This window comes from Stegodyphus dumicola, chromosome 6 (assembly GCF_044657685.1).
Source record: "Stegodyphus dumicola isolate Sdum_Otavi_A_Nest chromosome 6, ASM4465768v1".
Taxonomy (NCBI): Eukaryota; Metazoa; Arthropoda; class Arachnida; order Araneae; family Eresidae; genus Stegodyphus; species Stegodyphus dumicola.
In genome coordinates, this window is record NC_140773.1 from 62,189,672 (window position 1) to 62,478,029 (window position 288,358).

The 288,358-nt window shown below is 31.9% G+C and overlaps 3 protein-coding genes and 1 long non-coding RNA gene across 19 annotated transcripts; 1 reads left to right on the forward strand and 3 right to left on the reverse strand.

Annotated features, from left to right (window-relative positions):
• Positions 1-7,345: 7,345 nt before the first annotated feature.
• On the reverse strand, positions 7,346-61,428 carry LOC118200972 (tyrosyl-DNA phosphodiesterase 2-like). 3 transcript variants are annotated; one of them, XM_085818378.1, is made up of 8 exons: positions 61,062-61,201; positions 44,750-44,905; positions 43,908-43,999; positions 39,912-40,103; positions 33,450-33,660; positions 16,141-16,311; positions 10,271-10,554; positions 7,346-7,700 (listed from the first exon to the last, which is right to left on the reverse strand). In XM_085818378.1, coding segments are annotated over exons 3-8 (924 nt in total). In that variant the 5' UTR covers positions 43,973-43,999; positions 44,750-44,905; positions 61,062-61,201; the 3' UTR covers positions 7,346-7,699. The 3 variants fall into 3 exon arrangements, with proteins under 3 accessions (XP_085674504.1, XP_085674502.1, XP_085674503.1); XM_085818376.1 differs by lacking the exon at positions 44,750-44,905 and having other exon boundaries at positions 61,062-61,426; XM_085818377.1 differs by lacking the exons at positions 7,346-7,700; positions 44,750-44,905 and having other exon boundaries at positions 10,270-10,554; positions 61,062-61,428.
• Positions 61,429-62,571: 1,143 nt separating this feature from the next.
• On the forward strand, positions 62,572-204,137 carry LOC118202962 (transmembrane and coiled-coil domains protein 2-like). Of its 13 annotated transcripts, XM_085818382.1 has the most exons (17): positions 62,622-62,750; positions 63,302-63,401; positions 64,675-64,909; positions 78,134-78,257; positions 90,520-90,770; positions 99,530-99,725; positions 101,360-101,570; positions 113,070-113,114; positions 116,057-116,125; positions 149,683-149,765; positions 154,862-154,945; positions 166,452-166,515; positions 168,507-168,768; positions 169,349-169,414; positions 171,903-172,058; positions 185,115-185,299; positions 191,047-204,137. In XM_085818382.1, exons 5-17 carry the CDS (start codon positions 90,534-90,536, stop codon positions 191,168-191,170), a joined length of 1,782 nt encoding a protein of 593 aa, XP_085674508.1. In that variant the 5' UTR covers positions 62,622-62,750; positions 63,302-63,401; positions 64,675-64,909; positions 78,134-78,257; positions 90,520-90,533; the 3' UTR covers positions 191,171-204,137. The 13 variants fall into 13 exon arrangements, with proteins under 13 accessions (XP_085674509.1, XP_085674506.1, XP_085674508.1 ...); XM_085818380.1 differs by lacking the exon at positions 64,675-64,909 and having other exon boundaries at positions 62,593-62,627; XM_085818379.1 differs by lacking the exon at positions 64,675-64,909.
• A 503-nt stretch (positions 204,138-204,640) lies between these two features.
• LOC146996762 (uncharacterized) lies at positions 204,641-216,770 on the reverse strand. Its single transcript, XR_015041650.1, has 2 exons — positions 216,638-216,770; positions 204,641-205,321 (listed from the first exon to the last, which is right to left on the reverse strand). It is a non-coding gene; the product is annotated as an uncharacterized LOC146996762 (long non-coding RNA).
• A 7,796-nt stretch (positions 216,771-224,566) lies between these two features.
• Positions 224,567-257,962, reverse strand: LOC118192298 (beta-alanine transporter-like). 2 transcript variants are annotated; one of them, XM_035363237.2, is made up of 10 exons: positions 257,174-257,962; positions 254,672-254,775; positions 245,726-245,880; positions 245,048-245,216; positions 239,934-240,060; positions 236,737-236,849; positions 233,252-233,466; positions 230,201-230,382; positions 229,473-229,636; positions 224,567-225,771 (listed from the first exon to the last, which is right to left on the reverse strand). In XM_035363237.2, the coding sequence occupies exons 1-10, from the start codon at positions 257,582-257,584 to the stop codon at positions 225,720-225,722; spliced, it is 1,692 nt and encodes a 563-aa protein (XP_035219128.1). In that variant the 5' UTR covers positions 257,585-257,962; the 3' UTR covers positions 224,567-225,719. The 2 variants fall into 2 exon arrangements, with proteins under 2 accessions (XP_035219128.1, XP_035219127.1); XM_035363236.2 differs by having other exon boundaries at positions 224,567-225,774; positions 257,174-257,958.
• Between the last annotated feature and the right edge of the window lie 30,396 nt (positions 257,963-288,358).

A 288,358-nucleotide genomic window follows, 5' to 3' on the forward strand; every position in this document is an offset into this window, starting at 1 on the left:
AGATTTATTTACATTTTACATGCACGTAGAATCGCGTGACAGAAACCCGAAGTTTGTTTACTTCGTTCTTCGCGGAGACTAGAAGGTGTTGCCATTGCGCTTTAACTAAATTTAATTAGAAACGGAACTGAAGCGACACTACAATTAGATAATTTTAGCTTATACCGTCCGTTATACATTAAACGCGCACGCGAAAACGTATTCTGCGCTTGCGCAGACGCATATGCGCAGTCGTAAATGTCTTGCGCGCACGCGTAAAACGCCTATGAGCACGCTTCAACGCGGCGCATGCGCAGAAAGATTTTAGCTTTGAGGTCCGGATTATGGGTGTCCGAATTAACGACTTTTGACTGTATTATGTTTTCATTGTTCTTCCAGACGTTCTCCAAAAAGTAAGAAATTCATTGCAAACGTTCTGTAAAATGCATCCATTACATGCTGATACCATGGAGACATTTTTCATTTTGTCATATATTTCTCGAATCTTCTAGAATTGTCGGTCTATAAATCTTGCCTTCAAATCCTTCTAAACTTTCCAAGCTGCAATGTTTAAAAATACTAAAGAAAAATTATCCCTACCATTTCTGTAACAGCAAAAGCCAGAAATGTTTTGGGAAAAAAAAGGAGGTACAAACGTATAAAATTAATTTTATAGAGAAAACTGATTCATATTCTGAAAATTTTGAATATTCTGAGACAATTACATGGAAAAAAACTCTTACTATGAAAAAATTTAAAAAAAGGTCCTTTTATTTTGCTTTTGCTAAGAGCTGTTTCGTAAATTGTGCTTTATAGCATCATAGCTTGTTTATTTTTCACATTCAAAATATTGTACAATAAGTTGCCGAAATGAAACATTATAATATGACAGTGAACAATAAAAATGTTTTATTTTAATGAAATTAATCAATGTTACGATGTTTTGAAAAAAATCGTCGAAAAATTTTCAGATCTCAGGATTAAAAAGTTTCTATAGAAACTGATCTTAAAATCACCAAAATGTTGAAAAGTCCCCAAACTTAGAAACATTTAATAAAAGAATTCACATCCTCAAAAGCGAACAGTTGTTTAAGGGCTCTTTATTACAAAAAATTAATTTCGAAATGCTTATGTTTCACTTTTTGCTTAGAAACTCGAGTATTCCATCATTTACATTAGAAATAGAAACAAATTATAACTCATGAACCCATCAAAAAGATAACCATATATGCGGCAGTGAATCGCCAAAAATATTCCTCAAAATGCTAATTCACACTCAAAATGACAGTAGTAAAAAAGACAGAGATTTCAGATGATTAAAATTAGAACCTTCTGCCAAAATTAGGACCGTATGAACCCTGATAAAATCAACTCACACATCACCACTGTGGAACAGTGCAGTGAATTTAGATAGATATTAAATCAAAGCACACTGATATCTACCAAGGCTGTTGGTCACCAATACCCACTCACGATCAAAGGTGACCTACAGGTTGAGGGTCACTTGGGATTAATCTATAGGTCACCAATATGGGGTATTTATGTGTGTAATTATGGCAAAGCACACTAGGGCTGTCTGCCTAAGGGAAGGGATACCTTCGTGGAGGACTTTCTAAGGGTAACTGACTCGTATACACATTACACTTTGGGGAAAACGACGAAAACGCCCATGCAGCCAGCCCATTTGCGGGATTCGAACCTCAGACCGAACTACCAGTGTTCAGCGACTTTACCGCTCGGCCGGTCACCAATATGAAACATTTAACTAAACTAGATATTTGAATTAAATTTGAGCACATGGTGTATTGCAAGTATGCTAATCACTGATGACTTATAGCACAGTGCAGATTTAAATTAAATTACAGAAGAATGCGGCATTAATCCTGCGATGACTATGCATGTGCAGTTTAGCCGTACGGCGTGCAACACCTCTGTTTCATGTAACTTACATTAGAAGAAAGACTGATAGTAACAAAAGTGATGCACTGTATACCAGCACAATACTGATACATATGGTTTTATTTCTTTTTTCTGTAAAGTATTTGTTTTGTTTGTGTGATAATAAAGTGCTCGTGCTGTTAAGTGTTTTTTATAAGAAATGCTTCACATTATGTTCACGTCTACGTTCAGTAGTAAATGTATATCCAGAACCTACGCAGAAGTATGTATGACAATGGCATCAGTAAAGGAGGATGTAAGTGATTCTTTAAAGTTCACAAGTAAATGCGTGAGTCAGTCTCCACAAAGGTAAGAAATACTTTGTTCAATTCATTTTGTTGCAAAGTGAAATTCAAACGTAACAAAATTGCTGAAGAGCTAACAACATTTAAAACAGAATGAAAAGTTATTTGCTCAGCCATTACCAAAGTAACAAGTTCTATTGAATCCTTTATGGCTGCTGGTAACACTGAAGACCTAGAAGAAGCACTGGAAATTTTAAAAGTAGTTGCTTTGAAAGAATTGGATGAAAAAATTAAAACGTTAACTGATGCTAATGAAATTGAAACCAAAGCCGAAATTGCCTTGGAATATGAAGAAAAGATTGCAAAATGGAATTTCAGACACATAAAATTATCGAAAGAAAATGTTAATTCACTAATATCTAATGGTTTTTCTCCCATGATAGTAATAATTTACCTATTATTTCTGGTGTTAATAAAAGTTCTGATTACAATGTTAAATTGCCAAAAATTATGTCGATAAATTTTATGGAAATGCTGAAGTGTGGCACACATTTTACAATACTTTTGACACTGCAATATATCAAAATGAAAAACTATCCAAAGTTGACAAATTTAATTACTTGCTTAGCCTGTTAGGCAGTGCAGCTTTAAAAACAATAGAAGGATTCAGAAAACTACAACAAAGCACTTAAAATTCTTAAAGATAGATATGGCTGAAAAGATTTCATTACATGCATAAACTATTAAACTTATGATCTGTTCAAAGCTCGAATGATATTCACACTTTGAGAGAATTTTATGACATGTGTAACGTACAAGCAAGTCAATAGGAATCAAAGCTAAATCATATGGAAGTTTACTTTATCCGTTAATAATGAAATGTATTCCTCAGGATATAACCCTTGATTTTGCTCACCAGAAAGTAGATGAAGAAAATTTTAACATCGAAGACCTCATAAAATTTCTAAAACGGGAAATTGAAAGTCACGAACAAACTTCATTAAATTTACCTTATTTTGAGAGTTGTGCGAATTTCCACACTCATAATTCATTTAACGCCAACCCATTTGGCACTAACTATTATCCTAATAAAAGCAAAATTGCAGCTGTTTGAACTTTTTCTTGCTTATTTTGTGAAAGTGAAATCATGTTTCGGAAAAATGTATTACGTATCCGGAAGAAAGGGGGGAAGACAGTTTAAAACAAAAATGTTAATAAGCAATAAATTAAGAATAATTCTAATGCTGTAAGAGTTAAGATTTCTTCTAAATATTTTAGTGTGAATCAAGAAGTTGGGGAATTAATCGATGACTTGCCAACTGTTAAACTTATTTGGGATGATAAATTAATTAATGCAGTAAGAGATACAGGCACACAATTAAATGTTGTTAAGGTTGATATTGTACCAGAAAGATACCATATGCCACATGGAAGTGCTATCCTCGCATCAGCTTTAGGACAATCTTTAAAGGCTCCTCTCATTAACCTACCTTTAGTGATGTATTGTGAAGATAAATTTATGTCGCTTATTTTTATAACATATGCAATGATTGATATGTTATGTAATGATTTACTTTTGTCGTTAAATGCTTTTAATAATTAATTGGAGATGACAAAAGAAAATTTAATTTTGAATGCAAAAATGTAAACATTACTAATGATAGTTTGAATGAAATGACTTTTTATGAAACTGAAAATTTTGGTGAAATACTTAATCATGATAGAGAAAACCTTATTAATGAAGAGGGTAATGAAACTGTTAAGAAAATAAAAGAATGTTGTGCTGTTGCATATGAAGACACAGGTAAGGATGATTCCAAAGATAGCACGAGGCAAGAGCAATGTGTTTCGAATTCAGAACCATTTCGGTTTCAACAAATGAATGATCCATCTTTAAAAGCATGCTGGCAAGATGCTAAGAATGGAAGTAATAACTTTATTGTTATTGACAATGTTTTGTATCATAAAGATAAAATTTTAGGAGAAAGAGTTAACCAGTTAATTGTTCCTTAAGAAACAAGAAAACAAATTTTGGACTTAGCACATTCTAGTTTATGGGGGAAGTCACCTGTGAACCAAGAAGACAGCCAAATGATCGAGATATTCTTTCTATTGGCCTGAAATCAAGAAAGATGTGAATGAATACAGTAGAATTCCAGAAATCCGCAAAGCTTGGGACCAGAGGTTGTGCGGATTTAAGGACAGAAAAGATGCATAATATTCGGACTAAAAGTGCAAACTGAATAAGGCGTATTAGATACATTTAATTAAATTATTATATACATGATTGCAATAATTTATTATATGCATTAAATTATTATTACATACATAAATTGATTATATTATTCATTGTATTATATGTACACAGCATCGAGATTTCCGGTTTCGGATTCCGGTGTTAGAATCACCGTTGCTGTACAGTTTCAACAGCTTTTCTTTATTTTTCTGTATATCATACACAATCGTGTCGCAATTTCTATAAATCTAGCAGTAGCACCTGCTTCCATCTTTTGCAGAATTTGCACTTTTTGCATTACCGTCAATGCAACATGCTTACGTTTTTCAACGTTGCAAGCAGTAAAATCACGAGTGCAATTCTTATTTGTCATTGTTTTAAAAAGGGCTGAAATTAAAAATATTTTTAATTTACCCACAAAATATCCAGATTAAAAAAAGGCAGCACTAAACAATCTCGTGAAATGAAATAAGAAAGCTCAGAAAATACAACAACGTGAATTATGAACTTGAACAAAGATTTGAGTGAATTGTCTGCTTTTTCTTCGATGCAGATTAGAGGAAAAAACTTATCTTATTTATTTTTTATTACTTATCTTTTTTCTTCGATATTTCGTACTCAATGTTGCGGTTTCCGGAACCTATAAACTGAATATTTACATTCTGAGAGGCAACGCAGATTTCAAGTCGGCAGATTTTCGGTATTTGACTGTATTATAATACTTGTACTTCTTTTCAACTTCAAGCTGAAAATCGTCTCTATGATGAAGTTCTGATTATGCCAGTAACACGTCCTAATGAACTATATAGTGTAGTCACTGGTGGCTCTCAATAGCCATCAAAGTCAGCAATAACCTAAATGCCACCTGGGGTCAACTCGTAGGTCAATGATGTAAGACAGAGCAGTAAGTTTAGAGTCTTCACATCAATTTTATTTTAGAATGTCATTGATGACTTACAGATTAAGAATCACTTGGGGTCAAACCTCAGGTACTATCATAGGGTAATGGAGCAAATTTAAATATTAAAATAAAATAAAAGCACATTAATGTCTGTTGAGGGTCACTTGGAGTTAACTATTATATTACCAGAAAGAAGCACTATAGTAATTTCAGGCAAAATTTTATATTAAAATTATTCAGAAATACAATTGTACCTCAGAAAGTTGTTAGTCCCTTGTGATCAATAGGCTGACACTCATCATTAAGTGACCTAGGGCTGTCAATCACCACTCCATGTTAGCATAGGGCAGTGGGAAAAATTTTAGATCGACTTTTTAACCCAAGGCCACCATGGTCACCACTGACTATCAAGGCCACTGGTGATCTATGGCTTTCAGTCACCAGTGCAGAGTAGTGTAATGATGAAGCAGTAGCAACATTACAAAAGCAGTAGATTATAAGAACTTGGTAGTAAAATATAATGCAATTTAATAAAATTAGAAAGAACCCACTAAATGATTTGCTAGTGGCAAAATTCATGTTCCTTCTTAAAATGTTCAGAATGCTGGATTATGTCCCTTACGTTATTTTGTCTCCTTATATCAAACTTTTTTTTAAAAAATTTGCTCATGTGTTAAAGTTTGTCTAACAACATGAAAGTAAAAAATAACTTCCTTTCCAGGATAAATAATTTAGCCATCACAATATTAGATTTAAACACACAATACAGGATATATCACCTTTTCTGGTAACAGAAAATTTAAATATGTGAACATGTGGCACAAATAAAAAAACAACAGGTATGAGATCTTCACACCTTATTATTTAACCAAAGATCAGAATTATCCTCATAGACTAGAAAGAGCATTAAAACAGAATATTATGAATCATCTATCTAAATCAGGCCAAAACAATCATTTGAACCAACATCATTACCCTCACTTGCACCATAATTGGTGTTCATTTCCTTTGGCTTTTTCTGTTGCCATAATATACTTACAAAGGGGGAAAATTGAAAGAGCTTAATTTTAACAGTTAAAAGGGTTCTTTTAAACTTTAATATGGTTTACCAGCAGAGATTATCAAAACAGACTGACTCAGGTGAAACCTTTTACAGATTACTAGATGAATATACATGTATATTAACAAGGAAAAATTATATACCTTCTATGCATTTAAAATGTGAAAAATATGAAAGATAATTCTATAAAAATTTTTAATTAGAAATCTTATGAATTAAATGCATTTTTATTTAAATTAATCCAACTAAAAATTAAAAAAGATATTAAAATTTTGATCTACTGCTTTTAAAAGCTTTAAGTTGTTAATCAATAACAGGCAGATTAAATTTGAGAGATTATAAATTATCTTAGCTTAGGTAATTACGCCCTTCTGAACTTAAAAAAACTATTGAGGATTTCCAAACTTGATGGATTTTCTTGACTTCCGGATTAACTATGCATTGCTGAAGAGAATAGAAAATAATTCTCATTTCTGAAATTTTCAGCAGTAATTTAATAAAAAACAATAGTTATAAATTTTCATAAAATTTAAAGTCTTAAATATTTTCCATTTAGATAATAAAATTTAGTTTAAATAAATGTGTCAAGCAAATAGTAAGAAAAAACATATTCAAGAAAGCCAAATTGTCTATGCGGGTAAAATTTTATATAAACTTATAAAAATACTAAAATTTTAAATATAGGATTTTAATAATTTAATTAACAGTGTTGTGTAATTTAATGTAATGCATAATACATTAAACAATGTGAAAAGTTTCCTAACTCTAAATATTGACATTTACAAGTACATTCATTCAACAGAAATTTGAGAACTTATGTGCTCTCACTTGTTGCCAAAAATCAACCACACCTTTATTTAATAAACATTTAAAATTACAAAAATATTTAAATTATTAGATACTATTCCCTCATCTGTCCCCCCAAATGTGTAATTTAAATGTTAGCTGAACTGATCACTTTTTGAATGCTTCTGAAAACAGCAGTCTTATCTTGTAATAAAAACACTTTATTTTTCTTTACAATTCTTACAAGTAAAAATGAGCAGTAAAAATAAATGTAAACTTTTATGTGAACACAAACATATGGAGGAAATACAAAACATATTAAACTGCTTTCAGTAATGAGAATACAATTTCTGTATTAGGTGCAAATTAAAAGACAAATTGAAAAAAGAAGTAAGAATAATAAAAAGAAAATGCATTTTTTAGAATTTTTACACATCACTTATTTTTCATAAAAAATTACAAAATATTTGGACATTTAACAAAATTTACAGATAAGGAAATGGAGTAAAAGAGAAACCAAAACTTGCATAAGCCATGCCATATTCCTTCCTTTCCCTATAAAAAATTCTCAACTTTAGTAATTCAGATAAAACATAAAAAGTATTAAAGTTAATTAAATGAACTTCCAAATTTATTATTCTAACTTTTGATGCCTTTGCTTAGTATTTAACTATTTCTATTAGGTTACACTTCAATTATTTTATATATTTTTTAAATCTAAATAACTAAAAGACAATGACAGATATATAAAAACATTATTGGATAATAATTAATAATACTTCAACGATGATTTATTCAAGCAGAAATTTTTCGAAACTCAATCTAGGATGAAACAGTCTGAGCTTAATGAGCTCATCTATTTAGTCACTAGTAGACTAATGAACACACTAAAAGACTATTTCCTAATATTACCATTACTTGAAAAAATTTTATTTTTCAGTATTTGCATAATGATTATGCATAATTTAAGAACAATGCACACATTCTGCTAACAAAAAGACTTCAAAATGATAATGAACACATGAATGATTTGATTCAATTAAAATATAGTATGGCTGTGGTTGCATATACTCCTGATCATATGAACTCAATTCAGAAAAAAAGGAAAAAATAGCACAGGTCATTGGCTAAGACTTTGGGCACCTATATGTCTTTTTTCATAGCTTCATACCACTTTTGATGAAGAACATCCAATGGGACAAAATTCAAGGGCCTTGAAACTTTTTCTCAACTCCAACTTCTTGAACTTTTGATTTGATGGATTTTAAGTGCCCCATACTACAAAGAGACTGCACATTTACTAATATCCACAACTTTCCCAACATTTGCACATAAGCCAAATGATATGGCAGCCAGCTAACAACTATACTGATAGGATACAGCACTGCAGTTTAATAGAATCACCACACTAAAATTTCACTGAAAATATTTATAATTTGCTCCATTTCAAGTAACTCAGAGTCTACAAAATCTATCTAAAAGAAAACTGTGGCAATCAAAGTGAAAGATTCTGGTATTATGAGTTTAATTTTTCATTACATAATTAGTGATAGAGCAGGTAAGTTTATTTTTTAATGTCAACTTGAATCATACCTCGCCCTTTAAACTAAAATATTATGGTTCCATAAAAAAATTACAAAATTATATGCAAGCATAAATATATTTGAGTAGACTGTAGAAGAAACTGAATTTACAATAAAATTATTAATTATGCAAGCCAGATATAGAAAAAAAATTGTTCTTTCTTCTTTTGATGAACTCAACTATTATTGTATTATGGATACTGAATTGAAAAATGGCATTAACCCTCTGGCCAACAAGGCCATATATATATATATATATGACCTAGAATATTTTTCGTGATGCCTGTAAGAACATACACACACATGCATCTCAAAATATGTCCAAGACATCAAGGTAATATATTAAAAGTTCATAAATCCATGTATAAAGTGTCAAGGGTATTCTAATTAAAAATCAAGAAAATAATTCTTATGATAGTTTTGGGAAATTGGTGCTTTCTCAGCAAAAATATGGGCCTGCCAGAAGGTTAAAAATTGTGTTATGTATATAACTTTTTTGAAAACTTTTCTTTCTGATGGCATATAAGAAGCACTGGCATATAAGACACACCCTTATTTAGACGGCCACACACAAGGAAAAAAAAGTTTCAATAGCGTGGTTTCTTTTAGTTCTCACGTTTCGTAAAAGCCAAATAAATAATTATTGAATGCAATTACCTTTACATATAAGACGCAGGTAACTTTTTTGAGACCAAATTTAGGAAAAAAAGTGCGTCTTATATGCCATCAAATACGGTAAGTATGCTAATACTTCTTCATGAAATTATAACACAAATTAATCACAAACAGATTTTTAATAATCTAAAATGAACACATTAGAAATTAAATAAGAATTTATTACAAATTTGATTTAAATCATGAATGTTCAATTTAAGAAATTTTTTTTTTTTTAAATTAAGAATTTAAAATTTGTTATTGATCTATGTAAAAGAAGCAACAAAATGGTCTTTTTTGCCTAATGGGCAAATATATGTCTCCTTGTTTCTGTGAGCTTTCTCTACATTTCCAGTAAAATGATAAATTTTTAATTTAAGGCCTTGTACATAAAATTAAATGAACATGAATGGATGATTTATGGTGACCTTACAATAATGTGCATTTACTGGCCATTACAAAAGCTTCAGCCTGATAGCAAAATATTTTATATCAACATTGTCAGAGCTTTTTTTACCACTACTAAACATAAAACTGGATCATCTGAATGTTTGTAAAGCCACCAACAAAAAGGGACACTTTGCTTTATACACCTTTAGGTGTTTTTTAAAAATGGCGGGGAGGGGGGGAAATTAAAAATTGTCCAAATGAATTTGGGAGTGGTAAAAAGATCTACTTCCGTTGCAATATGATACACAGAATTTTTTGCTATTACAATACTTTCTTGACTTTGCACAAGAAAGTAATAAATTACTTTAATGCATATTCATAAATACTAATCCAAATAAAACTGCTTTGTGCTTAATTTATAGAAAATAAATAAATGTTTTAAAAACTGTTCATATGAATCAAAACAATTTAAAAATTGATTACAGAGCATAAACTTACTACTCCACTTCAAAATGACATAATACACCCCAGTGATCACTTGGAAAACATCTGTGAGGTAATAATCTTTCTAGTCCAATTAAACCAAAGTACGCAGGCTTCAGTTTCTCAGGCGAGCTGCGTCGCATGTAAACTCTATCAAATCGACATCGTGGCTTGAACTTGTCATTAAAAATCAGATTATCATTTCGAGTCATATCAAAAGTATATGAACATTCTTTGCGCCTTCCACACGATATCCAAACATCTTCAATGCCAGCAGGTAAGCCTCCTAGCTCTTGTAACTTTAAATGTAATAAATAAATAAAAATCCAACTGCTTTCAAATATAGTTTTTATTATTTAAAATACACAAAAAACTTGACAAAATTTGCATTTCTGAAAAATAATATTTTAAGCAAAATTATGTTTGTTGCACACTGTATTTAGAGATATCTTAATTGAGCACAACATAATAAGTGGAACACACTTTAATAAACAAAACTGTAAAATCAGAAGACAAAACAACACACAAATATCATGCTGAAAAAATAACAGAAAACCGCCATGCCAGGTTAAAAGCTTCTGCTTTAATTAAGGGTAAAAAAGGTTGATTAAAATTATTTACAATAATGTTATAGACAAATAAAGGGAAGCATACAAAAAGAACCAACATTTAACAAACTTCTTTCAGATATAAATAAAACAACAATACATAGAAAGGCAAACGCAGTAATACCAGAACAGCAAAATTAAATTAAATAATCATAAAGAATAACCTTTTGATAGTAAGTATTAGTAAGGTTTTTTTTTTTTAACTCTAAGTAAACATACATTAAAATCAGTCATTTAATTCAAAGTTAACTTGTGAAATATATGAATTACACAAGATATAGAAATTAATACTTCAAACATTCATTTTCCTTATTCTAGAGGTTTTAATACAGTGGTTCTCAATGGGTGTGCCGTGAAGCTTTGAATAGTTTGTGATGCAGCTAACAAAAATAATTAAAATGACTTTACTCCATATTAATTTTTAAAAAGGAACATGAAAAAGTATTCGAGAGCTTAAACATATTTCACAAAGGATTCTTCGACTTACCGTAAAAGATTTAAATTCATTATTGGTGAGAAATGTGAGCTTTCTATTTCTCATGCAAAAAGCAATTTGCAGTACAATTAAAGATACACATATTTCCCATTTCACTGAAAGAAACCTCTTGCAGTTCTAGTCCTTAGCATTCAATAGCGCCAAAAAGCAAAACTTTCAGATGCACTGTATCAGTTTCAGGGCATGTTCAAGGTCATCATAAAGATGAGGCCCATACTTTGGCAAATCTATTATACTTAAGACAGATAGTATAAGTCCTAGAACACTATAAAAGCTAAAGGTTCATGATTCTTGCCACAAACAGCCTTGCATGCAGATGGTTAAAAAGTGTAATAGAGCAATACCTACCTCCCCTAATTTTTTTTTTTTTTTATTATTATTCTCTCTTGTACCTTTAAAAGAGATAATCACCATATTTCAGTCAAAATATTAAACCTAACAGAAATTCTGCAAAAATACACTTCTTTCTTGAGAAGGAAGTTGGCAATGTATTTTACAGAATAGGGTCAACTCACAGCATAGAAGTAATAAATAGTGGTCTGAGGTACTGATTTTCTAAGGGTACCAGCTAAGTTGTTTTGACAAACGACAATTAATGATATGTCCAAAAAACAATGGCAGTTACTCTCAGAGTTTAGCTTACTGAATACACAGCCCAAATAGTTAATTTATGATGTGATATTTTTTCCCAGATCATAATGTGATTGATTTTTTTCCCATCTTGATACAAACAATTTGCTACTGTAAGCTATAGAGCGATATATATTTTTTACTTCATTTGTTAGCACTAACTAAATCAGCTAGAATATTTTTTTTTCTGTTTAAGGGGATTAACATACTCTTATTCATATTGTTTGGATGTACACTTAATATTTGCATGTCTTTTTTCTTTTGCCTTATTTATTTTCTCAGCATTTAATTTTATGTTATCATTTATACAATAAGCATGTTACTGGCAACATGTTTTATTTTACTACTGGAATTTTGTGAACAGCAACAGTTGTTCATGCTTATTTTTAGCAGAATAACTTTCTTAGCCACACTGTGCTGCAGGCCATTTTTCTGTTAAAGAATATTTCATGTTTTTAGATTGTTAATAAAGTTTGTCTACAGAGCTGATTCTTTTTAATTCAAGGCAACTACATATGTTCCCAGAAGTCTGACAAACAAGCAAAGCTTAATTATCATCTCTTTGATAATATTTCTGATTTTTTATTATTAGTGATTTTTCAACTTTTACACTAGGTCTACCTAGTTCGATCACTTGGCACATTTACCGAAGTGTTTAAATTTTCCCTGAACCAGCAGATTGCAACAGAGTTCTGTTAAGACAAAAGTTATAAAACTCTTTACATGTAATATAATATAATTTTTATACTCTTATGCTATTTACAAAGTGATAGATTTTTTTCTCCTCTTTCACGTACTTAAAAAGTTTTCCTCCTATAATTTTTAAGCCCATCAGCTTTGAATTTTATTCATATGTCAAGGGTGTTAAAATTGATGATTTTCTCTTACAAAACAATAAGAACAGGCTGCAAACTTGCCATCTACCTATGCTCTGCCTTTTTTTCCTGAAGGCTATCTGTAACTGGTCTAGAGACAACATGCCTTAAAATACTCCGTAAATTACTCGGAACACAAGTTGCTGCTCATTTCGATTTAAGTACTAAACTGAAGTTGAACTTTTCAATGTAATACTTAATACCAGAGATATTCTACCAATGATGTATGTTTTTTGATACTCATAATCACCACGGTACATTTTAAATTATGTATAATTGCTTTTGTCATATTATAATACTATTCAGTATATATAGCTGACTTGTATGAATGTGTGTATTTAATTATGGCAAAGCACACTAGAGCTATCTGCCTAAGAGGAGGGATGCCTTTCGTGGAGGACTTTCTAAGGGAAACTGGCTCGTATACACGTTACACATGGAAAAAACCACGAAAACACCCATGCAGCCAGCCCGTTTGCGGGATTCGAACCTCGGACCGAACTACCAGTGTTCAGCGACTTTACCGCTCGGCCGCTGGTGGGCCTGACTTGTATGAATGAATACCACAAGAAGTTCATGTGAAATTTAGTCATAAAATTTCAGCTGCTTCATAGCTAAGTAAATGACATTAAAATGAAAAGAATTCAAAGGCCTTTTTCTGCACAATTTTATTTGAAAATATATAATATAAAATTCCATCTTTACTTTATGCTTTACAGAATCACATTTATAAATATAAGAAGTTTTGCAGATTTAAATGTTTAAGTGTGCAATGAAGCTGAATTAATAGCCTGGGAACCAGGTTCTGTAGGAAATCTATTAAAATGGAAAAATGTAAATATTGAATCACATACCATCAAAGGCACTGTAATTTGTTTAAAAATACAATGTAAATGCTCAGAGTGATCACCCCAGAAAGCTACCAGTAATTCTGAAAACATACTTAACAGTAATGAACATTACCAATATTTATTAGGTCATCCAGAAAGTTCTGTGGTTTTTTTTATGTTAAATATAAATGAAGTAATATGAAAACATATGAAAATTTCATTGAATCACATCTGCACCCTTTGTTCTACGACATTTTGCCATCTCTATGCCATCTGAAAAATTCCTTTCTTCAAAAACATTATTAGACTTATTTGCAAAGGAGTTATCAAGGCGCTGTCGGTCTATCTCCACAGAAGTGAACTCCAAGTCTTTCAGTGAATTCTGAAGTGACCTGAAGAGATGAAGATCTGATGGGGTAAGAAGTGGTGAATACAAGGATTGACAAAACATCTCAGCCATACTTAATAAGTTTTTGTCTGACATGTATTGAAATGTGGGGACGAGCATTGTCATGATGACCTTGAAGATAGGTTAGTACCAGGTGCTTTGCTTCAATTTCTGCTTTTAAAACTTCTGTCTGGAAACAGTATTTTTCAGAATTTATTGTCTGTTTGGTGGTAACAAGTCCTAATATACTGTTCCCTCGCAGTCCTACAATACACAAAGCATTGCTTTTTTGGAACACAGGCCCCTCCTTTTGATGCTACTAAAAGAGGTTCTTTTGACTTATCCACGATATTTTTTGTCACATTATTGTATAGTATCCACTTCTCTTCAGTAATGAAACATTTCAAAAAAGGAGATTCTTTATGTTTTTTCAGTAACGAACCACATCCCAAAATATGAGCAGGCATATTTTGCTCTCTTAAAGTATGGGAAAATAACGTATCATTGTGACTTACATACCAATTCTTTTTCAAAAGATCCACCTACTGCATATTTTGAATATTTAGTTTGTTGGATAGTTCCTAACTTTATAATGTGGATATTCAGTGGTGGCTTCTTTTAACAGATCCTTATTCACATTTGGATTGTCCAAAGTGTGCATTGTCTTTGAAGCTGAAATGTTTGCACTTAAATTTTTCAAACCACCTCTGTCATCAGAAATAGGACTTGGTTCCCATTTGAAGCACATATGTTAGCAGTTCTAATTAGCATTTTCCCCTTTTTTAAAAATAAAACACATAATATGGAGAAAATAAAACTTTTGGGCTCCCCATTCTTAGAACTGCTCTGAAACAAAAATTATGCCACAACACATGCTATAATTATGCAACGTGAGCAGAAAAGACCATATTTACACATCTGCTTCAAGCAAAAATCACACCTTATCAGAAGTAACAAAATAATTAGAAGAAAAAGTAGTTTTATTTGAAAAACCACAGAGCTTTCTGGGTAATCTAATATTTTCTTAAAGACAACCACCTTTAGGTTGACTAACTGTCAGGAACTGAATAAGGTCATCTTAGAGAAGTTTCACTGCAATAAAAAATTTATCATCCAAATAAATAAATTTTAAAATTTGTTAAAAATACTGTATTTAAGAATTCTGGAATAGAAATATTTATTTGCACCTTACTCCCCTCCCCCCCCAAAAAAATTACCCTTTCATTCATTTAGTGTGACAATCCTATTAAAGTGTGGAGAACTCTTCGGCACTGATTTATAATATTTCCCACTTATTTCTACACAACCTCTTTAATGCACTTGTCATTAAGTACCACAAAAGTTTCTTCCTGTGCTAAATATGGTTTTGCTCCCATTACCTTGCACAGACATTTTCCAGACTTACATCAAAATTAAAAATAAGCTGAAACTAGTAAAAAAAAACAATAAAAAACCAACTATTAAAATGAATAGAAAAAGGATGCAGTCAAAGAAACAATCAACCTCAATATGTGCTAAAATATGGGGTGGGGGAATCAGCTTATAACTTCAAGCCTATAAATGAGCAACTGCTAAATCATGTTTGTACAGAAACTAATCTGCAGTGTTGGAAATTAACATAGAATGTACTTTGACGATTTATTATAAATTATAGTATATCATTAAAAAAATTAGAACCATTGTTCTGAGATACAGAAATCAATAGCCAAAATATTTATTAATTATTTATATATTAGTTTTTTTAACTGCAATAAATAATGAAAAGAATATTTGAAAAAAAAAAAAAAAAAAAAAAGGGGGGGCAAGCAGCCATTTTGCTTTTACTTTTAAAACAAACCATATACTAGTACAAAACTCGAATCCAGACTTTTTGCAAAATGTAATTAACATTTAAAAAAAGGGAAGGCAGAGAATATTTTGCAAATAGTGCATCACGTTTTAAACATACATCACATATAAAATTTACTGGAAATTTATATCAGAGCAAGTCAAGTAACTAGCATTTTAAAAAATTCTTATTTCAATGTTAAAAGAAAAGCAATTACATTAAGACAGTACCTCTTTATCTCTAAGATTCAAATCACCAGCAAAGATCACTGTATGCTCTTCAGGTGCAGATAACACTTTCCTGAACACAAGCTGCAACTGTTCTTTTCTTTCCTGGAAACCCTCAGTTGTACTTTCAAGATGAGAATTCACTAAGTACAATGGAAGTTTTTTAAACATTGCCTAGAAATGAACAGAATTTTCAGACATAATCTGAAAATTATGATGATGTGATTGCAAAATGCACTTTTGAATTTCAATTACTGCAGCAGGTTATTTTAAAAATGCAGAAGTTGTATATTAAAAAACTATCAGTTCATCCAATAGGCAATGAAAATTCTCCTTCATTTTTACTCTTTGCTCAATGTTAAAATTATTTGTTGAATTATACTCTAGTTTGTTTCAAAAATAAAATTTTTTTTTGATAATTTGTATCTGAAGAAACTTTATTATATATATATATATATATTATATATAGAGAGACTTTTCTACTTATTAAAAACATCAAAGTCTGTATTATTCGTATCAATGGAATGGAAATGTGAAGTATTAGAACTGTAAATTAAGAACTAAAGTTATATAAATATGCCAACATTTTATATATCTTCAGCTGATTTCTTTCTGTATTTATTTAAACTCTATTTTTTAAAAATCATTTTAAGCTTCAATCATTAATTAAGGGTAGAAGCTAAGTATTTGACTGAATGAAAAAGAAAAGTCTTAGTAACATAGTCGAACCCCACTATAATGAACTTCAAGGGATCAGAATTTCTGTTCACTACACATCTGATTCAAAAGGAAAAATTCATTATCTGATACAAATGTGCAAAAACTGAGTGATAAATAAATAAAAAGATTAACATTGTCACATCTACCTCAAGATGGGGAGGAGGGGGAAATGTTATTTCTAAAAATAATATTTAGATTCAATCACAGTCATTATTTTACACAGTTACTAAATTTATTGCTCATTCTTTTCCAGTTTCTCTGTATGCTGATAATTTGACATGATACATTGATTGGCATAAATATCGTGGCTTTGATTCTTCTATTGAATTACACATTTATAATTATTGTTTTACCCCTGAAAGTATTAAATACTAGAAATGAATAACACAAAATACTGACAAATTTTTCTTTAGCATTTACTTAACTTCTGAGTACCAAAATAATCTAATTTTCTGTTGGCATGATGTAAACTGCAGGAAAATATTCATATTTTTGTCCCCAAAATGAAAAGATTCCATCACTTTTGGTCTACAATTTATGCGATTAAAACCCTAATAATCGAATGCATTACAGCCTTGGTATCTTTATGGCAAGGAATTCACATTCTGTGGGTTGCTTTTTTTCAACATTTTCATTAACATCAAAAGAAAAATGCCATGTCAGCAATTCTCATTTCAATTTCTGCCACAGGATTTTCAATACTTGGATCTCTGCATGGAATAAAATTACCATTTGCATGATTGAAAAACTCCATATCATATAATACAAAAAACTTAAATGCTTTTTTTTTTCAATCCACTTTAATTAAAGATTTGCAAATCTCCATTTTCATCTTTCTCTTCAACATCCTTTGCTAATCAGAATACCTAAACCAGTTTCAGATGGTTGACTCTGTAACGAGTCGCTAAAACTTTTCTAGTATTAACATTCCATCAAAAAGTGAGAAGTTTATCATTTTGGGGAAGTACAACAATCGTAATCGATATGTTTGTTGTACTTCTCCAAAATACTTAAAACCAGCTGCTTCCTATAATTAAACTCCAAATCCTTAACCTTCCTATCCTGGATTACAAAAATTTCAAAATTTCCATTGTAGCATCAACCTTGAATAGAGCTCTGCCTGACAGCCTAGTCAAGGAATTTGAATAAAATTGAAAAACCCATCGAGATTCTTTGGTTAAATGGTCACATGGTGTCCTAAGATGTGCTTACTTTATCCTCATCCTCCTAGATATTGGTTCCTACTCCGTTCTACCTGTCTTGCAGAGCCATCCTTCATCAGACATATAAATATGGTTCATTCATTGTATCAGGGTTTGACTGTAGTGTATTAAGCATATGTTAGTAGTATTTAAACAAGTTTTAATAATAATAACATACACCTAAACTTGCTCAAAGAATGCGGTTAATATGAGATCATAGTTGAAACAAAGATTTTTTAATTTTGATTTTCTTCAGTAAATTTAGGTTTTTTTATGCATTTAACAATGTGCAAATATTTCTGCTCATATGGAGTAAAACTTTCAACTCCTTTCAATATCAACTTTTATATGAAAGCTTGCCACACGTTCCAACTGCAAACATCTACACCAATTAGTGCTGATTTACACTATAAATTTCATAGAAAAATTGTTTTAAAAACATATAAAGAGACAAATTAAAATGAATATATTTTAATTAAAAAATATCTATTTGACATTTAAGAAAATTGCAATCTTCACATAATTTGGTTAATAAACATTTTGAAAAGCTATCCATACATAAATTTGTAATTCAAAGAAATTCACTAGTCTTTCAAGAGATCTCTCTCTTAAAATGAATTTTCTTCATTTTCCCATGCATAAATGTGAATATGAGAGAAGTCTCCTTAGAAAATCCTCTATGAAGACATCTACCCCCTAGCAGATAAATTCTGTATGCCTAACTTCTTAAAACACAGAGCTCTTTAAAGCAACATTACAATTTAAATACAGTGAATCCACCCATGAAAGTGACCAACATTTCACAGAATTTACAAGGTAACCAAAAATGTTCTTGTTTGTTTTGGACAGACAGAAAGAAAAACTCATAAAACAAATAATACTCATCGGCAAATAACCATCATAAAGTAATCACCATCGGCATCCAGTGCCTTTTGCCAACGAGTGGGTAGCTATGTGATACCATCGCGGTAAAACTCAGGAGTCTTGGTCACAAAGAAGTACATGAGGGCCTTTCCGAAGTCTGGTTGGTTGTTGATTTCCCACAAAGATGGCTGTCCAGGGAATGGAAAAGGTGATTGTTTGTTGGCATGAGGTCTGGGAAGCATGGTGGATGGAATAGTGTCTCCTAGGCAAGTCGCTGGATGGTGTTCCTGACCTCACGAGATACATGCGGCCTCATATAATTGTCATGGAAATGGAATACACCCTTACAATTGACCAATGCTGGCTCTTTATGCATCAGTGTCTGATGCACACATAACAACTTCTGCGAGTACATGCCTGCCGTGATGGTTTGGACCACTGGAAGGCGCTCATTAGTGCACCAATTGGTGACTAGTCCACCAGAAACAAAGCATGATCTTGTGTGGGTGGAGAAAAGGTCTCATTGTGCGAGGCACAGGGTCCTGTGGTGATAACCAATGTCTGGAATGCCTAGGTGTATCATACTGGACCAAACATCGTTGCTGAGTACTCAATCAAATATGGATGCATTGTGGTGCCGAGTAAGCAATGACGAACTACCGTAATTTTCGGAAGAAAGGCCGCATCAGCGTAAACGCCGCACTCAAGAAAAATGGCGGGAAAAAAATAAAATTACACAGAAACGCCGGAATAGATCAAATTGCGTGTGACATCGTCGTGGGCCATATAGATGCAAAATCTCAACCTATGTCCTGATATATGACATATCAGTTAAGAAAAATGCATGAAATGAAAACATAACTCAAAAATAAATTAAAGGTAAGAAATGTTGAAAATATATTTACGTTCATGAATATACTTATATTTAAAGTAAACTAAAGAAGTCCATATTTGTAATACTCAGACTATATTATAAAAAATGTTGCAACAACGAAATATTAAATTTGGATTACAAAAGGAAATATTAAATTTGGATTACAAAAGGAAATTTTAAATTTTACTTACAAAAGGAATTACAGCAAACTATACATCACATGAAGCCATCAAAATCTGATTCTTCACTATCTGAATTAAAAAGATTTAATAAATCCTGATCCAAGTCTTCCAGATAGTCACATTCATCCTCTTGGTTTACAGTCTCTTTATCTAAAGATATAATTTCAGCTTCTTTGAACCTTGCTATTATTGACGATGTTTTTACAGATTTCCACGCACTTCCTACACACTTTGCAACTTCTTCACAAGATGCTCTACGAATTTTACCACTTTTGGTATATGTATGCCAATCCTTCACTCATCCAACACTCCCATCGCTTTCGGACTTCAGCTTTGAAGGAATTATTACCTGACAAATCTAATGGTTGTAAGATTTTTGTCAAACCACCAGGAATTATTGCTACGGTCGTAGACAATTTTTAACATCTGGTTTTCACCGACTCAAGTAAATGAGCACGCACGGAATCCATTATCAATAACCCTTTTGGTTGGAAAAAAGATCCCTTATGATACTGCCAAACTTTTTGTAGCCACTCATGCATGACTGTTTCGCACATCCAGCCGCTCTCGTTTGCACATATAATTACGTCATTAGGAAAATCTTCCTTTGGAATAGTTTTCTGTTTAAAAATGATCATCGGCTTCAGCTTGTCACCGTTTGCGGCACAAGCTAACACACATGTAAATGACGTTCTTTCATGCCCCGTCGTAAGCACAGATACAGTTTTTGCACCAGTTCTATTAGCAGGAGAGTCGAGAGCTAACAGCGTTTCATCCATATTTATTATCTGTGACCGAAGAAGTTTTTCTTTTGTCAATAATATCTGTCACATATTTTAGAAAAGATGCCTTTTTATCCTGCCAGTCCACTGGTAATTGTTGCCCGACTGTTGTTCTAGTACACACAGAAATATTTTTTCTTTTCATAAATCTGCTACACCAGCAAGGCCCTCCTTTGAAATCATTTATGTTCATTTGCTTTGCTATAAATTTTGTTTGTAAGCGAATTTTTACAGTTGAAATTGGCATTCCTATTTTTTGTTGCTCCTTTATCCAGTTTGCAAGGTCGTCCTCTAGATTCGGCCACCTTACAGTTCCACTTCTTTTGGCTCGTTTCTGTTGTGGCATATTTTTAAGTTCTCCAATGTCGAATACATCTCTCATCCACTTCAAACTCTCAAACTGCTGCTCTATTTCCAATTTGTTCAGCACGTGAAATTACATTAAGCTTAAAACCAGCAGTATAGCTTCTATGCCGTTTAGGTACAATTTTCAAAAATTTTCCACTCCCTTCTTAGTTAAAAACTATCCAACAAGTACTTGTACCCAATCTGATGGGACTGTGTCTGGCAGAATGCCCAGAAAAATTCGTTATTGCGAGGCAGGTGGAGTCATGTTCGTCTTTGAAAAAAATTGCAGAAAAGGCAGGGGTGGGGAGAGGATGGGTCCTGGAAGATTCATCGAATGGCAGAGGAGAGAGACTATTCAAAATGATGAGAATGCTGATTTGAAAGGGGGGAAGAATGTTATTGTTCCGAGATCCTGTTTAGGGTGAATAAGGCATGTAGGTCCATTCAAGGGAAAGAATGTAAACAAAATAATGTTCGCAAAAAGCAACTGAGTGGTCTTTTGTGTGGGAACAGCAGCAGTCTATGTACAAAGACAAGGCCATCCAATGACAAAGTTATTCAAACTATGTACAATGACCATCATAGGAAATATTTTATTTTTAGTGCACCTAAATGCCGCATGGGTAGAAACGCTGTACCCGCTGAAAATTTAAGTTTTAAACACGTAAACGCCGCGGCGTTTCTTCCGGAAATTATGGTATCTATATAGATCTATCTATGCTAAATTATACCTCTAGAACAATTATTCCATAACTGAACCAAGACTATTAACCATAAATTTATCTACTGAACTAAATTATTTAATTTTCAATAAACAAATCAATCAAACATTTTTAATATTTATTTTTAAAAGTAAAATTATTTCTGGTAAAAATGTCAATCATTTCTGAACTTCAATTTTTATTTTTTTCCGAACGAAATATATGATACAGATTTAATTTTGAAGTTATGATATACTCTAAATTATTCATCAAGTTTTTAAGCTATTGACAGTAAGTTTTCTTCATTGCCAGTTTCTGAAGCTAGTACCATTAAAAAAAATCAATCTTAAAGTGGCATTAAGTTTCTACTTATGAAGTTTTGCAATAGGTTACATTTATTCTGGAATGGGGGGGGGAGCAATTAAAAATTAAAAAATGGAGTGACGGTACGATGTCATCTGTTACAACACTAATGTTGAAATAATTTTTGGTATTTTACAGCAGCTACCCTGAGGAATCACTAGGAATCTCAGTATCGATGATAGCGAGCTCATGTCTCGATTGATTGCTACATACAAGCAATTGAACAGATCTAGAAACAGGTGAATCTCCCAGTATAAATTTGTACTGGGTAGTCTGAAAATTCATGATACATTTTTGTTCTTTAAAGGTCTGTTCTTTAAAAAAAAAAAAAAAAAAAAAAAAAAAAGAGCAGTTGATAGTACATTGCCCATTTCATTCCATAAATGTTTTCTTTTACATTAATGAGCTTCGCTAATCATCATTCTCACAAAAGAACCTAGCATTATTTGGGGGAAAGGTGAACAAGCTGCTGATTTATGGCTTCATCTGAATTGAATGTTATACTATGAAAGAAATTTTGAAGAAAGCGAAGCAAGTGAAAATCTTAAGGCACAAGATTAAGCGAATATGATGCACATGGCAACACTTTTCATGCAAAATCCAACAATTTTTGTCAGGTGATCAAACTTGTACGTGGTTTTGCGTTATCAGGATGGAATGCAGTTCCTATATGATTAATGAGCTCTGGAAGTTTCTGGAAGATAGATTCCTTGAAACTGTCCAGTTGGTGACAGCAAACATTAGATATTATTTTTTGGCTAGTTGGTAGGAGCTTGGAATCAAGACCACACACAAGTTTTGTTCACCGACAAAAATTCTTGAAGTATGGATGAAAAGTGCTGCCACGTGTAACATACTCACATGACCTTGTGCTATCATATTTTCACTTGTTTCACTCTCTTCAAAATTTCCTTTGCGGTACACCATTCAAATCAAATGAGACTGTTCAATTTTTACTTACTGATAAACTTTATTGGTTCTTATTAACATCATTAGATGTAAAAAACACAACATCTTGGGGGTCATAATGCAAACTATAAGGAAATCAAACAAGCGGCTACATTCTATTGCATGCATCTTTCAACTGAAATATTATCCTATCATGTGATATGCAGCAAATGAAGATAGATTGCTATATTCAGTCTTCGGAGCTTTAAAACATAGAGACTGCGTTAATAGTGTATTTATGTTTTGTATTCCACTGTTAACAATTTATCAATTTACGAGGGCTATCCAGAAAGTAGATTACGTTTTGGAATAAAAAAATAAACAAAGTATAGGAAACAAATTTTATTATATACAGATGAAAGCCACACTCAAATACTACTTTTCTACATAGTCACCATACAAATTAAGGCATTTATCGTAGCGATGTACGAGCTTGGAAATTCCTTCGTCGAAAAATTCGGCTGCCTGCGCCTTCAACCACTTCGTTACCTCTTCTTGCAGCTGTGCGTCGTCATCAAAACGCTGCATAGCCAGCCACTTCTTCATTGCTGGGAATAGGTGGAAGTCGCTCGGTGCCAGGTCGGGACTGTACGGCGGATGAGGAAACAACTCCCACTTAAAAGATTCAAAAACTTTACGAGTGACATTTGCCGTGTGGGGCCGGGCGTTGTCGTGAATCAACAAGATCTTAGAGCTCAACATTCCTCTGCGCTTGTTTTGAATTGCTCTTCTGAGTTTTTGGAGAGTTTGGCAATACCTTTGAGAGTTTATTGTAGTGCCTCTTTCCAGGAAGTCCACCAAAATTACGAGTACACCTTTTCTGTCCCAAAAAACAGTCGCCATCATCTTCCTTGCCGACATTGTTTGCATGCATTTCTTGGGTTTTTGGGGAGAACTTGTGTGCCCCCACTGCATTGATTGCAATTTCGTTTCACAGTTCACATGTTTCACCCATGTTTCATCACCAGTAATGATGCGATCGAGTAAAGAGTCACCATCCTTATGGTAAGCGTCCAAAAAGTTCAACGCTGCAGCCATTCGCTGATTTTTGTGGTCCTCTGTCAAGATTTTTGGAATCCATCTTGCACAAAACTTGTGGTAACCAAGCTTTTCGCTGATGATTTCGTGCAACAAACTTCGCGAAATTTGTGGAAAACTCAAAGAAAGTTCCGTTACTGTGAAATTTCGATTTTCACGGACTTTAGCATCGACTTTTTCGAGAAGTTCGGCGGCCACTATGCTGGGTCTCCCACTTCGATCTTCGTCGTGAACATTGGTTCGGCCATTTTGAAATCTTATGACCCACTGACGCACTCCACCTTCAGTGATAATGTTGTCCCCATACACTTCACGAAGCTGCCGATAGATTTCTATCGGTTTACAGTTTTTTGCAGTCAGAAACCTTATTACTGAGCGCACCTCGCAGCTCGCGGGATTTTCAATTAACGCAGACATTTCAAACCGCCACAGTATCTGAACGGAGCACAGCACGAACCTCTCACTAGCACGGCTAGATGCAGACTGAGCTGCGCAACGCTCTGACCCCAAGATGGCCGCGCTAGCCCCGCCCCTAGCGGACACAGACGGAAACGTAATCTACTTCCTGGATGGCCCTCGTAAGTACCCACTTTATTTGGCCTTAAAAGATAGCTGTTAGTGTAATTTTTGTTTTAGAGCTGGTGACTTAAAAAAGGCACTCTAAAGCATTCTACTGCAAAACTTAACTCTTCTGCTACAAATAAAGATGCTAAATAATGAGAGTGAAATTAAACTGCCCTGCAATTATTGCTTTTACAGGTAATAAACCCAGAGCAGTTACTACAAAATTTAGGAAATTTGATGAAAATTAAAATTCTTTAATTAGATATCTTAGTTATTTGTGTTTAGGATTCAAGAGCAATAATGGTAATCTTCAGCATGTTCTATGTAGCAAAGTTCTCCCAAACACCTTTATGGCTTCAGCTAAAATTTGTCAATTGGAAACTATTCATGCCAAATTTAAAGAAAAAAAAAGTTATTTTAAAGTGACAAACTGTTAAAATAAAAATGGTTTATGGTTCAAACCACAAAGCCGGTGAATGAAAAAGCAGCTGAGGCTCATTACTCAGCTACTAGATGATCAACAAAGTGAAGCCTATGTGGAAATGGAATTGTGAAAAGTCTTATAAAACCTCCTGTTATGAAAATTGTAGTATGTTAGATGAAAAAACAGCAAATGAAATAGCTTAGATCCATGAATGACATGGTGGCTCAGCACATCAGAGATTCAACCACCAATATAAAGAATAAACTTACTTTTCTTCTGAAATCATGCAAATACTCATTACAAATGGATGAATCTACGAATATAGCTGGACTTGCAATATTAATTTTCATAGTCAAGTGTCAACACAAAATGCATTATTGAAGGATCTTCTGTTATGCAAATCTCTACCAACACTCGCTACTGGAGTGGATCTGGTCACCTAAATTCTTTTCTTAAAGATAATAAAATACCATGAGACAACTGCATTGATATCTGTACCAATGAAGCAAATTCATGAGAGGCATAATTAATGGGGCTGTATAGCCTGTTAAACTGTTAAAAATATAGCCCAGAACTGTTCTAGTAATCATTGCATAATCCATAGGTAGGCACTTGCTGCATTAAATTATCCCCCAGTTATAAGATTAGTCTTGATGGGGTTGTCAAAGCCATTAACTTAGTCATTAATGTCAGCTACCAAATGATTGCTTATTCAAAACAGTAAGTGAGGACATGGGAACTACACACATATGTGTTCTTTTATGTACTGAAGTCAGATGGTTATATCAAGGAAAGATACTGACCCCCCCTTTTTTTAGCTACGGGACACAATGAGTACTCTTTCTTCTTTTTGTTTTTAAGAACATAATTTTGAATAGAAAAGTTGCTTATTTCACAGAAATCAGCCACTTAAAATTGCCTTAACTTTCTAAAGCCGGCGGTATAGCAGTTGTACCAGGAAAATGACTTTAACACCGGCTGTGGTACAGCTATCGTATCAGCCATCCCCTCCCTATTTTAGAGAATTGCCTATGTGTAGATCTCTGGGTGGTCCATTGTCGCTCTCAGAATAGCCGCTGGCTATGCATCGTTTCCCTCTTCTTATAAGTTTGGCTACATTTTGGAAAAAACTGCAGGTTTCGTCTCACGCCAATATACTTGAAAATCAAATAGAAGTCACCTCTTTCTCAAATGTTAGAGCACTGTCTCAGAATTTTAGTACTAACTTTTGCTGGTACTTTAAAACATCAGCGATTTTGCATGCTGTTTAAGCTTACCAGATTTAATGCTTTTTAATCATAGCAAATACGATTAGATTAATATTTTAGATTTAATGCCCTTCTAGAAAATAGGTAAAACTGCTTTTGCCGTTTACTTCCTTTTTATACTTATGAATAATAAGATGTTATTTTAACCTCTTTTTTTTTTTTTTGGGGGGGGGTGCATAAAACCCTTAAGAACTGTTAACTCTTTCAAAGTGCTTCTATTATGTAGGCAATTTTGTTTGTTTTATCAGGAGATAAATAAAAGACAACTGCATGCATAATAGTTTTTGTGATTTTCATTCATTCAATGACTGCTTTGAATGATTTTCATTCATTGTAAATTAAATAAAACTAATTTATCTTTAGACACTCTTTTAGGTATTCAGTACCAAAAAGTATTTAAATATCATTAAAGCTCACATAACTTCTACTAAATTGAATCAAAACATCAGTTACTTTGCATAAAATTTCGGCCAGTTTTATTTGCTGAAATTTTTATACTTCTCAAGAGATAAAGGATATTCAGACATTAAGTTAATAAAAAATTTATCTTTAAAAAAGGAATGTTATTTTGTCTGTAATAAGGTGCAAGTCAACTTACTATTAAATGTATGAGAATTAGGATCGGATTACAGAAAAGCAGGTGTATGCTATCTGCTTAAGGGGATGAATGCTTTCGTGTAAAACTTTTTAAGAGAAAATTGCTCGCATTTACATTCCTGATGGAAAACTCCACATGCAATCAACCTGTTCTCTGGGTTTGATTGGATTAATTTTGTTCGCTTACTGAATTACATCAAAGCACACAACAATTACCTGTATAAAGGGAGGAATGCCTTCGCGGAGGGATTTCTAAGAGAAGCTGGCTTATATTTACATTACACAAAAAACATGAATTAAACCCTTTAGCTGGGATTAAAACTCGAGCGAACTACAAGTGTTCAGCCACCTTTACTGCTCTACTGAAGGGCCCGTAAAAAAACTTATAAAGAAAAAGTATTGAAATAACTGTTTTAATTTACTAACCTATATTTCTCAATTGACAGTACATAAATTAGGCATATGAGGGGGATTATTGTGAATAAGCTGTATTGCACTATTCTTCACTATTTCATATTACGATGGAATTATTGCATTTCAAAGTTATTTTTCATGAATTAAGTTTGCTCCATTCATCATTTTTTTATTTTTCAAAGAGAAAATTTCATACTTTAAATAAAAAATACACGAGAAGATACTTTATGCAAAATTTGGCATAAACAGTTTTCTTAATTTTGCTTTGAAAATATTCCAGGGCAATCGCTTTCATTATTGGAAGAAATATGAAAAACAGATTTAATACATTGTAAGAGTCAACACCCAGTATGATCTTATTCTTTTGAAAACGTGAAAGATTACTCTTTCTAAAATAAAGAAGAAAATATATTATGTGCAAATAGACTATTCGTTGAAAATGAAATAGACTTCAACCTTTGGATATAACTATGATTTTAGATCAAATTTCTGCCTATGAAAGGAAATTGACGTATAATTCTTCATAAACATTTAAAACTGTACTGAAAAATACTTTTGATGATTGCATGTAAAGGTCACAAATTTTTTTTCTCTGCTAACATAAACAAAAGCCAATTTTACAAAGAAAAATTCTCTTTAAAGATATACCTCCCTTGCCTGATAGTCCAATGTAATATTTGTTAAAAGTTAAATGATGAAACGCAACCAATGTATCTCTAATTTTCTTTTTTATATTATAATAACAAAATTATCGAAAAAAAGCAGATTTAAAGCTCTGCTGTTGTTATGTAAAGCTTTATTCTTGCTGTAAGTTCATCTCAAAATCTAGTTGTATAGAATCTCATTCTAATCATCCAATAGTAATAAATATTATTAATGAATTTATCATTAACATTTCATTAAATTAGTCATTACCATTATTTTGTTAATGAAATTATGTTATTAAAAATCTCATTCCATCTTGCAGACTTACACAGCTAGTTCGTATTTATTATATTTTGTAAAATTTTGTTTTTGTTTTCTAATTTCTAATACAAAAATGTGCAAATATAAATGAAGTGTGAAAACAAAGTTATAAAATTCACAAATTATTACTGAGATCGATCAGAAATAGTAAATGAAGTATAAACATTGTATACGTTTTGTTCTAAATAGACCTTCATTTAGATGAAAGCAAAATAAGTATTAAAAAAAAAAAAAAAAAAACCAAACCCACAAATCTAGCAACCCATTACTTTGGAATTGCGTCCAACAAACATGTAAATTTTACTGCATCCATGGAGGGGACTAACGACTTTTCTCATTAGGAAAATGTCAAAGAGGGGGCAAAAGTGTTTTGAACCGCACCGGTCTGAAGGCTATATTATGAGAATTTCGGCCCGGTTTTAGAAGGTCAAGTGACATTTTTACAAAAATCAATGAATTAAATTTAACCCTTCATAAATAAATATATTTAATGGTCACCAGGGTTCGTACACAATTCTGCACACTGAAATTAAGTACTTTTAAGGACCCTTAATGTAAAAAATTAAGGATTTATGAGCAAATGTGAAATGAATAAATTCAATTAAAGATATTATGTATGCCTGAATTTCACTTACCATTCTGAAAGTAAAATAGATCCCTAAGAAGTGGGCATTATTACTAAACATGAACTAATGAACATAATTATAATTAAGTTTGAAAATAAAATAAACTTTATGCAATTTATCAAGTAGCATTAAGTATTTTACACTTATAATAGTTGGTCATATTTGAAAGAAGATAAGTGGCATTTACGTTTTACTAACAGTTAGCTTTATGTTGATTTTTTTTTTTATGTCTCATTTTGTCACATACTTGGTCAGTGTAGTGGTTTAGTAAATAAGTAGGTAGATTTTATGCCAAACTGCATAGGTTAAAATGAGAAGTAAGACCATAAACAGCATGATTCATAACAAAAGACTGAATGTTGTCACCGCTGCTGCTTGTCTAGAGAGAGAACTGCTGATTAGAACAAACCTGAAATGCCTGATATAGGCAAGCGTTGAAAGTTAGTTTGATGCAGTTAGTGTCATAGCTTTGTGTACAGTTTCATGGGTTGTAAACCAGTTAAGTCTCAGTAGATGCATAGAATATGTTTTACTTGAATTTTTACATTTTTATATTTTATCTTGTGAACACAGTGAGTATTAATGAAAGGCAATAACTCACTTTAATATGTAAAGATAATTTTTAAGGGTAAGCAGTTAGTTATAAATAATTAAATTAGGTAGTTTGAAACCTTAGTCATTGTGGATTTACATGACCACTATTAAATTTTATTTTTTAACAATATTTGTTAAAAAAGCCCTATTAAAATCAAAATCTAATAAAATTTCACAGTTTAAAATACATGTACATGACACAGATTCTTAAACAATATTAAGATAATTAAACATTAATTAAGACATTAAGATAACAACAACAGTCAACAAAATATTTATCAGTCATTTTAATTTGAAGCCTTCCCAGACATTTTGGCTAGTTTATATTGATTTCCTTCTCTTTTAACGATCTTTTCTAACAATTAGGGATTTGTCTGAATACGCAAACCAATGCTCTCGCTATTTTCTGCGTGCTTTATCTCCTAACTTGTCAACCTCTCCACAATGTACCTATGAGGGTTTAATTGATCAGGTAAAAGTTAAATAGTCCAAAACCCCGACAGATGTGAAGCATATTATCACTATGTCTGAAATTAACTGCAATATGAGACAAAGGTTTAAAAAAGCCTTTTATTTAAAAAGAACTTAGAACATAAAGGCATGCTCTGATGCTAACAAAATCAATTACAGCTCACGGTCATGTAATTAAACATGAACAGTCAAATTCAAATAATGTGGATTAGTGGTCAAAGATTATACAATTTATTTTTAATTTAATCTGGCTCAATAACTCTTTCATATGAGGAAATAGAAATGGAAAATTATAGTAAAGGTTGAAATCATAAACAATTGGGAAATTTACGTAATAATAACTGCACATATCTTTGAAGAATAATTTTCTGTATGTACTCAATTTGGATTTAATTAAGAATTTCTGTTATTCTAAAAAGAAAAAGCGGCTAATTTTATATCTTTAGTAATATGAACATTCAGAAGAAATACGAAATGCATACGGTAAAGGCCGGCTGCAGAGCTGCTGTGGCAGAATTTTTAGAATTTAGTGACACACCGAACAACAAAGTCTAGAAATGTCAAAACTTTTAAAATTTAGAGCAAGCATTTGAAGCACAATTTAGAAAGGCAATAGGCAGCAAAATTTAGGATCCACAGAGATTGCTTCAGGTGCGAAAATGCCTAGTGCCAGCTTTCTGTATGATGCATTAAGACATCTTAGGTGAATCTTTTAAGGTGTTAAGTTTTCAATTTCTTTATTAATAAAAAAATTCCTTTCTATAATGCCTGCCCATTTGATAAGATTAGAAGCATTTTTAATATCTTCCATGCTTGTGTCTAGTGAAAATTACAGAAAATAAAGAGAAGATAAACATGTTAAGATTCTAGTATCAGAAGTAAAACATTCAAATATTATGTTTTCATTGTTCTTCCAGATGTTTTCCAAAAAGTAAGAAATTCATTGCAAACATTCTGCAAAATGCATCCATTACATGCTGATACCATGGAGACGTTTTTCATTTTGTCATATATTTCTCAAATCTTCTAGAATCGTCGGTCTATAAATCTTGGCTTCAAATCCTTCTAAACTTTCCAAGCTGCAATGTCTAAAAATACTAAAGAAAAATTATCCCTACCATTTCTGTAACAGCAAAAGCCAGAAATGTTTTCGGAAAAAAAGGGAGGTACAAACGTGTAAAATTAATTTTATAGAGAAAACTGATTCATATTCTGAAAATTTTGAATATTCTGAGACAATTACATGGAAAAAAAACTCTTACTGTGAAAAAATTTAAAAAAAGACATTTTATTTTGCTTTTGCTAAGAGCTGTTTCGTAAATTGTGCTTTATAGCATCATAGCTTGTTTATTTTTCAGATTCAAAATATTGTATAATAAGTTGCCAAAATGAAACATTATAATATGTCAGCAAAAAATAAAAATGTTTTATTTTAATGTTATTTTTTAAATATAATTTCAATATATTATTACCATTATTTTAATGAAATTTATCAATGTTACGATGTTTTAAAAAAAAATCGTCGAAAAATTCTCAGATCTTGGAATTAAAACATTTCTATAGAAACTAATTTTAAAATTGCCAAAATGTTGAAAAGTCGCCAAATTTAAAACCATTTAATAAAAGAATTCACTTTCCCAAAAGCGAAAAGTTGTTTAAGAGCTCTTTGCCAGAAAAAATGAATTTCGAAATGCTTATGTTTAACTTCTTGCTTAGAAACTCGAGTATCTGATCATTTGTATTAGAAATAGAAACAAATTATAACTCATGTACCCATTAAAAAGATAAACATATATGCGGCAGTGAATCGCCAAAAATATTCCTCAAAATGCTAATTCACACTCAAAATGAGTCGTAAAAACAAACAGAAATTTCAGATGATTAAAATTAAGGACATTCTGCTGATTTTGGCCAAAATTAAGGACTTTTAAGGACCAAAAATTGATTCCAAAAAATCTAAGGACTCTTAAGGACCGTAGGAACCCTATTCACAAAAAAATTTCAGGAAAAGATTGGACAATTTGTGTACACTCCAGTGACTTTGATTACTTCCCAACAATAAAAGGCTTTTCATTCAAAAGAAGGAGTTGAAACAAGGGACACACTTATCGAAGAAATTATTCAGCATCTGAAAGGTTTAAGTGAAGTTTTTAATTAATATTTTCCAAACGAATAATGGCCCACCAGTGGCCGAGCGATAAAATTCACTGAACACTGGTACTTTGGTCCAGAGTTGAAATCATGATGAATAGGCTGGTTGCATGGGCACCTTCGTGGTTTTGCTTCGTTAGTAATGTATATACGAACCAGTTTCCCTTGCAAAGTCCTCCACAAAGGCAGCCTTCTTTGCCAAAATCAAATAAACCAAACCAACCAAAGGAATAACAAGATGAATTGCAGGTGACAAACCCATTTATTGTCAATGCATGACCTTCGACCATGTCAGTAGCAGAATACAAAAATTTTATTGACATGACATGCAAGAAAAATTTAAATTAATGCCATTAGTGGAATTCTGGTGCAGTTTAAAAGATGAATATCCTCAGCTGTCACAAAAGGTCATGTTGACATTTTTACCATTTGCAACTACAAGATGTGTGGTGTAGGATTTTCAGCTTTTTTGAATGTGTTACTTTAAGAACTTTTAGATTAGTTTTGAAATTACTTTTTGAAGCAATCTTTATTGGATGAATATTTTAATAAATAATAACTGTTTTTGAAATAATTAAACAAGGTTTCTACATACTTTTCCCCTTCATATATAAAATCTATTTCCAGTATTTTAAAGTTTTATTCGCTTACAATGCTTCAGGACATTAAGTAGCAGATATTTATAATCTATAATTAAATTAACATAACACGATTGATATATCTCACTTCTATTTCAGCATTTTTTTAACAAACTCCAAGTGTCTTAAATAGGGTAAATCCATTACGTGAATCAATAATCACCATCAACAACAGACATCTTCTATAACTATTTGGGATCATGACTGATTGTCTTAGAATTCACTATATTTTACTCTAAGAAAATAAACCACATGTCAAATAACAGTAGCGAATAAACAGCCACATGCCAAGGGGTGTAATAATCGACTATTGATATTTCTTAAATTAACTTCAAACATTCAGTATTTAAGTTTTTAAGATATTACCAACAATGAAGATATAAAATTTCTAATTAACATTTCCAAAATGTAATGTTCCACTTAGCAAGAGAAAAATACACTGAAGAATAATTCAAAAGCAAAGTGAAAATGAATTACTATCACTTGTATATAAACCTTTAAAAAAGGGGGGGCACGGTTATTTTTGAATGACATAATTAACTTTAATAAAAACATATACAAAGCTCAAATTACTTACTTTTACTTGCAAAGCATTTCTCATCATTCTCGTATTAGGAAAATCTATTACATCATATTCAGAATATGATACTGTAGACTTTTTTAAAAGAGTTCCCACAAAATAACCAACTTCATTTCCAAACAAACAATGATAATTAGTCAGATGAGTTAAAAAGTACGCTGCTGATTCAGGAACAACTTCTTGTAAGAACACAATATCAGCCTGCTCACTGAAAAGAAAAGTGCAAATATTATGAATAACCACTAGCATGTCAGAAAAAATTCCTTTATGCTGCTATAAATCATCTTAAAACAAATATGTGTCATTCTATAAATCTTTTTGGGAGAAATATGATTAACACAAATTTTAAGCCACTTTGAAGAGCAACGGCATATTTGAAATCTAAATCTATAGGTAGCATGTGCTAAATTGGAAGAGTCAAAACGACTTTAAACCCCCAACATGTAAAAGAACTTTAAAAAAAAAAAAAAAAAAATCTCATGTGTACACCACATGACTTCTTTGTACAGAATATTAAATTATACGCATTTTTCTTGCATTTAATTTAAATTTATTGCATTGAATTAAATCTACTTGGTCGATAGCGCATAAACCACAATAGAATAAATGCATTCTTTAAAACTCCTTTTGTTTACCATAGCGACACTCTGGTGCTAGGTTTACTTAACAGTATTATATTTCGTTCATATTATAACTCAGAATGCACAAAATTTATATCATTTAAAGAATTATCTAATCGTTGCCACATGTTCTATTCAAATACTATAATACAGCTAGAACTATGTATAAAAGAAATTAAGCAAACAAAACAAAAAAGAAACAGTTTTTCACAGACAATTGAGTATTTCTCATTCAATTAAATCAGTTTTCACTTCGTGACAAGGCAAAAATACATAAAAACTCAAAATATCTGTATTAAAAATTACGAAGTAAATCTTAAACGCTTATTTCCTCGAAAAAATTCCAAAAAGGATTAAGCACGATTTAAATAATAAATGAAGGCGTTATCTTTGTTGTTGCGAAGCTAAGTTTCTCTAGATTGGCAACAAATCCGCTACTCAGCTGTTTCAAATGTAAACAAGAGCAATGGCCACCATCAAATTAGGCTTAGCGGCACTTAAAATTGTTGATAATTCTAAAAATATTGCATACAGATTTACTAAAGGCATAAAACCCTTAACCGAAAGATAAAAACAACATATTCAATCATTTTTAAAGCAAAAAATGTACAATTTACAAACATATAAGAGTAAAGAAACTGAGATCACTGAGCCGGGTATTTATAAATATATTTATATACGTTTGGCACGGCCGATTGAAACCAAAATACGAGGTGCACATCTACATGTTATAGTAGTCTTATATACCAAATTTCAACGTTCTGTGGTGACTCATTTTTGAGTTAATGCGAGATACGTACGTACATACTTCATACAAATGCCACGAAAAATCCTCTTCAGAATTCATTTTAAAGCAGTTTTTTTGGAGGAAAAGAGACTTTTATTTTGTCCTTACGTACAGATATCACACAAAAACATCGTTAAATTGCATTCGAAAGCGGTCAAAGTGGATATTTTCGTTGAAATATGCTGCCTGGAGCTTTTCGCGATTACAATACTTCCTTTTTACTTCGTACAAGGAAGTAAAAAGGATGCTTTATATATAAGCAATCCTTTTACTACAGAATACTAAAATATAAAGTTGTCAATTATAGTAACATTACTACAGCAGTAGGTGCCAATTATCTGTAATTATTCTGTGTGCATCTGTTAGGTTTATGCATTGTGTACAGTACACAGAATTTAATGCCCAACTACAAAATTTCTGAAAATACTGTCAGGTTTTTCAAAAAGATTTGTTTTCAACCCTTCACAATTCAAATTTAGAATATTTTGAAAAGCTGAAATGATTCTTTTACAGATTTTTCATACATATTCTCATTTAAATAATTAACTCATTGTGACAACAACCTATCTAATGGTGCAACAATTTCACTTTTTGAACAACTGGACAGACCAGAGAATCCTCCAAATCTCAAACTTAATGGTACTTCCTTATTAAAGGTGCCACTGAAATTAATAGTAAAACTCGACAGACTTAATTGCCTAATTTATAACATGAAGATTTTAAATATCACCAAAGACCTATGCAATGGCTGCTTTAATAAATAAGTATCATTAACATTTATTATTCCTTTTTAAGGAATTTTGCTACAATTGATTATTTTAAAAAATAATTGTATCTGGATAAGTTTTAAATTTCCACAATGAAAAATTTAGATTTTACATAGTTTAAATTATTTAAAGATTATGAAACCTACCCTTCACTCAATTTTAAAACAAGAAAATTAATACTTGTTAGTTTTTACCACTGACCAAAGTGTCATGGAAAAAATGCCACCAAATTAAATGTTATCCCCCCCTGTCCAAAAAAGAGCTTTTAAGAAATAGAATTTTAATGGAAATGTAAGAAATAAAGAATTTTACTTCCAAAAATACAAATTTCTACTTAGAAAAAAAGGGGAAAAAGAAATTCTGAAATGTTTCAGATTTTAAATTACGTCCAAAAGGGTGTTTTTTTAACATCTTGTGTGTTGCATCTATTTATTAAATATCACGTTCTTCACATTTCAACCATAAAATTCAGTTCCAACAGCAATATCTAAAAATAGTTTTAAAATGAGCATATCTTTACAATTTCTGATACAAAGACCCATGCGCTGGAGATAAAAATGTTTTTTCTGTACAACATTGCCATTGCTCGCTTTGAAATCCTTAAGTTTGTTAGTCAAAATTCGTTAAAGTTTTACAAAATAGGAAATCGATAATTAAACAAATTCCAAATTTCAAATTTAGTCTTCCACATGCCCATATTTGTAGGAGGATTACGTCATTCAAAATTCGATGGCTCTATGTACCCTTGTTTTATCACAATGCGAGAAATATACATATATGTATGCAGATTTTTCCTTTCTGTAAAGGCCCTTATTTTCGCATGCCGCAATTTTCGTGAAAATGAATATATCAGTGATTTCGCGAGCTGAAAATTTCGCGAATTTTATAAGAACAGAACCAAAAGTTGAAAAATTTCAAAAGTACCTAAGTAAAGTTGAAAAAGTTGAAAAATTACAAAAGCATAAAGCATTTTAAGAAACTTCCTTTTGTCTGAAAAGTTCGTCCCCTGCTGGTTCCCGTCTAAATGGCGAGTTCAAGTGTTTGCTCAAGAATGATTTTGTTGAGTGGTATTCTAATGAGCTTCAGTTTCTAGAGAAAAAAGAATCTGTGGACTTGCGAATATCATGACTAAAACCAATTCACGCTCCTTGGCTTGTGCGTGTATTTAACGGTATTGAAGCCAAACATGAGATAATTTTGAATGGCTTCAAAGAAGCTGGTATAAATAGTATTCTAAGAGAATGAGCTGCCTTGTATTAATTTTATTGTTTTATATTCGAGAAATATAGTTGTATATTATTCAAAAAATAGTTATAAGAAAGAAAGTTGTCAAGAAAAAGCTTGTAACTGTGCAATAAATCATTAAATTTTGGGTGAGTGAAAAATTTCTGATTTTGTACTATTATTTGAGGCGGGGAAAAAAAAAAGTATTTCGCAAAGCTTAAATTTTCGCGATTATGAAGGGCTCACGAAAACCACGAAAATTAAAGCCTTGCAAAAATAAGAGCCTTTACAGTATTTAATTTCCTTAAATATAACACAGGGCAATAATACTTTGTGGCAACAATTTGAAAAGTGATTTGCTGTTTGTAGTGAATCGATGCAAAATGAAAACAATAGTACTTCAGGGACAAATCCCTTTGGATTAAAAAAAAACAAAAAAAAACCAGTAATTTATTTTTCAGGTGGCTACGAAATGGCTACATACTGCTACATAGAATGTATTTTTGAAGCAGCAAACCCGCTGCTCATGTGAAGGGATTTCTTTTTCTGGTGATTTTTTTTATATTGCATCTGCATTAATTTCATTTCATTCCTATTTTTGCAAATTTGCATACACGGTAAAATACTTGTTTCTAGGAAAAATGGAATGGCTTCATTTTCCTTTAATGACAAATTGGAAATTGCCATCATTTTGAATCTCAGTGTGTGTGAAGGAGGAGAAGGTACTTCATACAAAATGGAATTTTTTTGTTTTTGTTTTTCAATTCTTATTGCTTGGTTTTATATTTATTATATTATTTAGAAATAAACACCAACAAAGCTGGCGTTTAATCGCTGGTTGCCGGTAAAACCAACAATTACCGAATAACCAATTAAGCAATTTTATAAAATGCCTTTTATTGTAGTATAAAACATCATGATTTCTCAGCAGGTTTAGTTGGATGCTATCTAAGAGATATGATGCCATTGTGGAGGAATTTTTTTTTTAAACTAGCTTATATGCACATTATGCAAAGGCAAAACCATGAAACCTTCAATGTAGCCAGCTTGTTCACCAAGACTTGAACTCAGGTCAAACTGTGGAGGATAACATCTCCCAAGTAGTAAATAACTTGTTGGTATTTGAATGATTCATTAATGCCTGTTCTCTATAGCATGCTTAAAAGTATACAAGCCCAGTCACTTCTTCATACTGACACAACAGCAGCAGTAGTGACTAGTAGAGCCACAATAGACTACTTTAAACAGCACCAGATCTTTCAAGCTTCTAAATGGAGCTGCAGTATACACTTGTCCAGTTTCTGATTCACGTATGAGTGTCCTAAAGGAAGGAAGGCCAGCTGACCCAACAAGGAATACTTTACTTTCAATCATTATAGAATAATCTAATGTTATTGTTTTGTTAATTAACGACAGTTATCCTTCAAATTTTCTTTGGTTATGTTACTTTCTTTGGTTATGTTCTTGTCACATAGCCACATAATAGAAGATGTGTGTGAAGATATCAACTGTGAAACAATATGGAAGATAATGACAGAAGATCCAAGGAAAATGATAATTTATGGAAGGCTTGTGTTCACTTTTTGATTGAACAGCAAAAACAAAATCTGGCACTTTTACTATAAACCATCAACAGAAAGTCAAACATGGAATGGAAGAAGATTTGCCTCCTGAAATCAAGGACCAAGACAATGTTGATTACCTCTTTTGACCACTAAAGTATCATTCATATAGAATGACTGACTGAGGGTCCAATAATCATTTGTCCCTTCTAATGTGATGTTCTTGATCTAAAATAGAAGTCCTTTGTACAGCAATGGATCTCCACCATATTTCCCAGATTTACATACTACTGACTTCTTTATATTGCCTAAACTCAAACTGATACTGAAGTAGCAGCATTTCAGGACTCTTCAGAATATCCAGAAATTTATGATCGCACAACTTAAATACATTCCAGAGATTGTCTTCAAAACCAGTTTTGGAGACTACTTGAAGTCGGCAAAGATATACATCAAATATGAGAGACAATACTTTTTGACAAATCCTCAACATGGCTTGCTGCAGTGACTTTAACTTGCCAGGTATCAGCAAGTCTTGGAACTTTATTGTCAAACCTTGTATAAATGTAGCCAGTACTCAGATTGCCAGATGGTATAAATATAAGTATTACAAAAAAAAAAAAAAAAAAAGAAAAGAAAAGAAAAGGGGGGGAAGAGAGAGAGAAGAAGAATATTGTATATTTCCATGCATAAGCCAAGAATTTTTGGAACTTTATCTGAAGCTAAATTATGGGGGGTCAGCCTATAAATAGGTCGACTAATCTCACAAAAAACATAGGTACTTTTCCGTTAGCTGAGTGTAAGCCATATATCACTAAATAATGAACTTTATTTCTTAAGTTTATGGAAAAATTAATTTTAAATGAAATGAGTTATTTGTTTTATGCAAATTAGTTGTTTTATTTTTGAAATTATTCATAATGTTGGTTTATTGCATTGTTTCCAAAAAGAAAGGTCTTGTGCTACTGAAATTTGTGCCTGGCTTTCTCGACTCTTGAATTTTTTTTCATTTATAAAGAAATGTCAAGAAACGATTCTGTTGTAGGAATTTTCAGCAAATGCAATTATCTACAGTTTGAAATTTGCTGCATATGAATTTCTCTTCCCATTCCTTTTCTAGGTAAAATATAAAATGGCAAAGATATTAACACACACAAGGGCACCACAGATTATTTACATGACAGCAAATGAATGAGAAAAAAGTGTTAGCTTTAAATAGAGTTACCAGCATTAAAACTTATTATCGTTGGCACCTAGCATTTTATTTTACAGCAATTTGATTGGAAAACATTTCAACTGTTTTACCTGCTTGGCAGCATTTTCACTCTTATGGTGACATATCTGAAGGCTGAAGGAGTTATTTTTCTCATTTTGTCTTATAATAATTTTGGATAAATTTTTAAAGAAAAAACACACTCTAGGCTTATACATTATGGATCAATTTATATTTGGAAATCTATGGTACTTAAAAAGTAAATAAATAAAAATTAAAAACTCACTTTAAAATATTCTTATAAATTGCCTTGGTTCTTAATTTTAGATTTTTCTCATTAAGTCCATCTATATTCCATGTTATGAACTTTAATTTATTGGATGAAACTTGATTTGCAGGTTCTGCACTTGACACATCACTTAATGCAGATTCTGTAATAAGTGCTGTGGCTGCTGCGGCAAGACTTCGATCACTACCACTGGAAAAAAAACAGAGTTTAAGCATCATTTGCTTCATTTATTTCTCACTAAATAAATAAGTTAATTAAATTAAAATAAAAATTAAATAAAATAAAAAATTCTGAAAGCTTTCAGATTTTACATTACACCCAAAGGGACATTTTTTTAAACGTTTTGTGTGTTACCTTTATTTATTAAATATCATGTTCTTTACACTTAAACCATAAAATTCAATTCAAGACCAATATTACAAAATAATTTTAAAATTACCATATCTTTAGAATTTCCAATACAAAGTCTCGCATGCTGGGGAAAAAATGTTCCCCCTCCCATACACTGTTGCCATTCCTCTTTGAAATCGTAGAGTTTGTTAATTAAAAAAAAACTGAAAGCTTTTAGATTTTATACTACGCCCAAAGGGGCTTTTTTTACAGTTTTGTGTGTTTTTATTAATTAAATATTATGTTCTTCACACTTAAAAACCATAAAATTCAATTCAACAGCAATATCACAAAATATTTAAAAGAGCATAGCTTTAGAATGTCTGATACACAGTCTTGCTCGCTGGATATAATTTTTTTTTTTTTTTCATACAGTGTTGTTATTGCTTGCTTTGAAATAGTTGAGTTTCTAAATCAAAACTCATAAATGTTTTACAAAATATGAAATAGATAATAAAACAAATTCCAAATTTTTGCTTCCAGAGGCCCATATTTGAGTGGAGATGTACGTTATTCAAAATTTGATGGCTCTAGGTATCGTTGTTTTATACCAATGCTAGAAACATACACACATTTATGCAGATTCTTCTTTATTTAATTTCTTTAAATATAATACCGGGCTCTAATATTTGTTGGCAACAATTTAAAGTGATTCGCCGTCAATAGTGAATCAACGCAAAATGCCCAAATGAAATTAATAGCCCTTCTGGGCAAATTGCCCCTTTGGGCTAATGACATAACAACAAGGCAAAGTTGACTTTACAGGCATAAAACCTGTAACTGCAGCAATTAAACTTCAGTTTATTCTAGAATATACTCTAACTACCATTACACTGCACCTGACCAAATAACAGTTATAATATCAACAAATAATACCGGCACAATAAATAGAAAAGAAAATATCAAATTATAGCAAAATAATAGATAATCTATGAATTCAGATATTACTGAAAATCTATAATAAAAATCATAGAATATTAATATTAGAGAAATGAATACTTTTACATATAAAATAGATAAAAAGAAAAATTTTTAAACATCAGTAATTATATTTACAGATAATTAATTATAATTATAAATAGATACATTTTATTTATTTTTAAAGACAGATCTACTGAAATGACATAATGAAATTTTAAAAGGGGAGAAATCTTCCCGTGAAGTGCAAATATAACACAGAATAAATCAATTATATTAAAACTTTATTTAGCTAAACTTGAGTGAAATGGGCCTGAATCAAGAGAATCCAGAAATCAATAATTTCCAATTTTTCTTGTTAAACAACTAGCATTTCATAAAAAGATAAAGTGCATCATGAGTAAACTAGAAACTCAGGGCACGGAACTCTGTAATACAGTTTACTTCCCCACAAATCTAAGCCGCAGTACTTTACCTCTTCAGTAGCATGCACCCAAGATTCTCGTAAACACATTAAAGTTCAGCTTATAACTAAGCCATGCCTATGTAGTTATGCAAAATTCTGCAAGCCAATATTATTTGGATTTTATATTTTCCCCATGGTTACATAGTATGCTTCTTATTTAGGTCGTTATACCTTTTTGTGTAGCGCTAACCTGCTCAGGGTAGTGTTAAATATTTTAACCTTTTAATTGATTGTATGGAATATGTCTTTGTAACTCAGCATATGTATGCAAATTCCAGTGTATTTTAGTGTATCAATATGAGTGATATAATAACTTAAGGATTCGACCAGTCTTATGTATACAGTCAAAAGTCGTTAATCCGGACTCATCGGGACTTCGGCGATTCCGGATTATAGATCATCAGTTTAAATCTGGTAAGATGGCATGCAGAAATTACAAAATTAAAAATATGAAACCATAATTTATGAAATAAAGAACAATTATGATCTAAAGGGTATCAAAATTTACAAAAAGAAAAAACTTAATATTTTTTTGTTTACTTTATTAAACATTTCTTTCAATGTAAGTTGCTTCGTTTCATATGATAATACTTTCCCTTTAATTCTATTAAACAGACATAATTTCTTGTTTAGTTACAAAGTTCCGCTGTTCAAGTCCTATAATTGCTGTGTTGAGAATACCGACTAATTTGTCAATCGAAATGTTTTCGTTTTCAATAACCTCTGGGTCACTTTCTTCACTATCGGAAGCGAATTTTAATGACGAGGAACTTGATTTAAATCATATCAAAGACGGAGTACATCAAGATGAAATACTACACTTAGTAAGGAATTATAAGCCAAATAAAATAAAAACATCTGCCCTGAAGATAAGGATAGTGCTGACAGATCAACTTCAAATCTGCTGTGTGAAATTGATAAACAGATTTCGGATTTCAAAACATACTTTCGCTTTGTGGATACAAATTACATATTAGTAAATATATATCGAAAACTCTATTTGACATAATCAAAATTAAACGAGCATGCGCACAAACATATTCGCAGCCGTAAAGGTCTTATGCGCACTCTTAAACGCCTGTGCGCATGCGTGAACGCGACGCATGTGCAGAAAGTTTGTAGCTTTGAGGTCTGGATTATGGGTGTCCCAATTAACGACTTTTGACTGTATAATGTTTTACTTGCATATGCAAGTATGTTTCAATTTACCTTGAGCGCATTAACACGCCTCCTAACGAATGAATTGGTATAATTCAGTGAATCAACATCTGGTACATAGTTAAATAAAATATCTCTAGCACAGCTGTATGTATAACGACCAAAGTATTTGGATTTACAATCTAACATGTATTCCCAATTTTCTCCAGCACTGTATTAGAATTTGCATGTCTCAGTATGCATAACAGTGAATCATATTTGTATATGTTAGATGCATTGGTGCTGTATTATTTGTTAGCATTAGTATCATAGTAAATCTTCATATTGCAATACATAAGCATGAAATACTTTGTATCAAGTTTAACTATCATTTAACTGTCAAGTAAATATGCCTGTATCTGCCCATTTACTACAAAAAAAAAAAAAAAAAAAAAAAAAAAAAGGACATTGTTTTATATTACACAATATACTGCAACAAATTGCTTTGCCTTGCAAAATTCATAAAATTAATCTACAGATGCATTACTGTGACAGGTTAATTATAGTTCAAAGGGATCAACATTTATATCAAACTACATGAAAAGTACCCTTTTGTTCTCGCTGACAATTTTAAGGAGGGTACTTGCCTTTCAGTAGAAAAGTCTGAATTTTCTTGCTGTCATCACAGAAACATTTGTCCCTCCAAGACAAGAATAATTTTTTAAATTCTTCTGGAAATGGGCATCTAAGTCCATTAAAATCAACATGCCAGAACATTTGGGTAAATGGTCTATTTTGCTGCTTTCTGATTACCCATACCCCCCAAAAAAGTTATGAAAAATATTCACGAGGCAAAGTAGTATATCGCCAAAATAGCTATGTGTCAATCGACGATGCCACCAAAAAGCACCTATGAAGCAACTCAGGTATACATATAGCATATGTTTACTTGGTTGCTGCAGAATACCAAAGCTGAACAGATGCCAAATTTGTGCAAATATTCAATTTTTTTTTTTAAGAGAAAACATATTGCTGTGCACACAGAGAGAATTGTGAATATAATTTTAACATAGAATACTCACTCTAAGACTACAACAACTTGAGCTTCCTTTTTATCATTCACCCGAACAGCTCCTTTATTATTCATATCTTCAAAAAAGTCATTTACAGATTGCTGCAAAGGAAATTTTTAAAATGTTTGTCAAAAAGCTTATCTATAAAACAAAATCTTCTGATACTAGACAGAAAACAACTCTGTGGAAGATATTTACTTTGGTTAGAATACAGTATTACAAACATTCCACAAGTATCTATCTTCAAAGTAGACTATCCAAGAGAAACTGTCTCAAAATCATATATAGAAAAATCCCATGCAACCAACTCATTTAGTTGCTGTTAACCTGATATGAGACAAATTATTACTATCTAATAGTCTCATAAAATCAGCCACTGGTGTGCAAGATTTATGTCAATTCTCCTTAAATGTATAAAATTTCAATGCTAAAAATAAAATATTTTTTGTGAAGTCTTTCTAAATTATTTTGGTTATTATATTTGTCACTGCTTCACTCTTATCACAACAGTTACCTATGTGAGCTGCTAAGTTTTACCACTGCCACAAGACGTAACTCATCTTCCACATGATCTAAAATGTGTCCAGTTTCCAGTGTTACCAATTGAAGTGACATAAGATTATTAATTTATTATTTCAAACTGCACTTATATTGCTTAAAATACTGAACAATTTAAAAGTGACATATAATTTTCTAATAATTTAAATAAATTTTACTGGTAAAATTTAAAATATTTAAAACAATGTACTCTTGATTATTAGTGCATAGCCGTGCCCACACATGCATACCTGATGCTATGCACGAGAATATGTAAAAAAACAAACATGCAAAAAATTTAACCCAAATGTTACCAGTTTAATTCAGCCGATGGGTAAGGTGTAATATCATAGGTGAAACTACTTTAACATTCTACTCTTCTTCTGAATCCAGCTGAGGAAGATGGCAATTAAATGAAGTTCTGTGTACTGGATGACATATGGCCCATTTTCAAATTTTGCTTCCGTATACTGTCTCGGAGGAAAAGAAAGAAAATTCAAGCATAAATTAAAATTTAAAGTTTGATTTGATCAATGCTTCGCACAGACTTTAAATCTACTTCTGCAATTAAAAATATTAAAAAATCAATTGAAATTTTTGGAGATATAAATTTAAAAAAATTGGATTATAGGGAAAAAAATGTCTGCCCTTTTCAAATTTACGTAATTTAAACTCTTTGTTTTGTAACCTAATTTAATTTTTTTCAAATAAAGAAGTTTAATTATGGAACTACTCTTAGATGCACCCTCAAGTCGCCAAACATTTTGGGCAAGAAACTCCATGCTGCCATATTACTACCTAAATTTTTTGTCTACATTTCAAACTTTAAGCATAAAACGTGTCTAGTCTATAAAAATATTCTAGTCTATAAAAAGTGTCTCCAAAAGCGCGGTTTTTGCATATGCAAACACCACATTTTAAAAACACAATTTAAGCTAAAAATCCGAAACAAAAACAAAAAAGTTATATAGCAAAAACAAAGTTTCTAACCAAAAATATTTGACAAGTATCCATGTACACAGTGATATGTTTCAACTTTAAAAAACATCTACGAATTGCACAATTTAGGCAGTACGCACTAATCGACAAAATAAACTAAAATAAATTTCGAACAATCCAAAAAAAACCAACAATAACAACAGAAATTCATACTAAAAAGACAATGAACATAACATTCTACAAAATAAGAATAAGAGTAAAATAAAATACACTTACCATGAATGAATGCTTTTTCGAATAGCAGAAATACCAATTTCATACCACCTTTAACATGCTGCCACCTAATCACTATCCTATTTATATGACAGCCAGACACATTATCCAGAAAATTCATACTACGGTTCAAAAGTAAATGTTCAAAACCTTCTTTTCCTAAATCCTTTCCATCCATCCGAAAAAATAGTTGTACCAGGCTCAATCTACTCTTTAATATACTGCATCAGCGTTTCCCTACTTCTATCATGCACAGCCACTAAAAATAATCTTCCAGACCCTCTTTCCACACCTCCAAATACCCACTGCCCTTCAACAGGACGGCCATGATGATATTTCCTTTTGCCGAACTTTGATTCATCAACTTCCACTACTTTATCTTTCCCCCCAATCTTCTCAGATACAGAGTAGACTTGTTAACAACTCCAACATTGTACCTTTTAATACTAAATTTTCTTTGTACACAATCTAAAATATGCGACTGAAATCTTGCCACCATGTTTCTCATTTCAACAAAGGCCATGTCAAAACCCGCACATTACGAACCAACAAGCAATTAAACCACTCCATCACAAGATTTTTCAACGTCAACAGGGTTGCCATACAACATGCAATCGTGCCAAAAACCAGCGCAGAACACATATCGCCACACTTGGTGATATTAGGGCGCATATAAGAGTAGAGCTTTAATTATTTTAGATATGAACTATTAGTGAGTTACATTCATGACAAAATTAATTACCAAAATTTTTTCTTTAGCGAATCAATAATTTGTCTTTCACTCTGTATCAAGTGAGATTATTTTATCCACAATTACTAGCTAAAGTAGTTAAAGCAACTATTTCTAGCAATTTTTCCCTCTTCATTTGAAAAGTATTGCAGTGGTTGCAATAATCAACTTTCTTCAAGTTAGTACTTTTTTTTTTTCAAGTCTGTTACCACAATTTTTAATATTAAAATAGTACTTTTCACTTTTAGATTTAAATATTATTTATTGGATAATTTTAGAAGACATTTGTATTATTATTAAAATTTCAAATTATGCAAGACAGCTTTTTTTTTTTTTTTTTTAATGCTTTGAAATGAATGTCAAATTCATTACTTGTCAAATCTGTTGCTACGTTACTGATAACAAATTTGACTTACGATAACAAACTTGTTATTATTTTTTAACTGTGATTAATAAATGTTATTTTAGCATCCAGAATAGCTTTAACACCCACAGAAAAGCTAAAGCTGAGATGCTATGAAAAAGGTTAAAACAAAATGCAGAAATATATAAACAAGACAAAAACAAAGATAAAGAAATGCAATTTTTTTTTTTATGATATTTACATCTCTTATGAAAACGTAATGAACAAAATAACTTAATAATGTTGATAAATTCATACTTATTTTGTATACAAGTTATTTAAAAAGTTCTTTCTCTTCTTAAGGAAAAATATAACAGGCAAAAAAATCAGTTACTCAGCGAAAGTTTAGAGGTATCAAAGGAAAAACTGGCATTAAAATCAAGCTGAATGTTGCTTGCAGGAAGTTCAATAGATAGTTGTAGAAACAATTCCAATTCAAAATGAACAGATTGGATCTAATTCTTTAAATGAAAATGCAGAATTTTTTTTGGGAGTGAAAAAAGAGGACACAAGAATGCTTATAGAAATCAAAGAAAACTTGCTAAAGGTAACTTGAAGTTGCAGCAGAATAATAATAATATAAAAGTCAGGTCCAGATGTGCAAGAAAAGCTGGCAAAGGCAAAATATAGCATTAAAAATGAAAGAGCCAAAAATCAAGTGCCAGACGAGCAATTAACTCCAAAAACCAAATCATAATTATAATAGAAAAGCATTTTTTCAAACCTACATGTAATAGAAAGAACTTCACTTCAAAGCATAAATTTATTAATTTTTTTTTAATGTAAGGATATTAGTACGGCTATAGCAGGCAAAAAGAAACGATAACACAAAAGAAAGAGAAATGACAGAAATAGTATTTGATTGATACAATGCAAAGTCAATACATAAAATTTTGTAATGAAAATTCCAATTTTTTAGTATCTTGTACAACATTAACTATATTTCACCCTTACACCTAGTGTTGAGAACATGGAATAAATGCAGATGCATTGTATAAATTTTAATTCAAAAGCGCAGAAGTTGATTAATTTAAAGGCATTACATACAAATGACCCTAATGTCATTCATTATATTCACCTATAGTGTGCAAAGTAAAATCCCTGGACTCTATGTATAATAACTGCACAATAAAAGAGTGACAGTAAATGTGCAAAACATATCATTCACTGGTATTCATGGGAAAGAGAGAAAAAATTGTTAGAATTAAATGAAGCTCTTCTACATATTTATTTCTCATAAAATTATGACTGCAAATTCAGTGAAGAAGTGTAAAGTTTACACTATGGTACATTTAAGAGTTCACGTAGCTCACCTTCATATATGTGTCCTATATATTGGTAATGAAACTATGCCCATTTCTTTTTATACAACCAGTTATGGCCACAGCCTAGCAGCAATATGGGCCAACCTGAAGCCAGTATTGGAATTGCTAAAATTCAAGGCACCTAATGTTTCAGACATTAATTTCTTTTTTTTTTTCCTGATGGTCTTTCTACACAGTATCACCAAAAAAAGAATTTTTATCTGTTTGCACATTTGCTATTTGATCATGGCTTACAGGATGCACTCTGTCGCATTTTGAAACTGACCAGGGTAAAGGAGCTGCTGATGGCATAAGGACAGTTATAAAATAATGGCTAATTGTTTGATATCTTATGGAGAAGACAATTTTTATGTCCACAAACTTTATGTTTCAGACATTAATTTCTTTAATCACTAATAAAATATATCCTTAAGGACAAAATATTCTTTAAAAAGATCTATTCTAGTTTCCAAGAGAGTGAAACATCCATTGACTCTGAGTTTTATTCTGAAGCAGATAAAATGCCTGTGGACACATCTCTGGAGGTGTTCATGTTTTGGTAGTATATTTTATTAGAGTGAAGAGGGGAAAAAAAGCCCTGAAATAAAAGAATGGCTAATTGTTTGATATCTTATGGAGAAGCCAATTTTTATGTCCACAAACTTTATGAAAAAATTCAAGGAAAAACTGTTGGTAAGGTTTTTTTCATTGAGAATTATGGCATTCATTCAGTGTAAAAACTTTTAGCATCTGAAATACTTCTTTCTGGAACATTTAACATCAAATAATTTCTAATGCCAAAGGAAAATTATTTATAGGAATGTCAGCTTTTATTGAAAGAAAAAAAAAAAAAAAATGTTAATGCTTTCCTATAGAAAGTACTTTCAAAAGCATTCTAAATAAAATAGGAAACCTTAAGCACAAAATATTCTCTAAAAAGATCTATTCTAGTTCCTCAGAGAGTGAAACATCTATTGACTCTGAAAGTGAGTTTTATTCTGAAGCAGATAAAATGCCTGTGAATACATCTCCGGAGGCGTTCATGTTTTGGTAGTATATTCTATTAAGGGAAGAAAAAAAAAAAAAAAAAACCTGAAATACACATATGCTGCAGTGATTCAAAACAAAATAGATGAGAAGAGCAAAATTAAAATTTTGCATCATAACACTTTACCAACCTACCACCTATTAATCGGCTTTTTTCGTCAATGCCTAACGACCGATAGCCTATTAATCGCTTTTTTCCTCGAGGCTACCTAAAAACAGCCTATCAATCAGTAGCCATGGCGATAAACAACTGCCATTTGCCATATCATCTATATTTTATTATTAGTATTGAGGTACATAGCCCACTTGTGTTAAGTGCGTTGCTTTGTAAACTCCCCCCTTTTCACACCCTTTTTAAAAAATTTACCATTCACGATGAGCGAAAAAAATGGTACTGGATAGTTTTATCCACATGATTTATCAGATTGCCTTGACACTTATTCAGAACAGGGAGAATGTGCGGCTGAGCGGCCGGTCAGACGTGCATATGCTGTTCAACCGCTAGCGATTGGTAAAGTGTTAAAGCAAATGACTGCAACAAGAGAATATTTCATAATGATGAAAATGATATAATGCACATTAATTTTGAACAAATTACAGCAGAGGAAACAATATTTATAGGTTTTCACTTATACTTAATACAGATGGAAAATGAAATTTGAGTTGTTACATTTAGATATATGATATGAACTCATATTTTTTCATATATTAAAACCTTAGTTACTTGAAGTGTTATTTTAATATATTTATGTGTAAAACTACTCGATACGTTTTTGTTTTTTTTATATTCAAGTCAAACCTATTAATTAATTTGAATATTAAATAAAATGGTTACCCTATATCTTAGTTGAAACAAAGTATACATAAACTTAAAATATCATTAAGACTAAATAAAAACAGACTTGACATTTGGTAAGTGATCAGGGCGAAATCCATTACCACATGTCAAGCCTGGTACCACTCAGTTTTTAAAGATATTTTCATATTACAGTCAAAAGTCGTTAATCCGGACTCGTCGGGACTTCGGCGATTCCGGATTATAGATCATCAGTTTAAATCTCGTAAGATGGCATGCAGAAATTCTAAAATTAAAAATATGAAACCGTAATTTATGAAATAAAGAACAATTATGATCTAAAGGGTATCAAAATTTACCAAAAAAAAAAAGCTTAATATTTATTTGTTTACTTTATTAAACATTTCTTTCAATGTAAGTTGTTTCGTTTTATGTGATAATACTTTCTCGTTAATTCTATAAACAGACATAATTTCTTGTTCAGTTAGAAAGTTCCGCTGTTCAAGTCCCGTAATTGCTGTGCCGAGAATACAGACTAACTTGTCAATCGAAATTTTTTCGTTTTCACTAACCTCTCTGTCACCTTCTTCATGTCTTTTTCCATTTTTTGCAGCTATTCCACTTTTTGTTTGACGGACATCGAAACATACTTTCGTTTTGTAGATCCTTTGGGAGTTCCAGCATCGGAAATTTTGGTTAATCTTTGGATTATGGTAACTTAACGATTTTTTGGCAAAACTTTGGCGACCAACCCTGCTACAGCAACCTGCTAGTTTTGTTTTGGACGCCATTTTGTTTTCAGGAAGTAAAGACTTTTTTTTTTTTTTACTCAAAATTTTTTCCAACAATGTACTAGCCGAATTACACTTATGCTAGAACTTTTATGGAACAAAAGTTCTTAATCATGATGAAGATTAGGTGCGAAATTGGGAGAAAGTGAAGAATCGCCCACTACTTGCCGCGTTTTTAAGAATTGCACATACATGGTATCATCCATGTACACGTCGACCTATTTTCACTTAAAAAAACATCCCAGAATTGCACAAAAATGGCATTGCGCACACTCTTGACTTTATCCATGTACACTGCTAAAGTCCTAGCTAGTAACGTTTATCGCCTTACCAAAATGTCACCAAACTACCTGTTACCATATTCCAAAGATTAGCCAAAATTCTATTTGACATAATCAAAAGTTCAAGTTTACTTTTAAAAAATTGCTCTTACAGTCTGCAAAAAATAATAAGCCGCATCCAATTCGAAGATTAAGAAGCAACGCAATCATCAACATTAACTGAAATAGATCATTAGATAATTTTAGCTTATACCGTCCGTTATACATTAAACGTGCACGCGAAAACGTAATATGAGATTGCGCACATGCCTATGCACAGTCGTAAAGGTCTCATGCGCACGCGTAAATGCCTATGCGCATGTGTCAACGCGGCGCATGCGCAGAAAGTTTTTAGCTTTGAGGTCCGGATTATAGATCATTCTGGATTATGGGTGTCCGAATTAATGACTTTTGACTGTAATATAATTTATCCTTTTACATTTTTTTGCTTGCTAGTTTTTTTTTTAATTAAAAACTAAGGTGCAACTTTCTTAAAAATTCAATAACTTCAATGAACTTATTATCAGATAATATTTTAGCATAAATTTTGATATTGTCAAAAATAGTGGCTATAAATGTCAATCATTTGAATTTAATTTAAGTATTTACTGGCAAATATCCTGTTTGAAAATTTGGGAACATAAGTCACTTCAAAGTAAGTTGATTTTGGAAGCTTTGATAAAGGCATGAAATTTGATTAATTTTGTATGGTAACAGACTTGAAAATTGCCTTAATTGTTTTTCAATTACCTTAAACATGTACCATAACACCTGTTTCTATTTTTTAAGGAAATTATGCACCTTGGGGAGAACTGAATTATTTGGTGAAAATGGCCCATATATAGAGCAGCAAAGATTTGTTAGAAAAGTAAAACCAGACATTGGTTTGATGATGGAGAAAGATTCTTCCTAATATAAAAATTGGAGTTTCTCCAATTGTGAAGAAGCCGAGGCAATAACTGAAGTGCCAAAAAATTGAAAATGTGACTCAGAAAAACATTGAGGAATGGCAATTCGATTGATTCAGGCTTTCAATGCTTGAGTGATATGGACAGCGTTTAAATGTCCCCAAAACAGAAGAGGCAGAGAGCGATACTGAAAATAAAAGCGATGAAGACATTGAATATTAAATTAAACCTGAGCTACCAATGACTTGAACTCTACTGAACTTCAGCGAACAAAGGGAATTCAAATACGATGAGATTGCACTTAGAAAAATATGCACTGAAATTTGGCAAATATATAAACATTCTCAAAAACAAAGAAAAATTACTGATCTTTTTTAAAGAAAAAGCATGTACAATATGCACGAAAATTTATAGTTTGGATTATCCATGACCTGCTTCCTTGGCATTACCCCAAATAATCGAAAGTACATTGTATATCCCAAAGATGGTTACCATTTGCATCATTATTCAAATTATACTAAATTTGGGTATTTTCTAATTATCTGCATCCTGAAAAACATTCAAAAGACAAAACACCATGTCATCAAACTGTATTTATGTGACAACTTAGGTATGTGTATGCATACAGCAGACGAGAGTCGATTTCACTATCAAATTCAACTGGCATTTTTCCTATTAATGTTAGTTCTTGTTACATATGAGAATTTTTAATTTTTTGTAAGGAATAGTAATGGGACTTTGGAGATTGCAAATGTACAGTGTATGAAATTGTAGTTTGTAAATGTTTGAATTTTATGGATCAAAATTTTGCAATTCTCTGATGTTTTTTAAGCGAAAACAGATTACTGTGTATATGGGAGGAACGAGTGTTGAACCTTAACTGAACAACAGTGGCGCGGTTTGACCAACTACTAATTTGAACACTCGATGGATGATTGTGAGCCGTGAACAGGTACTTTTTGACCTTGATTTCTCAATCATTTTATTATCTGTGTATGAGCTATACACATATTCAATTTCATGAAAAACAACCACTTCCTTCACGGTGCTTCGATTTTTTTGCAAAAGAGTGTATATTCACTTAAAAAGTCAAAGGAGCAGCCAACAAAAAAAAAAAATATATATATAATCTCAATAATAAGCTGCATTTTATATCAAACAATCAAATAACATAAAAAAGGAAAATCATCTTTGCACTACACAAAGGAACCCTAATTGATATTTCGGCTGATCTTTAGAATATGGTAACTGGTAGTTTGGCGACATCTTGGAGGCGATAAAGGTTACTACCTGGGACTTTGGTAATAATGTGAACAGTACTCAGTTCCGATTACGCATTATTTTGTGTGAGGGAAATGAGAGATCATGGGATATGTCATGTGATATTAATGGACAAATTACGGTTCTTTAATCGAAAAAGGGGGGAAATCGGGGAAAAATCTGGAAATTTTGTATTTGGCTTTATTCTGTGTTGTGTGAAACAGTGTTCGTTAATTTTTGGATCCCATGGCCCTAACTAAAGCGAATTCGAAATGGGTATTTAGTGGGATTGAAAGGGGTAGTAATAAGTGTTTCTTTAAGGTTGTGCGAGATAGAAGTAAAGATGTTTTATTAAGTTATTTATTTTACCTGGTACCTTGCTGTGAAGTATAAGTATGATTTTAAAGATCCTGAAACAGAAATAAGAAAAGTTTATCGGACACGTAATCAAGATTCTGAAGAAGAATAGGTAAGTTAGTATTTTTAATTATTTGAGGATATTATTTTTATGCATTGTTCTAAATGTAAGGTGGAAGTAAAGTAATTTGCGTAAACGTGCATGGAAATAATTTAAATATTTGACACTAAGTATTTGTAACCATTTGTAATGTTTGCGGTATGAATTAGTTAGTGACGTTTGTAATATAATAGATAATGTAGAGGTAAAAGTTTTTGAATATTTTATTTATTTTATATGGGGAAATGTTCATATTTGGAAAGGGTATATACTTTTACACGATCAGGTAATTTCATATATGTTCTTTTTACCGGGTTTAAAGATTCAGAAAATTGTTATACATTTTCGTGAAATTTTTCTAATTTATGAGAAAAAAGCAGTGTACATGGATATAGTGAAGAGTTTGCGCAGTGCCATTTTTGTGCAATTCTGGGATGTTTTTTTAAGTAAAAATAATTCGACGTGACATGGTTTATGTGTACGTGGTATTTTGAAAAACGCGTAAGGAGTATGGTATTGTGCACTTTTTCCCAATTTTGCAGTGAATATTTGTCATGATTAAGCAGTTTTGTTAGCATAAGTGTAATTCGGCTAGTAGATTGTTGGAAGAAGTGTTCAGTAGATAAAAAGAAAAGAAACATGTCTTTAAACGGCGGCGGGAAAAAAAAAAAAAAAATAGAGGGTTGCTGTAGGAGAGTTGGTCGCCAAATTTTCGCCAAGTTATCATAATGTAAAGATCAACCGATATTTCTTGATTATAGCAAATTTCATTACAGTTATCTGTTAGTTAAGGGGTGGGGCATCTTCGAGTCGAAGGAAGGACTAAAAATCTCTGCACAAAGCTTAAGAATGAGAACATGTTAAGAAAGAGGCACTGGCTCGTGTTCATGTCATGCATGAATACAAAGTTACACATAATGTAAATCACTTAAAGTCTGTTGTTTAGCCACACCCTGTTTATGACTTGACCTCATGTTGAATTACCAATATTCAGCTCATTTGCCCTCCTAGTTATTGGTCAGGTGAAAAATCAGGATTATCATAATTATCATATGAAACTGAATTGAGGAGAAAATTATTTTTATACTGAATAGTAAATTAAATGGCTTCACTTTCCGGCTATGCTTTTCTTTACCTTATCAAAAATTTTGAATGGAAAATGATTTACAATCAAATTATGGTCTAAATAACAAAAATTAGGAAGAGTTTCTCACTAAGAATGAAATATTTCAAAGTTATATTTTCTAGCCTTGCTTGGAAATACAAAACCCAGAGGTACAAAACAGTTGCTTTGAACTTTATTCTAAAATGAAATTCCAAATGTTGTAATTCTACTTCTAATTTACCTCACAATTGATATAAGTGTTACTTTTTTTGAGAAGAGATTTTCTACACACTAATTGGTTAAGAAGCATCTATTAATGAGTATTTCATATTTAGTAAAAACTGTAATGTCTGCAGAAGAGCAACTGGAGTAATGAAACAAATTTCTAGAATATCATCAACAAATTTGCTAACAGAAAAACAAGCAAATTTAATATTTTGTTTCGTTTCAAAAATTATCACAGAGCTTTTCTTTATTTCCCTTATGTCATCTTGATATTTTATAGCTTTAACTTTTTTACCATTCACTGAAAAAAGTGGCAAAATCTCTAGCTATGTCATTGGATAGAATGGGTTCATATTCATAAAAACAGATTAGTACTTAGTACAGTACAAAGTCTGTAATCCGGACCTCAAAGACACACTTTTTTCTGGCAGGCTCTAAGCATGCACGTTGGAAATATGTGTCTCCAGATACGTTAAAAAATGCTTGGCATAATTTATGGCCAGCTGCCATATTTCATTGTGAGGACGATGAAGATGATAGCCGCAAATTTGAAGGTTTTCGGACATTGCAAACTAAAGGTGAAATTTTCCAGTTATTGGATTTTGTAAAGAAATATGGAGAAGCAGTAATAAATGAAGATGATATAACAGAAGTTTTTCATTGCGACGAAAATGCCCCAATCATCAATCAATTAATGGACGGCAAAATCTGTAGTATGGTTCTAAATCCAGAAAATACTGCTTCCAATAGGTGGAACTTTGTAACTGAACAAGAAATTATGTTTGTTTATAGAATTAAAGAGAAAGTATTAGCACAAAAAAAGAAGCAACTTAAACAACTTACATTGAAAGAAATGTTTAATAAAGTAAACAAATAAACATTAAGCTTTTTTTTTTTTTTTTTTTTTTTTTTTGTAAATTTTGATACCCTTTATATCATAATTCCTCTTTATTTCATAAATGATGTATAATCCGGAAAAACCCCTAATCCGGAATCGCCGAAGTCCCGACGAGTCCGGATTACGGACTTTGTACTGTATTATCACAACCATTTTAACAGAATTCACCAAATTTTCAGAATTCTCCAACCTCTGACAATTACGCACATAAGAGTTCATCCAGTAACTATATCCATTGTAAAGGTGCAATTCGAAATTCTACCAATCAATTTTTTCTTCTGTAAAAAATCTCCAAACTGCACCAAGGTGATTGTGCTAATAATACTAGACCCACCAGCACTCTTTTGAGTTACACGAGCGTGAGCACTGGGTCCAAAAGACCCAGCTCGCGTTTTTTGAAGAAAAAGTGCGACTCTTCAGGTAAAAGTGTTACATTTATGCCAAAATTTTAAGATCAAACTTAAAATTTGCAAACTATAAAAATTAAAATTTCTATTTCTATAATATTTTTCTGAAATAAAATTTTTTTAAAGGAATATAAAACATATTATATTAATATAGAATTTAATAGGAATTCATTATATTATTATTCATGTTATTCAGGAATTATTATTCAGGTTCATACATCTTCCTCGGTAGGCTTTTCATTAATTGTTATGTATTCCTCGGTAGGTTTTTCATTAATTGTTATGAACTCACTGACAGTGTAATATTTCTGGCAGTTATTCAAAAAACTCTCTTATAGGTGCAGTTTACCTGATTCTTTCTCGACAACGCAAGTTCTTACGTTATCAAAATGCAAACATCTTGATAAAAAAAAAAAAGAAGAAAAAAAAAAGAAGAAAACATTTGTAGGAAAATTTGTAGGTTTTGTGGAAAATTTCCAAGCCAGTTCCGTCTGCTGCCCACAGATTCCGTACATTTACATGAGATGACATATGTCACAAAAATATAAAAGTTCGAATTTCAGTTAGAGTTGTGTTATGATCATTTCTCTCTCTTTGAAAGCTGCCAGAAATAGATGCAATATAAATGTTTGTATAACTGACAAGTTTCAGCAACATTTGTTCAGTTTGTAAAAGTTCCCATGATTCATCTGGAGTCTACATATATTTTGCCTTACCGATGCTTCCAGGCAATTTAGTAATATTATGAGCAGGAGTTCTAACATCAGCTTTAGGCTTTTTTTGTCTTTTCCAATAAAGCAATAAATGACATTATCATTTTCGTTTTCAGAATGTATATCGATTTCTGAATCAGTATCATGAGAACTAAAAAATTCATTATAACTTTCATCATCAGTTTCTTCAATGGAGTCTTCAATAGTTGATACATCTAATAATTTTTGCAAATGTAACATTTCTTTCTTATAGGATAAATTACGCGACGTGGTTGCAGCTTTCTGTGCTACCACAAATGAACTACCTTACAGCAATGAGAACAGGCATGCTGGGTCTGAAAGACCCGATCTGGTTAAAAAAAAACTTCGAATAAAATTTCCGGTGAATGACTTCGGAAACATAAAGATGGGAAGAACCTTGGAGAAGACTACACTGAACCACCACCACTTGAGAAAAATAGAGACGTTTTCATAAAGGTTTGGTTGATCTTTACAATATGGTAACTGGTAGTTTGGCAACATTTTGGAGGCGATAAAGGTTACTACCTGGGACTTTGGTAATAATGTGAGCAGTACTCAGTTCCGATTACGCATTATTTTGCGTGAGGGAAATGAGAGATCATGGGATATGTCATGTGATATTAATGGACGAATTACGGTTCTTTAATCGGAAAAGGGGGGAAATCGGGAAAAAATCTGGAAATTTTGTATTTGGCTTTATTCTGTATTGTGTGAAACACTGTTGGTTAATTTTTGAATCCTATGGCCGTAACTAAAGTGAATTCGAAATGGGTATTTAGGCATTGTGATAAAGAGAAGTTTGCTTTTTATTTAGCGAAGGAAGTATGGAGGAAAAATTCGCAGAAAAAATCTTTCAATAATTTTATTGAATGAATTAGAAAAGTGTATCCGCCACGTAATCAAGATTCTGAAGAAGATTAGGTAAGTTAGTATTTTTAATTATTTGAGGATATTATTTTTATGCATTGTTCTAAATGTAAGGGGAAAGGAATTTGGTATTATTGGGAAAATTGTTATTAGCAATGATTTAAAGTAATTAGGATTGTAAAGTAATTTTTATTAATTTAATGTATGTGCTCATTTATATTTTAAGTAGTGTTTTTGAATTTAATTATATTTTAATGAAATGATAGTTATTTTGTGAATTTTATGTTTGTAGGAATTTGGTATAGGTTTTAGTTGAAGTAAATGTGCATAGAAATAATTTAAATATCTGACACTAAGTATTCGTAATGGTTGCAGTATGAATTCGTTGGTGACGTTTATAATATAATAGATGATTTAGAGGTAAAAGTTTTTGGATATTTTATTTATTTTATATGTGGAAATGTTTATATTTGGAAAGGGTAAATACTTTTTCGCGATCAGGTAATTTCATATATGTTCTTTTTAAAGGGTTTAAAGATTGAGAAAATTGTCAAGTATTTTCGTGAAATTTTTCTAATTTACGAGAAAAAAGCAGTGTACATGGATATAGTAAAGAGTGTGCGCAATGCCATTTTTGTGCAATTCTGGGATGTTTTTTTAAGTAAAAATAAGTCGACGTGTACATGGTTTAGTGATATTTTAATTAAATGATAGTTATTTTGTGAATTTTATGTTTGTAGGAATTTGGTATACGTTTAATTTGAAGTAAATGTGCATGGAAATAATTTAAATATTTGATACTAAGTATTTGTAATGCTTGCGGTATGAATTCGTTGGTGACGTGTATAATGTAATAGATGATTTAGAGGTAAAAGTTTTTGGATATTTCATTTATTTTATATGTGGAAATGTTCATATTTGTAAAGGATAAATACTTTTTCGCGATCAGGTAATTTCATATATGTTCTTTTAACCGGGTTTAAAGATTGAGAAAATTGTCATGTATTTTCGTGAAATTTTTCTAATTTATGAGAAAAAAGCAGTGTACATGGATATAGTGAAGAGTGTGCGCAATGCCATTTTTGTGCAATTCTGGGATGTTTTTTTAAGTAAAAATAAGTCGGCGTGTACATGGTTTATGTGTATGTGTTATTTTGAAAAACGCGTAAGGAGTATGGTATTGTGCACTTTTTCCCAATTTTGCAGTGAATATTTGTCATGATTAAGCAGTTTTGTTTGATAAAATTTCTAGCATAAGTGTAATTCGGCTAGTAGATTGTTGGAAGAAGTGTTCAGTTCATAAAAAGAAAAGAAACATGTCTTTACTTCGTGAAGACAAAATGGCGGCGGGGAAAAAAAATAGAGGGTTGCTGGAGGAGAGTTGGTTGCCAACGTTTCGCCAAAAAATCGCCAAGTTACCATAATGTAAAGATCAACCAAAGATTTCTTTAATCAGGTGAGTCCATTGGACCCAGCGTGCTGCTAGCGGGTTAAATACTAATAGATCTACTTCATACTACTTTAGCAGAGTGTAAACAATAAAAATAGAAAAATACTACTTAATTTATTCTTTTAATTGTTTACATATGGATGCCGCTTGTTCTTTGGCGATTCTTTTTTTATGCCATATTGGCACCAGGAAGGCACTATTTCAAGATGGCCGCTACACAAAACCAAAATAAGAAGTCAAAGAATTGCACAAACTCTGTGTCCAAGTACACATCGATCTGTTTTCACTTAAAAAAAAATCCCAGAATTGCACAAAATAGGCATTGTGCACTGCCTTAAATTTGTCCATGTACACATCAATCTATTTTCATTAAAAAAAAATCAGGTAGCTAAAACACAGTTAAAACTATCATGATAACCAGAAATGAGGTTTCATCACCAAAATTTAAAAAAATTTGTCGTTAATCGAAGGGGCACCCAATTCTACACTAGAGCGTTTAGGGTAACTTAACAGTTTACATGGCATTCAAAAATTCATTTAAATTCTGGTTTTGACTCGTGGAATAACCAGTTGAGTCACGTGGAATCCCTGGTTATGGTTTAACTTACTTTCATTGTAACATCAGCTAATGGTAAGATATACCTTCTTATTCATTGCTGCTTAACAAAGACTAGTAAGAAATCCCAATACCTTAAGAAGAAAAAACCAGATAGAGAGAAAGTCCAACCTAAATTAGACCTGAAAAGTCTAGAAAATGTAATTTATATGATGAGAAACATCTGGAAATTTCAAATCTTAGTTCTATTAAATACCAATGGCATAGTGGAAATTAAAACCTGGTACTATATCCAAAATGTCCTTAAAAGCATTCCTCCCATTAGGCAGATAGCCCTCGAGAAAAATTTAAAAGAAAAATAAATTCCAAAACATATTTTAACAAAATGAGTCTTTTCAATCTTGGACTGAATTTTAAGATTAAAGGAAAAAAATATAATTCAAATCATTTTTTCCCTGCCATTTTATGCTGATAATTCAACATAAAAAGCATTAAAGTTATTTAACTTAAATAAACTTATGGGTTTAATCCTAGTATCCAGTGCACACGGGATTTGGCTACTGATGAGCAAAAATGGGACATCATAGGTTAAGTTATTTAATTATGGCAAAGCCTCGAGGACTGTCTGCCTAATGGGAGGAATGCCTTCGTGGTTGACTCTTTAAGGGAAACTGGCTCCTATACATGTTACACATGGGGAAAACCATGAAAACACCCATGCAGCCAGCCCGTTTGCGGGATTCGAACCATAAAAACGGCACATATACGATGAGTAGTAAACGGGTCCTTCAAAGAATATAATTATACATAGTATATATTATGTATATAGTGTATAGTATATACATAGACGTTCTTTGGGTCATTTTTGGTGTTGGCGGTAATTTTCGAATCGTGCCAAGGCTGCACCGTACACTAGGATTTTACCAAACTTATGCAATGCAAGATATAGAAAGACTTTCCATTTTTAATAACAGAAACATTTTGTAATGTTTCATACACACCCTTTTCTTAGCACTAAGGAAAACAGAATGGTTATGCAAGCATTTAAATCAAACACAATGAACAAATGCGATGTAAGCTTATTTTGCAGCACAAGAACATGATGGTTACACAAGATAAAAGATATATCTAGAGACTATAAACTATAAATATTTACATCTAAATTCCATTTCCGATCTTGCAAATAGAACTGGGCACACGCAGTGTCCGTTCCAGTTACTTTAGCAAATTCTTGAACTAAACGTTCACATTCAGAGACTTCTGGAATGTCTTCATTGTCACTCTCATCTGAACTCATGCTAAAATTGGAGACTTTACAGTTAGATATATATATATATATATATATATAAAGAATAACTGGAATGATAAGACGAAGGATATCGCAGAAGATGATAAATGTATTCTCTAAAGAGATAATTATTTATTTCACTAGTGCAGCAGCGGGAACGTACAGCTGTATTTCAAAGCATGGACCTAGCATCTGCTACTGAGATAAATGTTTCGTTGCGCGCCTTCTGCGCATTATGAAAAAGAACTTCACAGTCACAGTTTCAATGGCAGTTTCCCGTTATATATTGTATTTATCTTTTAATTTTTAGTGCCCACCAGCGGCCGAGCGGTAAAGTCGCTGAACACTGGTAGTTCGGTCCGAGGTTCGAATCCCGCGAACGGGCTGGCTGCATGGGCGTTTTCGTGGTTTTCCCCATGTGTAACGTGTATACGAGCCAGTTTCCCTTAGAAAGTCCTCCACGAAGGCATCCCTCCTCTTAGGCAGATAGCCCTCGTGTGCTTTGCCATAATTAAATACACACACACTCTTTTAATTTTTATATTTTGTCTCAAAATATTTTGAAAACTTTATTATTACAAACCATGTAATTTTAAGTTCCGAGCAGTAATATAAATTATGATTGAAAAGAGAAACAAAAAACAGGGAACAGAGAAACAAAAAAACTGTCGTAAGAAATGCATCATTCTAATTTTTGTTGCAAATTTGTTCCTTTCTTATTTTCTTTATTTAGTATGCTGTATAACAGTATGTCTAAGCGAAGTTTTCCTAATCTGTTTTGGAGTGTTTAAATTTTTCTTTTTTTTCCAACTTCGATTTTACGTTTAAATTGTAATTTTGTTTGTCTTGTCTGTCTTCCCCCCCCTGGGGGTTGACTCAGGCGAATGCCTGGGAAGTACTAGTTAGGATCTGTACCTAGGCACTTTCAACCAGGCCGATGCTATTCGCACCACCGGTGCGATTAGCCGCTTAGCTATTCGCACCCAAGGTCCGTAGAAAGACCCAAGGTTCTTTCTACGGACCTTGATTCGCACCAACATTAACTACGCATGCGCATTGACTTGTCAGATCCGTCAATTGAACCCCATCGAATTTATTTGGAAAGGTCGAAGCAAGAGTCAACTAGATATCTAGTTGGCCTTGCTTCGACCTGACGGAGCTATATTTGCTTGGTCGAAGAGAGATATTAATGTATACCCCTGAAGCTTATTTTACAGGGGCAATCTATTCACCCTCCGTACCTTTCTGCGCAAATGCGAAATAATATCAGAAGGCAACCAAAAAACCCCTAAGGAGAGAGAAACAGAACAAAGTACAGCTCCAAAATATATCTTTCTTTCACACCCAAGCTTGAATTTTCATCCTGCGGGCAGAAAATCTTAGTTAGGTGCAAAATAAGACATCTGTCTATACCTGTCTGTCTGTCAATGAAAAGTATGTTAATGGTGTACTTTTTCTCTGTTTTTTAAATTGCGATGTCTAGGAACTGAAATGTGGTTGCATTATTCTTTGAATGCGGTTTAGTTATAATTTCGTGAGGTTAAATACATTTCATTTGTAAGTTATTTACTAGGTAAATCGCGTTTTAAACTAATAGTTCGATCCAAATTATTGCTATTTATATATACTGAAAAAATTCCGATTTTTATACATTCCAAATAAATTAACGACATTATTAATTTATCGAGAAGGACATAATTATCTAAAGAACGCTGTATGCTTAATTTTATTACGAATATAAAATTTAGAGTAATATTTTAAAATGAACTGTCTGTTGACGGACCGTTCTCAGTGTGATTAATAAAATTCATAAAGGTATTCAATTTCGTGGTTAGTATTCATTTGAGAGTATATTTGACGATCTTTTAAAAATTCATCTGCAAACGTCTCCAAGTGGAATAAATAAGTAATAAAAATATCTGATAACTTTTACGAAAAGTAACATAATATACACCAGATACTGATATTGTTCCTATGAAACCAAAATGGGTTATTTTATTTGCATAGTTATAGAACAAAAGAGTAACATACTGAAAACAAAATATGTAACTATAAATTTAATAATGAGTGTGGTTATTACATGATTTTTTTTTTTTTTTTTTTTTTAGCATTTTGTCAGAGCTGTTCTGAAATGGAATTCAGATTAAAAAGAATTGTTTTTTTTTTATAATTTTCTGAATTATATGCATAGAATTTATTGAAAACAATGTGAGTATATTGCTTTAAATAATTTAATGGAACTGTCAAAATAAATATCAAACTATTTCTTAGCATATGTATTTAAAGATTTGTACAAGCAGCTATGAATCAGTATGGCAAACATATGTAGTGAAATATTTACTGACATTTTAAAATTTAAATTGCAATGAACCAATCAGAAAGAAGGAGAAGGGAAATATAATAATTAGATTTTCAATGCAATAATAAGTTATCAATTAAATTTCTGATACAAATTTATAAAGTTTATCTTTTATGTATTAAAATAATGTTTTATGTTCAAAATTTCATATTTTCAGCAACAAGAATTTTTATTATACTCCAAGTATTCTGGATAATGTTAGCATATCTGTTATTTCAGAGATACAGTTGAGGATTGACTTTATCATGTGCTAAAAACTTTAACTTAACAGTACAGCTTCTGAAAATGCAAAGTTATAATTACACCAGACCAATATAAAACCACAAAATGCAATTTTTAGATCTGTTTCTCATATTGCATAAAAAGAAATAATTACTTTCCCTTTAAATCTTTAGTAAACTTTCCTCTCTCCGCATTAAGTTAGCTGCCTTTATTATTTCTGCAATACTGCAGATCTGAAACCTTTTTGTATATTTAAAATCTGATGCTGATTTCCAACTGAAGTACTGAGACTTATCCTCAAATTGCATGTTAAATATTATAACAAGAAAGTGCTGTGCATAATAAGATGTGACTAATAATTTATATATATATAAAATAACAAATTTTTATTTACTGTACATTTTACTTAATAAAATTAATATTTTCAACTATACTTAAAGTGGTGCTTTTAAAACTTCAAAACAATGTTTTATTTAATATTTTATTACTAGTCTTTAGACATTTATAATTAATGCAAGCATCATGTTAGGTATTCTTTTGTTACTGGGACTGGATTCAGAGATATATGTACATATGCACATATCGATGGATGTATGCATTCATGAATGAATGTATATATGTATGTGCCTATGTATGTGTGTATCTGAATGTTTTTTTTGGTAACAGAAAAAGTATGTTATGTTTTATATATGACCCTTTGCACTTGTACATCCATATTATATGTATAATTCATAACTGTATATCAATTAAACATATGTGTTTTTCTTATTGTATCAAACAATGGAAGGGTATCTTCTTAGTAAATGCACTATAGGTAGTGCAGGCATTTAAAATTAAAATTATGAGAAAGGCATCAGAAGTAGTAATGCAGTATAATAGAATTTTAACTATATTTGATAGGTTGATATAAAAATCATCCATTTGAGGACTGAGAAATTTAATATGAGAAGAGTTATTCTGGAAAGAGTAGAATGATCCTACTTTTTCTTTGCACTTTGAAGGAAGCAGTATATGATGTGGAATAAACTGTCTTTGGTACAAGTACTGTGTATGCATTTCATTTCTCCATTGATAAACCCTCATCTAACGTCACAGCTACAGAGAAATGAATGCCAGTTGTTTCAGCAGATTCAAAGTAATATACCGTTAATTTTTTAAGTGTGTGTCATTGATAATTTTTCTGCTTCAAACTATATACAGTGTCTCACAAAAGTGATGGGACACTTGTGCTTTACAAAAGGAAACTGTAGTAAAATAAATTTTAAAAAATGTAAAAATTTTTTGTGGGTGTGTTTCATACTTAAATTTAGTAACAATTATTACATAACATACATTTTCTCAAAATATTAAAATATTTATTTAATAAAAATACAATTGTTTAGAACGGAGCAAAAAATGGCTCGTATAAGTGATGGGACACTTACTTTTCCATCAAATATTTATCCAAAAATTTTGCTTTTCAAAAGGTTTTAATATTTTGTTGAATTTCCTTTTACTTTTAAAACATGATTTAATCTTCTTGGGATGGATTCGACTAATTTTTTTGTGATTTCTGGAGTGATTTTACCCCATTCTTCATGAAGCACCAATTTTAATTGTTGTTTTGAAGAAATGGTGTGTTTGCGAATTCTTGATTCCAATTCTTGCCAAATATTCTCTATGCGATTTATGCCTAGAGATTATGGTGGTGTTTTTATTATTTCAGGACAGTTATACAGCAGCCAGAATCTAAGATTCAAAGCAGTGTGCTTGGGGTCATTGTCCTGGTAGAATTTAAAATCGTTATGAAGGTTCAATTTTCGTGCTGAAAATTTCAAATTTTGATTTAAAATGTCAATATACTTGTACTGATCCATTATACTGTCAATAAAAACAAGATTACCAAATCCAGCGGACGACATACACCCCCATACCATAACTCCTCCTAAACCATGTTTTACTGTTAGCACAAAGTTCTGTTTGCGAAATTCTTCCCTGGGTTTTCTCCACACCAAGATTCTACCATCAGAACCAAATATATTAAATTTACTCTCATCAGCAAATATAACTTCATTCCATTAATCAGAATTCTTATTTATGTTGGATTTTGCGAAAGCCAGTCTGAGTTTTCTATTCTTTTCACTTACGAAGAATTTTTTCCTGGCTGCTCTACTGTGATATCCAGCAGATCGAATTACTCTTCTAATAGTCTCAGGATTAACAATTACTCCATATAATGCTTGTAAATCAGCAGAAACTTTAGGAGCACTCATTCTCGGATTTTTTTAATATTTCGAACGATAATTCGCTTTATTCCATTGGATAGCTTTGATGGTCCGCTAGGTCTTCTTTTATCCTGAATCATATGATTCTTTTTATATAGTTTAATGATATTGAAAATTGCTGAATGACTCAAGTTAACTGTTTCAGCAGTTTTTCTAATAGATTTTCCACGTTCAATATGCAAATTAATAACTAATTTTCGAATTTCAGGCAAACTTTCTTTTCGTTTAGCATTCAGGGCTGCACAAAGCTAAAAAACACAAAAATTCCAAAACAAACTGGAGAAATACTGCAGATGATTTTATAAATTATTGCCAATTGCTTTTGAGTAAAAATAAAAACCCCAAAAAATGTTTTTATTGTAGTACGTAGTAGTATCTAATGGTGTCCCATCACTTATGTGAGCCATTTTTTGCTCCGTTCTAAACAATTGTATTTTTATTAAATTAATATTTTAATATTTCTAGAAAATGTATGCTATGTAATAATTGTTACTAAATTTAAGTATGAAATACACCCACAAAAAATTTGTACATGTTTTTTTAATTAATTTTATTACAGTTTTCTTTTGTAAAGCACAAGTGTCCCATCACTTTTGTGAGACACTGTAGTTACTGTATAATGTACATTGAATTAGTTTGGTTTATTTTTATTTCTGGGCATTTTAAAGTTATTTTCTTGCTTGTGTCGAATGGAAAGTGAGTGACAGCACTTTTACTCTGCATCAGATAAAAGAATGGCTGGAACAACAAAAGGATGATAAGAAGAATCTAAATGGTAGAATACGATATTTCACTTAGCCGCCATCAGTCATGGTTCGTATTGGTCCTTACAAGTGCTTATATGTCCTTATATTTGAAAATAAAATATAAAAGCTCTCATAGGTGCTTATTTTTTCTCCAAAGCACTTACTTTTTGTTTTTAAGGCTTTTTTTTTTTAACGAATGTACATTTTTTCTCCGTACCAAAGCTGAACCAAGTAAACAACTTTACTTACTTATATGGAATGTCTTGTGAATCAATATCCCAGAAATAGCTTGGTTGATCTTTACAATATGGTAACTGGTAGTTTGGCGACATTTTGGAGGCGATAAAGGTACTACCTGGGACTTTGGTAATAATGTGAGCAGTACTCAGTTCCGATTACGCATTATTTTGTGTGAGGGAAATGAGAGATCATGGGATATGTCATGTGATATTAATGAATGAATTGCGGTTCTTTAATCGGAAAAGGGGGGAAATCGGAAAAAATTTGGAAATTTTGTATTTGGCTTTATTCTGTGTTGTGTGAAACAGCGTTCGTGAATTTTTGGATCCCATGGCCGTAACTAAAGTGAATTTGAAATGGGTATTTATGTATGTATTAATTTAATGTATGTGCTCATTTATATTTTAAGTAGTGTTTTTGAATTTAATTATATTTTAATTAAATGATAGTTATTTTGTGAATTTTATGTTGTAGGAATTTGGTATACGTTTAAGTTGAAGTAAACGTGCATGGAAATGATTTAAATATTTGATACTAAGTATTTGTAATGCTTGCGGTATGAATTCGTTGGTGACGTGTATAATGTAATAGATGATTTAGAGGTAAAAGTTTTTGGATATTTTATTTATTTTATATGTGGAAATGTTCATATTTGGAAAGGGTAAATACTTTTTCGCGATCAGGTAATTTCATATATGTTCTTTTTACCGGGTTTAAAGATTGAGAAAATTGTCATGTATTTTCGTGAAATTTTCCTAATTTATGAGAAAAAAGCAGTGTACATGGATATAGTGAAGAGTGTGCGCAATGCCATTTTTGTGCAATTCTGGGATATTTTTTTTAAGTAAAAATAAGTCGACGTGTACATGGTTTAGTGATATTTTAATTAAATGATAGTTATTTTGTGAATTTTATATTTGTAGGAATTTGGTATACGTTTAAGTTGAAGTAAACGTGCATGGAAATAATTTAAATATTTGATACTAAGTATTTGTAATGCTTGCGGTATGAATTCGTTGGTGACGTGTATAATGTAATAGATGATTTAGAGGTAAAAGTTTTTGGATATTTTATTTATTTTATATGTGGAAATGTTCATATTTGGAAAGGGTAAATACTTTTTCGCGATCAGGTAATTTCATATATGTTCTTTTTACCGGGTTTAAAGATTGAGAAAATTGTCAAGTATTTTCGTGAAATTTTTCTAATTTACGAGAAAAAAGCAGTGTACATGGATATAGTGAAGAGTGTGTGCAATGCCATTTTTGTGCAATTCTGGGATGTTTTTTTAAGTAAAAAAAAGTTGGCGTGTACATGGTTTATGTGTATGTGTTATTTTGAAAAACGCGTAAGGAGTATGGTATTGTGCACTTTTTCCCAATTTTGCAGTGAATATTTGTCATGATTAAGCAGTTTTGTTAGATAAAATTTCTAGCATAAGTGTAATTCGGCTAGTAGATTGTTGGAAGAAGTGTTCAGTAGATAAAAAGAAAAGAAACATGTCTTTACTTCATGAAGACAAAATGGCGGCAGGGAAAAAAAATAGAGGGTTGCTGTAGGACAGTTGGTCGCCAAAAAAACGCCAAGTTACCATAATGTAAAGATCAACCAATAGCTTTCCGCCCCTTTCTCTGCATTAACATAACGTGCATGTCGCTCTATTGGTCAAAGAATTGCGAAAGCGGTAGAAAATTCCGGTACATTCCGTATTCTTTTGCTCCCACCCAATACTACACACGTTTTAATTTCTATCAAGATTTTAATAATTTACATTCTCGTTCCGCGCGTTGAGTTCATATTCACATTTATTATGATTGGTATGCTTATATTATGATCATATGTATGAATATTTATAATGTTATATTTGCAGTAACTGCTGAAGTATAGATAAACTTCAAAAATGGGTAAGTGTGTTTTAACACAAATTAGTAAATTAGTTTTCAAAGGAATAATATTCGGAATGGCATAAATAAAGTAATCGGATAGCAAGGGTGTTTTTGCTCCGGGGAAACCCTGGAATTCCGGGGATTTTGAACTTTGATACCAGGAAATTCCGGGGATCGTCGTTCAAAAGGAAGTAGGAATAATAATGAATTATTTATTTTGATCTGATTAATTTTGTTTGCTTTGAAAGCAGAAAACGCAAGGTCAGTGTGTGTGGTGAAATGACTTTGAAAGCAGAAAACGCAAGGTCAGTGCTATGTCTGCCAAGGAGAGAATGCATAGTAGCTATTGAGATATTGAATTTCCTGGCAGTTTCGTGTAAATGTTGCCAAAAAGTGAGTGTTTTGTCAAGTGTGACTCCTAGATACTTCACTTGATCCGTCCACTGAATATCGTCGTCAAAGAAGATGGGATTAGGTGGAAGTTGATTTGTCCTTTTCTGAAAATAATGGCTTTGGTTTTGTCAGTGTTAACGACAGTTCTCCACAGCGTCATCCAGTTTTCAAGAAGCTCCAAATAGTTTTGTAGAAAAATTTGTACAGTATTGATGGTTGAAGCTTGAGTTAGGATAGCGGTATCATCGGCAAATAAAGCGATAGTAATATGAGATTTTTTTGGAATGTCTTGAGTATAAATATTGCAAAGAAAAGGAGAGAGAACGGAGCCTTGAGGGACACTTGCAGTGATAATTCTTGTAGTTGAGAGAGTGTTTCCAATTTTGACAGTGAAAGTGCGATTTCTGAGGTAAGAGGCAATAAGTCAAATAAAGTGGTTCGGAAAATTGAGCTAAATTAGTTTATATATAAGTCCTTGGTGCCACACTCTGTCAAAGGCTTTGGCAATATCTAAGAAAATTGTTCCGGTAGGAAATTTGCAATTGAATCTATCAGTAATGTAGTTGATAATGCAGAGAAGCTGAGGTTTGGTGCTGTGCAGATGTCTGAATCCAAATTGTTCATCAGGAGTATAAGAGCTAGAAGGCATGATTCGAGTAATATAAAACAAAATAATTTTTTCAGCAATTTTAGAAATTTGACTAAGTAAACTGATAGGCTGATAATTTTGAGGAAAAGTAGAACTTTGATGAGGCTTAGGGAAGACAACAACTGCATGTTTCCATGCTTTTGGGAAGTAAGAGAATTTGATAATTGAGTTAATTATTTCAATTAAGCACATAATTGCGTTAATTGGAAGATGCTTGACCGCTTTGGAAGTAATGCCATGACATCCAGTAGCTTTTTTAGTTTTTAAAGAGCTAATAAAATCCACAATAATTCTCGGAAAAGGGAGAAAGGTGAAATTAAGTGGTTCAGGACTATTAAGGAAAGAAGATACCATGCTACTGACTTTGGTGATATGATTATTATCATATGGGGAAGCGTTGGGAGTAAAGGCATCTTCAAGAATGTCAGTGAAAGTATTGGCTTTATCTTTGTCAGAATAAACAAGTCCATTGCAACCATGAAGTGGAGGAATCTGCTTGAAAGGCTTTTTGAATTTACGAGCAATGTCATAGAGGGAATTGTCTTCAGTAGCAAGAGTATTTAAGAAGTTGCTCCACCGGTGAGATTTAAGTTTCCTGATATCTTTTTTAATGGTCCTTTGAAGAGCATTTAGGTGAGCTTTAATTCTTGGGTCTGTAGTAGATTGCCATAATTTCTGGATGCGATTTTTATATTTAATATTTTGCCTGATGTTATTCGGAAGAGGAAAAAAATGATGCTTACGGATAAATTTATTGGTAGCAGAACTTAAAGCTTGTTCAACACTGGTAAAATTTTGAATTTCCATGTCTAAGGCTTCTTTACTGCTAATGCAAGGATTTCCTGGTATAGTTTCAGTCAGAATTTGAGAATATTTATTCCAATTGGTAATTCCAATGCTGCGGCCTAATGCAGGAAGGAAGCATTTGATATTAATTTCAAGCAAAATAGGATTATGATCAGAAGATAAAGCAGGAATAACGGAAGTTTGACTATTGTAACTGAGGTTATTTGAAAGAAAAATGTCAATGATGGAGGAGCTATGGTAACCAAAATGTGTTGGTTCATCAGGAGCATGTATAGCATAATTTTTATCTTGGATCAAATCGAAAATTTCAGTACCTTTTATTGCTTGCACCAGGATTCCAACATTGATATTTCACATTAAAATCACCACCTACAAGAGAGGGATAATTAGAGTCCAAAAGATGTTCAATTTCAGCCATAATTGGTCTATAATTCGGTGGAATATAAATATTGGAGATTATGAATTTGCTAAAATCAATTTCAATTTCAATAGAATTACTCTCAAAAGAAGTAGATTGGTTTTGTTTAAGTTGATGCTGTATACTCCTTTTAACAAAAGTAATAATTCCACCTCCTCGCCCTGTAGTTCTATCAGATCTGAAAGTAGCATAATTTGCATCTGAAAGTAGTACTTTGTTTGCAGGTTGTAAGTGAGTTTCTTGTATTAACAGAACATCCGGTTCTAATTCAAGAATAAGATAACCTAATTCATCCTTTTTGTTATTTAAGCCATTTGCATTCCAGGAAATAATTTTAAAGCTTCTCATATTGATGTTTTTAGGCATATTAAATGTAACTGCAGACTTTATCAATGGCGTTAACTATGATGCTGATTTTGTCAGTAGCAGACTTTTGTTTTTTCATTTCTTTTAGGCCTTCGGTTATTGTAGTCTATATAGTTTTTAAAGATCCAAGAATGAAAATTTCTGAGAGCGAATTATTTGCTTCTTGGGGTTCAGCGATGGGAGCATTTTGATTGTTTTCTGGATTTGTGTTGAGAGGAGGGAAATCTTTATGCAGATTCCATGGATTTTTGATAGGAGGTTGGCTGGGAGTAAATTTTGATCTATTTTGTTGAGGTCTTGCTGGACACTGGGAGAAATTTGCTGGATGTGGCCCTTTGCAGTGACAACATGTTGCAGGTTTATTCTTGTCAACAGGACAATATTTGGGTTCATGATTATCTCCACAACGTATGCAAACCCAGTCTCTAGTACACAGAAGCAAACTATGAAAAAATTGCTGACATCGGAAGCACTGGGGTGGGCCGGGCTTCCGTTTCAAGTATTCAGCCGAAATATTCATATGTCCGATGTGTTTTTTCCCAAAGATTTTCGTAGCAGAGTCTGTTTTTAGAATGTGAATTAAAAATTGGTTGGCATTGGTTTATTTTCTTTCCTATTATGCATTAAGGTTATGTAGCTAACTTTAAATCCTTGGTCATTTAATTCTTGAACGATATAGTTAGTGTTCATCGTAGTTAGTAAACCTCGGATAATGACTTTGAGCACTTTTTCATCTGGGAGTTGGAAAGTGTGAGCTTTTAGTTTAGTTTTTTCAATTATTTTTCGAACGTATTGGTGAGTATCAATATCAGGGAGCTCAATATGTAATTTTTCATCTTTAAGTGTTCCCATAATCTTTTTGCCAGTTTGTTTGCTTAAATTAGCAAGAAACTCGCCAGCTTTAGTCATGTTATTCACTATAATTGCTGGGACATTATTGCTATTACAAGATTGTCTCTCTGTTGATTGTTTGTTCCCTGATGGTTTCTTTTTATTTATTTTGGATGTAGAAGCACTTGTACCTTGCTGACTGGTACAGTCAAAAGTCGTTAATTCGGACACCCATATTCCTGAATGATCTATAATCTGGACCTCAAAGCTAGTTGACGCATGCGCATAGGCATTTACTCATGCGCGTAATACCTTAACGGCTGCAAATATGCGTGTGCGAATGCGCATAATACGTTTACGCATGGCGTTTAATGTATCACGGACGGTATAAGCTAAGCTAAAATTATCTAATTTAGTTAATGTTGCAGATTGCATTGTTCCTCAATCTTCGAATTGGATTCGGCTTATTATTTTTTGCAGACTGTTGGAGCAATTTTATAAAAGTAAGCTTGAACTTTCGATTATGTCAAATAGAATTTCTGATATTATATTTACTAATATGTGAAGGATCTACACAGAGAAAGTATGTTTCAAAGTCCATTAAACAAAAAGTGGAATTGCTGCAAAAAATGGATAAAGGCATATCCTTTGTTTATCTTTAACGCCCCAGCACGCAATGAATTGGAAGTTGATCTGTCAGCACTATCCTTATCTTCAGGGCAGATGTTTTTATTTTATTTGGCTTATAATTCCATACTAAATGTAGTATTTCATCTCGATGTACTCCGTGTTTGATATGATTTAAATCAAATTCCTCGTCATTATTATTTGCTTCCGATAGCGAAGAAAGTAACATAGGTTATTGAAAACGAAAAAATTTCGATTGACAAATTAGTCGGTATTCTCGACACAGCAATTATAGGACTTGAACAGCGGAACTTTGTAACTGAACAAGAAATTATGTCTGTTTATAGAATTAAAGAGAAAGTATTATCACATAAAACGAAGCAACTTAAACAACTTACATTGAAAGAAATGTTTAATAAAGTAAACAAATAAATATTAAGCTTTTTTTTTTTGTAAATTTTGATACCCTTTAGATCATAATTGTTTTTTATTTCATAAATTATGGTTTCATATTTTTAATTTCTGCATGCCATCTTACCAGATTTAAACTGATGATCTATAATCCGAAAAAATTGATAATCCGGAATCGCTGAGGTCCCGATGAGTCCGGATTAACGACTTTTGACTGTAGTTGGTTCCACATTATCCATAGATTCTTCAAGTTGCATGGTATCATCATTTGATGCCAAGTATTGAAATTTATTTTTAATTTTCAAATTACTGTCTTCATTTTCACTATCTGAAGAGTAGGTAGATCGTTTATGATGTCTTTTTCTTTGTTTAGAAAAAGCTCCTCCATTTTGAATGGATTCACAGAATTGTTTTTAGTCTTGAATTTGTTTCTGAAGTTGATCATTATTAGTTTTAAGCTCATTGATAGTTTGAGCAGCTTCCGCAATTTCTTGTTCACGAAGTTGATTAATTGCTTTTGCAAATAAAAGATGAAGTTCGTTTGTAATCTCAGTTGGGCGTTCAGAAGGTGTTTGATTCAGAGCATTTTCGGTATCAATGACAATTTGTCTGGTTGAAGTGGCATCATTAGATAGAGTAATTTTATTTCTCAATACATGAATCAGTTGTGTTTCAGAAGTCACAATTGTGGAGTTGTTGTTGGAAGTATCAGGTGACTTAGTAGAGGTGTTCATGTTCGCTATATGCACAAATGCAGAACTTGGCTGAACAGAAGATCTGACATCCCTAGATGTCATATGCACATAGGAAAATGAGAGAGCTAAAATAAGCTGTAAGCTATTAAAAAGAACCAAAATCTTTTCTATAGACTTTAAAATTTTCAATCTTAATATCACATATTTTATTTATTCACATAACATGTCATATTTTATTGCATGTTTGTAAAAATTACTCTACACAATGTTTCAAACATATTCAGATTTTTAACAAATCATTATCTTCTATTTTTTTTTTTTTCCCAGTCTTCACTTTCATTTGCTTAATAATTAAATATTATCATTGAACCTTATGGCAAAGTAAATAAAATCATAGTGTGTTTGAGAAGCTATCTTTTTAATAATTTTTTCTATTGTCATTTGTTTTATTCTATTGCTGAAGTATAGAATTTTATGATATTTATTGAAGATGTTCATGCATTATATATTCTTGTTTTCTCCTGTGCTGTGCTGGGATAAAAACATTTTCACTTAAAAATACATAAATAGAATGGGCACTTTTATGTTTATCGGTACCGGATTAAGAAATGTATGTATGTATGATGAATGCATGTATATATGTACATAAAATTGAAAAGCTAGTAAGTACTGTGCAGTAAGACCTATTTGGTCTTAAAATTTTTTTTTGCGCAATATGCTGCAAAAATTATGAAATACGAGGGCTATCCAGAAAGTAGATTACGTTTTGGAATAAAAAAATAAACAAAGTATAGGAAACAAATTTTATTATATACAGATGAAAGCCACACTCAAATACTACTTTTCTACATAGTCACCATACAAATTAAGGCATTTATCGTAGCGATGTACGAGCTTGGAAATTCCTTCGTCGAAAAATTCGGCCGCCTGCGCCTTCAACCACTTCGTTACCTCTTCTTGCAGCTGTGCGTCGTCATCAAAATGCTGCATAGCCAGCCACTTCTTCATTGCTGGGAATAGGTGGAAGTCGCTCGGTGCCAGGTCGGGACTGTACGGCGGATGAGGAAACAACTCCCACTTAAAAGATTCAAGAACTTTACGAGTGACATTTGCCGTGTGGGGCCGGGCGTTGTCGTGAATCAACAAGATCTTAGAGCTCAACATTCCTCTGCGCTTGTTTTGAATTGCTCTTCTGAGTTTTTGGAGAGTTTGGCAATACCTTTGAGAGTTTATTGTAGTGCCTCTTTCCAGGAAGTCCACCAAAATTACGAGTACACCTTTTCTGTCCCAAAAAACAGTCGCCATCATCTTCCTTGCCGACATTGTTTGCATGCATTTCTTGGGTTTTTGGGGAGAACTTGTGTGCCCCCACTGCATTGATTGCAATTTCGTTTCACAGTTCACATGTTTCACCCATGTTTCGTCACCAGTAACGATGCGATCGAGTAAAGAGTCACCATCCTTATGGTAAGCGTCCAAAAAGTTCAACGCTGCAGCCATTCGCTGATTTTTGTGGTCCTCTGTCAAGATTTTTGGAATCCATCTTGCACAAAACTTGTGGTAACCAAGCTTTTCGCTGATGATTTCGTGCAACAAACTTCGCGAAATTTGTGGAAAACTCAAAGAAAGTTCCGTTATTGTGAAATTTCGATTTTCACGGACTTTAGCATCGACTTTTTCGAGAAGTTCGGCGGTCACTGTGCTGGGTCTCCCACTTCGATCTTCGTCGTGAACATTGGTTCGGCCATTTTGAAATCTTATGACCCACTGACGCACTCCACCTTCAGTGATAATGTTGTCCCCATACACTTCACGAAGCTGCCGATAGATTTCTATCGGTTTACAGTTTTTTGCAGTCAGAAACCTTATTACTGAGCGCACCTCGCAGCTCGCGGGATTTTCAATTAACGCAGACATTTCAAACCGTCACAGTATCTGAACGGAGCACAGCACGAACCTCTCACTAGCACGGCTAGATGCAGACTGAGCTGCGCAACGCTCTGACCCCAAGATGGCCGCGCTAGCCCCGCCCCTAGCGGACACAGACGGAAACGTAATCTACTTCCTGGATGGCCCTCGTAATAAGAAGAAAAATTGTAATGAGCTCGCCAAAAAGTTACCAGGAGCTGTGGCTCCAAGAAAAAATACATTGTTGAACTATTTCTTGGAGCCACAGCTCCTGGTAACTTTTTGGCGAGGTCACTATAATTTTTCTTCTTATCATATATCTACATACATAGTATATCTCTTTGTGTATATACACATACATGAACACATCCATCTATATGTCTGAATCTGGTCTGAATAACAGAAGAGTACCATAGAATAAAAGGAAAACAATGATACAGTGCATGAACACCTTCAGTAAATATCATAAAATTCTGTATTTCACCAATAGAATAAAGCAAACAACAATAGGAACAATTATTAAAAAGATACCTTTTCAAACACACTTTTATGCTTTTATTTACTTTGCCATAAGGTTCAAGGAGAATATTTAATTATTAAGCAAATAAAAATGAAGACTGGGGGAAAAAAACTAGATACTAATGATTTGTTAAAAATCTAAATATATATGAAACGTAATGTAGAGTAACTTTTACAAACATGCAATAAAATTTGACATGCTGTTTGAATGGATAAAATATGAAAGACATTAAGATTGAAAATTTTTAAAGTTATAACACCATAAAATGCTTTAAAATGACAGTTTATTGTTGTATGGTTTTCTTGGTGGTTTTATTACTAATGTGCATTATCCTCATTATTATTCATGATTCCTAATTTTTCCCAAAATACTAATGTGCATTATTATTCATGATTCCTAATTTTCCCAAAATACTGAAAGCCAAATGATATTTGATTTGTATTATGCTCTATTTCATTTTTAACCAAATTTGAAACATTTATAGAAGGTATACAGAATAATATTTCGTCTTTTGGAACTTCAAAAACACCCAGAAATAAATATAAATCAAACTAAATAGCTAAAATGCCCAGAAAATAATTTTAAAATATCCAAAAATAAAAATTAACTAAGCTAAACCAACTCAATGTACATTACACAGTAACCATACAGTTTGCAGCAGGAAAATTATCAATGGCACACTTAAAAAATTAATGATATATTATTCTGAATCCTCTGAAACAACTGGCATTCATTTATCTGTAGCTGTGAAGTTAGATGATGAACATTTCTTAATCCAGTCCCGATAACAGAAGAGTATCAATTCTATTTATGTATTTTTAAATGAAAATTTTTTTATCCTAGCACAGCAGATTGCTGAATTTGTTAAAAGCAAGCTGCATATGACGATTACTTTGCTTTTTAACATTATATTTCATCATTTCATTTCTCCAGGGATACTATTTCTGTTTATAGACAAATGCATGAAACATTTTTCAAGAAACTCTGCTAACATTTAAAAATACTTTAGATAGTTAAAAGGCTAAATGCAGCTGATCTTCACACATTTGTGCACTATATATGTTCAACTTCAAAGACTTCATTTCTTATTGCCGTTTCTTCAAGAAATGGTTTTTTAATTTTGTGTAAAAAATCATGTCTTGATTTGGGGGAAAGGAGGAAATCGTGAACTGTCAGTGTATGTGGTAAATTAGATAAATATCTGTCAGTTTTTAGATGTATTTTGTATATGCTTATAGTTTCTGAATATTTTTAAAAGGTTATTATGTTCCTGTTGAATTGAAAAGAAGTATATGTTTAGTTAGGTGTTTTGAATACCTTTTTAGTAATGTGCCTGTATAGGTTAAAGTGTATAAGTTTAGGCATATTGTATGTTTTGGATGAATTTATAATCTGTGGCTCAAAAATTTTTTAAGTCTATTTTAAGAATGAGAAACATTAGATTTTTATATTGATGTAGGTTCTTTAATTTTTAGAGGAGTTTTTCCCTCAAGTTAGTTGTAGTAATATAATTGTGTAAGGAATACAGAAAATGAAAAATCTGTTAAAAATAAATCATATGATCCATTTTTTAATTTAACTTTTTCACTAATTTTTAGTAAACTTTAACCAATGAGCACAATTTTGCCAAATTCACTTTATCAGTTCTTCATGCAGAAGCATATTTAAAAGTATATGTGCAAGCTGGCTGTGGCATAGCATCACTTCCTGCAAATTCTAGGGGTGAGTTTTTATTGTTATTACTTTTAATTTACTTCTATGAAATCTATAAGCGTGTATTAAAAGTAAACTCACAGTTTCAAAACTTTTTATTTTGTATACCCATATTAGTAAAAATTAACAATGTATACCTTTAGTAAAAGGAATAGTCTCTTTTAATACTCTGCTTAAAAATGCAGCATTTCAATATACAGTACAAAGTCCGTAATCCGGACGTCCATTATCTGGAATGATCTATAATCCGGACCTCAAAGCCACAAACTTACGCATGTGCGTTTGATGCGCGCGTCCACTACACATACATGTAAAGCCAGTAAAGGGTTTACCCATGTGCGCTTCTGATCATGAAGAAAGTAACAGAGAACATTATTGAAAACAAAAAAATTTCGATTGACAAGTTAATCAATATTCTCGACACAGCAATTACAGGACTTGAACAGTGAAACTTTGTAACTGAATAAGAGATTATTTCTGTTTATAGAATTAAAGAGAAAGTATTAGCACTAAAAATGAAGCAACTTACATTGAAAGAAATGTTAATGAAACAACTTACATTGAAAGAAATGTTTACTAAAGTAAACAAATAAAGTTTTTTTTTTTTTTTTTTTTTTTTTTTTTTTTAAATTTTGATACCCTTTAGATCATAATTGCTCTTTATTTCATAAATTATGTTTTCATATTTTTAATTGTACGGTCAAAAGTCGTTAATTCGGACACCCATAATCCAGAATGATCTATAATCCGGACCTCAAAGCTACAAACTTTCTGTGCATGCGTCGTGTTCATGCATGGGCACAGGCGTTTACGAGTGCGCGTAAGACCTTTACGTCTGTGAATGTGTTTTTGCGCATGCGCGTTTAATGTGTAACGGACGGTATAATCTAAGCAAAAATTATCTAATTCAATTAATGTTGCAGATTGCGTTGTTCCTTAATCTTCGAATTGGATCCAGCTTATTATTTTTTGCGGACTGCTAGAGCAATTTCATAAAAGTAAGCTTGAACTTTCGATTATGTCAAATAGAATTTCCGATGTATATTTACTAATATGTAATTTATATCTACAAAGCGAAAGTATGTTTTAAAATCCGAAATCTGTTTATCAATTTCACGCAGCGGATTGGAAGTTGATCTGTCAGCACTCTCCTTATCTTCAGGGCAGATGTTTTTATTTTATTTGGCTTATAATTCCTTACTAAGTGTAGTATTTCATCTCGATGTACTCCGTCTTTGATATTGTTTAAATCAAGTTCCTCGTCATTATAATTCGCTTCCGATAGTGAAGAAAGTGACCCAGAGGTTATTGAAAACGAAAACATTTCGATTGATAAATTAGTCGGTATTCTCAACACAGCAATTATAGGACTTGAACAGCGGAACTTTGTAACTAAACAAGAAATTATGTCTGTTTAATAGAATTAAAGAGAAAGTATTATCGCATGAAACGAAGCAACTTACATTGAAAGAAATGTTTAAAAAAGTAAACAAATAAATATTAAGCTTTTTCTTTTTGTAAATTTTGATACCCTTTAGATCATAATTGTTTTTTATTTCATAAATTATGGTTTCATATTTTTAATTTCTGCATGCCATCTTACCAGATTTAAACTGATGATCTATAATCCGGAAAAATCGATAATCCGGAATCGCTGAAGTCCCGACGAGTCCGGATTAACGACTTTTGACTGTATAATTTTTACATGCCATCTTATCAGATTTAAATTGATGATCTATAATTCGGAAAAACCCCTAATCTGGAATCGCCGAAGTCCCGACGAGTCCGGATTACTTACTTTGTACTGTATATATACTCTGCCTGTATGCAGAATAGAATATCTTGAGTAGTATGTTGAGTTCAGAGATAAGCTCGAGAGCAACTGGCCGAGTCAGAAGCTGTACTTTAGTGCCTTGCCATGAAGCTGTCTTCACTGTTATGGCCTGAAGGCTGTGTTGCTGATTGTTTCAGCGTGTTTATCGTAGTTTTTCAGCAGCTGCAAACGGGTTTTGGGAACTCTTCTGTGTAATACTAATGAATAAATTGTCTTTTGATTCTTCATCAATCAGTCTTGGATCCACAAATTCGTGGAATGCAACATTGTCATTTAAGATATTTTTTTGGTTCAGAATATGTACTCACAATCCGAGGTCTCATTGTATACAGGGTGTCCCATAAGTGTAAAATAACAAACTTCAGGAGGAAGGTAGGGCACATCATAAGGTTTAATAATTGCAGAGGAACCCATGCCCAGAAATGTCGTTGTACGCCGCCAGAGGTTGCGTAACAGGAGAGTGCTAGTGGAAAGTGAGGATTACCTCATTCGAGCGGTAGGTACCATGCAAAGAGCATGAAAATCTATGCAAATGGAGAGCTTGCAGACATGCACTTAGTGTATGAAATAGCTGAGGATAAAGAACAAGCCACTGCACTTTATCGAACGCTTCCCTGAAAGTCATCAACCACATTACAGTTTTTTGCACGTCTGCATCAAAATTTGTGTGACTACAGGCAGGCCCGTGCCAAGCCTTATCTACGCTGTCGTGCAAATGTCTAGCGATTGCCTTTATGCACTGATGACATTAAAGAGAAACTGCTTATGGTTAACACTTAAAGTGAAGTATTATTAACATAATAAAAAGAAACACAAAAAATTACATTTTATCTTTTAATTTTTTATACATTTTTGCTTTCAAACATTTTTTTGCTTTCTTAAAACCCACACTCAAACATATTTATTGAAGAAATATGTATTATAAAAAATAACATTGGAAATAATATACTAAATGCATTGGATAACAAATATACTGCTTAACACTATTTATTTTTTTTAAATTAAAAATTAACCTTAAAATCTAATAACTTTGCACCGAATAAATTGTTGTCTGCAGCATCATTTATGACAAGGTTCGAACTGTGATTACAACTAGGCACAAAAAATGCTCTAGAATTGATGTCCACAATTCTTTTCTGCCCACCTCTATGTTGTTGACAACGATATAGAGTTTTAACCGATGATGCTACATATTTTCCAAAAGTTTGCAAAAATTGCAGTTGACACACAAGATCTATACGATTTATCTCACTTTCATTTTTATTAGTTAATGCTTTTTTCAGTTTTTGACATAAGCTGAGCTGATCTTGTGCTATGTACTTTAAACGGAAATGCGTGATGTCAATGCGTATGGTACTTGTACTTTAAACGGAAATGCGTGATGTCGATGCATATGGTAAGGGTAGATGCATTCGACAAATTGCTTAATGCTTATTTTGTGTCTACTGTTGCAATCATAGTAATTTTTGTAACAATTATCGTTTTGGTGATTTTTTGGTGATTGTTATTATACATAAAAAAAAAAAAAAAAAAATTAAGTGTAGTTATTTATTATGTTAAGCATAGGCTAGCTTTTTTATTCAGAAAACGAGGATTTGAGCATAATTACTCAAAAAAATTTTTATATGAACCATTTGTTTATTAAATTAAAAATTATTATTTTTCGAGGAAAAAAGAGTGACATATTAGGGAATAACACAAAATTTATAATAAACCTATTTGACATTTGAAGTGAAGTAAAAATATACAAGGTGCTCTGAAATTACGAATTAGCCATTTTCTCATTTTTAGCTGTACAGAAAACCAAAGAAAACTTGTTCGTTATTTCATCACATCTTAAATACATACTTTAAATTTGATTTATTTATTTTAATAAACAAAAGAGTGCCACTACCTTCTTGAATTATTTGATATTGATCTAATAGTTTTTTTTTTACCGGCAATGGTTTTAGATGTACTTAGTTTTTCAGAAGGAATGTAAAATATTTCAAACAGTGACTTTCCGAGTGTTTTTAACAAGAAGTGGTTCTTATAATAGTTATTTTCTACTTTTATTTTTACTTCCACTTTTTCTGTTTTCATTTTTTCCCAGATGTCAGAAGAAAAATAGAAAAACCTGTCTGGGTATCAGAATTTACTCAAGAAAAGAAAACGAAAGGAAGATTTAATAAACCAGAACTTTAAATTTACTTAGTTTATCCAAAACCTACAGAATACCCAAGCTGACACTACCAGCATTATTTGTTCATCAACGTCTCAGGTACCATTAAAATTACCCCCCCCCCCGAAAAAAAAAAAAAAAACTAATAACCAGAAAGAGTCAGAAATTGTTTTCAGCCACATATTACCTTTAACTTCAATGCAGCTGGTCGAAATAATTGTGATATCTACAGTTTCTGCATTAGATATGCATTTGAATGTAATGATATGTATATGGATGTAAATTTTTTGAGATGTACTTTTTGTCGAATCTTGCCAAATAATGAAAACGTCAAAAGGGATTGATTGCTATGTTCTAAGGGAAAAAATTCTGTGTATTGTTTTTGTTGCAAAATTTGCATTTGTCAGTAACGTAAAATTGAGTAGTACTGGATTTGATGACTGGAACCACTTAAGTGAGCACTTAAAACATCATGAAAGCAGTAAAATGCATTTTAGTAATTTATATTTTTTGTCCGATTTCTTAGAATGATTATGAAAGAATAAACTTGTTGATTTCAAATTTCAAAATATATTTAAAAAAAAAAAGAAACTAAGCATTAACGCACTGCAATTGAAAGAATTATCTATACCATTCAGTTTTTAGCCAAGCAAAACTTAGCCTTTTGTGGATTCAGTAACAAATAATTCGAAAGAAATAATAATTTTTTTAAAGTGTATAGAAATGATCACAAAATTTGTCCCTATCATGTCCTAATATTAACGAAATTCAAAAAATAAGCCTCATTACCTTAGATAAAATTCAAAATGATACAATTAGCATATTATGGGATAATATAAAACAAATTATTTTAAATAAGATGAAACAAGTGAAATATTTTTCTATTTTACTTGATTGTACCCGTGATGCCAGCCATCAAGAGCAGATATCAGTTTCTATGAGGTATCTTAATTTAGAAAATACAGATGTGACATAGAGTGTGGTCGCTTGACTATACTTTCAATAATAGGATCGTAGTTTTCTAAATTTTTGATAGTTTCGTAAGGTGAATTCCTGATACTATTGAAGAAATTATGAGCAATGATGAGAATTTATTCTTGAATCTCTGGGATTTTCAGGTCATTATAAATAATCGTGTTTCATACAAACCAAGGGGCATTTGTCATGGCATGCAGCACTTTATTCTGAAGAACACTAATTTTCTTTTTGTTTGTTTTGCTTGCAGTCACATGCCACACTTGTCCTGCATGCCACACTTGATCAAAACCTTTTTCGAAATTGAGGTAGGATGCAGCCACTCCATTTTTCTTATGAAATTCTCCAGCTATAAATTTGATCAGATTTAAAGCTTGGTGAGTAGTTGAGTGTCCTTTTTTAAAGCCAAACTGTTAATTATCTAGAACATTAATTCGGTCAATATAAGAATTTAGTTTGTCATTAATAATCCTTTCAAAAACTGCAGGGGGCAAGCTAATCGGTCTATAAGAAGTGACTACCCTTGGGTTTTTCCCGGGTTTAGGTAGTATAATTACTATGGAATGTTTCCACTGTGTAGGAAAGTACGCTAATCTGATGCATGCGTTGAATAAATTGCAGAGTAACACAATACAATTACGGGGAAGAGCTTGAAGTGCCTCGTTATTTATTTTGTCGTAGCCTCTTACTTTCTTCTTTTTAAGAGAGAAGGAGAAGGAGTTGTTCAGTTGGAGACGCTCCTGTATTCCCAAACCAAGCTGTGGATTGGATGAAAATAGAAGAAATTTTATTAAGCATTTGTAAAGAGGAAATCGAGGCCAAAATGAAGGAGAAATCAATTTTTGTAAAGTCCATAGATGATTATAGAAATGCTACCAGCTTGTTGCAGAAAAGAGGCATTCCCTTTCATACTTTCCTGATGAATTTCAAAAGCCAATTCGGGTGGTTCTGAAAAATGTACCTGACAAGATTACGGAAGGTGCGATTTTTCAAGACTTGAAACGAAGAAATTTCCCAATCAGGAAGGTTAGGCAATTCCAGCGATCAAGGAAAAACAATCAAGAAAAGCCGATCTACTTACAAGAGCTGGAGGAAACCAAAGCCAGTTATGCTATTCACAAATTGAACTGTATGTTCAGCGGGAGCATTAAGATCCAAAATTTTAACCCGAAGAAACGCCCCACTCAGTGCTATAAATGCCAGGAGTGGGGTCACTCACACCATTTATGTAACAACATGGTTCGCTGCTGTAAGTGCGGGAAGAACCACTGAAGCAAGAAGAAATGATGACTCGTGTTTTCTCCGGAGAATCCCATGTCTGCAGCTATCGTGGTTGCAAGATGTATAAAGAAAAGTTTGAAAAGAGGAGAGTACCCCCAAAGAAGAGTATTCCACCACCAATGGAAGCAGATTTCCCAGAACTCCTAAAAATAGATGAAAGTGTTAGGCAAAAGAAACCTCTAGGATCTCAGTACAGTGAGAAATTGAAGGAAAGAATCAAGCCCCCAACCAAAAGTTCCCAGAGAAGCCTTTGGATGACTAAGCAATGAGAAAATAAGCAGCTTCCTGAAAACAATAATTTCTCAGATAGAAAAGATCCGAGCTGCTAAATCAACAGCTGAGAAGCTAATTGCAGGGTTCAACGCGGCCATGCTCCTGATGAAAATTGCCAAAGCTGAAGAGTACGATGTCGTGGATCGACCTCAGGTCTCCGAGCCTGCTGGACTGTTTATTTTTTTATTTTATTTATTTTTTTTTTTTATCTGCTGCTTTATGCAAGAACTCTTTTGAACTTGGACTTACAACTTTGAACTTGTTACCTAGCTCACATCCTAGAATGCCAGACCTCGGTCATGTATGAACTTTCACACCTCCGGGTGTCAGCAAACAAATATGTTTGGCTTTAGATTTTACAAACGCGAATTGCCTATGACTACACGGATTGATAGGTGAAAGCTCCTTGTAGCTGGGACCAAATGGTGAAGGATGACTATGCTATGCTGAAAATCGATGTTTTCAAGCAGGGAGTCCCAACTGTTTGAATGAAAGTTAATGATTTCTTGTGAAATTTTTCTAGTAAGGTAGTTAACATAAGCTTTATCTCTAATTGCCCTTGTGAGCTGCCAACATTTTCTTTGCCTGTTTCTCTGTTTAATGAAATTAAGAATATGTTGTGGAAGCTTTTGCGAGTTTTATTATTTTTGGGTACATAAGATGCAGTAGATATGGCATTTTGAATATTAGTATTAAAGTTAGATATTTCTTTTTTAACATCTTCTGGGTGATTAAATCTTGTGCTACTTGGAATATGAATAAGTTCATTTCTGAAAATGTCCCAATTTACATTAATTTTTGACTTCTGCAGAGGAGGGCAAAATCCATAAAAATCAAATTTAACTGGGTAGTGGTCTGAAGATAACTGCTTTACTTCCAGGTAGGGTGTAGTGTTTACATTCTTAAGGATAAGTATATCCAAAATTGATGCTCTGCCTTCATGGTGATATCGCGTCGGGACATCTGGAGCGATAACTCTGATTTCATTGTTTGAAGTGTAACTGTTTAAGATGTTACCATTTCTATTATTAATATTGCAGTTCCAATTTCTGTTTTCTTTTTTGCGTTGAGATACCCCGCTATAACGGTAGGGTAGCAAAAGCTTGTTAAGTTATTTAAATCATTATTATTCAAAATACATCTTGGAGTGTTGTACACAGAAATGAAAAGGTTCATTGAAACCAGTATAAATAAGCGCTGCAGAGTTTTCAATATTTCTGGTGTTGTTTATGTTAAAGCAAGTATGTTTGATGTGATTTTTAATGATGAGTGGTGTCCCGCCACCACGGTTGTGCTGCCTGTCATTTCTGATAATACTATAGCCTGGAATTCGAAATCTATGGCTGGGAATGAGATGCGTTTCATTAAGCATCATGACGTCGATGTTGTGAAAGTTCAAGTAATTGATGAATTCCTGTTTCTGCTTAAGGATGCTGCTAGCATTAAAGAAGGAAACTTTCGGTAGATGCAATCAGATTTGGGTTGTAATTATTGGTCTTAGAATTCATAATTTAAGTTTGTGAAATATTCGAAAGCAGTCATCCCGACTTCTAATTTATCCATAATAGTTTTTGCTGCCTTGAAATTAATAAAAAATAATTTAATTTGCATGAATTGTGTTTTTATCCAGTCCAAAAAATTAGGTTCTTTGCTATTGGTGTTTGACCATGCAGGCGTGTGGTCTTCTGGGAGCTTCTGTGAATTATTACTTGGTAACTTTGGAAAATCTTCAGCGTTTAATTGAAATTTTGATTTTTTTTAAATTCTTTTCTTGTTCTTTACGTACTTTTTTTTCCTCAATTCTTCTTTTAATGTTTTCGAGGTTTTTACAACAACCACGATATGAAGAAACATGATTCTGTCCGCAAAGGACACAGATTGGGGGTTCTTTTTCCTTACTAGTCTTGCAGAGATATGTTTCGTGTGTTTAAGCACACTTTAAACATTGTGGGGTATAGTGGCACAGGTCCCAAGTGTGCCCATATCGTTGATATTTATAGCTTTGCATGGGACCTGGCCTCGATTTATAATTTGCCATAGCTATATCCAATTCTCTCAGCTTTTTTAAGCCAAATATCTTTTTGCCTGCTTCAATTCTTTTAACTTCTGCCACAAACACTGGTAATTTAATTTTTTAGCCTTCACACATAGTGGGGACTTGTCTTATTTTTAGTATAGGAATACCTAGATCTTTGATTCCGTTTTGTAGAATCTCTATGCTAGCGATCGCAGGAAGTCGTTTTATGACAGCCTTAATTGGTTTTTAAGAATTCATCTGGAATGTATGGAATGGCACACTGTGTTTTTTGAGGAATTCTGTAACTATTCTATAGTGATCTCTGTCAAATACATGAATTGTGAGTCTTCCTCCTTTGAGATTTCTCACATAATTTTTAATACTCATATCCTCAATCAAGCTTGTCCCGATTTCCTTGGAAGCCCGCTATTACTTTTGGGGGGGATGTGTTCCGCAGTCTTTTTTGGTAATTCAAAAGGAGCTTCATTAGGTTCTTTGGTGTCTATATTTACCTCATTATTTAATTCTTCAAATTCATTGCTTTGGGAGGGATATTTTATTTCTTCGACAGAATGACTTCTTTTGTGGGTTTTTCTGGGGGAAACAAATCCTTCAGAGTCAGTAGTGTTCTTTTTTTGGGTTTTCCAGCTCGTGGTTCTTTCTAACATTCTAGAAGAATCATTTTTAGTTGGTGGTGCTTTTTCTTTAGCGGTAGCTAATGTGTTTAATTCGTTATTCATTGCACTAAAATTGTAATTTTTCAACTTCAAGATATGGTTAAAAAGTTGTAATTGCTTTTCTAAATCTTTAAATCTAGGATCTTCGACTGGACATTTAGCATCCACTCATTCCTTAAGCCTTAGTTGTACTTGATTTCTAGTCATTTCAGTTTTTCCTAAGCTAAGATCACCATTATTTTTCTCTCATATCTGCTCTAAGAACTTAATTGCCTCTGCATCCTTTAGTGCAGCTTACGCTGCCATTGTCATTAAATGCTGCTATCTACTGCTGCTAACTAGCCTTGGCCATGTAATGCATACCGAGATAACAGAAGAAAAGATCTTACCCAAATTCAAGTTGCTCGAGAGTACAGAATCCACCTCTGGAACTGCTAAATCGCCCAAGCTACAAAACCCGACCTAGTCTCCTAGAGCTCAGTTGAGTCAATGGAATGAACCGGGATGAGGATGCCAACATTACCTACCATTGCATCTCCAATTAAGAATGTCTCATGCCAGTGTCCAGTGTGTCTTAAATGCCGAGTCCTTCCACACTTTTTGTCTTCAAATGATTCAGTTTCTATTCCCCAATGACCATCCTGAACGTGTGCATTTTATACAATGGTTTGTGAAGAAAGTGCCCATGATGCTATTTTTCCAGCTTATGTGTTGTTTATGGATGAGTCCACATTCAATAGGGATGGCATATTCAATCACCACAGTCAGCATTTATGGACTCAAGAAAACCACCATGGTATGCAGCACCACGCGGCACAACAACGCTTTAAAGTTAATGTGTGGGCAGATTTGGTCTGTGACTACTTTGTTGGGCCATACCTTTTACCATCCAGGCTGAATGCCATGAGTTATCTCATCTTTCTGGAGCAGGTTCTTCCCGACTTTCTTGATGATATTGCACCAAATGTGAGTCACAACATGTAGTTCCAACATGATGGAGTACCTGCTCAGTTGGAACTGGATGTTCATAGCCATTTGAACAGGTCATTCTTTCCTGAATCGATGGATTGGACATGGTAAACCAGTTCCCTGGCCCCCACACTCACTAGATATTTATCCGGCCTTTATTTCTTTTTGTGGGGAGTGTATTAAAAGTGTCATTTATCACAATCCTGTTGTGTGTGAAATGGATCTCGTGGCAAGAATCAACTATGCATCTGCTACAATCAAAGAAATTCCCGGTGTGTTTGAACATGTCTGGCAGTGAATGGTCCATCGGTGTGAGGCATGTTTGATGTCTAATGGTACAAACTTCAAGCGTCTGTTGTAACATAGGTGTTGTACACCATTTGTATTCATGTTTAAAAAATGTTTCAAATTAATCACTCTCTTGTTTCCTTTCCCATCTTTTACCTTTGCTACCACTTAACCCTGACATTTCTGGGCATGAGTTCCTATGCAATTCTTAATCCTTATGATGTGTCCCACCTTCTTCAGCGCAGAAGTTTGTCGCAACATTTATGAGACACCCTGTATATAATAATATTGTTAATAATGTGGAACACATACAGGTGTGGTAATATTCATAGACGGTTGAACTTTACTTCTTTATAAACCATTTTTGATGGAGAGAGAGCTAAAATTGATGCAAAAAAGCATACCTTTACTTTGATACTTTTACATTTTGGGGTGGTGTGGGGATTAACAGCATACAGCAATCTTGCAAGCTAGAGAAATTAGAATCAATATGAAGATCATACCTCATTGGTATGGATTCAGATTCAGTCCTGTTGTCTAATTTAAGTTTCAAATGCGAAATTTGAATATTATGATTGGCTGAAGCATTATTTAAGTGCCTGCATCATTAGCATTATATAAGAACCATATGGCATGAATTAATTTTGGAATGATATAGTTCAGGAAGATATAATAAGAATTTCCTTTTTTAGAACTAATAGGAGAAATAGTCGAATTGAAAAAGGAGTGTTAAAGAGACTGTTAAAAATTAAAATTAAGAATTTTATCTTACCTAGTTTTTTAATTTACATGTACGAAATGTTATTATCTATCACATAAATATTGAAGAAATTGCTTGTGTGTATGCAGAGGTGTATAGAGTTCCAGAAAGTACTTGTGAAAATTTTCATTCTCTTGCTAAAGCTGATTTCTCTATCATCCTACTGTCACTATAATAAGAATATACCAAAATAAATAAATAAATAAATATCAGTGAGCAAGCAGTGCATTATAAATTCTGATGATAATGGAGTAATCCATAGAAAGAAAGGCTCATAGAATGTTTTAAAAATTTTGGAGGATTTTCTATTTTTTTAATTTACGAATTCAAAATATTGCTTATGATATGAAACTATGCTTGGCACTAGTTTTTTATCAATTAGGGAGATAAAATTTTTATTCTTAAGTCTTATCATTAAGTAATATTTAACTTTTTGGGTAGAATTTCATATCTCATATAGGAAGCTTTCTAAATGTATTTTCCTCCTTTCATATCACATCTAAGATATCATATTAGAAGTTTAGCTAGGAAAATATATCTCCCCTCACCCCCCCAAAAAAATATTAACTTCAGATCAATAGGTCTTTGTAGCGTAGTGGGAGTTTACTTGGTAGCACTGTTTAATTTGTTTCTTTCCATGTAGCCTATATTTTTTTCCTTTGTTGTTAACTCTTCAAACATCATTGAGCCAAAACTGTTAAATGAGTTATCATATAAATTTTTGTTTTTATTATCTTGTGTTTTATTACTTTTCTGAAATGTGCATTGTATCTACATGTTCACTATTAAAAGCACTGTTAAAAGTAGAAAAAATTATAATGAACATTTTAAAAATAAGCAGAACATAATAAAAGATTTCCTTATTTTCAGCAAATCTGAAAAAAATGTTCAGTGCATATTTCTGTCTTTCATTTTTAAAAACAAAGTTTCATTTTACTGTTTTTATTACAAGTTGGTTAAATTTTAATTGTGGTCCTTTTTTTTTTTTTTTTTTTTTTTTTTTTTTACTAAAAATTATGGTTTTTATTCTTTTCAGATTTGTGCTTGATAATGAAGCGTAAAAAAAGCCCATTACAGCACCGCAGAGGTGGCACTTCAACTGACAGTAGTGACTCATCCAAACTGAACACTCAGCAGACAGGCAATGTAATGATGTCTAGTCCAGCTGTTCTCCATCCACCTACATTTCATGTCACTGCTTCACCCTCATTATTGGCTGCTGCTTCTCATCCTGCTGTTAATAATTCTGGTGATGAGTGGGGAAATGTTGAAGACACTGCAGAAGCAGTCAGTAGAATTTCGTTTATTTGCATTTTGATATGTAATTGAAATCTTTAGCTAGTATTGTGTTAGACTATGCACTGCAAATGTGTGTGATCCATTTTGAAGTTTTGCTCTAGGCGTTTAAAATTTCAGTTTACAAAGTATGATAAGAAAAAAAAAATACAAATTCGAAAGAATGTAGATTTATATTTTGTGCAGTTTGTTAAATTCTATGGGTTATCTGCAGGTAAAATACAAATAATTGGAAATAATCTTTGCATTTATTTGTAAAAAATAAGTCCTTTTTTCCCCTTTTTTAAATTTTAAAAACAGCACAAAGAGTTTGTTTCAGTGTATTACTTTATATACTGCATCAACCACTTTTCAATTTCAGTAGTGTCTAAATTTTTTATGTATATGTGTACCAGTATTTCTGTTTTTTGTATAACTCAGTACTGTTAGTTTGTTAAGTGTTTAGAAACTTTTGATATAAGTGTACAATTCTAGCTGAACCTCCTGAATTCATAAAGTGGACCTTTTCACAAGAATGAATAGTTTCTATGATCGATATTGTTTCTGCATGCAATCCAAGGTCATAAATAAAGTCATTCTTTCATTTGTAATAGTCTGCATTGCCTTTATTCATATGGTCTACATCTAGCTAATATAAGGTACACTGGACATTGAAGACCTGCACTTTTCTGTTTGAAATTTGTTAAAGTTTGTTAGTAATAAGAATCTTCAAATTTAAAGTATGTTAACTTAACGAGAAATTTTGCATTATTATTAATTCAAGTATGGACAAAACTGTACACTACTTTTCAGTTTTAGTATTTAAATTTTTTATATCATTGGAACAATATATTAGATTTTGGCTGAAATTATAAACCAAAATTCAGGTAAAATGATATTTGAAGCTTTGACCAGATTTTCGTGAAAAAATACAGTGCAATATAATCCAAAACTTCACAAATTTGGTATTTAAAACTCATATGCATATGCAATCATGACTGAAAACAGCATACTAGATTTTGATTATATGTGATAAACCAGAAATGGTACTTTATGTGGAATTCTTAACATATTTTCATATAAAAATATCCAGTTGCTGTAATAAGAGTGTAATCTGAAATAATGCTGCATGTATTGATATTTATTTATATCAAGCCATAGAAGAAAATGATTTTTATAACTGCATTTCATTTGCAGAACTTCTAAACTTCTAAAATATCCAGTTGCTGTAATAAGAGTGTAATCTGAAATAATGCTGCATGTATTGATATTTATTTATATCAAGCCATAGAAGAAAATGATTTTTATAACTGTTTCATTTGCAGAACTTCTAAACTTTTGTAATGAGATATACATACAGATCAAAATGAATTTCAATTTCCTGATACTATAGAAATAGCATACAAGGAATTATGGTATTTGGTTCAAAGTATTTATTTTAAATATATTATAAAAACTTAATATTCTTTAATTAAAACACCAATTAAATAATATGTTATTTAACTGGCCAATAAAATACAACTTCTAATAGAAAGAAATAAAAAGGCAAACTTTTGATTATATTGATATAAATTTTTGAAAAACCAGTTTTTACACATGGCTAATTGTACTTAATAAAATATAATATAAAATTTCATATTACAGACCTTTATTTATATTGAAACAAAGATTAGATTTTGTTTATAAATGATGAACTAGAAGGATACTTTACTTAAAGCTCATTAATATTTAAAACATGGAATTGTTGAGAGATTATGTGCTGGTTATATTAGATTTTTTTCCCTTATGACTATGAAATAATAGGCAGTAAGCTGAGGCACCATTAAGGACCATTTCCATTACTGCATTGCGGACGTGTTGCGTATGCATTTCTCCAATCAGCGAACGAACTCACTTTGATTGATATCTGTCATTCATTTACAGATGACAGACCACAAAGAGTCAAACCATGTTCAACTTCTATCCGTATGTCTGCGAAAGTGTTGGGGTCATGTGGTAAAAAAGGTACAGTTAGGTGCTGTCACCAGAAAATAATGATGGCAGAAGTAGCGATTAAGGAAAGAATATTTTGCTAAAAGAATGTTTGTTCCTGGATTTACGTTATAGCGAGAAATCTACATACTGAAAAAGACAGGAATCTACTGAATTTTGTTAAAAAAAAAGAAAACTGCAACTACAGTATTATTTTGCATACAGCAGTGATAATTGTCAAGAAAATCAGGTATAAAAAGTATAATTCAAGTCCATGAAATAGCAAAATTTGTCATGACAATTATTTCCCTGTTCTAGTTCTGCATACACATTTATTTTAAATGAAAATGAACATCTGATTATCATTAGAAGTTTTTTTCTTTTAAAAAAGGTAAAAAACTTCACAATTTGATTTATAAATTAAATTTGATAGTCTTTTAAAATATTCTGCATAAAAAGTATGTTAAATTTGTATTTCTCTATTTATAAATATACTTTTTTGGCTACTGTATATTTTGTAAGCACATCTTTCATTTAGAATATATTTTTAACAGTCCATCTAACTTTCATCAAAACACCACATTAAAATTATGTTTTTGCAAGAAATGTCCTAACAATTTAAAGCTGTCCTAACAATTTAAAGCTTAGCTGAAAAACAAACTCAGGTGACTCCCAAATTTATTTTGAAAGTAACTCGAAATAAAACTCACGAATTTATTTTGAAAGTAACAACATAATAGGGATTTAAAGCATACTGCCTGTGTGGGTATATATATATATATATATATATAAGTTTTCATTTCACTTTTATGTGAAGGTGACATGTGCAATGACTTTGGGATGTTACGAACTTTAACCTTTCGCTACTGATTAACATGAAACAGTATTAATGCCCTAAACATTTTTTAAAACTTTCATATTGCTTTAAAATTCAGTCCTGTTTATTTGAAGCACAAGAATTATTTAATTAAATATTTCTGTTTTCTTTACTTTATGTATAAAGAGAAAAATGCTTAGCTTTGTAACTTCCTCTGTAAAAAGAGATATAAATCTAAAATTTATAAATTAAAAATAATACTTTATGGATTCTGCATAAAATATAACTGCGTATAGTGCATTTTAAAACAAACGAAATTTCTAATAAATTATCCAGCTATGGCACTGAAGAAATTGATATTAAAATTTCATATATTATCTGTTGATTCCATAGTCTATGATTTCTGATTCCATAGTCTATGATTTCTCACAAAGTTTGGGCATGTTTTAAAAATATACAATATGACATGGCAGTTGGTCGTATACAAGCATAGCAAATTTTGCGTAAATATTGTGAACCTTTCTTTGCAGTTGTTCTGTATTTTTAAAGAACCAGCTGTTTTTAAATGTGTTTAACTTTTTTATTTGTTTTGCACTTACAGTACATTTTAGTTTTAATTATATATTATTTCATAATAAATGTTTAAGGTTTCTAGAAATGCAAAGAAATTTTTAAAAATTATTTCAGCTATGCAATTAGAGATATTCATAATGTGCATTATAATCTGATTTGTCTAAAAATTGCTAACATGCTTTACTTGCTCAGTTCATAAGTAAAATAAAAATTTTCAATAAAATCGAATTAAAGTGTCTTAAGTGTCTGAATCCCGTAAGTTAAATTCAGAGACGCCTGGTGGCAATAAATGCAACTGATCACCAAACTTCCGTAAGCGCAAATCCAATAAAGCAGTGTAAATGGTCGTCTATCTGCGTATGCTTTTCTTCCAGTGACGTTATGCATTCGCAACACGCTAATAGAAATGGGCTTTATGCTTCATTGTCTGCTACTCAAAAGAGCTTGGACAGTTATTACAAAAATTGCCACTGGTAGACAGTTTGGAACTGCTCATCTGATCATTAAGCATTCAGCTCTGATTCGATAGTCTATAACAGGTTTATTTCTGTCTAACAACTGTTTGCGATAATAGAGAATCTGGCAAATGATTTATTTCTTCTTTAAAATATTTCCCAAAGGAACTTCTAATAAACACAGACACACCTTTTTTGCTATTTATATGCATGAAATAGTATTCTAAATCCATGTACTTAGAGTTTAAAAATCGTTGTTTTAAAAATAAATATTATTACCTTTCCATTAAGTATATATATCATAAATTTTTTCATTTATACCTTGTGTAAACTTTATTTTATATCCTTATTATTTATTTTTACAAGAGGGGGATAAATGTTTGTTCCTTAACTTTTGGAGGGCTATGTGTATGATACATAGCACTATAGTATAGCTGCCAGCTCTACCAGTTTTTTGTTATATCTCCTGGTTTTCAAATAGATTGCTGAATCACCGGATTTTTAATTTTTAGTCTTCCCAACAAGAAATGAAATTTAAATTGTGAAAAATTCCGTTATTCCTCCCGTAATCATTTTCAGCATAATTTTTCTTATTAAATGTTATTTGATTAGAATTGTCTTAATCCATTTACATGTTTATTGTACCTTTTATGAAGATTCAACCCATGTCTAATCACTTAATATTTGCGCTTGTTTTACATCAATATGTGGTACATTACTAAGTTTATCCCCATAACATTATATACATTAATTATAAATTTTATTTTCATCAAATTTAAAAGTACTCTAATAAATAAAAGCTTTCCCTTCTTACTTAGGAGTTTCTCAGTATATAGGTGTTAGAAAATTACAAAAACGGATTAACCAAAGAACATAAAATTTGGAATATCTAATTAAATATTGATTAATTATAGATAACAAAGTAATAAATTTAGAACTAATACAACAAAGACATAAGAGAAATGAAATATAAAACCTGTACAGTCTCTCAATAAAAATATAAAATCTCTCAATATCTGAATAAAAATGTAAAATGACCCTATCAACTCTGTATTTAAACCAGAAGAAACCCCTAAAACAATGGAAATACAAAAACATATAAAAAAGAAAATTAAGAAGAACACAATCAAAATCTGATTCAATGTTATCAAGAGGAGGTCGATCTGAATCCAAATGAATCAACTTCCTAGGAAAACTTCTGCTGTTCACCCAAAGTTAGCTGATGAAATATTTAAAATTATTTAATCATTATAGTTCATCAAAAAATTTCAAATGCCTGTTCTACACAGCATTCTCCAATCAATAATACATAATAGAAAGAGATGCAGTTCTTCTTTATGAAAAGCTGATTCGTCTGCCCAACAATACTTTTTGGAGGGATTATGACACCAACACAGAGAGAAATCTTAAAAAACTCAAAAATGGTTTATACAGTATTCTTATTCTGCAGCCACTAACATGAATATCCAACTCAATCCTCAGCCTGTTTGCTCTTTGGGATATGGAGAGATCTCGGTGTGTCTGAAGCTGGATATGCAGTTTAATGAGTCATATGAGCAAACAAGAGGTTTGTGCCATTGCTCTGTCTACTGTTCAAAATAAATACCCTAGAGACAAATGGTTACATGTTTACACAGATGAATCAATGCTTAATGATGAAGACAGAGCACGAGCCGGTGTGTGTTGGGATCTTTTCTCATGCTATGCACCAATAGGTGCTCATTCCACCCATTATGATGGCGAGATCGAGGCTTAAATCGCATTAAAGCAACTGGCTATCTGCCCCTCGTCATTCTGCTGAGCAGTGATTTTGTCAGGCTCCCTGTCTGCTCTTCAATTTCTTGCAAATAGACAATACACAGATAATACCTGTGTACTGGAGTGCAGAGAGTTCTCAACATCAATCTCTGTTTCTTTCCAGTGGATCCCAGCTCACTGCAAGATTTCTTAGAAAATGGCTGTTGACTTTTTGGGCCAGAAAGTATGCAAAGGTCCTCCAGAGACCTTTAAAAAGGCTCTCATTTCATTCATTCAAACTCCTGATAAAAAGAAGATATGCCTCCAGGATAAAGCAGAGAGCACTGTATGACTCTGGTAGTAAGCCATGGGCCTCACTACTTGAGGATACACAGTTGATCCCAGATTTTCTTAGAAGTACAGCTGTGGCACTTTTCCATCTTACTAGAGGCCATGACTGTTTGCTCGCATACTTGCATTGGCTTGGGTTTTGTGACTCTGCCTTATGTCCTCTGTGCTATCGAGGTAAGAAAGGAAGGAGTAGCCAACCAGCACTAGAAGTGAAGCACTGCTTCGAAGCTTCGGTCACCAGATGGAGTGTTCTTTGTTTACATTCAGAAGCTCTCTTGACAGTGTTCTAATAGTATTTCGACACACGACAGTTCCATACAAATCGAAAAAGGGACACTTTCGCATGAAAGAAACATTCATAGTGTGATGGATAATAGCAATTTGTATAGTTTTGTGACATTTACGCAAAAATCACATCTTGGTTATTTTTCGATAACTAACAACAGCGATTTTGATTATGAATTTGTTTTATAAAATTCTAAGCTGTTGAACTACAAAAATATAAATTTTAACAAAAATGTTATGCTTAAAGAATGAAAAATACCCTACGGTACCTTTAAAATTGTATACGTCTTTCGATACCCTTGAGATAGTATTCGCTACTTTTATTTTATGTTTTACACGCCAAAATGTTTTAAATAAAATAAATTTTTTTCACATCCATATATTATTGTAACATGTACCTTTTAAAATTTTTTAGAGGAGAGGCTTTACTGCTGCTCATTTTAAACTCATAATTTTAATTTTATATATCTAAAAAATAATCCCTTTGAGCTTACACGTTTTACTTATTTGTGCAAATTAAAAATAAAATATAGTGAATGCACAGAAATTAAAGATTTGCACATGCCGGAAATGAAAAATATGAAATATGTATGGGTATTTATGCATGTGCTTGCAAAAAGCATGTATCTGCCTTTAACAAAATACATAAATATTCATTAAATTATTTATAAATGTATTTGAAATGAAGAATTTATTCATTTATAAACAACTGTGAAGAAATCTAATTATTAAATGCATCTAATTTATAATGATTGTAAATGTTATCTAAATATATAATAACCTTAATATTGATTTGTAAACATAAATTGAAATCCTGTTGACAAATACGTTATAAAACTATTTAAGCAAGAATTGTTCATACTGGAATGCAATCTGTTAAAAGGCATTGTAAAACAAATGCTATGAGATGCGCACTTAAGAAAGTAATAAAGAGTTTTGGAATATGTATTGTTGAAATTAATGGTAAAAAAAAAATCTGATAAGTATAATTAAAAGAATTATTCCCCTTACATTTTATAATAACTCAGTTACAAGTTTTAAATAATACTTAAAAAAAAATCCTTATTTTATTGCCTTTCAGAAATGTTCAGAGAAAGTTAAGTACTATTTAAAGTATTTCGCTAATTTCTAATAATTCTCTAATTTAAAATGAACCAAATAGAGCATTAATTATAAATTGACTTATATTTTTCGATTTAAAAGATGCCTCAGAAGCCAAAAAATCATGTCATATTTAAGAAAGTATTTTAGGAAGAAGCTCTATAAATAGAAAAGAAATAATGCATAATTTTAATATTAATAATACCATAAACTTTGATCTTAATTTTTGTACCTTAACCGAATAAAATCAAATTACCTTAATTTTTTTTAATGTAATTAGCGAAAACTTGTGAAAATATTTCACTCAAATTAAACCATTCTGAGAAAACTGTTCTGCGAAACATATAGCATTTAATTCCGTTCAGAATGAAATGTTGTTTAAAAATATGTTGTTTTCATATACTTAGGACTCTGAAGTGTTGTAGAAAAAGAAAATATATACATTTATATGTATATTTACGACGTAATTACAAAATATTTACATTCAATCGCATCAAAACCCATTGAACTTAATGGTAAACGACCCAATGTTTTGGTCACCACGTAGGGATCGCCAGTGCTTCAGAGCAAGGTACGGGAGAAACCTGTTTAGGGCCACTCCATCTTACTTCCTATCTCCATGCTCTGTGCAGACAACATCAAAATTTTTGACGCTACTCATCTTGATTCGTGCTCTGCACTTGTGCTTTTAAATTGTAAATTTCAGAAATATTGGAAGGCTAGAGATCTAATGGCATCACAGCCAATCTTTTGGGCATTTATAATAGATAAATAAATAATACATAAAAATTTTTCATTTCAGATTTAAGTGAAATAAATGTAATAAATTCAGTTTGCTTAATAAAGCAAAAATTAATATAAATAATTACTAATATCAAAATTGAAAATTTACTAGAACTAGAGAATTCAAGTAATATTTAAACAAAGAATGAGAACTTACTGTTTTCAGAATAAAAGAAACTGAATCAAAATGGGGAAAGAGATGCGTAGGATTGCCTAATTTGGCACACAATAAAAAATGGTGAAGGAAATTTTTTAAATTTTCTAACAAGTGAACTTACGGTAAGATTTTTTAGAAAAAATTATATTTTAGTTAGAAACCATTAAAGTAATGCAAGAAAGAAGAGGTAGGTAAGGACAAATGTTAGAAAAGCAGAATAAATTTTCACACCATGGGCTTATCATGACTTAGAATAGAGTAAGCCCTCAGTTAATCAAAATATAGTCAGGAAAAATAGTACAATAACTGCATATTTACGAAATAAAAGTATAAATCCCTTTAATTCATCCTTCTTTATCCTTTTCTTATTTGAGCTTTCAGATAAGAAATTCATCACCTTAAACAAAATAATAGGATGTTGATTACTCTAGCTTTTTTTAAGTTGACTGTTTATGAAGATCAAGAAATTTTACTTCCTTTAGATTACAAATACTTAGGTCCAGCTGATCTATAATTGAGCATATTTTATTATTTATCCTAGGAAGCTGCTGCATCTAGTGGAAGTTTGCCATCTTTGGGTAGTAATGAAGCAATTCATTTTTGTGGATTGGATGAAATTGACTGTGGTTCACCGCACACTCCAGATTTACAGAGAACTAAAGCAGCTATAGAACACATACAACAGAAAATTTTTCGCACCAAAGAACTTATAAAAGCTGAACAGACTGCAAGAGATGGTAATCATAAAAAAACTTTTGCTTCTTTACATCTAAAACAATAAATGTTAATTTTTAATAAACTTTTTTATATAAATGCTATTTAAAATGTATGCAGAACAAAAATCATTGTAATTCTGAAAAATCCCTGCAAAAGGCATTGCTAATTACACTTTTATTAAATGAACAAACTTTTTATTTATTTGTTAAGAATAGGGTATTTATATTTTAAAGGTACAAAAATTATAAATTTTGTAACTGGTGTGTAATTTTGGAATTCTACAAGCATATATGCAAAAAGGTCAGTAAAGATAATTTTCTTGTCTCACGGTGTTTATGTTATTTAATGAAGTGAAGTACACTGCGCAAAAAAAAGGGGGGACAGTTCTGTATCTCCCATTCTACTGGGCCAATTGACGAAATTCAAATTGCATTTTTCATGTCTCGAAAGCATGGCTTAGAATATGTATTAGCTTTATATATAGCATTGTTCAAATATTCATATTTTTACACGAAATCGGACTTTTTCTGAAATGACATGCCAATTTTTTTCCATATTTCGATTCTACGACTCAAATTATTATATTTTACAAAACTTCCAAGTTTTGTAAAAATCGCAAGAGTAGTGTTTAAAGAATAAGCTCTCAAAATGTTAGCGCCTCAATGTTAATTCAGTTTGGTATGTATTTATTAATAGCTCTTTTTTTTTTTTTTTGTGAAACTTATCTGATTCTTTCCTACACAGTTTGAAATTTGGTTCATTTCAAATAAAATTTACCTTTTTTTTATTTACTTTCAAATAATTTTTTAAAATTTTTTGAAAAAAAATTTGAATTATAACCTATAAAATTTTTGCAATCATTTTAAAGTAGTTGTGTTTCTAAGCATACCTGCGAAAAATTAGAGCTTTTTATTCGAAATTCTTGAAGATATATGGGAATTTATATATTGGCGTATTTGTTGAAATCGATAATAACGAAAATATGGTTTATGCACTTGTTAAAATTATTTGTAAGTAGAAATGATGTGACTTTTTTCCCACTCATCCACAATGTAAAAAGGGAAGAATGATGCAACTTTTTTTGTGCTTCTGCACAATGGAAGGGAATGGAAAACAGGTTGCCATATATTAAGAAGTTTGTCAAGTGAATTATTCTTGGCTCAAACTAAAAAAAATTTGGCCAGGTTAAATTTTTGAATTTCTCCATAAATTTCGCACCAAATTTTACAAAATTTAATACTTAGTCATAATTTGAGCCGTAGAATCGAAATATGAAAAAAAAATGGTATGTTATTTCAGAAAAAAGTCCGATTTTGTGTCAAAATACCTATATTAGAACAAAGCTATGTATAAATTTAATATATATCCTAAGTTGCACCTTCGAGACATGGAAAACACAATTTGAATTTCGTCAATCGACCCAGTAGAACAGGAGATATAGAACTGTCTCCTCCTCTTTTTTTTGCTCTGTGTACAATTCAAAGCAACTTCATTGTGCATGAGTATTTTAGTGTGTTTTATTACAATATGTGTAAAATCTGTTTAAAATATAGTATGCAGCTTTATATGAGTTTTATCAGGAAACGTAAAAAACATCAGTTAGTGTAATCTGTTATTTATTGAGAGTTAACTAATATGATGTTATGTATTTTAGAAAATGTTAATGAATACTTAAAACTTGCTACAAATGCCGACAAGCAACAACTTCAAAGAATTAAAAGTGTTTTTGAAAAGAAAAATCAGAAGTCTGCTCAGCTTATTACTCAACTACAGAAGAAACTGGAAAATTACAACAAAAGAATTCGAGAGTTAGAAACACATGGTTTACCTCGGGGAGTTTTGAGAGACATGGGTCAGGGTCTAAAGTATGTTATAATTTTTCATATTAAAATTTTTTAAATGAAAGAAGTTTTTTTAAATTCAGTAGCAGTGAATGAAGTCTTCTAAGAATAAAAGATAAACATTAGTATCTCAGTTAGTAATATTACAATACTGTATTAACTATAAATGCATGTGAAGTTTAAATATACAATTTATAGTAAAATATTGAGAAACTGAATCAAAGAATAACTGATTATTGTTCAAGAATAAAAGTTTTCCAAGAGAATAAAGTCAGATAAATGAACTTATTTACTTAAAAACTGAGTACAGTTTTTAAATTTAATAGGAATATTTTAACTCCTAATTCAGGTAACACAATGGGATTTCATATTATGAATTAGAATGTTAATTAAAGATGAGATAATGAGTCCTAGATCCTTTCTTTCTAAATATATATATGTGTGTGTATGGAATGATTTGGATGTTGCAGGCGGACAGTAAATAACTATTATTAATTCAGTAGACAGACTTTTCGTTGAAGCAGGGGGAAATGGTTTCCCATAAGGCATTGATCCTGCTGACTTAAATGTAAAAATCTTGAAGAGAAGTTGGAGATACTTGCAATCATAGCTAGCAAAATAGTTCTTTTATTTATTTATTTATTTGATGAAACAGTGCTTTTGTTAACATTTATATGACACAGATAAAATTGTAGACAGAAATAAAACTGACATTAAACATGCTTGTTCCTTAATGCATTTTTTTTTTTTTTTTTTTTTTTTTTTTTTTTTAATCTAAAGAAATTGCAGCTGTGGAAAGTAAACTGGTAAGCCACTGAAATGACAGAAGGAATATGACATACAGAACCTAAAAAATCTGGTTCAAAATGATTTAGTTTTGGTTCAGTCTTATACCTGTTGATTAATTTAAAATTTTTGTTCCCAAATTTGAAATTATTTTGGATGAAGCATCATTTAAGTATCTACATCTTTAGCATTATGAAAGAATCTTCTGAGAAGCTGGAGCTTTAAAATTGAAATGATGTGGACAAAAAAATGAACCAAATCAAAATGGAAAGTTAAGGAACATTTGCATATTAAAGTTAGAATTTTGATTACATGTTTTATATCATATATATACATTTATATATATATTTGTATTATTCTCCCTTTGTATTATCCCAATTCCTGTTTATGATTAGTATAAATAAGTACTTCTGGTTAATGGAAAGTACAAAAAACGTTTAAAATATTTTTATCTAAATCAATATATATATAATTTGTATATTTTGTATTTAATAGTAAATTAATGTAACTAGCTGACACTGCTTTGCTTTTATTAACAAAAGGCCATTTAATCACAAATATTGCTGATTCTAGGTGAAGATTTTTGACTGTTCTTACTATTTTCTATTTCCCTGACTTTCAGCTAGAGGATATTATAATTTTTTAATTTTGATTTATTTGTTTAAATTTAAGGTAATTTATTTACATAATAGCCAGAAATAAGATAAAAGTGTTCACCTAACACCCTCACACTTACAATTTGGAATTTCTTAGTCTACAGCCAATTGATAGGCTTCTTTTGAATTAATTTTTGCTGTTCCTGTATATGTAAACAGTTTTAAGATTCTCTCCCAACTCTTTATGATAAACCTGTGTCACTCAAGCATCAGTTTCAGTGAAGATTTATTTTGACTAAAAGATTTCAAAACTGCATTCGTGAGATTTAAACTGTAAGTTAAGATTAAAATTATATTTTGGGTCTTTATATTATATGCATGCAGTTAGAAACTTATAATTGTATACCACTTTATTTGTATCATATTCTTACCTTTTCTTATATGCATTGCAATTTTTGATTGATTCTTCTAAATTTCTCTCAGTTTTTATAACAATCTTTTTGTACATACGTTCTTTTTTTGATCATGTCAGGAAATTACTTTTATGTTTGAATAATACTGATATATATCCAAATTTTAAAAGAATAAAAGTAAAGTTAAATTAAATTTGAATAATCCTCTTTCGCCATTGCTGTAAGGAATGAAATTTGAATTTAACAAATGTTCTCTATTCGTTTAATTTTAAGTTAATCAAATTTTAAATAATGGAATTTAATTGAAAACAGATAAATGATTAATTATTGCTGTAATTTTTAATTTTATTTTTTTAAAATTTGAATTATCATTTATTCATCATTATAAATCCAAATTTTATATATTAGTTTTTTACAATTAAAAGCATTCATTCAAAGGAGATGAAATATGATCATGCCCAAATTATAGCGGATTTTTTGCTTATTTTCCTTGATATGTCAGCAGTCTTTTGGGAAATTGACATTAATTTACTGGCTTTTATATATATGTCATTTTACCATATTTTTTAATGTATGTACTCTTCTTTTTTTTAAATTTTAAAATGTAAGTTTTTGAAGCATACCAATGCAGATTTTAACCTAAGGGTAGGGATGCCTTCATGGATGGCATTTTAAGAGAGACTGACTTGTATCAGGAAAGTCACAAAAACGTCCATTCAGCACCCATGCAAAAATACCCCTTTTGCATGGAATTGAGCCCAGATAGTACCAGTATTCAGTAACTTTACCTAAAAGGGTACATAATGGATCATCCAGAAAGTTTTGTTAATTTTTGAGGATAAATACAAATGAAGCAGTAAAAAAACATAAGAAAATTTCATTGAATCATATATACACTATCTTATTCTGTGAGTTTTTGTTGTTTCTGAAACAGCTGGGAAATTCATTTTTTTTTTAAATTATTAGTCTCATTTTTAAAAGAAGTTATTGACTGTTGTTTGTCAGTCTCCAAAAAAGTGAACTCCAGGCCATTCAGCGAATTCTAAAAATTCTGAAGTGAGCTTAAGAGATGAGAATGTCTGATGATTATGGAATTGTGAGACAAAACATCCTTGCCATATCTGAAAAGTCTATTGTCGCGATGTAAGACAGCTTCTTGACAACTGGTCAGTTCGACACTTCCTGCTTTTAAAACTGCTATTTGAAAAGAGTTTTCCTTAAATTTACTTTCTAATTTGGTGCCACTAATTCATAATATATAGTTTCATTGTAGCCCCACCATACAAAAAGCATTACTTTTTTGGGACGCAGACCTTCTTTCAGTGTGACTAAAGGGCTTAGATTTAATCCATGATCATTTTCTTATAATATTACTGCATAATATTCACTTCTTGTCACCAGTAATGAGCCGTTTAAAAAAAAAAAAAAAAAATCTGATGTGTACACCACATGACTTCCTTGTACAGAATATTACATTATATGCATTTTTTCTTGCATTTCATTTAAACTTATTGGATTGAATTAAATCTATTTCATCGATAGTGCATAAACCACAACAGAATAAATGCACTTTTTAAAATTTACTATATTTGTTTAGGCACTAGGTTCACTTAATAGCATTATATTTCATTCATATTGTAACTCAGAAGGCACAAAATCTGTATCATTTGAAAAATTATCTAATCGTTGCCACATGTTCTATTCAAATACTATAATAAATCTAGAACAATGTACAGAAGAAATTAAGCAAACAAAACAAAAAAGAAATAGTTTTTTACACACGATTCAGTATTTCTCATTCAGTGGCCTGGAGTTCACTATTTTTTCTCTGAATGGCAGATTAATTCAGTTCTAACTTCGCGACAAGGCGAAAATATGTAAAAACTCAAAATATCTATATTAAAAATTATGAAGTAAATCCTAAACACTTATTTCCTCAAAAAAATTCCAGAAAGGATTAAGCATGATTTAATTCGCAATAATAAATGAAACCGTTATCTATGTTGTTGCGAAGCTTAGTCTCTCCAGATAGGCAACAAATCAATTATTCTATTGTTTCAAATGTAAACAAACATGTCTGCCATGTTATTTAAATATTATGCTTAACCGCTTTTAAACAGATTTTAATTTGTTGATAATTCTACAAATATTTCTTGCAGATTTCCTAAAGCATAAAAACCTTAACCGGAAGATAAGAACAACATAATTCAATTATTTTTAAAGAAAAAAATTTACAAACATATAAAAGTAAAGAAACTTAGATCACTGAGCCGGGTAACAGAATGGATATATATATAAATATATTTATATACGTTTAGTGCAGCTGATTGCAACCAAAATATGAGGTGCACATCTGCATGTTATAGCAGTTGTATATACAAAATTTCAACGTTCTGCTACTCATTTTTGAGTTATGCGAGATACATACGTATGTACGTATGTGTACAGACACCAGGAAAAATTCTGTTCAGAATTCATTTTAAAGCAGTTTTATATTTTTTTTCGAGGAAAAGAGTGTTTTATTCTGTCCTTATGTACAGATGTCGTGGAAAAACACTGTTAAATTGCATTTGATAGCCATCAAAATGGATATTTTCATTGAAATATGCTGCCTAAAACTTTTCATGATTACAATACTTCCTTTTTACCTTGTGCAAGGAAGTAAAAAAGAGCTTCGTTATTTCTTTTCAACAAAGAATCACATGTCAAAGCAAGCATATTATGCTTCGTTAAAGTACGGGTAGCCATACTTCATAGCAGCTTGCATTCTCACTCTTCTTCAAATGATCATGTACTGTACTTTTTGGAATATTTAGTCTGTCTGATAATTCCAAACTCTAACATGGATTTTCAGCTACTGCTTCTTTTAATGAGCCTTTGTTTACAAGAGATGGTCAGTCAGAGTGAGCATAATCTATGAGGTTGAAATTTCCTCTCATAAACTTCTCAAATCACTTGCAAACTGTAACATCAGAATAGCACTTCATCTATATTCAGCCTAAATTTTTTGAGAAAAATGACTAGCATTTTGCCCTTTTCTAAAATAAAAAAGAAATAAAAATATAAAGATAGTTTGGCAAAATATTTCAGTGCAGAGCTAAGAATAGCATTGCGCTGAAAAAAGGTATTAATGCAACCACCTTGGTGAAATTTGGTGATTTTTTTAAAAATGAAAAGGTAAAAGTTACTTATTGATTGCAAGTTAGTGGTTTTAAAATTCAAAACAATTGATATTTATTATAAGTTTTCAAACATTATCAATGTATGAAAAGGAAACACAGTTTAGTAATTAAAAATATCAAATTTTAATTATTAAATAAGTGTTACATGATACATTAAAAATAAAACACATTTTTCTCCAAATCTTTCTGCAATTTTTTCATGTTATTCTTCTTTTCAAATACACAGAAATAATAATAATAAAAAAAATCAAAGAATTGCAGAGCTACAGCATTGCTCAAACTGCAGTACATCAGCTATTTACCAAACACATCTCCTCGTAGTTCCCTTTAGAGATTTTGTGTCAAAATTCTGTGTTCCTGAAGAAATTGTATGACAGTTTTACCCATTGCTGATATATTCCACAAGTGCATATTTTAAAATTAAGTTTAAGGTGTAAAATATCACAGTTTGTTTATAAAAGCCAATGTAATACAGCAAAAAAGAAAGGATGCAAAAACAGTGATGTTTATGAGCATAATTCCCTGAAGAATCATTATGTGTCTGGTTGCCAGAGTTTCTGAAAATTTGGTGAATTCTACTAGGTAGTTGCAATAACGTGTAAGTATCCTGAAAAAATTATGCTACGATATATGCTAGAATAATGCAATGTGAGCAGAAAAGACTGTATGTAAAGATGTGACTCAATCAAGATCATTTATTATCAGCAGCAGGAAAATAATTAGAAGAAAATGCACAGCAATTAAAACAAGCCCAGAACTTTCCAGATGACCCCATGTACACTCAATTCATATTTATCTTTACATATCTAAAAATTATGATGTTCCATGAAATATCGAATCAGTATAATCCATTTTTACAGAAAATGTATGAAAGACAACCTCAATTAGCATTATTCAATCAAAAGTGATTAAGTGTTTTCTGATATGGAAATCAAGGCATTATGTCATCTGATGGTTAATAAGCGCTTTGCGCAAAGTGAATATCTGAGTGAATTTCTACAGTATATTTGATTTAAGTGTGTAAGGACTCAAAAAGATTTTTTTATGGTTCTAAATTATCATTTGAAGAATCTGTAAATTATTGAATCACTGGCCATTTAGAAGCAGTGAGCTGTGTGAATATTTCAAAATAGGCAGTCTGTACACTATGGAAGTAGTTACAGACCGCTGGAATTATTTTGAGAAGGCCTAGACAAAGTTGTAAATGACTGCTTTTCAAGATCGATATCGAGCAATAACTATTCATTGTTAACAGGAAGTCTACTGCTCGGCAATTAAGTTCAAAGCTTGCATCAGCCGCTGGAATTGTCCTGGCAAACTCGGTACAGAGGACTTAATTAAAAAGGTTTTTATGTCAGAAAGCCAAGAGTTACTTTCTTCACAGTAAAAGAGAGATCACTTTAACCCCTTCTTGGTCAGAATTTTTTTTTTTTTTCTAATTTCCAACCCCAAAAAATCATGCCCTTAATTGCTGAAAATTAATATGCATTCTATCCTGAATTAAAAAATGCAAAATATTTTCATCAGTAAGAAGCTTTTTGCTTGACCTACTGGTGGTCATATATGGGATTCCTTGTACTCGTGTATGTGATTTCTCCAGATTTCCCTGCAGTGCACTCAAATTTTAAATTAAAATACTTTACTTTCTGATACTACATATATCAAATCTACTGCTTTGAGATATTTAAGGTAAATAGCTGTATAAAAAGAATTATTAAAAATACAAAAATATTGTTTTGGAAAATAATTTTACAATGTTACTTTGAAAACAGCTTTACCATCAGAGCATGAAAAGCTACACTGAAATCTGTTTTTGCAGATTATTTTATTGCCTACTTTGTCAAAAAAATGCAATCTTGACTATTATCTCTGCAATCTTGTTATTTACTACCTTCATACTCTGAATCCATCATATAAACTATTTTGATATGCAACAGTAACTAAAAAGTGAAATTTAAAATGATTACGTTTCCCATTCAAAGCAGGAAATCTCACTGTAAAAAATGTAAAGAAAGTAAGAATAGTTGCACCAACTTTTAGCAGTATTTAAAAATACAAAAAATAATTGCAGAATATAACGAGATGTGTGAGTAGCGATGAGTTCCCTTCAGTGATACAGTTTTGCTCTTCATCCCATTATGTGCGATGTCAACAATACGGGCACAAAAAAGCTGATACGATGCATTGCACCGACCAAGAAAGGGTTAATTGGTGCAAAGAATGTCAGAACTAGAGTGAACACCAGTGGTCTTATGTTCTCTTTACTAATAAGCTGAGTTTAGATTAATATCTGATTTTAAATACGTTTACATCTGGTGGCAGTCAGAAATGTGAAATCTTTCCTTGAACATTATGGAACGTGACTGTTTGTGTAATGCATGTGTGATGTTATGGAGAGAAATAATGATTACTTGATGTACGCCCCTACAGGTTTTCTTTGGCCAAGCAGAGATATCAGAATGATGTCTTAGAACCTTACGTGAGATTTTTGAGGGGTGCATATAAATCTGACTCTTTATTTGTGGACAATATTGCTTGTCCACATCAGGCAAACCTTGCTGACAAATTCCTTAAAAGGAAAGTCATTAAGTGAATACTATGATAGCGAAATATCCTGATCTTAACCTGATAGAAAACTTGAGGGACTACTTTGGAAAAGCAGTTGTATGGAAATATCCTCCTTCTAGAGACGTGGATGTGCTGTGGACAGCATTACTGGGAGAATGGTACTTAATTCTCCAAGCAATGGTTAGCAGTCAACATGAAAACACTTTGCGATATGTGTATACAAATTAGAAGAGATCACATTCCATATTAAATTCATAAGCATTATTTTTTTCCCCTGAGTTATTCCTTTTTTCCCCAAAAAACTCTCCTGGTGGGTGACATATCATTATTATTTTCATTATTTCAAGTTATAGTTTTATATCATATCCAGTATTGTTAATTGTTTTCCTTTGTATATGTTATGCATTATTCCAACCAAATTCATGAAATATAAACATTTTCTGAGAAATTCATGATCTCACGTTTGTAAAAATATTGAACATGGGATATATTAAGCTTTAGCACTAAGAAGAAATTGTTTTGTAAAAAGCTCTTCTTAGTGAGATTCTTCCCCAAAGATTTTTTTTGTGCTTGAAATGTAAAGATAATCTTGATTGCTGTAATCTCTGAATATTATTGTCTTTGTGGTAGAGTATTTGCATTCCAACGAGAATATTTCTATTTTAACATTTGCATGCCGTGTCCTTGTTTGCTGCGTTGTACCCCTGCACACTTGTTATAGTGTGAGTATAAAGACTTGAACTTTTTGCTGAGAGACACACTTGCATTCGTACTTCACTGTTCCTGCTTGTTCGTGGTCAACATTTGATATTGGTTTATCATCGTGTATTTAATTTCGTATTTTACCTTGTAATTTTAAAATAAAGTTAATTTTATGGTTTACTAGTCTTTTTGATGAACCGTCTGATAAGTTTAAGATATTGTGGCATTAAGCAGTCGCCAAGAAGAATGCTGCAGTTACGGGTGGCGAGAGTTAATTGCTCTAGGGAGCTAAATATTAAGATTTCATGGCAGTAATATCTTTCCAAACTATTCTATTATAGAGCTACAAATTTGGAAAATTTCAGTAAAAGTGTTTATTTCTTAGTGTCTTGATGCTGATATTAGATAATTTTTTCCCAGGTTATTGTGTGTTTCAGAGTACAGGTAGGGCTAGTTCACGGGAGTTGATTTTTCTTCCATATTAATGTGTATAGTATTCTTTAAAAACTCTATAGAAAGACTTATTCTGTCTTGTTTTGTCTCTCAAAAGTCTGAGTTGCTTGGACTCATGCTTGCATTGACTGCCAGAAGTCCAAAGCCAAACGGCATGCTCACAGTCCGTTGCATTCCTTCGCTATACCCAGTCAGCATTTGGATATAGTCAGGCCCTTGCCACCTATGGAAGGATATTCCTACCTTTTAACCCTTATCAACCGATACTCCCAATGGCTGGAAGCAATATCAGTGAAGAATATTTTGATGGAATCTATTACTCAAGAATTTTTTATCCATTGGATTGTTAGGTTTGGAGTTCCCACGGCCACAAGTATTGATCAAAGCTGACAATTTGAGTCATGCATATTTACTATTCTTATTAAAATTCTTGATGTTTATCAGATTTGGACTTATCCATACCATCCTGCAGCTAATGCATTGCTTGAGTGGTTCCATCATTCACTAAAACAAGCATTAGTGCCGTAATAATGTCCAATGGACAGTGAGCCTTCCAGTTGTACTCCTCTGTCCTTGATCAACATACTAAGAAGATCTGAGAGGAACTTGCTCGGAAATGGTTTTTGGAACAACTATTCGTCTCCCCACAGAATTTTTGCAATCTACTCAAATTTCTATTTCTTTTGATCCAGTTTCATTTTGACAGAAGTTGTGTGAGGCAGTGAGAGAGATGGCACTGATACCTAAATCAGCCCTTGTCAGCAACAGGTATTTCGTGCATCCAGCTTTAGAAGCATGCACTCGCGCATTTGTGAGACACGATGCAGTAAAACCACCATTGACTCAACCTGTATGATGAACTATTTCAAGTCATGAAAAGAATTAATAAAAAATTTACCCTTCTTATTAAAGGAAAAGAATCTGTGATCAGTATCGATAATATCTGTAATATCGGTTCCTGTCCCTGACCAGAATCCTACATTAAAACCAAATGCCACTAACCTCCAGTGTGGACTACTCATTGTGGTAGAAGAGTCATGTTTAACCCTAGGTATCTCTGACCCCTCGTGTCATGTGTGGGAGAACTGTGGTGGAGTATTTGTATTCTGATGAGAATATTTGTATTTAAACATTTACATGTAGTATCCATGTTTGCTGCGCTATATCCATGTGCACCCGTTTTAGTGAAAGTGTAAAGACTCTCGAAGAATACTGGTAAATGAAGTTCAAAATATATAGCATTTAAATACAACTAAATCCTATAGCTATTTATTTACTTACCCAGAAAGACCAGATATCCATCCTTTAATATTTGCTCCAACATCCCTTTGAAAAAAACATTTATAAATTGGTATTGCAATAAAAATACCGAGAGATTTACTTTTCACCGAGAGATTTACTTGCATTTATACTTCATTGTTCCTGCTTGTACGTGGTTGACATTTGTCATAGTGTTATCATCATGTATTTAATTTCATATTTTACCTTTTAATTTTAGAATAAGGTTACTATTATGGTTTACTAAAACTCCAGCTTTTCTTTTGATGGACCTTCTGACAAGTTTGGAGTATCGTGGTATCAAACCAACACCAAACCTTCAAGAAATTCATTCGTAAATCTTACTGTGTGTTATCGAGCATTATTTTCCTTAAGAGGAAAAGTCAGATTCAAATGAACTTCTGAAGTGTTTTATGCAGGATTTAAGATGTCTTTTTGGTATTTTTAGACAATCATGGTAATATCAATGAACTAGACATGAGTGTGTATGCATTTAATATAAAGTTATCCCCTACCATGATATCTTCATTGTATTTCCTATTTGATAGATTCTGGCCTACTGGATGACTCTTTATTTGTTACAAAAATGTTTATCATCCAAAATGTAACTTTTGCTTCATTCAAGAGGCGTGTTTTCTCCATTGGAGGTATAGATGCATTCTAAGGGAAGCAGTGCTACCAAAAGGTGAAGTTGCAGTGTAGAAACTGAGCATAAACTGCCTGTAATATTACAAAATCTATAGCTTACATTTGCTGCATCAACTTACATCTGTGTTCTTATGTAAAGTTAGAGTGGCATGAACTTTTTTTTTTTTCGTGGCAAGTCATTTTCATAAAGCCATCTGTAGAAGGTTTTTCTTAATACAGATGTTTCAATGCTTCTCAAACAATAATTCAATAACTTTAAATAGCTTATGTATTATAGTTAAAGCTTATGTATCATAGCTTAAATGTATTATAGTTAATCTGGAATATTCCAGATATTTTTTACATGAATCTCTAAATCTTCTTCTGCTTCTAAACAACAGATAATTCTGTAAAGATTTCTTAGATTGATATCTTGGAATCTTAAGAAGCAACATGTCATCAATTTGCATCTAAATCTAATATAAGAAATAGAAGTTTGTGTCATAATGTTATTTTCTCGTAACTTATACGATGTCAGTAGTTGATGGTTAACCTCATTTTGACTGTGTAAAAAGGATTGATTAAATTTGTTGGGGTGTTTATAATTAGCCTTAAAAAATGTTTATTTCTGCCCTAGAAAAGTTTATTTCTGAGAAATATTTTTAAGGTATTTTTAAATTTGCATGTATTAGAGATAATTTTGAACACCAGTGCATGTAAATTCGTAAAGTGAGTATAAAAATTTGCATAAAATACCACTGATTATGGACCAAGTCTGTATTTAATCCATAATCAATAATATGTACATTTTTTACAGAGAGTCTATAAAATCATAGCCAAATTTTCATAAATATCAATGTTAATCACATGTTTCTTATTTTTATTGCAATACCAATTTATAAATGTTTTTTTTCAAAGGGATGTTGGAGCAAATATTAAAGGAGGGATATCTGGTCTTTCTGGGTAAGTAAATAAATAGCTATAGGATTTAGTTGTATTTAAATGCTATATATTTTGAACTTCATTTACCAGTATTAATTGTAATTTTTTTGCTAAATATTATAAAGCAGATTTTTGTTTCAGAGCTTCATTGAACTGCTGAATAAAATGCCTGCATTTTGTTTTTCAACTGAAATTAAATTTTATGTTTTTATGATGTCATCTAAATATATTCATATTCATGTTATATTTTCTTTTCATATATGCCATTCCATAAATTTTATAACTATATTGTGAAGTGATAAACGATTTTTTTGCATGATTTATTGGATGCATGCAATAATTTCAGCATTTTCTTATGACCAACTTCAGCATCCTATTATTCCAAAAACATTAAAATTTATGGAATATTCAGAATAGACTTTAATTTGTTTACTTGTATCTTAAAAAGAATTTGAAGACTAAAGCAACTTTATAGCTTGGTTGCTATATATTTGATGAGAGTATAATTTATAATATTAATTTAAAGAATTTGAATGATAAATATAAAAAGCTGTAAATTTGTGATCCAAAGCCCTGAACACATTATTTTTGAAAAAATGTTTTATTCTTATGCTGTATAAAATGCTATTTAATATAAAAGAAAAAAAATCCAAATTATTCCTAAGGACAATCATCAAAATAAATGAGTCCAGGTCTTAAATGATAAAAATTTTATTAACCACAAAATACCCCCTTTTTAAATGCACAGAGAAATAATCAAATCTAACCATTTGACAAAACAAGGCCATATCTTGTTATGCTTTCAAAGACAAATTCTGCATTTTTGGCTATTTATCCTTCTGTTACCATGATGTTATCAAATACCAGCCGTGTAGGAAAGATTCAGTGGAATAATTATATTGATTTATTCAGAAAAGAATAAAAAATTTGAAATTACTAAGAACTTATTAAATTATTAGTAAATGATTCAGATGTGAGTATTAAGTATTAACTAAAATTTGACTTATTCCTATTCTATACACATGATTACTTCAGACCTGTAAACGACAGTTTTTTTTTTTTTTTTTTTCTTTTTGAGTTTAAAATTTTGAGGTTAATTATAAATAAATTAGAAACAAGATTACTTTATCATTGTAATATTTGTATATATAACTAATTTATTACTTCAGGCTTAATATTGCTTTAATAGATTTTCTGTCAGTCATTTAAAGTCAATTTTTTTTTAAATCTAATTTAGGCTCATTTATACGTTGTGTATTAAAAGGTATTCCTATTAATAGATATTTATCTCTGCTGATAGTTAGCTCAGTAGTAAGCAAATAATTTCATCATAGGTTTGATTTAGTTCATACAGGAGCTTATTAACTATGTATGCTTTTTATAATTTTCTCCAAGTTATAAGTAAATGAATGGGTAATAAGTAAATGAATTTTTTTAGGAAGTCGTCCATGAAAGCAACCTACTTATGGCCTGAAATAGATAATTGCTTTTTGAGAATAAATTCCCCTATTATGTTTGCTCTGTTATAGTTCCTTAATTTATCCAAAGATTTTTATAAAATCTTTTATTAATTTTTATAAAGGTAATAATGAACCTCAGTGAAAAAGTTGTTTTAATGAAGTTTATTATAGCTTTAATGAGTTTAATGAAGTTGGGTCATATTGTATTTTACGTTTTGCATGGTCAGGAAATCAAAAGCCAAATTTATTTAAGGATTTTTTTTTATGCTTTTAACAGTTATATAACAGGAAAATGTATCTTTATTTTTATTCAGCCTAAATTTCCCATCATTATTAATTAATATATACAACATATTTATTGTTTACAGAGTTTTATAAAACATAATTTTGTTGTGTTTTTTGGCACTTTCTGTTTGTCTACATCTCCATTGAAAGACCATGTAAAAGTATTCATGAATCAAAGTAATATGTTGCCAAAAAGTATTTATGTGGCAATTTAGGTATGTGCTTTAGCCCATGTTTATTTTGGGCACTGCCAAAGTTGTATGGATGCTGAGTTTGTGCACTCCCCCTCTTTTTTTGAACAAAAACAGATTGTTGTATAGATTGGAAGAACATCACCAGTATATATATATATATATATATATATATATATATTTGAAAAGGTTCTTTTTTTTTTAACTTTATTGATTGATTGCTGTTGCATGGAATTTTTAGTACAGCACTATTTTGAAATGGCTATTGACATTTGCACATTAGCTTGGCGAAAAATGAGTCATCAATAAATTCATGAACACCATCCAAAGTTGACAATTAGCTTGCAAGTTTTTATTGGGGAAGAGGGTTGCAGATAATTAGAAAGTACTTTTTTTTTAGTCATGCAATTTGAGGATATTTTAATAATTTTTCTCAGTTGTTTGGAAAAAGAAAATACTGTTGTGCCATCTATTTTTTTTTTTTTTTTTTATGTAATAAGAACAAAATGTATGTAAAATGTTGAATAAAAATTGCTATTAAAAATAAATTTAGGGCAAGAATACTAGTATATGTGTATGACAACTTACCTTTCTGTACTAAAAATAAGATGAATCATGAAATTTGAAGCTTTCTAATGTGAACTTAGTACCTTGAATATAATTGTTTTTCTGTTTTAGATTAGTGCATTTGCGTACATTCAGGAACTAACTGCTTCATTTCAACTTGCTTGTTATGAATTGTAGAACATGCATTTTATTTTTGTAGAATATAAGCACTGGCATTCTTATTTTGCAATAGCTTTTCTATTATATGCACATGCAATTATTTATCCTAAGAAGTTTTTTATTTTGGGATTTATTATGTTGCATTTTTGGAGAGTCATGCTCATGTAGCATAGCATGTATTGCCATTTTACTCTGAATGAGTTTTTGTAATTTACTTTGTGTAACATTCGTGTGTACATTTATCATGTCATGACCTAGTGAGGCTAATCAGTTGTATGAATCATATTGTGCTGCTGTACAGGGGAGTGGTTGGCAGTTTGAAAGGAGGACGTTTAGGTCGCACTTCTGTTGGTCATAGTACTGCTACTGAGTAAGTTACTACTCTTTGCTATTAAGAATTGCTTCTTCTGATATGTGCATTTTAACTTCCTAAGCACCTTTTTAATTGGTGACATTAAGTAATGAAACTAATTTTGTGCTTCATAAAGAAGAAAAAATATTTTGGAGTGTTTTTTATGTATTATTTTGGTTATTAATGGGAAATTAAACTGGTAATTGGAAAAATATGAGCCAAGTATTTTAATTAGTGAATAAGAGAAAATTATGCTAAAAGAGTCTTCCCCCATAATAATATGAATTTATAAAGTATTTTGCGTGTCTTTGATTTAGAAAATTTTTAAGATCCACTCAGATAAAATAATCATCCCGGTGTCATGAATTTGCATTTTATGACACAATGTATGTGTGCATAATAAATTCTGTTAATTAACTTGACTGCCTGTGTCTATAATAGCAACAAATTTATTATTCTGTACCTTAGCATTTAACTTAAAATATTTTTTTTAAGCCCAAAAGAGGCATTAATCCCGAATGGGATATTAATCTTGAAACAATATTTTGCATTAAATCAGTAGAAACGGTGTATTGCTTTTCAAATATTTGCCACTAAATATTATTGCCTATCAATTATATTTTAAGAAATTAAATAATGAAGAATCAGCATGAATATGTGCATGTTTCTCGCATTGTAGAAAAACAACAATATCTAGAGCCATCAAATTTTTAATAACATATTCTTCCACCTTAATATGGGTATCTGGAAGCCCAAATTTTGAAATTCACATTTTTTTTAAAAATCTGTTTCATATTTTGTAAAATTTTAATGAATTTTTAATTAACAAACTCAATGATTGTACAAAAGCAAGCGGTGACAACATTGTACAGAAAAAAAAAAATTTCATCTCCACCCCACAAGAATGTCTATCAGAAATTCTAAATATGTGCTGTTTTTAAATATTTTGTTATTTAGGTGTTGAATCTTATTTTATGTAGCATAACCTTCAAGATTGTGATATTTAATGTGTAAAGTAAACACACAAAATGTTAATAATAAAAAGTCCAAAAAGAGTTTTTTAAAGTCATCTTAATAAGAAAACTGAACATTGTTATAATGAACTGAGAAGAGACTGAAAAATATCAAAAAATATATGCCAACACTTAGTGCTGCTTTGGGAATTCTAAACATATACTGCTATAAAATTGTTTGCCATTTTGCTGTTGAATTATATATGGCATGAGTGCAAAGAAGAGGAGGCTCAATAATAAATCTGAAAAGATAATAAATAAATGACTGAATAAAAATAATAGTAAGGATTACTACGAGTGAGTGTAACAGCAGGCTGGTAGACTGTGAGCTCAGCAAAAGCATACCTTAACAAATCCTTTTGGGCAATCATATTTCTTTTACATTAAGTTTGATTTTGGTAAGATTAGGTGGATTATAATTCAATGGTGAATATTTTGAATTTGTATATCACAGTGATGGTGGTTGAACATTTCTCCAAACTGGATTTTGAGGCAAATAAAATCTAGGGTAAAATGGTCTTGGGGTGTTATATCTTGGATAATTAAAATATGGACCAGGATTCTGTGTAGGAATATTAAATCTGGGCACTTTACTTTCTTGTTGTGGTAGTGAAGTTGGAAATAATTTTCGTGTTACAGAAATTTAACTTTGAAGCGAGCTTATGTTTTGAAAAGCAAGCTTATGTTTTGAACAGACAGTGGCATACTACATTGCTCTGGCAACCCTTGTTTGAAAGACTCAGTAAGAATTTGATCATTTAAATATAACGTAGAAGCTAATTTTAATTTTTGGTGGAAATATTTATCAATATCTGTAAAATTGTTATATGTAACCAAAACAAAATTATCAGATGTAAAATTTTTTGAACTAGAAAAGTAAGTTAAAAATTTTTCATTTAAGAAATTCCAAGCCTTAATCTTTATTATTCGCAGATATAAAATGACTATGCCTTGCCTTTTAAAAAACCTGGGAATGTAGTTAATCTATCTTTGTTGGAAAAACTTGTTGCAATTTGTCTCTCTCTCTCTCTCTCTCTCTCTTTTTTTTTTTTTTTTTTAAGTAAGGTATTTGTCAACAGGTTGATCCTTATTTGGATCAAATGCATTATAGATAAATTTATCCTTTTCTAGAGAAGCAATTTTGGATTTTCCATAGGATATTTATTATTCATTATGATGGCAAAATAATTTAAGCATATAAAAACAACAGTAACCTGTTTGGCACAATCAATCATTTAATTGATTTCTTAGGACATTAATGTGAGTCATCAAATGCCTCGGTCTTTTAACTGCTCTCTTGGGCAGGATGCTGGAAGGATGCACTGTCTTGCTGGGATGGGCAGTGTACACTGCTAAGGCTAACTTTGGGAAAAAAATTCACATAAATTAAATTTTTTTGGTCCAGTTGCATTTTGGGCACATCATGAGAGGAATACTCTCATGATGTGAGAATGTGGGAGGTTAGTGAGAATTAATTGGAAAACTTTATCATTATATTTTCCAGTTGCGTTGCCATTTGAAGGCGTTAATCCCTTGCCATTTGAAATATAAAAAATGTTTTGCTGAATGATACTCAAAATATTTGCCTCAGTGCTAGCCATACTCTAAGACGAATGAATACAGCATTTAAAACGATAGGACATTTTTCTCCATATTGCTAAAAATCAAAAACAAAAGTGTTCAGAGGCATGACAACTTTCCCATATCTTAATATCAGATGACTCTCTTAACAGCCAGCTGTGTTTATGCATTATTCAACTTAAGATTTCCACTTCGACTCTAAAACAGAATACCTAAAATAAGAAATACTGCAACAAAATGAAGATCAATATTCTCCACTCATAACAGGCATAGAGCTATATTTAATGGAAATAAAACATACTAATTAAACTTCTATCTAAAAATTCATGTATGGAACACCCATCCTAACAGTGTATTTAAATGGTAATTCATATATGACTCGTCTACATATTCATATATGGCTCTGTGCTACACTTTGTGGCCAAGGCATATATGTAGAATTCTTTTTAAAAATCAGAGCATGAGAGCACGGATCTTGGTATTGTACATACCTTTATTTTAATAATAAGAAATAAAAATAAGAAAAAATAAATTAAGTAAAGATGGAGTTAACGGTATGCAGGATTAATATAATGATGCACAGACAGTCCTAGCCCTTTCACACAGAGTTCCTCTGGCGTTGATAGAATATATGAGTACACAATTAGTTTTAAATAGTATGATCATCTAGTCATCACAGCTAAAGGCGAAAAATCAGCATTAGACCGTCTGTCTAATGCAACCCTTGAAGACGAGAGAGCCGTCTGCTCACGTCCACGCCCGCACGCTGTCTCTTGCTGTCTGGGATGATTCTCGCTGAGCGATGCTGATGACGTCATAATCTTGGTATTCTAATTCAGCATCGGGGATTCCCACAGCTTCTTCCAGCCTGAAGAGGCATCGTCCTCGATATCTGTTGAATGGACATCACTATCATGTACCTGCAAAGATAATATAAAAAACAAAAAAAAAAAAAAAGAGAGTATCAGGTCCTTAGGTTTTGAGCTGATACAAACATCAAATCAATTTGACCATGGCTTCATATGGTCATCCGCAGTAGATGTCAAATTCGGTCCTTCATGGCATCCTACTTTTTCGACTTCATATCTGTCATTTGGTCTTACAGCTATGATTTTATATGGTCCATGAAACTTAGGTCGTAGTTTCTAACCAGTCTCATATTGAGTTCTCTGAATGGCTACCAAGTCGCCAATCTTGTACAGTTTCGGTTTCTTACGTTTTTTGTTGAATTGTTTTCGATTCTCTTCTTGAATCTTCAAAATGTTGTTTTTAGCATCTTTTCTGATTTCATCACGTTCTTGCATCAATTGCTTCATTCAATAATGAATATTCTTCATTCAATATCTCACTAATTTTCAAATCTTCTTTATTCTTCATTTTCGTGCCTATGAGAAGCTCAAACGGTGAATATTTCGTACTTCTCGTAGTTGTACTGTTGATTATCCTCTGTACATCTGGAACATTCTTAAACCATTTCGTTGAATCTTCATGTGATAATTTCGACAAAACAGGAATCAAAATTCTATGAATTCGCTCAATTTGTCCATTACCTCTTGGAATACCGGTAGTAATTTTGACATGTTCTATTCCTTCTTCAGTACAATAAGCTGAAAATTCTTTCGATGTAAAGGCACTACCTCGATCTGAAATTATTCTGGCTGGATTTCCAAATACAGTCTGTTGTTGCTTCAATTTTGAAATAACTTCTTGCGTAGTTGGTGATTTCACTGGATAGAACCAAGTAAATTTCGTAAAAGCTTCGACAACAGTTAGAATGTGTTGGTATCTCTTGTTCGTTGATGGAAGAGGTCCAATAAAGTCAATATGATACGTACTCAAAGGAACGTTTTCTTTCGGTACAGGATGAAGAAATCCTTCTGCTTTTTCTTGCTTCTTGTTGTACAGTATACATTCTATACAGTTAGCAATTACTTTTTCAACTTTGCATTTCAGTCTGGGAATATAGAATTCTTGCTCTACAGCATTCACAGTTTTATCTACAGCAAAGTGACCTTTTTTATGTTCCTTCTGTATGATTTTGTTCTGTAAGGATTCTGGCACCACTAGAAGATCTTTACCAATTTCAAATTTGTACAAAATATCATTTCTCACGAAGAATCCATTTTCTTCTCCCTTCTCAAATAAATTCTTGATTAATTTCACATGTTCATCTTCATTTTGTTGTTGTGCTAACTGAATCTTCTCAGTTACATCGGATGCGTATGATGTTAAAATTAGAGCATTTCTACTTAAAGCATCAGCATGTTTCATTTGGCTTTCTGAACGATGTACAATTTCGTAATTGAATTCTTCAATAAACATTGCCCATCTTGCAATCTTAGGAGTTAAATCTTTCTTATCTAAAGTTTTCTGAAAAGCACTACAATCAGTCACAATTTTGAATTTAGTCCCTAACAAATAGTTTCGAAATTTCTTCAGAGCTTCTATTACTGCAAGGGTATCTAATTCGTAACTACAGAGTTTCTCTTGCTGCGGTGAAGTCTTCTTACTTATATACTGGATTGGGTGATAATTACCATCATCAGACAATTGGAGTAATACCGCACCAAAGCCTTGACTACTAGCATCAGTATGAAGTTCTAATGGATATCCTTGCCTAAATATGTGTAGAACAGGTGCTTGAGAGAGAATTTCTTTCAATCTGCAAAAAGCTTCCTGTTGTTCGGAATCGAACTTAAAACCAATACCTTTTTCTAAGCAAGTCACTAAGAGGTTTAGCTATTTTAGCATACTGAGGAATGAATTTACGAAAATATCCCGTTAGTCCTAAAAAGCTTTGTAGTTGTTTACAGTTACGCAGTTGTGGAAAGTTTCGAACAGCAACAGTTTTGAAAGGTGATGGTCGAATAGTTCCGTTTTCAATTACATGTCCCAAAAATTCAATTTTATGTTTTAAGAATTGGCACTTTTTGAAATTTATTTGTAATCCATACTCCGAAGCAGTTTTGAATACTCTTTCTAATTTATCTAAACATTCAACTTCATCATTAGCCAGTATGACTATATCATCCATATAAATAATTAGTACACCTTCATTTAACAAGTCACAAAATACTGAATAAATATACCTTTGAAAAACATTTGGACTAATACATAAACCAAAAGGAGCTTTAAGAAATTCGTAGATACAATTATGCGTTACAAATGCAATATATTTGGTGCAATTTTCATCTATATCTACATGAAAAAAGCCATTTTTCAAATCTAGTGTCGTGAAGACTTTTGACTGTTCTAAACGATCAAGTACTTCCGGAATTAAAGGCAGTGGAAATTTGTCTTTAATAATCTTCTTATTTAATTTCCGATAGTCTATACATAAACGTTTCAAATTATCATGCTTATTACACAAAACAATAGGAGCCGCATAATTAGAGCTGCTAGGTTTTATTATTTTATCTTTCAGCCATTCCTTAATTTGATCGTCAACAATTTTTTGTTCCACGAAAGACATGTATCTTCTATTTTGACAGACAGGAATTTCATCGCATAAATTTATTTGCATCTTGAAGTCAGATTGTCTGTTTTCCCGAGGCTGGTACGAATTAATTAAATTACACAGTCTTTCTCTATGTTCTGCATTCGAAATATGCGATAAATCAATCTCGTTGACAGAAATAGCATTCACCAGATGAGAAAGGTAATTAAACGTCGAGCTACTTCCACTTTCGGGACTTTTGTTTACATTAACGGAGATGCCAGACGATTGCGAAGGATCATAAACATTCTTCAATCACACAGCAATATTCAAATTTCCCATAACTCAACGAACGTTAGAATTTCGAGATGACTCAGCAGTTATCAAGTTTACATTACTTTTATTCTGATGAGAAATAATTATTTGAAGGCCATTCTCGGTAAAAGAGAAGTTAAACTGATTCAATACATCCAAACCTAATACAATTTGATTACATAACGACTTAACAACATAAATTTTCGTACGGAGTAAAAAACTATCAATTGAAATATTAGAAATGAAAAAGCCGATGGGGTACGTTTGCTTTGATTCAATTCCGTTTAATGTGATATCGCTACAATTTAAATTAGGAGAACCAATCTGCTTGTGTAACTCCGCGCTGCATATTGTCACATCCGAACCAGTGTCAACTAAACTATCAACTAAATGATTATTTATTTCTACAGTCTTCATAATTCTATCCTTGTCAAAAATTCGTTTTATTAAAGCTGCTTGTTTCTCGGGGGTCTGCTCTGGACAGTTCGTTGAATAATGCCCATATTTTTTACATTTTATACATTTTATGCCTTTCAATTTGTTTACACAATGCTTCAATAGATGCCCAAATTCCTGGCAATTAAAACATTTGACCTTATTAACGTTAGATTGATTTCGGTTTGATGACACAAGCTTACTTCTATCTTTAACTTGAGTGTGTACTTTCGGTTTCGGATTTTTAAACTTATCATTGTCCGATCTCATTTTATCATAAATTTTAAGCCTTTGTTTAAATTCAGTTATTGTTTTGCAACCATACAGTATAGTTTTCCTCACTACAGAATCGGGAATACCATCAATAACATTTAATTAATGAAGCGTCTTCAATGTTACCTCGCGAACACATTTCTTTCATTTTCAAAAAATACTCATCTAAAGATTCATTAGGCATTAATTTACGCTTTCATAACATTTCATGCAATTCAGCAGAATTAAAAGCTTTACCATATTCAGATTTCAAAAGCTTTTTTAACTTACACCAGTCATTAACTTTAGGTTCACTCTGAATAAATAGTTTCGCTTTACCTTTTAACGATCTTTTAGCAAAAACTAATTTATGCAAATCACTCAATTTTAAAGAATTTATATCATCTTCAAATTCATCAATCCATTTATCAACATTTTCATATGCATTACCAGAAAAAGAATTAACAATACTTTCAATATCAGAAAAACTAAGATGAGGTTTAAAATGATCTTGAATTGGAAGCTGCATACTGTTATTTACTTGAGACTCGGTAAAACCAGGATTGTCTCTTTGATTATCATCAAGCATTACTTCAGAAATTTTATTAATAGTTTCATCTTCAATATCACTAATTTCTTGATGCAAAATATTTTCAAATAATACAGATAAATCACATAGGAATGAGACTATTCGGGTTACTACTTCCGATTTCAAACCTTCTGAATTTATGCACAATACATTGCAAACTTTAATTAACTCATTCAAAGTAAAACTATTCTGCACTGCATCTATTTTCTTATTAAATTCTTCGGAATCTGGTTTAAATGTAAAGCCAGAAAATTCACGTAATCTTTTCCGGTTATTTCGGTCTCCATCAGTATTAAAAATAAGCTTATGCAAACTTTTGATTTCAGAACTTTTACTGTTCTTTAAAGCTGCTTCCAATTCTGGAATTTCTACTAACTTCATATTGGAAAGAAAGTTTTGTACTCACCCGACAGATGATCGTCGTCAATAAGGGTAATCCACACTTTATACGAGTAATCCAATTAATTGAATAACTTGTGAGAAAAGTTCACTCAGTTAGTTCAAAGTACAGTTCTATCACTGACACACGTTCGAGGCTACACGATTGGTCGCCAAAGTTTTTGTAGAATTCTTTTTAAAAATCAGAGCATGAGAGCACGGATCTTGGTATTGTACATACCTTTATTTTAATAATAAGAAATAAAAATAAGAAAAAGTAAATTAAGTAAAGATGGAGTTAACGGTATGCAGGATTAATATAATGATGCACAGACAGTCCTAGCCCTTTCACACAGAGTTCCTCCGGCGTTGATAGAATATATGAGTACACAATTAGTTTTAAATAGTATGATCATCTAGTCATCACAGTTTTAGGCGAAAAATCAGCATTAGACCGTCTGTCTAATGCAACCCTTGAAGACGAGAGAGCCGTCTGCTCACGTCCACGCCCGCACGCTGTCTCTTGCTGTCTGGGATGATTCTCGCTGAGCGATGCTGATGACGTCATAATCTTGGTATTCTAATTCAGCATCGGGCATTGGTGATTCCCACATATATGTGACACCCGTCTCAAAAGGTTCCAAATAAATGATGAAATAACATTAAAGTTTCTTCTGAACCTTATAAATTCAAAATTATTTTAAATGAATACTGAATTATTATGCTTTTAAACTGGAACAAAAGCTCCTTTCACACTTTTTTGTAATAAAATTTTAGAACTAATTTTAGAGGCCAGATGTAATGATTCCATAGCATAACTTTTGTTTCTGATACTGAAAACAAACCTGACTTAATTCACCCAATGCTATTTAGCTTTTAGAATGATGAGCATAGATTTCATAATTTACATCTTAGATAGTGGACGAAGCAGAGAGGCGAGCGATGTGTGTTAACAAGCAAACCAGAAAGATAGGAAAGTGAGTATGAAAAAAGATTAAATTTGAAAAGATGCAGTTCAGTATAAATTATTATGAACAGTTTCTGCTTTTAGAACAGAAAAAGGAGATGCTTAAATTAAAATGAAGAATTATGGGGCTTTTGCTAATTTAAGTTGTAATTCTGATGTACTTTTTTTTTTTTAACCTTACATATTCCTCACCTTCAAAGAGAGAAAGACTTAGCAACAGAAAAGCCTTTTAGGAAAAGGCATTTGAGCATCAGCAAAACAAAAGAAGCATAATTTTGGAAAAAATCATAAAATTTTGATCAAAGTGATTTTTTTTAAATAAAATTTTGTATATAACATTTTTGACAATAAATGCAAGAGATGAAAATGCTAAAACTAGATTAATTATATATTGATTATAGAAAATCTCTATTGTTTTTTCTGGCAGGGTTCACAAAGATGGTTGTTATAGCTCAATATCATTATGTGTAACGTTTTTGTAATTGATTAAAAGTTCTTTCGACATTCTGTCACGTCATTCCTGTGCATTACTCAAATGAGTTTTCATGACATATGGAAAGTAACTCAGCGTCCCTGATGCAATACTGCATAGTACTGATGCTTTCTTTAACAGGATAAATGAATGTACTTTTGTTTTCCACAAACATCAAACTAGCGATTCAGCATGCGGTAGTCCCAGTGTTCCTTCTTAGTAGTCATGTTGGCCTTTTTACATCATTCATTAACTTTTAGTAAGTATTAATTTAGAAGTCAAACAACAAAAATCAGCATTATATTTTCAAATTTTCACAGAACTAGTTTCGATGATTTTACCGAACCATCATCCTCAGCTGCAAAAGCAAAAATGAAGGAGATAAGATAAGAAAGCCTGGACAGGAGATAAGCCACTGGCACCATCTGTTGATGAAACCAGAACTAAAACATAATTTCTTTAAAGGCTGAAAGCAAAGATGGATTAGAATTAGGGTCGTTAACTGGAACAGAAAGATTTTTTTGAATGTGAAATGCCTCTAGAAAATCCAATTCACCAATGGAAGATGTTTTTTGAATAACTATGGCAGCAGAAAAATTGAAAGTGTGATTTTCAGAACGACAATATTGGGCAACAGAAGCCTTCTGTGTTTTCTTTTTTCTAACATATGCCTCATGTTCCTTAACGTGAAATTTTAAGGCTTTCTCTAGCAAACAAGTATATGTGAAGCACTAATTTATTCCTTTTTGAAATGCACTGCACTATATTTATTGTGTTGATAAAAATTCCTTTCCATGATGTTAATTCATTCAAGTCTAAAATAAAATGAAACCTTCAAAGTTCTAGAAGATCTCTGGAAAGGTTGTAAGTCACAAACTTGTTTTATCGAATCCCCCCCTTTTTTTTAATGAAGTAAAGTTCAAACTTGTGTTTGAAAACCAATTTAAAATTTATTATGTAATAATACTCAAGCTAGTAAAATATATTAGATAAATATAGGGTGCCAAGTATGATTTACTTTATGTCATTTTCTTTTACTTTCTTGTGTGTATTGCATTTCTTTCCTTATTGGATTAAAATCCTGTTGTTTGTTTAGACAGTGTATTTGCTTCAGTTTAAAAAAATTTCTCAGATGAAACTGTTCAATGTGGGTTCATATTACCACTCCTAAAAAAGTGACATGTGCTTCTATTAATTTTAGATAAATTCTTGACTAATTAAAATTATGCATGTATTTTAAATTAAGATTTGATAATTTATTAAAATGACAATTTTTTGTTTTGAATATAAATAGATGTACAAAAACCATTAGTAATTCCAGTATAAGAATTTTAGTAATATAAAAAGAAAATTTCAATTTCGATTTTCAGTAAAATACTATGTTTTAAATTAGCATTGAAATTGTTAGTGCTTAATTGGTAGGAAAAATCAGGAAGATAAAACAGATTCATTGTTGAAATGCTTTCTAGATGTTAACAAATTTAATGGTTTTAAAAAGATCTGAATGAATTCCAAATTGCTTTTCAGATTTGCTTTTGATGTATTGGTTGTTGTTGTGGCTTGTCTTTAAATTAATGAGAGTATTTCGGGCATATCTTTTTTCTGAAATAGATTTTGCATAAAGAAGTTTGTTTTTCTTTTGAGACTTTTTTTTTCGAAGTAATTTTCTTTTATTTAATATCTGTAGTTCACCTTTACTCATTAAATATATTGTATATATATATATATATATAAAATAAAAATCAAAACAGAAACAAAAGTGAAATAAAATAAAAACAGAATTTATTAACTCATAATAGTTGAAAATTCTGTGGTCTCTTTCAGGAAGCAGCTGAAAAGTTTTCAATAGAGTAATGTTTCTAAATGTGGATGATAATAAAAATAAGTAAATAAATCAGAAAAATTTTAATTAAGAGGAAGTAATTTAAAAATTTAAAAATAATTTGAAAAATTTTAAAATGTCAGTTAGAAATTAAAATTTTTTAATTTGAAATCAATTGTCAAGCTAGAGTTTAGACAATTATTTGAAATCTTAATTTTAAGAAAAATTTTAGTAGAATAGCGAAAAGTGGCTGGAGTGCACTTGAAAAAATATTGTGAAAACTTACAGGAAAAGAAAGAAACAAAGATAAAATTATGAGGACTACGCAGATGAATTTCTTTCATCCATCATATGGACAACATTGCAATATTTATTTTAAATTGCATTTCCTATTTTCTCTTGAAAATTTGAGATCTGATTTAAATGATTCATAATTTCATAATGATTCAGAATGGGGAAATTCTCATCAAGGTACTATCTTGCTACACTTGGCCTGTGTCTTTCAGCTCAGTTTCTACAAGCCCTACAATGTTAGGAGGTCTTTGAGATATAAACGGTCTACATGCATGAAGGTGTGTGTGAATTGTTTGTGTTGATACTTTTCTTCTGGCTGCCTAATAAGTTGTTTTTGTAGCTCTATAGTGTTTTCACACCCACTTAGAGAGACTAATGGCAGACAATGGTCATCTTGATCAGGATGTCTTCATACACTTCCTGTCTGTTGATACCAACTCTACAATAATACTTTTGCATGCATAATTTCAGACACTATGATTTGTTGAATTTCATTAGTTTTCAACCTTCCTATCTCTGTCCATGGGTTATTTTTTGGCAAATTACAAAATATGATTTGATATGCTAATATGAGATAATTGCTTTTCATACAGCTAGTGATGTAAGAGTGCATTACAAAAGAACCACATGCTTTATATGATTTTTTATTAACCCCCCGAGCGTTACGGATTTTTCAGCAAACGGCATGAAAAATAATCGTGTGTTCTCATCTGGTCTGTTGCAAAAACCGCAAGTATTTTGACTCAAACTACTTAAAAAGCAGGCCCCCCTTACCATGTGGATATATTTAAGCTAATTCTCTCCTCCATTGAATTAGCGAGCGAAATTAATTTTTCTTCCTGTGGTATCTTTGTAACAGGATTGGTTGCTAAATTGTTATTTTATCTCCTATTTGACTTCGTTATAGTTTGCATACTAACACATATGCTATATATTGCTCGTACCTTAATCAAGATATGTGCCGAATAAGAAAGTTAGTAAATATACATCAGTAATAGAAACTACGTAAAATGCTTTAAATTTCCAGTTTCTTTAAAGAATTGCTTCGATGATGGTGAAAAATTTATCTTGCATTCTTTACAGTTATTTTCTTAGAAAATATTTTTTAATATACAAAGGGAATTTGTGAGAATTTTTCCCCTCATGTTCTAATTTTTCGAATAAAAATTATTCTTAACTTATTTTAATATTATGTTTATGTTTAATTTTCAAATATTTTAAGTTTTTTCCAGATTAAAGTATAAGATTTAAATGATTTTTCAGATTGCATCATAAATTTATTAGTAGTTACGAGGGTAAGTTGAAAAATAAGTTTCCCCTGTCGACTGTGGTCAGAGTTGTGTATGAAAGTCAAAAAATAGAATGAGACATTAAAGATATGACATACCTTTATTTTTCCACATAGGTACCAAGTACATTGAGACATTTGTCATATCGCTTGATAAGCTTCAAAAAGCCCTCCAGGAAAAAATCAGGGCTTTGCATATGGAAGAAGCGTTGAACGGCTTGTTCCACTTCAGTATTGCTTCCAAAGCGCTTTCCCCCAAGATTTTTCTTCAAAGCCGGAAACAGATGGAAGTCGCTTGGTGCGAGATCAGGACTGTATGGTGGATGGGGTAGGCGCTCCCAACCAAGAGTTGCAATATGGTTTTGCGTTGCCGTCGCCGAATGTCATCCAACAGCAGAACGCCAGATGTGAGAAGGCCAGGCCGCTTTTTCCGAATCGCCTCTTTCAATTTCGACAGAGTGTCACAGTAGCGCGTAGCATTGATGGTTCCAACCTCCAAAAAGTCCAGCAACAAAACTCCTTGGGTGTCCCAGAAAACTGTGAGAAGCACTTTACCTGCAGAGAGAGTTGTCTTGAACTTCTTTCGGACAGGTGATGACAGATGTTTCCACTCCATAGATGCGGCCTTTGATTCTGGCATGAAATGGTGGATCCACGTTTCATCCCCCGTCACAATCCGAAACAGAAAGTCATTGCAAATCTAACGCATGAAATGTTCCAGGCTGACCCCCATGCGTTGTTCCTTGTGTGTCGAGGTCAATTGTCGGGGCACCCATCGTGCTGACACTTTTCTGTATCGAAGAATGTCGTGGATGATGTTTTGAGCTCGCTTATGTGAGATTCCAAGTTCTTCCGCTACTTCATCGATGGTGATACGCCGGTTCGCTCTAATCATGTCATCCACCTTCCTGACATTTGCATCTGTAGTGGCCGTGCGCGTCCGTCCAGCTCTCGGTATGTCCTCCACTTGCTGACGTCTATCACTGAATGTGCGACACCATCTCCGCACCATTTGCTTCGACATCACGCCTGGCCCATAGACTTCTCGTGCCCATTCATAGTGGATAACCGCACTCACTTCCTCCTTTGACCACGAATTCAAAACGCACCTTCTCTCCATACCTACCTGGGCTCAAATAAGAGGCTGGTCTCCGCTTTGCGCAGGCACTGCAACAGCGCCATCTGCTTGATTTGCAGCGACCTCTACCCAATGGTGTATCGGTGACTTGCGCGTTTTCCTGCTGTGTCGCCTTTTGCCCATAGCTGTTCAACGCTTCTTCCATATGCAAAGCATGAATTTTTCTTGGAGGACTTTTTGAAGCCTATCAAACGATATGACAAATGTCTCAACGTACTCGTATGAGAATAATAAAATAAAGGTATGTCATATCTTTAATGTCTCATTCTATTTTTTGACTTTCATACACAACTGTGACCACAGTCGACAAGGGAAACTTATTTTTCAACTTACCCTCGTAGTTATTTATGACATCGTTTTGACTTGTGAGAAATAAGTAAAGTATTGTAATCGTGAAAAATTTCGATTTTGATATTTCAAAGGAAATTTCCATATTGATTAGTTCCATCATGACGCGTACACATACATATGTCACCTAACTTCATCATAAAATGCTGAAATTTTATATTTGGAACTTATGACTAGTTTTAGCGCGACGTGTGTCTGTACGTATGTATTCATGTATATCGCATAACTCAAAAATGGTTAACCGTAAAATGTTGAAAGTTTTTGTATGCGATTGCTATAACATCTAGTTGTGCACCTCCCTTTTTATTGCAATCAGCGGTTCCAAATGGGCATTTTGAAATGGAAGATCCTATTTCATTTTCAAATGAAATAGGTTTAAATGAAGTTTAGCAAAACATGTGTTTAATTTATTTGTTATACAAGGAAGTCATGTGATGTCCGCATCAGATTTTTTAAGATGTTTCAAAATAAATAAATATATGGTTTGAATATCAAACGATCTCAAATATATGAGCTTTATTTGTTTCTAAATATTTTACAGGAAAGATAAGAAGTAATCTAAATAGCATACATTGAAGAGAAACTCATTAAATACACTTTTTTAAATCAAAATTTAAAGAATAAGTGATTAAATTTTCTTTAAATACCTTTTGTAAAATATTATATATGAAAACCAGATATTGCTTTCAGAAAGAGAATTTGTAGAAAGACATAATTAGGTTTTTTTTATGCTAAGGACGTGAAAAATGAGCAATGCCCTCGCCAGCATTTGAACCTGGACCTCTCGAATATGCGCTGAGGATGCTACCATTACACCATGAAAGATGCAGTGAGAAGTTAGAAAATACCTTATGTAATCCGCCTTTAAAGGCCGACTGGAGATTAGGAGACCCAACTGCAAAATCCTGGGTCTGAAGAATCATCATCCATCCCTTTTTTTTTAGTTCGGACGCCACTGTAGAACATCAGGTTATTTGTGGAGGAGACACATAAAAAATGAGCAAAGCCCTAGTCGGGACTCGAACCTTGGACCTCTCGAATATACATCGAATGCACTACATTACACCACGAAGGCATGTAGAAGGGAGGAAGAAAATACCTTATAACTTTAAGGAGGAAAGTATTGTTTTAAAATGAATATCGCACAATAATTTCCGTCTTAAATTGTCTTCCTGAAAAATACTTTTTGTAATATTCATTCTATAGTTCATCTAAAGCAATATTTCTATACATAAATTTGATATTCTTAAAGTTATGTTATCTAAATGTATTTATAAGCAGTCAGCTGAAACACGATATAACAACTGCACAAGATCTACGTAAATTTACGTCCATTTCTATCGTCTATTTCCATCTATTCTATTATCCGTTTCTGTCTATTTTATGATCAGCCAAAATAGAGTTATAATTATCCTCTTGAATATTTGAACGGGTAACATATGGGAATATGGCATATGCGAACAAGTAAAATTATCACATTACTGTTAGAGATGTTGAATGTGAAACTTCCTTTAAAAAGGCGGCAAAACATGTGACAGTTTTAGGTTTAGTTTAGTTTATTTGATTATGGCAAAGTAAGAAAGTGTTATCTTAGTGATGAAAGTATGTCTTCGTGGAGAACTTCCCAAGGGAAATTGGCTGGTATTGAACCACAGAAGTAAACTCACCGAAGCGTCCATGCAGTCAACTGTTTGCCAGAACTTGAGTCCGGGTCGAACTACCAGTGTTCAACGATATTACCGCTCGACCATTGGCTAGCCCATATCTATTTAGGAAAATGTGACTTTGCGTGCTATGTTACATTTTTAAATCTGTGTGACGTGCAAATTATTTAGCCGATGCAATGTAATAGCAAATTCTTTAATGACTCGATTCTTGTAGTTTTCTATGAAACTGGGTTTTCTGATGGCCGACTGGATAAGACCACAAAATCTGCTCCTTCAATATGGATTCGAATCATGGCGTACAGCCATGAATCAGAATTTTCCACGAAAGCATTCCACTTCTTAGTCAGATAATTCAAGAATGCTTCATCGTTTTCAATTAAAACAAACAAGCTTTTTAGGAAGTACAATGTAAAGTATATATTAATAATTTATTTTTTCCAAAATATTCTTATTAAAAATCTATTTAACAGTGATTATATTGTTTATATATCCTAGTAAATTATGAATATTTTTTTAGTTTCTTGTTATCTCTGTTTCTGTGTATTATAAAAATTCAAGCATTCAGAATTTAACACAAAAATAAAATCTTTCCATAGTAACAAATGTAATGTTTGCAGTCGAAATTATGTAAGAAAAATACAATAGGGCTATCTGCCTTAAAGGAGGAATGCCTTTGTTGGAGGACTTTTTAAGAATTCAGGATTAGTATTCCATTATTTCAATACCAAGATGCCTCCTGAAATCTTTGTTATAAATATTAAAATTTTAAAGCCTTAAATTATAGTAAATACAGTTTCTGAAACTTATTATATTCATACAACTGCTTTGCAGTCGAAGAACACTTTCTATTTTGAAATTTCTTGCTATAGGACTAATGTAAAAGTTAAATTTCATAACTTAGCGTATGTAGATAAAATGATTTATATAGCATCTAGACATAATACGACATTTTTTTGGATTGAAAAGGCGACGGTCAGTTTATAATCAACAAGTTAAAAAATAATCGAACATAATATCCATTTGGAAATATATTCCACATAATTTTCAAAGTTAAGATGTCCAACAAATCACATAATGCTGTCGTGCTGGTACATTTATAAAGACTTACCCATTTTTGCCTTGTGTCCTCTGATGGTGCAAGTAGTAGCAGATCCAACTATTAAACTGAAAGATCTATGATTCGAATTTCAGTCTTTAAAAGAGAAGAATATATGGAATTAACAGCACATCCAGTTGAATAAGTTTGAAGATTCATGATTGTGTTCAAGGCCTCATCAATGGGTGAACAGTTAAGACTTCTGGATACTGGCAGTTCGGCCTGGTTTGAGTTCGATCTCAGGCGAACGGGCTAACTGCATGGTTGGTTTTCGTGGTTTTCCTCATGTGTAATATGCTAGATTTCTTCAGAATATCCTCCATGAAGGCATCCCTCCTCTTAGGTAGATAGATTTCATAGCTTTCCCGTATTTAAAAAACCGAAGCAGCCATGATTGTGAGCCTGCCGAGTGCGTTGTTAAGTTTACCTGTTTCATGGATTTAAGCACCTAATGGATTTTATATATTATTATTTTCAATGAATTCCTCTCAGGAAGTTATCCAAAAATGTATTAACAGCGCAGATTTTTTGAAGATATTTTTCTTTCTGAGAAAAGTACTCAGTAAAAAGACGGATTTCGAATTTGAAATTTTTATCATATTCGGTTAGTAAATTAATTGAATATAATGTTAATTATGTTACTACTTAGTTATCTATGCTTTCATTGGAAATTCTTTAAGGACATATTATAGAGGTAAAAATTATTTTTGTTCTTTTTTCAAGTTCCTCTATGCATTTTAATGTTAACAAATAAAGCAATATTTGCATTATTGCTGCCTTACAACTCTTATATTATACAATAAAATAAGCACTGTAACACAGCAACAACAGTTAAATGCCTTCTTACGTAACAACCCCAATTAAAACTACTAACTAAAAACAGCAAATGAATTTCCCAAAATGTAGATTTTTCTAGTATGTTGTAAAGTAAGCTTTAAAATATTTTGGAAGAGCTAGTCAGAAATTATGTGAAAGGAAGTGACTCCAGTTTTCATTTTTACAAACTTTTGTATAATGTATCAATTTATTTTAAGCCATTTTAACCAGTAATTACAATTTAATATTGTTTCAAATTAAAAATAATGAATGGAAACATTCACAACGCTCGAACACAGCATATTTAAAACAGTACAAGACTTTGCTAGGAACCTTTGTTAGGAGGAAGCAATTGATTGAAAGCATGTGTTCAAATTATCACATCTGCCATTTATGTTGTGAGAAAAGGTACTTCTTTTCTATGCGTATGTTTAAAAAATTGTTTTTCCATTCCGTAAGTAAAGCAGTCCCCCACGGACGTAATATGAACTGCTGCAGTTCTTCAAAACTGCAAACTCATGTACCTATGATGACTTTACTGAATGATCAAAGCCATCCGTTATTGTGAACCATTTTAAGCTTTTCTTTAGAAATACAGAAGGTTACATATACGGGTTTCTTACACATCTACAGTTATTCTTTTTTAATCACTGTCATTTAACATAAATGTAAAATCAATCAATATTTAGTAATTTTCTTAATTTTAGAGGAAATTTATATGCATTTTAGATAATAAATAATACAGATCATTCTTCTTTATTATCTTTATTATGTGTCATTTGCCAACGACATTTTCACCATTCACCAACAATATATATCCAAAAACAATAAAATAAACTAAACAAACATAAAAAAGAACTTTCGTGCTTTTTTTTCTAATTAGTACTTCGTTTTTATTATTTAATTACTGCCATTTTTTTTTAATTCAAATTTGTAACTCCTAGAAAAGTTGAGGGTTACATTTCAGAAACTCAGATGTTATGCTGTATAGTATTTTAATAATTTATGTAACAAAATATGGAAATTTTAACTCAATTCTTGGTTGCTGCTTGTAGTTTCATTGCATTGAGCAAAGTTATATATATCATGTAGAGCGTGAGCACACAAGAAAAATCAAACTTATTAAAATTTTTTCTAATAAAAATCACATTCATATCAATGTACATTAAAAGCATTTTATGAGTTAAAATGCATTAGAACAAAACTTCAGCAAACCAGTATAAGCGACGAGTATTGTTCCAAAAAGAATAATTAATTTGCTATTATTATATCTACTATTAAATTAGTTTGTGTTTTATAAACCCCTATCAAGAATAGGCTTATTATAACTTATTAAAATAGACTATTGATTTTATAATTTTTATCTGGCTTATTGTTTAAGTAATGTTATTCTTTATATGCAATTGCATGTAATTCAGGTTAACTGAGTGCAGTACTATCTCGGTTCGTGCAAATCAATTGAAAGATTTTAATTTGCCAGTTTTCTGCATATACATAATCATAAGTAAATTTATTTAAAAAATGCAAATATTTTGAATGCTATTTTTTAATCGAATTCACAAGCATTTTGCATATTTCTGAGCATTTAGTTGGAAATCTAAAGGATATTTTATGAAAATGTTATCTGTTTAAAGATAGTATTGGAAAATTTTTACATGCTGCTTATTTATTTAGTGAAGAGTGTTCGCATCAGTTTGTCGTATGTCTAAACACTTTCTTGGCGATAAAGCATAGAGGTCTAAAACGAAGAAGAGCAACCCTCTTAAACTCCTACTGAGAGTTGTCCAGGGTACCAGAAACAAGGGGGGTGCTGAGACATCTGCACGGCCGCTTTAAGGTGGTCATAGCACTTTTGAGGTCTTCATCACTGACCGCCTAGAACCGTCAGTAACGCTTTCGAACACTTTTCCATTGACCGCCTAGAACCGTCAGTAACGCTTTCGAACACTTTTCCACTGACCGCCTAGAAGCGTCGGTAATGTTTTCGAGGTAGGCCTTCTTGACCGCCTAAACCCGGTCATAACGCTCAGAGGGTTAATATCAAAATTGACATCATTGCAGAAATCATATTGTTATAAACTGTTGCAAATTTTCATTTTGAACTGCTTTCTGTAGCTGTCTCTTTTCATTATCAGTAGGATCTTTTTACAATTCAGTAGTATTTTTTCAACTGCATTGAATAAAATAACTTAATGAGGATGTTTCTTCAATTTTGTTGAAAGTAGATTTGCATCATACAGTCAAACTCAGCTATAACAAACCTGGCTTATAATTAACAAACTTTCTTGGCTCAATTTTTCTAATTTTCTGTAGACTTAATCTTATTTTATATGGCTATAGCGAACTTCTAAATATATAAAAATTGAGTATAATGAACTTTGTGGATATCTTGGACTGACAATTTTTTGTATTTTTCGAAATATTTTCAGATATTTAACTGAAAAATTACCAACTCATGAATTCATCCTGCTTAGAATATTAGAGTAATCAAAAAAAAAAAAAAAAAAAAAAAGGAAGAAGGGGAAGAGCCTTTAGTTACACTTCTTTCATTTTCACCTCTACCTTTTTTCTGTTCTAGATGAAAGGCTATATGAGGCAGATGTGGCACTCCACTGATAGAAAACTTGAGCATATAATAAACATACTTCATGAGGGATCCGTGACACTTAGCCGACAACCACTTAACCGACACCAGTTAGCCGACAGAACATTTAGCCGACACGGACACTTAGCCGACAGGACATTTAGCTGACAAGGACGCTTAGCCGACAGGTCGTTTAGCCGACACAGACAGTTAACCGGCAAGACATTTAGCCGACAAGGACGCTTAGCCGACATGGACAGTTAGCCGACAGGACATTTAGCCGACACGGACAGTTAGCCGACACGAACAGTTAGCCGACAGGACTCTTAGCTGATACACAGAATTCGCCGTCAGGGCATTTAGCTACGGGACACTTAACTGTCAAGACATTTAGTCAAGAGGACACTAAGCCGAAGTAACATTTCACTGACGCGTACCTAATAATTATTTAAATTTACAGTCAATTACAAAATTTCTCGACTTCTCCATTGGGTTCAATATTTAAGTTATTTTTTGCACTTATCAGTAAAATTCAGTTTTCGATTCTTGAAGATCTCATATGTGCTTTTAATTATTGTGTTAAAATTTAGCATTTTTTGATATGTATCATGCGGTTTGGTGTACATTGGCTAAATTGAAAAAGCGCTAAAATTTCTCGTCAGGGAATATGAATTAAATTTCGAAAGGAAAAAGAATTTTTTTAGCAAAGTGCAGCGGTCACTTTCAATTCCCATATTAAAATGTAATTCACAATTATATTTTAATATGGGATCTTCAAGAATTATCCGTAATGCTTCTTCATTTAATCAACTTTCACATCATTAATAATTTTTCTTGTTTACTTAATGGTATTAATTTTCCAATCTCGCTCTTCCAAATGCTTTCAAATTTCTAATATATTTACGTTTCATTACTATTTTGCTCATCACATCCTGTTACATTCCTTCCCTTAAAAAGTCGTTTGGCTCCTCCCACTAATGAAATTTCCTTTCCCTGTCATGAAAAATCTGAATAATTCAATAAAAATATTGTTATTCTTGAATTATACTTTTTCATAGAAACATATGGCGGTGAGGGTTAGTTTAGCAAATATATTTTATTTTGTTATTAAAAACAATTAAAAAAAGTGAATTTTTAAGACCAACAAAGGTATAAATTATTTGTGACCTCTGTAATTTGCAGCTCATGGCACCATCCTTGAGATAAAAATTCTGTAACATTTTATTGACCACGATTCTCGCTGAAAATACTTACTTAGTTTAATGTTCATATGCCTAAACTAGTGCATAATGTTTAATTTAGAAGTAAAATATTCTTTAAGGTTTTGTTTTATTCATAACTGAAGTTGCAGAAGGATATGGTAATGCTACATGGTTAGCTACATGGTAATGGGAAAATTTCCTGAATGTATGAATAAAGTTCTAGCCTAAAAAGGCAATTTTCATCGGAAGAGACTGGTTATATATTAAGTAAAATGGTCACTCTATTTCTGTTAGACTCAGCAACTGCCAAGCGGTAAAGTCACTGAACACTGACAGTTCGATCCGAATTTGAATCCCGTGAACAGACAGGCTGTTTTCGTGGTTTTTCTCATGTGTAACATGTATACAAGGCAGTTTTCCTTAGAAAGTCCTCCACGAAGGCATCCCTTCCCTTAGGCAAATAGTCCTCTGGCTTTGCCGTGATTACATAAACCAAACTTACTTCTGTTAGGTGGCCGCTAAACCAAAAATGAGAAAGAGAAGGAATGAAAGAGAAATAAATAAATAAATAAAATGAATGAAAAATGAAATGAAAATTTATACATTTTTAACAGATATTGAGAAAGTTATATTTTATAAGAAAACATTAATATAACATATTATATTGCAAATTACACATCGCAACATAACATAGTAACAAACAAAACATAGTAAATAATATTCACAACATAGTAAATAATATTATCTATTTGCATGACAGATATAGTTAAATCTAGCATCGTTAGATGGCACTACATTATGGTGACTTTTCACGTTGTGTCGCTTTGCTCCGCCTTTCTTTGTGGCCCCTCCTTCTGCAGCTTCAGTTATGGATAAAACAAAACCTTAAGGAATATTTTACTTCTAAATTAAACATTGTGCACTAGTTTAGAGCAATAAACATTAACCTAAGTAAGTATTTTAAGCGAGAGGTGTGGTCAAAAAATGTAACAATATTTTTATCTCAAGAATGTTGACATGAACTATAAATTATAATCACAAACAATTTATACCTTTGCTTGTCCTACAAATTCACTTTTTTAAAATTGTTTCTAATAACAAAATAAAATATATTTGCTAAACTAACCCTCACCACCATATGTTTCTATATAAAATATAATTCAAAAATAAGAATAATTTTTATTGCATTATTCAGATTTTTCAGAACAGTCTACTCCTACTATACTGAGGACAGCAGCCAGTTAAGTCTAGCCTACGATGTCTCTCGACTAACTGCGCTTCGTAACACGAAATGAATGATCCCACCTCACTGCGGATTCTTGCACGATATTCCTACAACCAAGTTATGCCTAAGCAGTATCTGCAAAATAACTATAATTACACCCTACGAATATAATTGCTCATCACTCTTATTTCGCTAAAATGGTATCTGAATGCTTTGCAATCAAATCTCCTGAACTTAATGCTAGCACAGAAAACGTTATGCTCAGTAATTTCAGTTGCTATATACAGGGTAAGGCAATTTGAAAGCATTTCAAAGAGCGAGATCGGAAAATTATTATCAATCAACAAGTAAACAAGGGAAATTATTAATCATGTGAAAGTGTTCAAAATAACCCAGTTGATTAAATGAAGAAGGATTATGGATAATTTTTGAAGATCCCATATTAAAATGTAATTAAGTGACCGTCGTACTTAGCTAAAAAAATTTTTTTCTCCTTTCGAAATTTAATTCATATTCCCTGACCAGAAATTTCTGCGCTTTTTCAATTTGGCCAGTGTACACCAAACAGCAGGATACATATCAAACAATGCTAAATTAACTTAATAATTAAAAGCACATAAGAGATCTTTAAGAATCGAAAACTGAATTTTATTGATAGTAAAAAAATAACTTAAATATTGAACTCAATGGAGAAGTCGAGAAATTTTGTAGTCCATAGTAAGTTTGTATAATTATTGGGTAAGTGTCAGCTAAACTTCACTGTCGGCTTTGTGTTGATTAAATGTCTTGACAGTTGAGTGTCCCATAGCTAAATATCCTGACCGCTAAGTGTCCATGTCGGCTAAATGTCCTATTGGCTAAGCATCCTTGTTGGATAATTGTTTTGTTGGCTAACTGCCCATGTCGGCCAAATGACCTGTCGGTTAAGTGTCCATGTCAGCTAAGTGTCCTTGTCGGTTAAGTGTCCGTGTCGGTTAAACGTCCTGTCGGCTAAATGTCCTGTCGACTAAGTGTCTATGTCGGCTAAGTGTCCTTGTCGGCTAAATGTCTTGTCAGCTAACTGGTCTCGGTTAAGTGTCCCGTCGGCTAAGTGTCCACGACCGCTTCATGAGATCCTTCTGTATCAAACATTGATCCAAAAATCTGTTGATCCATTTAGACAAATTGATCATTGAATTTAGACAAATTGCTTGAATCATTCTTTGATTCCATTCAAGTTTTTTGATTGACCTGTCAGACAACATTCTATTCGGTGCTGATCCTTATTTATAATCGTAAATGTATATTTTATTTAGAATTGTGTAATTAGATGTACAGGTTTAATCCAAAATTTTTATGTGTATGGGGAAATTGAAAAACAATGAAAGAGAAATTTAGTAATTGCAGATAATAGTAATTGTAATTAACTTAATTTTTTTTTAATTCAAATTACTATTACCATCTTTAGATGGATGTGACGATGCTAATCATTCTTTCTATGTTTATTCATTGATCAACTTTTACATTATTTTGTGAGGTGATCCTTTTTTTTTCCTTACGAGATCGAATATAGTGAACCAATTTTTCGACCCTTGAAGTTCGTTGTAGTGAGGTTTGACTACATATATATTTATGTTTTATTAATTTACATTTCTTTGGTCATTAGTTTTTATCTGTTTATTTATTGTTTATTTTTGTGTTTTTTTAATTAGTAGGTAGTATTTTATTTTTTATAATTTTATTTTATTGTTATACACTATTTGTAATTCTGACTAAATAGATATTGGATTTCTGAAAATAGTATTGGTTGGACTAAGATAAACCAAACCAGACATGCAAGGCTTCAGTTGGTTTGGGTTTAATTTTTCTTGGGCTGCCTGATTTAGGAAGAACTGGAGCTATAGCTACTAGAGCACCTGCAATGTATTGAAAATGTTTTGTTGCTATGTAGGTGACATTTGGTGGTCTCTGACCAGCTTGAGGATATTTCTGAAACATTCCAGGAAACATATTTTCAAGATTAGCACCGAGCTGGTATTAGTATCAAACCCTCCTTTTTTTTTTTTTTTTCCCTATATCACTTTTCATTGCCACCAAATGTTATCCCACGTATTTATTTTTAAAGAAATAATATAATGCATATAAAAAATGTATGGCAACATATAATGCTTTATTAGGAATTCTAAAGATGCCCAGCATAATATTTTTAACTTCCACATGTCAGTTTCTTACCATTTGGCGAAGCATAAGGTATTTAATTTTTCTTTTAAATCAAATCTGCTTGTTTACTGATTAGCAAACTAAGCGATTTAAAAACAACAAACAAGCAGAGTTTTTAATTTTTTTATTAATTATCTGCACAGTCTGTGAAATGATGCTAGCTGGATTTATTAAAAAATCATATCTTTTTATAGTAACTATTTTGGGCAATTGGCCGCACCAGTGGCTAATTGTTTGAAAAGTGAAATGAAAAAATGAGGTTTGAGAATAAGTAGTCCTTCTGGGCTAAAGAATTTATTGCAATACTTAACACTGTATCAGCAACTCTTAAGATATGCTGTTTTTAATAATTTTGTTATTTTTATATTCATTTCAGTGTGGCATAAGTGCAAAATTATTGATGATTAGTAATAAAAAGAAAAGAAAAAAAAAAAAAGATTGATTCTTCTTTCATTTCTTCTGTAAAGTATTTAGTTATCTACTGCAGTGTATTATTGTAATATTTGGAAAGAATAAAGACATATTACATTCATGTTGTCTATTAATGCTGAAGAAATAAGCTCTGTAATATGACAAGTTTAAGAGGCAGGAGTAGAAAAAACTTTCAGAAATTATTTGCTTTGAAAGAGTTAAGATTTATGTACACTGCTCAAAAAAAAAAAAAAAAAAAAAAAAAAAAAAATGGGACAGTGCTATATCTCCCGTTCTACTGGGCCGATTGACAAAATTCAAACTACGTTTTTCATGTCTCGAAAGCACGACTTAGGATATATATTAGATTTATATATAGTACTATTCTAACATAGGTATTTTGACACAAAATCGGACTTTTTCTGAAATAACATACCAATTTTTTTACATATTTCAATTCTACGACTCAAATTATGCCAGAATACCAAGTTTTGTAAAAATCGTACGAATAGTTTTTAAAATATTAGCTCTCAAAATTTTAGCTCCTCAATGTTAATTGAATTTGGCAAATATTTATTAATGTCTCTTTTTTTATTAAACTTTTTTGATTTTTTCTCTCACATTTCGAAATTTTGGTTCATTCCAAATAAAATTTACCCATTTTTTGCGTTTTATTTTTTAAATTTCTATTTTTAAATAATTTTTATAGATTTTTCGAAAAAAATTTTGAATTATAACCTATAAAATTTTTACCATCATCTTAAAGTAGGTGTATTTTTAAGCATATCTGCAAAAAATTAGACTTTTTTATTCAAAATTTTCTAAGATATACATGAATTTACATAATTTCGCGTTTTGAAATTTGGCACCTTTTTTTTGAGCGATAATAACGCCAAATGTGGTCTATGGATTTTTGTTACACTGAATTGCCACAGCTATTTTTAACCTTAAACTTCAAGTAAAATTTTACGGAGAATTAATTATATGACAATTTTTCCCTCAATGACGCGTAATAAATATTTATTAATACTATATGAAAGGCTATTTTTTAAATTATAGATGATATTATTCAAATTTTTAACTATTTCTTTTTAAATTTCTCTCGTATCTTTTCTTTTTTTAAAAAAATTTACGAGTAAGTTTTTGTAAGAAAAATTTTTACCTTCGGCGTTTTATCGTCTGCTACTTTACTTCGTTTAAATCGAATTGTCTAAAACTGAGAATTTTCGTTTGATATTTATTTGAATTTTATGACATTAACTGCATAATTTATTTCTAAACAAACTGTTGCTTTTGAAGTGGCTGAGAGAGCGGCTGATACTATTATCCATATTTTTAAAGCACAATATATTTTTATAGAAACATAATATTTAGAATAATCATTTTTTATAAAAGTCAAATTATGATATAAACATACAACCCTCTAGAGAATGAATTAATGGAAGTTCAATGGTTATGTAGAAATGATCTGCAGTTACTTAATGGCTGGATAAGTCAGCAGATTCTGTGGACAAGTAAGAATAATTATATAAACGACACCCAACATTCTGGATTCAATAAACAACGAGGATACGATGTTTACTAAATGAATTTAAGAAGTTTTAAAACATAAAAAATCAACTCATTTTTTTTCCTAAAATGTATTTTTGTGCGTAGCGTATTTTCATTATACCCTTAAAATTCTAATTTAGAATGTAATTGTCAAGAACTGAATCCTAATCATCAGTAATATAATAAGTAATTATTACGGTTATTAATAAATCCTTCTTATAAAGTAATTGCAAATATTTCAAAAAACTTTCTGTCTGAATGCAAACATTTTTCTATGCAAATATTTTTAATTTTGTATTAATCAAGATTGCACACCATATTACTTATTTCCACTTCAATTCTTACCGTCAGTTCTAGTAGAATTTACAAATCAATTATATTTAATTAAGGATTGGATTGGATTATTTAATTATGGCAAAGCACACGAGGGCTATCTGCCTAAAGGGAGGGATGCCTTGGTGGAGGACTTTCTAAGGGAAACTGGCTCGTATACACGTTACACATGGGGAAAACCACGAAACCACCCATGCGGCCAGCCGGTTCGCGGGATTCGAAACTCGAACTGAACTACCAGTGTTCAGCGTCTTTACCGCTCGGCTGTTGGTGGGCTATTTAATTAAGGAATGACCATCTAAGTTAAGAAACAGCGTACCGTAACAACATTTGAATTATTGGTTCCGTATCTTTCATGTTACTCCCGATTGGCTAGCTACATGATTTTTAATGAGTATTCGGATTTTACTAGTAACTTCACTTGGAAATCGCGCTTAAACTATGTTAGTTGGTTATTTGAACATAGAAAGAACATGGGAGCTATTTGATTAAGATGCTTTCATAGAGAATCTTTGTAAAGAGAACCTAAAAAACTACGAAAACCAACCATGCAGCCTGGGTTAGACTGAGTAGCAAACAATTAATATTTAACAATCTTTTCTTTTTCAAATGCTAGGCAACTGATGAGGCTCCAATTAAATCTCCAATTTAATATTTTATTTGTAAATATTTAAAATATTGTTGTATTCTTTGACACAAAAAGCAGAATTTAAGTTTTGTTAACTCGTTAGTAAACTACCAAGCCGTAGTGCAAATGAATATTCAATTTCTTTGGCAATAATTGTATTCACTTAATATTCTTGGAATATGAGCTAAAGAAGGAACGTTCTCGGAAGATTAAAGAAGTGTTTAAATCCAGTGATATTAGGTTTGTCTTACAAGCTCAGGATCAAAACGATTCTGCAATTGCCCGAGTAGTTGACTTGTAAATGGATGTGAATTAAGCAGATGACTTTTAATCTTACGTTATTCAGCCAGAAAACGTATTCCAAATGTTTTGTATTGCATGACAATGCATCTTTTCATTATTCAATAACCAGTCGGAGAACCGCTTGTGTTCGGAAAATAAGTATGTATATTCAATCGTCCTGCATGTTCTTCAAATTTGTCTTCTTGTGATTTTTTTTCTTTCTCAAAAACTAAAGTTGCCTCTCAAAGGAAAGTTTTTTGACATTGAAGAGACAAAATTAATATGACATCTACTTTTAGAGGCATGTGAAAAACAGATCTCTACAAACCTTCTCTTCCATTACATGTTGTGCAGTCAGACAAAAAGTTACATCAGCGTAAATTCTATAATCTATTTTTATTACACTCTGATTACTTTATTAACATACAGTGAATATATACTAAATCTTTTACTTTAGCTTAAGTAATTCGGAATTTTTGACGGAATTGTTGTTGAAACTAGGACTTAGAAGATAAGTCAAATTAAATATTTCGATAACCCAGTAAATTCAAGTTCGAAATTTAAATATTTTATTTTCGGAGGGAGGGGAAATGTTTTCAGTTTTGGTCCATTATACTAAGTATATTTGCTTCGATTTTTTATTTTTCCATAAAAGCGAAAATTTTACGCATGGTATACATATAACGCATAGCTTCAAATTAAAATTTAATAATATACAGAGTGGTTATAATATTGAAACGGTCATAAAAGGAAAACTACTGGATCAAATGTTATCAAACTTGGAAATCATGTAAAGGAGGTCATGGGAATTTATTTTCCGCGAAAAAAAGGAAGTTCGAAACCTCACCACCAGGGGGGAAATGGCGCTGTATGCAATATCGTTAAACGAAATATGGGTCGGAATCTAACTTAACCTTTTGTTAAACGGGTTTAATATGTTGTATACCCTTAAGAAACTTTGAAGTAGGCAAATTACCATTCAAAGACGTTAAATTCGATAAATGTCGAGTGCGCCATCCCTGTAAGTGAAAATTTCGTCCGTGAAAACCACGAATTAGCGATTAGAAAATGTGAGATCGCAAATCACTCGCACAAGTGCGTACAATCTGGAAATCGTTTTCTTACAGATCGCTAATTTGTAATTTTTTAAGCCTGAATTCGGCACTAAAACATGAAGATACTGATTCAAAACGCTTTTAATCGATTTGGGCCAAAGAAATTCTCATGTTATCTATCTAGTTCCATTGCATTCTCCTACTGCATTCGATTGCATAACAGTCATTTCACACCATTTACTGTTGAATGACAGCTAGTTTTATAACTGAACCATTTTTTTCTGAAGAGCAGTCGACAGCTGGACCACTGCGATTGCAGCTCACTTAGAGCCAATATTAAAATGTTTCGTGATACATGAACTGCAGTAACGTGGCATTTTAGATACTACGATTTTTATGCAGGGCTGGGCACCACCTCAAGATGTCGCATAGTTACTTAGGCAACATTTCACGAATGAACGTCTTATAGGCCAACACTTCCCCTCTTCCCACCAGACCTCAACCTCTGTGACTTTTGTCTATGAGGTTATCTCAAAAGCACTGTTTATGGTGATAATCTAAACAATTTGGCAGAAATGAAAAATGTGATACACTGATAACATTCCTCCTGATATGCTATGTGTAGCGTGCATACGAGCCAGTTTCCCTTAAAAAGTCCTCCACGAAGGCATCCCTCCCTTAAGGCAGATAGCCCTCGAGTGCTTTGCCGTAATCTAATAAACCAAACCAAAACCAAACCTGATATGCTAACAGCTGCTGTTGAGAATGCAGTAACATGATTTAACTTGCTTTCGGAAAATGCTGGACGCTACATTGAACATGCTTTGTAACATGTTTCGGAAAATATTAAACACATTTTAAACAGATGTTTTCGTGTCTTATTTCATTTAACAATATTGTATACAGCGCCATTTTTCCCCTGATGGTGAGTTTTTGAACTCTTTTTTTTCCGCCGAAAATAAATTCTCATAACCTCCTTTACACGATTCCCAAGTTTGATAACATTTGGTCCGGTAGTTTTCCTTTTATGACCATTTCAAAGTGGAACTTTAATAATAATCACCATGTAAAATAAGCTTTAAAAGTCTGACAGTTTGGTTCAAGTCCCAACTTTAAAAAATATATATATAAATATTAATTTTTATATTAATTCTCTTAGAAAGCATGTTTTAAGAAGCTAATTTTTCTCTCGCGTTATAGATTGTATAAAAAAACATGACCTTTAATATGATTTAGATTGTTTCAGCCGATATAAGAATCGGGTTACTCTGTGGTACAGAATAAACCCTGCTGGACTGTTTTATTTCTTTGTCATTTAGCAAAAATCTTTTAATTAAAATATTTATCCTTTGGACTTCGCTTTAAACTTTATTTATAGCTAAAATGACTAGAAAATGAAAAGCTGTCTTTAGCTGAAACGCAATTCATATAATTGATATTTTAAAAAATTGACAAGAATGCAAAATGTATGGAAGTCTAGCAGTCGAAAAATCTTAATTTTCTTGTGTGAGCACTGAAAATAACTGTAGAAGGAAAGAAGAAAATTAGGGAGAAAAGTAAGCAAAAATTTGCAGGGAAATTTGGCTGTCAGACGTACCAAGATGTTCAAAAAGTTGGACGCTTTCGAATATACTTTCAGGATACTTCAAAGAATTTAGGTGTTCAAAGAGAAAACACTTGGACGAGTACACCAGCAAATACCATCAATTGAGCTTGTGTTAACAGAAAAGACAAAACGATATCATTGCAGATTAAAGTGAAGAGCAACTGGTTTTAAACTATATGGTTGTGTAAATTACGTTATAGAACATCATATAGTATCATAAATGGTGAATCCCATGATTTCCTCAGTCGAATTATTTGAAGATTCAGGAGTTTATCCAGTGATGTATGTGGATGTCACTTAAAGATGTTTTTTCCCTTCCTGATGAAACAGCGGCCGAGCGGTAAAGTCGCTGAACACTGGTAGTTCGGTCCGAGGTTCGAATCCCGCGAACGGGCTGGCTGCATGGGCGTTTTCGTGGTTTTCCCCATGTGTAACGTGTATGCGAGACAGTTTCCCTTAGAAAGTCCTCCAGGAAGGCATCCCTCCCCTTAGGCAGATAGCCGTAGTGTGCTTTGTCATAATAAAATAAACCAAAACCTTTTGATGAAACCAGTCTTTCCTTTCATCTCACAGCTTCAAAATGTTTAGCCTCTAAAGAGTGATAAAGGCTCTGACGAAATACTTCGTGAAGAACTTTCTAAAAGAAACCAGCTGTCATACACGGTACACATGAGAAAATCCACGGAAACGTCCATGCAACCAGCCCGTTTACCGGGGTTCGAACCCCGGAGTGAACTACCAGTGTTCAGAAACTTTACCGCTCGGCCGTTTGTGGGCCTTTATGAAATGGAAGGCGATAACTTTATTTAAAATGATTGTCAGAAATACCCAAAATGTTTCGAAAAATTGGATACTTTTCAATATACTTTCAGAATGCTTAAAGAAACAGAGAAGAAAAATAAATTTTTTCGTAAAATTTAGTATTCGTAATTTTTTAAATTTAAAACTTTTCAATCTTATGATATTTGATTCTTGCGATTTCAAAAATAAAATATTTGACTAAAATATGAATAACATTTTAAGAAACCAAATGTAGGATAAAATTGTGTAAAGCAATGGGCACAATGATAAAACTGTTTAAAGCAGTGTATGCAAGTCATCCTAAGTTAAAATATCGGTTATACATCTCTCTTATTTATATATATTTTTTTCTGAACGGAACATTGCAAGGCGTGTAAAACTGTGCTTTACTGTATTTTCTCTTTTAATATAGTATGCAGTTTTCAAACGCATCATAGTCTGGGTTACAAAGTATTCTTCCGAAAAAAACGCAGTTCAAATAAATAAAATCAAATTCTGGAAAATTGATATTAATAAATATATTTAAAATGCTCAGTTCGAAGGAATAAATAGAAAATTTTAAAACAATTATCTGAAGAGACAATGCAACACAAACAATTAAAATAAAAGTATAAAAATTTAAAAATGACCTAAAATAATAGGTATGACGAAAAATATATATAAAGAAAACTATCTGAAAAAAAAAATAAACGCTACACTTTTATTTACGCAGTTCGAATAGGTAAATAGAAATTTTTAAAACAGTTATTCGGAAAAAAAAAAAAAAAGTGCAACTTCTTAAACAATTAAAATGAAATCGAAAAAGAAAAAATTACTTAAAATAATAAGTTATAATTAAAAATATAATATAAAGAATATTATTTGGAAAAAAGGAACGATGGTGACTTTTTTTCCTAAGGAAACTAGGTTGCAATATATTCAGAAGTTCGCCAAGTGAAGTATTCTTGGCGCAAACTGACAAAAAAGTGCCAACATAAATTTGTGAATTTCTCCGTAAATTTCGCTCCAAATTTTACAAAATTTCATATTTAGGCGTAATTTGAGTCGTAGAATCGAAATATGTAAAATAATTGGTATGTTACTTCAGAAAAAGTCTGATTTTGTGTCAAAATACCTATGTTAGAATAGTGCTATATATAAATCTAATATATATCCTAAGTCGCGCTTTCGAGACATGAAGAGCGCAATTTGAATTTTGTCAATCGGCCCAGTAGATCGGGAGATATAGGACTGTCCCATTTTTTTTTTGAGCAGTGTACCATTCACACTGAAATAGTGTAATATGACTTACTGGTATTTTATATACTTTCGCAGTTTTTGTGAATACTCACATAATTCATATCACATTACTAGTAGGTTAAATTTACTTTAATTTTTAAGAAATACATTTTAATTATTATTATTTGTTTAAAATTGTAACAATACTACATTAGTACATTTGTAATACAGGAATTAACAAAGTAACAATTACAAATAAATAAATTTTAGTTATACCTCTCAAATGTTCATTTACTTTGTGTATAAAGTGTTACAGGTACTAATTGAGACATTTTCTGTGCTAAAATAAATAACATTTATGTTGAAAATATCATGATTTACATAATTATTGAGTAAAATTTTAAATACTTTTCCAATTTTGAAAGTAATTTTAATACTTAAAGCATTATAACTAATTAGTAATTATACTTTTCATTGTTAATAAATAATCTGTATACTTTTGGAGTAATGTTTCACTAATAAATATTTTATCTAAAAAAACTGAATTTTAAACAGAAACTTTTTTTTAAACAGAAGTGTGATGTCTAAGCCTCGGGAATTTGCACATCTTATTAAAAACAAATTTGGTAGTGCTGATAACATTAATTCAATTTCCAGTAAGTATAATTTATAATGTTTTTAATGCATGACTCTTTTGTTTATTTTTTAAATTTTATTTTGTGATACAGTACAAAGTCCAAGATCTGGACTCGTCAGGACTTCAAATTTGGATTTTTCCTCGATATTAGATCATCAGTTTAAAAACTAGTAAGATAAAAAATATGAAATCGTGATTTATGGAATAATAAAGTGTTTATGATCTAAAGGGTAAAAAAAATTACAAAAAAGCTTAATATTTATTTGTTTACTTTATTAAACATTTCTTTCAATGTAAGTTGTTTAAGTTTCTTTTTTGTGCTAATATTTTTTCTTTAATTCTGTAGAAAGACATATTTTCTTATTCACTTACAAAGCTCCTTTGTTCAAGTCCTGTGACTGCTGTGTGGAAAATTCTGACTAACTTGTCAATCAAAATGTTTTCATTTGCAATAACCTCTCTGTCACTTTCTTCACTATCGATAGTGGTATTTTATGGATCTAGAACCATACTCTATATTTTGCCGTCCATTAATTGATTGATGATTGGGGCATTGTCATCACAATGAAAATCTTCTGTTATATCATCTTCATTTATTACACTTTTCCTCATTTCTTTATGAAATCTATTAATTGGAAAATTTCACCTTTGGTTTGCGATATCCAAAAACCTTCACATATGTGGCTAATATTTTTATCATCCTCACCATGAAATATGGTAACTGGCCATAAATTATGCCAAACATTTTTTTTAAATATCTGGAGACACATCGCATGATCTTGTGGTGCTCCACAAAGCAGATTTTGTGCAAAAATATTTCAAAAGTTCTTGAATTCTTGAATAGAAATTTAACATGACTTTTAAAAATTATGTTTGCATTTCAGCATATGCACTATTCTGATATCCATAGGCTGAATGATGGACATACAATTTGAATGAAAGAATAATACGGATACATTATCTTTCACTAAAAAAAGTGAAGTATGAGGCGAACAGTTATCTACAATTAGGACAATTTTTGCACCATCAGGTAAACCAACCGAACTCTGCCAAGCTTTGGGTATGAAATGATTTTCAAAACAATCTTTCATTAACACTTGTATCATCCGTACTCATTTATTTGCTCGATATATAATGAGGAAAATTTTTACACCTTTAAATGCTCAAGGTCATGTATTTTTTCCGATTACGAAAAGTTAACACTGTGCGTTCCTGCAGCATTTGCACATGCTAAAATTGTTAGTCTCAGTTTCGAGTCTGACACCACTTGGAGCCTTTTCTATAGAGGTTGCCAAGGTATTTTGTGGCACATTATTGCCAAAAAAGACCCAATTTCATCAGTGCTGTAAATTTGTTCTGGAGATAACTTTTCACTATCAGTGAGTTTAATGAATTCAATTGCAAGTAGTTCAGCAGTTTCAGTATCAGCTGAAGCTTTTTCACCTAAAATTCTTAATTCCCTTATATCATGGCGATTTTTAACTTTGGTTAATCAACCTGTCGAACATGTGCACTCAATTTTTAAGTTCATTTCTTGTGAAATATTTTAGCTTGAGCCATTAGCACTGAACCTGTCAATGGCACGTCCTTGCTGTGAAGCTGTGTAACACATTCAGTCAAATCACTTTGTCATGATCTTCATTTTTAGCATAACAAATAAGTTTTCCATTATTCATGGGGTGTGGAATCCACAAAATATTCAGAAAGTTCCTTTTTCTGTTTTCTTATGTCATATACAGTTGACTTTCCAATGTCATACACCTCGCATAATTTTGAGACGGATATACCTTTATCCATTTTTTCGCAGCAATTCCATTCTTTGTTTAATGGACATCAAAACATGCTTTTAGAAACTCTTTTTGACATAATCAAAAGTTCAAACTTTGTTTTTGATTAAATGTCTGTAATAAAAACAACGTGCAAAAAGTAATAAGCTAGATCAAATTAGAAAGTTAAGGAGCAGTGCATACTGCTACATTGGCTGAAATTCCCTGAGGATCCAGATTGTAATTTTAGCCTATGCTATACATTATTGGTTATGTTTATAAGATTGGCGAGAAAAGACAAGTTGTTCTGCTAAATTTTGTTTAGCTTCTATCACGCACTAAGACAGTTAAGCCTGAATTGTATTAATTTAGTTATTTATTATACTTGTGTCTATTTCTTGCACATGCTTCAGGCTTATCCAAGTCCTGATTAAATAAATTCCCAATTAAGGCTTATTGAGGGCAGGCACTAGGTATCTTACTGCCTGATACAATCTCTGTGGGTCCTCAATTCTGCTACCAAGCACTTCCGTAAGTTCTAAATTTTTGCTGTCCCTAAATTTTAAATCCTAGTGCTTTCTCTAAATTCTAAAAAATTTTCTATCCGTTAATTTTGTTGCTTGATGCTTCTCTCAGTTCCAAAAATTTTGTCTTCCCTAAAATTCTTCCATCCGGTGTGACAATATAAAGCTCTGACCCCACTCTGAGTTCATGTGAAAAACAATTCAGTTATTAATTCAAATAGCAGTAATTTTTTTGGCTTATGAGTATCATTGACAAAATCTAAATTTAGCATATGGAAAGAGATTTTTGTTAAATTTTTCCTCATCAACATTTCTCTTAGTGCATTTAACTTAAATCTGTAATCATTGTCAAGTGTAATGTCACACAAAAGGTTACCATACTCTTTGTTATTAAATTACTAATAAAAAAATGTTTGGTCATCACTGCATGAGTCATTACTCAAGTTGTCATGTGTTGATAAACATGCAGTTATGAAAGCAAAATATAATAATGATTCTCCAGCTTGGTGTCAGGGATATAAAATATTAGTAGGTGTAAAACCAGTGATGTTTCTATGTAAAATGCTTCTGTTTGAGATGTATTCCAAGCAGATATGAAGCTACGAAATGAAATTATTGATCATACAAATTTATGCTAAATTATTGTTTCTTGAATAACGAGGTATTTATTTAGTGCCAAAGTGAAATTAAGAATCAGGATTCTCCATATGTTTTATTATGAGGGAGGAAAAATCAAATGCGCATGCATAAAGCATAAAAAAAAATGCTTGTTGATGGTTTTTGAGAACCGGATTTTAGATCATTCTGGTTATTGGGCGTCTGCATCTCAGATTTTGTACTGTATAGTCTTTACTTTTTTCTTGTATAATTTTATAACTTAAAAGAAGGATACATAATTTAAAGGAAAGGATTTCAATATGGTGTGTAAAATGTTTAAATAACTATTAATTTTAATCTAATGCCACTCTGTATTTACCCCATTGATTCTTTATACATTATTGCTTCATTTCTTGAAAATTCCATTTCAGGTTAATTTTTTTCATCCCCATTTTTATTTCCTGTAAAATATCATCTCCACTGTCATCAGTTGCATTTAAAATTCCAGCTTTTAAGCGCATCATAAATTCATCTGGCTACATTCTACTCTTGCCTTCACTAGAGGCCAACATATAATTTCGTTCACTGGTCATATCTTTCTTCACTCGGATTTTTTCTGCATTCATCACATAATGATTGCATCCTTCTGATATTATCTTTGAAGGGCTTATTCACTGATACATCCCAATTTAATATTAATATTAGTCTACTAAGCATAATTGGCAAATTTGCTTTCATCACTGGAAATATCTTTTTTCATATTATCTCTGAAATAATGATGAAAATTGTCCAACACAAATAGAAGCAGTTTTTGTAGCAGTGTGTTAGTGTTTCTATTCTGAATCATGTGCACTAAATTCTAAGCCTTATTAACATCCACAAAACTCTTTTCATGAGTGTTGATGCCTTTAGATATTTTTTTAAGCAAGGTGTTTTGTTTGAAAGTTAAAGAAGGACAATAACTGTGCTCCTTCAGCCTTTATTTCAAGTATTACTGCACTGGACGTTTTTGAATGTTATTGTTTATATCAGGATACTTAATGACTGAATGCAAATAATCAGCATTCCATACTCATGTCTGATATGGAAAATTACTAATGATGTTGAAGAGAACTTTATCTGATGTTCTAGCTTTGAGCAGATAATTCTACTAAATCTTTGGTTATGAGGTTGTTATCATAATTAAGGAAGATTTCAAGACTATCCATGTTATATGGAAATAATTTTGAAAAATACTAACTTTATGAAAAGAGATAAATATCTGTTTTATCAGTTTCATGTAAAAGCATCCGTGTGAATAATTTATGTGATATCTAGAGTTATTTAAATAAAAAATATTACTTAGTAATATTCTTTTTCAGATTGGTAAACAATTATCAAAATTTTGTTTTTCTTTGTGAGTAATAACAGTTAAGAAATATACATTTCAATGGCAGAAAAACATTTGACATTGAAGTATTTTATAAAAAATTATTATTAATATTAAATAAAGGCATAATTTTGCCATCTATCATTCTTCATGGTTGAATTGATGATGTAAGTTTCAATAGGATTAAATAATTAGATTGAAAAAGGAGGTAGAATATTTGTTATGTAAGTAACTATTAGGTTTAAAGTCCTTTATTTCTTGGCCTACCAGTGGCAAAATAAGAAAAACACTGAATACTGGTAGTTCAGCAGGGATCAAATCCTGGCAGACAGGCTGGCAACTAGGGAGTTTCCATGGTTTTTCTCATGCGTAACTTAAATAAAAATCACTTTCCCTTAAAACGTCCTCCACAAAGACATCCCTCACCTTGGGCCAATGCTGTAGTGAAATTTTTCACTATAATCCAGATAATCCTATCCATTTTTATTCTTGATATTATGTAATTTCTTATGGGAGCTGAAAAGAAGGACATTAATAGTTTAAACTATCAATTTAAGCTAAAACGGCACAACTCATGCATTTTCAAATTCAAAAAAATGCAATTTCTGGTGGAAAGTTGGAAGCAAATTTTAAAAGAAGTATTTATTCTTAAATTTAACTAGCTATGCTTACATAGCAGTTTTATGAGAGATACCAGTTTAGATTATCATTTTTTGAAAACAAACTAGGGAAAATAGTAAGCTGAATTTTTTAAAATGTAATTTTCGTATTTTCATTTTACTCTTAACTGTTTTTCTTAGTGTAGTAGTTAAGATTATGTGAAATATGTAATTATATGACACAAAAAAATATCTATCAGCATCTAGATCACAGCTGATGGTGCATCAGAAGAAATCAGCATCAAGATCTCAGCTGATGGTGCATCAGAAGGCTAACCAGACTAGTAAGCTAGTATCCAAAATAGGAATTATACAAATTTTATTTTGTTTAGAAATTGCTCATTCTGGCATGGCTCTGTTTATTTTGTAGATTATTCCAGTTCTTATTGAAAATTAAAATTATCACTAATATGTCACTTGAAAGCATAGAATTAAAAACAGCTTGTCTTATGATGAGTCTTATTATTTCTTATGGGGCTCAAAGCTAATATACTTAATATTGGAAAAGAAAATTTAATTATATTTTTCAGTTTTTTAATTAAAAGATCTAAACTGTATACTTTTCTTTGTAACACAAAAATCATTTCTGAGATTTACTTCATTTCTTCCAATGCAGCTGAGACTACTGAAGTATTTACGTTTGTCTGCAATTTAAAATAATTGTGAAACAATTCTTAGTAGAGAGTCATTAGTATTCAGGGATCTTTAGGAGATACTGTAAAGTAGTCCACCAAACAAAAAAACTAAATAAAGTATAAGATTGTTAATTTAAAGGAGAGCTACATGTGCTCTAACATAAATTTACACACAATTTAAAATGAATGCTTAAAATTATTGTTTTAAGAAATATATTCTTTTAGTCTTAAGAAACCATACAAAGAATAGAGTAACTTTCTCATTTTTGTTGTACATTAATTTTGCCAGAATAATCTCATAGGATTATTGTTGCATCATAAGGAATAACCTGTGTTATAATGCAGCATCTGGTATGCAAAGGCTTGAGTAAAAAAAAAAAAAAAAAATTAATAAAAATACAATATATAATTATTCATTTTAATAATATTTAGTTTAAACAAAATATACTTTACAAGATAAGTAATTAATTATTAAAAATAATAAAACTCACGAATGCACTAAAAACTGCTGCAGACAAAAAGTTGAGTGTATATGAGTTGAGCTCCCAGAAATTTTGAAAGAGCTTGGATTTTTGTTTAAAAAGTATATAAGTGACTTTATAAGGTCGTTCTTCCGTCTTCTTAGCATGCCTTCGTGGTGCAATGGTCAGCACAATTGGTGCGTATTCGAGAGGTCCACGGTTCAAGTACTGGCAAGGGCATTGCTAATTTTTTACATTTACTGCTATAAAAAACCTAATGTCTCTACAGTGGCGCCTGAACTAAAAAAGGTGATGGGTGATGATTCTGCACCACCAGGATTTGGCAATTAGGTCTCCTAATCCCCAGTCGCCCTTTAAAAGCGGGATTATATAAAGTATTTGTCCCACCTTCTTAGCATGCATTCGTCGTGTAATTGTCTTCACTTTCGGCATATATTAAAGAGGTCCAGGATGTGAGTACCGGCGAGGGCACTGCTCATGTTTCACGTTTCATGCTATAAAAAAAACTAATGTCTCTACAAGTTAAATTAAAATATTTCTTCATTGTATTTTTTAAATGTAATCTTTGTTCTGTTACAAAAATAATGCATAATTATTTCATTAATAGTTTAAAAAACAAAAGGAAAATAAACCAGCAATGCAAAAACACTTTGAGAAGGTTCTGAGAATTGTGGGGGGGGGGATAAAACAGTGCTAAAAATGTAGAAAATATTTACCATATATTTTCAATTATAATCTGACCTCAGGAAATCAAAAATGGAAATAATTTATTAATCATACTGACCATATTAATGATATTGATTCTAAACAAACGGACATTTTTTTTAACCATGAAAAATAAAAAATAGCTAGCAATATAGGTAAACACATAAAATTTCAAAATTTTTGTACCATTTGGGCCACCCTTTTTCTTTCAATTCTCAGATCAATAAATTTATTACTAAGTGATCAAACACTTTTATAACTTCAGCACTAGTATTATTCCATTCTTATTCTATCCCTTCTTTCAGTTCAACTTTTGTTAAAATGCTGTATTTCCCTATTGTTCTTGTTTGTACCAGATATGTTCTATGTTTTTCAAATTGAGAGATTTAGTAGGCATTTTCATTCCTTCAGAGTAATTGCAGAGCAAGCACAAACACATATTTAAAATGGCATGTTTCATTCATTGTTTTGATACATTTTACACCTTAGGCTCTTTTAATGTTCTTGAGTTAAGTCTTTTTTGCTAGCATGAACTATAAGTCCAAACTCCTAACAGACTTGGAGGGAATTATCACTTTGTGTGAAAAGAAGTACAAAGTCTTAAGAAGCTTTTAAAACAAATCTTTTTATTAAATCAGAACTGGAATATAAATGCATGATTTGTGCTTACAAATCAATCTACCACTTGTGATGATGTAACTTAGCAGCAGTAAATTCAACTATAAAACTAGTCTAGTATCCAAAGGCTACGCAAGTAATTTAACGTGAAGTTGGCTCAAACTTCTCAGTAGTGTAACAATTTAAAAGTCTGTAACTGTAATGCAAAGCAGAGTAATATAGTCTTATATGAGCTAGCAAAACCTGGTAATGTGGCCTAGAGACCAGAAACACACTTTGTCTTATAATCTGAAAACCTCACTTACTCTCGAATTGATTTGCATTCTAGTAGGGAAATGGAAAGAGAAGTGATAGTAAAGATCTAAGTCATAAAATAATTGATTGTTCAAAGTAATAATAACCCTACATTCTTTTTTAAATTGTTCATATATTTTGAATGATCTGTTACAGTTCCAGTAAAAACCAGTTTATCTAGTCCTATTGCAGTCCCATACAAATCCACTACCATTCTTTATCAGTGGGTATGAAATTTTTAGATTTAGCTTTTCATTATTTTTTCACAGACCATCTGGATTGAAGCATATACTATATAGAACTGATGCATCATGAAATAGCTTCAGATTTGTTATTTAATGCATTATCTAGTCCTGCTGCAGTTATGTAATCCCATGCATCTGGATTGAAGCATATACTATATAGAACTGATGCATCATGAAATAGCTTCAGATTTGTTATTTAATGCATTATCTAGTCCTGCTGCAGTTATGCAATCCCATGCAATTACATCTTCACTACCATACTTTACCATTGTGAGTAAGTTTTTTTAGATTTAATTCTTCTTAGCTGAACTATCTGAACCAAATATATTATGATGTGCCATGAAACGTCTTCTGTATACAATGTATTTCCACTTTAATAATGGAATATGTGTATACATATGAAGTAAAAAAAAATGGGCATATACCAAGCAATTGTTCTAGTGCCAAGCTTTTCATCACATTTTGTACAAAATCCTCCTTTGATATGTGAAATGTGGAAAAGGATCTAAGTGAGGAAATAATTCGAAACCAAAAAAATTCCTTTTACTTCTGCAGCTGCTGGAAAACTCGTACAGCTAAGCAAGAAAGATAAAAACATTACCTTTTCCTCGATTAAAAAAAAAGTTCAACTCATGGTGTAAGTAATAGGATTATCACAAATAAATTGTTTGTAATTTTTTTATAAGATAAAATCTGTCAAAAACCAAATTCTGGAAAAGCTTACAGAACAAATTAAGCTGTGTTATCATCAGGACCTAGGAATATGGCACAAGAAATCCATAAAGCCCAAAGCATGGTCAAAATAGTGATAGCCAATAAGTAACAATTAATGAGCAATGACACCCTCTTGTGCTCAATTGTCAAAGTTGCTCTCAGCAGTGGACAGTTATAAAGTATCAAATTAAGGAATTTAATAATTTTATCATTTGAATGGATATGGGTATTTATCTTATAACAGAAAGGCATGGCACATCATTAGATAACTTCAAAAATTGTTAATTTCAGAACTTAATGGATGTAACTTATCTTGGGCATCAAGGAGCTGAAATCATTTTTCTGTTTATAGAAAACATTTTTTCTTAATAAATGCTGATAACACTAAAGGCTTTAAAACTAATAGTTCTAGTTTATCTCTAACAGTTCTAATTAATCTGTTAAACAATGTAGTTTTCTGCATAATTCGTAATCTGCCCATCAATAAGCTCATAGATGCACCCATGTTGGAATTACTGTAAAATCCAGTTTATTTATTTATTTATTTTTATTATTATTATTAAGGAAACAGACTTTAATACCAACTTCAGGTCTGTGGTTGCAGTGCAGTTATTGCTAATGGTAAAAACTCAGCATTCATAGCATTTAACAAGTTCAACATCAGCACTTTACAAGTTAACCTCATCATGTGTATATTCCTGAAAAGTCCTTTTATAGGCTAAAAGTTATGAGCAGATATTCTATTCTCACGGCAATTTTCTAACATCAGGCTCCATTCCAATAATCATTTGTACTGGAGCTGTAAAACCTAGCAACTCTACATCAAAGAAAAATACAGGCTCGAGTGTGTTCCACAAAAGGATTTATATGCATCGTTCAATACTAGAAAACTCAATACCTAATAAAACATAGATAATCCTCATCATCTTGATTAAAAACCTAAATGATACATGGGAATTAGAACTGTTACCACCATTATCAAGGAATCATATATATGAACCATGTCCGTTAAAAGTTAATGTAAACTAATTTTTAACCCTTTGACGCACGCTATATTATTTTTTTAATTTTTTTTAACTAAAAACACTAGAAATTGAATATTATGATCCTAGAGACAAATAATATATGAATTAAAAAAAATCTACTCTCGCCTATTAATCTGTGGGTGGTGGTTTCGCTGTGAAACCAGCGTGCGTCTAGGACTTAGAAACTTACTGAGTTAGTAGGAAAAAACAACTTACATTTTTTCGTATGCATTTCCAATGAATGACAAAATTTGCGAATTTAAAAAAAAAAAAAAAAAAACTGCACTTAAAAATTGCATCAAATATAAATTTTTTACTTTATTTTACAAAGTATATCATCAAAAAAAATTATAATTTATGTAATTTTTCTGCAGCAGTGAAAACATAAGAACGTACATAATAAGGAAATTGGAATAAATAGATGGATAAAAGCCATAAATATATCCATGGGTTTTGCATCTTCCATAGAGGTAATTTTGTCAGTTGGGCCATAATCCTCAGAAAATTCGGGAATGGATTTCACTACATTCTGCATTTTATTCCATGTTACATCTGCAATTGTGGAAGGACCTGGTAAATTTATATCATCATTTTCTGACTGATCATCCCTTTCATCTTCTATATTTCCATAAGCAGGAGGGAAGGGGGTAAAGGAGTATTTCCTTCTCCTTCACTTTCATCCTCAGAGACCACTGATTCTGGATCTGAATGTAATTCTTCAAGTAACGCTAATGCATCAGCTATTTCTAACCCTTTGCGAGGCATTTTGAATCTCAACAGTAGAAAATAAAATATTGGCAAAATATTTAAAATTTAATTAAATTTTTGCGCAATTTCTATTTTTAATTATTCAAGAATATATTTGCAATTTTTTGGAACCACACAAAATAATTTAGAAAATCACAGTACTAGCATAGAGAGCAAGCATGTTGAAAGCAGAGAAAAATCTCTGGAGCGAAAAATATTTTATGGGGGATGGTGCATGTATTGTTTGGTAATACAATAACTCTGTGATTTCAAAACCCCTTATCTATATCCGGGTGAAAATAAGCGGAAAACATTACTATAAAGAGCAGTGGTTTCAGGACGCGACCACCGAGCCTCTAGGGGAATGCGAGCATTGTAACGCAATGCTGTAGTAGGGCAGTGGTCGTGCCCTGAAACCACAAAAAAAAAAAATACCATAAATATACACAGGTTGTTTATATATGCAGTTTAATTATTGCTGTATTTTTATTGTTTATGATAGAAATAATGATGTGCGATAAAAAATTTTTAAATTTTAAGTTATTAATATAAATAAAAGGAAGTTATTTTGTCTCACTGAAAATGAATTTTAAAATACTAAAACCTAAAAAATGTATAGTTCTGCAGTAATTTTGCGTTATTTAGAGGTAAAAGATAAGTAATCAATCGGTTTTCACTCAAACAGTTTGGAAACAAGAGCGGGAAAAATTTCGAAAATTGGTGGTTTCAGGGCGCGACCACTGCCCTTCAAAGCGTTAATGGAACGTTTCTAAATGAATGTTCTCGGTATTTTGTTAAAATTTATGATGTTGACTCAGATGTAGGTTTAAGAAAAGGCAAGCACTTGGGATCTGAAGATTGGAAAAGAAAAAAAAGAAAAAAAAAAAAAAATCATAGTCATTTCTGCTGTCAAAGCGGAAACTAAGGAAAATACAAAACTGTGTAATAATAGAATGGACAACTTAAATCTAAAAGACCTTCATTCTGGGTGTTCATAAGAAGCATGTAATAGCTAACGTATTAAAAAAGATATTCATTATCAGATGGTGAAGAAGTTAATGTTGAACCATTGAATATTGAGATAACAAAAAAACAGATCCAAGTTTGAATTGGAGGGTGAACATTTCTTATAAGAATGCACTAAGAAATCTGCTGTATGATATTATTTCCAAGATCAATAATAATATTTTTATTGCTTGTCTCTTTAACACCTTTGTAAGTGTAGTTGGCACTTTCCATCCATATATCTTTTACCTTTCATAAACTTGTATTTCTTTATGTGTAAAAATGTGATTTTTTTTAAATTTGTATTTACATTGTTCCAGTGAGTGAAGTTTAAATGAGCACTTAATCTAAAAAGGGGAAAAAAATCAAAAATAATTGGTGTTTTTTGATGATTCAATACAAAACATTCATTTTGTACAAAAAAAAACTTATTGGAGAAGTGATGTTTGTGATAGTTCATGATGTTACCATACATGATTGTGAAACACTTTATGAATACTTTATGAAACATCATCTCATATCTTACAGACAGGTTTGAGAAACTGTTAGATTAATCAAAAATTTTCTCTAAGAAAAAGGAAGAGGATATTACAAGTTGAACAGCTTAATCCAAAAGATTCTGAAATTAAATGTTTTGTTCTGTGGATGTGTGATATCGCAAGGTAAAACTCCAGACCTGACAGATGATGAATCATGATCAAAATACAGATATGCAACAGTTCATGCACTAAGAAAAACTCTATCTTTATCTACTGTTCTCAGCTACAATATGTATTTCTTTATAGACTCTTTAATTTCCTCTGCAGATAACTTATGAAAGGTTATAAAATAATATTGCAATATGTAGTTAACCTAAATGCATTATTCTTTCTGTATACTTTGGCATATTATCATTATTTTCATTTTCTTTTAAGTGTATGTGCATTAAAACATCTTAAGACTGCTGTTGCTAAATCTAAAGGCATGGGGAATCAGAATTATCAATGATTCTAAACAATTACTCATCCACCATACACTTACTTTCCGATGGTTCATTTCATACAAGCATAATTTTATGCAAATTTAATTGCTGATGATATTGCATTAAATCATTTTGAAGCTATATATATAAAAGATATATTTGAAACACACATGAATTTAGTATTTAAATTCTACATCTCAAAATGCTCTAGTAAATTATGCATTATGTATTAAAAATATATCAAAATCTAAAGAACTGCTAATTTCGAAGCATTTGACTGTTACTGGGGATTTTAGAGGGGAATGCTCAATTTATATAGTAAATGATAATTTGAAATTATACCATCATTCAAAATTTCCCATTTAAAAGTTTTTAGTTTTGAATTCCCATTACAAGAGTACATTTTATTTAATAATTAAGCATTCATTTATATTTGTTTTATTTTACTTTCACTTCATATGCTGGATAGGCTATCATTTGATAGGCTGGAAGTCTAATCATTTTAAAACTGTTGGTTGTTTTATGTATACTAAAGAGATATTTACATAAGTAATGCCTTAACACAATGTGCAACTGAGCATGTATGGAGAGATAAGTGTACAGAGTCTTGAGTTCAGAGATTAGCTTAAGAGTGATTGACTGAGTTGAGAGCTGTATTTAGTGCTTTGGCATGAAGCTGTCTTCACCATTATTCCTGAAGGCTGTGTTGCTGATTGATTCAGCTATTTGTAGTTTTTTGACAAACATGTCTTTGGAACTGTCCTGCTTACTGATGAATAAATTGTATTTTGATAGTTCATTAAGTATTATCATCAATTACTCCAAATCCACGAACTTGTAGAATGCAATAATTGGTGTCAGAAGTGGGATTTGTGAGTGAATGCCAGTGACTCGCCTACAGGAAAAAGCCATGGTGGAGGAAATGAGAGCTTTGATGGACTTGTTAGCAGCTGTAAAAGCAGGACAAGAAGAGATGAAAGCCGGACGAGATATCAAGGCTGGACAAGAAAAGTTAGAGAGCAAAATAAAATTGGGTCAAGAAGAAATAAAAGTTGGACAAGAAAAGCTGAAAGAGAAGTTCCAGCAGATAGAAGTAGAACTAAACAAAACGAGAAGAGACATTGTGAATCTTGGAGAGGAAATTGGAGACAAAATAAAAGAAAGTGGAAATGACAATACTAGCATCTGAAGAATCAAAAGATGAAGAAGTGAAGGAAATAGCTGCTAAAGTGTTTGAGAAAGATAAAAAATGAAGGATGAAATATCTAACGAGATATAAGAATGAGAGTGAAAAGATGAAGAAATGAAAGAGAGTAAAGAAGCTTTTGATTCTCAGGTGCCTAGGAAATGGAAATGGAAGAAAGTAATAATATTGTTTGTAAAGATGAAGAAATAAAAGAAGTGGCTAGTAAAGCATCTGAAAAAAGTGAAGAAATAATTCATGGAAATAAAATTCCTGATTCTGAGATGCCTGAACTAGAGAGGAAAGGAAGTGAAAATGTGACTGTTAAGTTGACAACTTGCATTATAAGACTTAGTTTGTGAAGGGGTAACAGTGTCCTGTGTAACAGTGCTTACTGGCAAATAAATTGTGTTTTGATTCTTCATCAAATGTTATCAACAATTACTCCAATTCCGTAAACCTGTAGAATGCAACAATATTTACCTTATTGTACTTGTATTTACATAAATAAGCCATAGCACAATGTGCAAAATGGTGCTGTCAATGTGTTTAAAGCTTATTACTTTAAAAACAATCATTAAGAAAGCAGCTGCATTAGCAAAGAAGTGAATTATGCTTTCAGACTCTTAAAATTATACAGTCAAAAGTCGTTAATCCGGACTCGTCGGGACTTCGGCGATTCCGGATTATAGATCATCAGTTTAAATCTGGTAAAATGGCATGCAGAAATTATAAAATTAAAAATATGAAACCGTAATTTACGAAATAAAGAACAATTATGATCTAAAAAAAAAAGCTTAATATTTATTTGTTTACTTTATTAAAAATTTCTTTCAATGTAAGTTGTTTAAGTTGCTTCGTTTTTTATGTTATAATACATTCTCTTTAATTCTATAAATAGACATAATTTCTTGTTCAGTTACAAAGTTCCGCTGTCCTATAATTGACCAACCTATCTTTAACCAAGTCCTGTAATTGCTGTGTCCAGAATACCGACTAATTTGTCAATCGAAATTTTTTCGTTTTCAATAACCTGTTACTTTCTTCGCTATCGGAAGCGAATTATAATGACGAGGCATTTGATTTAAATCATATCAAAGACGAGATGAAATACTACATTGAGTAAGCAATTATAAGCCAAATAAAATAAAAACATCTGCTCTTAAGATAAGGATAGTGCTGACAGATCAACTTCCAATTCAATGCACGCCGCCGCCGCGTTAAAGATAAACAAAGTTTAAATAAACAAACGTTAAAGTTTAGATAAACTTCATCCATTTTTTGCAGCAATTCCACTTTTTGTTTAATGGACTCCGAAAGATACTTTCGCTTTGTATATCCTTTACATATTAGTAAATATATATCGGAAATTCTATTTGACATAATCGAAAGTTCAAGCTTACTTATATAAAATTGCTCTAACAGTCTGCAAAAAATAATAATCCGGATCCAATTCGAAGATTAAGGAACAACGCATCCTGCAACATTAACTGAAATAGATAATTAGATAATTTTAGCTTAGCTTATCCCGTCCGTTATACATTAAACGCGTATTCGTAAACGTATTTTGCGCACGCAAATTAGCAGCGGTAAAGGTCTTACGCGCATGCGTCAACGCGAAGCATGCGCAGAAAGTTTGTAGCTTTGAGGTCCGGATTATGGGTGTCCGCATTAACGACTTTTGACTGTATTATTTAAATTTATTTTTCATTGACCTCTTTGTTTTATTTTTAGCTCAAAGGTTGTTAGCCCAGAAGGGCTATTAATTTCGTTTTGGCATTTTGTGGCTTTTCACTTTTTAGATTGTTACCACCAAATATTATCGCCCTGTATTATATTTAAAGAAATTAAATAATGAAGAATCTGCATAAATGTTTGTATGTTTTTTCTATTGTTATGAAACTGGTACCTAGAGCCGTGATATTTTGAATAACATAATCATCCACCCAAATATGGGCCTTTGGAAGCCCAAATTTGGAGTTTGTTTCATTATCTTTTTCATAATTTGTAAAAACATTTATGGGTTTTTGATTAAGAAACTCAACAACTGGCAACACTGTACGGGAGAAAAAAAATTTTTTGTCACTAGCGCGCGTACTGTGTGTCCGAAATTCTAAAAATATGCTCTTTTAAAATTAGTTAGTGATATTGCTGTTGAATTGAATTTTATGGCTTAAGTGTGAAAAACATGATATTAAATAAATAGAGGTAACACACAAAATGTTAAAAAAAAAAAAGGCCCCTTTGGGCATATTATAAAATCTAAAGACTTTTTTTTTTTTTTTTTTTTTTAGTTAGTTAGTCCAAAGAAGCTTTCTCCCTAAAGGACTATTGTTTTCATTTTGCGTTGAAAACTTTAAAATGCTGTATCACTTTTCAAATCGTTGCCACCAAATACTCTCGCCCTGTATTATATTTGAAGAAATTAAATAATGAAGAATCTGTATAAATGTATGTATGTTTTTCACATTGTGATAAAACAATGATACCTAGAGCCATCAAATTTTGAATGACATAATCCTACTGCGAATATGGGCATCTGAAAGCCCAAATTTGGAATTTGTTTTATTATCAATTTCATATTTTGTAAAACTTTAATGAATTTTTTATTAACAAACCCAACGATTTAAAAGCGAGCAGGGGCAACACTCTATGGGGGGGGGAATATTTTTATCTCCAGCGCGCGAAACTGTGTATTGGAAATTCTAAATATATGCTTATTTAAAAATTATTTTGCAACATTGCTGTTGAACTGAATTTTATGAGTTAAGGGCAAAGAACATGATATTTAATAAAGAAAAGTAACATGCAAAACATTAAAAAAATGCCCCTTTGGACGTAATTTAAAATCTGAAATCTTTCAGATCCCCCTTTTTAAAATATTTTATTTATTTTTAATCACAATCAAATCAATTATTGTTGAAAATTATTTCAGGTGTCTCATGTTTCTCAATCACTGTAGACATTTTGTATTAAATTTATTATTTTATGTTAAATTTTGTATCTTGGTAGTTTTGTTACAATAAATTAGCATGTCATTAATTTGCATTATAAATTATTAAATCTTATCTAACACCTGTTTAAGTCAGTTTTTATATAATTTAAGTATATTAAAGCATTAAATACTGTAATTTTGATTTGTTTAATGTAATAATTTTACATTTTTTCCCCTTTAGAAAATGAAGAAAGTGCAGATGAGCCTGAACTTAATATTCACGGTAGTGCCCTTTCAACTCATAGGTGCATACATTTTCTTAAAGTCTGATTTTAATATTTTTGGTTATTTAATCAATCTTGATGCTGTTGATTGTTGAAACTAACTGTAGCAGTTCTGATGAAAAGCATGCTATTATGTTTTTCATTGTGAATGAGCAGTGTTCTAGATGTGAGAGTTAATTATTACTTTTGAATGATTTTCTTGAAAATTATTCTCATTTGAAAGAACTAGTAATTAACTGTAATTCCTTTACTCTAATAATTAGGAATATACATATTTATAGTTATTTAAAATCGAAAAGGAAGAAGAAATTGTATGAAGTCATTAGACTTTATACAATTTTTTTTTTTTTTTTTTTAAACTGTTTGATATCCTTTCGACAGTACAATAACCAAAAGAGTGAGTCTTTATGTCATGGCTTGTTTAATATTTTGCCCCTAATTAAGTAAAGTGGCTTTTTCTAATAATTTGTCCCTAATTAATAAGTGGCTTATTTAATATTTGTAAACTCATTACATTTAATTATTACTCTTTTTTGTTCTTATTGTTGAAAGGTACATTTGTTAATTTTCAAACATGTTTTAACCAATCCTTGAACAAATACTTTTTGGTTAATGAAAAAAATCTATAGTGCAATTTGGTTTTACAAAGAATGAGCAAAAGCCAAAATACAACTGGGCCTATGCAATTTTATGGCAGTTTGTGCTAGATGTTTTGACTGTGTGGTCGGTTAGAACTTAACAACCAAGCATACTGTCTTACTTTTAAGTCTTTAACAATAATAAGAGCAAAGTAGATTTTTTGACTTTAACTATATGGCCAGGCAGGTGTTGAAACTGGAGAAATGTTTACCTTATAGACACAAATGTTGATAGAATATGAATAGTTATTCATCCTCATCCTACATCACAAGTATTATGTCTTCCATTGCTGCTTCACCAATTATCCAAGTGGACTGTTATTTTTATCACTACCTTTTTATGGCTTCCAGTGTGCTTTCAGTCTTAGGTAATGAAACTATGACATACATATGTTATTTCTATTTACATAGCTTTGCATTTTATTGATATCATCTTTTCTTTTATTGTTGCATTTTTAAGAGATGTTTAGCGTAATTTGATAAGTTTCTCTTTTAAAGTCTAGATGTGCTCAAAGCTTTTCCCAGGTAAATTAATGGTAGTTGGTTTTTCTGTTATGCCATTTAGCTTGTAAAAGGCTCCACAGAAAGCCCTCTTTTTGTAAAGTGGGAGAACCTGTGCTTTGATTTGCCAGGAGACATATTATTGTATTTTCATTGTTTACATTATATTTGGATTTGAATAATTTCTTATAAAATTTTAAAATATTTTTAATTCTTTGCGGCATCCACAGAGCCACTGTACATTTGCAAATTTGAAAGAGTTTTAATTCTTGAAATTCTCACATTAAAGCTCTTTTGCAATGATTGGTAGAGAACTGCACTCACATGGTATAGATTCAAGTTCTGTCCTTGACATTTCCCAAAAGATGCAAGTCTCTCACATCACCTTTCCAATGCAACCCATAGATGTTGCATTCGCTTAAACATCAAAGCATTGAGCAGCAGCAAACTGTTTAAGTCAACAACCACTCTCCAGATGTTGTATTTTAAAAAGAGGGCATTTATCGATTTCTCTGGAACAAAAATCATAATAATAATTTTGTTGACTGCTTTACATGTACTATCTTGGATTCCAATAATGTATTTTTAATGGAATCATTCTTTTCATTTTATTTTCCCTTCCTTTGTATAAAAATGAAAAGTATTTAGTGGTCTCATTCATTTCGGGTGTATAAATCATCACTTTCTTTATGTTGTCTATATTTCTTTACAAAGTTTGTTATCTGGTACCAATAAGGATATATAAATCATTGATAGTTCTAATGTTAAAATTATTCAAAATTGATCAGTATGCAGTTAAAATTTTGATATTGCGTGTGCTATATTTTAAAATAAAATACAGAAACTTTTCTCCTAAAAAGTAACTGTATTTAGCACCAGATACACATCTGATGAAGAAAATTCTAGTATTACATCTGATCCAGGACAACACCAGAATGCTGGAGATGCACAAGTTCAGCATCATACTGTTAGTCCTCATCACCATCCAACATTACAGAGCTTGCCATCTGCAAATGATTCCGTTACACTTCAGTCGGTGGGTCCTGCTGCTTTAGACTTAGAACCTATTCTCCAAGAACTTAGATCACAGCGTGATGAATATCAGCATTTAGTTGAAGAAATTGAATCTGTAAAGGTAAGCTCTTTATATGAATACAATTTCATTAAGAATATTATGCAAAACCATATAGATTTCATTGTCTTAATTTCATTGTTGTTTAGTTTGTTATGATTGCTTGAGTTCACTAACTCAAGTATGTTGTTTTTATTATTTATAAACCTTTATAAGAAAATCACACGGACATCCATGCACGAGTTGAAATTTTGAGGTGTGGAAAAGTATTTGCAAGGCATCCTGTTCTCTTTCATCATTAGTTCATGATATTTTAAAAGCAGAAGAAAGAGAAAAGTTCTAAATGTAAATCAATTAATGGGGAATGGTATATTTGATCAAAACTTTCTGTATTCAGATTGTGTATTAGTTAAGATATTGCTTAAACTGTATGGTTATGTAACTTCAAAATAGCATATATGGTAAAATGGGATATGCAAACATATATAAAATTGAGTAGTTATAAAATTTTGACTTCATTTTATTCTGTGTTTACTTATTGTTAGTTCTTTATTTGGTTGAAACTAATGAAGTACTGTTTCTCCTTTGAAATATTTTATTTTTTATTTATGTAAAGTTCTTATATATACCTACTAAATTTTAGAGTCAAATTCAGCAGGAATCGACATTCTTTAGCCAAGCTTTGCAAGACGAAAGATATCGATATGAAGTAAGTTAATAACTTTTTTTTTTTAAATTTCCTGGGAAATGTTCTCATTTCTTTAATTCTTTCTTTTATATTTTTAATTGCTCTATGTTATTATATAGACTCATATTTTTATTCAAGACAAATTAAAACATGAAATAAAGAAGATTGATTTATTATTTGAGACATTATTTATGTATTTTTCTAAATTTATTGCCTGGTTATTTGATGATGTTAATAACACATACATAAAAAAATTAACATTTCTTTCTTTTAAATTCTCTGTAGAATTATAGGTTTGTAATGGCACACTAATAATCGCAGTTAATATTATTTTCTTTAATCCTTTTTCTTCTCTGATTTATGTTTTTCCCGTTTTTCATCCATTTTTGTTTAAATATTAAGTTAGTGTTAATGTTGTGCTTTATTAATTTTAATGTATAACATTTCTTTTTTAAAAAAATTAATTCTCTGTAGAATTAAAAATAGGCTTGTAGTGCCACACTGATAATCACAATTAATATTTTCATTTTTATTTCCTGGGAAAATTATTTCTGTTTTGGATTGTTTATTTTCCTTAATCATTTTACTTGCGATTTATGTTTTTCCTACTTTTCATCTATTTTTGTTTAAATGTTATGTTAGTGTTAATTTTGTGCTTTTTAATTTTACTATGTGTATTATAAGGTATAAAATAATTATTTTTTCTTGTAAAATTTTTCATAATTTTGCAAGTGAAATGTCTTTAAATATTATTTTGTTTTATATAAAAAGGAGCAGTAATAATTGTTTATTTTTAAAAGTGCTTTTTAATATTATATTAGTTTATAATTTAACCCTTTGACGCGTGGTGGTCGCGCCCTGAAACCACCAATTTACGAATTTTTTTCTCCTCTTCCTTCCGAAATTTTTGAGTGAAAATCAATTTATTACTGATCTTTTACCTCTAAATAACACAAAATGACTGCAGAATCATACATGTTTTAGGTCTTAGTACTTCAAATCGGACACCTTTTAATATTCGTTTTCAATGAGACAAAATAACTTCCATTTATTAATATAAACAACTTTAAATTTCAAAAGTTCTTCATCGCACATCATGATTTCTATCATAAACAATAAAAAATAGCAATAATTAAACTGAATACATAAAAAAATACATTCTATATGTATGGCATTTGCTTTGTGGTTTCAGGGCGCGACCACTGCGCCACTAGAGCATTGTGTCACAATGCTCTAGATGCTCGGTGGTCGCGCCTTGAAACCACTGCTCTTCACAATGGCGTTTGCTTGCTTCTCAAATTTGAATGTTTATTTTTACCGGGATATAGATAAGGGGTTTTGAAACCACAGAGTTATTTTATTACTAAACAATACATGCACCTGCCCAGTAAAAAAGTCTTTCATTTCCATCACTTTTCTCTGACCTCAACACACTTGCTCCCCAAGTTAGTATTGTGTTTTTATAAATTATTTCCTGTGGTTTAAATTTAATGTTTTGATATAGTTAAAAATAGAAATCGCGTAAAGTTTTATTTAAATTAAAAATATTTTCTGAATATTTTGAGACGAAATACGAATAAAATAAGTATGAATGGAAAACGAATGATCCGTACCAAAGCCAAAAAGACCAAGCCCCCCCCTATCAACATAAAAAAACCACAAAATTCATGTGCCAGATGAAAAGAAACTAAATAACGCTGGACATATACCAGTGAAATTTAAATCCAGGCAGTTTAGATTTTGTTGCACAAGGAAGAAACCTCATAGAAGATACATGTGCGAAACGTGCAATGTGGGTTTTATGCATCTACCAAAAAGACAAAACATGCTTTGAACAGTTTCACAAAAAATATCTGCACTTTGAAATTAAGAAAAAACACAGGTGTTTTTTTTCTTTTTTTAAATCCTTATTTTACGGAGTTTTATAATCCATTTAGCAAACGTCCTTATAATGTAGGTACTTATATTTTCACTGCTACAGAAAAATTACATAAATGTTTATTTTTTAATTTTTCTTGAAAATTTACTTTGTAAAATAATGTAAAAAAATTATATATAATGCAATTCCTACATACGTTTTTAAAAAATTCGTAAATTTTGTCATTTATTGGAAACATTCATCATTTATTGGAGAAAGGTAAGTTTTTCTTTTTTTCCTTTTACCTAGATAAGTTTCAAAGTCCTACACGCGCGGTGGTTTCACAGTGCGACCTCCACCCACAGAACAATGGGCAAGAGAAGATTTTTTTTAAATTCACATATTATTTGTCTCTAGGATCATAATATTCAATTTCTAGAGTTTTTAGTTAAAAAAATTATAAAAATAATATTGCGCGTGTCAAAGGGATAAATGTTTTGTTTTTTACGAGAGTTGATTTATTTCAAATGTTGTGTTTCAACGTATTTTAAATATTTAGTTTATTTACATATTTAGTTTAATATTTAGTTTTTAAATATTATGTTAGTTAGTATTAATGGGTTTTTCTGTATCAATTTATTTTTGTTTAAGCGTTTAGAGGAACAGATGAATGATTTGATTGAGCTTCATCAAAATGAAATTGAAAATTTAAAGCAAGGAATTGCCGACATGGAAGAGAAAGTACAATACCAAAGTGAAGAAAGGTTAAGGGATGTTCATGATGTTCTTGAAAATTGCCAGACACGTGTATGTTGCATTATGTAATTTTTACATTAATTGTACATGATTATAATTTTAAATCATAAATTAGAAGGGATTTTTCAAGGAAATTCCTTACTAGGAAAGAAAAGTAAAAATATATATTTTTTGTGAAATGAATATTTTGATGATGTATGTTTGTTGAATTGTGTTTAAATTCGCATCTGATTTTATCTTTGGTTATAACATAGCTGTTTAAATTTATAGTACCTTTCTTTGCCTGCGTCTAAATATAACCTAGAATTTTATCAAGTTTTACTTCTATATAAGAAAGAAAGAGAAGTATTTTATGTATAATTTTTTCATTATTGGAATTCTTTTTTAAAAATTTCATCTCTGGTATTTTAACAATGTAGAGATACCAGCTTTTAAGGCAATTAAAGCAATTTAAGGTATTAATGCAATTAGTAAAATTCAACTAATGAGGGATTTTTTGACTAAATAATAATCTCAACACTAGAGTGTTCCCAGATTGGAAAGAAGGGGTTCAACAGCATATACTGGTTTTTAACGTGATATAAAAGCCGTATTGCTTATGCTTTAGTGATAAACAAAAGAATAAAAATGCAAAAATTAATATACTTTTTCCCATTCCACCGTCCCTTACTGCTTGAGTGCTTAAGTTAGCTTTGTTGTACATTCTGCTGCAGGAAACTCTCCTTGGCTAAACTTTATCCAAAGTAACTTAAAGAACTCTGAAACAAACAGTGTTGTGAGTAAATTATTTTGCCTTCTGTGCAAGAAATGCATTCGGTGCATCAGTCCATAAACTGGTCTAAGCTGAGTTTGATTTTTCATAATGCTGAAAATCCTTTTAGTTGGTGTGTTCGTTTTGTAATCTAAACTGCCATCAGTAGCTAATGCAGATGGCACAATTTACAAAATTTGCACAATTTTCTTTCTCATATAATCTGCCATGTATTTAACCAGAGCTAGTCCTTTCACATGCAATTTTTTGGAAGTAGTAGAACTGGGAAACATTAATTGAAACAAAGAATTTGCATGATCAGCTCTCGTAATTGGAATATTGTGTTTCACTAAATAGAAATTATTAAAATAAAAGCATTTATAATAGAATATATATAATAGAATTGTTGTATTTTATGAAAAGTGATGACACTGCTTTGAAGCAGATTTTATTGTCATGTATTGTTTATTAGATTACATGTGTCACTTGCAGTCATTAAGACTGCTTAGAGTAACTGAAAAGTTCCTGCTACACACAGAATGTAACACATAAATTTCTGAACATTTGAAGCAAGTAAACATGGACAATCCTCACTGTACTTTGTACTTTTGGAGAATTTTTTGCTTGTTTGAAAGTGACATGATAGATGCATTTATTACAATTGTTTTTAATAAAAATACACATGAAGAAAGTTCAAGAAGCAACATATTAAAATCTGACATAGCTGATATATCAATTATGGTGTCAACAAAACTATTGGAGTCAATATGATATATCAAGCATGGCATCAGGACAATCATATACTTTGAACATTCACTTTTGCTCATATAGAGTAGTCATATGATTCGAATATGGCATTTTCTATACAGAACAAAATCCAAGATCCGGACTCGTCAGGACTTCCGCGATTCTGTATTTGGGATTTTTCCGGATATTAGATCGTTAGTTTAAATCTAGTAAGATGACATGTAGAAATTATAAAATTAAAAATATGAAATCGCGATTTTTGAAATAATGAAGCATTTATGATCTAAAGGGTGACAAAATTTCCAAAAAAAGCTTAATATTTATTTGTTTACTTTGTAAAACATTTCTTTCAATGTAAGTTGTTTAAGTTGCTTCATTTTTTGTGCTAATACTTTCTCTTTAATTCTGTAGACAGACATATCTTCTTATTCAGTTATGAAGTTCCATTGCTCAAGTCCTATAATTGCTGTGTCAAGTATTCCGACTAACCTGTCAATCGAAATTTTTTTGTTTTCAGTAACCTCTCTGTCACTTTCTTCAATATCAGTTGTGGTATTTTCTGGATTTAGAACCAACCATACTACAGATTTCTCCATCCATTAATTGATTCATGGTTGGTCCAAATTTGTTTTCAGTATTGATATCTATCTTCTCTTTCATCTATTTTATGTCAGAAGGTCATTTTTGCTTAATGTTTTGGTGCTTTAACAAAACCAGCTTTTTGTAATTCCATATTATCCAGTATTTTCCGATTACTTTACCTCCAGTCTATTTTATATCAAATAAATGAGACACTTTTGTTTACAAGAAAGGAGAAAAAACACTTTAGAAGAATATAAAGAATTAAAAATAGTGATCATATATTTAAAAAATGTTTTTCCTCGTATATAATATGAGATTTCACCATAATATAAGATCTCAATGTCACTTAATATCAGTAATGCGAAAAGAAGTATCTGTTTTAGTTTTGAGAGTAAACTGATTAGTAAGCTGGTGAATTTTTGGTTTCAAAAATTTTAGCAATACGATCATCTGTTCCATTGAAGCAGAAAATTATGCCATAACAAATGTAGGAATGGTTACATAAGATTAATTAAATGCAAAATAATTCCAGTGTCAGCAAGAATGAGATAAGAATACTGCATGCTCAGCTTAGAAGTATTTGGATTACCTATTAATTAAAATTACTGATTTATCAATTTCAGTTTTTAGAGCAATAACAAAGGAAAAATGACATGTATCATAAGAATCGGTGTTTATTTCCAGATGGAATTTCCAGCATTGAAAAGAATTCAATAATTAAATGTAAATTGTGTGAATCATAAACCTTATCGTTAGATTTCAGAGACTATTCCTTGTATACATTTTTTATTCTTTTGTTGAGTTTTAACATTTTATCTTTTAATAGGTAAGAAAATAAAACATCTTGATAACTTTGATTGTAGATTATTGGTTTTTAAATACTTATATAAATATATTGTCAGTTTTTCAAAATTCAGTGCTTTTTGATTGAATTAGGTACTTCAGATTGCTGTATTGCTTGTAACTGTGATATCTTTCAGAAGTTAGTATTGTATCTTCCCTGAGTATGTTGCCATGATGCATTGCATACAAAACATATTGTTAGAAAATTTAGAAACTTATCTTGCTTACGATTGTATCAGTTTTTTTTTTTTTTTTTTTTTTTTTTTTTAAGTTCTCTATTATGCCATTTTTAATAACATTTATTGGAATTTTTTTCCCCAAATGTTCGCTTTCATTGTTTTTCCCACGACTACAATATAGTTTTCTTTAGGAAGCATCTTTCCTAGTTTTCTGTAGAAGGCATCTTCCTCTTGAGCATCTCTCATTAATTTGAAAACGTACGAATTATAATAATTTAAAAGATGTATTTCCTAAAAAATGAAACCAACTTAATTCTTGCAATTACAAATTATATGTTTAATCATTTTAAATAATACTTAAAAAGTCGTTTTTTTTCCCCATGTATGTATGTGTGATTGCATTATACTTCTCTTGATTTATTGAATAAGAATGAATTAATCAAGATTCTTTGGTTATTATTCTAATTTGTAGCAATACTGTATACTTCTAATTATGTTAACTAAGCATTTTAAAATTGCATTTATATAAACCTGATCACCAAAAGTAGTTGTAAAAAAGAAATGCGTATGTGTATGTGTATATAGAGAGAGACAAAAAGTAAGAAATTTAGAAACAGTTTCACAAAGACCCAAAAGAAGTAAAATTCAATACCATTAAATTTCAAGAAACCCTACAAAAATGTAAAATAAGAATTAAAGAAATGTGAAATACTAAAAGCTTAAAAATTACAAAATCCAGAAAAAATACGAAAGAAAAATTCAATGAAACCAGATATAATGTTATCAAGAGGAGGATACACCAGACTCAAACTGCATCCCCCTCCACTTGAAAACCACTATATTTCTGTTATCCAAAATCAGCTGATTAACCATTCTAAAGTGTTAATTAAAACAGTTCATCTGAAAATTTTGAAGTCCTCCCCGATGCAGTGTAAGTAAAAATTCCAAGTCAAATAACGCAATTGAAATTACTTAGACACTGTAAAATGAAATTAGAATTGAAATAATACAAAACTTAGTCATTGATTTGAAATTAAAATATAGAAATACAAAACTTTCAGAAAATAAATAGAAAACATTTTTAACCAACTACAAGTTTTGAAACAAAGACCAGCAGTGAAAGCATTACGATCAAAAAGGATGCCTAGGGTTGCCAGTTTGGCATCATTGGCAAAACAAATTCGTGATGGCAAAGAAAAAATCTCCTAAATGGTGATTTAAATGCATGCATAATGTTAGAAAAGTAAAAAGTCTTCACATCATGGGCGTATCATGACAACTTTGAATATAGTAGGCCCTTTGTTAATAAAAGTAAAGTAAAAAAAATTATAGTAAACTAGCAGCTTTGCTGCCAGCCTTCGTCTGGCTTTTAAATGTACCGGGAAAATGGCTGAAGGGAACACCAAACGTTAAATTTAAAAACTGTATAGAATTTTACTCTGCAGAAAAACTTCATAAAAAACAGTTATTATGTATAACAAAATTATAATGAAATGAGCAGTATCCCTTAATACAAATATTAATTATCCTAATAAATAAATTAACCAACTTCCCTTTGCAAAATCTTAAGAACTCAAATGGTATAAAGGAGGTTAAGAACTTTGTTTCCTAAAAAAAATCACTCAAAACTTTTCATTATCTTAGAAACAGTGAAATAAGCAATAAATAACATAAAAGAATACAAAAAAACAAAAGACTCTGAAAAGCAAAGTATAATAAATGATATTTTATCTTAAATTTTCAAAAGAAAAAAATTAGGTCCTACTTTGGTAGACAGTTGCACAGATTTTTGGAGATTTACATTGGCGCAATTGTTGCCGCAGTTTTACAGTCATCAGCCATCTTGAAAACTGCAGTTTTTACATATTTTACACATATAGGAAAGTATTAGAACTTTAAAAAAATAAATATCGTTAAAAATAATTGATTAATTTTTTGTTGAAAATGTTGTTTTTTAAGATGGCTGGCAAATGTAAATAAATACATTTACTAAGTATAAAATGCTAAAGTAAGGTTAAATTATTACTTTCATATAACATAATAAAAACACCGCTATAGAAACATTGCGCCAACATTTAATTGGATTAAAATATTACTTAAATTGAATATCAGATTAAAAATATCATACCAACGTTTAAAAGAATTAAAATATTACTTAAATACTTTAAAATAAGTTTTATAGGATTTAATTATTTAACATTAAAATATATGTGGCAATAAATATCTCGAATTTTTGAAAACGTATTAATTTTTTAATAAAAAGTTGAGGTATACAATTATAAAGTAAAAGAAAATTATGTACTTACATTTTTTTTAAGTATTTTACCTGTCATATATTGATAAGTACCACAAAAAGAAAAGGTCTTCTAACAATCTTCATCTCTGATCCACATCTATCGCACTTCATTGAAAAAGCAATTAGCGAGGTTTTCTCCAAAAATTTAAAATAAATTTCCTCTGCCGCTATTAACAATTTATAAATAAATCTTTGATTAGGAAAGCCAGGTTGGGAAAAATAAGGTCTCAAAGGGCAATTTTTTAATTCCGATACCAATAATTCTTGGTAATTACTAATAACAACGTTCATCTTCAAAAAGGGCATATTCATTCCATTTGAAATCTGAGGAATTCAAAGAGATGAATAATAAAATTTTAAAATGGTGCGGTAATGCACAAATATTCAGTAACCAATCAGGGAGCTGATTACATCACACATAGAATTAAAACTATTTAAATAATCATTCATAATAAAATCGTTTTTAAAACAAATGCAAAATTAAATTAAAAATTAATTTTGCATTAAAATATTTAACAAAATTAATATTTAACAGCCATAAATAATGTTTAAAACATTAGCTTAAATTTATAGATATTAATAAAACCAATTACTTTTTAAATGAAGCTTCCGAGTACACTTCTCACAGGTGATGTCATTGATTACATCATCCACAACATAAAATTATATAAAATATTATAAACAACAAAATTTTTATTTAAAATAAAAATGCAAAATTAAATTGATTTTTAATATTTAGAAGCCATAAATAATATTTAAAGCATGGAATTTATGCATAATGAAACGCATTATTTTTTAAATAAAATGACAACAAAGTATCGGTTACCATAAATAACTTATCCAGCAATGGGTTTACCAAGTCGTATTACTTGCCAAAAGAAAAATCGCCAAAATCTGTGCAACCGTCTACCAAAGTAGCACCAAAAATTACAATGAAATAAGCTATATCCCTTAATACAAATATTAATTATCGTAATTAAAAAATTAACCAACTTTCCACTGAAGGAAAAAAATCATGCAAAACTTTTCAATATCTTACAAACAGTGAAATAAGCAAAAAATCACATGAAACTAACTCAAAAAACAAAAAATTCCACGCAGAATTTTGTTCTGCAAAAGAACTTTATAAAAAAATCAATAAAAATGTATTATATGTATAAAAAATTACAATAAAATATGCCAAACTCTTAAACACAGTGACATAAGAAATACGATGAAAAATTGTTGCCAAACCCATATTTCTAAAAGAATGAAACTATTCAAAATGATGCGTTTTCATCAAAAAGCTATCAACAACAATAAAAAAGGAAAATTGTTGCCAAAATCAAATTTTTAGAGATGTGAGAAGTGTACTCGGAAGCTTCATTTAAAAATTTTTTTTTAAAATACAAAATATTATATTTTTTCCAAAATTCTTTTTTAAAAGCAGTCGCAAGGATGAAAGTTTGTGTCCAAAAATCAAAGAAAAATAAACTGTACATTTTTAAACATAAACTTTTTTAGGAAAAATCCCGTTGAAAAGGTGTTAAGATCACTTTGTCAAATAAATTCATATTTAATTGATTTATTGAAACATGAAATTTATTTTAAGTTCGTAAAATAGCTAAGTGCCTACATTTCATGACAATGTGAAAATGGAGTGCGTAGAGTAAAATCTCGCTTTCTTATAGCCCATCATATCTCAAAATGACGCGATTTCGTCACAAAACATAAAATAAAAAAAAATTCTAATTCGAATTTCAAAAAATTCAATTCGAGGTGCACTGGCTCTTGTCTAGAGGCACCTATGTACCAAATTTTGTAGCCGTGGGTCTATTACCTTATGCGCAGCACGAGCGAAAGACACACACAGACAGACTCTTTCTTTTATTATATGTAGAGATAAAATTATACATAAATAGAAATAAAATGAAATACTATAAAACTTCCTGAAACAGCCTTCTTTATCCTTGTCTATTTAAGCTTTCAGATAAAAAATTCATACTTTAAAAAAATTTTATAGGGATGTTGACTACACCCCTCCCCCCCTTCCAAAAAAAAACTGTTAACGAAATTAATTAAAATTTTATTTTTGTTTTAAAACTTTAGTAAAAATAAAAATTTCTTTTTGTTGTTGTTCTATATCATTGCAAACTATTTTAATTCTGTTAATCTTACTTTTTTTTAGGTATATTGGAGTAGCAGTTTATAGGTTTTATTGTAGAAAATTTAAATTCCCCTTTTATCAAATAGTCTAATTTCTTTAAGATTATGAATGCTAAGATATCTAGATAGTCTATTACCAATTGATTTTTATTGGTTTTAATAAGTTTTAGACAGTTGGAGTCAATGTTGCTAATTTCTATAAGATTATTATTGTTGAATGTAATAATGTGATCAATATATCTGAAAGTGTGTTCAAATTTATTGAAATCATTATCAGAAAGTTTTTAAAGAAATTTACATTTTTTAGGAAACAAAGAATAATAATTTTTAAATAAAAAATTTTGAGATACTATATATATATGTCATTTTTACTTTTAAAAACTCTAAAATATTCCCTACCCTACACCTTTTCTCTTAGAGCGTAAAATTCAAATTTTTGGTTCTTTTGAAAATATTGTTGCATTCTACTCCACTTATGACACCACTCTGTAGATCATACGCAGCATGCGTATAGTTCACCTCAGTATCTTTAGCAGATGGTACATGCTTATTTACCTCCATTTCCTGGGAACCACTTCCGATGTTTGCACCAGAGTTGCGAATAGAATCTGATCCTTTACAAGCAGAAGTATCCGGGTTTAAAATCACAAAGCTGCTTGCAAAATCTGCACTATGAGGCACACACCATGTTTATGAAGTGGGTGAATTTTCTTGCAGTACTGAAACGCACAGCTTAAGCTGCATCTCGGCATCTTCCATCTCTGCATCACATGCACTTTCAGATGGTTCAACACTTATTACCTCCGACTTCGTAACTTCACTATCAGTTTTGACGAACTTAACAGTCACATTTTCACTTTCTTCCTCTTCAGGCACTTGTGAATCAGAAGCTTCTTTCCCATCTTGTATTTCTTCATGTTTTTGATCTCTGTCTTTAATCTTGTTAAATATTTCATCCTTCATTTCGGGATCTTTCTCAGACACTTCATTAGCTACTTCCTTCATTTCTTCATCCTTTGATTCTTCAGATGCCATTTGTCTCATTTCTACATCGTCTTTTATGCCTCCAGTTTTTTCTGTAAGTTCCACTTTCACCTGAGTTGTTTTTGCACCTTTTCTTGGCTGACATTTATTTCTTCTCTTCGGACTTTCTTCTCTTCCAGTCTGGCTGTCATCTCTTTATATCCAGCTTTTATCTCTTCATATCCGGCTTTAATTTCAGCTCTCATCTCGGCTAAGAAGTCCATCAAAGTCTTCGTTTCTTCCTCAATGGCTTTCCTCTGCAGGCGAGTCGTTAGCATTCACTCACAAACCCCACTTCTGACACCAAGTGTTGTGTTCTATCCCACCGCTGCCACCACGGGCTCTGTTCATGACTCTGATGTACAATTTACGCAGAGTGTCTCAGAATGTGCCTCGTTGAGAGGGCGAGTGTGTGTGTGCCTCGTCTAGAGTGTGAGTTAGTATTGAATTAGTGTCTCGTCTAGCGAGTCGATCCCTGCGAAGTCTATTGGGTCGACAGCCGGGCAGTGAGTGCCGAGTGGGTCGGCGAGTGCACCGAAGGAGTCTGTTAGTGTATCGCGGTTAGTGCATCGTCGAGAGAGCATGTTGAGCTCCGGAAACAACGGAACCGAAGAGTCAGGAGCTGTGCTCGTGTGTTGTCGAGTGCTTCGCGAGTTGTAGCATGGAGAGTCTCAAGAGTACGTGGAGTTCCGAGAACTACCAAGCAGAGTCGGGAGCTGTACTCCGGAAGGCAGAGTCAGGTGCTTTGCAGGAAGCTGTCTCCAACGTTATTGCCTGACAGTGTGAAGGCTGTGTGGCTGATTGCTACAGCGTGTTTATAGTAGATCTTTGACGACTGTAAAATGGGACTTTGGAGCTGTCCTGATCAGTATTTGCTAAATAAAGTGTGTTTCGATACTTCATCAAGTGTCATCGTTATTCACTCCAAATCTACAAACCCCGTACGAACGTGGAGGAAGAATATAACATAACAACTGGTGTCAGAAGTGAGATAGAACGCAACAATATGTTAATCTTTTGAAAATATGTTAATGGAAATATGTTAATCTTTGTATGTATGTATAATGATTTGAATGTATCCAGCTAATGTAATTTCATGAGTTCTGCTAGTAATTAATAATAATTGAAATGCATCTGCATTTATTAATTCTAAATCACTTAGTTTTTTAATTAATAACAGAATAAATTTTAAAAAACAATTAAATATATTACCTTTGCATTGTGGTAATAATCTGATATATGGAAGTTTTATCTATATACATAGTCTGTGTGTTTGTAGGCTAATAACTCAGTCACTACTATAGCTGTCATCACCAAACTTCCTGCAATTCTTTTTTGGGTCCTGGAAAAGGTCGACATCCACTTTTTTCCAAAAAATGTAGCTAAAATTAGAGGTATTAATTAAAAACTCGGAAAAACGGTAATTTAACCCTCATTTTTCTCACAAGTTGGAGATGAAAATCTGCTTTATTTCAAAAGTTGTTGCCATTGCTTGTTTTCAAATCCTAGAGTTTGTTAATAAAAAATTTCTAAGTTTTACGATGAAATAAAAATAGCATTGCCAAACATTAAGTACATTATTCCCAATTCCAAAAATTTGTGAAATTCGTGAAAAGCCATTTCGACTATTCCCATCTTTGTATGACTTTAGTCAGCCAAAATATTAATTAAAAACTCTGAAAGCACTAATTTTCACATTAATTTCTCTGAGTGGCAACAGCCTCGTGCACTGGAGATAAAAATGCTTTATTTTGAAACATGTTGCTTTCAAATCGTAGAGTTTGTTAATAAAAAATTTGTAAGTTTTACAAAATCTATACATATAAAGGAGAATGTCTGTTTGTGTTATTGATTTCTTTTCAATTATGATAAATTTTTTGCCACATCTAATCGACTAAAATTGAATATAGGTGAAATATTGGGTGGAACTTGAGCTTTTACGACCATTTGATTAGAAAGATAAAAGTCATTAAAAACTGTAATCCATTGTTGCTGATATAATGAGAGATAATTAGCTTATTTTTCCATAGAAATTTTTATGTGGGTTTCATATCGCATCAAACTGAAATATGTATGACTATGAATCGTACTTTTTGCATGGTTATTAGAGAAGGATTACAGCGGTATCGTTCTCTCTGTTGTTAGATGCATTGCTCTCAATCTAACTTAACTGGCATCGGGTACTTCTGCTAGTACCCAATATAAAAATATTTTGTATTGGGTAGTTGAACATATTTCTTTTAAATCACTGAGTTCTGTTATTAAATATGAAAAGCAAATATATTGGTTATCATTAATAAAGGAAATATCGCAAAAATGATGATTACTCAAAAAGTTACATGTAGAACTTAATAAAACTGGACTGTAGTATGCAATGCATAGTAAGATATAAAATTACATGAAAGGAAATTATCAAACAAATATGGTGTTGTAGAAATTAGGATATGTATAAAATAAACAAATAGGATGTTTCAGTTTAGTATGGGAAAATTACCTTCAGGAGTTTTATCTCAACTCGAAGCAGTACAGCACATGCAGTGATGTGTGATGCTGCCAATTATACTTCTATCAGTTCCATAAAAAGTGAGAGCCATTGCTCTTGCAAAGCACTTGAAAGTGGTGTGGCAAGGGCCTGAAGAGGAGGATTGAGAGTAGCTATATGTTTTCCTGAAGCATACCAAGCATGCAAAATAGGATTTAGATCCCACCCTCCGTGGTGATCAAGTGGCCACTCCATGTGCTGAATTGTTTGCTGCTGAAGATAATCATCTATGATGCGGACCTTGTGCAGTCTAGCTTTGTCGTCCTGTAGCAGGAAATCATCACCTGTTGCTCCAGCGTAAGGGTGCATATAAGCATCAAAGATGTTATCTCTAGAGTCCTGAGCATTCACAGTTCCACATGGAAAGACATGGAGGTCTATGCGTCCACCCAAAGAGATACGATCCCGAACCTAGACACTGCCTCCTCTGAATGCATCTCTTTCACAAATGTGTGATGGATGTTAATGGGTTCATGTTCTCTCCAAATCAAATAAGAGTACTGGATTCATGCATAAAGAGAACTACCCTTTACTGATCAGCCTTCCAGTGGATACGTTGACATGCTCACTTGAAACGTTTCCTTCTAGGATGTGATGTGAGCAGCACTCAAATGGCTGGTCACCTCACATAGACCTCCTTCTTAAAGCCTTCTATGCACAGTTGACATTGACACCAACTTTCTGGGGGCTGCAGCAAAGGAGGATCTGAGTTGAATCGGAGATGTGGTTCTATTCCTTCATATGCATAACAACAAATATCAGTCATCAGCACTTGCTATAGCTGTTGGCCGTCCTTTGGCTGAATCTCTTGGATGCCGAATCTGTAGTTAGAAATTGTTGCGAAATTCTTTGAAGTACAGAAGGAGTCACTTTTAGCTATCTGGGTACTTCTGTCTGACTTTTTCCTGCCTCTAGTCTCCCAATAGCTGTGCATCACAGTTTTCAGGCAAATGATAGCTCGAGGTCATTTTTACAAATTGGCTATTCCAGATTTCTCAGCGTCAGAGTGAAATTTACAGGTTTTCTCTCAAACATGCAATTTTATGCTCCTCACAGATGATGCATTCCGATTGCAGTGTCACTAATTTGCATATTGCGGATTTACTCTACAACTGTTACTTGACAACATATTCAAAATTTATATGGATTGGCTTATTTTTGTATGTTGGATGAGTTATCACTATTTTTGTGATTCTTCCTTAATTTTTGGAAACTAGTATATTGTACTTTTTGCTGAATGGCAATATATTTCTTTTAAGTCAAGAATCTTATGATTAAATTTGAAACATAAGTATCTTATGCTTTGCTGAGTGGCAATACAAAACTTTCATATCTTTGAATTTTTATTCAAAAGGCCCTTAAATTCTCGTGCAGTATGAAGTAAATTTTAAGAATTTTTTTTAAAAATTGAAATTTAGGCTTCAGGTTTGGGTGGATGACTATGTGTTTAAAATTTGATGGCTGTAAGTGCTGCCAAATTTCTACAATATAATGAAATTTGAAAGGCAAATATATTGCATTTTGCTACGTGACAACACACTTCTTTTTTTATCACTGAGTTTTCTAATTAAATTTGAAACATAAATATCTAATGCTTTGCAAAATGGCAATACAAAGCTTTTAAATTGCTGCACTTTTTATTAAAAGTTCATTCAATTTGCCCTGAATGCAAAATAAATTTAAAAAAAAAAAATCAAAATTCAGACTTTGATGTGTACATGTTTGAGTGGAGGACTGTATGTGTTGAAAATCTGTTGACTGCCATTTTTCCAGAGTTTGGGGAACATATGTACATACATGGAAATTTTTTATTATTTAACAGAAGAGATGTTGGAAAACCACATGAATTATGGAAAACATAATTTCAATTGAAGAGATTTAAATATTGAATTGACTTTGATAGAGAAAGCAAATAATTTATCATCACACATGTAACTCAATGTAACATAAATTTTCTGAATATTGTATGATTCAGGAATTTTCTTTCTTCAAACTGCAGATTTCTCGTATGGAGCACCAACAACATCAGCATCTTCAACAGTTGGTCACTTTAGATGCAGTTGAAAACTCACAAGCTCGAGCACTTCTTCTGAAATTAATCAATGTAGCACTGACAGTTCTCCAAGTCATTTTGCTGCTTGTAGCTACTTTATCAAACATAATAATGCCTTTTTTGCGAACCAGGTAAGCTGATTGTAATATTCAGAGGTTTATTGGTTCATTTTAAGTAAGCTATTTCATCATGCTGTTGAAGAATTCAAAAGTGGATTAGAAAAGTAATTTGCGTGTTAGGTTTTTTTCAAAAAGTATATTTTATTTAGCAGTTTTATGTAAAATTTTGTGACATTTGGGTTAATTTTTGTCGAATTCCATTCAGTTTACCAAAGTAGGTTTGTAATATTTAATTCGATAATTAAAATAGCTGTTAGGCATTCTTGCTATTACTGTTTTGCGTTTCCTTTCAATTTACCTCTGCAAACTGTTAACTTTTCTGGCTATTGTGGTTGAGGTCTTGCCTACACGTTTTTCAATGGATTTATTAATGATAGAAGTATAAATAAATAGCTTCTAATATTTATATCAAAGTGAGAAAAAATTCTTAATTAAATTTAAAACTATTTTTCCAATACATTTAATTTTTTTTTGCTATTGAAATTTCAAGTCTGCCTTTGCAATAGATATAAATTAGCAAATATATATTTAAGTATAATAATGTTAATTATTATAGATCTCAAACTTTCTTAATTTTTATTGAAGAATTCTTATATATTGTTTCAAACAATTTTCATAAGTAATTTATCTGTGTACATAGCACATACATTTTACATATTTAATATGGTAGATATATCTAAACTGCTGTCTAAATTTTATTCCAAGTAGATTTTTGTTGTCTTTATCATTTATATTAAATAATATCTTTATTAAATTATCATTTATATTAAATAATATCTTTATTTTATTTATATTAAATAATCCTTCTCATATTTTTTCATAACTCTGTGTTCTTCTAGATTATCTGCTTTGGTTTCAGCATTTTAAAATTATTTTGTGTAAATGCTCCAAAATTTCTCTTGTATATAATCTCAAGATCTCCACTCCATAAAATTTTGACAGCCCTAGTCAGCAAATTCTGTTTGATATTAAAATTAAAAGCATTCATGAAAATGTTACCTGAACGTTAAGTTTCCCTTCAATGAAAATTCAACCAGAATCTTAAAAGCACAACTAAAGCAAAGAACCCATGGCAGTGTTTTAAAGGGAAGGGGTTTGCTTTTTTTTCCCCCTTATTTTAAAAATCCAAAGAAACTCAAGATCAATTACTAGCAGATTATGCATTTGAGCATGAAGAAGAGAATAATCAAAAATAGTGAAATAGGATTAAGAAAGAGGCTTTTGGCTTGCATTTCTTTTTTAGCCTTCCAAATTCCATAAAATGTTAACCCATTAGCCACTGGTGTTGCGTTGACATAACGGTCAAAATAAATGGGTATATAAATATAACTACCTAAGATATTTTATACCAGCAGATCATTTTGTGTGGGGAATATTATGAAGATTATTTCTATAAAAAAATATTTGCCTTCAACAATCAATTTGTTTATAATAATTAATCTCATACTTTAAGCAAAATTTTCGACTGGGTATTTTTGCTGAAAATATTTAACGAAAGAATTGCTGTCTTTATAAGTGATCTACGAGGGCTATCCAGAAAGTAGATTACGTTTTGGAATAAAAAAATAAACAAAGTATAGGAAACAAATTTTATTATATACAGATGAAAGCCACACTCAAATACTACTTTTCTACATAGTCACCATACAAATTAAGGCATTTATCGTAGCGATGTACGAGCTTGGAAATTCCTTCGTCGAAAAATTCGGCCGCCTGCGCCTTCAACCACTTCGTTACCTCTTCTTGCAGCTGTGCGTCGTCATCAAAACGCTGCATAGCCAGCCACTTCTTCATTGCTGGGAATAGGTGGAAGTCGCTCGGTGCCAGGTCGGGACTGTACGGCGGATGAGGAAACAACTCCCACTTAAAAGATTCAAGAACTTTACGAGTGACATTTGCCGTGTGAGGCCGGGCGTTGTCGTGAATCAACAAGATCTTAGAGCTCAACATTCCTCTGCGCTTGTTTTGAATTGCTCTTCTGAGTTTTTGGAAAGTTTGGCAATACCTTTGAGAGTTTATTGTAGTGCCTCTTTCCAGGAAGTCCACCAAAATTACACCTTTTCTGTCCCAAAAAACAGTCGCCTTCATCTTCCTTGCCGACATTGTTTGCATGCATTTCTTGGGTTTTTGGGGAGAACTTGTGTGCCCCCACTGCATTGATTGCAATTTCGTTTCACAGTTCACATGTTTCACCCATGTTTCGTCACCAGTAACGATGCGATCGAGTAAAGAGTCACCATCCTTATGGTAAGCGTCCAAAAAGTTCAACGCTGCAGCCATTTGCTGATTTTTGTGGTCCTCTGTCAAGATTTTTGGAATCCATCTTGCACAAAACTTGTGGTAACCAAGCTTTTCGCTGATGATTTCGTGCAACAAACTTCGCGAAATTTGTGGAAAACTCAAAGAAAGTTCCGTTATTGTGAAATTTCGATTTTCACGGACTTTAGCATCGACTTTTTCGAGAAGTTCGGCGGTCACTATGCTGGGTCTCCCACTTCGATCTTCGTCGTGAACATTGGTTCGGCCATTTTGAAATCTTATGACCCACTGACGCACTCCACCTTCAGTGATAATGTTGTCCCCATACACTTCACGAAGCTGCCGATAGATTTCTATCGGTTTACAGTTTTTTGCAGTCAGAAACCTTATTACTGAGCGCACCTCGCAGCTAGCGGGATTTTCAAATAACGCAGACATTTCAAACTGTCACAGTATCTGAACGGAGCACAGCACGAACCTCTCACTAGCACGGCTAGATGCAGACTGAGCTGCGCAACGCTCTGACCCCAAGATGGCCGCGCTAGCCCCGCCCCTAGCGGACACAGACGGAAACGTAATCTACTTCCTGGATGGCCCTCGTATTTTTAGTCAAGGTCACCATTTATCAGAACATTACATCAGTCAGATGTTTATATTTGTGTTGGGAAGGAAGGGAAAACAGGTGTTGCACTGATGCAACGTCAGCAGGAAACAGGTAGTCAATCTCCTTTCTCGCTTATTCCTTTCAATGTTCTGGTTCATGTTCTGGTTATTTAAAAATGCCTAGAACGAAGTATCTTACATTAGAAGAAGCCCTTCAAAGATTTTTTGATGAAGAAACAGATAATGATAATGTTAATAATGACCAGAATGAAACTGATATTGTTGTTGTTCCCCCAGAAATTGCAGAAGCTAGTGACAAAGAAGGCATGGCAATGTTTTAAATAATGATAATGATATTTTGCCAAATGATACTGCTGGGGGAAGTTGAAATTCACGTAAGAAGTAAGTTTCAGCCTTCTAAAAACAGTTATAGTCATGCTAAAAAGTTTAAAAAGCAGAAGACTGAAATCTTGAAGTGGATAAAAAAGGAACTGTTAGTTATGTCTCAGGAAGAACATGAAGAAAGAGATAGAAAAGAAATTATAAAAGACAAAAATACAAGGTAAAACTAGTGCGCAGATTTTTGATTTTCTTTTTGGTATAAACATTTACTCTCTTCTCATTGAACAGACAAATATATACGCTCAGAAAAAAAAAAAAAGAAAGAGCCCAGAATTTATTGCATCTGAAGCCTATATGAGAAGATTTATTGGAATATTATTGCTTACAGGATATCATTCTTTACCTCAAGAAAAAATGTATTGGTCTTTTGATAAGGACATTTATGTTCCTGTTGTACGAGAATCGATATCACGTTTGCAGTACAGGAATATGAAGCAGAATTTGCATTTGACAATACTGATAAATTATATGAGGTGAGACCGTATCTAAACTTACTAAATATCACCACTTTTTACTACTGGAGATATAAAGTGTCTTTTAGATTTCAGACACGAGAATGCATTATTCCTTTTGCAAACTCTTATTGAGAGTGTAGAATTAGCCAGAAATAGATCAGCAACAGGAAGACCTAGTAAATTCAGCATTCAAAAACCATTGCGTGGAGATGGTAGACATTTTATCGTAAAGTACGTTGATAACAAAAGACTTTGTTGTAAAGAGTATCATAGCCAGACAGTTTACAGATGCAAAGTATGTAATGTAGCTTTACATCATGATTGTAATCAAGCTTTTCATGCTTGAATCTTTCAGTTGAAATAATCTGTATTTGTAAAAGAAATACAATGTATACTTTAATATTAAATTAATTACAAGTAAAGTGATTTGTAGATTTATAAAACGTTATACAGCTAAAATGTAATCCTGCGCTCCACTCAAAAGAAACATCACATGAGTACAATCCTACTCACTAAACATCCGTAGTCTTATTCCGCTGATGTTGCGTGAATGCAACACTCGTTTTTTCCACAAGTAAGACCATTTTTTTAATTTTCAATGTAAATTTATGTTATAAACGCTTGATTTAATATTTGTTATTATTTACATGAGAAAAGAAACATTCCTTGTAATTTTGGCAGTTAATGGGTTAATGCTTGTGTGCTTCTCTGTTTTGTTTATGAGCATTGTTAGTTTTTAATGTATTATTATTATTTTATTTATTTTCTCTGCTGTCTTTTGAATAAACTAAATAGCAGTTATTTTAATGTATAAACTGTATCGGATACTTATTATTTTGGTACAGATTATTCTTCTTATCACTAGATTTTTTCTAAGGTTATTCTTGGAACATTTTGCACGTGCATCGGAATGTTTGAATTATACTTTTATGAATGAAATGCCAAATTGTAATATTATATTTCATCTTATTGTTTTGCTTTGTTTAAATTTAATAAATGAAGTTCTTCAGATTGCAATTAAACTGCAGAATTTTTGTTATTCTTTATTACTTATTGTTGAAAGTGAATTTAAATAATGTTCATCTGTTATGCCATATGTGATGTACAAATTATTGAACATTTCAATCTCATAATATCTAACTGATTATGTATGAAAATTTTAAAAGTATTAGTTTCTACAGCATGGTAAATGATTTCATTCATAAAAAGTTCCTGTGTTGATATAGAATTAACCATATCTTTGCAACAAAGATTCTGTGACCTCCCAGTAGTTAAAATTTATTATTTTCATTGTATTACTTATTCCAAATATTTTGGCATTTGTAAGTTTCATACTTTTCTTCTGATTGAGTACAGTGCGTTCAGTGTTCTTTTAAAGGAATGTCTAAAATGAAAGTAATAAAAAGGTATTGATTTAGAATATTATGACATATGGGGAACAAAAAACTTAAATTGAGTGTCAGCAGAAATAGTATTTATTTTTTAAAGTGTAATGATTACACCTTTTTGAATATGAAGTTAGGAGAATTGTTGCAAAGAAACTGACTGACTGTGAAAAATTCAAAATTGACTGACTGACTGTGAAAAATCAAAATTGATGAGCTTGTCTGTCATGAATGTTTACAGTGTTCTTATTAACCTGAGTTATGCAATTATACTACGAAATTTCAGGACAAAAAAAAAAGTTATTGAAAAACGTGTTTAAAATAGAATTTTGAATATCTGATGCAAATGATTTTACTATATTTGATTTCTGTCCTGTAGTATCTGAAACTGTTTACAAATAGTTTGAGATCAGTGTGATTACTTTCTAGAAGTAATCTTTATTCATTATTCCAGAATTTATTCCTGAATATTAACTGAGCAAAAATATTGTGCAGCCAGTAGAATTAACTTGCATTATTAAATAATCATTTCTGCTTTGCAACATATTGTTTCTTATGATTATTGATGTTCTCTTTAAATGCATTTTGAATGAAATTTAAAATCTTGCCGAATGTTTCCAAGTTCATTGCTTTTTATTTTTTCTTTCTCTTGCAGGGTTCGAACTCTTACTACTTTATTACTTGTTCTTGTGATTGTCATAATATGTCACCAGTGGCCTGAACTACTTGAACTCTGTCGTTCAAAAGCTGCTACATTCATACCACCTTTGGTGAAATAAAATTGTTACATTTTTAAGAGAGATTAAAAAAAAAAGCTTTCTTGTTTAAGAAACAGAAATTGCTTTGAAATAATTGCAAATGTGAATTTTAGTGAGAATGTATATATATGTGATGTTTTATAGTTGATGTATATCAAGTTGTATAAAGTGTAAAAAAGAATATAATCACAATTATACTAAGCAAACTTGATTTTTATTTTTGATTTATTTTATGGCTTAATTGTTTCTAATGTTATAAACTGTCTTTCAGAATTTATGTTGGTACAAATGTATTCTTTTGTCTTGTTCTGCTTGTTGCATTTTATCTTAATATGAATATCTTGTAAGTAAATGGCTCTTCTATTCTTACTGATGTGTGTTCTTTGAATGAAGAGGAATGTTGGGGGCAAATATTTGCAAATAAAGCATTTCTAGGGCTTGGACTCAGTATTAAATAAAAAAAGGTTCAATTATGACAAATTTGCCAAATTAGTCTTGCATCTTACATGTAAAAATAAGTTACAGTAAGATCAGCTTTTTAAAATTTCATTCTTGAATTAAAATGGTGATTTATAATTGGTAGTTTTATTATATATTTTGTATTTGATATAGTAGTGTTCTATATTTTCAGTGAACATTTATTCACAGGCACTAAGAAGAACACTTCTTTTATAAAATATATTCTTGGCATCAGTGTTAGCTAGCTAAAATTCATCTAAATCGTATTTATCTAAAAAAAGTTTGCTAGTTGAAAAGAGGGCTTAATGTAAATATATATGTGAGCCAAATGTGCACTTAGTGAGGTGTTTAACATAAATAATTATATTATATAATTTATATCTTGCTTGCCAAGTAAAATATTCAATCATTTTGTTCCTTAAAATTGCATTAATTTGGTAATATATGTTTACAAGTGACCAAGAAATCTATTTCTGACACCTAATTTTCAGAGCAGTTTTATACATAAATAAAGTTATGGATATTTCATGACATCAGGATTAAAATTTCAGAAGTATTGGTGGAAAAACAGAGCTTTACACCACCTTGTATATTTAAATAATTTTATATATACGTTTAATTTTTATTAACATAATTTTAATATAATTTCATTAATGGACTAAAAGATGTAAGACTTTTCTTTGTTAAGGAGTAAAAATGAGTTTCATGAATGAAAAAGTATAAAACATAAAATAATTTAATGCATGTGCACAGAAACAATTTTATAAATTTATGTGTATTGATATAGCAATACTAAAGCTCTGATATTTTTTCAGTTTCGGCAATAAATTTTCAGTAAATTCATTAGAATAATATTTATGTTTCATAGTAAACAATAGTTATCTATATGCATAATTGGTGAAATAAATTTATAATTATATCAGCTTAGGAGCTGAATAAACTTTACAACCATTTAGTGATTATAGAAATTATGTAAATATCATTTAAAGTTATGTTTGAATTATTATAATCATATAATTAAGTTTTTATCTAAAATATTCTTTATAATTTATTTCTATGTTTACTTTTATGCATAATTTTTCATTTCATGTAAAACGTAATTTTGATTATTATCATAGATATTTCATTTGATAATTTTGGACTAAAATTAATCTTAAGAATATATCGTAATTCAGTGGCAAATTTAGTTGCAACATATTTTGTGTTTTGAATTTCAACATATTTAAGTCTGAGCTTGAGGTGAAATTCTAAACTTGAAAACTGTAAATACATTGTGTTGTTCAAAAGATTTAAATTTGTCACCAGTCACATATGCAAGTATTGGTTTAAAATTTTTTTTTCTGAATTAATATTTTGCAGGCAGTAAGTCATCTTATAAAGATTAGGGGTTTTTACCTGTATATATTTAGCTAATTTCTATTATATGTGATGTGTTTTAGGGCAAACCAATAAAGAAGCTGATTTATTGTAAAACTGCAGTTATTCAGTAGGTAGTATTTAATTCATTAACATTCAGATTTGAATATATTTTGAGTTTGAGATAAGTAATTTTAAAATATTGAGCTTAAGGGTAAATACAGTCACCTATCGTTAGGCTAGCAGAGCAAAGAATTCTGTAGTTTTCTTCATTTGGTGTTGAACTAGATACTTCAGTATCTAGGAAAGGAAAAGTGTTCTCTTTTGTGTTATCTCCTTTTTTTTTTTTTTTTTTTTTTTTTTTTTCAAAGGCTATTTATGTTGTTCTTTTGCCACTCAATAATTTTTTTAAGTAATACATATTCACTAAGTTTCAACCATGCCAGTATTTTTCTGTTTAGTATTTTGATATAAACCATTTAAAATCAGTTTGAATTTCTGTATCTTTTATGAAATTACATGATTTCTTTAAATGCTTCTGCAAAGAAATTATATTTCTACACCTTTTTTGTAATTTTTTTTTACACCCTAATTTTCTGAATTTTGTATGAAGATATAAATGTTGTATTTGATGTATTATACAAATAATTAGAAATGTTTTTAGATATATTTTCAACAATTTACAGTAAAAAATAGAAAATAATATTAAATTTTAAATATATGCTTCCATTTTTGTTATTGAATGAAATGTATTCCATAATAATTCATAAATTTAAGAATAATTTTGAGCAATTAAATTAATTATTTTAGATGGCTTAAGTTTGAAGAACAAAATAATTTATGTACTATATGAATATTTGTTTTTTAAGTAAAAGTAAGCTAATATTGTGCTGTACATTAAACATCTTGTTTCAGCAACATAAATGTATACTTCATGTATGCAGTTGCCAAGTGCTTGTATTAATTTTTTCCCAGAATATCAATCTTTTATCATGTTTAGTTATATATCATTGTCTATGGCAAAACTATTAAGTTTTCAGGTAATTGTATTTTCTCTTAAATTTATTAAATAAACCTAAATTGAGAAAATTTTTTAATCAAAAATAGAATTTAATGAGTCTCATTTTAATCAAATGTTAAATATTGATCCTTTAATTATTCTTTTGACTGCATATTACATGAGTATTATTTTTAATTGCATATAGTTTTGAAGTAAATTTTAATTGCTTGTTTGAATTTGTGCAGTAAGTGTAATGCTGTCTTTAAAATCTTATTAGCAATTCAGAATGAGTATTTTTTTCCTGTTTTTAAAAAATGTGCAGAGAATCAAAATGATTCTGACTTTAGTAGAAGAATTTTTACTTTTTTCAATTGAGTATTTTGTGATTTTTATCTTATGACAGAAAGCTGAATGTATTTTTATTGTGTAATTGTATATTTTATTTTGCTTCTGTAAGTTATTAAAAATAAATTCTGAAAACTTTTTTTTAAGTATTTATGGTATGTAGACGTGTTAGTTTAGCTAAACTTTGAGAGTGCTTTTTTTAATCTTAAGGCTTTAATTGCAGAAATATGTATAACTTTTAGAAAATGAATATATTTTTAAAAAAAAATTTCAGTTTGATGAATTATCAGTAATTTATCTTTAAAAAGAAGGGGGGAAAAGTTAAGTTTCACTCTGTCTGAGTAAAGAAATTGTCTAAAACCAGGCAGTATTTCAGTATTAAAAAAAATTTCTCTTCATATGCACTGAATATTATAATACTTTGTTAAAATCAAGAAGTCAACGTCATTTAAGCAGCTGTAAAATAAGATGATAAAAAGTCTTCAGATTGCATCAGGTGGTGGTTCAGTTAATGTGTTACTTGTAATATTATGTGTGGTTTAGTTAATGTGTTACTTGTAATATAAGAATAACTAGATCATTGATGATCTAGTTATTCTTATTCATGTCAAACTGTCTGTAACACAAACTAAATGCCAAGACAGAAATCAAATTTAAATTTCCTAGTTTTCTTTTTAAAAACAGTACATTCTAGTGCTATTTATATAGCCAAACGTAGCTTCTCCATGATTTATTTTTATTGAAAAATATTTTTCTAGTGTTGAATTGTATGACAATACCCCCCCCTTTTTTTTTTCTTTTCTTTCTTTATATATATAAAGAAAATAGTTTAGGTAATTTTTTTCTTTAGAATTTTTAGTTTATATATCTTGTTTTTCCTCATTTTCCCAGTTAATTTCATTTTAATCGTATAGATCTTTATAATTAATCTACACTTTGTTTCCAAATTAATTATTTTTTTAATATATATCTTTTACCGAGGACTGGTTGCACTTAGCATGTGGAAAATGAAATGTTTGAGAAAATAATATGTTTTAAATCATTAAATGCTGAAATCAAAATATTAACATCATAGCAGATTTTACTAATCCAAACATTTCTACCAATAAAAAGAATAATTTTCTAATGAAAAAATTATTTCCAATTAGTAAAATTTGGCTTTTATTTGACTAAAATTTTGATTAACAGAAATTTTGGTTTCAAATTTCATCTTTTCACATTAGTATAATAATGCTCATTTTGTGTAATTTTACTTACATTTTATTATGCATTTGGTTAGATTATTTTTCATTTGAAAGTTAGTGTCCTCTTTGTATTATATTAAGAAGATAATGAATGAACATTATTTTCACTTGAACAGATATTTATATAAAAATGCTTATATTGTTAAAATTCAAAGAAAAGCTTACCTTGTGCCTTTCAACATTTTTTTGTCGAACATTGTATATTTCATTAATATTGTAAATGAAATGTTAAAATACAAGATAAAATATTTATTATCATTGCTGTTATTACTTTTAAGTGCAGATAGATCTCCTATGGAAACAAGCTGATTTGGAATTCAGCTGGTTTGTCAGAATTATTTCTTAAAAATTTTATGATCTGCGAACTGGTTGTCAAATGTGAATTGTAATATTTATTTCAGCATGTCATTACAAAAACTTGCATTTTTATAAGATTGTCAAATTTGACAGTTCATTGTGAACGGCCGTAGAATAAAAGGAATCTGTGTATTGCAACGAGCATGAAAATTTTATGCTGTGTATTGTAGTTTATTTTTATTACTATTATCAAATGTATATTTGTTTTTTAATGTGCAAGCTGCATATTTGTATGTAGGACCTATGCAGATAAATTTATAAGTACTGTAGTACTGTGATGAGTACTGTAGGACCTATACAGTTAAATTTATAAGTAAATATTTAATATTTAAAATCATCACTGGTTTATACAGTTGTTTGTTAAAGTAATTGAATTGCATGTGTAGTTGTGTTGATAAGTTTAACTTTATTTAATACTGTCTGCTAAATAATTTTGTGGTGTACATGCTATACAACTGTATAACACGTGGAGCACAAAATCATCATGATATAAGGTAATAGAAAACAACATACTTAAACATGCTAATAGTTGTTCATTATGAAAAGAAGTAAGGAAAAATCCCCCCTTAAAATGCCTTTTTTAGAAATTGCATTCATCCTTACAAACACAACCTAATATTAAATATCTCTCTTTCTGTTTATGTACACAAAACTAATTCATTGTTTTTGTTTTAACTTTTACATTAGAAAGAACATTATACAGCAGTACTTTACATAGTCCTGATTCACTATAGTTTGGTTTGAAAATGTCAAAACAAACAAAATTTTAACTGAACAAAATCAAAATTAATTAAAAAAAAATTGTGTACAAAATAGCTTTTAATACATAAAGAATAAGTTTTTTTCCTTCTTCCCCCCCCCTCTTTTTTGCAGTTATATTTTATGAAATGGTATTGCTACATATTTGAGTTTTTTCTTGGTTGCCCCATTGTATAAAAATGGCCATAAGTACCTATGCTTGAGCTGGTCGCTTTTGAGCCCTGGAGCTGTCTCTGGAGAAAGTGAGGAGAGACTGATGAGGCATATACCATGATTTATCTCAGTTTGGAAAGAGTAACTACAACTGTCAGAAATCAGGGTCTTAAGCATGATGTATGTGAAAGATGCGACTCTGTCAATTCAGTGTGATATCAGCAGCTGTCCTTAATGTGTAAGCTATGTAGCATGGTTAACAGTAAATGTTTCTCATTGTTAATGTGGATTTAATTTTCATGAGCTTTCCTTGCCCATATCTGTAGTAAAGTCCATTTGTGATAATTAAATTTTAATACCAATTTAAGACGATAATAATGTGTAGTTCTTCTGTCTGTGAGAAATGTAAAAGAAATTTTGGAAGTTACAACTTCGGAAACCTTATCAAAAATATAGGCAAAATATTGTAGGAAGTATTGAAGCATACCATACCATATCATAAAACTGATTTCATTTATTTTGAAACTCATTTTGCTGAAGTTACTTATCAGACAGTGGGATTGCACATCATCTTGGTTTCAATGACTTAGATTCTGTTAACTGAGTGCATCAAATCAGTGCAAATCATCATTAAACAGTGTAATTTCATTCCTATTAATACATGTATGAAGAGAAAGAAAAGGTAAGGATGTGCAAACATCAGTATTACAGTTTCTAAAAAATAAAGAAAGAATTATGAAAAACATGCATTTTTAAAAAATTATTTCTGATAAAGACCTGAATTTATTAATGATGTTTCATGAATTACAAAATAGAGATAAAAAATTTGCAACCAATTACCATTTTTTGTATGCATTTTGTTTCTTGATTAGACCAGTTTCAAACAGTCCAAAATATCTGCCAGAACTAAACTCCTGGATTATGCAATGTATTGTATTTACTTGATTTTTCCTGGAGGTATGATTTTTTAGACAGTTTGTCTTTTGTTTAGAATGCCTTTTAACATACAGTGCTGTTGAAGAAGGAGTGGACCCTGACCTAATGTGTCCTCTTAACATACAGTAACCTACAAAGTCATATCAAATCAAGCCATCTTTTTACCTGTAGAATGCTTTCAAAAATGCGAAGTCATATCAAATATGAAAGGCTATTTTATATTTGGGCCAATACAGTATTTTGTTATAGTTTCAGTATAAGATATGTCTAAGGATTAAAATATAAAATATCTCAGGAAGCCATAAAACGCCTGAACTTTTATGAATTATAATGAAAATAGGTAAATAATGATCAAAATATAGAGATAGCAAACAACAGTTTAAGCCAAGAAATTTAATAAGGGGGTGGGAAACCCTGTCATTTGTCTAGGGTAAGTATTAAGAATTAAAATTATTCAGAAGATATGGGAGATTGAATTTTCTTATTTAATAATTTCAGTCTTTGCACACTGTTCATAAAAAACCAAAAATTATATTAAATTGAGCATTTTAAAATTGGTTTAGAATTGGTTAGATGAAAAGTCTGAAAAAGAACTAGAAATATTGTATCGAAAATCTGAGTTTCGAGAACAGAATTTCATAGATTTTAAATAAAATATTATTTTCATCTGTAATGGGTAACAACTCCTCCAAGATGCAATCTCCCAGTATCAGTTCCTGTTAACATATTACAGTACAAAGTCCGTAATCTGGACTCGTCGGGACTTCTGCGATTCCGGATTATAGATCATCAATTTAAATCTGGTAAGATGGCATGCAGAAATTATACAATTAAAAATATGAAACCGTAATTTATGAACTAAAGAGCAATTATGATGTAAAGGGTATCAAAATTTACAAAAAAAAAAAGCTTAATATTTATTTGTTTACTTTATTAAACATTTCTTTCAATGTAAGTTGTTTAAGTTGCTTCGTTTTTTGTGCTACAAAAAAAGTTTGTGGCTTTGAGGTCTGGATTATAGATCATTCTGGATAATGGACGTCTGGATTACAGACTTTGTACTGTATACATATTTGGAAATGTGTATTAAGTTGCAGAAATTGTGTTCTACAAAAAATATTCACTTACATTATAAAAATATGTTGGTAATGGGGGAATTAATAAGCAATAAAAGCGAGATCTTCATGGGTTACTGTCGGGCATAGAAAATAAATTAACACACTTATTTTTAGTGAACTGTAATAAAAATGTGCAGGTATGCATAGTGTTATCAGTTTGCTTGGAGAGCAAAAATCTCATTAAAAATATGCTGATTATTAAATAATAGAACATGACAAAGAGAAAATTGTTTGGTATCTGAGAATCATTAATGATAATTGTATATATTTTTTTCCTTTGATAGTACAAGCCACAAGTGGTGAAATTGCTGAACAATGATAGTTCAGATCTTAACAAATAAATGAGAGTTTCATAGTGTTCATGATGTGTAACATGAATATGATCCACTTTGACCTAGAAAGTTTTCGACAAAAATATCACTGCCATTAAGCAGATAGCCCTTGAATGGTTTGTTGTGATATAAATAATCTATTCCAGTCTTTTGATAGTGGATTGAAAAATTTAATATAAAAATATTGAAAAGAACTTAATTTCTTATTGTTATTTATTCATCTTTTGTATCTTAATTTAGTTTTTGATAATGGATATAGGACTAGAAAAGGAGGGGAATACTTTTCTAGGACATGCTTATGTTTTTCTGTGACATGCATGCTTTCTAAGACTGGCATGTCATAATCATCATAGGAGGGGAGTCACTACCATAATTTTTCCCCAAAAGTGCATTCATTACTTTTATATTTATGCAGTATTTTCATAATTCTTTTTGCTTACTGTAAGTTTTTCGTGAAGCAAAACATGGTTTGTCTGTGCTTTTGAGTGTATCATAGATATGCTTACTGGAATTAGCTGCTGCCTGCATACAGCAAAAATTTATAAAAAAATATAGATGTGGAAAATGACAGAAATTTTCTTTTTACTTTGATGTAGGAAACATGTCAGGTTTTTTTATTTATAAATAATGTTAATATATTTGTAATTTATTTATGTATGTATCTCTAATAGTATAATTTATATGTATTTTCATATCTGCCAAATGTCCCAGTTTTATTGGAAGACTCATTTTTCGACATATCTGCCATTTTTATTTTTTAGTCTTTACTAATGAGAGTGTAGCAATAAGTTGTGCAAATTAAGCTAATTTGTTCTACATTTTGCACAATTTAAGTTTCATTATTGAATAAATAAAACTTAAATTATGCAGATTTCATTCCCCTACTCCTAGAGATTTTTTATCTAAATTGTTTTAATCTGCTGTAGATATTTTTAGAACTTTATGTGAAGATTCAACCAAATATTTAATCAGTAAATAGTTGTATTTGTTTTGTACTGACATATGGTACATTATTAAATTTATTATCACAGCAGTGTGTACATTAACTGTCAATTTTATTTTGTCATGTTTAAAAATATTTTAATAAATTAAAGCTTTTATTTCCTACTTGGAATTTTCTCCTATAAAGAAATAAAATTAAGTTGGCCAAAGAACATAAATTGTAGAATATGCACTATGTCCATAAAAGTTCTTTACTTTTGAAACTGTTGATCACAAAAGTTTCAAATAATGCAAAGACTTATATTTTGCCATTTTTTAATTTAAAGAAATCAATTTTATAAAAAATATGAAATCTTAACTTTTTATATTTTTTTACTCCTGCAGTCCCTATACTTATATTTAGGAAAATTTTGTGCTTCTTATAGAAAATAAAATGCTAAAGGTTTGACGCCTATAACAATAAAAATTGACCAGGATATTTTGTACTGAAGTGGAGAATCATATTTAGGGGCCGTACACAAATTGAAGAGTGAAATGTTTGAATATGTAGATAACTAAAAATAAAATGTTTTCTGATAAGAGGTTAAGTGACAAACGTTACTATGCGGAATATTGTGGAAAATATTGGTCAACACAATTTTTTTTTTAATGGAAATCTTATTCACAAATTCTTATAGAATTCATGTTTTAAAATCACTGGCAGGCATCAGTATTGGCACATAGCCAACTCGTAATATATGCGTTAATTAAAAATTAAAAGTTTTTGTAAGTTAATGAATTTGTTGTATGATTGCCAGAATGTGATTCTAAAGTGTTAAAACTTTATGAGAATAACTAATAACATGTTTATATTTTAAAAACTCACAAGTTACTTGTGTGAAAATCTTTTTGCCGTACCAAATGTGACAAAATTAAAGACACTATTAAATGACAAAACAATATCGTTAAATGACATTTAAAGAAAAAAAAATTAACCTCAAATTTCTGAATTTGTTTATTAACCAACCCCTCAATGCAAATTGAATATGACCTCAAAAATCACAGATTTTAAAATTTAGTATTTCAATCAATTGCCATACAGGAGTCAAACTTTTTGTGTTTTATTTTATAGCAATTTTTTTTAAAAAGAAGAACCGAAGGAATGTATAAAAAGTTAAATTTCGTATTTTATACAAACCTTATTTTTTAGCAATTTAATACGTACCTGTTTCTCCAAAATTTATTTTATTTTTTTTTTTTTAATTTGAAAATACGAAAATGTGAATCTTTGAATCTTTTTTTTTTTTTTTTTTTTTTCTAATAACTAGACGTATATGTGTACGACCAAGAGTTGTCAAAATAAAAGCCGGATAAGGGCTTTTGTGGGCATGGTGTATAGTTAAATATTAACGTATTTTTACCCAGAATTATATTAGAAGTAGTTGAATAGTCTGAATCATATTAAAGCGAGTTTTAAACCACTTTAGACTTCTTTTTAAACGGCGCTACAGCACAGTGCGAAAACCTTCCAATTTTTCATAAGGTCAATAGGTATGTATTTTTAATTGTAATTAATTATATCTGATCAAAGATTTAATTTTTGCTTTTGCAAAATTTTCATAGCATAATTGCAATTTTATTTCTTCATTGTAATGAAAAGAGAATAAATTTTCTTGGCAGATCCTCATGACAGAAATATATTCGCTGATGAATTTATTTCAAAAAGTGTTGTTTATACCGTATTGAAAATATTTATTAATTTGAACTATTTTATTACATATCAAGCATAGCAAATTTTTGTTTTTGTAGTTTTAATTTTAAATTCTTTTTTGAAGTTTTCTAGAAGAATATTTATTTTGTAAAAATTTCCAAGATTCCAAAATATTCCTTGATAAAATTTCATTGTGCATTTCCCATTTCAATATTTTTCAGTTACATACATAAATGAAAGATTAGCAAAAAAACAGGCATTTTTTCCATTTCAGTGATTTCTGTATATTAGTGTTAATTACTTTGCATTAATATGACAGAATCTAAATTAGGTGCTACTAATATCATGCTGTAGTTGAGGTCATTGATAACTTTTATTTATCTTCTTCTAGCTTCATTTTAGCATGATTTGCCATTTTTATTTTCACAGTTATATGTTAGCCTCAAATTTGATGCTCTTCAAATCATGCTGTAATTGACCAGTGGTGTAGCTAGATTTTTTATTGTAATTAGGGTGGGGAAAGGGAGGGCATCTGTCCCCAGGCGCAGCAATCCAGGGGCACCAAATTGATGTTATGAAATTTTAGAATGAAACATGCTTTATTCTTGGTACACACAAAAAAAAAAAAGGTGCAAGATCTTCAGTTGTCCCAGGGTGCTGAAAACCCTAGCTACGCCTCTGTAGTTGACATTTTTTGGAGAAGTATTTTAATTTCTGCAAGGTTTTTAAGTTTTTTATTTTGTAACATGATGTTTCCTTTTTTAATTAGAAATCCTTTTAAAGGTATGTTAATATATCTCTGAATTAATACAAAACTTAATCAATCTGACATAAAATATGCTGATATCATAACTATCTTATATTCACAGTAATAGTTCATACTGAGTAGTTCTGAAAAATAATTTTTCTTCTCGTACGTATGAACTAGGACATCTCGCATTGATAACAGCCAATTGTACTTGCAGTTAGAATATGACCAATTAAAAATATCTTACTATATATATATATATTAGGCTGTCAATGTAGATGAATGAGCATATATCAATTTAAAAAGTAGTTATTTTCTAATAGTTGGAATTTAACGTATTTTTATAGTTGAAGGTTATCGACGTTTCTATACATGTAAACTGTAAACAGATTTTAAAAAAAAATCTGATTACTCTTCTTAAACCATTTTTCTAAGAAATGCATTTTAAAAAACCACTACTGAAAATTCATGAGGTTTCTACACTTTTGTTGCTTACAGTTGATAGAATTATTATTTAATATATTAGCGTATGATAAAGTTGCTTTGCTATAGAACAAGAAATTGAATGAAACTATGAAAATCTTCCTAATAAGGAAAATCAAAAATTGTAAGAATATTACCTTGTAAAGATTTTTAGTTTAGGTATTTTGCATAATTTCCTTAAAAGTTTAAATATGAATGTAATTTAAAAAAATGAAAATTAATTTAAATATTTGATTGTAATTCAGGTATGTTTATTAGGAATAGGGTGATTTATCTGAATATGTTTGATCTTCACTTCAATTATCTTTTAGGTTTTTAATTTAATTCAGATATTTTTTCCAATACTAGAATACTATATATATTATAAAAATAAATTAATATTTTACATATTCTTGCAGATCACCTTTCACTTGTATTATAAGCCCAAGACTTAGGAATATGTAAAATCAGTATTTTTTTTTTTTTTTTTTCTGCTTTTTTAACGTGCAATATACGAAAAGTATTATTAGATAATATATTTTAAAACTGGTAGTTACTCTGATTGACTTAACAAAATTTTAGAAATTATTTTCTATGCTGTTCAGTATTAAAAATGTATTTGAAAGGATTGTTATTATTATATAATGTGTTCTTTCTGAAATGATTTTTAAGCGTTAAATAATTTTATACTATTTTTCGCATTTTCTATGCAGTCTTACAAAACATATTATAAAGAATACAGATGAAGTATGAGAGTAATTGTTATTTCTTAGATCTTTGTCATTTTATTCCTTAGAATTCTAATTGTGCATAACAATAAGATTGTGCTGATATTGGTGCCATGAAAGTACCTGGATAGGCATATTGATATTTATGTTCGTATTCTTTTCTTTGGTTTTATATTTTACTGTAAATTGTTTCAGTATTACTCTCTTATCTAGTGGTTCCAAAGCCTTGTGATAATGTGATGATCAACAGCTTTTCCTGCATTCCATGTTTTTGTATTTAGATTCTTTTGTTGTATTTAAAACTTCGGTAAAATGCGTACCAAAGTTACCATTTAAATAAAAGTCTTTAGTTATTTGTAGTTGATTTCTTTTTATTTAGTATCAACACAGTAAAGCAAAAATTTTAAATAAATGTGTATTGAAGATACATACAAATAAAATAATTGATGCATAAACATGAATTATATCAAAACATGAAGCAAACCAGTGAGAAAGACCAACAAAAAGAAACCTTTAATATTGTAGATCGCATTGAAAAAGAGATAAAAATGTGTTAAGTCAAGATTCTAAATTTACAATAATCCTTTAGCTGCAAAATAAATTCAATTTCGTTCTTGCATAATTTTTTCGTTTTCAGTAACCTCTCTGTCACTTTCTTCACTATCGGAATGCGCATGGGTAAACGCTTTACGCGCATGCGTAGCGGATGCGCGCATTAAAAGCGCATGCGTAAGTTTGTGGCTTTGAGGTCCGGATAATGGACATCCGTATTACGGACTTTATACTGTATATGTAAGTACGATATCAAATTTATTAGAAAATATAAAATTGTAAGAGGTATTTTGTTCACAAATGGGAAAAGACAACTCGATCTTCATGAACTGTTGGCGATTAGAGATTCCTAGAGCAGGAGATGAAAGTTTAAACTACACTGTTTTATTGACTAAACTTTTAGAATATGAAAACTGGTAAATATAAAGTTCACACAGTTGTCGACGACCCCACGGAAGTTAGCAAAGTTCACGAATAGTTCACATCATAATTTGTACAGTTCTTCTAATCAATCATCTCCGGGATCAAACTAGAAATTCACAAACGTTGGCCGGATACTATAGCACAATTGGAGAGCTACAACTCCTAACATTCCTTGAAGGCTTCACAAAGACACAAGCACACGATGATCCGTCTTGTGGGCCCCTAAGCCAACACGTCCTAACAGAAGAACTCTTCTGTTAAGAGCTGTTGGCTAAACTCGTCAGCTTTGCTTCTAAGGGGGGGAGGGCATGTCTACTCCTGTTTACAGCCAGGGTTCGTCTGTCTCACTTTGCGTTGCGCTGTTAAGCCCAGTTCACACCAGCGCTTTCGGCGGAAAGCGTAGATCAATTAGAAGCGAACTCGGAGGCGGCATTTTCCGGACGACTCGAGACCACGTGAGTTGACTTAACTTCAACATTTCGCCACTTGCACATCAGTTTCAGGAATCTCCTTTCAAATGTACAGTTTATACCACGGTTTTTAATTGATTGCACTTTCAAAAATTATTCTTGAAGGAAAAAAAAGTCAAATGGACTAGTCTTAATAAAAATTTCAGATAATAATTAAAAATGTAATGTAAAAAGAATAAATAGCTTTATAAATTGTTTAAAGAAAATTCTCAAGTTTATTAGCAGTAATAAACCTTAATAATCAACCATAAATAATATATGATTGATAATTTTTACAGAATAATCTAAAGCAATAGATTGTTGCGAGAAAATAGTGATGGATTTTGAAATATCAGATTTTGATTTTTTCTGTAAGTCTACCTACATCAATTTAAGGTTGCTCTTGTTATCTAGTGGATAAAAACAAAAACGTTGGCTTCTGGAGTTAAAGATTTTGGATTCAAGCGTCACCAGGGGCGGTGTTGTAATGGTATTTAAAAAAAAAAAAAAAAAAATTTACAGAAAAGTTCATCGCTAGTTTCAGAGTAGACCAGATGCTTCTTCAATTTCCTGAAGGTGAAGTGTGAAAACCATAGTTTCCCACAAGGCACCTTAGTGCGGAGGTAACACTGTGATATTGTTGTGAAGTCACACTGCGACATTTATGTAACGACCCATTGCGACTTTAATATAACACCATAGAGTGACATGCAACATAATAAAATGTCATGAATGTAATGTCGCTAAAGATGTAAATGGATGTCGCACAACTCTGGATTACTATCTTAAATAATTAGCGTGAACTCCTATTTTAGAGAACAGGTAACTACTACAATGTTTTAATGATCTAGTAAGAAATTATACTCTTCAAGGTATTAAAATACTTCAGTAATATTCGAAATTTTTAAATTGTTGAAAATATTCAATATAATCATTTGAAATTTTCTCATCGTACTAAAGTTGTATCTCACACTATTAAGATTATATAACTGCAATCCATTTACGTTTATTACATATCTGTATAAACGATATATTTTAAATATTTTTAAAAAATTCTATTTGACTTGGAATATTTTTTTAATTGTTTAGCTTTTAACATTGTTTTCTCTTCTCCATTTCTCTCTTCCTTAATTGCTTTTCTTTCAGAAAAAGAGCTAATTTATTTTGATAACTGGATGAAAGAAAAATCGTTTTAGTACTATATTTATAGGACATTTACCTATTTGAATATTTTGTTACATAAAGAAATGCTTCGTTTTGAATTGAAAGCTCTTGTAAATCAACACAATCATAGCTTAGTTTTCAAATTAGCGATTTGCTGCTTATCTGTAATACTGAACGAAAAGTCATGAGTACACAAATAAGTAGATCGAAAACGTGGTTCTGGAAACTAAATTACAGAAAATATATGTTAGCTAAACAAAACGGGCATTCTCTTTCGTATTAGGGTAAAAATATCGTATAATTTGTTTCATTTGATGATTAATGTGAATCACTTGTTTTAAATATTTCTGCATTTCCTAAACGCATTTTTATGTTCTCTTAACAATTAGAGATTAGATTTAATACAGTATTACACAGTTTATTATGCAAAAGCATAACAAATTTGCATGAATTAATAATTCCAGTTCATAAAACAATCCTTTTTAACAAAGTTGAATTACGGAAAATCTGTATAGCTCACTTCTGAGAATGCACATTATACTAATAGGGGAACCGGAAAGTAATGTCACTTTCTTACATTAAATTCAAACGAATAAATTTGTAACAAGTTTTTATTTTTAATCAATAATATAATCATCCTCGTTATCAGCAACCTTTTGCCATCTAGTAATAACGACTTCAATCCCAGACCGATAAAAATCAATTGGTTTTTAATAAAATATCTCGAGATGGCATTTTGGACATCATCCAAATTTTCAAATTTTTTGTCACTAAGAAAATGTTGTAGGGATCGGAATAAATGGAATCCGAGGGTGCGATATCGGAGAATATGGTGGGTGAGGCAGTACCTCCCACCCCAATTCATTATATTTTTCTAGTGTTCGTCTTGCACCGTGCGGTCTTGCATTGTCGTGTTGCAGAATGACGCCTTTTCCGTTGACAATCGCGAGATATTTTTCGATTAAAGATTGGTTCATTAGATCCAATTGTTCACAATAAAGGTCTACATTAACAGTTTTTCCAGGTTTCAGCAATTCAAAATAAACAATTCCGCGAATATTCAATCAAACACCCAAAAGCGCCTTTTCGGGATGTAAACCCTTTGTAACCCCTATTAAGACTGCCTTTTGAGTTTTGGATTATCATATAGGACTTTTTTTTTTTTTTTTTTTTTTTTTTTTTGGTTGTCTCTACTAATCAAAACGATCAAAAAATGGTTCTGTATGGTGCCGTTGAAGCAATACGTTGCATGTGATGGATAGGTTGGCTTTGTTCTTTTCGGACAGATTATGGGAAACTCAAACACCTGCTTTGCTTATTTTTCCATTCTACTTTAAATGTTCTTGGATGGTCGACCAAGGTTGGTTAAGAGTATTTGACATGGATTTGCTTCCACTTCTGGTCTTAGCATGTTATTGTCGACATGCGCAGAAACGACATTACTTTCCCGATCCCCCCTATTATATTTTCATTGCATTGCTTAAATATTGTTAGTAGCTCATACGGTAAACTGAATGAAACTCGGCTATTTATAAGTAAACTTCACCAGTTCCTTTATTTAATCAACACATATGGGGAGTAAACACTTACTGTATACTGACTTGAATGATTGCATTAATAATTAATATATAAATGGAAGAGAAATTTAAAAATTATTATTAAGAATAAAGCGATTATCGCCAAGAAAAATACTAGAGATGCATGAACTTTATAGAAGCGCTGAAAAAATCAGTGATGATTCTATGATTGCTAGCCACAAATTTCTGCAAACATGGAATGAAATCTGAACCAAGTTTTAACTTAAGCATTTGGAATTATTTCAATATGATTTTACAGAGCAAAGTTAAGGATTTGGAAAGTATGGTTTAAGGTAAAGAAGAGATAACATGAAATATACGCATTCTTTTGCTATTCTTCTCGTTTAACATAAACATGATTTTTTCGATTTGATTTAAATAAGATGAAGATATTATATTTTACAATGTATACTTTTAAAATGTTGTTAATTAAACCTAGATGAATCTGTACAACACACAGCCATACCGTTTTTGAGTGAATCAGGGATGGAGGACTTGCTAGGAATGGAACCCAAATATTGCGTAATATTGCATAAATAAGGAATTGGAAGGTAATAAAAATATTTAGGAGAAGCAGTTATAAGATTAGTTTCAGTAAAATCTGATGGCAAGGCTCTGATGCTCTACTTTCTTTCAAAGACTTCTTTTCCCATTAAATAATACTGGACTTTCTTTAAAGTTTTCATTTGATTTCCTTTATTAAAGTCTGAGATTTCAAACTGTAAAGTGTCAAAAATGCATCAATACATATTTTAGTACTGATTTTATTGCTTTAGTTCTAGAAGAGAATTAAAGAAACATTTTCCTTAGTGTACTTCTAATTGAAAAAAAAAAAAATAGATTATATTATTTCTTTAATATAAAAATAGTTTTTTTATTTACTTTTGGCGCAGTAAGTATGAAAACACGTTTGTGCCTTTCATTTTAGAAGCTAAGCAATTAAAACTGAATTTCAGTTATTTACTTTATTTCAAATGAAAATTGACTGTTTTTATAAAAATAAAAGTAATTACACTACTTAATTTTGTAGGAATAAATTTACAACTTTTGTTAAAATTAAAAAATAATGAAAATATGTAACTCCTTCTTTTACATTAAAAGAAATATTTGTTAGTCCTATAAAAGGCAGCGCAATTATACGGAGTTAAAATTCCGTATAATTGAAACTCCGTATAAACAGATCCTTCGATTGACTCTTCAGAAATTGGCTTTCTGCTATAAACAAATTTCCGAATAAATTTATTTATTTCTTTAATGTGGCAAAGAACTGATGTTTGTCCCAATAAGAAGAATTCCACGAAGTTATATTTTACCTTAAAATCAGTTTTCCTTCTCCTCATTGGTGGAAAAGACTTCACTTTAATGAATCAATGTTTTATAATATGCAAATTTCCAAGTTATCACAGTGAGATTTTTAAATTCTGCTGTGAAAGATTCCTTTCTTATTTTTTCCAAGCTGTTTAAATATGATTGCAGAAATTAATTTCTTTTCATTGTCTATTTCTGCAAGTGATGCATTAAAGCAAAACTAGATGTGATAAGGATAGATAATTAAATTAGAGGGTTAGATGTAATTTTTAAATCTCTAATAACAAAGTAAAGTACCTTGTTTGCAGAAGTGAAATACATTAATCTATAATAATAAAAGCAAGTGTAATGTGTCTGTCTGTCTGTCTGACCGAGCTCTCCAGCCAAATCTATCGCACGCAGGGACCTGGAATTTTTTATACGGAAGCACAAAGGGGCTGGCCACCAGACCTCGAAGCCCGATTTTCGATTTTTGAATTAGAAAAATTTAAAAAAAATTATTTATAATTAATTAATCACGGTTTTTTTGACTCACTGATATTATTATTTGTTTTCAAATAACGTTCGATTGTAACAATTGATTTCTTTATTCTAGCGTTAGTTTGCTGTTTTGATGATACATTAAATCGATTAATTACAATTCATTTCTTTTTTGTAGCTTGTGGGGGGGGGAAGAGAGAGAGACAGTCTACATGTCCTACACTACTATTCCTGCGCTATTCACTTATCTGCATTTTCTAAATGCACGGGCAACGCCGGGCGGGTACACCTAGTTTAAAATAAAATTATACTTTCGAATAAAGTTTATCGGTGTGGCTTAAATATATATTTCGATTTGTAGTAATTTTCATAAAATTTTAAAGTTTTCTGCAAAAGGTAATTTCTCTTAAAATACAGTTTGAAATTCAATTTCTTTATAAAATGAAGTAACTTGTACTTAGGGAGACAATTTAATATTAGTTTACACTCTTTTGTCACAAGTGAGATTTTAACTTCGTTCATATATAAGTAACGATGAAATGTAATTTCCTTATTTTTATATTGTTATCGTTTAAATAATTTATGTATCTATTTGAAAAATTAATACGATAATTATATTCGGTAAAAGTTTACAATTGGGTGCCCCTTGTTTTTTGGCGATTCTTTTTTGACGCCAAGATCGGCGCCAGGAAGACACAATTTTAAGATGGCCGCTACACAGAACCAAAATAAAAAGTCAAATAATTGCATAAACTCTGTGTCCATGTATACATCGATCTATTTTCACTTGAAAAAAAATCCCAGAATTGCACAAACTAGGCATTGCGCACTGTTTAAATTTGTCCATGTACACATCAATCTATTTTTATTTTAAAAAAATCAGGAAGCTAAAGCAAAGTTACACTATCATGGTAACCAGAAATAAGATTTCATCGCCAAAATTTTACAAAACATTGTCGCTAATCGAAGAGGCACCCAATTCTACACTAGAGCCTTATATTCTCTTAATCTCTCAAGTAAAAAATTCTTTTGCATAATCGGTTTTCATGTTTTTCTTAATATATAAAGCGAATACGAGCTAGTTCCCCTTAAAAAGTTCTCCACAAAGGCATTCCTTCTCTTATGTAGGCAGCCCTTGTGTGTTTTGCCATATTCAAAATAACCTAACCTCAACTAAGAAATATTTTTCTCTAACTAAATCTCTTAATAAGGAAATTGGGTTACTTTAACAATACAGCTTAAATATATAATATGTAAAAAATAATTTATTCATAGAAAGTTTATTGAACCATTTAACAATGGGTCGGAAGAGCAAGGTCAGCGCGCAAGAATACCTCCCGTTACAGAAAAATTACGTGAGCAAGGTCAGGGTGGGGAAGACTGAGAAATTTCTTGCGGTCACATTAAACATTTGCTGTGACATCTGTGCGACATTCACATCCATATCACAATGTGACATTTCTGCGACATTGTACCAGGGTCACATATGTAATGGGAAGAAAATGTTACATTGAGATGTCACTGCAACGTTAAGTGTTCTGCTATTTGGGAACGCTTATCGTGAATAGACGCAAAATGCCAAAACCATGTTAGTCGTCCTTCTGGGCAAAATGCCACTTATTAAAAAAAAAAAAAAAAAAAAAAAAAAAATCTGAAATGTTTCAGATTTTAAATTACGTCCAAAGGGGCGTTTTTTTAACGTTTTGAGTGTTACCTTTATTTATTAAATATCATGTTCTTTGCACTTAAACCATAAAATTCAGTTCAAGAGCAATATCGCAAAATAATGTTAAATTAAGCATATCTTTAGAATTTCCGATATACACAGTCTCGCGAGCTGGAGATAAAAGTATTTTTTTTCTATATAACGTTGCCATTTCTCGCTTTTAAAGCATTGAGTTTGTAAATCAAAAATTCGTTAAAGTTTTACAAAATATAAAATCTATAATAAAACAAATTCCAAATTTGGGATTTCAGATGCCCATATTCGCAGTAGGATTTCGTCATTCAAAATTCGATGGCTCTATGTACCATTGTTTTATCACAATGCGAGAAATAGACAATCATTTATGCAGATTTTTCATTATTTAGTTTCTTCAAATATAATGCAGGACTCTAACATTTTGTGGCAACAGTTTGAAAAGTGAACCGACGTTTATGAGTCCGACGCAAAATCGCAAAACGAAAACAATAGTCCTTCAGGGACAAAGACCCTTTGGACTAAAAATACAGGCAAAACACACTAGCGAGATAAATTTTAATTTTTTTTTTTTTTTTTTTTTTTTTTTTTCAAACTGAATTTTAATAAACAGTTGTCGTTAAATATTTTATAAATTTGCTGTATTATTTTTAAATATTTACCTCGTGAACTTAAAGGAAAAGGATTTCAAGAATTTTCATAATTAGCTTCTTTGTATGAACTTTTAGCAGCTATATTCTTTTGTCTTTACTTTAACTGTTATCCTTCCCAACATTACTTCCTGACCAGTAACGAAGTTACGACACTAAGTATGCGTGGTGGGGAACGAAGAGACAGTGGTATTACCAATTTAAATCTCGAAACCTGACGGGCAATTTTACGTGTCTACTGGAACAGGTGTTGGCTGAAAGATTTTTCCTGTTATCCATAGTTTGAGGAAGCTTTGCGCTTGAATGTTTATTAGTTTCGTTGTCCAGAATAACTTTGTCAGGTACAGTATCAGTAGTTAGAATGCATGCGGGCTTTAGTCTGCCAATAGAAATATTAACTATTTTGCCTTTAATAAGCACAGAAAAATATTTCTCATTATTATCAGATACTTGAAACGTTCCCGCATATGTTGGTTCGAGTGGCTTTTTTACCTGGTCTGTTCTAACAAAAACATGAGAGCATGACTTTAAACACTTGTGGACAAAAATTGTCTGCTTGGTAGCACTCCGTCTGTAGATCGGTTTTAATTTATCCATGTAGTTTATCAGTTTAGTCAGAAAGGTATCAGAGTCCACTTTGGTACTGGGTGGATCAAAGAATCCACCAGGTAGTTCAATGTTTGTTCCATATACCGTTTGGGCAATCGAGTAATTTGGGTCACATCGTAGGGCAGATCTGAGACCCAGGAGGACTGTTGGTAGTGTTATAATTCACTACGCTTTATTATGCGCTTAAATAGCAATCTTCAACGTTCTATGATGCCTCTCAATTTCTCCATTGCATTGGGGAGGATATGCTGTAGTGTGAAGGACTTTAACACTACATATTATAGCCAAACAACTGGATTCAAATTGTGTTTCTTGATCCGTACTAATTTTACATGGAACGCCAAATCTGCATATCCAGTCCTCATAAAAAGCTTTGCTTACCACTTCTGCCGTGATGTATGGTAATGGGATGAATTCCATCCACCCAGTAAATCGGTCGATACAGGTTAAACAATATATGCTCCCATTTGAAGAGGGTAATGGGGCAATGAGGTCAATATGCACCGCACTAAAACGAGTCTCTGGTTCTTGACATTCCGCAGACTAAGGTTTGCTGTGTCTAGTAACTTTACATTTTTGGCATCTGATACATGCTTTATTGAAAAAACAAATATTTAATTTGTTTTTTCATTACATGGCCATACAAAACTAGCAGTCATCTCTTGAAGATTTAATGCCAGGGTGTGGGAAACCATGAATGATAGAAAAGTTTTCTCCTGAAACTAGGTGGAATATAACGCCGAATATTCTTTTGGGAAGTATCACACTGTAAAATCTTTGAAGATGAAACTACTGACTGGCTGAATTTAAGTGTTGAGTCACTTTCCATTTGATTTTTAAATTCTTTGTTCTATGGCAATTTGTTCGTAATCAGTAACAGAGATACAGTATAGAGTGTCCACAACCACGTTGCCTTGTCCACTAATATGACGGATATCTGTGATGAACTGAGTAATCTACTGTAATTGGCGCAATAAAATCGGGTATGCCTTCTCAATTTTTTGTTTAAAGGCGAAAGTGATCCGTTATAATCACAAATTCCAGCAAATACTTGAAATGTTTCACTGAATTATACATACCCAAGAGTTCACGATCGTAGGTGCTGTAAGATTTCTGAACGTCATTTAGTTTCATGGTGTTAAAAAATTCTCACCAAATTTGTTATCTCAAGAAACTATTTATTACTCGGAAATAACTATCTATATCTCTTGAGTTATTTATGACTGTGCAATAATTAAAGAATTCCTTTACTCATGCTCTAAAATGATGAAAAACAAAAGTTACACTAACTTTCTAAAAAAAAAACAAAAAGAACATAGTATATTGCCATTATCTGAAACATAAACTGTTACAAAACATAGATAATAATAATATGAATAGATAATGAATCAAAAAAACCTAGAGATTAAAGAAAACGATTACATCTGCTTGAAGCTCGTGCAATAGTACTCAGAAGCTGCAGTTAGAAAAATATATTAGAGTCAAAATATTGTTCATCCTCCCACCTTGCAATATGAAATTCGGGATTGAGTATTGCAAAATAATAAAAAATTAAACATTGTTCTCATAAGTCCAATTAATGAGGAACTCTAATTGTCCTTCCTGATTTGGTTATCGTGGGCGATTTTAAATGGGTATGGATTATTCTATTTGTTTTTACAGGTACATCATCAATTGGAGTTTGCTTTACCGAAATATTTTCGCATCGTTGACTTCCGAAGAATTTCGATGGAAGTTCCTCAGCAGTCGAGAATTCCAAAGGATAAAGATTTTGTACAGCTCTTATGACTTCTCCATTTTTCACTTTAATTCTGGCTCGTCGACTTTCACCGTCGGTACCTGGAAATAAGTGTATGATTTTACCAAGCGGCCAATTTAATCTCCTTTTGTCATCGCTTCTAATTAAGACAATGTCTCCTTCTTTTAATTTACAACTTCTAGCGAATTTTTTGCTTGTTGTTTTCAAAGTTCCCAGATATTCCTGGCGAAATCTTTTCTGAAAACCTGGTTAACATTTTGGATATAACGCAATCTACGTTTATAAAAGTTAGAATTGAAGTCATGTTTCACAATTGGCACTGAATAGTTTTGTAGTTCTCGTAAAAAATTTCCAGGTGTTATGGAAGTGAGACTGGAATCAGTCGATACAACTTTTAATGTATATGTGTGGATGTGTGTGTGTGGCTTACTAGCGGCTGAGCGGTAAAGTCGTTGAACTCTGGCAGGTCGATCCGGGGTTCGAATCCCGGTGAACGGGATGGCTGTATGGGCGTTTTCGTGGTTTTCCCCACGTGTAACGTGAGTAAGAGTCAGTTTTGCTTAGAAAGTTCTCCGCTAGGCACCCTTACCCTTAGGCAAATAGCCGTCGAATGCTTTGCTATAATCAAACAAACCAGACCAAACAATAGATATATAAATAAGTAGCTTAAAAAACTGCTATATTTTATGTATACTTATAAAGTAGTATTTAAATATATATAATGATTAAAAGAAAGGAAAAGTCGAATCTTAACTGATTGCATATAATGTTATCCCTATAAATGCCCTAACATTTAATTTCTCACTTAAAAGTCGTAACCCAAAAGGAGAACAAGTAAAATTAAACTTCAGATATGTATAATACAAAAAAATACAAAATATGAAAATAAATTATATGTTTACGAAACCTAACTAACCATTTATATTGATATTACGTAAACATACGTATGGTAATGAACATTGTATAATAAAGATATTTTTCTTTGATATTCTATACCTTAATCAGAAGTCAAACAACAAAACTTGCTTGACTTCTGATTTAGTATTTATTCGGCGTGTTATTGTGTCTTAATTATTTTATACCTTGTTCTATATTTTGTTCCGTTTATATATACCTATACATAGATATATATAATTTAAGGATTTCATATTAACTACTACATATAAAACCCAAAAATGCACCAATAATGTATTTTTAGGTATTATTTAACTTCATTCTGAAGAATTTTTTGAAGTCTAGTTTGCGTTATTTTATTCATAAGTCTCAAATAAAAAAAATTATTGTTTATATGTCATTAGAAAATTAACCAAAAAGCAGCGACCACAATGTAATTGAAAAACACTCCTTTAGACGTGAAAAGGTTGAAGGCCATTTGAATGAAGACTATTTTTTCAGATACTCAGCTACTTCGCATACATGTAACATAGCATTCGAAATGAAAAACTCAATATTTACTACAAATTCATTCATGTAACAAATATCTGTCTTTCTACCCCTATGGCTTTAAAAAAAGATGTTATTTGCCTTACAGTTTATCGTTCAATAATAAATTTTTATTGTACAAAATTCCATTCATTAGAAAAATTCAATTTGTATTTTCCTCTGTATAAAACTGAATGTACAGAGATTACATGTTTAAACGGCCCCCCACATTTTCTCAAGACCCCGAGCAAGATTATCCCCTCCTCGTCAGCTCTCCCTCTGAAAAAAGGGATGGTAGATTTACGACCTGACCGCATATGAGGTGATTTCCTCTGTCCCTTCTTTTAGGGTGGGTGACCAAGTGTTCTTTCGGAGTAGGGGAACGTTACACCATCATTACTTAATATATTCCTGTTTGGCTGTGATTTATTTTCTATAAAAGAATTGACGCAAACTATAGCTTTATCAAATTTGAGTTTATAATCTTTTACAGATTCAAATTCATCAGAATAACTTTTACCATTATCGTTTGCACTTAAGGCAAGTTCTAAAATTTCGTTATCAAGAGTCATTAAACTAGCACTAATGCGTTCTAAAGTAGCTAATTTAATCTTAACATCACTTATTTTAATATTTTCATCATCAAACAGAGACATTAAACTTTTATATGTCTTAGTAAACGATGTTCGTAACGGAGATCGCTTCTTAACAAGGTGCTACTTTGCAAACCAAAACTCAATTAATTATTTCTTATATAAAGTACTCACCTCTTACATTTAATCACGTACTAAGGGTCACCAAATTTTAGGTACGACAGTAAATGCACACCATTTTGTCCATTCATCAACTTATTTCTACCTAAATAATCTCTTAAAAATTTAAACCAAACATGTTTATTCTACCAACTTAATAGCATTTTACAGCTGTTGCCACTCCAGCAAAACTAAAAGGAAATATTACACTGGTTGAATGTAGATGAAAAATGCTATCGAAATCGAAATCGAATCAATGGCTAGGCGGCAATTAGTAGCCACCGCTACTTTAACCGTCTCTGTTGGTAAATTGCCCTAAGGCGTTGGTACTTAAGTTTTTAATTAAGGCGATTTACGCCGCGCCAACTAGGCGAAACTTGTCAAATTTTGTGAAATGTAGGTGAAGTGGAGGGAGATGATTGGCAGGAGCCTGTCACGTGGGTGGTCACCCACCCAAGTTCAGACTCGGAGCAAAGCAGCTTACGCGTGCAATGAGAAATACTGGATGTATTAATAATTATCAAGTTTTGGAACAGGTTATCCAGATTGGAATAATTAAACTAATATCGCGATCTAAATGAAGACAAATGGCACAACTAAGTGCAACAGATTAGCTAAACAAAATATTCAAATTCATCCTTGCTGTAAAACCATGGAGGTAGGAAAGGGAGGAGGGGCCATTCCGCGCTAGAAGTGAAGCACTGCTTTGAAGCTTGGGTCACCAGGCGGGGTGTTCTTTGTTTACATTCAGAAGCTCGCTTGACAAGATTCTGATAGTATTTTGACACACGAGAGTTCCATAGAAATCGAAAAAGGGACACTCTCGCATGAAAGAAACATTCATAGTGTGATGGATAATAGCAATTTGTATAGTTTACTGACATTTACACAAAAATCACATCTTGGTTATTTTTTGATAACTAACAACAGCGATTTTGATTATGAATTTTTTTTATAAAATTCTAAGCTGTTGCACTACAAAAATATAGATTTTAAGAAAATTGCTAAAAGAGATCTGCCAAAATTTATTTTCTAGAAGATTTGAAAAGTTTGAAACTTGATGGCTAAATGTAAATATAAAATTATGTATGTTAAAATGTTTGTAATTAGGCACATAGGTCAGATTAAGTTTTTATTAAATAGAGTAACGCATGCAAGGGCTATCTGCCTAAAGAGAGAGATGCCATCGTGGAGGAATTTTGAAGAAAAACTGACCTTTGAGTGGGTATTAAAAATAATACTTATAATTTTCATTAAAATTATATTCATATATATTTTTTATGTAAAACTTTCGGGTGTATGCTAAATTAGTGTAAATTACTTTACACGAAAAATATAGTGAATGCACAGAAATTAAAGATTTGCACATGCCGGAAATGATAAATAGGAAATATGTACAGGTATTTATGCATGTGCTTGCAAAAAGCATGTATCTGCCTTTGACAAAATACTTAAATATTCATTAAATTATTTATAAATGTATTTGAAATGAAGAATTTATTCACTTATAAACAAGTGTGAAAGTACTGTGAAGAAATCTAATGATTAAATGTATCTAATTTATAATGATTATAAATGTTATCTAAATATATAATAACCTTAATATTGAATTGTAAACATAAATTGAAATCCTGTTGACAAATACGTTATAAAACTATTTAAGCAAGAATTGTTCGTATTGGAAAGCAATCTGTTAAAAGGTATTGTAAAGCAAATGCTATGAGATGCGCACTTAAGAACGTAATAAAGAGTTTTGGAATATGTATTGTTGAAATGAAGGGTAAAAAAAAATCTGATAAGTATAATTAAAAGAATTATTCCCTTTACATTTTATAATAACTCAGTTACAAGTTTTAAATAATACTTTAAAAAAAAACTTATTTTATTCCCTTTCAGAAATGTTCAGAGAAAGTCAAGTACTATTTAAAGTATTTCGCTAATTCCTAATAATTCTCTAATTTAAAATGAACCGAATAGAGCATTAATTATAAATTGATTTACATTTTTCGATTTTAAAAGAAGCCAAAAAATCATGTCATATTTAAGAAAGTATTTTAGGAAGAAGCTCTATAAATAGAAAAGAAATAATGCATAATTTTAATATTAATAATACAATAAACTTTGATCTTAATTTTTGTACCTTAACCGAATAAAATCGAATTACCTTAATTTTTTTTTCTAATGTAATTAACGAAAACTTGTGAAAATATTTCATTCAAATTAAACCATTCTGAGAAAACTGTCCTGTGAAAAGTATAGCATTTAATTCCGTTCAGAATGAAATGTTGTTTAAAAATATGTTGTTTTCACATACTTAGGACTCTGAAGTGCTGTAGAAAAAGAAAATATATACATTTATATGTATATTTGCGACGTAATTACAAAATATTTACACCCGAACGCGTCAAATCCCATAGAACTCAATGGTAAATGACCCAATGTTTTGGTCACCACGTAGGGATCGCCGGTGCTTCAGAGCAGGGTACGGAGAAACTTGTTTAGGGCGACTCCTTCTTACTTCCTACCTCCATGTGTAAAACACGGACAGTGGTAGTCACGTGGGGAACAATGCTATACTTAACAGTGGCAATAAATATCTGAAGAATTTTTGAAAACAGTGTATTAATTTTTTAATAAAAATTGAAGTATACAATTATAAAGTAAAAGAAAAATATGTACTTACATTTTTTATAAGTATTTTACCTGTCGTATATTCATAAGTACCAGAAAAAAAAAAAAAAAAAAAAAAAAATCTTCATCTGTGATCCACATCTCTCGCACTTCATTGAAGAAGCAATTAGCGAGGTTTCCTCCGAAAATTTAAAATAAATTTCCTCTGACCCTTGTAACAATAAATAAATTTTTGATTAGGAAAGTCAGGTTCGCCAAAATAAGGTGTCAAACGGCAATTTTTTTATTTCCATACCAATAATTCTTGGTAATTACCAATAGCAACATTCATCTTCCAAACGGACACATCCATTCGCTTTAAAATCTGAGGAATTCGAAGAGATGAAAAATAAAATTTTAAAATGGCGCGGTAATGCACAAATATTCAGTAACCAATCAGAGAACTGATTACATTAAGCATAGAATTAAAATTATTTAAATAATCATTCATAATAAAATCAAATTTTAAAAAATGCAAAATTAAATTGTATTTTAATATTTAACAGCCATAAATAATGTTTAAAACATTAGATTAAACTTATAGATATTAAAACCAATTACTTTAAAAATAATGTGACGTCATTCGTTACATCATTCACAACATAAAATTCCATAAAAAATCATAAACAATAAAATTTTTATTTAAAATAAAAATGAAAAATTAAATTGATTTTTAAAATTTAGAAGTCATACATAATATTTAAAACACGGAATTTATGCATAATAAAACGCATTAGTTTTTAAATAAAATGACAACCAAGTATCGGTTACCATAAATAACTTGTCCAGCAATGGGTTTACCATAAGTCGTATCGCTCGCCAAAAAAAATCGCCAAAATCCGTGCAACCGTCTACCAAAGTAGCACCTTAATCTTGCATTTAAAAAAAAAAAAACGATGTTGTTATGCATGATTATTTAAATAATTTTAATTCTATGCGTGATGTAATCAGCTCCCTGATTGGTTACTAAATATTTGTGCTTTACCGCGCCATTTTAAAATTTTATTATTCATCTCTTCGAATTTCTTACATTTCATAGGGAACGGATATGTCTCATTCAAAGATTATGTTGTTATTGTTAAGTACCAAGAATTATTGGTATCGGAATCAAAATTTGTTCTTTGAGACCTTATATTGGCTAACCTTGTTTTCCTAATCAAAGATTTATTTATAAATTGTTACAAGGTTCAGAGGAAATTTATTTTGAATTTTTGAAGGAAATCTCGCTAATTGCTCCTTCAATGAAGTGCAAGAAATGTGGATTACAGATGAAGATCGTTAAAAGAGCCGATTCTGAAGACGGCCGTATATGGTATTGTGGTTCACGGTGGAAAAAATAACCGCTGTAACGGTAAAAAAATTAGACATTCCTCCTTTTTCACCGGAAGTAAACTTCTAATTTCTGTCATTTTAGCTCTAGTATACGAAGAATTCCTATTTACTTATTTTAAAGTATTTGAATTTAAGTAATACTTTAATTCTTTTAAATGTTGGTATGATGGTTTTTAATTCAATATTCAGTTTAAGAAATATTTTAATATAGTTAAACGTTGGCGCAATGTTTTTATAGCGGTGTTTTTATTCTATTTCATTGCTATATGAAAGTAATAATTTAACCTTACTTTAGTATTTTATACTCGTAGTAAATGTACTTATTTACATTTGCTTGCCATCTTAAAAAACAACGTTTTCCACAAAAAATTAATCCATTATTTTTAACAATATTTATTTTTTTAAAAGTTTCGAATACTTTACTATGGGCAAAATACGTAAAAACAGTGTTTTTCAAGATGGCTGACGATTGTTAAAACCGCGCCAACAACTGCACCAAAGTAAATCGCCAAAAATCCGTCTACCAAAGTACCAGCTTTAAAAGATAACTACTGGGAGATATTGCAATATTGTACGTATATCTGAGGAAATTTAAGAACTTTGTTTTATTTGTTGTGATAATAATAAATTTTATTCACTTTTCATCGAACTTGTGCATTCAGTTTACTACGAACCCGTAGGCACGCAACAATATTATTATTATGTAAGGTCATATTCTGGCGTTAAAGAAAGCATGCGATTGTATTTGACGTCATTGTACGTCGAACATTTTTTCGTTAACGTCAGCATTTTAAATAACTAGCTACTGCTGGCAACTTTTTTGATTCGGTTTGCGATGATTGACATGATATGTTATTGGCACGTTGATTCTTTTATTGATATTAAGAAAGAGCTGTTATATTACATTAAATCATGACGTCATAAGTGATCTGAAATGCTTTCGTCCCTTGGCAAAAAAAAAAAAAAAAAAAAGTTTACGAATTGCTTGTTTTTTTGGAAAGAATAAACTGATCTGATTCATACTGAAATGTTTTTATGCATTTCTTTTCAGGTGTACATAGAAATTACAAATTTTGCTTCGGCGACAGTTAGCAAACATTACATTAAATTAATAGTTCATTTTATCTTCAATTTTTAATGCATTTTAATAATTTTATTTAAAAGTATTTCATTTCTTTTATTAGACATTTTCTTTTTGAGCACAGTTTAAACTTTTATAGGTATTTAATGTATTTTAGTTGAATGATTATTTTAGTCCAGTGCTATTTGTTTTTCAGATTATTAAAATGTCAGAACGCAAAAGAGGCATTATGGGAGAGGCATGAAGAAGTCAAAGAGTTAAAGTACAAAGGTTACGGCGAGTTACAGAAAATGAAGAAGAACCCACTAGAAGACTGAGCAGGCAAGCACATTGACAAAGAAGATTTTCGTGCTCAAGAACTGACGAAGAGATGACTAGAAGACCCGCCAAGCAAGCACAATGACAAAAAAACTTACGTACTCAAGAAACTCAACAGTCAAGCACAACGACAAGAAAATTTGGTGCTAAAAAAAAAGAGGAAGAAATGACTAAAAGACTCAACAGGTAAGAATATCGTCAAGAAAACTTACGCGCTCAAGAAACTGAAGGAGAAATCAATAGAAGAATCAGCAGATAAGCAGAAATCCAAGAAACGTTGCGTGCTTAAAGAACTGAAGCAGAAACGAGTAGGAGGCTAAGCAGACAAGTAGGAAATTAAGAAAATTTGCGTGCTCAAGAAAATAAAACAGAAACGAGTAGGAGGCTCATCAGACACGTGAAAAGTCAACAGAATTCATTAATGTTAGTACTTTAAATATTAACTTCGAAATGATGACGCATGGGACTTATTTTCCTCGTGATGATCAAAGATTCAGAGTTTGATAGAAGTACACAGAGTAGCAGTTTTATAGTCACAGATTTTCTGTACGACAGCATTGGTACAACCCTATTTTGTATAGCCCAGAGCTTTTAAACTGTGGGTCGCCAAAAATAACAGTTTTGATATTTCTTTAACTTTAACTAACTTTTTTAATAATTTTACAATTACCAAATAATTTTATACAATGTATCTGAAAATAGATAAAGATAAGGCAATACAGTCAAAGAAAAAACGAAAACGTTTTGACGCATTCTTTTTATAATATAAACGTTCCTTTTACTTGCTTTGCACGTGATGCTGTCATTTCGTCTGTTACTTAATTAAAATTTTCACATTTTTCTGCGTCTTAAAATTAGAAATTAAAGTTAATGACCTAAAACTATTAATAGTATATTACAGTACAAGTGAAAAAATTGAAAGTTTCACTCAAAAGTGTGTCGGATTTGCGCAATGCTTATGGGGGTCCCAGAAAATTTTCGTAAATATTATAGGGTCCTGGGGTAGCGAAAAAATTCTCAGTGATAAAAAGGGATAGCGAATGAAAAACGTTTAAGAAACCCTGATATAGCCGAAAGGGCAAATAAAGCTGAAACATTTCATATTTAAATATTTTTATACATTTTCTTTTCAGATGTACTTATAAATTTTGCTTTGACCGCAGCCCGCTCATCTGGCGGGCTTGCCATCTCGTAAATAACAGTTTCTGAGCTGAGGAGTGGAAAGCAGTGCTGAGATACCATTTGAAGATATTTTTTTTAAATTCTAAAGCAATAAATTGATTTATTACTGAAAAATTTATTTAAAATAAAGCAATGTTTTTATGAATTTGCCATTTGTGTTATGTTGTTGTGAATAATTTTAAAATAAATCAGTGATCGGTATAAAGAAATTAAATGAAATGAAAGATAACAAATTTCATTTATTTCAAAATTTTGGTTGCAGACATTTTTAACACATCCTTTTCTCGCTAGAAAAACAAATAATATTATAACAGATAAAACTGACAGAAAACAAAAATTAAGTTATATAGAAAATACACACCGCACGTGTTAGATTTAAATCCTACCTACAAAAATAAAAACTTCCGCATTTAAATACATTCTTACACATTTAGCAATTTACAGCAACACACATATACAAATATTTTAGTGTAGTATATAATTAAACGATGTTAATTAAAACGTGCTAAGTAAAAAAATTAAAATTTAATTTTACTTAGCTGATTTTACAGACATAAAAGTGATTTTCCATAGGAAAAATATCGCACAACACACATTACATTGTAATGCGTATTTTAATAGAAGTAGCATTAAAAGTAACAATGACATATGTATATATATATATATTTTCCAACACAAGAACATAAAAGGTAGAAATAAAAAAATTTCAAAAAGTATTTAAAAACATAAATACTAAAAATATGCAAAAATCCGGAACAGTGCAACTAAGAAAAGCATATCACATTTCCCGAAAATTATAAAACATTGATAATATGTGCAAAGGTGTAAAACAGGCTGCTAGTTGCCTCGACGCACAATAACAAACACATTTTGACAGCAATTTAAAATATATACACAAAATTTCTGCACTGTTTTTCAATCACAGTAGAAAGCACTGATTATGATTAATGAAAAGTGATGCAAGTATGAATACGCTTGAGTTTTTTTTTTTTTTTTTTTTTCATTGATTCCTAAGATGTAAATTTATGAAACTGAACCAGCCAAGTTTATTTTATTTACGATAATTATTTAAATATGGTCTTCTTCCTTCGTCACTCATCTTATTCCAGGAGATATAAATTAAGAGCTATTTGAGAAGACATAGTTCTTGGTTACAACAACACAAGAAATAATCAGAGGCTAGTAAAAATGATTTGAATTTGTAACTGCAATTTTCAAAGTACACTAGTGTCGGCCACAGAGGTGACTCAGAAGCAATCTGAAAAACTGTTGAATGCTCCGCTTCGTAAGGTATTTATGTTAATTATTAATTTTTTATTTGATACCACAGGAACAACAGTGTAAAATCTGTATGACAACAGTGTAAAATGAGTATTTAATTGGCACAATTTTCAAACGACTTCACTCTCCCAATGATTCGTTCATTCAGTCTGAAGCATTTAGTCTTTTTATTGTGCTTTTTATTGTAAAATGAGTCTTTTTATTGTAAAATGAGTATTTAATTGGCACAATTTTCAAACGACTTCACTCTCCCAATGATTCGTTCATTCAGTCTGAAGCATTTAGTCTTTTTATTGTGCTTATCAAAAGACTTAAGAAGCAACATTAGCAGCAATCCGGACTCTTGATGAGATGCTGTAGAGGACGTTTGATAACATAAATAGTTGTATTCAGGCATGTTGATAACTTAAGGACGTTACGAAGATTTTTCATAAATAATTTGCATTTTCAAGTAAAATGGTACATCATAAACCGAATTTCATGTTTGTATGTAAAGGACGTTAAAAATCATGAGTGATATTTTACAAAAGGCCTAGTGAAACTTATTGATTCCCGTTCACTTGTAAAAGTACATATTAATTTTAATTAAAGCTGTTCTTTTACTTCCTTTTTATTACTCAAAGAGTTGCAATTAGCTGAATTTCCATCTTCGAGATAGGTCGCAAATGGCAGTGAGTCTGGCCAGTCAGGAGAGGAGAAGTGAAAAAAATCAGACCTGGCAAAGGTTGCGAAAATTGCATTTCAAATTACGAGATCAGATTTGTAGAAAAAGATATAAATTATCTTTTTATATAAATATGATTTAATCTGAAAAATAGTGAAAGGCCTGGAAACGGGTGTGTGGCAATATTTATATCTTGCACAATTAGATGCATTCTACCAGAAAGTCAAACTTATTACAGCATTGAGAGAAGCTAAATATTATAACATTTGATATCCATTCAAGCGTATGAAAATATCCTATGAAATTAATACACTGCAGAATGATAATGATAATATTCTTTCTTCAATAAAACATCCCTCCCATGAAATGTATTAAAACTTCATATGTATCCTCTCGGAGAATCAACGTCATTGCAAAACTCAGAAGTTTTCTTGTTGCTGAGAATAATTGTCATTAATATTCATACTCATAGTTTACATGACGTCTTCAGGTTACCAGTAAAGTATTGCATGAAACTATGGTATCTTTCCCAAACTGCATCTTTAATAAAAAGTTTCTTTTCTAATCGCTTATATATTCGTCGGATCAACAACTTCTTCCTCGTCTTTTATCTGCTCGCTACTACTAAAAGAAAAGGAGGGGAGAGGAATGTTACATTATTATAAAATGGTAAAAAGTAAAATTCATTATTATTTAAACATGTTAAAATATATTATTATACTTACTACTGTATTATTTTAATGGCATAAAATTTATTAACTATAATGAATTAAGTGAGAAAAATATAATTAAAAGATTTAGAATTACATTTTTTATTTCAAAATAAACACAATGACAACACATAATTTTAAATTAGAACACAACATTTTTAGCATACTGTAACTATTTTTCTATATCAGTTTCTGTAAAATTGAAATGAGAAAATGAGTGAATTGATGAATATATTGTTCTGAAATGTCCAGGAGCGGTAGGATGGCTTCTCCGCAAAGCAGGTTTAGGGTTGCCATAAAATGGCAAGGGAAGGTAGGATTGCCACATTTGGCGAAAAATCGCCCATTTGGCTACAGAATTGGAGATATGCCATAGACGGATGGAGAACCTTCTGGAATGAATTCTTACTGCTTTAACGCAGAATGTTCTCGAACACAAGCCAACAGCTATGTAAACCCTGCTGGTACGCGGAGAGTTAGTACTTCGTCTATCGAGCTGATAGTCAGTCACTGAGCGAGTGTCTCGAAGTCTAGCGCCGACTTGGTCGTCGAGTGCATCGAGAGAGTCTTTAGTGTATCGCAAGTTAGTGCATCGTCGAGTTTTGTCTTAGTGTGTGCTGAGCTTCGAGAACGACTGAAACCAATTGAGAGCTGTACTCTTATGTATCGTCGAGTGCACCGCGAGTTGTAGCGTGGAGAGTATCGAGAGTACATAGAGTTCCGAGAACAACCGAGGAGAGTCGGGAGCTGTAATCTGATGCTTTGCCGTGAAGCTATCTCCACCATTATAGCCTGATAGTGTGAAGGCTGTGTCGCTGATTGTGTCAGCGTGTTTATAGTAGTTCTTCGACGACTGTAAACGTGTTATTGGAGCCTTCTTGGATAATACTGGCCAATAAAGTGTGCTTCGTTATTCCATCAAGTGTCTAAACTAAAATATACCTCGCCCCCCCCACTGATTCGGGGAAGTGTAAAAAAATTCTAATAACCGTTACACTTGAACACAAAGTTAATAATGTTATATCATATTACATGTCTAAAATTATTACAGTTGGATACAAAAATGAATCACACAAACGTATCGTATTATATATCTAAAAATTAATAAAAAAAACTCTGTAAAAACCTTAGTTAAGTCGTCTTGAATTACTATTCAAGCCTTACTATAGATGTTATTCTTGAGCCTGCTTTGCTCAGCACAATTTTCTGAAGTCAGGTTCAAATCTGAAACAGCTTTAAATCGGAAACAGCATTCTGTTTGCTACGATAATTGTTTTAAGTATAACGTGGGAGTTCAGAATGTTTTTTCTACAAGGTAAGTCAAAAAAAAATTTTTTTAATGCCTTCCGAGTTATGCTTTCACGTTCTGTTATTGAAATTCTACCTAAAATCAGTCGAAAGTATAATACGAAGAAATATGCCTCTTTGACAGCATTCAAGTTTCATTCAGTCAAATACTATTTTAAGAAGAAAAGGGAAAACTAATTTCTCTTTATTTCAATGATGAATTTCAGCTTTCAAAATATTTTGCTTTTCTCGCATCATATATCATAACCCCTTATTCTTTTTCGCCAATGCTGCTTTTCACGTGCCCCTGATTAAGCTGTCACATATCATCAGGGTAATTCGTACCACAGGTTGGGAACCTCCGATCTATAGAATATACCTCTCTCATAAAATTTTCCCCAGTCAATAGCTACTTACTTCTCCCACCACTTAATCGATGTCAGTGTCTCTGTCCAATAGTAAATAAATCGCTGCGCTATCACAAACCGTATTCTGAAACCACTGAATCAGCTCCAAATGCTTTCATTCATGTGTAGTTTTATTTAATGGCCATTTTCGAAAATTCAAATTCGAAAATTCGAGGTAAAATGCGCCGTTTTAGGAAGACATATCATATTCCTAACTTCTTGGTAAATCAAATATTTTAAATACTTTTTCGGAAAATGAAACCAGAACCCTTGTCGTAACGAGAGAATTATGAGTTAATCATCTATTGTCTACATTAATATGAAAAAAGAAAATATGATAATACATGGTTAACCTGAAGTTTTTCTCAGCACGAGCAAATTACAAATAATCACGATTATGACTGCCAAACATCTGAAGATCGTTTGAGTGGCGCCAAGATTATCGAAATCTTGGAGTTAATCTTGGAGCGCCATTAACAAAACTGAAGTCATCATAATAAAGAACTATCCAAGTAACATAGTATGACCCATTTATCTTTTCTATATTGACGATTAAAGTAACATTACCTTAAATCCTCTACCTGGAAGACGCAGAAAGAACTACGTAATAAAGTGCTCCTTTCGCATGAAGATTATGTTTATGAAGCTTTCAATAAACATTTGGTTCTACCAGAGGCCGAGAAGTAAAAATCGCTGAAAACTGTTTATTTAGCCGGGAATTCGAGTACTGGCAAACAAGCTGGTAACGTGGGAACGTCATAATGTGTTTGTTTAGTAATAATACAGTAGTATACTACAGGAATGTCGCGGGAGAGAAAAAAGAAAACTTAGGGGGCTCTTGAAATATAAGTCTTATGTAGGACTAAGAGAAAGGGAAAAGTTTAGGAACCGCTGCTCTGGATCTAATCTGACAACCAAATAAGCGAACAGGGGGGCTTGAAAAAACGAAAATCTGTTTGTACGAGAAAAAACGAAACCAGCAGAGTTTTTCTACACTGCTGGACTATTTGGAAAATTTTCCCAATGCTGGACTATTTGTTGTGAAAAAAAAAAAAAAAAAAAAAAAAAAAAATAGTGAATTCTTTCTTGTTCAAGTTCCGAATAGAGAAGCAACCACACTCATGGCAAAAATCACTGACCATGTACATAAGGGATTGATGATTTATTTAGACTACTGGCAGCATATAAAATAGAGGAACTGGAAAAAAGCAGGTTAGAGATATTTTACTGTGAATCATAATTTCATTTTGTTCATCTCTCAGCAGCTATTCATACGCAAAAAGACTGTGGCACTCCAATAAGGGCATCAGTAAAAATCAGCGAGGCATGGTCAGTTATCATGAGTTTTACCTTGAAGAGTTCATGTAGCAAAAGTCCTTGGGATAAGAAATTGCTTCTGATGCCATATTAAAAGCAATCGCGGAAACGTAAGAGCCACAAAGTGTATGGGAGAAGTAAACGTGAACTTGACGATAATTCTAGAGCTGATCTGGCACTTACGAAACGGGCCGATAATAACACTGATGGCATCATTGGTGAAATAATTTTCAACTTAAATAGTGACTCTGGATGTGCTGTCATCTGGAGTTTATTGTTTAATTTTATCCATAAGTAAAGCTTTTTCTAGTCTACTTTTCCCGAAATAAAATACGATGGATGGAAAAAAAATTGAATTCTATCTTTTGCATTACAGTATATAAATATTTGCTATATAAATAAAAGGCAAGATAATTTTCAAACATCTGGATGGCCGCTTGAATTTACAACAGTATTAGAATCAAACCTTGCTTAAGGTACGAAATTTTCGAATACATGACAAAAGTTAGCTAACATAGAACTATACACAAAAGCAGTTACGGCGTTTACGAATGAATATAATAAACACAATAATTTTCATTTTTAAGAGCTAGAAAGCTACCTGCAGCATGGCAAGCATCCGTTGCCTGTCCCAAATTCCTCAGAGTCTTGTACAGTTTGGGGCAATCTTCGGTTAAGTGTTTCTGGTACGAGAGGAGCAGTTAAGCCAGCTGAAACGCACAGCGCTCCAATCATCAAGAATGGAATAGCTTTGTTATAAACACTCTGCGAGAAAAAGATAACAATGTTTCAAAAGGTAACTTCAATAATTTATATCTCAATAAAGATAACATTTAATAAAGTTTAAAAACATCCTGTTGAAAGTAAAAAATAAATGAAATATTTGTTAATTACAGAAATATTATTTGGAAACTACAAAGCAAATAATTCAAATTTTACGATTAACTACTTAAATGATCTTCATACTAAGTTAAAAATTCGGTAGTACAAGCGGCCTCCAAATAAATATGACACCTCTCCCCAAATGCCAGTTTTTTTTCGCGGGGGGAGGAGGAGGCAAATTTGGGTATGTGATATAAAATCCTTCGATAATATTATCTGACTAAATATTCTGTTAGCAGTAAAATTTTTCTTTCATTACATGAAAAGTATAAACAAAATTTTAAAAGTCATGATTTCAATAATTCCTTTAAGTGTATCACAATGAAATTATATGACTTTTACTTTATCATTTACAAAATTCTACTAGGTTATAGAGTGTTTGAATAAATTACAAAGAAGGAAATTAATTTCTTATTACTGTAATAAGAGTTAAAACAGCATTCTTACCAGATAGCAAACGTAGGGCATGCATATCACGGCCAGCGAAGACACAACGGATCCAATGCCCATACCAAAAGCTCTGACTGAGGTGGGGTACAGTTCAGCAGCTTGCTGATAGGTCACCATAAATGCTGCTGCCGATCCGAATTTACCCATCATAGATGCAGCAATGGCGGATGTTCCCATATCTAGTAATGAAAATAATTCAGTTTTCACATCAATTATAAAACTGCCCTATAACATGAACATCACAATGGTTGAGTCTTCCATAAGATTTTCTTTTTTTTAATCAGAGATAAATTTCTCAAAATAGAGTTCTTTTTGAATAATTAAATTTTTATCCATGTTTTAAAATTCGCTCATAATAGCGAGCATAATAAATATTCAGTTATCTAATTCCTTAGATTGCTTGTTAAGCCAAGTAAACTTGATATTACTTTATTTGTGTGTTTTTTCCCTCACTGATTAAAGTAGAACAAAACGATAATACAATACAGAATTTTTTTTTAAATTAATTTAATTTAGAAGATGGCCTATAGTATTCGACAGCCGCCCAGACGGTATAATGCTTAGGGAAGACCGACTGCGATACCAAAGGGCTCGGGTTCGAACTCCGGAGAAAGCATGGATGTCTATCCTCTCAATAGGAGATAACGGTTGCCGCCTATTAAGTGCCTCCACAATAAAATGGCCACCACTTCCAAAAAAAGTTCGACAGATAATGGAACCTATAACAGAACATGTTGAACAGAAATAAAATATAAGATTTGTTTTATGCAAATCAAAAATATCTTCCTTATTTAATTTTATTCCACTAGAAATAATTACAAAATTATGTGTTTAGCTTTAGCTCCTTCATAAAAGACTATTTTAGTGCTTTAATCAGCAGTTGAAAAGGCTTGGATGTTTATAAAAATATTTAAAAAAAATTCCTTCTTGTGGCACCGTTTGAAAACTCTTGTCCGAATGAGGCGCCCATCAAATAAAAGGGAACTAATTGAGGCTATAATTGTTTCCTGGCATCACGTAATAACGAAAGAAGAGCTTAAAACTCTTGTCAGCTAAATGAAACGTCGATGTGAAGCTGTAATAAAAAATAAAGGGTACCCTACTAAGTACTGATAACTCACTGCAATCATCCCTATCTAATGTATATCGATAACTATTATCGTTTAACTTTTTTTGTATTGCAAATAATTGAATTTTGTGTTTTGTATTGAATTCAGTAATAAATTCTCTTTAAAATGATATATACAAGTTTGCATTTTGTGAAACGTAACGTTTTCTATAAGCATACAAAGTTCAAAAACATAAAAATTTCCAAAAGTGTCCACAATTTTAGTCGCCACTGTAGAATTATGTGAAGGGGAAATTGCATGTATTTTAGTAAATAAAAGATTTCAATTTTTTTAGCTGCATAATCTTCGTTGAAATAAAATAAGGTTAACGAAAAAATAAAATTCCTTCCCTTGCATTACAGCCATTTAGTATTTAGTTTACAGATAAAGATAATATAATTATTTGGATTTTCTTAATGAGATGGAACCTTAGTTCCCAAATGCCTTGGATCACGAACAATTTGGCTTACGAGCAAATTTTCCGAATGAAAAATTTCTTGGATGACAAAGAACATATGAAAAAGTAAGCCGGCAGCATATGATATTTGAAAATGCAGTTAATGCATAGTGGAAATATCTTCAGAAAAAGAAAAAAGAAGGAAGGGTAGTCCTAGTTATTTAATCCACGACATTTGTGCAAAATAGGGTAAAATGCAAAGTTTCATAGCACATTATCACCTGATAAAGCAGTAGTAATCCGTAGCTTAAATATTTGCAATTTCTTGGTTTAGAAACATTTTAAAAACATAGACAGAAACAAATACCAGTGGAAGAATTTTTAATGGGACAAGGGCTTAGTGATTCTTAAACAGAAGCGAGGAGTATTAAGAAAAAGAGGAAAGAAAAAGTAAAACTTAGAGAGACGGCATCTACCTGATATTTTTATGGATGAGGATTTCCTTTTCAAACTATAACATTTTGCACATTCGGCTTCTTCAAAATTTTCTACTCCATCAACTTTCCTTTGTAGAAATAGAGTAACATTTACTTCAAGTTTTCCTATATTTTATATATTTGTTTATCGTTTTTATATGTAAATATTGTGTATATATTAACATTGCGTATTTGTTACATTTAAAGAATATTATTGGTTTTGCATCACGAACTTATATATAAAGTACTCTTCTCTAAGCAATCGTTTGGGATCCGGGAACAAATTAATTCATTTTACGTCGATTCTTAAGAAAACATTGTTTCCATTTACAATTATTTCAGATGACAACCTATCTTTAGGAGCGAATTAAGTTCGTGAACCGAGGTTTCGCTGCATATGAAAAGGTTATGGGCAAATTAGTACTGGTACTAGAAGTTCTGTTGTACACTACTATTCATGTAGAACCGAGTCATCAGATTTTTATTCTGATAACAAGCTATCTAAAATAATGACTTACGAAATTTTCCCTTTCACGAAATTTCAGCAATACAGAATCATAGGACTTAACCTATCTATATCGAACATTGATAATTATTGGTTATTATATAGCAATTTTCCAACTGTAAATATTTGAAGGGAAACTGAGATTTCCTTATTGCATAATGTAAACAACACGAGAAACGAAATTTATGCAAATTATTATTTTGACTTTCATGAGCGTATGTTTCCTCTTTATTGCTCATCCGTTCTTTTCCTTTAGGCTAGAAAAAGGGCTTTATAAGTATTATAACCAATGCATGTATTTAGTGTATTTCATCAGCAGTAGTGTATCTTTATATTATAATATGCAAATGTAATTTAATAATTTAAGAGTGTAAATATCTCTTTTGTGAGTTGCTTTACTTCTGAATAATAAATAATCTACTGACAGCAAGATCTCGAACGAAAGATTCTATTTAGTTTTTGAGAAACCTAACGATCTTTTCTGGGGTAGATTAATGAGAGTACTTTCTAAATTTAACTCATTTATATACCGCAGCATTCAGATGCATAACTTTAGCTTACCTTTAGTCAAAAACGATGGAACTAAACAAGCAACTCCGGTAAAAAGCACGAAAACGGTATTCGACCAACGTCTACCGACTTTTTCCATCATTAGTAGAGCCAACGGGAAAGCTGGCAGTTCAACAGCAGACAGCAAGAAAAAGTTCAGAAAATCATTTTTTCCCAGATTTGTCGCGTTGAGGGTCAATCCAAAGTAAGCAACGGCGATGGCAGTCCTAGATAAACAGAAAAATTGAGTCAAAAGATGTTTCAATGATACAATCGAAAAATAATGACGAGTTTTCCTGAGTAACGTTTAAATGTTCGTCAACATCATTTGCAAAAACGTTCGTTTTTGCAGATGATACTGAATACAGTGAATAACTTTTAGTTAATTGTACGTATGCTTGAACATTATCCGTATAGCTGCACATTTGTGCTTTATTATCTAGACTAAACATAATTTCCTGTTTTACTGCAATGTCTCGTCCGTCCCATTTTTCAGTAAAAAATCTAAATTTTCTCCTGCTTTTATAAATACAGTCTGATCTCGATTTAACGATATCCTCAGTTAAACACTTGTTTCCATTGTTGTAAAATTATTTCCAATTAAGAGATGGATTTCTTTGATTTAGGGATACAATTTTGTAAAATTTAATAGTTTCTGAAACCACAATCAGCTCTAAAATCGTGCTAAAACACGGGATATGTTTCATCAGCTTCTCCATTTTCAACCTCTTAATGACGGTTCACCTGTATTCGAATTCTGTTTTATATTTCAAATAAAATCGAAATTTTTGTATTTTAAATAGTTAAAAAAATTTGCAGCAAACACAAAAAGAAGGTATTACATCAAACTCCAGAATCGTAGAGGGAGAGTATGAAAGTCTCTGAACTGAATCAAATGAAGCTTGACAATGGCGGGCAAGCCCGCCAGCTGAGCGGGCTGAAGCCCGCTTTTAATTGTTGACGTGTATAAGAGTTCCAATGTTAAATTTGACCGTTATCCCATAGTTGGACCGAACTACCAGTGTTCAGGGGTTTTGCGCTTGTTCCCCCTGCTTTATTCCCGTGCGCATCCAGAAGATAATGCATACACGTTACACATGCGGAAAATCACTGAAACACACATAGAGTCAGCGTGTTGGCCGGGATTCAAAGTTGGACCGAACTACCAGCGTTCAACGGTTTTGACCGGGTTACGCCCGCTTTATTCACGTATTCATCCAGCAGATACTCCGTATACGATACACATGCCTAAAATCACGAAAACACGCAATCAGCCAACCCGCTAGCCGGGATTCGTAAGTTGGACCGAATTACCAGCATTCAACGTTTTTTCGCGGGATTCATCCGGACGTTGAAAAGATTGCTTTTTACGCATTCATTAATCGTGATATGTAATAAAGCTCTAAAATATAAAACAAAACAGAAGTGTATTCAAGTTCTTTTTTCACGAAGCAGAATTGAACATGTCAGGCCAGAATTGAAGCTCCCGTTCCTCCCAAATTGTCGCTGAACTTCCAAGAAGCTAATGACATACGCAATTGAATACATCTTTCAGAAACACGCAACATTCAAATACAGTGCGTTTAGAAAGTTTTAAATTAAATTTTTATAACATAACCCAATTAAGTTGTAGAGACATTAGGTTCTTCTTTTTGGAAGCAGAAAAGCTAAAAAATTAGCAACGCCTTCGTCGGGAATCGAATCGCGGACCTCTGGAATACGACCCCAGCGTGCAGACCACCACACCTTGAAGACATGCCAAGAAGGTGGGAGAAATACCTTATAAAGTTACTGAATGATGAACAGTGTAAATTGCTACTGAGACATGTATCTTGCTCCTGAAATACCGTCTGTTTACTGGAAGAACTTTGAACAGAATCTTCGTTTGATTATACGCGCTTGACACCTACCGTTATAGATTCCATGATTATAGTTCCCCCCCCCCCAAGATTATTTTCTCCTCTTTTGACTGTGTTGTAACCAGGCCAACGACGTCTGCAGCAAATGGTCGTGTCCTCTAATTTGCTGAAATGCTCTCATGACGACATACATCGCAGACAAAAACAAAACAAAAAAAAAGTAAATGAAGAGGAAGTCATTATGACCTTGAACTATCTATTTTAAAACGACGGACTAACAGCAAGTTTCCTTCGTCTAATACAACTGTTACATGCATATTATTGCAAGCATGTAACTGTTCTTAATCATCCTCATTTGCCAGATCTGGTATCTGCGTACTACGTTATGACCCTTTAAGATAAATCTCACGTTAAAGGGTCTAATTTATAAAAATTTAAGGAATTCAGGAAATTGTGACGGCAATTTAAAGAAGTGTATCAAGATTTGATTAAGGCTATCTGCCTAAGAAGAGGGACGCTTTCGTGGAAAACGTTCTGAGTGAAACTGGCTGGTATTCAAGTTACACATGGAAAAAACCACAAAAACCAACCATTCATCTGGGATCGAACACAAACCAGGTCAACTGCCAGTTTTCAGTGGTTTTAACCACTTCCTCCATTAGTGAGGCAGAAGTGTTTCAAGAGCTGGTTTTCTAAAAAAAAATCTAGAAACTATATGAACGTGCCAAGATATGTAAAGCATTAGAAGGAATTTATTAGGTGGAAGACTAATCAGAGATACAGTTGTTTTCCTCAGATCTACCCTTCTTATGGATTCATTCTTAACAGTTTGAAGATCTATTTTTACATGCGCCAGATGTTTGTGCTAACACAGCCGATGCTTAAATTAAAATGTCTGTTATTTAACGTTTTCACAATTTAATTTTTTTAAAGTTAATTATTGTTGCTATCGAGTGTGTGTATGCAGGGAAAAAAAATGCAAAAGGAGGGTTAGATAAATAATCTAAGTGGAATCTCACCTTATGTAGATATCATGTCTTTTTATCATTTGATAGTTAAATGCTCTATGTGGAATGCCTTGAATTTATTAGCTTGCGTTGAAAGTAAATGAAGTGATTTTACTATAATTGAACAGCAAAAGCAAGAATAAATCCCTTTACTAGACAGTTCAAAAGAATGATTAATAACTTGTGACCAGCAATTTTGTTCATATTTGCTTTATTGAAATTAGGCGATGCGTATAAACCAAGCCAGGCAAATGCAAAATTCCGCATGTATGCTTTAAGGAAAGTGTGTATAAAGCTTGCTACTTTCTATTGTACATCATTATCCCAATTTTTATTTTGAAGATATTTGTTTAATTCTAATCCAAGTGGTTTGACTACAAATCTGAGGTTCAGCAATTCTCTTCTAAGGATGGCAGTTCAATTCTTTGTAAGACATATGAATATTCTTCCGTTTTTATATTGAATTACATATTGATTCGTTCATTATAGGTGGATATTTTCTTAGCTAATATATTTATCAATTTGCAACTAAGAATTTTGTGGATTAAGATTTTGACATTTACATATTACGAACAGAAGCATTTTAAAATTACTGATTAGAAGTATTCTAAAAATATAGCTAAGAACTTACCAATTCAGAGTTACAACAAACAATTTTTTCCTAAGTTGAGGGTATTTGAATAAATCTAACATGGATTCATTTGTTGCATTGACACCGTCACTCTTTACATTTTCACTGATTTTCTGAAATAGGAGAAAAATAATTTCGACTTACTTAAGCAAAAACGCACATTGCTTTTATGACAAGAACATATTTAATTACATTGCAAATATAATAATTTTGTAGCGATTTTGAACACTTTTGAAATGATTTATGAATTAAATAACTATATTGAAACGACATATTATTTATTGCGCATTGATAATAATACGCGAAACAGAAGAGCTGCATCAATTCACGTATCAGGTTTAAACTGATTCTGAGTTATATGCCTTAGAAAATAAATGAAGGAATGCAATTTTGGTAAAGTAAGAAATATCAGGACGTTTGATTCAGCCTGATTGTAGGTGCCACAGACTGGTTGCTCTATTTCTGAAACTACAGAATATTTAGAATTTTCATACGTCTACCAGCATTCCAACGAAAGAGGTCATTGAGGTGGTAAAAGTAATCGAAGTGAACTACGTACTAATATACTATTTTGCATGAATAGTAGTCATACAACTGTCAGTTAACTCTGACTGTCAGATTTTTTTCTTTTTTTTAACTAGTTTCTCACAACAGCTACCTGCAACTTTAAGTAGTAAGTCATTACAGAGTGTTTGATGTGCTTATGGCGTCATTTTTGAATACTGACAGTGCTGAGTTCAGTCTAAGTTTTCATAGAACGCATCCAAATCATGAAATCTGCGAGCAGCTCCTGATGAATGAATTATGGATGATATCTATAGCTGCTGTAATTTGAATATTTCTGAACTTGTTTAGGTAATTATTGACTATTTTTTGTCGGATTGTACTAAGGTATTTCTTCTGGTTCAGATATTAAAAAATTTCTGGCTATCACAAAAAGTTAAAAGGTTTCTGAATGTCAATTGATGCATGACTAGTACAAGTGCAAGTATGCGGAGAACAAGAATTTCACCATTGGTTGTTATAGGTATAGACCCACGTTAGTAACTGTTCACTTCGGCACCAGTACTGATAGAGTACGGCCCGAGAATCTCCCACTCCATTTTACTTACCACCAAATCTTTCGAAAAGACTTTCAGTTAGCTATTATTTTAAGTGCCTTCATGCCGCACAGTATAAACTTACACACACCTATACGTTTCTGAACTTCGAATATGGGCCCAATCACATGACAGCCAACATCGCTAAACACTATACTGATCACTGCAGCCCAAAGATGTTGCAAACAAACAAACAAATTACGGCAACGAAAATGAGAAAATGCAAATATATCATCTGAGTTTACGTAAGCATACTTTCAGATTCACTACAGTATTGAGTAAATGCATGTGCACCCAAACCACGAAATGCTCCGTCGAATGTGTCTTACCAGTTGTATATAAACAATCAGAAACTATATGACAATTGGGAAAAATAGTTATATTAGATTCCTCGGAACCTCTTTTAGCTAAGGCTTTTGTTACAAGCTCAAGCTATATATACCTTGTAGATTTCTTAGTTGATCTTAAAAAATTTCGCTTCCCGTTACAATATCACTTATTAGCAAGATAATGTCACATCATATTATTCTAGAAAGCAAACAATTGACTATAGGAGAATTCACATGAGTTTACAACACTCGAAAATCCCTCATCGCTCGATCGTGATCTGAAAGAAGATTTACAAGACGTGTACCAGAGAGATTAGTCAAACCTAAGAAATTCATCAAGCAACTGTCGATGAATTACAAATGCTTTTGAATTGCTAGATGACAATATCATTTCGAAAATACTAAATTTCGTCAAGTCTTTATCCCGCTGTCTAGCTACAGCTTTTACAGAAAACGAAGGGCACACTCGTTATGTGATAGGCGCATACAGGATCCAAAAGAAAATGCATAAACATCCCTTTTATTGAGGAATGAAAGAGCTGAGATTGTACACATTCGATCTGTCTATTAACATTCTTGATAGAATAAAAGTTACTTCAGGGTGATTTAGGGTGGGGAATTAAGAAGCTTCCATATCTAACGCAACAGTGACAATGAGAAAAAGAAAAATATCGACTATAAACTTTTATTGAAACACCTGAATACTATTACTCTACATCCAAACATTCGCTAACGCAAAAAATATTAATAATTATATTTCATCAAATATAAATCGGTTATAGAACGAATACTGAGACTTCGGACGAAAATATTACCTTTTATACCTCATCGGATATAAACTAACTTTAGAAACCATTATGTGTGTTTTAACATGATTACAGACATTAAGAACGTCATATCCAATGATATTATATTAAAATGCGTGATGAATACTACCATGCTTGCTCAAAATGTTCTACATGTATGTAATTTTCTATACTTCGTCAAGCGCTCAAGCTTGGATTGGCAAAAATATATACCAAAACACGGCCTCCACGGAATTGCTCGAGTATCTAAGTGTTTAGGCCTGACTAATATATTGCTGTGTTTCACGCTTCTTGGAGACAGCGGAACGAGTGCAAATTATTTTGTGATATGAGTACAACTGCACAGAAAGAAGTGAACATACCACCTGGAAGGATTTTTAGAGCTATGTCATAAGATATTATTTCATGATAATGTTTCGACGAGTAGCATAGTATCAGAAATTTTGAGTTTATTTGGATATCCCAAATTAAAAGTGCTTCGCATTGTACAAATGGCTAAAATTCTTGATCTGATACGCCTACAGGTTAAGCTGTTATATAGTAACTCCGAAGGCTGTCTTAAGATATTCCTTTGCTATTTCAAGTCTAGGCATGAAGGCAATGAGAAAAGTACATTTAATACTTCAGTGAATGGGAAAATGTTTTAGTCAACACAATATTCGTCTCATATGACAATTATTAAATATGCCAGAACTGGTATCTCTAACCATGATATGTTGAAGCAATATTCGATGCGGCATATTTATTTATTACAGATAGATGTAACATAAACAATTTTCGACCGTTCTTTCCAAAATAAAAGAGGTGAATACGGACATTTCTTAGAATCTTCTACAATATATAATAATATTTTATATAATATTGTATTACTGAAACAGTAAGATAATATTCTCAGCTACATCAAAACTGTACTCTTAAGATGCAGCAAATTAATTTAAAGAAGTAGCGAAATTTTTCATTACTTTTAATTTGGGTAACAACTCAGACGGAACTTTGCACCCATTTATCTTTGCAATTTTCTCAATCACATCAGCTGCTTCTTCGCAACGAGCTTGAGTCATGAGATATCTTGGTGACTGTTTCAAATAACTGAAAGGATAAAATTTATATTTAGCAATGAGAAGGTGAATTTTCTTTCACAACAACCTGCAGTTCAAATTATAAAAGGCTAACCACCCATTTTGATTAATTCTGAAATGGAAAGGAATGCCTGTTAAACGCTGCCGTTGCACACTTCATTCTTACCGTTCAACGAACTTCAGCTATGAAGAAAAATGATCTGCTACACATATATTCCGTAGCATGCCATCATTCTGCTCACGGAGTTTACCTGCAACGCCAGATTGTAGGGTTTGTTAGCCTTTGAAATATTTTGTAAATGCAGAGACGGTCAGCTTTTCAATGGTTTGCAAAGGAATGATGTGAAAATATGATGGACTTTGAAAAAATTGAAGCTTAAATCCTCAAAACATCTTCCTCTGCATGCCTGAAATTATAAAAATGAAAGCTATTGAGCTACGCCTCGGAAAGTTAGAGAAATATCGTTTATTTAAAAAAAAATCTCGTCATTAATGGAAGTTATTAATTAAGTTATCCTTTCCAAAATTTAAACTACAGTCTCAAAAATATCAGTTTAACATCGCACATTAAAGTGCGTGACTGAACATTATTTTTCACAGCAACGGCATTATAAAATTTGTAGTGTTTTCGACAAATGAATAACTTAACTTACTTCGTAATCATCAAAAGGATACATATTTTTAAAAAATATTGGTAAAGTATTTGTACCAATTAATTAATTCATGATTTCTGCAGATTTACAAACTTTAATAAGCATTATACAAAGCGTACATTACTGAGGTTACATCTCAGAAATATCTATTAATATTAAATATTATCTGAGGTTACATCTTGGAAGACTTAAAATATTTTTATGCTTTTATTACCCGACACTTTTTGTTGAAATGTTCCATAACACATGATTTTAAATTGTGTCAAGAGTAATACCATTAAGTAATACCATTAAGTCCTATTTTCAATAACGATCACTATTTTTAAAAAATATTATAATTCTGCCAATAAATTTTTATGTACTTGCTAAACTTGCCAAGTCAGATTTTATATGCTCACTAACATGTAGTAGCAACTGAAAGGAATTAGAAAAGTTCTGATTTATTATGCTGATTGGGGATGATTATAAAAAGCTTCTTCAAATTTAAGCATTATTAACGTTTGGATGTATGCTAATGGAAGTACATTATAAACCACACATAAGATTTATTTCTAAAGAGTTATTGCAATAAATCTACCACTTCTGCCATGTAACATCATTACCAGCTTTCGTGATAGATTATACACATGTATTTTCCCAGCTCGTTGAATATATTCTTTAAATTACTGCATAATGATATTATGGCTTTCGTCTTAAGGTCCGTGTCCTAAACGTACTAAGGAAAATGACTTTGATGAACAGACAACTGTTTTGACAGACGATAGATATAAAATAATAAAATGGCATCAGATGTGGTGAAAGGGGGCGTCAAATTATCCATCAGGCCCTACTGAGTAAATTATATGGAATAATGACATTAAAAAACATTGCACATCTGAAGCATAAAACTGCAAAATCAAGTTTTATGTGCAACTTTATAGAGTATTTCTGTTACGTACACTTTCACATTTGTTAATGTTTAAACTTTCCGCAAGATTTTTACAACAAATGCCTTGCATTTGAAAGATAATATCAATAATCGCCGTGTCATTAGTGGTAAAAAGAATGTAATGGATGCATATATTATGGGTGGTAGTAATACGAGTTAGTTACAATAACTGTTGCACAGTGCTCTATAAAATGCACAGTACTTTATAAAAGCGCAATATTGAGAAGATGTAAGATACAAAGCTAAGCTAATATCAATCCAAATTATTGCTTTCATATCCAAATTATTGCGGATTTTGGGGGAAGGGTTAATTCTCATTGATAAGTCAACAATGCTTGGGGAAATCGACAGTAATTTACTTGCTTTTTTATGTTATACCTTATTTTTATGTGTGTACTATTTTTTTCTTTTTTAAAATGTACGATTTTAGTGCATAGCATTACAAATTTTAAACTTCTTTAAAGTATATTATAAGTTTTTAATAGTTTCAAAAAAATAAATCCTCTTAATTAGTAACATTTCCCAGTTTCAATTTATAATAGTTTTAAACTTTCTTTCCTAGGAGATAGGTCAGTGTTGATTATCAACAAAACTTCAGGCGATAACCGGATCATAGCAAATATAAACGAATTTATTCTAAAAGCTAACTATAGATTAAATCTTCCTAATGCAACTTTTATAGAATGGAGGTCAGCGGTCATTGCTCAAATCAAACTTCGAACTCAAAATTTGAATTTACTAGCAACCTACATTGCACTTAAGTTAAGCAACAAATTCAAGATTTAAAACAACAAATAGATATAGCTAGCAACCAAAATAGATAAAGCTAGCAACAACTTTAGCATTATACGTAGACAGTTTTATGCTGTGCTGTTGGAATTAGAACTGAAAAACTCAACTACTTACTAGCACACAAAATTGAAAGATCCAGCGATTGTTAAAAAATTACTGGCATTAAGAAAAAGCTAAAAAATTGCACAACTTCCTAATTGCAACAAATTGGCTAATCTTTATGCGCGGCCGAAATTCCATAAAACAGCAGTTAAATTTAGATCATTGCAAACGGTACCAACAATTACAAGAAAACTATTAATTACATACTTGCACAAAAGCTTAAGAAAATCTGCACGCTTATGCATAATTCAATTAACCGAGAACGCAATAATAGATGGATCATTTACAATAACCTGCCAATAATAAACACTATTAACAAATTGATCATTCATGAAATTAACTGCTATGATTTTGAAAAACTTTGCACTTCTTCAACTCTTAAAGAAATTTTCAACAGTCTACTAGAAATTACAAAATTATTTTCACAAGTTACTCAGTTATCAGTACTGAAAATTAAAAAACATTCCTACAATGTACATTATCTAATAACTTTATTAAGTTCTATAATAGCATTTATCTACAGGTCAGACTTATTCCAATGGGATCTAACAGCCCGACACAGATTTGTAATTGATTTCTGTTCATGAAAGAATATAAATTTCAACTGAGATTAAGTAAACCTAAATTAAAACTGTTTGCTAAAACATAGAGGTACATAGATGATTAAATTACTTTCAATAATAATAAGGCGATAAAGAAGTTAAAAAGCTGTCTCATACTACTAATATTCATCAACAAATTACCTAGCTGTCTCATACTACTAATATTCATCAACAAATTACCTAGCTGTTTCATATTACTAATAGTATATAATATAGTATAATAGTATTATGAGACAGCTATTACCTAGCTGTCTCATACTACTAATATTTATCAACAATAACAGACTATCTTGACTAACAAATTATTAATCATCGCACTATTACGATTTTTGGCAAAAGAAGAGAATTTAAATTCACAACCATTAAACTGATCAATTGTAACTCCAGTATTTCTAAAAAAGTAATAGGAAATACTTTTTTTCAGTCAGCTTAAAAGGATTAGGAATATCTGTATTGAAATTAAAGGTCTTAAAAGTGAAATTTCAATACTTATTAATATTCTAATTGATAACCAAGTTCCTTCAAGTTTTATCAAATTTTATTTCAAAAAGGTAGGTATTAATTTAAAAATTTAATCTTTAGTGTAGGAAATATGAAGGCATTATTCGAAAGTTGGATAGCTTAGACTAGAGGATTTGTAAAAATGTATAACTATAAAATATTTTCTGAAATTTCTTTCTATTTCTAGCTGCTATACTTATATTAACAGAGCCGAATAATTTCTGAAGTCGCAATTAGAGCTCGATTTGCGGGAAGATTTTTTTCTGTTGCTTTCCTTTTTTCCTGTTTCAAGACTTTTGTCAGAAATTTTAAAAATAGATTATTACTTCACGAACTGAAATAGTAGCACTATCTAACCCTTCCTTAGATCTCGACCAGTTACACGTTGAAGAAAACCACAAACAGAAAATTGTTCTGTTAATTTCAACAAGTGGTAAGTTAATTGGAACTTTAAAAATTTTTTCTGGCCTTATTTCCATAATTTTACATAAGATACTATTGATTAAATTGAATACTTTGGCAATTAAGAAGTGAATTAGTCATTTTTATAAATTTTTGTAATTACGTGATTATTCCATGTAACATAACATAAAAATAGTGTTTATTCCATGTAACTTTTAGAAGACATATTTCTGGCAATATGTGCGTTTAGTAATTTTAATTCAATTTGAATAAGAGATGATGCATCGTGTAGGGGAATTCTTAACATGTATATGAATTTGCTGATTTTTGAAAGAATTGTTAATATTAAAAATTATAAAAAAATTTAAGATTACATATGCATGGGAAGGACGAAACACGGTGTGTGAACAATTGAAGGTAAGGTGAGATAAGCTCGTTCCCCCTGATGAGTCGGTATTGTCTTATTGACATTTCAGCAGTTCATTTTTCTGAAATTAACTAAACTTTTTACTCATTTTGAATGTAATTTTAAATAGTATTTGCTTTAACTGCTAGCTCTTGCTTGACAGACAGGAGATTACCTATGCCTAATTTGCTTCACTTATCATTTCAGTTTAATTATTTTAATCATAACAATATTTAAAATTTTATTAAATTTATTCTGTTTTTACCTTTATTGGAGTAGGTGCATAAATTGCATTGTTAATCAGGTTAATAACATCATGACTAATAACATAATATAACATAACTAATCAGGTTAATAATAATTGTTAACTATTGATTCAAATTGAAATTCTTAAGTTATTGGCTAAATATGCACAATTTCATAGGAGTTATATGTATTCTTATTTTAAATTCATTATATTGTTTATATATATGGAGAGAGAGTAACGAGCTATCTAACATACTCTTATGATATTAAACGGATCATTAAATCTTCCTCACTTAAAGATTACATATCAAACAATTATTTTTTTATATATTTTTATTTATATTTAATCTTTGCATTTGACTTACCTTTTATATGCCACGAAAGCACCAAAAGGCAATGTAGTGAGCAACCCCAAAGTGGTCCAGTGTCTTGATATGTAAGCCACCATGGCAAGGCAGCAGGCTCCTAATGTCCACAGTAGCCAGGATATGCATACAAGGAAAGAGCGTTGACGAGAACCTACTTGTTCAACAGCTGAAATGTTTCAAGAGAACATCATTGAATGCAATTTGACATATTTCAAAATATTGTTGTAAAGTATTTTTCTAGAACAAATTTAATTTTAAATGCCAAATTTCTGCAAGTTCAAGCTTCGTTAAGTAAACTTGAATGCATATTGCATAAGAAAAATATTGGTTCTAACACTAGTTAATTATATAAGTAATGTTATTAATTAAAAGCACTGAAGGAAGAAGAGTAATTAAAAGTACAATGCCACTTCTGTTAAAATCCTCATTTTAAAAAATAGAATGAATTTGATCAATAGTACTTCTTTCTAATTTCATTGTTTCAAACGCTGACAAATGAAAGCTGTTTTAAGGCCAGAAGTGCTGTGTGCGATTCCATCGAATCAAGAAAATTTTGCATAAATTTTTAAATATTTATTTTGGCAATAAGCCTGTTGCTACGGAGTATCGATGGGGCTCACGTGATTGCCGATCCTTAGGTGACGTGCATCGAAGCGAGGAAGAAAGGATACTTACTAATTATATATGGAAGTTGGAAGTTGGCAGGAACAGTCGACCCTGTCACAGTTCGAAGAATGGCAAAAACAGCGAAGGTAGGCGAAAAAATAGATAGCACCCCGGACACGACAGCAACCACGATGTTGGCCAGGAAGGCAGTCTTCCGACCTTGCCTGGAATGACAGATAGATGGATTCTGGATAAGCGACAGCCAAAGAATTTTACTCTCTTATTTTTTTCTTACATAATTAGAAGACTGTTAATTAACGCAATACGGAGCTTATGCATTACGTAACACTCACATCATTCACAAAAAGGTCATTCCACTTACATACAAGCTAAGGTTTAGAAGAAGGCAGAATCTTTAAGTGCAAATTTTGAGTATGAAACAATTACAGCAGAAGTATACTATGAACTAAATTAAACAATACTTAATTTATTTAACCCACATTACGCTTAAGCTGGAATCTTTGACTGGGCCACTGTTTGTGAAAACTTGTTTTAAAGAGAGCAAAAAATGATGTGAATTAAGACGCAGGAAAACACATGAACTCTCTTCTCTCATTCAAAATTTTAACTTTTGAATGAGAGTAATTTACAGACCGTAAATATAGCTTAAAATAAAAAGAAGTAAGTAGAAGATTTTCATTAATTCAAACTTAATAATCTGAATTAACGACAGGGATATTGGAATTCTCGAATTCCATGGATCTGGAAAAAAATTTGAAACTCGAATATTTGCTCTCGTTCAGTCATTCGAGTAATTCGAATTCTAATATAAAACAACATTAAATATTTTAAACTAAAGCACTGGTAGAATTAGTTTTATTGACAACCATAAGCATAATGTTAACTGAAAAAAGAACACGACTCTTGTGGTTTTATTGAACCTAGATAACCAGTAACATCTCACGACCGCCTTGAATGCCCTGCTGATTATTTTTTGAAGAGATATTAATGTGATTTCATGTTCCAAGGTTAGAATTTCAAACCAAAGAGGTGTTTTATCCGTAATAAGCTTTATGCAGGATGGCGCACCGCCACACTATGCCAATCCAGTAAAAAGACTCGTATTGAGTACTTTTGGTGAAGAGAGTGATCAGTCGAGGTGGGAAGATCGCATGGCCTCCATGATTACCCGACCTCACACTGGTCGACTTCTGATTGTGGGGCTATTTGAAATCACTTGCGTACCGTTCATCCCTTCAACATCGGCCGAACTCAAAGATTCTATTTGTGGTAGGGTTTCCGCAATTTCAGCTGTAACAGGCGTTATGAATCGCCTTAGTTGTGTCGTACAATGTTCTGGAGGCCCTGTTGAACAATTGTTATTGAAAGAATAAATTAATGGAGCGTATTGTTGTCCTGTTCATTGTGTTTTGAGTCGTCAGCGCCGTCTACCTGTGACATTTGAAATTAAAACTTTTTTTACCGATTAAAAAAAATCCGACTTCCTTGTGAGCTCTTTCTTGCAAGCCGCACTTCTTTATCGTAATTTCTTCCTTTTTTATGAAATTTTTAAGGCTTTAACGAACTTTGAGCTCACCCGGTATATAAACAGTTTATTGTAACTTTTATTGTAACAGAAAGAGGTCTGCCAAGATTAGATGAAAGATATGTACTATTATCTTTATAATAATGATGATGATCTTGATAATAATTGTTAAATATTTAGTATTAAAATTGCTTGTTGATTCTTTGATAACAGAGGCAAGAGAAGAAAGTTTATATTTAGTATTATATATCAATAATATTAAGTTAGTCTTTCACCAGCTTTGAGATTTCTATACTAAGGAACATTACTCTACATTATAGTTCTGTTCATTATCAGAAAGTTTACATTTCTTGAATTGTTTCATATTTTATTTTTTTAGTACCATGAATGTATAATGAACAGTACGGTAGACATTGGAAAGAATAAATCAAGAGGTGAACATATAGTAAAAATTCTAGAGTGAATGCACTTTACTTCAGATTGGCAACAGAAATATTCCTCCAGTGATTAATAATGTTTATGAGGTTTTAAGAATTAAAACATAGCTTCATGTTATATTAGATACTCCTACGTATAAATTAAAGGAAAGAAAATTAGAATTTTCTGGCAAACTTAGCAAATAAGAATCTCGTATATATCCTGACTCGATGGTAATCAATCCGGTAAATTAGAAAATATGCATTCTTTGTAATCTTTCAGATATATAAACGCACAATAACTTCGAAATTTCCTGTTACTTGTTGTAAGTACTATTATTTTTACTAATAAAATTAATTATTTATTATAAAGGGGATAAATTCTACAAAATTGTGCATTAGTATGATTTGGTTTCATTCGAAGCATCTTTTGTTAGCCGGTAACTGCAGTTACGACATAACGATAGCTCAGTATCTTTTAAACAGAGTACAATGGATAGATCGGAATGTGTCCCCTTCTGTCGAAACAGTAATGGTCGTTAAAATGTACCTGCGGTTCAAGTTCGCTGATATACGCTCATCAACTGAAAATAACATCTCATTTCAAAAGGAAACTTTATGCGAGATTCACCCGTTTACTATTTTAGACCTTGAAACTAATATTGTTCAATTGTGCAAGAAATTATAGTAGGAACTGAATGTAATTCTTTCGATATTAGGCAACGGAACCCTTCTTGCATAAGTTATTAATTTAATAAATTCGATTATATTGAACGAGAAAATGTTGATTTTGTAGGATCTTGTTTAACTGGTAACGATGAAATTTGGTGATTTCCATCACATCAGGGTAGAAGAGCTAAAATAACTATATTGCATATTTATTTTATGTAAGCAACAGTTTAAGGGGGTTCATTATATATGTGCCGCAAATTACAGTTTAATAAAAAAGTAACATTAACTCATATTTTATCAATTAAAATCTGATTAAAAATATTTCCCGCTTTCAAAAAAAAAAAAAAAAAAAAAAATCTGAATCACGTCAATTAAAATTCAGTTTGGTCCTTTAAAATGGCGTATAACTGCTTTACTTCCCTAAGAAGTGCCGAGGTTTGTCGAAATGAAGTGAACATCAGTCTAAGGCTCAGTTTTGCTACATAACTTAACATCAAACAAATATACACCATTCAGTATGAAAGTTTCTGTGCATAATATTTCACGTTTCACTGCATGCATTGTCGACGTATACACTAAGCTGCTGCAGTTTTTCTTAATAAACAAGAGTTTAATCATTGTCGTTAGATTTGAAAAGAACATGACTGTTCTGCATATGGGAAAATCTCATTCAATTTCTGTTTTACACTCTTATCAATTGTCAAGTATTTCGTATAAAATACAACGATAAAATTAATAATTTGTATTCAAATAATTATAATTCTTCATCAGAATATTTTCTTTAGAAAATTAAGCTTCTCACCACCTGTTTACATTCTACGGTGATCCATTTAAAGTTCTTCAAATGGCTTAATTTTACTTCCTATTTTCCAAGTATGAAACACAGCTGGAACAAAAATCAAGAATTCCTTTACCAGTCAATCTTTTTGTAGACCTTCCTTATATCTAGAAAACGTTTTCTAAAAGGTACATAAAGAAAGCGCTTTCATTTGATTATTGAATATATTTCTGATCCCATAAAACATGACCGCACATAGGGGCGCTAACATAACTATTTCCAGTTAGTTTTAAAATAGATTACATATATCTTGTATTCAAAGGCAGGACACCACAGTGAAATGTGAAACTATCCAACACCATCCACGATATCTGGTCACTGACATTAGAAGGCTCACCACAAAGTACTCCGATTCTACCAAATAAACCTCCTTTGCTTTGTCATAAGGAATAGCCTAGCAAAAGAAAAAAATATGTACCATTTAGTGCTTTTCAAATCACACTAAATGTGTCTTATTTAGTGAGAATTATTCATGGAAATTTATGATCTTCATAAATTTTACAAGGAAAATTCAAACCTAATCCTTTAACGTAATAAAAGTTCATCGTAGTAAATTTATTCTAATTTCTTAAGGAAGCATGTTTCCTTGTTTTTGAACTGTTTACGCAGGAAAACTTCAAAACAAAGTAGCAAAGGAATTACTGAAAGGTCAACAAAGAGTGATGTTTGTAAATACCACAAGAACTACGCTGTCTACCAAATGTTTAGAACAATTTTTGTTCCTGCCTGCTTGCTAACATTGTTTATGAACCATGACGTCGAGGTCAATATTTTTTAGCAGACGACTGTCTAAAAATAGAGAACTCTCGTCGCATCAGCTTGAGATGCAATGGAGAAACACAGCTAAATTCGTTGTCGTATCCACGGATAAAAAAAAATCAGTTTTTATTATTTTTAAATGTTTTCGTGATTCTAAATCTTTCACGGAACACACGGAAGAGTTTTTAATAATCAAAATTGTCTTGTGTTTCAACAGCAAATCTTAAATATTAGGATAAACTGTTAATTATTTTATTTTAGTAATAAGATATTTATCAATTGTAATTTCAAAAATAACTCGGTGGGACGGATAAAAGAGTTTTAATCATTAAATTTATCATATTCTTTAGTTTACGTATGTGCTAATTGTTCGTTTAATCACCTTTAGTAATCAATTATCTACCAGCTTAAAAAATATTGTTGAGATCTTTAGATAGCATCATACAAATACACACTATTCAGTATGGAGATTTCTGTGCATAACATTTAATATTTTAACTTTTTAATTAATCCTTTCTTTACTGTTTAAAATGTTTTATTGTTTCGCCGTAATGCAGAAGATTTTCAGTATTTAGATGACTCATAAGTTAAAGGTTCTCTTCGCTTTGCTTTACTGTAGACAGAACGCAAAGTTTGAAATTTGTAACAATATACCCTTTTTCATTTGAGATATCGTGATCACTGGCTTATTCGAGAAGTAAAGGGTAAGAATATTTCCGAAAGCAATACTCATTGGTGTTGACGATTTTGTGTATTACTAAAAATCCTCTGAATTAGTTTATTCAAAAAACAATAATAAAGATAAATATATAAATATTTTTAATAATTTTTGAAAAATTCTATTCTGATGAATGGGTATTGTGTCTTAAAAAGTAATCGATTGGCTTTATTATAATATCAGATTTTATCCGTAAGTTTTGATTTATTTTACCAGTTATAATTATTTTTCGCAAGGAAAATAGCATAACGTGGCGCTACAGGACTAACTAATTGCTGAAAGCTTATATATCCATAGACTAAAAGAAATCGATTTCATCATAGATTAAACTTCACTCGTAAAATAATTCTTTGTCAGATCTTTTCCCACTACAGAAAGGAATGGTTTAATAAGACAGTTTTTAAAGTGTAATAATATGCATTTCTGGCTGCAGTGCAAAAACTTTGAACAATAAGTAACAAAATGTTTTAAAAGGTAAAATTCAAACTTATTTTGGTGTTGATTTCAAATAAAATGCTTCATCGGGCTATTAATTATACAAAGAACAAGAGAAATACCTGCACGAGATGAAATGTTTTCGTGGAGGATTTTCTAAAGGAAATTGGCCCCTAATCTCGATTTAAAATATTCAGTGCAATTCCAAGAGACATTCAGAAGTAGTCTTTGAAAATGCATTAACACTTATGATTTAAAAACTAGATCAAACAAAGACTGGGTTTTGATTGAAGATCTAGTTGGCATACCTCTCTGGAATCACTTAACATAACCTATTTTTAAAAAGTGACAATTGTTTTTCGCTTTTAATTACTTTAAAAATACTTAGAGAATTTCTGTAACATATACAAGAAGTCTAAGTATCATCTATAAAACAAGTAAAAAAAAAATTGAATGAACTAACATAAAGAATAATGCGGTTAGTTAAGTTGTGCCAAGTTTGCATAGGATAACATTTTGAAAGCGAAATAATCATAGCATGACTAATATACCACACTGTTTACAACTCTGGAGGAGGATTTAATCAGGACAATCTGACGGAAACGCTTTTGCTATAGCAGGGCTATTTAACAGTCTTAAAGAAACGTCATTCGTTTTGTCTTATTCTTATTTGGTAACATCATCTATTTTGATACTTCAGGGGAAAAAAAAAAAAAAAAAAAAAAACATGATTTTGCGTTGCGAGTTCGGACAACCAAATCTAGCCGGAGACTTCTCTCTACCATTTGCTCAGACGAAAAGCGAGAGGAGTTAAAATGCTCACAGAAGATATGAGAGTTTTCTGACATTTCAGCACATTTCTTGAATTGAAACCATTTTATGTCTACAAAATACCAGGATACATGCCTTGACTCATTCCTTTCAAATATAGCGGGAAAAAAGCTTATGAAGAAACTGACGTACTTTGAAGAGTAGAAGAATGAAGAAATAAGATGGCTTTACCCGCGCTTGTTTCCTCTACAAATGCAAACCAGTTTTCTTCACAAATTCCTCCACAAAAGCATCCTTTTCCTTAGGTAGCCCTGATATGCTTCATCACATTCAGTTAGACAAACGAAAAATTTAAAATAAGAAGATTATAAGAGTGTATTCTCTTGATTGTGGCAATAGTAAGCGGGGTTATTAGATAAGTATATAAAATTGTAGTTGAAAGTGCATTTGTCCCTCCATTTGTACAATTGTAAATCACTACACTTCACAAGTTATCGAATATAATTTCAACTTTGCTACCACTGAAATGTGAATCTCAATTTTGCTACCATTATTGCTGCAAAGATAAAAATTTTGGGACATGATGAATTATGAAAATTGCATTTCCTTAGCCTCAAAGACTGTTTTTAAGCAACTGACCTAAAAAATAACTTATCGATAGAAGACCATAAAAAATGCATATAGATCTAACGTAAATAATTTTAGCAAGCAAATGAGCAGGAAAAATGATGTGATGTTTACTAACAACTATTTAATAGTGAAAATGCTTTGGTTTTAGAAATTGATTTTATGAAGTTTACTTCTGCGTGAGTAAAATTCTTTTTAAAAATTTCCTAATTAAAGATGAAGTTAAACGTTCTCCGTTTTCATTTTTATTCTTGAACTGTAAAACTTGGCATTGTAATTCCAAGCAAATTCATTAATAGACCGAATTTTCGTTTGTACTTTACGTATTGGCTGCTTATTTGACAAACCAATTGATATTTGTTAATTTGACAAACCACATTTTTGTATTTAAAGCACTGGCTTTCTTATTGAACAGTTCTAGATTACACTACATATTTTTTGTACTATGAATAGATAAATAAGGCTTGTAATAAATGACTATCGTCGGCAACGCGCTCTACCGAAAATACTCAATTCAACGCACGCAAGCTGCAGAAGTGAGATGTGATTGTTTGAACTCACGCTCTGAACTTTTAAAAACTATTTTATGTTATTCCATTTTTCAGTTTTATCGTTTTCCTGTATGTTGTTGTTAAGTGTTAATAAAACGTCATTTAAAATTAAATGATTGATTGATTTTCTAAGCTACTCTTTTACTTGTAGTCACTTATTTAACATTTTTTAAAATTAAGGGTTTTCTTATTCTTATTTAACAACCGGTGCCTTAGAAAATGAGGATGGAGTTTTCGCCTACCGCAGTTCAGTTCAATTCGCAATTCAATTCTTTGAATTTTTACATGAGCGTTCTTTAAATTTTTATGATGGAATTTTCATTTAACAATTTTGGCGATAATTAATGTGATTGTAGCAACGAAACCTTTAACTTTGTTCGATTAGTTGCAACTAATAGTATAAAAGAAATTTCTCGATGAATATTGAAAGAATTACAACTCTTTTCTAAACATCTATTTAATCATTCACAAACTTTTTTTCTTTTTAATAGTGCTATACTTGCTAACATTCCAATTCTGATGGCTAACTTAGTTATTTTGTCAAATTATTATTTATAAGAATTGTACATCGCTAAATATATTAGGCACATATCATAATTTCTGTAACTGTAAATATCATCCGTATCATAAATATTTCTGTTGTAGAGACATTAGGTTATTTCGAAGCAAGAGATATAAAAAATTAGCAATGCCCTCGCTGGGACTCGAACCTCGGACTTCTCGAAACCGCGCCGAGTGTGCTGGCCATTATACCACGAAGGCATGCTAAGAAGGAGGGAGAAATACCTTATATACTCCCTCTTTTAAAGGGCGACTGGGGATTAGGGGAACCTATCGCCAAATCCTGCTGGTGGAGAATCAGCATCCGCCACCGTTTTTAGTTGAGCCACTGTAGAGACATTAGATTATTTCGAAGCAGGAGACATAAAAAAATTAGCAATGCCCTCGCCAGGACTCGAACCTCAGACCTCTCGAATACGCGCCGAATGTGCTGATCATTACATCACGAAGGCATGCTAAGAAGGCGGAAGAAATACCTTATGCTGTAATAAAAAATATCGTTAATGTTTCTGTAATCCTAAATATTTTTATTTCTATGAATATGATTGCTGTTCATGCTTAGAGAAAAAAAGAGTTTTAAATAGTTTTTGGTCTTTAATATTCTTATTTGGCGCTGTGCTGCAGTTATCTCTGAATGAAAACTTTTACAAAAACTAAGACATTTAAAATATCAAGATATTAAATTTTTCTCTAAATAAATTAATTTTAAAAACATAATTATGAAACATTTGCATGTTCAGATACAAACAGCTATGCCCGACGAATGCATTAAGTTGCAAATGTCTGGCCATTTGACACATATTCACATGCAAATATGTACTATGTTTTACTTTCACATTAATTTTTGGATTTGTTTTAGTATTACTGTTATTTAAAATTTATGCAATGTTTGTTATTCTGATGAACTTAAAAAAAAAAAAAAAAAAAAATGAAATTAAGTGGTTCATGAGTCAAGAAACCTTAACAGTTATTAATACATTGTTTTCTAACAATGCTACAGGCCCCAAAGAGATTCATGTAATTCGTTTATATATATAGTCCCATACGAATGGTAAAAGAAGGAACGAGAAACTTTAAAAGAACAGTAGACAAATAATAAAAAATACAAGATAAATACGCACTTGTCAGCCACGGCAGAAAATAAGAAGGTTCCAAGAACGCTTCCCGCGTTTGCTAAGGTTAGAACAAGACTCGGAAGATAATTCTTGTCACACACCAAGTCCCACTGTAAAAGAAGAAGAAAATCGCTACAATGTTCGACTGTTGCATAATACTGCAAATCGGAATTTTCATTGCATAGTTTAAAAAAGATGCAGCCTTTTTTTAATTCTCTATATTTCACTTTAATAAACGGAAATTAATGTAATAATTTAATCTGGAATACGTTGCAAAGAAAGTATATAAAAGCAATGCACCATATACCGCAGAGAAAAGGTAAATAACGAATTCGAAAAACCATTTTGAGTATCTTTGTATTTCCATTTGCTTTATATTGTACCTTCGGAACAACAGATGGATACAAATCTCTGATGATTAAATACGAAGTGTAAAACAGCATTATTATTTGTATAGTTATAAATAACTCTTAGGTTTTAATTTGAAGTTGTATCTTAAACTTACAATAGAATTGTATGTATTACAATGGAATTTTAGCATTACAACGTATATTTCAGTCACATACAAATCTGTATTATTTTTTAACTTCCGATTTATTACTATCTATAATATTACAATTATTGAATTATTATCAAAACCAAAAGTCATATGAGAGGTATTCAGAATAAAGAAAAGGTAGCAGTATTCAGAGTTAAAACATTAATAACATTGTTTATTACATTTGTAAAAAAATGTAATAAAAAAATTGAACTGAAGTTAGAATTAAATCCCGAAATTTATTATATTATGTGATTATAACGCAGCAAGATTCTTCATTAAAAGTATCATTAATTTTTTTTTCAGTTCATTCAAAAGATGAACTAATCTTATTTCTTCACTTTCAATTTCAAAGACATTCCAGTTTTTTCGAATTTGTATGATCGAACATCAGTTTGTTCACTTATCATCATATCATGATAACCACGATATTCGTCTTTACACATCTATCATAATTTGAACGATCTATCTTTATTTCGTCTCAAACTAAGCATCTACATATGTATAAATCACTGTAAACTAAACTAAAATAATTACTCATTTTTACTCATTACAGGTGTGATATATATTGTTTAATTAAGTTAATTCCAATTAAGTTCGACTTGACACAAACTCTTCCTAAATTCTGATTTGCATCTGAAGCCACTTTTTAATGCTCAGAAGTGCAGATAAGCAGATTTAAAATTTTATTAATAAGCATAATTTTCCGTTCATTCTATCCTTATTTTCTGTTTTGGAGTTTTTGCAATTTGACTCAAATATGTAGTCATGTGCAACCTATCAAGCGTTCTCGAAATCATTGTAAGTAATAAATGCTATCACTCCACAATTGCTATGAGAATGAGATTTAAGGAAACGTGATAATTAAAGTTATTATTATTGCGCTATAAAGTATTAAATGTTTATGAAATAATGTTAATAGTTACCTCAAAATATTCCTTTCAAAATTCATTTAATCATTTTTTAAGTACAATACTGCACAAAAATTGAGCTGAGCACTGATTTATGCTCTAAAAATTTTTAAAAAATTTTTGGAATAGTTTTCACTTCAGTAATTTTAACCTCAACATTTAAAGTAGCAATCATTTTTATAAATAACATCTTAATGCCTTTACCCAAATAATTGTTTCACTACTTTGTATCTAAGTAAAAGGTAAAAAATAGTTATTTCATTTAACAGTATTTGTTTTATTATCTATTTCAGATTTTGTCAGACATTAAGGAATTTTTATTAACAAACTCAACGATTTCAAAACCAGCAATGTCAAAACTGTACGGGAAAAAAAAAAAAAAAAAAAAAAAAAAAAAAAGAAAAAAAAAAAAGCATTTTTATCTCCAGCGCGAGACTGTGTATCGGAAATCTAAAGATATGCTCTTTTAAATATTTTGTTATATTCTGCTGTTGAATTGAATTTTATGGTTTAAGGGCGAAAAAACATGATATTCAACAAATAAAGGTAACACACAAAACGTTAAAAAAAAAAAAAAAAAAAAAAAAAAAAAAAAAACGCCTCTTTAGGCGTAATATCAAATCTGAAAGATTTCTTTTCATATACTTTTTTTCCTCTAATATTATTTCTGTTACACAAAATTGAAAGAAACTCTTCCTTGAAAAAACTAAATTGGTTTTAGTTGTGTCAACAAAGAATATGCGTATTAATCTTGCTCGAAATGAAAACACACTTTTATGGTTGAATTTTGGTTTAAGTTTCAAACTGGCTTTTATTAAAATTTCTCGTTATATCTAAAAATTTCAAAATACAAAAATCGGGAAATTTTACATATTATTATTTAATAAAATAAATACTCCTAAATATGTGTCTAAATTAGGGAATGTTGATTTTAGTCATAATCTAAGTAGAAATCAAAGTATATAACATATCGAAATAAATACTTAATACATTGAAATTTTATAAGTCACGAAAATTGCAATGCATACTTAATATTTAAAATATGTAAGTGCAACTTACTTGTGATACTATCGTTTCTTCGTACCAGTCTTTTTGATATACCCAACCATGATTACATTTCTGTACAGGTCTTCTCGGTATGATCTTTCCAGCTGGCCTGAACTCTGGGAACTTGCCTGTTACTTTGTATTCTGCAGCCAAAGCTGTGTAGTTATAAGCATACATAGTACATTTTGAGAAGGTTCCGTCCGGCAGTTTCGGAATAGACATTTTTCTAACTTCGTCTTCTGTGAAGTTCAAAGATGAGAGTTCTGGGACATAACACCAGTGGTCAGGGCTAGCTACCATGAAAATCACATTGAGAACATAAAACGCTGATGCCAAAGTAGTCGGTACCATAAATTTAAAGAGAAGAGATTTCTGGTACTTTCCAAAGTCTCCGACTTCTTGGAGAATTGATTCGAAATCCATCTTTAGAACACTTGCTTTTACAACAGATTCGAAGAGATGTAAACTTCTGTAGCTCTAAACTATCTCAATAGCCGTTAGTTCTTCACAGAAGGAAAACGTATGCTGAAACTGATGGCAGTAACCGGAAATAGTTGTAAAGATTTTAGTCTTGTGCGAGTTTAAGAGGATCTTTTAGGGAGGAATTTCATTTCATTCTTAGCACCGCGGATTCAGAGAGTGCCGCTTTTATAGCCAAGTTGAACAGCGCGCCACTCAACTCCGCATATTCGAAGGTTACTGGCGTCATGATCGTAGATAGTATTCTTTTTTTATTGTTATTTTTCTACTCTTGCTCTGGGAGATGAGAGTTCGAGCGCAAACAGAGGGCTTTGGCATGAACCTTGGAGATCTTTGCTCGATCGTCTTCTTCGCTGAATTGGAACGTTTACAAATTGGCATGAAGAATGACATGTCGGGAGTTTCCTCAGTATGTTAAAAAAACTAAGACTTCCGTCTAATCTTCTTGAAACAAGTTGTGAAGAATTTGGCCCTAGATAACTACTAATTTGTAATGAAACTGGAAAACAGAGGTTAGGTAAACACAGAAAAATGAACTATGAATTGTAAAATTCGTCTGATAAACAAAATGCGCAGCATAATTTAAAATGTAAATAAGTTAAAAATAAAAAATAAATAGTAATAATAATAATAATAATAATGAAAACAGTAATTTATGTTTGCAGCTTCTCGTTTGAATGACAGACGAATGAATAGTTAAAACACGTGACAGAGTCATTTAGAAGTTATTATTTTCATTTTTCTCAAATCCTGCTAAACTACGGAAAGAAGGTATAGCCGATATATTGGAAAACAGAACTATTATTATTAAAAGTGTACATAACTCATCAGTAAAATAACACTTTTAAACTACTATTATAAATGTTTACACCATTAGTATGATTAATGCGAGATGTTTCTGGCACAATACATTACTTCGACTCTCTAACAATCTTTTCTAGCTTTTCTACTTCTATATTAAATTTTGCATCAAAACTAAAATGCAGGGACAAAGGAAAAATTCTGTTACAATACATGAACTGTAACTGTCTAATTCTTCTTCTTTATTTTTTTTTAATTACTTCCGTTATCTATATAACAATAGTTTTATATTTTACTATCTATACCATTTTGCTTTCTTCAACAAAGCACAGAAATACATTCTTGGGCTTAAAAAACTTAAATATATTTTGAATTAAATTCATCAAGTAATCTAAAAACACGGCTGTTCCTTTAACTGACAGATTAGACACAGCAATCGAGGTTTTTCAGGTGCTTCCAGTGCTGCAGTGGCGTAGCAAGCATAACTGGCGCCCGGGGCAAAATATCTTTTTGGAGCCCCCCCCCCCACACACAGAAAACTTTCAGTATATAATGTATAAAATATATTCGTAATAAGAAAATAATGCAAATAATAATAAAATGCTGAATCTGCCATAAAATACTCAAAAATATATTAAGAATAGGCACTACCTAACTACACTAGACTTGGGTTCGGAAATGCATCTGTGTCCGCAAAAAAAATCAGACATACGATGATCTAGAACTAGTTAAAAAGCTGTTATTTATTTTACATATTTGTATAAGTGTTTTTAAAAAGTACAACTTTTAAACAATTAAAAGTTTAATATACATTATAGATAAATATATATGTGGCAACTTGCCTACTACAACTCAACTCTGCCAGTCTGGTAACCCATAGCAACCAAAAACAAAATAATATTTATTCTATTCAATTGTTATAATTATTTAACGATCTGTCTCAAAAAATTGTACTACCATAATTGGTGACCCGTATTTATTACGAATAGCAATCTTCAATATTGCACGAATATGGAGTTTATGTGTCAAAATTCTGAGCACCAGTAAGTTATCCAGTGTGATGAGATGCAAGTAAGACATTTCACCTGTGATTTCAAGCGTTGTGCCGCATTTCGATGAGTCAACATATTTCTGTCATAATTTCAGCGGATATATGTATCGCCTGCTGCATTTGAGCCTCCAACTTCTCTGATTTCAAGGCGCGAACGGGCTGGCTGCATGGGCGTTTTCGTGGTTTTCCCCATGTGTAACGTGTATACGAGCCAGTTTCCCTTAGAAAGTCCTCCACGAAGGCATCCCTCCTCTTAGGCAGATAGCCCTAGTGTGCTTTGCCATAATTAAATACACCAAACACACCAAACTCTGATTTCAAGTACCAAGAAACTGTGTCACTATATACATATTGATTATTTTTCTATACATATTATTATTGTGCATATTTGATTGATCTAAAGTGGCTGACAACGTGTGCTGCTTCACAATTGGGGCGAGTGGCAGTTAAGGCACCGCCTTTTTGTCCCCGAGACCCATCGTTATGGTTCATTCAATTGGATGCGCAGTTTAAATTGAGTTACATTACTGCCGACGAAACTCAATTTTATACAGCGATCGCCGCGTTAGAATCAGAGGTACTGCAAACAGCTCGTGAAATAATTTTGAATCCACCGGCGACGGACAAATACAAATCTTTAAAAAAAATTAATTTCTGTTTATGAAGAATTCGAGGCAGTTAAAATCAAGCAGCTGTTGCACGATTTACAGTTGAGTGATATAAGGCCTTCTTAGTTGCTGTCTAAAATGTCAGACTTAGTCGCCGTAACCTAACGGATAACATTCTTAAAACATTATGGATGAATAGACTCCCACCTAACATGCAAATCATTTTAGCGGCCAGTAGCGAGCCACTTAAAAATCTTCCCGAAATAGCTGATAAAATTCACGAACTGGCCATTCCTGCGCAAATACACGCAGTGCAGGCTCCTGGTCCAGGTATTATGGCGTTAGAGGCTCAAATTGATGATTTGTCCAAACAGGTTGCTCAGTTAGTAGCCATCCAAGCTGAACCTTTTCACCGCAACCTCTCCACATCACTAGTCGAAATACACGTTCTAACCCACAAAGGAAACGTTATGAAAGCCCTCCTCCGGGTATTTCTTTTTTACCACCACAAATTTGGAAACAAGGCAAACAAATGGCACCCACCGTGTGACCCACCGTGCCAGCAAATGCCACCCACCGTGACCAGGAAAACGAGAAGGGCCGTTGCTCGAAGTCATGAATGACAGCGGCCGGAATTTTGCGCGCCTTTCCGTCATCGAAAAGAATTCGGGCTTAAGGTTTCTTGTAGGCACCAGGGCTGATGTTTCTGTCGTTCCACCACATTTTCACGAACAAAAGCGCCTTATGAAGTTACAGCTTTATATAGCAAATGGAACTTCTATTCAAACTTCTGGTGAACGCCTGATATCTGTTGATTTAGGATTGCGCCGCAACTTCCAATGGCAATTCATTATTGCTACTGTCCTATTATTGACGCAGACTTTTTACATAAATTTTCTTTGCTTGTTGATATTAAGAATAGCCGTTTGATAGATTCCATAACCAATTTAACTTATCCGGGAGTAATTCGCAATAGTGAAGATTTGAGCATTAAACTGATTTCGGGTAACTCCCCATGGCATCAACTTCTCAGAGAATTCCCTACAATCACTCGCACAGTTATGGGTATTTCCGAACCCAAGAACGATATACCCAAGAACGATATTATATTGAAACTAACGGACCTCCAATTGCCGCTAAACCTAGACGCTTACCTCCGGACAAGCTTAAAGCCGCCAAAGAGGAATTTTAATATATGATGGAACAGGGAATTTGCCGCCTTTTAAAAAGTTCATGGGCCAGTCCGCTCCATCTAGTTCGGAAACGAAATGGTAAGTGGCGATTATCGCCGGTTAAATGCAGCTACAATTTCTCATCGTTACCTAATCCCGCGCATTCAAAACTGTATGCAAGTTTTAGAGGGAAAAGCTATTTTCAAAACCCTTGATCTTGAGCGGGCGTATCACCAAATGCCCGTTAACCCAGCTGATAGTCCCAGCTGTTAACCCAGCTGAAACTGCGGTTATTACGCCTTTTGGACTATTTGAGTTTCCGGTCATGATTTTCGACTTATGCAGTTCATGAATCATGTGTTAATCGGCCTCTACTTTCGTGTACTTTATTTTGATGACGTCTTAATCGCCTCTTCTTCAGAGCAAGAACACCTATCACATTTGAGAACAGTTTTTGAACGTTTTCAAAGGTACGGTGTCACTCTTAATCCTTCCAAATGCGTTTTTGGCCAACCAAGAGCATCCTTTCTTGGTCATGAAATTTACGCTGATGGCGTTCGACCCCTTCCAGAGTCACCGCTTTCCGCTATATGCCCGAATCATCTACAGTGAAGAACTTAAGAAGATTTCTTGCTATGCTCAATTTTTATCGACGTTTCTTACCTCATGCAGTAACCATGCAAACACCTCTAAATTCTTTTTTGGTTGGAAGCAAGAAAAACGATAAACGTGTTATAACCTGGACCGCAGAATTTTGCGAAGCGTTCCAAAAATGCAAAAATAATTTAATTTCGGCAACAAATTTGCAGTATCCTTTCGCATCTAAACCATTATCACTCTACGTTTATAAGGTATTTCTCCCGCTTTCCTAGTGTGCCTTCATGATATGGTGGTTCTGCACGCTGGGCCGGTACTCCAGAGGTCCGCGGTTCGATTCCCGGCGAAGGCGGTTGCTAATTTTTCAATCTCTCTTGCTTCCAAATATCCTAATGTCTCTACAGTGGCGCTCGAACTAAAAGGATGAGGATTCTCCACACCCAGGATTTGGCGATGGGGTTCCCTGAAAACACCAGTCGCCCTTTAAAAAAAAGGCTTATGTTTTATGCTTTTCAACAGGATAAAACTTCTCCTAGTCAAATGAGACACCTAGACTTCATAGGACAATTTTCAACAGCTATCCGTTATATTGAGGGTTCGCAGAATATTGTTGCAGACACCTTGTCTCGTATTGAAGAACTAGCCGTTCCTTCGCCAATAAAGTTTGCTGCCCTTGCGGATGAATAACACCGGGATTCAGAACTACAAACCCTCTTGAAAAGCAAATCTTCCACCAATCTCAACTTTCAGCCTATGCAGCTGTCACCTGGAAAATCACTTTATTGTGATGTTCAGGATTGAAGATTTCGACCTTATGTTCCCTCCGGATTTCACCATGCCATTTTTAGTTAGTGACATCGTCTGTCACATCCTGACATCAAGGCTTCGAAAAGAAATGATACAGCAACGTTTCGTATGGCCTAGCATGCAAAAGGACATAGCCAACTAGACACGTTCGTGCTTGGAGTACCAAAGATCTAAAATTGTCAGACACACCACCAGCCAACTTAAAAATTTTAATTTGCCCTCATCTCCCTTCAATCACGTGCACCTCGACTTGGTAGGGCACTTATATTTATTAATAATAATATAATATATGAATACAATTAATTACTATGTATACATTTTTCTTACCTTGGATGAAGCAAATTTACTATATACTTCATCAAAGTCGATCCTTTCAAATTTTTCTCTTTCCACACTTAAAAATGCTAGATGACTTAGGGGATCTTGTCCCATCGTTGATTGTAAATATGTGAAAATTTATTTAATAATTTTAGCACCGCTCATAATTAGCATTTGATAATGAAATAGTAAGTAGTATTTGAAGTGCGGCTCTTAGGTTTGGGAAAACATTTTCTCTATAGATTTGTAGTGGAGTTTTAGGTTCCGTTTCTTTTCTACTGCGGAGTAACGTCATACAGTCATAGTCACTGCTCAAAACAATTAGGGGATATTGTGGGTTCGGTATGAAATAACCATATAATCGACAACCTTTTTGAACAAAAGGAAATAGAAGAGATTATAAAGGAAAATTATAACGTTTACAAAGTTGGGAATATGCAAATTTAGTCTGTGAAGTCTAAAACTATGCGTTTTAGATAAGAAGTGAGAAGCGACCTGCAGTATTCCTTTTGTAATAGGAGATTAAAAACAATTGACATGCGTTGAATGCTTCGTAGCAGTGAATATACGATGTCTCAGCAAGATGACATAGTTGAATCGGTAGCCAGGAAGGCCATCAGTCGTTTACAGGAGAGTCAAACGCAATCCATTGTAACGGAAGCATTAGGATTTTCCTAAAATGTCATTTCCAGATTATGGAATCGGATTTTAGAAACTGGATATGTTTGAGAAATCGTTTTAAAATAAAAGCAGAACATATACGTGCATTTCGTTTAAAAAAATATTAATATATCTCTACTTTGGAGAAATAAAGTGGTCAGGAAGAACGTTTTGGTTGATGTACTGCAAACATTTTATTACACATTTTATCAGACAAATCAAGAAAATAAATAATTAATTATATATAATTAATTGCAATAGTTATTAAGTTTAAATATATTTTACAGAAATCGATCAAAATAAAAACTGAAATTTTCCGGAAAATCTTGTTTGGAGACCATTTGGCGCCCCTCTACGAGCGGCGCCCGGGGCATCATGCACCCCCATGCCCCCCTCTCGCTACGCCACTGCAGTGCTGTTTTTTTATTTATAGTAAAAAAGTAAGCAAAATATTCTTACGACCTTGCTTTCAGCAAAATTTCAGCAAAATTTTTTTGAAAAATTCCCATGTAATTTAAATGCTTAATAAATAAATTGTTCTTATTACAAAAAATACTAAATTTCGATTTACATGCAGATACGAATAAATATTTTGCATTAAAAAATCAATTTAGACTTTTGATTGAGACACACGCTTCATATTATCAGGATAATCAGTTTATGATGTCAAAAAATTGTTAAACTGGATTATAAAAATATGAGACTGCTACAACTTTTAAACACTTTTGTTTTACCTTTCCTCTCTCTTCAGCAAAATGTTTTCTGCGAATTAAAATTTCTAGTTTCGAAGTCTTTATATATATATATATATATAAACAAAAACAAAATAAAAAAAAATTAACCAAATTAAAAAGTAAAATTTTAATACTTTGTGAAAATTTTAAGAACAGAATGAACTGCGAAAATTTGGTTTGAATAACTACTCTGCATGATCAGAAATGTAGCACGTTGATTCGCTTGTTGGAACGACTACAAAATTTGCATAAACGAAGGTCATATTAAATTTACTCAAATGGCAGAAGTAAGTAGAAGACCAACATTCTTAACTGACATGGCAAAATTTTTCAAATTGGTTGCTTAGCGTTTCATGCACATCTTTTGAACAAACTCCATCTGTAAAACAAATTTTAAATGTTTGTAAAAGTTAACTACGTTTAATTATAATGCCTTGGGCTTATCGTCACAAGCCATGCACGTAATGGTTAGTCAATTAGACTAAAGGGTCACATTTTTAAAGAGATAGCATAACAAACCAACGATGGTTTTGGAGGTGGTTAGCGTAAAGTTCACCTGTCAAGTTGGATTTGAAACACAGAGGTTCATTATTAAGCCTGATAATTGTCTCCTTCAACGACGAAGCCTAACTGTATGTACAGCCGCTCTGTGGGCTGTCTGCCATAACTTAACCCTTTCAATTTCATTTGGAGAAAAGATTCTGTTATCCACTTCGTCGCTTGCTACCGATAGTAACTCATCATATGTTGCTATGTCTAACTTGGAACAGAATGCTGTCAAGTCATCTTTAGCGCAAAAATTTAGATTCAACAAGTAACTGAGTCGAACAGATGCAAGCTGGGTCGAAAATATGCCGCGCATTCATTAAGAGAGAGATGGCAAAGATTTTTGCAAACCGCTGGAGAGCCATAGAAACGACGAGGTGAGAAACAGAGAGAGAAAATTAAAAAGCGGCGTATCTAAATATTTACATATTAAGTAATGGAAATATGAGAACAAAGCATCTTGATATGAATGCAACTGGAAATAAATTCGTGTGTTCAGAATGCAGTAAAGTTCACTTTCATAATGCAAAAGTTAATCATTGTATCAAAAAGCATTATCCCTCAGAATATGCATCACGAACAGCAAATTAGTTTGATGGTTAGGACAATATTTGCGATAAAATTACGCATTTTAATTACTGTAAACGTCTTCAATAATGCCATTCGTTAAACAACCTTTAGATAGCTTGTAAGTGTTGCACTGCCAGGTGGTTCACGTTTATGTCAATTCTAAAAACTTACTGTTTTCAACGTCAATAAGAGAGAAACTGTCTCTTACAGAGTAGCGTAATTAAACAGATTAAATTTAAGCTGAATTTAAAATTCCCATAGACTAAATCCAGGTTAGCAAACATTATTCTACCAGAAAACTGAGCTAGTTAAAATTTTAATTTCACAATAAATTTATCTAGTTACATCTTGACTGCCTTAATACAAATATTTTGTTAAATGGAAAGGAAGAAGCCTTCCTCAATGTAATTATTATAATTTACATTATTGTACTTTATAATTATTTGTTTACGGCAAAGCGTACCAGTCCCATTTAACTTTCGGGAAGATGCCTTCAAGGACGGCTTTCAAAGGAAAACGAATCCATATTTCCATTATACATGAAAAAATATGATATAGCACCTTATGCTGCACCTTTCAACTGGTGGAAACAAACTAAGTGAATTACTAATGTTTTGCGGCTTTACCTACTCTGCCGTTGTTGTGCTATTTAGAAAAAGACTACTTCCACTGTCGAATAGGGCATATTATTATTGTGGTGATTTATAAAAAACATCCGTTTTCTCATTGTATGGTGATAATGCTTCATAATACTTTCCCTTCCCCAACTGCAGAATAAAATCACATATCAAACAAAAGCTGGAATTTATAGTCGAAAAATGTTAAGACAAATTATTTATACTCACCAGTCTAAAATAAAAGACTACAGCTATCTTTGGCATGTAACATAGACTAGCGCCTTACTGGATAATTCGTAAACTAAAAATGTTTCCTCGACCAAAACAATTGATTTAAAACTGGTAATGTAATGCAATATACGAGTGGGCTGCAAGCCTCCTGGTCGATAATAATCGACCTTATGGTTAATGCAGCACACCCAACACAGATTAAAACAAAAATACTGTTAAAAACATCAAATCAAAATTTCCGATATGGTTGGTTCTATTGCCATTTATAAAGTTCATCAAATCCTCTGCAAATCTAAACACTTTCCTGCGGCAATAGAATTCCTTTATAATGCCACCTTTTTTCCGAATATGTCGTAAAAAATAAGCAGTATTCGACGAAATGTCTTGCGTTGCCTTTAGCACTACAAAAATTACAAAGAATTTTATTTTGAAAAGTAATTCTTTTCAGGTACGGCGGGCAGTCCCCGCAACCAGTAATTATTTGATTGTAATTAAAGAACTGGTATTCGATAACTTCAGAATTCTTGTATTAGAAATCTAAAGACATAAATAATAAAGGAAGAGGGGATTTCTGAAAGAAACCATGCTTCCGATAAAAAATTTAAAAAAAATCCTTTCACACAAAAATATTAGGTTTGAGAGAAGGTGGTTATAATCGTTTTAGTCTCCAGAGTAAAACACGCTAAATGTTTCACATACAAGAATGCTATTAGAAGATAAAATGTGCAACTTCAAAGTTCTAGTTCAAGAATTCGAATTTCGTAATTTGAACGCCTGAGACCTGACTATCAGCGAACAGCTATAAACTCGGGCCCGTGTTTGCTCAAAATTTCAGTAACAGATAATCAAATTAAAGGTAACAGTAATTCTTTTAGTAGAGTGCAGTTCAAATTATTATATACTAAGTCACCAAAATATTACACACATCTGCTAATAACGCTTTGTTCCACATATAGCTTTGATCGCAGATGATATTATTTTGTCCATAGACTCAAAAAAGTGCTGATATCATTCGTGAGGAATTTTAAGCCATGCAGACATAATAGAAGTCCCAAGTTCATTCAAACTAATTGATGGCGTTTCGAAGTGTTGACCTGATCTTCGCAATTTGTCCCAGAAAGGCTTGACAGCATTAATATCAGGGTAGTAATTTCAAGTCAGAATCCCGCTCATCAAAACAATTTGAGACCAACTGCACACGGTGACAATGCACAACGTTTTGCTTAAAAATGACCATCTACGTCAAAGAAATAGTTATAAACGAGTGTACCTGACAGCCAACGATATTGAGGTAACTGTGAATTACAGTAGTGATTTAATTATCCGAGTTTTGATTGGTCGAGATTTCGCGTAATCCGAGCTCAATGCAGTAAATGAAAAAAGTCGTTAAAATAGCATCGTTCAAATGGTAAATAATATATATACATGGAATTCAGCAATAATTCAAACCGTAAAACTAAAAACCTTATCATTACCTCGTTTGAGTTCGGTAACCTCTATTCTTGCACGCTTTGAATAAGAGGACTTTTTTAGTTTTCTCACCAAGACTGAGTACGTAGCTAGTTTTGCAAGACGCTGAAACTTTAATACTGAAGAAATGAACTGCTGATATAACCAATTCTTAAAAATAGATTATTCATCCATTGACTGTCTGCTTTACCAAACAGGCAGATCAATGACGGGGTCACTCCCATCAGTGTACTTTTTTGTCACAGTCAGAGCTTTCTTACATTAAACAAAAAGAAAAAAAAAAGATGTATCTGTAATAAATTGGTCACTCAAGTCTGCATTACGATTAACACAGTATTTGTATTCGACCCGAAATTCTTCATCTCATTAATTAACAGGAGAGAATTCTTGTACACAGATGGAACAGCATAGAGAAAAAATTTAAAATAACTGGTTAAGGATTAATTACTGAATGATTTATTAGTTTGTATATCCATGAAATTAGGATTTGTGAATCAGGATTTACTGAATGATTTATTAGTTTGTATATCCATGAAATCAGGATGTTTATTGAAACGCTTTTGATGTACCTCAACTTTTTTATAAAAACTTAGTTGTCTTTTATTATATCCTTTTACTGCACAGTTCTTACAAAACATCTTACGGCGATTAACTTCTTCAGGTGATCGCCTCTGAAAGTGTCTAATATTTCTTAAAACATAAATAAACTTCTGCCTTAAACATCAGCTCCTTAAATCGACGATTTCCATAGGTGACCACAATCTCTGGGGTCATGAGAATTATCTTTACAAAATGTCACTATATTAATTTCTTTCCCGTTATTCAAAATTTTGATGACCATATTTTAAATTAAATAAAATCGTCTTAAAGTAGCAGCAATGTCTTAAAATTTCATTTTAGACTGGAGGGATGTGCTGTTCGATTTTTTTTAATTTAATTGTTTGATTAGAATATCAAGCTTATTCAAGAAAACTGTTTTCTTCCCCACTACAGAACAGAGTTCAATATCTGACCTTACTGCTCTGAAAAGATTATGAAAAAATTAACTTTTAGAGCGGAAGCAAAATTAATAGATGTATAATAAAATTGCTTGTAATATAGACCAATCGATTATTTGCATGTCAATAGCATTGGTCATATTGTACCTACTCCGGGGAAAAAATTGAAGCATGATTATCAGAAATTACCTGTTTGATGAGATAATGAGCATCGGTTAATATTAGTCTCAGCCCTCACCTTTTTCCCCGTACCACTTTTGTGTCTGTATCGCTTTTCATATGCAAGTATGATGTCACGAAATGCTATTGACGAATGCTTTTAAAGAAATAATACACCGAATATAAAATATGTATGAACACACAAATAAAAGCATGTTGCCAACAAAGGTTATAGTTCATTAATTTTTTTAAAGAAACAATGTAGCGAATAGAAAATTGTGTATGGCAACACTCTATCAGGAATTCTAAAGATAAGCTGTTTTAAAATATTTTGTGACTTTGCTATTGGATTTTACGTGACGTAAGAGCGAAGAAAGTGATCTTTAATAATGAAATTAAAAGTTGTGTTAGCAGAAGTATGTTCAAGAGCAGGTGTATTCGGAGAGAGCTTAAAATGCCTTAGTTTAATGCTTATTTTAATACAAAGTATGCTTTAGTTTGCCTTTGTTTCTGTGTGTTTTCTATTTAATTATCAGATGCTTCTATCGAAAATAAAATAGAAATTATGGCTTAACTCCCGGCAAAGTTTATTAAAGGATTTTGAAGAGAAGTAGAAACAAAGATTCTTTCACGATGTGGTCCCATATATTTGTTCAATAGGATTAAGGTTTGGTAAACGAGCTGGCCAACCAGTCCATTCTCTGAATTCTTCTTCATGAAAGTACTGGTTGGCCATACAGGCTCTGTATGAGCCTGCGTCTTAGAGTAGCAATTTTATCGGATTTATAGAATCTGAAAGACGGTCACGAGGTAAGCAGTGAAAATACACAAAACGTTCATGACCTGGGATTTATACTAATACTTTTGGAGAAAGTCTCGAGGAACAACATTTCGAGAGGGAGGGGAGTATGCCAGAGAGAAACAATAACACGAACAACTAATATGTAACGAAAGAGAAATTATGCTCACATTTTTAAATGAAATTTATATTTATAATTAAATAAAATTTTGGAAACCTTTTAACACCGTTATTTTAGATCAAAATTACCATTTTATTGGACGATGTTTTTATATACTAAACTATAACCATCCAGATTTTCTTCATTCCTAACTTTAAAAAAAATGGGTTGGTATCAAAATTGTTTGTTAGCAATGACTTTTACTGTAACGGACCCTTGTATTTCAAAAGGCTAGTTTATTTAGGGTAATTCAGTCTTCTAGTTTGGATTTTATAGTAAGATAACTTTGAAATATTTTGTAGAAATTTGAATTCTATTGGAGACCAGCATGAAAATTATTCATATATTTTAATAGAAATGCCTAAATAAAGAGGGAAAATCCCGAAGTTATTCGAAATTAGTGGAAAAATCTTGGAAATTCGTGGAAACAAACCTGGGGCGACTAATGTTTAGTAAAGTTAGTTTTGTCTGTTAAAATGAAATGCTGACTGCAGTAGCATATGATATCGCAAAAAGATGGAAAATGTCATTCAGCTATATCTGAGCTGTGACAGGTTCCTATACACTGGTTCTTATATTAACGACAGCGTTGTTATCTCAAAATGTGCCGTTTTCAGTAATGTTCAACTGAATGTATCTTGTTCGTTGTTCTTTTCTGATCACAACAGGATGTTAGTCACACTGTATAGAGTCCATGTGATTAGTGAAGAGTTTCGGTCTTTACTGCACATCACGTACTTTCTTCTCTTTCTCATGGGCTGTGCGAGACAGTGAGTGGTATTAAAGCAGCTTATCTTTTGTCAAATAGTCCATAGATGTGCGGTGTTCCCGAAGTTGAAGCATGTATTATTGTTTTAGCTACAAATTGTTCAGTTTTGTTTTTTACGATCGTTACTCGCCATCTTAGTAAATGCCGCAAAGGATTTCTCTCGAATATCATGAAATTTCAAGAAATGAAAATTTTTTCCCACAGTCAGTACAGTTTGGTTTCATAAAATATAGTCACACATCCCTGCTTTTAAATTTAAATACCGATATTCTTTATTAACAAACCATGATATTTTTCCGTCGCTAATATATTTTATTATTTTTACCATTTATCATTTCTATAAACTTCGTCAGATGTCCTTTTTAGTTACTTTTGCAATACCGTAAGTATTTTTCCAGTCGTATTCCACACTATCCTACCTTCGCCGTTGCTAATGGAATGATTTGCATCAAAACGACTCTTTCGCTTTCGTGTAAAATATGTTTCTTCGTTAATTTTTGAAAAGCAGTTGAATTTGTTAGCTGCCTAGTCTTTCGTTTGACTTCAAATTAATGGCATAACGATCGTCTCCGAACAAGAAGAGCAAGTGCTTAAGGAGAAAAAAAAAGCGGGCTTTAAAGTTGAACAAACTAAAATACCCAAATCAAACTAAAAGCAACTAAAAAGTAAAATAGCCCTGGCGATGATTTTTGGATTATTATAACAATTTATCAATGAAGGTAATTTTGTATCATTATTGCAGACATCGCATTTGTATTGCAGGCATCGTATTTTAACACAGGCTCTTTGCGCGGTCTAAAATATGTACGAATGATTCCACAAGAATGGAAAACTTTAGATAACGCTCTTCGAGTGTTCGTAAACGTTTTCGAATAGCATTTTGTAACGCTAGCTGTAGGCATCGTATTTTTACACAGATATTCTGACGGTCTAAAATACATATGAATGATTTCTCAAGAACATATGATGTATCAAAAATCGCTCTTTAAATTGTTATAATTCAGATCCTCAGTGCATTAGATTATTACGTCTGAAACAACTTCGTAAAATCATGTCAGATTACGCCTATGAGGAATTAGCAGATATGCAAGTAATGTATGTTCAAACAAATAGGAATGGACACGGAGCACAATGATTCTACTGTGAGTACAGTAAAAGTACTGGGAGTCGTATTCCGTAATATTCTATTCTCGACATTATTGATAGAAAACTCCTTGAAACCGATTAGAGTTTACGAGGTAGATGCTCCAAATGGCAACTAACAAACCGTAGTTTTTTGCTTTAGTGTTATTAAGTGATGGGGACCTCGTTATTTACGAAGAAGTTATCAACACTCGCAAACGAACAAATCTGTGCTGAAAGCATCCCATATCACTACCACTCCTAAAGAGCTGAGTTTGGCCATGGACGTTTGGACAGGTATCCTTGATGAGTGCCTGGGGGCCAATAACCAGAACGTTTGATTGGCACACCATAGCATACCAGAGCAAGCGCTTTCCGGGTTGTTTCAGGTTATTCCGTTCACTACAGATAGGGATATGTAGTTTATGTATAATGGAGTTTCAGTACACTTTACCATCCGCAAATCTCTGAATGCCACATATTCCGCACAGTGAATTTGATGCGGTGGACTTAAACTTAGCCTTCAGGTTCACCCGAACTAAATCCACTGGATTTCTTCTGGAGACATTATCATCATCATAAGGGCACAGCCCTGATTTTCCTAGGGTGCACAAGCCGGCAGTATGATCAAAATGTAGGACTGGCCAGAAAAAACAAACCTAAGAGACATATGGGATTATCTAGCAGTTCGACGGACTTAAGAGGCTATATCTCTTACGTCTCCCAGAGGTAGGCCAGTTTTTTATATATATGTATCTTCTGAAGACACATAAAATTCATTGTGTAAGAGACACTTACGGACTTGGTAGAAGATCTAGTTGCGAGAAACGTTGCTGCAGTGAGCAAGATAAACACGACACCAAACTTACACCAGAGGTAGGCCAATTGTTAATTCGCGGATGAGAGTTGTACAACAGCACTTTTCGATGCTGGTTTGAGCTTTGATATTTTCTCTGATGTGAATGAAATAGTGCAGCTTATTATCTCATTAATTCTTTTTCTTTTCACTATTAGCTGTCTAATTTTACAATTAATCTGAATGAAATCTGACCCTGGGTTCCATTGTTATTATTATCCGTCTTAATAGGTGCAATCGTTCTCATATTTTTTTAACAAATTATGAACACTCTATATGTAATAAAACAGGGACCTTGCAAATTATGAATTTTGCTTACAGCATCTGTTGGAATTTTGAGAAAAATTAGATCTTCGACTGCTACATAATAACTGTAGAAATCGGATTCGAAACACATTTCTCTTAAAAACAGAACATCCTGATAAGACGCATGTGTAATAATTTCATCTCTTGAGAGGAAACTGGCTTCTAATTTTATTCTTGTAATTGGCCTGTTGCAAATGCTCTGGATGATCTTTGCTACTGAATTTGTAAAAATTTATTCATTTTTATCTAACCTTTTATTTTTTTTCCAACAACTTTACAGTTATTCTCGCTTTCCGTTTTTCTGTCAGAATAAAAATTTTAGTTCGCAAATATTCGAATGAGGTAGAAAGAGATAGTATTTAAAGAAAGCTTTTAAATGATTTAATCAGAGCATGTTCCGCCTGCAAAAGGCCATGTTACTAGTTGAAACTCTTCGATAGCTGTCTGTCTGCGGCATTGCGTTATTCTTGCCGTTAGGCTGTCATGCCGGTATTAGGTTTGAGCCAACTTATGAGTTTTTTATTATGTGTAGTCTTTGGCTAACATACGACTTAAATTAATTCAATTTGAATTCATTTGAGTTACGCCATGAATGCTGGTTGGTTTTTGTATGCACAAGAAGTGCATTCTGTTAACTTACTGAGTTTAATAAAAGAGTCCTTTACACCCTTCTTAAGTTCTCTGAAGATAACGATAAGTGCAAGTCGCTTAACTTCAGCTATAGTCTCGTATTAGTTTATGCTTTCAAACAATGTGGGACTCTACAAATTTCATCCTAAATAATATATTCAAATTTAAGTTAGTGGAATTCTCGATACTACTAGTTGTTTTGTTTTAAGTAACATACAAATGATATTTATTCCTTTTATACTTGTAAGTTTTAAATATAAAATATGGTGCAAATGGGTGAATAAAATATATGTTTATATGAGCTTTAAATGCGCGGAAAACTCGACTCTAGGAGAAACACTGGTAGTTCGCCTCTGTATCTTTTCACTGTTGTTAATTAATTTTGTTAGCTGCATGGGTTTTTGCGGTTTTCCTTATGTGTAGTTAACAAAGCCAGATCTGTCAGAAAGTAATACACGAATATTTACCTCTTCACTTGGGCTATCTGCATCCTTACATGCAGAGAGTCAATTTTCTTACCTCTGTGATTTCTTACGTGTTCTACACTGCTTGAAATACGAGATTTATTTTTTGCCATCACCTGCATTATACGAGGGTTGGAGCAAAAGTCATGGCAACTATTTTTTTCTTGTAGATATGTGAACGGATCACAAAACGTATATATGTCGTGGGAAAGTTCTGCAGGCATAGTGTGTATGCAGAACAACATATGGCTCTGTGATAGCTGGCTCTGTGGTAGCTGGCTCTGTGGTAGCGAGGGCTCTGAAATCAATTGGTGAGTGTCGTGCGAGATGGAAGTAACCCGTGTTGAGCAGCGCGTTTACATCAAAATAGCCGTTCTCCAAGGGAGAAATACGATGGAATGTCACAGTGAATTAGTAGAAGCCCTTGGGAATAATGCCCTTTCATATCGTACAGTAGCACGGTGGGTAGGAAAGTTTCAGCAAGGACGTGTGTCAACCAGTGATGAGCAACGTTCGGGACGACCGGTGAGTGTGCGGACTGACTTGGCACGTGCCGTCATCGTTCACCTCATGGATGAAGACAGACGATGGACGTTACTGGAGTTAGAGAGGGCAAGTGGCATTGAGAAACGCACCGTCCAGAGGATATTGCGTAATGAGCTACAGCTATGCAAAATCGCTTCGCGGTGGGTACCGCATGCACTGACGGAAGTTCAAAGGTGGGTGCGCTATACAATATGCTCCGACCACTTTGCACGCTGGCAACGGGACGGCGATCAATTTTTGTCACGAATAATCGCCATCACTGAATTTTGGGCCAGGGCATACGAACCAGAACTGAAACATCAGTCCGCGGAGTGGCGACATCCTGGATCACCAAGGCAGCAGAAGGTCCGTCAGAATTCTGCTTTAGTCAAATTGATGATGATCGTCGCGTATTACGTCAGGGGTGTCATTGTTTGCCACTTTGTTCCTTATGGCAGAACAGTGACCGCACAGTACTACAGGGACTTCCTGGTGCGACGTGGCGTTCGGGATAAACGTCCGGATCTTGGGATCTTGTGGACAGTGCAATAATTCTGCACAACAATGCAAAACCCCATAAAGCAGAGTGTGTACGGCAGCTACTCCGACGTTGGGGATGGGAAGAATTGGAGCATCCACCGTACTCTCCTGACCTTTCGCCCTGTGACTTTGATCTCATTCCCAAGATTAAGGAACCAATACGTGGTAGGCGGTTTGCAACACGAGAGGACATTGCTAATGCTGTGCGCCAACAGATGACCCGATTCACACATTGTACGGCAAATGCTGAGACTGATGGTATTCAGCGCCTCCCACATCGTTGGCAGCGTATAGTGAAAGTAGCAGGGGATCGCATTGAGGATCTTCTGCTTTAGGCCCAGGTTTGTCATGTCAACCTTATGTGTATTGTGTTATCATTCTTTTGCACGGTGAAGGCCATATTGCCTTGCATACTACCGTAATAAATTCGTGTTTTACGATATTTCAGTGCTATTCATTGTCCACACATGTAGTTAAGATCTTGTCCTTTCGTCTGTATATGTCACATTTTCCAACCGGCCTGGTATCGTCAAGAAAAAAAAAAAAAAAAAAGAAAAAAAAAATAGTTGCCATGACTTTTGCCCCAACCTACGTAGTACTACCACTTAAGTGAACCAAGAAATTATATTCATTGGTGACAGAAAGTTTGTTTGTTGGAATCTATAACCTTCTTAAACGGTTAGTATTCAATAAAATGCAGCTTGTGAGATTTTTATGTTAATTAACCAGTTATTATGATTTTGACTGCTATTATTTTAATTTCTTCTTTCCGCATTCCTTACCAGAATGAAAATTAGCTTTATTTAAATTAAGGATCTTAGACAGAGAGAGAGAGAGAGCTTCTGGCACTAGCGTAGCTCGCTCTGTTAGATTCTGCCAGCTCTACCTAATGTAATTATCTCGGCTTTTGCATTCTCTTCGCAACAAGTCCTGGTTATTGATTAATTTACAATGTCAAAAGTAGGGGTTTTTTTGTAGCACGAGTTGTGCCATTTATATTAAAGTTCAGTTTAATAACTGATTTTTAATATAAATTAACATTTAACCTTCGCAAATCTTCATCATACTATTTTCAAAGATAACGATAACTTGCTAATATCTAGGATTATAGGACTCAAATTCAAGTATAAGTTCAAGATCAACTTTATAAACTATTGCCCACTAAGGTTTCAAATGCCTCATTTTCTCATTAGCGCAATGTTTTCAAATAAAGGCACATTTTTATGATGTAGCGATGGCCTTTATTTCGCTAATATAAAAAAAATAATATTTGCTAAGGACTACACTGGTGTGCAAAAATTAAGGACGAGACGGTTTTTTCAATATAACTTTGTACAAAAGCTTTCCAAATCAACACATTTAATACCGTAAGATCCCCAATACGTAAGGACATGAGTAATGTAAGCAACACTTACTAAAAAAGAAATCAGAGGGATAAAAAGAAGCTTTATTGAAAAAGTAGCATGGAGCGCAATGCAACTGAAGGCCGAAACATCCCTGTGATGGGTGTCCAGCAAGAAACATCCGGTCTTCAATAGGGGATATGATCTCCCCTGACTGCTAGGCAGGTTTCGCAGCGTCTGCCCATGCTGAGAATGAGGGTGTCAATGAGTTATTGAGGCATTGCTGCCCATTCGTCTAGCAGCGCCAATCGAAGCTCCGGAATCGTTACTGGTGGTAAGGTACGAGCTGCCAAGCGTCTGCCTAGAAAATCCCATACATGCTCGATGGGATTGAGATCCGGAGATCGTGCCGGCCAATCCATACGTTCAATATTCTCACTCTCTAAGAGCTGTTCGGCAGCTACTGTGCGATGACATGGTGCATTGTCGTCCATGAAAAACGAACTGCGGACCCATAGCGCCTCTAAAAAGACGCACATATGGAAGAAGAATCTCGTTACAATAACGGGTCCCGTTGACTGAACCTGCGTCGAAGATGTGAAGGTCTGTACGACTACCAAGCATGATGCCTCCCCAAACGAGAACACCGCCACCTCCATACCTGTCCCTTTCAACGATGTTCGAGGGATGATTGCGGCTTCCCCGCTCCGATGGGCAGGCGTTAGAGGTACACACCGTATAGGGCATCGTGCAAACAGACCACCACCGTGCAGTCTTCTGGCTACGGTAAAACGCGATAGCGGTCGTCCAGTCGCCTGTGTCGTGTGTCTAGCGATTTCTCCCGCTGTCTGCCGCCTGTTTCTTCTGGCCTGTAAGGCAATATACCGATCATCTGCGGGTGTAGTTCCTCGTGTACAACCACTACTGAACCCCCGGATAGCTGTTCCTGTAGTTTGAAATTGTCTCCAAAGTCGTGAAACGATGCTGTGAGCAATTCCGAACTCTGCAGCCACACTTGTCACACTGCGGCCTTCCTCCAACTTCCCAATGATTCGACCTCGGGTAAAAGCATCCAGATGTCGTCTAACAGATTAATTATTCGCCATTTCTCGCTGAGGCAGCAACTCGGTGTGATTTTAACTGCTATACGGCGTGCAATCTCTTTACCAGAAATACTGATCTTACACCGACAACATGCTTTATACTACTCAGACACTCCCCCATTACGTCTACCTGCATATCTGCGCATGTGCTACCGTACATTACCTTACTTAATCTCCTGATTGGTCTTTCTGTGTGCTCTGCCTCTTCGTTCAGCTGATATGCTAATTTTTCGACTTCGTCCTTAATTTTTGCACACCAGTGTGTATCTGTCATATCAGTAATATCTCAGCTTTTGGTAATGCAACAGCGCTGACATAACATGCTATATAATAACTGTAGGAATGGTAATGCGACAGGACTGACGTTTTCCCATTAGTCTGTTATTTCCTTTACAACATAACATATAGCAGAAATCTCATATTTATCATTTGTTTTAAGGAAAATTACCTTAAAACAAATTTTGAATGAGCTGATGAAAAGGTCTGATAAAACAGGTAGAATTTCTCAGAGACGCTACCCCCCCCTAGTCGCCAAGAAATTTCTAGTACATTCCACTTCTCGAAATTATTTGAAGGCATATGAGGGCCGGATACGGTTACAGATCAATTACATTACAATACAAATTACATTATACGGATCAATTACATTTATTCAATCACAATGCATACTGCAGGTATACAAGGACCGGACCAAAATGTCGTTTGGCGACTTTTCACGATTTCTCGCTTATTTGGCAATAAAAATTAGTCGCTAGGCTTGGTGATATCTCGCTAATTTAGAGAGTTAAATTTACTCAATGTTAAATAGCCTTGTCCCCTGTAACCTTATTTTTCCGGTAGAACATCGTGTCTTTCAAGCATTTCATATATATTATACTAAAAATGTCATAATTTCACATATAATTTCACTAAAATTATTTACATATGTACAAAATTCGCAACAATACGTTTCCGCTATTAAACACATGACCGCAAATGTTAACCTCTAGACGACAAATAAAGATGACCGATATCTTTCACTGTATTTGTTGCTAGGACAGAAAACCCCTTAACTCTTTCCCAAGTCCGCTTCTACTTTTGCCATCAGTAAATCACTCAATTCTCTGTGTTTGTTTTAATTATGCCAGAAACGGCCTGCAACGTTTAAAATGCGATGTATATCCATCACTTTATTGTCAGAATATCTGGGTCACGAAAGCTGATCTTTGGGTGAGACGCAGTAATGTTCGGGAAGTACATTGACCCTCATATCCTGCATTTTGCTTGAAAACTATGCGTCTACTGGAGAAAATTAACCTTGACCGGAGCCTTGAATTTAGTTTTATGGTGAAAGACAGAAGGCGCAAAGACGTACTGCGCTTATGAACCACTGCTATGGATATATTTTAATTTCCAAGTTCTTTTGCCAATTTAAATTTAACTTTGAAGTCCAAAGCACAGAACCTTTATACAATTACGATGTATAGATACTTCTGGAAAAATATATTATTTCCTTTTATAGACGAGTGAAATTATTCCATTTTATCTATATTAACAACAATATCTGTAATTCGCTGCGTAAAGAATTAGTTGCGAAATTATCAGTTTAAATAAAAGATTATTTTTATTATGGACGCATAATAGTTTTAAAATTCTCAGCAGATTCAGAGTAATAAATAAAGAGAAAGTGTAAAGAATGCTTTTTGTTTACTGAAAAAAAGATATCCACGTTTGCATCTTTCGAAATGCTTAGAGCTTCTGTAAAACCAACATGACACTAATTTATTTCTTACTAATTCTTATATCCAAGATAAAAAGATTTAATGCACATGCGCACACGCACCAAATACGTATATAATAATTTATTTCGTTGTGCATAATAGTAAGATTGATTAAGGAATGTACAAATTCACTTCTTAAACATGGCCGAGAAAACTGTTGCATAGGTGATGACTGCAGAAAAAAACCGCAACTGTCTTAATGGTTAAAACATAATTTTTTATTTTTGAACAGGAACAATTATTCAGGTACAACACTAGGGGTGCTAAGTGCGCCCCACAGTTTTGTATACGCAGTTACATTTCAGAACAACGGAAGAATGTGGTTAAGTGAAGAGACGTCATTTAGCAAGCAAGTTTACGCGGAAAAAGAAATACGTAATAACTGCAGCAGTATTTATAGCTCGGAAAAATCTTTGTTTTAAACCTGAGCAGCAACTGAGGTAAAGATTTCGCAGTAGAGGAAGAAAGAATGACTGCAAGGTTATTCAATTTAAAGGTCTATTGCCAATTTGTTCAAATTAAGTTTATTAATTTTGCTTCATGGTACATATATGTGTGTGTATGTAAGATATAAAATGTGTAACACAAAATTACTGACTTTTGATTTTAATTTGGCTACGTCCTCTTCTTGGAATACAAACTGCGTCATATCTGAAAACTATTCTGCATTGTGAATGGCTCTCATCCAATCACAGAATTCAAAATTTAAACAAAATAACCGCAAGTTTATAAATACCATTGTTACTATTGCGCAGTACCTCTTTTTCTACTTCGCCTTCCTGCTGTTTAGGGTGTCGCTTAGCTAGCTACTGCTATAGTTCTGTAAATGTAAGCTGTATAAAATTGTGGAGTGCACCTCATCCCTATAAATGATGCAATGTGAATCTGTTTATGAGTATAAAGGCTTGCTCTATTACGAAAATAAAACTATGTGTCCAAAGCAGTGTAGGATTCTTCACTGTGTATTTCTAAGTTACAGTTGAAAGTGAAGAACCTTAAGAACTAGTAAGCGAATAATCGCTTGAGTTCGTGAGATGAAAAACAACAAGTAAGAAGAGTGAAATAAACCTTTATTATTTCAATTAAAGTTTAACAGAACTCCGTCTTGGAGTTGTACAGTAAAGCCGACACTTGGACTTGAACTTAAGAGACTAAGAATTAAAGTAAACTAATCTTAACTAAAGAGATATAGCCGAAGCTATCAAAATTCTAACAGATTTGGCCCCTTAACGCTAATTGACTGCGAAGCTATCAAGGTCCTAAAGTACGGCCGAGCGTAATAATAGCTTACGAGAGAGTAGCCTAAAAAGGCGGACGCGTGCAGCCAGAATATCTGGTATCTCTCTCACTAGGACTGTAGAACTTCGCTAGAAGCCAAGCTGTACAGCTGGAGGGCGTTTTGCACAAACAATAAAAATCCCTATGGGGTATTGCATAAAATCGCAACGAATAAGGTCTTTGCCCCTCCAATTCACAAGGTCTACGTAGACAGCACCAATAATGCGCAACCGACAGAGGAGCACAGGAGCACTATTGCGGCAACACTCACCAAGATTTTTGATGCAGTCTTTCAAGACGACAATGCATTGGACGCTTCCAATACAGAACATCCAGCTTATCTTCTACACTAAACAACAGAAGATGGCGTGTCATTCGCGCAGCCTGAAGTCTGCACCGTTTTGCGAAATCTACTAAGGAACAAAGCCCCAGGGCCCGATTCGTTGGACTACAACATTGTCAAGGCGATGCATCAGGCAAAACCAACGTTTCTTAAAAATTTTTACAATAAATTGCTGCAACTGCGTTATTTTCCCAAGCCCTTTCATACAGGGCAAGTTATTCTCTTCCAAAAGAAAGAAAAGGACCCCAATGATCCGGCGTCATTCCGGCCCATCTGTCTCCTGCCCGCCATAGGAAAAATTTATGAGAAACTTTTAGTTCAGAGGATAAAGCACTATTTGGAGATTAACGGTGAGATCACGGACTCTCAGTATGGTTTTCGAGAGCAGCTCTCAACTATCCAAGCTCTTAGCGCCATACAAAAGGGAATCGTATGATGCGTATGACTCTAACAACCATGTAGCCGTACTCAGTCTGGATCTGAAAAGTGCGTTTGATTCTCTGTGGTGGCCAGCAATCCTGGAAGCACTTCACGACGCTTAGATCCCTGATAATCTGCTGCAGGTGTGAAAAAGTTTTCTATCTGATCGCACTCTTGTAGCAGTGCATGACGGAGGAGTTGTTGAGAGAAAGCAGACCAGGGGATGCCCTCAGGGTTCATGTGCAGGTCCTGACCTATGGAATGCAACTTTTAATTCAATTCTCAAAACACTGTGGCGAACCCACACAAAGGTGATTGCTTTTGCTGATGACGCGACATTCATCATCAGAGGCAAATCGAGAGACCAGCTGGAAAGTGACAGTAATGAGACCATAGCACAATTTGTACGGCTCTGTGAAGGCAAGAAACTCACCATCTCGATGCAAAAGTCAAACTATTTGATCGTACACAAACCAGGTCAAACTCTTGTAAGAAATCCAGTTTTGAAACTAAAGGGCCGTAAAATCAATCGAACTCAGGAATTAAAACTACTGGGGCTTATAATCGATGAAAAGCTCCCCTGGCTGCCTCACCTCAGAGCAGTCCGCGCGAGGACACACGCAATTGCAAATACTTTAAGTACCTTCAAGGCTCAGACTGAGGCCTTAGACCACATATTCTAAAAATCCTCTATCAGTCCGTCGTGGAAAAAATGGCCCTCTATGGAGCGGCAATCTGGGCAACTCCAATGAACGAAAGGAAAAGGAAATTGCTCACTAGTATACAACGCCACTTTGCTCTGGCTATTACAAAAGGATACCGTACAACAGCGACAGCGGCAGCCACAATATTGGCGGGACTTTTGCCATTACATATTAGAGCAGCACAAGAAGCAGCAGTAACGATTGTCCTCCAATTACATCTCTGCACTACTTTTGGACAGCTAAGCTATGATCCAAAGGAGTATGAAACAAAACGTCTCATAAATGCAACCCATCCTTCACACCATGGAAAAGGGGTTATAGCACACACCACCTCTCAGCACAGCCCCCATGAAAAAATAAGGCCAGTAAATGTCATCCATTCGTCTAACTACGGAAAAGGACTCTCGGCCCACACATCATGGAACTATGACTGTGACATAAAGGATCAATACTATGTTTATACGGATGGTTCAAAAGTTAACGGATAAGTAGGCTGTGGCCTTATAGCAACTAAGAACAAGGAAACGCTGATAACATGGAAAGGTCATATGGGGCAGAATAATTCAGTTTTCCAGGCTGAAGCAATTGCGATTCTCAAAGCTATCGAGTTAACAAGCCCCTCAATAGGATCCACTATTAATATTCTTACAGACAGCCTCTCGGTCATATATGCCTTACGAAATCCCAGGCATCCTTCTCCTATCATAGCGGAGATTCAGGACATACTCAAGGAGCGTTCGCCGGCAATGAATATCCTCATATCTTGGATAAAGGCGCATGCAGGCATTCAAGGTAATGAGGAAGCCGACAGGCTAGCAAAAGAAGCAGCTCACATTATCGATGCACAAAGCGTTATTACCAAACTCCCAGGGTATCACCTTAAAAAAGTGACAAGGACAGCAGCTCAGCACCAGTGGCAATGGGAATGGGACACTAACGAACAAAGCAGGAAGACCTATGAATACTACCATAAAGTTTCGCTCGATCGTCTTGAGTCATTCCCACAAATAACAAGATTTGTGACGGGGCACGGGCTTTTCCCTTCCTATTACTATGAGCGAGGAATTGCAAATACCGAAAGTTGTGTCTGTGGAGGCATTGGTAAACCAGACCATTACATGACACAGTGCCCTCTAACCGCACAGTAGCATGTGCAGCTTCCGAAACAGACAGTTTCTCATAAGCGTTATCTGATCAAACAGCCAGCATTTCGCAGCAAAATATGCAAGATAATGCAGAAACTGGAAGAATTGGGAACAGATTTGGGCAGTGTGGAATAATTCCCAGTCAATCTCTCTTCTCTCTCTTTTTTTTCTTTTTTTTTTTTAAATTGTATATATTATGAAACATGTATGTATTATGGCCAATGAAAATTATTATGAAACATGTATGTATTATGGCCAATGAAAATTATTATGAACTATGTATGTATTATGTAACAGGCTCAATATATTATGAACTATGTAAGCAACTATGAACTATATAAGCATGTATATGTATTAACTATGTAAGTACGTAATACAAAAGATCTATGTATTAAGAACTACTTGTATATAAGCATGTACTATGAACTATGTACCTATGTAAGCACATATTATGAACTATGTACCTATGTAAGCACATATTATGAACTATGTAACTATAAGCATATATTATGAACTATGTAAGCATGTATACAGGATCAATGTATGCCCTTAAAGGCTCATTAGGTGTTGCCCCGGATAGTTGCGGAACCTGGACTAGACCCGAATAGTCTAAGTAGGCCGCACGGGTGTCCAGATTCTGCTCTCAACTGTCAACTGTAGAACTTCGCGGTTAAATACTGCTCTTCCTCATTAGCAGTCAGACGTCATTCTAAAACTACGTTCTGGCCGGAAGTGGTAAGTTGAAATTAAGAATCGATAGGAAAGGAAGTTTAACTCAAAATTTAACTGTTAATAAAATTAACATAATTCTTACAGCAGAGGCCGCGTTTGAAAGCTTTTCTTCCCCGTTGTGTTATCCGAGTATTTATGCATCTGTTCTTCGCCAGGACTCGAACCACGGGCCTCTCGAATACGCTCCGAGTATGTTGACCACCACACTACGAAGGCATGCTAAGAAGGCAGGAGGAATACCTTATAAGGGAATCTACCTCGAATTATCGCACACACACACCCACACACACATATATAGGGCACATATTTAGAAATACACTGGTGTGCAAAACTTAAGCAACAGGTGTTCTTCTTGACATAAATCCACGAGATATCATCTGAGAGACATGAAATTCAGATATAAGAGACAGCAGTTTGTATTTAAACGATGACGAAAGCATGATTGCGCAAAAATGAATACAATGAATACAGTATGGAATTAAACAAAAACAGGCTTTATTGAACTCGTAGTATCGTTACACATGATTGTCTCTATAAGAGGAAGAACAACAAGTAGACGTTCCCTAGTATGTGATATGCCCTCCCCTTACTGCAATGGTTGCTTCTCACCGTCTCCCCACACTCAACACCAGATTGTCCAACAGATCTTGAGGTGAGAGTGCCCATTCCTCAATCAGCATCTGTTTCAGTTGTTGGGTGTTCGCCGGAGGATGTAATCATGCCTCAGGGCGTCTCCCCAAAGCATCCCATACATGTTCTATGGGATTTAAATCAGGGAAGTACGCTGGCCAATCCATTCGAGTGATAGCTTCACTTTTCAGTAGCTTCTGAATAGCAGGAGTCTGGTGTAGCCGTGCATTGTCATCCATAAAACTGAAGTCTGGTCCAATTGCACCTCGGAACAGACGCACATAGGGAAGGATCACCTCCTGACAATAGCAATCTTCGGTTACAGAACTTCTGTCGAAAACGTGGAGCTCTGTCCGCCCGTTCAGCATAATGCCTCCCCAGACAAGATCTCCAGGACACCGTAATGGTCTCTTTCCGAGATGTTACTGAGATTAAACCGTTACATCTCTCCAAATAAGTTGGCGTTGAGAATCGCTTTGGGCACTAAAACGACTCTCATCCGTAAGGGGGACACGACTCCATTGATGAGATGCCTAGTTTTTGCGCTCCTTGCACCACTCTAAACGGTGGCGCCGATGGCCAACTTTCAAAGGGATGCAGCGTTTAGGACGGCGGGCGAATAGACCATCTTTGTGAAGGTGTCTGGACACAGTAAACTACGACAATTGTCGCCGGTTGCTGTACACAGTGGAGCTTGCTGACTGGTTTTGGGCTCTTTTCGCCTGTAGGACGATATATCGGTTATCTGCTGCAGTTGTTGTCCTGAAGCGGCCACCACCAACCTTTCTAATAGCTGTACCTATGGTTTGGAAGGCTTTCCAAGCCCGCGAAACGACACTTTTGTTGACTTCGAAATCATTAGCCACACTGTCACACTACGCCCCTCCTCCAGCTTTCCGATCATTCTTCCACTCGGGAAGTCATCCAGATGATATCTTCTAGCCATATTTCACATGTACTTGCAACGAATGTCTTTAATTGCGTCTTCGTCCTTCCCTTTATGGTAGTCTCGAGTGGAGCGCACGCGTTTTGCGTACGATGACGTAGCCTGTGATGTTCTTTTCCGTACATTTGCATATGCATGACCTTTCTACTGAATTGCGTGTTCATTGTACCGATAGCAAGAACCCCTTTTCTGCAACTGCATGGTTATCTGATTAAAATTTGCATTGTTGCTTAAGTTTTGCACATCAGTGTACATGCTCTCTAAAACGAGAGACTGTTTTAAAAAAAATTACTGCACTCATTATCAAATAAAAAGCCATATGATTCTGAGACTTCAGATCTCATTTAATTCCGATAATAATGGTAAAACGAATAAATTTATAAGTTTTATGCCACAAGCAAGAATTTATATATAACGAAATCTTTCTATGGCCACCACCAAAAAAAACGATTTAGGTCTTTTGTCAAAATAGTCTCTTTACCGAATATAATTATCAATGATTTTTCAAAGCAGGTTTTTTATACGTTTACAATACTTTCGCTTGCAAGGATAGCCGTGTATGGAAAATGGCACTAGATTAAGTCTGAAATGAATAAGCGAATAATTATAATAATAATAATAATTAAGCGAATAAAAATAATAATAATTAAGGGAATAAAAACTGACGGCATGAAAATAATAATAATTAAGGGAATAAAAACTGACGGCATGAAAATAATAGCAAAGAACTGCCATTTCCATGTAAGCTAAAGTAGGTAAAACAAATACATGTGTTTAGTATAATAACTCACTAAAACTGTGTTAAAATTATTTACTGAATTTGATTATTCACTTCATTATTGTGTGTTCTGTTGTTTAATAATAGTAGATTGTAGGTGACTTGCGATTACCTTACTTGAACTTCAGTTACTTCAGAGTCATAATGTTGACCGAATCTCTTTATTGGCATTCAAACATCACATTGGCTGAGGGACAGCGACTGAACATGGCAAATGCGCAAGGAACATTGCCGGCGTTTGTGCATGGTGATTTGGAGATGACAAGTGTCTGTGTAAAGTGGGTGGACCTCGGACTACGCTTGGCTTGACAATATGAAGGACGCAGTCAGAGGCCAACATATTGAATCTTCTGCAGAATTACATGCAATTGTCTATAGGTGGTGCACCAACACCCCACAGACGGGTTTACCAAAGCCCTTCGGGACCTCCCAGCCAGATGGCAGAAGTGTATTGACATGGACAAGGATTATTTCTAACTGATGTACTATCAATTTTTTGTTAGTAAATTGTATTCCGGTCTATGGCAGCATTTGTTTAATTCATTTTTGTACGACCTAAATATAAGCAAGTTTACGTCATTTAAAATATAAAATCCGAATATTAATAATTCCGAATATTATAATTTAATTATTATATTAATAAATCCGAATATTATAATTTAATATCTGAATAATATAATTTATGTACGATTAATATTTCATTTATTATTACATTTAATATTTCATTTCTGTACGACCTAATAATATAAATAATTATAAATATTTAGTTTACTCATGGTGTTTCACTGTGTGTGGAATTTTGTCATGGATTTTTAACACACTTCGTGATAAGCTACTGAGATCAAATGTTGCATGCATACACTTGTCTATGACAATGCAATGAGGTGAAACGATTTTTTCAAAATTCGATTTACATTCTTTAATTTAACGTTTAAACGATTTTTCACACACATCTTCGTCATAATGAATGAATTAAGCGTATTAGAATTTTACTGTTTGCCCCATCGAATACAGCGAGAAAAAAATCTTTTTATTTAAAATTGTGTGAAAATTATAACTTAATTTCTGAATTTTTTTTCTCCATTCTCTAAATAATGTTCAGTTATTTAATCTTTAATTCGTGATTTTCTTATAATTTATCATTTATGTTTTAATAATGACTATAAACTTTTTTATTGATAACATGCAATGAAAAACAGAAAATAAAATACAATTATAAAAAGGTTTTTGTACCTTAAACTCTTACTTAAAATTGATATGATAATTAATACACTGAAAGGAGAACAATAATTTATCAAATAGTTTAATGAAAATAATAGATTAAAAATTGTTTACAGAATTCATACACAATTTTATCTTGCAGATAAAATTGTGAATATGAATATGATAAAAGCATGGTACGTCTAAACACGGAAATCTGTTCATTTAATTGCATTGTCAAACGGCCATTATCTTTTTTCATTTATCATGGAAGCCCGACGCTTTTATTATTCGCAATATAAAACTGCAGATAAATTCTGTAAATTGAATTATTTAATCTGATATTCCCATTAAACTATGTGATAAATTACATTTTTCCTTTTAGTGCATTCACTATCATCCCATTTTAAATATAAGTTTATTGTACAAAAACTTTTTTTAAACTGTATTTTATTTTTGAACTATAATTGCTTTCTGAAATTTAGCGTCTATATTTTTGTCACACAGGGTTTTTCAGAACGTGTGTAAGTGTGTAAGATTATATATTTCTTGAATAGTAGGCCTTAAGCTTACGATGCGCGTTTAAAAATTAATTTCAGTAAAAGAGATTTTCAAGCTATAAGAAATTTTTTAATTGCACAAAATACTTTGGTAAAAATATGCAAAATTTAAACATTTATACGGGAGGGAAAAAAAAAGAAAAAACGTAAAAGTATCTATTACTAAATTATTCAAACTTAAATATCCCACATTCTCATACGGACAAAATTATCAGAAATGGCATTAATCACAATTTTTAGAGTCTGTATCAAATAAAGACAGGTA

Coding starts and splice junctions, on each gene's coding strand:
- LOC118200972 (XM_085818376.1), bottom strand. CDS start 61,202: ATGAGTTCAGATGAGAGTGACAATGAAGACATTCCAGAAGTCTCTGAA. Junction 33,661..39,911: donor ATTTATAAGAATATTTTAAA/GTGAGTTTTTAA, acceptor TTTTCTTTTCAG/TGAGCAGGCTGATATTGTGT. Junction 10,555..16,140: donor TGAATCTTAGAGATAAAGAG/GTACTGTCTTAA, acceptor TTACATTTAAAG/TTACAAGAGCTAGGAGGCTT.
- LOC118202962 (XM_085818383.1), top strand. CDS start 90,534: ATGAAGCGTAAAAAAAGCCCATTACAGCACCGCAGAGGTGGCACTTCA. Junction 90,771..99,529: donor TTGAAGACACTGCAGAAGCA/GTCAGTAGAATT, acceptor TATTTATCCTAG/GAAGCTGCTGCATCTAGTGG. Junction 113,115..116,056: donor GGGATATCTGGTCTTTCTGG/GTAAGTAAATAA, acceptor GCTGCTGTACAG/GGGAGTGGTTGGCAGTTTGA.
- LOC118192298 (XM_035363236.2), bottom strand. CDS start 257,584: ATGGATTTCGAATCAATTCTCCAAGAAGTCGGAGACTTTGGAAAGTAC. Junction 245,881..254,671: donor TTTTCTGCCGTGGCTGACAA/GTGCGTATTTAT, acceptor CTGTCATTCCAG/GCAAGGTCGGAAGACTGCCT. Junction 233,467..236,736: donor TTTGTTGTAACTCTGAATTG/GTAAGTTCTTAG, acceptor CTGTTTATCTAG/GACTGCCATCGCCGTTGCTT.